General features: G+C 39.5%; 2 protein-coding genes and 1 pseudogene across 2 annotated transcripts; 2 read left to right on the top strand and 1 right to left on the bottom strand.

The window, feature by feature from the left end:
- The first annotated feature begins 79,004 nt into the window (after positions 1-79,004).
- LOC129399146 (axin interactor, dorsalization-associated protein-like) lies at positions 79,005-79,819 on the top strand (annotated as a pseudogene).
- A 59,231-nt stretch (positions 79,820-139,050) lies between these two features.
- Positions 139,051-161,499, top strand: CSRP2 (cysteine and glycine rich protein 2). Its single transcript, XM_004602689.2, has 6 exons — positions 139,051-139,197; positions 151,677-151,789; positions 154,995-155,163; positions 158,633-158,762; positions 159,035-159,128; positions 161,205-161,499. Exons 2-6 carry the CDS (start codon positions 151,678-151,680, stop codon positions 161,279-161,281), a joined length of 582 nt encoding a protein of 193 aa, XP_004602746.1. The 5' UTR covers positions 139,051-139,197; position 151,677; the 3' UTR covers positions 161,282-161,499.
- Positions 161,500-164,228: 2,729 nt separating this feature from the next.
- ZDHHC17 (zinc finger DHHC-type palmitoyltransferase 17) lies at positions 164,229-262,677 on the bottom strand. Its single transcript, XM_004602688.3, has 17 exons — positions 262,483-262,677; positions 231,670-231,773; positions 223,462-223,584; positions 216,420-216,497; positions 215,439-215,583; positions 210,321-210,385; positions 209,121-209,283; positions 198,278-198,403; positions 185,393-185,535; positions 183,250-183,350; positions 175,968-176,092; positions 174,213-174,275; positions 172,933-173,026; positions 170,242-170,325; positions 168,780-168,937; positions 167,816-167,910; positions 164,229-167,070 (listed from the first exon to the last, which is right to left on the bottom strand). Exons 1-17 carry the CDS (start codon positions 262,573-262,575, stop codon positions 166,932-166,934), a joined length of 1,899 nt encoding a protein of 632 aa, XP_004602745.1. The 5' UTR covers positions 262,576-262,677; the 3' UTR covers positions 164,229-166,931.
- Between the last annotated feature and the right edge of the window lie 25,681 nt (positions 262,678-288,358).

Below are 288,358 nucleotides of genomic sequence, written 5' to 3'. Positions count from 1 at the left end.
ACAGTGACTTTCTTTCGGGATGGGGAGACACATCAGACTGTGCTTAGGGATCACTTGTGGAGATGCTCTGGAGGCCATGTGCTATGTTGGGAATTAAATCAGAGGTGGCTATGTGTAAGGCAAGTGCTTTAACCTCTGTGCTATCTTTTAGCCCCCAACAAATGGTTCTCATGACAATAAGTGTCATTTCAGGTTAGGAAATCTGACTGTGGGAAAAAGCAGGTGAAGTTTTGACAAAAACCTTTGGAAGGCTTTGTCAAGTCAGAGAAGCAGGATTCCATATACATTCTGATGTGTGGAACCTGGGCGCACAGATACAGCCTTCTGCAAGAGGCTAGCAGATGTTATATGACTGAGGGTAGAGGAAACAGAGTGTGAACTGTGAACCAGGAATGTGAAGTATATGACGGTGAAGAAAAATATCTAGAACTTGGAGAACACTAGTAATTTTTCCAAAGACCATGTTTTGGTAACCATTTTTATTACACACATAGTAAGTACACACTTCCCTTCTCTTGCTGTATTTCCTTTCTTTCTTTCTTTCTTTCTTTCTTTCTTTCTTTCTTTCTTTCTTTCTTTCTTTCTTTCTTTCTTTCTTTCTTTCTTTCTTTCTTCCTTTCTTTTTCATTTTGTCATCCATTCCTCAATATAGAAAAATTTCTCATTTAAAACAATATCACTAAATATAGTATGATAATTCTTTAATTGATAACTGTGAGCTAGAGACACGATGATTTTTATCACAATCTGTAAAGCAGTATTCAAAGTTACTAATAAAATATTAGAGATTTTAATTATGATTATGATTTCTTTTCTGTGTCATCACTGGCTGAAGAATACTTGACTTACTAAACCACAAATTAAAGAGATATTCAAAACAATATGGTATTCTTCAGGAATTACCTTTTAGAAGGCAAATATCCTAGAACATACCAGAATTGGAAGACCTCTCAAGGTCAGTTTTCTAGTTTCCTCAGTTTCGAGGGAAGAAAAAGTGTAATGAGAGATGACATGCCCCAAGCATGTCACACAGCTAGTGGCAAGTCTGGTGCTCTTGACAACTAATCAAATTGATGAGGAGGAAAAAGTACATCTAAAGCCCTTGTCAGTGCTCAAGAGATGGCTGCAATTATTGACAAAGAACATGCAAAGTGCTTTGAGAACTCAGTAAAGCTGATGAGAAGTGTGTAAACATGAATGATTTCCTAAAAAGGCTGATGTTAAAATGCCAATTTTCTGTAGAATCAATGTCACTTTCCATTGAAGTCGTTTATCAGATTAGCTAAACAACTTCAAGGCAAGAGAAAGAAATAATGAGAGAACTTCTGAGAAGGAATGACTTGGGATTTGAGGAAGTTTTAAACTAGAGTGGGAGGAGGGGTTTGATAAGAGAAACCTAAGTTGAGCAGAAACTGTTATCATGAGACAGAGACAGGAATCAGGGTGATGATGGCAGCGGAACAGGGGATTGTGCAGTTGAGAACCAGCACAAAGTCCTGACACATCTAAGAAAGGGATTTTTCAAAATTTATGTGTTAAATACATGAGAGTTTAAGTAGCAAAAATACTCTAAAAGGAGTAAATGGAAGTCATTCTGATATTTTAAAGATGAGCACACTGATTCTCAGAGAGCAAATTGACTCTAAGGAAAAGACTTTCCAAAGAAACCACAGGCCTCGGACTTCAAACTGGGCTTTTGGCTTCAGTTACACCAAATTTACAATTAACATCTGTAGTAGGAAAGGGACTGGTGAGTTACCAAAGATCAACTACATTCACTTCGTATTTTTACTGTTACATCACATGGCAAGTGGACTATAAATATGGCCCCAATTTCCACCACCCTCATTGGCATGTGACTTAACTTCTTGAGAACTGGTGAAGTTTACTTGCCTACTCTTTAAATCTGGTTGGCTTGGGGCTTTATATTTTTCTAACTTGGCCTCCATGCCTCTACCATGATTTAAAAAAACCCCAAAACCCTGGGGTAATCATTTAGTATAGAGAATATTCCATCTAGCAGACTCTCCTAAGCCAGCCATCTCCAAACCAGCTCAGCCATCTCCTAAACAGCTCACAGAAAACATGAACAAAACCAATCAACATCAGTCAAGCATGGGCGGCACCAAGCTCAGCAGATCCACAAACTAGGGAGTGAGAAGAAATGGCTATTTTTAAAATCCATTTTACATTCAGTCCATATTAAAATGATCTGTTAATACTTAACTCCAAGGTAACTTTGAGTACTGGTTTGTACTCAGTAATTGCCAACTGATATAAGGAAAATATTGCAACTAAACAAGATCAAGGGTGATAATAGCCCATCAATCCATAAACATTCGCCTAAGCATTACAGGAATTTGTTGTTATAAATATGTGCCAATTACCTCTAATTTTCCAAAGCAAATGACAGAAGAACTTCTATTTCAGCCCAGAAATAGCAATGTTGTTAGGACTTTGAGAGGTAAAACTGGGTAAAATTTGATGGCTGCAAAGATGTCTCATATTTTCCCTTCCTTTCTGAACAACTCATCTGGTGTCACAGACTAGCCTGTAGAATATCAGTTCCAGACACCAACTCATCTTCAGACTTTGCTGAGTTTGGGGTTTGGAGGGTCAAATTTCCAGGAAACCAGGCAAAGTCATTTATGAGCTCTGTGAGAGTGGAAATTCCATATGGTTTCTGACTTATAAAAAAGTAAAATAATATTTTTTAAAAAACTCTATCTTCTCCCTCTAAACTTGTTCTCTTTAAGTATAACCTTGTCTTGTGGTTATTCCCTTAAAGAAAGCATTTTAAAGGTTTCTTTTGGAAATAAAAATATTATTCAAATTCAAAGTTTTGGTCTGTGTCAGCAAGTATTTCCATTCCTAGTCCCCGTGAACTTCCTTGGAGCAGCCTGCCCTTCCTCAGACTCAGTGTGGATGGAAAACAAGTGTGATTTGACAGTTTCATTTCAGATATGGTTACAACTGAATCCATTGAAGTAAGGCAGAGAAAAAACAATTCTCTTATGTCAGAAGCTAATTACTCCTCAACTTCTCTTAGGAGAAAGCAGTGCTCAGCATTTAAGACTGCAGTCCCAGTTCTGCCATTAACTTGCTCTAGGACCTCAGTTTCCTTCACTATAAAATGGGGTGATCCTACCTAACACTAAAGAGTGATGTTGGGAAAATATATCAAAATAATAAATAGCAGACATTTACTGAGCAGCCAGCTCAGTGATAATTTACTCAGTAGCCAGGGTGATCATAGCCCGTCAATCCATAAAAATTCATCTAAGCCTTACAGGAATATGTTGTAAATATGTGCCAACTATCCTAACTTTCCAAAGCAAATGACAGGAAGGAGTCCTATTACAGCCCAGAAATAGCAATGTTGTTAGGACTTTGAGAGGTAAAATTGGGCAAAAGTTGATGGCTGAAAAGATGCCTCATATTTTCCCTTCCTTCCTGAACAACTCATCTGGAGTCACAGACTAGCAGGCCACTAGACAAGCAGGCAACATCCCAATGAAGTCTTGGGTGAGGAGCTGAGGCTATTGTTGGCTGCTGGTGGAACTAATGGTCATGTTCAAGTGTGTCTGATTTGAAATCTCTTCCATGCGTTTCCACACTGCCTTTCTGCAAGCTGGTTACAGAGGAAGAGAAGAGTGAAGACACTGGAAAGAGAAATTTGAGCTTCTGACTCCTCAGAACAGTCACTGACAAAACGTGTTCTGGGTGTTGACAGAGGGTTCTATTTATTTATTTATTTATTCATTCATTCATTCATTCATTTATCTATGGGCCACTGTATAGGGTGAGGGGGGGAGGGGGTTTATTTGTTACAACAATTAACTCCAATATCTCTAACAAATGTTGAATTAAAAAATAAATATGTTAGTCAGGTAGTGTTAAAAACAGGGGTTGGGGGTCATTCTGTGATGGTCTAACATCACCACCTGTGTAAGAAAAAAAAATACAAGAGCGTTGACAGGGAGTTAAGAACATGGTGCTCTGTTTCAGAAAGCCTAGGGTTCAGCTCCAACTCTGTCACTAACTGTGAGATAGCAGGTAAATAATGTCACCTCTCTGAGCCCTAGGAAGCCCAGGTAAAGTGAGAATGATAATAATCTTCTAGGCTTTGTCAGGAATGCATGTTGAGAGGCTGGAGTAATAGCTCAGCTGATAGGGCATTTGCCTTGCACATGGCCAACCTGGGTTCAATTCCCAGGATCCCATATGGTCCCCTGAGTACCACCAGGAGTAGTTCCTGAGTACAAAGCCAGGAGTAACCCCTGTGTGCCATTATGACCCAAAAAGAAGGAAAAAAAAAGAATGCATGTTGATACAGCAAAAAATGCCCCAAATAACACACTCTATAACAATATCCCTAGCCATTGGATAGGCCACTGAGACGAATGAGCCTCCAACCCACCTGCCTGTGAAAACCATTTTTAAATTATGCTAGTACACTTTATAGATCACTGAGCATTCCACAGGGCAAATAGGTTGATCAGATCCACTTACTAACAGCAACTACTATGACCACAGAATAGTTTTATTCAAATTTTCTTTTGTTTGTTGTTTTTGGAGCCACACCTAGCTGTGTTCAGGGGTTACTCCTCTGTGCTCAGGAATCCATCCTGGCAGCACTCAGGGGACTATATGAGATGCCAGGGGTCTAACCTGGATCGGCCGCATGCAAGACAAATGCCATACCTACTGTACTACCACTCTGGCCCTCATTCAAATGCTCTAAGCATCCCAGTGATGACACATCTATGTGGTCCTAGACCACTTAGAAGTGAGCAAGGACGTAGGGTTGTCCTCAACTGTTGTTACACCCAGTGAAATCTTGGATTGGTAGCACAAGCAGAGTCTGAAATAACCTCTGGAGTAAACTTCCTCTTAGTGAAGTGACTGCTCCCCGATGAGTATGTCTCTGGGTCTTGAGACATCCCTGTTCTTAAATTATACTTTTTTGCTAGAATCTTGGGGTACTCTAGCTGTATTAGCATAGTAGGCTCGGGGTATTAATTCCTTTACTTATTCCTTTCATTTCCATTTTTCTTGAAAACAACCCACTTAGAACCACACCTCTTAAGGGTAACTGTCCAAAATTAAAATCTCCCTCTCATTGAGTGTCACTGAGTTTTAGGTTAAGTAGTTTCACTTTGCTTTAACTTAATATTCTTACTGCAAGGACATTAAAATGTAATTATTCCTAAGGTAATTCTACACATTCATGTAAAACCCCTTTGAGTTCTCCTCACCATGGTCATATAGTCACCATGATCATAATCAGATTTCCAAGTTCATGAAAATCTTCCATTGCACATTAAATTGTACTCCAGTGCACCATCTGTGTGATTTGACTGGATTGGCATTAGGTGGTTACAGCTGTATGACTGCTACAGTATTTCCAGGAGGAACTTTAACATTTCCTTTATTACACAATACTACAAGCCACATTGTTTTCACAGTGATGTTTAGCAAACACTCTCATTGCAGTATGCTTGGCAAGCCCTTTTCTCCTAGTACTCTTCAGTAACTGAAACAGAAGGGAAGATTGCAATTTCTCAAACCAGTATATGTAATTCTTTGGGTGACATGTTATACAGATTTTTCTGAGTTAAGGTTAAATCAAAGTTACTAGAAATAATACAAATTTTACTGATTATTTGGTAGTTACATAAATTTCTCTTTATAAAAAAAATTTCTCAATGCTATAGATCGGGAGTTAACATAAAGAGCCCTAGGCACATCCATTCTATAATTTGTCTTTTTAAATAAAGCCAACTGGAATACGGATGTGCTTATTTGTTGATATATTGTCTACGGCTTCTTCACACTGTAATACCAGAGCCAATGACCTAAAAAACTAAGATACTTAGTTTTTTCTTTACAGAAAAATGTTTGCACACTGCTGCCAGAGATGAAAGACTTAAAGTGAATCCCTTTGTATTTGTGATGTTAGGGGTGGGGTGGAAGGGGTGATTTCCTCTAGATTGAAAGGCAGACACACCTGGGATTTGCCTCCTGCAATAAGTTGAATAATGTTCCCCTTAAAATTCACATCTACCCAAAACCCACGAATATCACCTTATTTGAAAAGAAGGCTTCTGCAGAGTAGTCAAGTTAGGGTGATATCATATTGGACTTGGGGAGCACAATAAAATTAATAGTGAATGTTTTCTTAAGGAGAAGAAAACATGGGGACACAGAAGAGACACATATAAAAGATAACCAGGTGAAAACAGAGCCATAGGATGGTGCAGTACTCCCAGATTGTAGCCAAGGAATGCAAAGATTCCATAGCCACTAAAAGCAAAAAGAGGCAAGGAGAAATTTTTTTAAGATTTTAGTTTTATTTGTTGTAATTTAGATGACATTGTTACAGTAGTGGTAAACTTTATTTATATTTGTTATAATTTATGTATTGATATCCATAGTTATATTGTATGTGTTGATGTATGTGTTGATGTTGTATGCCAATTGATGTTTTAGTGTGAAGATAAACATTTTAAAAATGTTAATATTAGACTTAGAGGATAGTTCAATTGGAAAAAGCCAAAAAAACCCACCTTTACAAGCATGACACCCTGAGTTCTACCCCTGGTGCCACTCACAAGCATCAAGCATGGACCCAGCAGCACTACTATTTGGACCTTTCCCCATTCCCCCCTGCCCGTCTTGTAGCAGTGTGATTTCTGATGCACTGAAAGGCACACGCAAGCATTTCAAGCTGTCTGAGCACAAAGGCTAGGCAGCCCCAGTGAACAAAAGTGTGAACACCACAGTGACCCTTATAAGTACGACAACCAGAATGAGTGTGAGCACAACAACAGAAGGAGTGCAGCCTCAGTAAGCATGTGTGCAAGCATCGCAAGGACTGTGGGAGCCCCTCCCAAAGCATCACACGCAAGCACCATGCCCTGCTTCATCCTAACAATGGCAGCGACAGAGGGAAGGGAAGAGGAGTGAGAGGGAAACTAAAGGAATCCGTATCGAGCCGCCGCCACATCTTGCATATCTTCATGCTATGCTCCAGATAACAGAGTAAATATTTTATGAACATCATTTTTCTGAATTCTCAAGATTCTTCACTTTCTGGACTGGAATAATAGCACAGCAGGTAGGGCGTTTGACTGGCATGCAGCCTCTGACCCAGGATGGAGATTCCTACATCCCTCTCAGAGAGCCCAGCAAGCTACCGAGAGTCTCCCGCCCGCGAGGCAGAGCCTGGCAAGCTACCCTTGGCATATTCTATGTGCCAAAAACAGTAACAAGTCTCACAATGGAGATGTTACTGGTGCCCACTCGAGCAAATTGATGAACAACGGGATGACAATGCTATAGTGCTTCACTTTCCAGATAAAGGAACTGAGCTTCAGAGATGTTGAGAGGTTTTCAAAATGTCACATAAATCCCAAGTCCTATGCCTGGTGAATCTGCTTCAAACTTTATACTCAAACTCTCAGAACTTTGGGGACATTGAGAGTTCCTTCTCTTCCACACCAGGACCGACAAACCACAGTCCTTGGAGACTGCAAGTGAGTATGCACTATGATTGGAAACTGACAGGATGGAAATGAAATAAACTTTTGCTTTGTTTACTGTTTTTTAGGGATACACTTCATTTTGTGCTCAAGGATCACTCTTGGTGGTGTTCAGGGAACCATATGTGATGGCAAAGATTGAACCTGGTCAGCCACATACAAGGCCAATGCCTTACCTGCTGTACTATCTTTCCAGCGCCTGGGTTACACTTTTAAAGGTTTGTCTTCATTTTAGTGGATCTGAGAAGGTTGTGACAGTAGTTCTGAAATACAGCCACAACACTGATCTACGGAAGACAGGCTGTAGATCTATCCCTAGACTACATTCTGTGACCCAGGCATTATGCCACAACATAATGCTGCTTCCATTAGAATCATTTGGGGCAAAAAAGAATATGGGAACTTCACAAACTATGAAGATATATGCATATGCATTTGTTAAATTTGATTAATGACACCTTGTTGAAACAGTCAAATGAAACATCATCTCTGGACATCTGCATTTTGGATTTCACATTAAGTTGTAAAGTGAAAAATTGTTCCTAATAACGGATGTTGGCATGTGAAAGTAAAGAAGGAAATATGGAGAAAATGAGCTGAATGGGCCTTTAAAATGAACCGAAAGAAAAACCTAAGTAAGTCCTTTTAGGAAGAATTGGGGTTTAAATGGAACCAGGGAAACCCACATACATGGCAAGTGCCTTATCATCTACTCTTTTTTTATACCCCCCAAAGAGAGGGTGCCATAATACTAATCACATCTTTGTCTTCATCATCATCATCATTACCTAGCTTACAGTGTCTCTATATCTGCAGCATCAGCTGAATCCTGAGATTCCTCTCACTCTGTCCTGACCTGGTTCATTTTTTGTAAATGGAAAATGGAAGCTGCCATTTCTACACCAAAAACCATGAGTGAAGGCAGTGTTTCAGTGGCTTGACCACCTCACCTCTCCTATTAAATAGAATTCACTATTTCCCAACGTGAGTAGGAGGATATATTGGTTCCAAAATATTTGTACTGCTTATTCTTTTTCTTTTTAAAAAATTGTGGTGACTGAAAACATGAGCTCTAAGCTGCAACCACTGGAACATTCTCTGAATTCTCCTGGTTTCCTCCCGGGTGTCACATACTGTTCCTGAGCGTGGTCAGAGGTCACTCCTGAGTGCAGAGCTAGAAGTAGTCCTTGAGCAGTGCTGACTGTCAATAATAATACTAACAATAATAATAACAATAATAATTTTAATGCAGATTCTTGGACCTAGCCTAGTTTTACTGAATCACAACGCTAAAATTTTTTTAATTAAATCACTGTGAGATAAACAAGTACAAAGTTGTTCATGATTGGGTTTTAGTCATACAATGTTCCAATACCAGTCCCTACCCATCCCTGTCCCCAAATTCCCTCCTTCCACTCTCACCCACATCCACCTGTATGGCATTCACCTCTCTCCTTCCCTCCCCCTCTCTCTCCCCTCTCTCTCTCCCTCTCTCCCCTTCTCTCCTCTTCTCTCTCCCTCTCTCCTTTTTGTCATTATGGTGTACAGTACGGGTACTGTAAGGTTATCATGTGTATCCCTTTACCTACTTTTAGCACTTAATTCTTGTCCAGAGTGATTGGTTCCAACTGTCATTATCATAGAAGTCCCTTCTCTCTCCTAACTGTCCTGCCTCCTCCTCACCCCCCCACTTGTGACAAGCTTCCAACTGTGGACCAGTCCTTTTAACTCTTGTTTCTATTGTCTGTGGGTAAGAGTCTCATACTGAATCACCATCTTTTGGGAAGAACTAGATGCAAATACTCTTCCAGATTTGAAGCTCAGGAATACAGAGAACAGTTAAGTATCTGCAGTCACTTAACTATTAAGTGGTAAGAATCTGGCTCTAAGCCTCTAAGATGTTCTTTATCAGTGTTCCTAAAGATTCTGAGCATATCGGAAACTATTCTTATCAAATAGTTATTGATAGTGATTGGATATATGAAGAGTACTGACCGATTGCCTGGGCTCTAATCTTGGCCCAGCCATTCTCAGCATTGTGATCCTTTACTCAGCTTAAATGTGTTTTAGTTCTTCTACCTACAAAACGGAGATAATGGCAGTTTCTTCATAAAGATATTGTGAGGCCTAAATGACTTACTACATAGAAATATGTTCAACAATACCTGGTCTATTATAAATAAGCATTCGTGTACTAGATGTAAGCATGCCTTGTTTATGCATCACTCTAACCTTAATCTAACTAAATCCTGGCAGGATTTGTATTTACAAATTTGTATTTGTATTTTAGTCTAAGTCAAGTTTTAGTTTACTTTTTAAAAAGTTTATATTTAATCTTTTTAAAAACAAATTCTATAGCTCTGGTCTAGCTGACTACTGAAAATCGTTGCTGTTATAATAGTTCTACTCATGTTTCTAAGGGGATTATTGTATATTTACAAATTTTTTAAAAATCACCAGTTTAATTTTGTTTTAGAACTTGGTATATATTAACATTGATAGAGAATGTCACCATTCAAAAAATTAATGTACCCCCAAATTTGACCTTTATTGCTAATGCGTGCCAGAAATTGTAGAAGAGCTTGAAAACATCAAAACATATAAGACAGCCCATTTATCAGTCCATATCAGTTCCCTCAGAGCATGTCCAAAAGGAAAAAAATTAAATCCTTTGAGGGAACACTGGGATGACTAATATTCTTCTTAGTGTCTTTAATTACATTTCTACTGCACTTTAGGCTGACTAAATTGATGTAAACATGATTAAAGAGATTACTAAATTGTGGTTAAAATTTAAGCATGGGAAAATTCTCTTTAGTAGAGATAGAGTACATTAATGTTTTTAGTCAGAAGTACTTGGACTATCAAAAAAAATTTTAGAGTAAAGATTCAATTAAAGGGACTGGAGCAATAGCACAGCAGGGAGGGCGTTTGCCTTGCATGCGGCCAACCTGGGTTCGATTCCCAGCATCCCATATGGTCCCCTGAGCATAGCCAGGAGTAATTCCTGAGTGTAGAGCCAGGAGTAACCCCTGTGCATTGCCGGGTGGGACCCAAAAAGAAAATAAAAGATTCAATTAAAAATGAGCTTATGCTTATATCACTCAAACCATAACAACATGTTAGTGATATCCTATAGAATGTCTTAATGGCTCCTGCCAAAATAGAACAATCTTCACACTGTTTTCTATATGAACACTTTTTGTAAACATGTTCAGCAGTTCTTCATAACTGACAATACAAAATATATACTTTCATTTGTGTTTCGGGACAGGGCTTGGGCTTGGGATGGAAACATCCCAAATTTGGTGGTGGGAAGGTGTAATGGTGGTGGGATTGGTGTTTGAATATTGAATGTAATCTAATATTGTGAAGTAAGTTATAAAATAAATTTTTTTAAAAAGAATAATATCAGTTTGTGAAATAGTAAAATATTATGCAAAATTTAGTGATAAAGGCAAAATGCACTGTATATTAATATCTGGAGACAAAAATAACATAAAGCATAAATTATCAACAAAAAAATGAAATAAAATAAAAATGAGCTTTTGGAACTGGAGTGATAGCACAGCAGGTAGGGCGTCTGCCTTGCATGTGGCCAATCCAGGTTCGATTCCCAGCATTCCATATGGTCCCCCAAGCACCACCAGGAGTAATTCCTGAGTGCAGAGCCAAGAGTAACCCCTGAGCATCTCTGGGTGTGACCCAAAAAGCAAAAACATCAATCAATAAAATAATAAAAATGAGCTTTATTAGCTCCTGAAGATTTTTCACACTAATAAAAGAGTTGTCCTTAAGTATGGGAAGACCAGATTCTTACTTCAGCAGCTAATCATCCCTGAAACTTTTGTAATTTTCTCTTATTTGAATAAAATACAATTGGAACAATGCAATGGAGCAACAGCTGGTGAACTTCCCAACATTCTGACCAAGCATAACTATCTCTTCTTTACGAACTCATTTTTGTGAAATTTTATTATTATGACAATTTCAAATAAACTTATGATGAAGATAACCTTCCAAGTTGAGTCACACTAAATCAAGAAATACCGGTTTAGTGCAGAATCATAATCTTCCTGCTCATATTCAAGCAGTCATTTCCCCAGTCACTATGATGACACTAATAACTGCTTCTTATGAAGAAAAATGGCCTAACTCCCTGTTTACATTGAATTGTAAGGTTATTCTTTTCTTGCTGTGTTCACAGTTTTTGATGCCAGCCATCTATTTACACATCTGATCATCAGAACAGTCAGAAAAACTACCTCATCTAGACTTGGGAACCAGCATTCACATTAAGGTAGTCATTGAAAGATGAATAAATATTTCACCTTTCTGTATCTGGAGATACAGATCTGGCCATATCTGTATCTGTAGATGACAAGGGAGATTGTTAGGAATGATTTGTCTAGTTGTGAAAAAGAATTGGATGAGAATATACCTCTTCTAGATGCCATCAAATATTGAAAACACAAAGAGGAGGCTAACAATCAGGTAGAGACAAAAAAAAATGGAGGAAGAACCAAAAGATTGAGAGAATGTGACTGGAACCCACTCCGCTACTGGAATTCTCATTATGTGAGTTACTGTTCTAGCTCATTTGAAATAAGGTTAATCATTTACATGAACGTAAAACTATCCAAACTGTAGATTTCTCAGTCCCAGGAATTTTTCTGCCTTGTTTTACTTATACTCACTTTCTATCTCTACACGAGGGCAGAGAAGCCTGGGTTGTAATTGGCAAATTGGTAGAGGTTCAATGTGGACAAATTCTCTCAGATATTTTTTGAGAGAAATTTTTTTGAAGAGAGAAAAACTCCAGGTAATCCAGTGACCTGGAGATTCACAGTTACCTATGACTTACCTTCTAGAGTCTTACACCATATTCCCACAGTATTACAGAAAAATTCTCCTCAAGCTTCTTTGTGCAAGTGAAAAGGAAAAACAAAAAGAAGGGGGACTAGAAACATTTTATTGTATTTTTGTTTTGCTTTGGTTTTTGGTCATACCTGGCATTCCTCAGGATTTAATCCTGGTTCCATGTGCTGGGATCACTCTTGGTAGTACTCAGGAGACCATGTGGGGTGTTGGGGTGCCAACTCAGGTTGGCCACATGCAAAGCAAGTACCCTATTCACTGTGCCATCTCTTTAGCCCAGAAATCTTTGTTTGGTTTGTTGGTTTGTTTATTTATTTGGTGATGGTGGGGGAGTTTGAGGACCATATCTGACTTTGTTCAGAGCTTCCTCCTGGCTCTGTGCTCAAGGATCACTCCTTGGGGGGGCTTGAGGGAGCTTATGCCGTGCCAGAAATGAAACCCAGGTCAGCCATATGCAAGTTCCCGGCCCGCTGTACTATTTTTCCAGCCCCCAGCCCAGCAGCCATCTTTAAATATGCTAGACTGTTCTGTTCTTAATGAGGTCTGCCCTAGGAGAAGTTCATAAACAAAACATAACTTGCTGGAATTTTAACTGACCCAAGGAAGGGAAATACACAACCCAGCTTCCTCTAGCCTGCCACCCTGCCACCGGTAGAAGAAAACTTCTAGTGGTCTTGTTCCAACAAAAGGAGGTGAGGGACAATTGAAATACCATGAAGTTCACAGTTCAGAGTCAGGCTCACAAAAAAAAAAAATGGGACTTTCCACTGAACCGTAGAACACCTTCACTGATCCATATCTCATCACCTTACTGGCCTCCTAGTAGCAGTTCTTTTTACCTGTTACAATAAATATACAAACCAAGAAAAATATGCAAGAAATAATAAGAGGCAAGAAACACAATGTCAAGCTTCAAATCAAGGATAATAACTAGTCTCAAATATGGCAAGTATATTAGAATTAACTGACTAGTCATCTGAAACAACCAAGATTTAAACTACTGGAGCTCTAGGTGAGAGCACTAATCTAGAAAGATGAGGATTAAAAGAAGGGGGACAAAAAGAACCAAAAGGGAATAATAAAGATTTTTTAAAACTAATAAAAGTTAGAAATTCTGTTTTTGAGACTCACAAATAAATTGCAGAAGACATCAACAAGATACAGAGATGGCTCCAGACCCCAAAGTTTCCATACAGTTTAAAAATTTGAGTCCAGATGTATCACCTCATTTAAAATCTTAGAATTCCTGGAGTGGCATCTCTTACTTTATACCAGGGATGTACCAGGAGTAGTACATTACATTGGATGGGATGTAAAGTAGAAGGCAAGCAATATCTCAATTAAAAATATTAGCACACAAAGGCTCAACCTGTAATAACATATTAGTAATCTCTTATACAAGGGTTTAACGGCTCCAGGGTGATCACTTTCAGCATATTATTTTCAGTAAGCAATACAAAATAAATTATTTAGAGCCTGGGGGCTGGAGCGATAGTGCAGCAGGTAGGGTGTTTGCCTTGCACCAGGCCGACCCAGGTTCAATTCCCAGCATCCCATATGGTCCCCTGAGCACTACCAGGGGCAATTCCTGAGTGCAGAGCCAGTAGTAACCCCTGTGCAACACCAGATGTGACCCAAGAAGAAAAAAAAATTAGGGCTTGCTATTGGGGTAGGCTTGAGTGGTGGTTGGGAAAATTGGAAATAATGGTGGTGTAATAGTGGTGGACAAGGTGTAATAGTGGTGGAATTGGTGTTGAAATATTGAATGTAATAGATTATTGTGAAAAACTTTATTAAAATAAAATTTAAATCTTAAAGAAGTTATAAAACTTCTTAAATTAAAAAAAATGCTGTTTTGTTTTTTGTTTTCACTTAGTAGACTAGATATAGCTTAAGAAGGAAACTCTGACTTTGAGAACATCTCAACAGAAACTTCAAACCTGAAAAAGAAAGACCAGGATAGAATATATATGATCTATAGAACAGAACAAATATTAATGGGTTAACATACATATAGTGGGACTATCAGACAAAGAAGAAAGAAAAGGACAAGAAGAATATTTGAAGCAACAACTGAAAATTTCTCCAAATTAATGTCAGATGCATAACAACACATTTAGGAAATTCAGAGGAACCAGGCAGAATACATACCAAAAAAAATGGAAAGAAATGATATAGTTCAACATCCAAAACAAGAGTCAGCAACAAGAGACCCAAACTTCAACAACCAAAATAAAAAACGTACCTTTCAAGGTAGCAGGCTGAGGATGGGGTGGGATTGTGTGTGGAAGGGAACCTGGGAGCCCTGGTGGAGGGAAGAAGACATTGGTGATGCCCAAAAGGAGGGAAAGAGGGAGAGAGAGCATGAAAGAGGGAGAGAGAGGGAGGAAGAGAGAGAGAGAGAAGAAGAAGAAAGAGAAAGAAGAAAATCGCCAGCCATAGAGGCAGGCAGAGAGTGGGGAGTGGGGTAACAGGAAGAAACCCGAGGACACTGGTGCTGGGAAATATACACTGGTGGAGGGGTGGGTGTTGGAATACTGTATGACTGAAACCGTGAACAGCTTTGTAATGGTCTAACTCATAGTGATTCAATAAAAAAGATTTGTAAAATGTAGCACTATATCACTGTTGTCCTGTTGTTCATCGATTTGCTCAAGCGGGCACCAGTAATGTCTCCATTGTGAGACTTGTTGTTACTGTTTTTGGCATATTGAATACACCATTTCTATCTTGCCAGGCTCTGCCTCTCGGGCGGGATACTTTTGGTAGCTTGCTGGGCTTTCTGAGAGGGATGGAGGAATCAAACCCGGGTCGACTGCATGGAAGGCAAACGCCCTACCCGCTGTGCTATCACTCCAGTCCTAAAAAAATGTAAAACATTTTTAAAAATAAGACACTGGTGGTGCAATTGGTGCTGGAACATAGTATATCTAAAACCCAAATATAAACAACTAAAACTTGTGGTGTTTTAATAAAATGTTTTTTTTAAAAAAATCCCTATGGAGATGGCTTCAAGCTGGAGAGCATGATTTGCATGCCAGAGCTCCAGGTTCAAGAACCCAGAGCATGTTACAGCTTGTTCTGAGACATTCATCTTCAGAGAAGCTAGGTCTGGAATGGGGAGATAGCTAAAATGACAGAGCACGTGACTAGCGTGTTGTAAAGTCCTTTGTTTGGGGACAAACCCTCCACTCCAGAACTGGCTGGAGCTGGGTGCAGCTGCCTGAGCACTGAAAGGGCAGCCTGCGCCAGGCTGAACACCACTGGGGGTTACCTCAGTGCCCAACACTACTAGGGGTGGGCTCTGTTTTTAATAAAGACACAGAAAAGATATGCTTTGGATCATCTATTTATTATAGGGACATTAAAAATAATTACTCTTGGAGAACAATATGGGAATTCCTGAAAAAGCTAGAATAATTTCTAGCTTCCATACTATCAGCAATATCACTCTTAGGAATGTACCCCGGGAGCCCAAGAGCACACAGTGGAAATGCCACCTGCACTTCCATGTTCATTGCAGCACTATTCACAACAGCCAGAATCTGGAAACAACCTGAGTGCCTGAGACCAGATGACTGGATTAAGGAATGATGGTACATCTACATGATGGACGTACAGCTGTTAGGGAAAACAAAGTTAGAAAATTAAATTCACTTATAACTGGATGGACATGGAGATTGTCATGTTGAGTGAAATAAGTTAGAAGGAGAGGGATTGATCAGAATGATTGGGCTCTTTTTTGGGATATAGAAAAACATAATATGAAACTAATACCCAAGGACAGTAGAAACAAGGACCAGGAAGACTGGGCCACTATTGGAGGCCTGCCTCAGTGCTGGGGGAGAGGGCAGTTGGGGTAGAGAAGGGGCCACAAGGACAAAAGTGGCTGTAAATGGTCACATTGGATAGGAACTGTGTGTTGAAGATGGGTAGGGGTACAAACATGATAATGTATTGGTATCTCTATTGGAAATCATGATGCCCAAAGCAGGAGGGGAGAGAGAGGTAGAGAGAGGTAGAGAGAGGTAGGGAGAGAGAGAGAGAGAGAGAGAGAGAGAGAGAGAGAGAGAGAGAGAGGGAGAGAGAGAGAGAGAGAGAGAGAGAGAGAGAGAGAGAGAGAGAGAGCCTACCATAGAAACAGGTTGGACAGGTTGGGATAAGAGTGGTGGGAGGGAAACTGGGGACATTGGTGGTGGGAAGTGTGCACTGGTGGAGGGATGGGTGTTGGAACACTGAATAACTGAAACCTAACATATATACATATGTATATATGTATATATATGTGTGTGTATGTATACATACACACACACACACACACACACACACACATTGGGGGTATGGTGCCGCCAGTAGGTCAACCTGTACCTGTGGGGCAAGTGCATCAGCAGCCTGATGATGCCTTCAGGCTTCCAGATACCCCAAAATTGCTGCTGTGCCTTTGGCCAGACTCCAACAACTTGGGGCCAAGTTTACCAAGAAATTAAATGGCCAAAAGTTAGGTATGTGGGAGACACACCCACAAACCACCTCTGGCTCAGCTATATAAGCTCAAAGCCTCCACCCCTCTTGGAGAGCCTGGCAAGCCTCCGAGGATATCCCACCCATATGGCAGAGCCTGGCAAGCTACCTGTGATGTATTTGATATGCCAAAAACAGTAACAACAACGTGCTCTTCATGTTCCTGGAGTGAGCAGATGCCATTGGGCTACACTAGCATGCAACAGGGATGGAGACGTTACTGGCACCCACTCAAGCAATTAATGAGCAACGAGATGACAGTGATACAGTGATATATATATACATACATACACATATGTATTATGGAGTAAACAAGAATGAAAATCTAAATGATATTTTTATTTACAGTGAAGTCATCAAATTGTATTCTACCATTTTAACCAGTTGTATCTTGAACAGTAAATATATACTAGGGCTACAAAAATGACCGGTGGAAAAAATGTGTATCTGATGAGAGGATTTCATTATTCCAGAGCACTGGGTTTATATGTATTTGTGTGTGTGTGTGTGGGGGGGGTGTAGCTTGTAAGGACAAATGACAGCGAGTATTTAATTAGTACTGTAATCACTTTCTTTAGTTATCTTACTTCCTAATGCACAGAACTAAATCAAATTAAGCAAGAGAAATTTACTTTCATACCGGACACAAATAGTAAAATATCACCATTAACCAAATTTCCCATATATCTTACTATGCCTCTATTATGTAGAAAATGAAGGCTAAACAGACCTCAATCAGCTGACATACCATCATATTAAATTAATTTCACGCTTGCAAGCTTGACTTCTGCTACCCACATATGTCCTCTAATTTTTAGTGCTATGCAAATAAGACACATTTAAAAGCAACAAAAGAATAGTCTCTCCCCTTGCTCTCCAACACAATAGAAAAGATAAGGCAATTTATCTTAATTGAAGGAAGATTGGTATGGTTCAGTTTCTCATTATTTGGAACAAAAACGATCAAGGTGGAATGCATCCTTATAGTCTAATTCTATATAGTGGTCTATAGAAGCAAACCAGGTTTCTTTTTTTTTTTTTTTTGTCCAGGGACATCAAGCTAATTAATTATAATGAGAGAATGTTCACTTATGTCTAATTACAATTCCAGATGAAATTACTAACTGCTGATCCTAGAGCCTCCATTTACTCACTAATTTCCGTTACCCTTATATAGAATCCTTATCCTCAGATTCAATGGAGAACACGGCAAACCCTCAGAATCAAGTGTGACTCCTCTCTGCCTCGAATGTAGCAGACTTAGATATTTATATTTCCAGATTCAAGTCTGGAAAATTGTCAGGATTCTTTAAAAAGCAATGTTTGACCTTTTGTCTGGTTGGATACCCCTGGAAGCAGCCCGAGATCAGAATTTGTGTACAAACAACTACTCCCAGAAGAAACTGGTAGAAATAAAGAAAAGGAAGCACAACAAAGAGAGAAAAAAAAAAGCAAAAACCCACAAACCAAGAAGTTTTGATTTCAGCAAATTCCTGGGAGAGCAGTTTCAGCACGATTCCATGGATTTCTGGCATCTAAGTTACAGCTTCAAGGCCAGGGACTGGACTTTTATCCCCCGAAGTGATCATTCATTAGCTAAGCCTCACCCAAGGGCATCATAAACTATCAACCCTTCCAGTTTTCTGCATCTGTGAGCAAAATCCTGCTGTATCCTGAGGACACTCTTTTGAAGCAGAGTGAAAGCTTAGCCTTTGCTGGTAAGAATCAGGAACATCACAGCTGGGAAAGGGGTACACCAGCAACTGCAATGCCCACAATCCAGAAACAATTTTAAAGAAAAAAAAAGGTTCCTATGTATTTCACTCACCTGAGGCAAAAACATGTGAATCAAATGGGGGGCAATAGGTTGGAATCCATTATAAATTGAATTTTCAAGTCTTGCCTGTAGACTGGCATCTAACACAGGGATGTACGTGTTTACATGGTCATAGGAAGGAATAGAACAACAGGCAAAGGCTGGGATTCCAGGAAAGGTCCCAGTGGGAGAGAATTAAAGGGACAGAACCAGGGCTTTTATCTCGTTCACAGACAGGAAGCTGAAGAATCAAAATTGTACTGCTGAAGGTAGGAAGGAAGCTCTGATGATAATCGGGCTGCCTCGCAGCCGAGGCCACAATTGTGCAGGCATGAGGTCACAAATCCCCTCCCCCCACCCCTTGCAGTGTCCCACACAGAGCCCTGATCCTCAGCAGGACTCCCTAATGGTTCCTAGTGCTATAAAAAGTATGTGTTCTCTGGCATAGCCCAACCAAGAGTGTTTGTGTGTGAATTCCACGACCCTACACATCACAACAGCAAATGAAACAACAGTAGCAGCAACAAAGGCGATAATAGTGGAGGGGGGTGATCAATTTAAAAAGATATTGCAGCTGTTGCTCCAGAAAGCCATTTTAGCTGCAATCTGAGGACGTGTTGCTGTAGTGTTTCGTTCCAAAGCCGCACTGTACCTGCTGAAGCCACAACAGCAAAAACATGTCTATATGAATGGATCAATCATAATATTTTCTTTGATTTTTAACTGCTGTAAGAATATAATTCCGAGTATGTCATTAATTCTCTTTGTAAAAATGCACATGTGTCTCATTGTTTTCATGACTATAGTCGATAGACATCTCAACTGAATTTTCTCAACTCTTTGAGATGATGAGGCTGTTCTTGGGAGCTTATGTGAAAAGAACAATGGAAACTATTTCCATCTTTGCCTATGAAAAGCAATCAATAAAAAGATAATGACTGCTTTGAAATTAACGCTATATAGTTCAAAGGCTTCCAGAGAATACATAATGAGCCCGCTAGCACTCAGCACTTGGTGGAGAGCAGATGAGCAGATCTAATCATTCATTTAAATGTGTTAACCAGCAGAAAGATCCTGGCTGCTAGGGATATTCCCAGGACCTCCACATGCTTCCAGGCTCTTTGTTACGGACTAAATGTCAAATGTGCCAGCTCTGGACACTGTACTATAAAGAATTATTTCCAGGAGAAGTTACAGGAAGTGTCTCGAATTCTTAGAATTCTAGGAATACTTTGAAAAATGTCTTCTCAGAAGAGAAGCAACAAGGGCCAAGGGGATTCAGGTACATCAGTCGTGTCAGGGAATGATAGAGCTAAATATCAAAATCACAGAATCAACAACACTGAAATCATGAACAAACTTGAACAACCAAACATAAAAAGTTGCTTGTCAAGATGGCAGGCTGGGAGTGGGGGTATAGCAGAGGGAACCTGGAAACATTGGTGGATGGAAGTTGACAGCAGTGGCAGGAAAAATGCCAGAACATTGTACCTTTAAAACCCAACTATGAATGACTTTGCAAATCATTGCTTTAATAATTTTTTAATTGGAAAATATAGGGCCAGAGAGATAATACAATGAGTAGGGTGCTTGCTTTGCTTGAGATTGACCTGGGTTTGATCCCAGGAATCTCATAAGGTCCCTTGAGCACTGCCAGGAGTAGTTCCCGAGTGCAGAGCCAGGAGCAACCCCTGAGTGTTGCTAAGTGTAGCCTAAAAATTAAAAAACCAAAAATAAAAATAAAAATATGTTTTCTTCACACTAGGTCCAAGTGACATACTATATCTTGTTCAGGTCACCTTTTACAATTCTTTTCCTTTTAAAACTTCTTTTCATAAGGAAATTCTTTATAGAACTATGTTTACAGTTTTCTTTCTCTCTCATTAAACAAATGATCCTCAATTGCCCATAGCTAGATATATTACTCTACCTAGGTAAATAGGTTCAAGTAGTATACTATTAGATTTTGCTTCCTTAAAAGAAAATTCACCTATGGATTATAAAATGTTGCAGCCTTTAAGGAAAACAGTGCGAAGAGTCCTTAAAAAGATAAAATGTTGAAATATCAGAAGTGGAGCTAGAGAGTAAAGTGGCTAAAGTGCTTGCTTTGTATGTGACTGACTCTCTTCCATCCCCAGTTGTATATATGGTCCCCTAAAACCACCAGGAATGAACCCTAAGTACAGATCCAGTAGTACCACCAATGTAGCCCCCTGAAAAACACAAAATAAAAATATTACAGTATCCAGAAATACTACTTAGGTTTAGTAATACTACTTGAGGTTAGTAATTAACCTAAAAGGTATGGAAGGGCTAGCTTAAAAGAATATGTGCTTCTGTGTTCATAGCAGCACTACTCACATATCAAAATCAGGATATCAACTCAAATGCCCATCTTTGGATAACTGGATAACGAAGCTATGGCATATATACTCAAGGAAATTCTACCCAGTGGCTTAAAAATATGCAATCATGCTTTTGCAACATTATATTCAGCAAAATAAGGAAGTGAAAGACAATTACTGGATAATTTGATACACATGTGGAATATAAATAACTGAAGTAAACAAACTGGCAAAATCCAACAAAATTTATTTTTAGGAGTCTAGGGATGTAGCTCAGTGGCAGTGCCATGCACGGTCACGGCAGGTGTCGGGCCAGAGCCAGATCCTCAGCACCACCCCTCATGCCTAATGTGCTTCCAGTGGCACTGCTGTTGGGATTTTCTCCAAGTAACAATCGCTGGGGCACTACATTCAAGTTATAATCCCCATTTATTGCACCAGAAACAGAAGAAAGGAAGGAAGAGGGAGACATTTCAATGAGTTTTTTTCTTTTCTTTAATTTCTATTAAGGGGGGCTGGAGTGATAGCACAGCGGGTAGGGCATTTGCCTTGCACGCGGCCGACCCGGGTTCGATTCCCAGCATCCCATATGGTCCCCTGAGCACCGCCAGGGGTAATTCCTGAGTGCAGAGCCAGGAGTGACCCTTGTGCATCGCCAGGTGTGACCCAAAAAAAAAGCAAAAAAAAAAAAAAAAATTTCTATTAAGGGACTTTGTTTTACAGAACTCTTAATAGAGTTTCATATATACAATATTCCGCCACCCTACCCTCTATCATTATGGAGGAATATTCGCTTCCCTTCACCGATGTCCCAAGGTCCTCTCCCATCCATCTCTCCCCACTTGGTAAATTCAGTTCTGTAGACCAGTTCTCATATTCTGCTGCCTTTGACTAGTTTTCTTTGGCCCACATTGTATTTCTTTATATCTTCCATATGAGAAAGATCACTGTGTATCTGGCCCTCTCATTTTGGCTGATTCCACTGAGCATGATACCCTCTAACTCTATTCATAAAGCATGATTTCCTCTTTCTTTAAATAGTCAAGTAGTATTCCAATATGTATATATCACAATTTCTTTATCTAATCATCTGTTCTTGGACTCTTGAGTTGTTTTCATATTTTGACTATTGTGAATGCTGCTGTAGTTAACAGAGGAGCATACGTGTCTTTTAAAGATAGTTTTGGACTCTTGGGTCAGGAAGTGGAACTGCTGGATCATATAGGAACTCAATTTTTTATTTTTGTAGAGCTGTCCATATTATTTTCAAAGAGGTTGAACAAGTAGAGGATAGTTCTTTTTTTCTCAACAGCCATGCCAGCACTGATTGTTTTTTCTTTTCTTTTTTTTAACATGTGCCAACTCACAGCACAAGGTGATCTCTTATTGTTGTTTTGATTTGAATTTTTCTGATAACAAGTGATGAAGAACATATTTTTTTTAAATATCCCTATTGGCCATCTGTATATCTTCTTTGAGGAAATATCTGTTCAATTCTTGTTCTCATTTTTTTAAGGGTTTGATTTTAGTTGTTAAGTCTTACAAGTCTTTATATTTGGATATTGACCTCTTGTCACATGAGTGGTAAGCAGTATTTTCTTAGACTCTGTGAAAACACAGAGGTTACCAGATGAAGGGGGCAGGGAGATACAGGAAAGATGGGTAGAGGGGACCAGTGGACTTAGTGACGATACTTGTACTTAGTGGTGAATGCAGTGAGACACATACACTGTACTCCCCAAAATTTACATTATAAATCAATTTCAAATAAATAAAAATGAACTTAAAAATTTTAAATATACTGTATGCTGCATGATTTTTATTAAAATTATATACAACTCAGTCGAAACTTATTAAGAAATAAAGCACATTATCTGTAGCCAACCACATTTCAGCAAATGTCTTTCTAAAGGGAATATAGTTTTACACAAATCATATTTTGAGAAGCTTTTTCAACTTTTCTTCACTCATGATATGTCATAAACATCTCTCCTTGTCAATAAGTATTGAGTTACATTAAGTTTAATGACTTAAGAATTTTACTGTGTTTATGTGCAATAATTCAGTTAATTGGTCCCTGCTGATAGATGACTGGGATATTTCCAATTTTCATATATTAAAAACAGATTTGTAAAACACATTTGTATGTATTCATCTTTTCATTATTGCATGACCATATCCTTAGGGTAAATTCCTGAATGTGGAAATATGGAGTCAAAGAGTCTGATATTTTATGAGTTTGCTAAACTAAATTCCAGAATGCACCATGGATTTAAACAATCTTTCATCTATCAATGTTAAAATTCTAAAAAATAAATTCATTTCTTGAGAAATCTGGAGATTTTCACTGAAGCTCACCAATAAAATACAAGTCTCCAAGAAACAAAATAAATAGTTCCACAAAATACCTTCTCATTTTATAATTCTATGATAGTTTTAAGATAATAAAATCCAGTTTTAAGAAAAATAAAAATACATTTCTTTTCCCATTTCCATTTAAAACCCATTACATGGGTAAGATTTTAAATGTATTCCTATTGAGTCATTTTTGTCATTAACAGAAGATATATGTGAATATAACAATTATTACTTTAAGCAAATGTACAAATAATCATTATTATTTGGGATGCAATTTTTTGAAAAAATACCCATATTTAGTGATAAAATTGGAAGTGATTTTGCCTGCTCAAAGTATAATTGAGATAGGAGGTTTCCTGTGTTTAAGGACTCTGAGACTTAATTTGTACAGGTTGAGAAAACCTAATCGCAGAGGATTTAGAATGAAGATCTGTTTGTGGAAAGAGCAAATAGCAAAGCTTTATTTGCTCTACTTATGAAATGTGGATTTATCTTCCTTTTATAAAAACTGATTTAGAGATAAAAATCAATAGTTATTCAACACTCCTGGACATCTACAGTCAAGTATCTGCTATCTACTGTGTCCAGGGCCCCATATTTTCTAGGAAAATTGATCCCAGCCAATGCTAGTGAGATACTTGCAGTGTCCCAATTCCTTTAGAAGGGTAAGAGTGAACATGTGTGCCAGTGATTATTGGAGGTTCATAATAAGTTGCCTTCTTGGGGAGAATAATTCTGTAAACATGCATCAATGTCCAAAATTAATTTTCTATTAATGTAAAATATATCATAGGCCAATACAGTACATAATGTAAAGTACATCTCTCTCCCTTTGTTCTACTATATGTGAATTATAGTAGAACAAAGATTTTTCTTATATTACTTATTCGTGTATTAGTACTGATACCATTTCAACTTCTATTTTGTAATACCTACAACGAGCCATCATTGGTTCCAAGCACTGTGGCTAGAGCTATCAAGAAAGCAAATTCTCTTTATCAAAGAGCTTATATTCTGGGGCTGAAGTGATAGCACAATGGGTAGGGCGTTTGCCTTGCACGCTACTGACCCGGGTTTGATTCCCACCATCCCATATGGTCCCCTGAGCACTGCCAGGAGTAACTCCTGAGTGCAGAGCCAGAAGTAACCCCTGTGCATTGCCAGGTATGACCCAAAAAAGCAAAAAAAAAAAAAAAAAAAAAAAAAAGCTTATATTCTAATTGGGGATGCAAACAGTTAACAGCCAGATGAAAAAACATTGTTATGATGTCATTGATCATAGTACAATAGAGTTAGGTAAGGGGTGGATGGCAATGACAGAATCAGCTGCTCTGAAATGACAATATTTTAGCAGAGGTCAAGAAATTGAAGTTGGATAATATAGGGAGTGGAAGAGATAAAAATTCCAGATAAAGAGAAAAAATGATAAGTCATTAGAATTATTAAATAAATTATACTGAACTTCTGGATAGAGGACCTGTTTGCCTTTATAAAGATTTTTTTAGATGAGTAGAACTGAAATTTTTTTCACTATACCACTGTATTACTGTCATCCTGTTGTTCATCAATTTCTTCCAGCGGGCAGTCCTAACATGGTATTGAATTTCACTACATACTCATGAGATTAAAAGGACTGGAGCCATAGCATAGTAGATAGGGTGTTTGCCCTGCATGCATGCAGCCAACCTGAGTTCAATTCCTCCATCCCTCTCAGAGAGCCCAGCAAGCAACCGAGAGTATCCAGCCCACACAGAAGAGACTGGCAAGCTACCCATGGCATACTCTATATGGCAAAAACAATAACAACAAGTCTCATAATGGAGACATTACTGGTGCCCGCCTGTGCAAGTCGACGAACAATGGAATGACAGTGCTACGACAGTGCTACAGTGCTACCATAATGAATGGATTTCCTCCAAGCCAAGACAATTGGGCCAGTAGAAATCTATTCTGGATAATAAAACCACTTATCAGTGCTGGCTTCATTCACTGGATTCCAAAAACGTGTTAATGTACACTAGAATCTTACTATTCATAAAGAAAATTTCAGTTCCACTTGAAAAAGAACTGTTTTAGAGCTAGTCTAAACTTATATTGGGCATATCATGAGAAGATGAGATTAGAGTTAATTATTTTAGAGAGAAATCTAAATTACTAGATTATTTAGATTTAGAAATCTAAATCTAATTATTTTAGATGTAGATCCCAAAGAATCAAACTTAAACCAGATTTCTAAGATTCCCTGTGAGGTTTATGTTATAGTCTTGATAAATTATTTATGATTAAGAAACATAGACCAGCCTCCAATTAAAACTGATTTAGGAGGATGGATTGTGCTCCATCAAAGGATTTTACACTTGCTCTACAGAGTCTAATTCCATATGTTGAATCCTACTTTTTTTTTTATATATATATTTTTTTAATTTTATCACCATGTGGAAAGTTACAGAGTTCTCAGGTTTATGTCTCAGTTATACCGTATTCAAACACCATCCCTTCACCAGTGCCCATATTCCACCACCAAAATCCCCGGTATTCCACCAAAATTCCACCACCAAAATACCCCCCGCCCCCGACCCCAACTGTATAACTGATGAATTTCACTTCATTTTCTCTTCACCTTGATTACGTTCCATATTTCAACACAAAACTCACTATTGTTGTGGGAGTTATATCCCCAAACAAGATAACCCTAATAAGGAGGCATTTGATAATTAGTTTTCCATTAAAAGATTGTATGTTTTCAGGTTTTAGAAAAGGTCGCGCGGCTGCATTAGCGGCCGCGCGGCTCGGATGTGTCCCAGTCCCGAATCCTGGAGCCGTGTTAGTTGCTGCTCAGTGTCACCAGGGCTCCATCTGGAGAAGGTGTGCTGGCGGCACCTCCTCCTTCCGGCCCCCCGGTGTTGCTGGCCCCGATTCGGGCCCGGAACATTTTCCAGGCCGCGTTGCTCACCAGAATGCCTGCCGCTTCTCTGTGGATTGTGGCAAGATGGCGCCGAGGGTGGGTCGAGGGCGTGACTTCCGGCGGCCGGGACCACTTGGAGTTTTGGGCTGGCGCCGCCCCACTCCAGTGCCCCCCCCCGCGGCTCGGATGTGTCCCAGTCCCAAATCCTGGAGCCGTGTTAGTTGCTGCTCAGTGTCACCAGGGCTCCATCTGGAGAAGGTGTGAATCCTACTTTTATTATTAATGTATTTTAAAGTCAGAAACAGTATCACTATTGGTTCCTTTTGTCTCTTTTGCAGAGACAAAGATCTCTTTAAGAGCTCTATTCCAGAAATAAGTATCTGGAAAAAGATAAAATCTTAAAGGCTCATATTTCAAAATGGTCATTCCAAATTGGAGAGATAGTACTAGTTAAGATGCTAACCTTACATGAAGCTGACTTTGGATTGATCTCTGGTACCACATGATACCCCAAGCACTGTTAGGAGTGATCCCTGAGCACAGAGCCAGGACTCAGAGCCTGGTGTAGTCCCAAGCACCACCACATGTGACCCAAACTTTTCCCCTCAGCTCCAAAAAAGGACAAAGTAGTCATTCCTACAGAAAAGAGAGATGTGTTGGGCAAAGGTTTTTACATCCTACTGGAGCAAGTACAAGCTCTCAAAGTTAGGTTAAAATAAAATTAAAGATATGCAGAATCTCCCAACCCGCACCAGGCTGTCTTCACTGGGGTACCTCGGAGGAAGGTGGGTTGAGTTTCCCTCCCTGCCCCAAGCAGAGCCCTAACAGCCAAAAACCTCCAGAACCCAGCCACAGCCATGCTCAAGGCCACTCTCCACACACTCGGATGAGCCTCACCTGTAGGATAACATTAATTTGTCCTTTCTGCCTTGCCACAGGGAGCTTAGGTTTATTGGGTTGCTCTCATCACAGTGCTCCCATTCCTCTGTATTTATTTGTAACTTCTCTTTGTTCTCTGTTGACTTGTAAATATTGTTTTTTCTCTTCCCCTTAAGTCCTTTGCATATTTAATTCAGAGCAATGTCCTTTTTGTATGGGCACAGGAAGACAGTTAATGCTATGCTTTTGTAACTTGGGAGTTAAAGGACTCTCAGTGATATTTACGTTCTGGGCATCTGCTCTCTTGACTTAAGCCTCAGTTGTCCTAACTTCCTAATATCCCAAAAGCAGGGTCACAATAAGGGACAGGATGGACCCAGGGCAAACATGGTGAGCTATGTGCTACCCTGGCATCAAAATTGACCTAGCCAAAGTGCCATAATGCTTAAGTATAAGTTAAGAGCATGGTCATGGACAAATTCTGTTATGATGTAAAAAGTAATAACTAGATTTGGACCCTGCTAAGGTTAGAAAAGATTAATCTTGCCTGAGCACTGTAGTCTGAGTCTGTGGCAAGATGTCCCCAGGAGAGCCGCCCTACAAATCTCAATGTATTTCTTACTGTGTCCATACAAAAATAACTAATTTTAAGAAATAGAATTAAGATGTTAATTAAGATGCTAAATAAGTTATTGGACTAAGGAAAAGAGGAACACCCCTAGGTGGTGTTTCTACCCTTGAACCTGATGGGCAGGCAGGAAGGGCTTTCTTTTTTTTTTGAGTTATAATTTTTTTTATTATTATTATTTTTAAATTTAAATTTTATTGAATCACCATGTGGAGGGTTACATAGTTCTCAGGATTATGTCAGTTATACAATACTCAAACACCCTTCCCTTCACCCGTGTCCATATTCCATCACCAACCACCCCATTATACTTCCCGCCCCCTCCCGCCCCCCCAGTCCCCGCCCTTGTAAGTGATAAGTTTCACTTCGTTTACGCTTTATCATGGTTACAGTCCATGTTTCAACACATAACTCACTATTGTTGCTAGGGTTTCCCCCCCAAAAAGAAAAGACAGTCCCACTGTCAAGGAAGCATTTGATGGCTCTCCATTGCTGAGAATGTAGAGATATTAAGTCCCGCTGTTTGTTACATAACTTTTCTATTTTTTTCCCCCCTCGTCCTGCGCCACCGAGATCATGCCTGTTTAGTAATCACCACGCTGCCTGACAAAGGGAAAACAAACCCAAAAAGATGGTTATTTCCCGTCATCAGCCGGCGTGGGGCTCTGGCTTAGTTGATAGCCTGGTAGAATGTCTGCAAGCAGTTTCTGGAACCAAAAGTAATACGCTGGTATCGGCCCCGGCTCGAGATTCCACCAGCGTCCCGCTGTTCCAAGTACATAATAATTTATTCCCTTGTATCCCATTCCCACGCCACCAGGTCCATGTCAGCTTAATGGACATCATACTATGGTTAACGCCACGCCGCGTTTCTTCCCGAGAAAGAAGGATATTTCTTCTCAGCCGGCGTGGGGATATGGCTTAGTTCAGTCTATAGAGATGGCTACCACTTTGGTAGCCTTCAATATTTCAGCAAAAGGCTTACTATTCTTGTTAGGATTTCCCACCAAAGTCCGACCCGTTAAGAAGGAACCATTTCATATTGGTGATGATTAAATGACAATAGGTTGCGCGGCCATGGCAGCGGCCTCGTGGCTTTGAATTTCTGTATAAAGTCCAGGGAAAGTACAGCCAGAAATTACACATCGCTACAAACTTTAACCCTATTATGGTCCCCCCAAAGTCCAACCCATTACAAAGGAACCATTTCATATTGCCGATGATTAGATGACATTAGGCTGCCGTGGCCGCGCGGTTTTGGGTTTCTATATAAAATCCAGAGAAAATTCTGCCTAAAATTCTATCGTTACAATCTTTTACCCTTCAACAAAAAACTCAGTACTATTGTTTGGAGTTTCCCCCCATGGTAAGCCCTGCCAAGAAGGAACATTTACATGTTGCTGACAATCAAGAGATATTAGGTCGCGCGGCTGCAATCTATATGAAGTCCAGGGAAAATTCTTTTGGTAATTGCATCACTCGCTGGCAGCGCCTGGGCCAGAAGCTCCGAGCACACAGTTTGGAGGCATTTTGGGGGCTCCGCTCGTGTCCAAAGTGGTTCAGTTGCCTCCAGGGTCGATCTCGCGCGGGGCCGGAAAGGAGCGTCCCCACATGGCTCTGTGCTTAAATGTCGGCCGGCACAGGGCGGATCCAGAAGTCCTGCCCCATCGGCTTTCCTGGCTTCCTGTATAGTCTAAAAACCGGCTATTGCCTCACTGCATTAAAAAAGAAAGAGTTGAGAGAGAAAAGAGCATACCCCGCCGGCAGCGCCTGGGCCAGAAGCTCCAAGCACACAGTTTGGAGGCATTTTGGGGGCGCCGCTCGTGTCCAAAGTGGTTCAGTTGCCTCCGGGGTCGATCTCGCGCGGGGCCAGAAAGGAGCGTCCCCACATGGCCCTGTGCTTAGGAAGGGCTTTCTTATGTTGATTTTGCTATGGGAACTGAGTTGGCTCAGAGTGCTGGGGATAGAGAGAGACGTGGAAGAGAGAGAGAGATGAGAGAGAGAGCAGGGCAGCAAGTGTGGAAAGACTAGCAAGGGGGACAGAGGGAGAAGAATGTAGGGGAAGAATACAGCAGCAGGCACGTGAAGAGAGAGAGCCCAGGTTGTGAGACAGGGCATGGAGAGATGAGTTGGAGAGACAGGAGGAGATGGGAATGAGGGGCAGTGTGAGACTAGAATGGGGGGCTCAGAGAGACTGGAACAGGCGTGTGGGGAGAATGGAACAAATGGCAACTGATCAATCAACTGGCTTGACCTCGTTTCCTCCTCCATCTGCCCCATGGCATGGGCTGCCCCAGGTAGGGGAGTGGCCCAAGGCCACCCCAACCTGGGCAGAGGGAACCAACAGAGGAACCCATGTATGCGGGACCTCTTATACTCTAGCCCACAAAATAGCACACATGTGTTTGGTTTTAACATACTTACTTGTGTTCTCTTATATATGGGCTTAAATAGTCCCAGAATGAAATACAAGAACCTTCACACACTTCCCTCTTATTGTGGTGGGAAGATGCTCACAGATTGGGTGCATGTTTGAATATTGTCTGTAATGAACTATTGTGAACTACTTTATCAAAATGAAATGTATAAAAATGGTAAAAAAAAAACAAATTTAAGATCCTTTATGGTTTGGGGGCCAGATTCTGAGGTGCTCAGGGTTTTCTCCTGGCTTTGTGCACAGGGACCACTTCTGGCAGTGCTCAGGGCACCTCATGTGGTTCCAGTTTTTGAACACAGATCAGCCTCATGCAGAGCAAGTGCCCTACTCACTGCACTCCAGCCTCAGTAAAGATACTTGAAATTGACATCAATTTATTTAAATATAACACAAATTAGACATTGTATGTTTGCATCAAACTCAGTCTTATTTGTAAGTTGGCAAAAAGGACCTTCTGGTTCTTTAATTAATTTAGATGAACCAGTGAAAATAAAGTATAAGAATTTGGGTCTGGAGAGATATTACAGACGATAGGACTTTGCCTTGTACACTACCAACTAGGTTGGTTCACAGCACCCACTTTTGGTCCCTGAGCCCTGCCAGGAGTGATCCCTGAGTGCAGAGCAAGGAGTAATCCCCAAAAACCACCGGGTATAATTTTTTAAGAATAATTCATACATTTATGCAGTTTTAAAAGAGCAGCTTAGAAAATATAATTCAGTTTTTCAGAGCATTGGAGTAATTTCCTATAAATAAATGCTTCCATTTGCTCATTTGCAGTGGACCATGAAAATCCTTCATTCATTTATTTATCCAGAAAACGTCTTTCTAGAGTGTGGGTCATTACAAGGCCAGAAACTGAAAAATTTATTTTCTCCCACTTAGAAGGAAAGAAAAAAATACTGTTGGATAAAATGTAAAAGTAGTCCACCCAGCAACCGCCGGGACACTCTCCCAATGGCTCACGGACAACGGGGGCTTCCCTGTAACACCCCAAACCCCTGCTTCGGGTGGACACGCCTCTCCGCTCCTCTGTAACGCCTGAACTGTTCATCAGGTACTCTTGGAGGATCGTGAACCCGCCCCCCGCCCCTATCCAGCTCTGTGCCCAAAGAGATTACTGGAGGTGTGGCCTCAAAGGGGGCGTGGCCACTTGCTGATGTAATTTTTCTAACATTATACTCTCTATAACCTATTTCTTTGAAATTCACCCTGGCCATCTCAATCATTCTTTGCCAAATAGTCCTTTAGGTGACTTGAACTTCACAAAAGCTGTCAGTGAACAATAGAATCTGCACAAACTCCTTGTCCAAACAGCATAGCCTTAAGTCATCACTAGAGGCCCCACACAAACCAAGAGGAGCACTTGAGAGTAAGGAAGTATTCTAGAATTGGAACAAGGTTACCATCATCAACTTAGCACAAACAGAATCCCCCCTGCAGAAAGAGGGAACAGGGATAGACAACTAGAAGATTCCAACTCTAAACTTATCCATAACAATATGAAGAAACAGCAAAAATTCCCTCCACGAAGAGAAGATGAAGAAAAGATACCAGAAATATCCACAGGGTCTACCCACATACAGGACCTCTCAGAAGAAGAATTCAGAGAGGAAATCTTGAAGAGGGTCGATGTACTCAAAGCAACCATGGAACAGACATCCAATAAATTAAGGGAGGAGATGAATGATGCTTTGGAACGGTCAACCAAGAAAATGCAGGAAGAAATGAAATCAGAAGCAAACAAAGCTACAAACAGATGTCACAAAGCTATGAACAAAGTCACACAAATAAAGGATTCGGTAGATGAATTGAAAATCACAGTAGATGCCCTCAACAGTAGAATAACTACAGCCAAAGACAGAATCAGTGAGCTTGAAGATAAGCTGCAGAAAGCTTACAGACAACAACAAATAATGGCAAAAGACCTCAAAATGGCTATAGAGCGAATCAGAGTCCTCAGGGATGACTTCAAGAGGAACAACATAAGAATCGTTGGAGTACCAGAACCACAGGTAAGTAATTCCAATGAAAAAAGCACAGTCAAAGAGAGCATGCTAAATAATTCCCAGAGCTGGAGAAGGTAGGCATCCAGATCCAAGGAGTCCGAAGAGTACCAGCAAAAAGAGACCCGAATAAAAAGACTCCAAGGCATATCATAGTCAGAATGACGGAGGCTGTGGATAGAGACGCAATTCTGCAAGCAGCAAGGTCAAAGAAGGAAATCACATACAAAGCAGCACCCCTCAGTTTTACAGCAGACCTATCAGAGGAAACCCTCCAAGCCTGAAGACAATGGTGGGACATAGTGAAAAAACAACGAATGAAGGCCTCACCAAGAATACGTTACCTGGCTAAACTCTCACTCAAACTCGAAGGAACCATACACTATTTCTCGGATAAACAACAGCTCAGGAACTTCATAGACTCAAAACCAAACTTAAAAGAAGGACTAAAGGGGCTATTGTAAGTCAAGGAAAAACCCCACAAGAACAACCAACCCCACAGAAAGATGACACAAAACCCCATGACAATAATATTTCTCAATGTCAATGGCCTAAATGCACCAATTAAGAGACACAGAGTGGCAAAATGAATTCGGAAACTAAACCGAACGTTCTGCTGCCTGCAAGAAACACACCTGAGCAGTCAAAGTAAATACAGACTCAAAGTCAAAGGATGGAAAACAATCCCGCAAGCAAACAACTCCCTCAAAGAAGCTGGGGTGGCAATACTAGTATCTGACAACATAGATTTCAGGTTGAAAAAAATTAGAAGGGACAGCGAAGGTCACTTCCTATTTATCAAGGGTTATGGGCAACAGGAAGAAATCACACTCTTAAACGTATATGCACTTAATGAGAGACTGGCTAAATACTTAAAACAACTCCTAACAGACTTTAAGGAGGACAACACTAACAGCACAATAGTAGTCGGAGACTTCAACACTGCCTTATCACCTCTGGATAGATCGACAAAAACAAAACTCAGCAAGGAAACACAGACTCTGAAGGAAGAAATAGAAGAGAGAGGCCTAATAGACCTATACAGGGCTTTACACCCCAAAATGAAAGAATACACATTCTTTTCCAGTGGACATGGAATATTTTCCAAAATAGATTATGTACTGGGCCACAAAACATACCACAATAAAATCAGAAAAATATAAATTGTATCAACTATCTTCTCAGACCACGATGCACTGAAGATAGCAGCTAATCACACACAGACACAAAGAATCAAAACAAATTTCTGGAAATTAAACAGCTCAGTTTTGAATAGTGAGTGGGTCAGGAAGGAAATCAAGGAAGAAATCAAGAGATACCTCGAAACAAACGAGAATGAAGAAATAAGCTACCAAAACCTATGGGACGCAGCTAAAGCTGTGTTAAAGGGAAAATTTATAGCTCTGCAAGCATTCCTTAGGAAGGAAGAAAGGGCCTACATAGATAGCTTGACTTCACAGCTCAAGGCCTTAGAAAAGGACCAGAAAAAGGAACCCAAACCAGACCGAAGGAAAGAAATAATAAAAATTAGAGCAGAAATTAATGACATGGAAACCCAGAAAACAATCCGAAAGGTCAATGAAACCAAGAGCTGGTTCTTTGAGAAAATAAACAAGATTGATAAACCACTAGCAAGACTCACAAAGAAAGAGAGAGATAGAACCCTAATAAACCAAATCAGGAATGAAAAGGGGGACATTACAACAGAAACCAACGAAATTGAAAAGATCATCAGAGACTACTTCGAAAGTCTGTATGCCATGAAACATGAGAACCTAAAAGAAATGGATGAATTCCTTGATTCCTACAATCTCCCAAGACTGAACCAAGAAGACTTGGAATACCTGAATAAACCTATTAATATCAAGGAAATTGAAACTGTAATCAAAAATCTTCCCAGAAACAAAAGCCCAGGTCCAGATGGATTCACTGGCAAATTCTTCCAAACATTTAAAGAAGACTTGTTGCCAGTTCTCCTCAAGCTTTTCCAGGAAATAGAAAAAACAGGAACTCTCCCAAACAGTTTCTATGAAGCACACATCTCCCTAATACCAAAAGCAAACAAAGACACCACTAAGAACGAAAATTATACACCAATATCCCTGATAAACACCGATGCGAAGATCCTCAACAAAATATTAGCAAATAGGATCCAACAACTTATTGAAAAGGTCATACACCATGACCAAGTGGGATTCATCCCAGGGATGCAAGGATAGTTTGACATTCGGAAATCAATCAACATAATCCACCATATCAACAAAAGTAAAGATAAAAACCATATGATCATATCAATAGATGCAGAGAAAGCATTTGACAAGATCCAACATTCGTTCATGATAAAAACCCTCACCAAAATGGGTTTTGGAGGAACTTTCCTCAGGATAATCAAAGCCATCTACCACAAGCCTACGGCAAGCATTATCCTCAATGGGAAAAACTAAGGGACTTCCCTCTAAGATCAGGAACGAGACAAGGATGCCCACTCTCACCATTTCTCTTCAATATAGTACTTGGAAGTACTTTCGATAGCTGTTAGACAAGAAAAAGAGATTAAGGGCATTCAGATAGGAAAGGAAGAAATCAAACTCTGACTATTCTCAGATGATATGATACTTTATCTAGAGAAGCCTAAACCCTCTACTAAGAAACTCTTGGAAACAATAGACTTATACAGTAAAATTGTAGGCTATAAAATCAATACCAAAAATCCATGGCCTTCCTATATGCAAACAATGAGACAGAGGAAAGGGACATGAAAAAAGCAATCCCATTCACAATTGTGCCCCAGAAAATCAAGTACCTCGGAATCAGCTTAACCAAGGAAGTAAAAGACCTCTACAAAGAAAATCATAAAACGCTACTCCATGAAATAAAAAGAGGACATGAGGAAATGGAAACATATACCCTGCTCATGGATAGGGAGAATCAGCATTGTCAAAATGTCAATACTCCCCAAAGCATTATACAGATTCAACACGATCCCTAGAAGGATACCCATGACATTCTTCAAAGAAATGGATCAAGCAATCCTAAAATTCATATGGAACAACAAACGCCCACAGAGAGCTAAAACAATTCTTGGGGAAAAGACGATGGGAGGCATCACCCTCCCATCCTTAAACTTTACTACAAAGCTGTAACAATGAAAACAGCATGGTCCTGGAACAAAGGCAGAGCTACGGACCAATGGAACAGGGTGGAATTTCCCAACACACAACCCCAAGTGTATGATCATCTAATCTTTGATAAGGGAGCAAGAAATGTGAAGTGCAGCAAGGAAAGCCTCTTTAACAAATGGTGCTGGCACAACTGGACAACCACATGCGAAAGAATGGACTTAGAGATCGACCTGACACCATGCACAAAAGTCAGATCAAAATGGATTAAAGACCTCAACATCAGACCACAAACCATAAGGTACATTGAGGACAAGGTTGGCAAAACCCTCCACGATATTGAAGATAAAGGTATCTTCAAAGATGACATGCAACTGGCCAGCCAAGTGGAAAAAGAGATAAACAAATGGGATTACATTAAACTAAAAAGTTTCTGCACCGCAAAAGATACAGTGACCAGAATACAAAGACAATCTACAGAATGGGAAAGGATATTCACCCAATACCCATCAGATAAGGGGTTGATATCAAGGGTATATAAGGCACTGGTTGAACTCTACAAGAAGAAAACATCCAACCCCATCAGAAAATGGGGTGAAGAAATGAACAGAAACTTTCCCAAGGAAGAGATACAAATGGCCAAAAGGCACATGAAAAAGTGCTCTACATCACTAATCATCAGGGAGATGCAGATCAAAACAACCATGAGATACCACCTCAATCCACAGAGACTGGCACACATCCAAAAGAACAAAAGCAACCACTGTTGGACAAGATGTGTAGAGAAAGGGACCCTTCTACACTGCTGGTGGGAATGCTGACTGGTTCAGCCCTTTTGGAAAACAATATAGATGCTTCCCACACAATTAGAAATTGAGCTCCCATCTGACTCAGCAATACCACTGCTGGGAATATATCCCAGAGAAGCAAAAAAGTATAGTCGAACTGATATCTGCACTTATATGTTCATTGCAGCACTGTTTACAATAGCCAGAATCTGGAAAAAACCCGAGTGCTCTAGAACAGATGACTGGTTAAAGAAACTTTGGTACATCTATACAATGGAATACTATGCAGCTGTTAGAAAAAATGAAGTCATGAATTTTGCGTATAAGAGGATCAACATGGAAAGTATCATGCTAAGTGAAATGAGTCAGAAAGAAAGAGACAGACATAGAAAGATTGCACTCATCTGTGGAATATAAAATAACAGAGTAGGAGAAAAACACCCAACAATAGTAGAAATAAGTACCAGACAGTTGACTCCATGGCTTGGAAGCTGGCCTCACATTCTGGGTAAAAGGCAGCTCAGATAGAGAAGGGAACACCAAGTAAAATGTGGTTTGAGGCCACGTGGGGGAAGGGTGATGCATGCTGAAAGTAGACTAGAGACTTAACATGATGGCCACTCAACACCCCTATTGCAAACCACAACACCCAATTGGAGAGAGAACAAAAGAGAATACCCTGCCACAGAGACAGGGTGGGGTGGGAGGAGATGGAATTGGGGGTAGGAGGGATGCTGGGTTTATTGGTGGTGGAGAATGGGCACTGGTGAAGGGATGGGTTCTCAAACATTGTATGAGGAAACACGAGCACGAAAATGTATAAATCTGTAACTGTACCCTCATGGTGATTCACTAATTAAAAAAAAACAAATTAAAAAAAATAAAAATTAAAAATGTAAAAGTAGTGTAAAAGAATGAAAGCAGAGGCCCAGTTTAGTTAATATAAAATTGTGAAAGGATCATTTCACCACCTATATCATAGACAATGATGGGAACAATATATCATACTGCATGGTGATTTTTCTGCTGTTACTCTGTCAGATGAAATGTAAAGAAAGTTTCCTCAATACTTTATGATCTGGAATATATTATTTCTTTTTTTCTTAATAGCATCCCATTATACCTCCTGAGCTAGTATGCCTTTAAAAATATTTTAATTATTTTGGGGTTGAACATACCCACAACACATGGAGGGGGGCTACTTTAGGTTCTGTGTTCAGGGATCACTTCCAGTGGTGCTCAGGAAACCACGTGGTGTTGGAGACCCAGTCAGGGTTAGCCAAGTGCAAGGAAAGTGTTGCAACTCTTATACTAGCAGTCTGAACCTCAAGCTAATAAATTTATACTGTAGCTATTATTTACCCACTTACATCACTACACTTTATTCTGGACTTATAAAATGTTCAATATGAGAAGGACTTAGTTGTGAGATAAGAATATGCTAATTTTATACTTGTTACATAATTTCTTCCTTTAAAAAAATAGTTTCACAGTAAAAATAGGATTGAGAAACAAGGCTTATTGCTCTCAGTTCTGAAAAACGCAGGAGCTGTTGCAGTAGAATTCCTTAGCCTCTGTCCAACCAAAAGCTACCAGTCCTGGCAGGACTTCAAACTGAGCCACACACTCTTTGGCAAATCAAAATTTCATGTTTTCTCAGTAACCATATAAGTGCTCTTATAAGAGTTGCTTAAACTTTTTCAACTACTAACATAGACTGGGACTCTTTTCTTCAAAAGAAAAATAATCAACATCCACTGTGAAAAAGAAACACAACCAAAGACAATAGAAATAAAGGAGGATTTTTTTGTTTCCCCCAGTGTTTCATGGAGCAACCTAAAAACAACTTTTCAAAGGCATCCTTACCAGGAAGTCAACCTCTGTCCCAGGAATAGACTCTCTGTGTTGGCGCTTGTCAAAATATACTGTCCTTGCTAACAAAATCCCCATGAGGCCACAGCTTGAACTATGTTCTCAGTCCCCAGCACACACCAAGAAAGGGGAGAGGAAGGGAAACCAATAGCAGCTCTCTGGATGTGGTGTTTCTGCCCCTTTTTAAAGTGCCAGAGCTCTTTCTCAAAAGAAATTATACAAGGAAGGTCCAAATGTAAAGGAAATAACATGTGTACAAGTAGACACCTATTCACTTCAAATGAGCATGCTTAGGGAGGGTCTACGGAATCAGTTGTGTGCTTATTTTCCACCTACCCTCACTCTTCTCTTTTCAAGATTTCCAATACTCGTCATTAGTTTGGGTCAGATAGATAAGTGTCCCTACCTTTACAAGATGTGGAGATGATGTCAGGTCGAATTATAAAATCTAGGCAGTTTAGGTCTCCAATCATGTTTAGAGCTCTAATCTAATCATCTAATTCAGCTCATAACCTGAAACCTGACACATTTTTCCCCTAAAAGAGTAAGTACAAACTAGAGTTGTGAACCAAACACACATAAAGGGAGATGACTCTGTCAAAGAGTTCTCAGGAATCAATAGAACCAAGACGGGATTCAAAGAAGCGACTCTGCTATTAATTCAACAATAGCATTCCTCCACCCTCAAAAAGAAAGAAAAAAAGAAAAGAAAGAAACCCCAAGAGGACCAGATTCACGTTTTTTGGACACAGGAATTGAGGCCAATAAGATCCTGGCACCATCACTGGCCCAGAGAAGCTTGGACTCTGCTCCAGAGATAAGAAACTTCAGCAGAAATGGCTAGAAGAGCAAAAAGGTGCACAACCAAACATTTAGAGTTCTTTCTTTCGAGAACACCTTTTTAGGTAGGTAAACAAACTCTTGTCTACATAGACCTACCCTTATCTACAGAGAACCCCCTTACTCTCCCAGGCAGGGCAATTTAGGGGGAAATCTATAAAGTCAACTTTGCAAAGGCTCTTCTCCATTCTGGGGGCACCCACTTCTCAACATAGTATGTTTAATTTGTTCCTTTTATTTATGGGGTATTCTCAGCTCTTTTTTACCTGGGGAAACCCATGCTCTTTCTTGAGTGTGTCACTCTTTCCTTCCTCTTATTTTCTAAGTAGAGCTGTTTTTACTCCTCTGCTTCCTTCCAAAACTCTTTTGAGTCTTGATCTATTCCAGCACTTCCCAGGGTGGCCAAAGTGGGGATATAGAAAAAAAGGCAGACTCCCCTCACAAGGCTACTACCTCTCTTCTCTCCAGACACAGAAGTCACCTGCAACAGTTGCATATCTGTAACAAATGCTACATTTAAGAGGAAGGGGAAAACATTTTCATTTTTAGGTAAAATTGGTTTATAAGAGTATATTTCTTATAAACTGGATGTGTTTTAAAGTTACAGTATTATCATAACATACCACTAAAATACCAATCTTCCTCTACAAGGGTTCATATGACTTTTCCCTGCCCCACCCCTTCAGTTCCCAGCTTGGTTACCTTAATTCTGTGTCCAGAGCCTATTTTCATTAGACGCTATCTACTCCTGTGCTTTGCTTCATTATTTTCTTTACTAATACCACAAATAACTGAGATCTTCAGAATTTGTCCTTCTCCTTCTGACTTATTTAACATGACTCCCTTTAGTTTCACCCATACTGTTGCAAAGGGCAATATACCTTTTTTTTTTTAACAGCTGAGTAGCATTCTATTGTGTATATATACCACAATTTCTTTGTCGACGCATTTATTGTTGGGCACTTAGGTTCTTTCAAGAGCTTGGCTATTGGAAATAATTCTGCAATGAACATAGGTGTGCATATATTCTTTTGGAATTTATATTCAATAGATGCATAAGGGTAGAATTTCTGGATCATACAGAAGTTCTCTTTTATTTTTTATTCTGTTTATCCTTTTGTTGATTTGGGGGTCACATCCAGTGGTCCTCAGGAATCACTTCTGGCTGTGTTCAAGGAACCATATATGATTCTGGAGATAGAACTAGAATCAGCCACATGCAGAGCAAGAGTCTAAACCCCTCTACTATCTCTTTGGCATCCCTCTTTAATTTTAAAAAAAATCTCCATACTGGATGGGTGCTGGAACACCGTATGACTGAAACCTAATCATAATAGCCTTATAAGAATCTATCTCGCAGTGATTCAATTTTTTGTGGGTTTTTTTTGCTTTTTTTGGGTCACACCCAGCAATGCACAGGGGTTACTCCTGGCTCATGTACTCAGGAATTACTCCTGACAGTGCTCAGAGGACCCTATGGGATGCTGGAAATCGAACCCGGGTCAGCCACGTGCAAGGTAAATGCCCTATCCATTGTGCTATTGCTCCAGCCCCTCACAGTGATTCAATTTTTAAAAATCTCCATACTGTTTTCTACAAAGGCTGAACCAGTTTAGTGACTGAGGGTTCCCTTTACATTGCATTCTCTCCAGCACTAATTTCTAAAGTTTAAATATCATCCATTCTATTGGGATAAGATGATGCTATCTCAATTTTATTTTTATTTCCTCCATAACCATGAATACTTTATCATATGCCTTTTGGCTATCTCTATGTCTTCCTTAGAGAAGTTCACACAGCTATGTATATGCTAGGCAAGACAAGGTCCCTGAGATTCTCAATAGTTCATGTTCAAGGAATACCAAGATGAACAGTATGGAAACAGTGGTATGAACAAGAAGGATGTGAGGAGATAAACTCAGAGACAACAGGACAATATTATGGAATTTGGGTGAGATCTTGTAGGTTACTTTACTTCTGAGTTTCATTATTAAAGACATGGGAAGCCACTGAAGAAACAGGAGAAGTGGAATATCATCAACTTGGCAAACAAATTCCTCAATAAGACTCAATAACCCAAAGATAGCTCAAAAAGTTGGAGCACAAACTTTACATGCAGGAGACCCAGGTTTAATCCCCAACATCATGTGGTCCTCCAGATACTATCTAAATTGATTCCTAAGCATTAAACCAGGAGTAACCCCACAGTGGACTGGAGCGATAGCACAGTGGTAGGTTGTTCGCCTTTAACTCAGCCGACCCGTTAACGCAACTCCGCCCCTCTCAGAGAGCCAGGCAGGCTACCGAGAGCATCGCGTCCACATTGCAGAGCCTGGCAAGCTACCCATGGCATATTGGATATGCCAAAAACAGTAGCAATAAGACTCAGAATGAGAGATGTTACTGGTGCCCGCTCGAACAAATTGATGAGCAATGGGATGACAGTGACAGTGACAACCCCACAGTATTCAGTAACATGAGGACCACAGATGTGCCACCTTAAAAAATAGAGTAAAGAAAGGGACTTAGTAGATATATACAGGATACTTCATCCTTAGAAAGCTGAATACACATTCTTCTCAAGTGTGCATGGAACATTCTCCAAGACTGACCACATGCTGAGCCACAAAACATACCTTCATAAAATTAAGAAGATAGAGTTTGTATCAATGATCTTCTCAAATCATGATGCTCTGAAATTAGAAATAAGTCACACACACAAACATAAAACTAAATCAAACACCTGGAAATTAAACAGCTCACTATTGGACAATGAGTGGCTTAGAAAGGAAATCAAAGAGGAAATCAAAGGATTCCTGAAAATGAATGAAAATGAGGACACGAGTTGCCAAAACTTATGGGACACAGCAAAAGCTGTGTTAAGAGGAAAGTTTATATTTCTACAACCATTCCTTAAGAAGGAGGCGTGAGCCCACATAAGTAACCTAACGTCACAGCTTGGAAAATGATTAACAAAAGGAGCCTAGTCCAAACAGGAGGAAGGAAATAATAAAACTCAGAGCAGAAATTAAAGAGATGGAAACCCCAAAAAACAATCTAAAAGATCAATGAAACCAAAAGCTGGTTCTTTGAGAAAATAAACAAGATCAATAAACCTCTAGCAAGACTCACAAAAAAAGGGAGAGAGAAAACCCTAATAAACTGAATCAGAAATGAAAAGGGGGACACTACAACAGAAACTACAGAAATGTAAAGGATCCTCAGAGATTACTTTGAGAATCTTTATGCCATGAAACACAAAAACCTCGAGGAAATGGATAATTCCTAGATTCCTATAGTCTCCCAAGGCTGAACCAAGAAGACCTGGAATACCTGAACAGACTTATCACTATCAAGGAAATTGAAATGGTAACAAAAAGTCTCCCCAAGCACAAAAGTCCTGGCCTAGATAGATTCACTAGTGAATTCTTCCAAATCTTTAAAAAGGACTTACTCCCAATCCTCCTTTAGCTTTTTTAGGAAATTGAAGTATCAAAAACACTTCCAAACAGTTTCTATGATGCAAATATCACCCTGATACCAAAAGCAGACAGAGATACCTCAAAGAAAGAGAATTACAGACCGATATCCCTAATAAACACAGACACAAAGAGCCTCAACAAGATTGCCAAAGAGAATCCAATGATTCATCAAAAATATCGTACACCATGACCAAGTAGGATTCATTCTAGGGATGCAAGGATGGTTTAACATTCGCAAATCAATCAACATAATTCACCATATCAATAAAAGAAATAATAAAAACCATATGATCATATCAATAGATGCAGAGAAAGCATTTGACAAGATCCAGCACCCATTTATGATGAAAACTCTCAGCAGAATGGGCATCGAAGGAACTTTCCTCAATATAGTCAAAGCCATCTACCACAGGCCCACGGCAAGTATCATTCTCAATGGGGAAAAACTAAAAAGCCTTCCCTCTAAGATCGGGCACAAGACAAGGTTGCCCACTTTCGCCACTCCTATTCAATATAGTACTGGATGTCCTGGCCATGGCAGTTAGACAAGAAAAAGATATCAAGGGCATACAGATAGGAAATGAAAAGGTCAAGCTATCACTATTTGCAGACGATATGATACTGTACTTAGAAAACCCTAACGACTCTATAGAAAAGCTCTTAGAAACAATAGGTTGATACAGTAAAATGGCAGGCTACAAAATCAACACCCAAAAGTCCATGGCTTACTTATTTACAAAGAATGAAAAAGAAGAAAGAGACATTAAAAAAAAATCCCGGGGCTGGAGCAATAGTATAGCAGGTAGGGCTTTTGCCTTACACGAGGCTGAACAGATTTCCAGCATCCCATATGGTCCTCTGAGCACTGCCAGTGGTGATTCCTGAGTGCAGAGCCAGGAGTAACCCCCCAAAAAAGAAGAAAAAAACAATCCCGTTCACAATAGTACCTCAGAAAATCAAGTACCTTGGAATCAGCTTAACCAAAGAGGTGAAGGAACTATACAAGGAAAATTACAAAACACTACTCTAAGAAATAAAAGAGGACACTAGGAAATGGAGACACATACCCTACTCATGGATAGGGAGAATTAACATGATCAAAATGCCAATACTGCCCAAAGCACTATACAAATCGTGGTCCCTATCAGGACACCAATGACATTTTTCAAAGAAATAGACACAAACACTTCTGAAATTCATATGAAACAATAAACCCCCACGAATAGCTAAAGCAATCCTTAAGAAAAAGAAGATGGGGGGCTGGAGCGATAGCACAGCGGGTAGGGCATTTGCCTTGCACGCGGCCGACCCGGGTTCGATCCCCAGCATCCCATATGGTCTCTTGAGCACCGCCAGGAGTAATTCCTGAGTGCAGAGCCAGGAGTAACCACTGTGCAGCGCCAGGTGTGATCCAAAAAGCAAAAAAAAAAAAAAAAAAAAAAGAAGAAGATGGTTGGCATCACCTTTCCCAACTTGAAACCCTACTACAAAGCAGTAGTAATTTAAACAGCATGGTATTGGGTTAGAAACAGACCTGCAGACCATGGAACAGAGTTGAATATCCTGTCAAAGACCCCCAAATATATGGCCACTTGCTCTTTGATAAAGGAGAAAGAAATGTGAAGTGAAACAAGAAAAGCTTTTTCAACAAGTGGTGCTGGGAAAAGTGAATAGCTACCTGCAAAAAAAAAAAAAATGAACTCTGACCTCTGTCTAATGCCAGGCACAAAAGTCAGATCTAAGTGGATTAAAGACCTCAATATCAGACATGAATCTGTAAGGTACACAGAGGACAATGTAGGCAGAACTCTCCATGACATTGAAGCTAAAAGCATCTTTAAGGATGAAACAGCACTGACCAAGCAAGTGGAAGCAAACGTAAACAAATAGGACTACATCAAACTATGAAGCTTCTGCACTTCAAAAGAAACAGTGACCAAAATACAGGAAGAGCCCACAGAATGGAAAAGAATATTTACTCAACACCCATTTGATAAGGGATTAATATCCAGGATATACAAGACACTAGTCGAATTGTACAAGAAAAAAACCTCCAACCCCATCAAAAACCGAGAAGAAATGAACAGAAGTTTCCTCAAAAAAGAAATACAAATGGCCAAAAGGCACATAAAAAATGCTCCACATCACTAGCCATCAGGGAGATGCAAATCAAAACAACAATGAGATATCATCTCACACCACAGAGACTGGCACACATTCAAAAGAACAATACCAACCAGTGCTGGCATGGATTTGGGGATAAAGGGACGCTCTTTCACTGTTGGTGGGAATGCTGACTGGTCCAGCCTTTCTGGAAAACAATATGGACAGTCCTTCAAAAACTAGAAATTGAGCTTCCATATGATCCCGTAATACCACTTCTGGGAATATATCCTGAGGATGCAAAAAAGCACAGTTGAAATGACATCCATACCTATATGTTCATTGCAGCACTGTTCACAATAGTCAAAATCTGAAAACAAACCAAGTGCCCTAGAACAAGTGACTGGTTAAAGAAACTTTGGTACATCTACACAATGGAATACTATGCAGCTGTTAGGAGAAATGAAGTCATGAAATTTGTTTATAAATGGATAGACATGGAGAGTATCATGCTAAGTGAAATGAGTCAGAAAGAGAGGGACAGACATAGAAGAACTGCACTCATTTGTGGAGTATAGAATAACATCCCATGAGGCTAACACCCAAGGACAATAGATAGATACAAGGGCCAGGAGGATTGCCCCATAGTTGGAAGCCTGCTTCATGAGCTGAGAGGAGAAGGCAAATGGAATAGAGAAGGGATCACTAAGAAAATGATGGCTGGAGGAATAAGTTGGGATGGGAGAGCGTGCCAAAAGTAGATAATGGACCAAACATGATGACCTCTCAGTGTCTGTGTTGCAAGCCATAATTCCCAAAAGTAGAGATAGAGTATGGAGAATATTTTCTGCCATGGAGGCAGGGGGAGGGTGGGAAAGGGGGAGTATACCCGGGATATTGGTGGTGGGAAATGTGCACTGGTGGAGGGATGTGTGTTTGATCATTGTGAGATTGTAACCCAAACAAGAATGCTTGTAACTATCTCATGATGATTTGATAAAGTTAAAAAAATAAAAGAGTAAATAAGACTGTAAACCATGCTCCATCAGTTGTATGAAACTAAGTATTGATTCAAGGTCACATCTTAGTAGATCGCTAAAGCATATTTTGCCTTGAATCTATGGCATACAACTTAATTATAGAAATATCACTACTGTTTGGGGTCAGAGTGATTATACACCAGATAGGCCGCTAAGATGGCACCTGGAGGCAAATTTTGGGTGTGACAGCCAGTCTACTGGGTGGGTGGGGACCTGGGGAGGGGCAGTCCAGGTTTTCTGCCACCATGCAGCCTGAACCCAATCACTGTTTCTATTAGCAGCGAATGAAGATTCCTTTTCCCCTACATCCACATGAACTAGTTGATTTTGTTCTTTCTGATGTGCGCAAGTCTCTTTGGTGTGAAGTGATATCTCATTGTTTAGATTTGTATTTCCCTGATGAGTAGAGCTATACAGCATTTTTTTCAAATGACTTGTGGTCATTTTTCTTGTTTGTTTTCTATTTGGGTCACACCCAGCGATGCTCAGGGGTTATTTTAGGCTCTGCACTCAGGAACTACTCCTGGTCCTGCTTGAGGGTATTTTTTTGCATGTGTCCACCCAGTTTTCCCAACATTGCTGGTTGAAAAGGTTTTCTTTGCTCCACTTTATATTTTTTGCTCCTTTATCGAAGACTAGTTGCCCATATTACTAAGGATTTGTCTCTGGGTTTTCAATTCTATTTTACTGATCTGAGAGTCTGTCCTGGAGAGGATGGGCTCCAGCTTCCCTCCCCTCCCTGAGCAGAGCTCCCAGCGGCCAAAGACCTCCAGAACCTAGCCACAGCCATGCTCAAGGTCCCTCTCCATATGTTCAGATGAGCCTCATGCATGAAGGTACCGGCAGAGGAACCCAGGTGTATGAGACCCGGGGCTGAGACCTCCAAGGCTGCTCGGATCGGGACTGGGCCTGCTCTGTCCAGATTTCCCATTTCCCAGTAGCTAGGCGGTCACACCCAGGGACTGCCCCCAGCGCCGTGTAATCCCATCCACGGCCAGCATCCAGAGACTTAGAAGCAAGCACAATATCTTATAGCCTACTTCTCCTCCGGGAGAACCTGGCAAACTACTGGGAGTTTCCTGCCCATATGGGAGAGCCTCGCAAGGTCCCCATGGTGTATTAATATGCCAAAATCAGTAACAAGCTGGGTCTCATTCTCCTGACCCTGAAAGAGCCTCCAATGCAGCATCGTTGGGAAAGACAGTAAAGAGGAGCTTCTAAAATCTCAGGGCTAGGACAAATGAAGACGTTACTGAGATGGCTGGAGAAATTTGATGATTAACGGGATGATGATGATGACATTGATTAAGATGAGAGTCTGTCCTTACTCCAGTATTATACAGTTTCAATCACTATAACTTTATAGTACAATTTGAAGCTGAGGAGAGGAATTATTCTCATCTTTTTTCTTTAACTATTTCAGGCGGGGGATGGTGCTTAGAATAACATTGTATGAATTTCAGGTTTTATCTATGATGGGTATTTGAGAAATAGGATGGGTATTTTATAGGGACTACACTGAATTGTGCTGAGTCTGTAAAATGCTTTGAAAAGTATTTCCATTTTGACAATGTTAATTTTCCCAATCCAAAAACAGGGAATGTGTTTTTATTTCTTATGTTCTCTTTAAATTTTTTTGTAGCATTTTGCAGTTTTTTTTGATATAGGTCTTTAACCATTTTTGTTAAACTGATTTCTAGGCACTTGATTTTGTGAATGAATTTTTTTAGAAAGTTTATTTCTTCTATTCCATCATTTGCATACAGAAAAGTTATCGAATTTTCACATGTAGGCAAAGAAGAATGCCCACATGAATGCTCACAGAGATTTATTTATTTATTTTTGGTTTTGGGACCACAACCGATGTTGTTCAGGGTTAGTCCTGGCTCTGTGCTCAGAAATTATTCCTAGCATGCTAGGGATTGAACCTGGTTTGGCCATGTGCAAGGCAAATGCCCTTCCCACTGAACTATCACTCCAACCCCTCACAGAAAGATTCAAATATAGATTCTAAACGATTGCTACCACAAAATAGAGTTCTATAACCCTGGTATCATTTCTTATATGCTCTCCATGTAATCAATCACTTTCCCTTAGTTTTAATATATAAGAGCAATTTATTCCATTTATATTATCTTAATATTTTCACATCAATAGCTTCTTTCCTTTGAAAGTCTGATTATAAATTTTATAAAAAACCATTTGAATTCATTTATATAGAATCCTGTCAAGAGAATACTAAACCCAAAAGGCAAAACTGCACTGAGAAACAAAAAGTATCTAAATTTCTCTCCAGCATATCTGCAAGCATTTAATGTGGTGTTATAAGTCTTCCTTTTGTTCATCAATTGCTAAGTTATTGCTATGCTATGATATTGTGATATTTTCAGTATAATTTACTTCACAATGCAAACTGAGAACTTATGCTAAGTGAAGAATTATTCCCAAGAGTAGCTCTTTTAAAAATAAAGCTTTGGCTAGATCACTTAACAACTTTATCTAACAACAAGCTATTGTTGAATGAAAATCAGCATTTACATCAATTTTATAAGGTTCCAAACAAATCCTACAAAAAGAATTGTACTTTTCTATCTCATTAATTGAATACAAAAATTCAAACAATGTAATAGTCACACATGTTTAAGAATAAGCAGTAGGGGAGGGTTGAGCTAGCAATTGTGAAAACAACAGATTTTCCTGTCATAAATATGAACACCATATGAGGTGCCTACATTCACAGCTTGGTGATATCAACCACCCATGAACTTGCAATGTGTCACACTTCATAGATGCCCAGATAGGTTTTCAAGTGCAATCCCTAACATTTTCAATTATTTTTTATGTCAGTTCTATCTCAAATGTAGTGACTTTTTTTGCATATGCCTCATTATTTTAAAACTCAAGCGATTATAGTTTTCATTTTACAAAATGAACAAAGAAAATAGTACCACACATCATCACTATCTACATGTTTTATGCTGCCTTATTTATGATGAATTTAAGAAAGCCTCTAAACACAGATAAAATGACGTGAGAAAAAAATGAAAACAGATTAAGGCACAAAACAGAAGGGAAATGAGACTAATCAACAAAAAGTTAAACTTCTAAGGCGTGTTGGTTCATGCATAGACTTTTGTTCCCCTAATATTTGAGGATATCAGTGAATAAACCAAGTGGAGTTGACTTGATGTGAACAGTGCTACTGAGCATGCTCTGTTTCTGATATCTTTCTCCATACTTAAATCTACTCATTCACTTCTCCAGATACATTAGAAATACTTCCATTATTTAGCAGTTAGTATGACTATTGCAGAAGATCACTGTAGGCCCTCTGAAGCTTTCTAGAGCCTTTTGAATAGATTCTACAGATCAGAGGATGCATCAAGCCATGATTCCTCATGTTAGCAAGGAGAATTTTTTTTCTTTTTGTTCTTCCGGTGAAATTTTTTTTTAAGTTTTTAACCCACTTTAATTTAGGTACATGGATTTATAGTATTGTTAGTAATGCTTTTTATGGAAGCACGAAGAGTTTTCTATATTGCATTCTGACTCCACTCTTGCAAAGGACTATGTGAGATCTATGTGCCCTTGAGTGCTAAAAATGTCATTGACCCACACATTCGTTGTATATATTAATAATTTCATCAATTTAACACTGCATATTATTTTCTAGAAGTGATATGAGATAGAGTAAGGCTACATTAAACAAGATACATGTTCTGTCTTTAGGGAGTAGAATAGACCTTAGAACTAATCCAACTCTAGATCACTTCCCCTAGCAGATTTTCAGATGCCCAGGTGCCTGAAATTGGTGTTACCCTTTTACATAGCCCAGTCCAAAGAGCTATATATAAAAAATATGCTTGGAATTTTGGAAAAGCTTTTACAATGAGTACAGAGACTATGACACTGAAGATACTGAGCTGCAAAGCAAAGCCAATTACTGGTTGACATTTAAAAAAATTTTATTTGACTTGGCCACATTCAGGGGTACTTCTAATTTTGTAATCAGAGTTGCTCATGGGACCACAAAGTGATGATGTAGACCAATCCTAGGCTTATCTTAACATTTCCTCTCTTTCCTTCCTTCCTCCCCTCATTCCCTCCTTTCTTTCTTCCCTCCTTCCTTCCTGTACCTACTGGTGCTAGGACTTATTCCTGCCCTGTCCTCAAGGATCACTCTTGTGGGGGCTTGTGAGACCATATGGGGTGCTGAGGATTGAAGCTGGGTTGACAACAAACCAAATGTCCTACCCTCTATATTATCTTTGCAGCACCTATTCTTCACACTAAGAAAAACGATTCTCAATTTAAGCCACTCTGAACAAAATTTTCTTTTATGTGCAGCCTAAAGAATTCTCAACAAAACTAATAAAGTGACATTTTCTTTGAAAAATTAGGTACAAAAATACCTTAAGATACAATATAGAAGGGAGAAAGTACTATCAGAGACTAAAACAAAAACAAAATATTGCTAGTTTTGAGAAGTACAAACTAAAGAAATAGTAGAAGAAATAATTGACAGGAAAAACAGGAAGGAAAGAAAAGTAAAACAATAGAAATTTTAATTTTTCTATTAGTTCCAGGAACATGATTTTTGAAATAATTCGAAGCCCGTAAAGCTACTGAGAGTATCCCACCCTCACGGCAGAGCCTGGCAAGCTACCCATGGCGTATTCAATAGCCAGAAACAGTAACAACAAGTCTCACAATGGAGACGTTACTGGTGCCCGCTTGAGCAAATCGATGAACAATGGAACAACAGTGCTACAGTGCTATCTCTTTATTAAAGCCCATACAACAGAACAATCAATTTTCCTGTATGCCCAGGTAACATGGCAGTGGAGTAGAACAGAAAACCATGAAAAATAATTAATATTTTTGGACTGAGTTGGAGTAGCTGTATTACAAACTGGGAGTCAGAGGAGATGAGAATACTTGGGAAGCTTTGATAAATGTTGAATAATGGGATTTCTCTTTCCTTTATCCTTTAAATGACATGTCAATAATAATTTTTTTCTTAATATGTTTGGAAGTGAAATTATGTTCTGCTGAAATGAAATAGAAACTTAAGGAAAAATAAATATGGACCAGAATAATCAACTCTCACATATATTATGACACTTTAATTACCACAACTTTATGGAAAAATATATTATCACTTTTGTTTTGGGGCCACACATGGCAATACTCTGGGTTTACTCCTGGTTCTATGCTCAAGAGGTTTCTTTTGGCAGTGTTTGGGAGACTGCATGCAATGCCAAGGACCAAACCTTGGTCAGCTTCATGCAAGGCAAGTGCCTTACCTCTGTAGTCCTGTTTTGTTAATTTTGTAATTAGTCCTTTGAACCCTGAAAGCAAAGTTTCCAAGAAATAATGTAATCCCCCCAACTCTTAAAAATGTTGCATGGTAAGAGCTAAGCATTCTTTATTTCCAAAATCTTTTCTCTTTCTTTTTAAAGCCTGGAAGAAAATGGGTAAGTGAGTAAGAATAAGGAGTAAAAGTAGATGGAAACAAAGGGGAGAAAAAGTCTATTAAACAAAAGTTTGCCTTAATTTCTGTAATATATAGCCAGAAGCAAATGGACCTGATGCCTCTCTTTAAGAAAAGGAGGTAGAAGATATTTTGTTAGGAGAAAGTTTATGCGGGTGATATTGGAACATTTACGTCACTTCTCCAAGTCTCAACTTTCTTGCAAGATAAGTTATTTGATGATTCAATGCAATAATGCTATGAATACTACGCTAAGTACTATGGATAGTGTCTGGCAGGGTGTACATTTTAAAACTGTCAACCATTGATATTATAAAGATGCAATTATTTCTTTTTCTCTGCTTCAATCAGTGTCAACTATGAGTGGGAATTTGATAATTTCCTCCTCTGTTCTTTAAGGTGATTAGTTTCCAAGAGGTCATAAAGGGATGAGAAGAAGCTGGAAAAATAGTACAAAAGTCAGGGCACTTGTTTTGCATTCGACAAATTCAAGTTTGATTACTAGGTTTTGCTTTTGCCAGGAATGGTCGCTGAGTGCAGAGCTAAGAGTATATCCTAAGCACTGCTGAGTGTGGCTCAAACTTCCCTCCAAAATAAATTTTTTTTTAAGGAAGTGAAACCTACAGGCAAAGGGAAAATGGGAATTGTCAGAACAGTCTGCCATGTGGCTGATCTTGGACGAGTGCCAAAATCAGCAGGCTTTTATTCTATGGCCAATAAATAATATTCACACCACCAATAAATGGAACAAGACTTCCGAGAGTGCCAAAACAGACAGTCCTCGTGGCTTTCAGGGAAACTGCCATCTAGGGAGACTAAACGCAAAACCAGAAGGTCATAAAGGAAAGTATTTCCAACTCTCTAAGAAAGAGGAAATCAGATCTTTTATTCCTTTACTTGATTTCTAAAACACATTTAGTGGATTCAATATTTTAAAATTTGAAGAGACCATGATTTTTTAAAACATACTACTAAACATTTCCTCCCATAGTATAAAATGTCTAAAGTTGGATTTCCTTAAAATGCCTTACTTTTCCCCCCAGATTCTAAATTTCTAGTAGTTATAAATAAAACCTTTGATGGATCCTAGTAACTTTTCTTTTCATTGAGATAAAATTGGTTTACAAGCTTGCAAATGTTTGTGTGTTTTAAGGGTATGACATTACTACACTCCACTTTCAACTACTAGGTCAATATACCCCAGCACTGTCCCCTGGGCTCAGGCATTTTTCAGCCCATACCCTGGTACCCCCGCCCCTGCTTTTGGTAGCTTCAGTTTTGTGGTCAGAGTCTAAAGACTGGTTTACATTGGACATTTTCCATTTCCTTGCTTTATTTATATACCACGTATAAGAGAAATCATCTGGTATTTGTTTTTCTCCTCTGACTTATTTTGTGTAGCATGCTTTCTCCAGTTCCATCCATAGCACAGCAAAAAGACAATTATTTCTATACTTTTGAAGAACTGACTAGTATCCACTTCTGTGATTGTATCATAATTTCTTCAGTCCATTAATCTGTTGATAGGCACTTAATTTCTTTTGAGATTATGGCTATTGAAAATAGAACTGCAGTGAACCTTGGTATGGGTTTTATGCATCTATCTGTTCAGTGTTTTTGTATTATTCAGGTAGATAACTAGGAGTGGATTCAGTAAATCATATGGTTGATTTAACTATTTTGAGAACTTTCCATATTGTTTTGCACAGGGGTTAATCAATTTATTTTCCTATCAAGAGTGTACAAAGGCTGCTTTTTCTGCATACCTCCCAGCACTTGTTTCTGAACTCTTTCACAGAGGTCATTTTCATAGGAATGAGAAAGGGTAATGCAAATCAGAGCAATGAAATACTTACAGTAAGCAGTAAAAGCATGCTTTCCCATTCCTGTTGGATGTATGTATGCTTCCCTTGGTGAAATATCTATTGAGTTCACCTCCCCATTTTTTGATGGGGCTATTTCTGTTGAGATTTGCAGTGCTTATATGGTTTAGATATATCTTGGATAAAATCCTTTGCCAGATACATGGAATGTGAATATTTTCTTCCATCCAATAGGATGATATTTGTTGTTTTAATGATAATCTCTTTTGCTCTGTGGAAGCTTTTTGTTTGAATTATTTCTGTTGATGTTTGCTTTCCTTTTGTTTTTCTAGCTGATAATAGTTGAATCTCTGGAGACATTTCTAAAGCCAGAATCATTAAATACTTTGCCTGTTTTTATTCAATGTTGTCTATGGTTTCAGGTATACATCCAAGTCTTTAAATCCTTTTAAATTCACTTCTTTGATGGTGTAAATAGTGATCCGATTTCATTTCTTTGCATGGGGCTATCCAATTTTTCTGACACCATCTGAAGAATTTTTTTTTTTTTATTCTATACTCTTGGTTCCTCTTTTTCCCATATATGAAACAATTTATTTCTGAGCTTTAAGTACTATTTCAGTATTCCACATATAGAACACAAACAGTTTTCTATTTCCTAAGTCTTCAATTTCTTTTTTTAAATTTTTTTTGTCTTTTTTTTAAATTTTATTTTATTGAATCACCGTGACAAAAGTTACAAAGCTTTAAGGTTTAAGTCTCAGTCATATAATGATCAAACACCCATCCCTTCACCAGTGCCCCTGTTCCCCCACCAAGAACCCCAATATACCCCCCTCCCACTCCCCTCCCCCACAACTGAGTGACCAATGATCTTCACTATATTCTTTTTATACTTTGGATACATTCAATATTTCAACAGAGAACTGACCATTATTCGGAATTTTCCCCCAACAATCAAACCTGCAGAAAAGGCATCATTTGATAGTTTGTTTTCCATGGCTGAGAATGAAGATTATAGGAGCTCGCAGCCACACGGTTTTGGATTTCTGTTGTTTTAGCTCAGTTTACAGTCTAGATGCATTTCTATAAGTCTCTGGGTGCCAAAATGGGTTAGTAGAACCTCCCAGATCAGAGTCTTTAAGAAGCAGAGGGGCTGTGTCACGTGAGGCTGCTCTGGATCTCCTCTGGGCCGAGGGCGTGCTGGTAACACCCCCATCCCATGATCTCTTGCATGCCACATCACTACAAAGTGAGTACCTCTGGGTTGTGAGTCCTAGAAAATGGCGGACGCCACGTGGGCGCCGGTGCTGCCACTGCTGCTATCTTCCCCGTAGAAAGAAAGCCTGGGAGAGAAAATCCTTCCCCGTACTTGGACGGCATGGGGTTGTAGCTCAGCTCACAGTCTAGATGCATTTCTATAAGTCTCTGGGTGCCAAAATGGGTTAGTAGAACCTCCTGGATCAGAGTCTTTAGGGAACAGAGGGGCTGTGTCGTGCGTGGCTGCTCCGGATCTCATCTGGCCAATTTCTTTTTTTTAATAATGTAGGAGTTCTGCTATTTATTCAGCCATTGATTAAGCTGATTGAATTGGGCATGAACTCCCCATTACTTTTTTTTATTCTATTCTGAATGTTAACTTTATTATTTTATTATTATTTTTCCCCCTTTTTTGATTCACCATGAGATACAGCTACAAATCTTTCATGTTTGAGCTTTGGTCATATAATCATCAAATACCCATCCCTTTACCAGTGCACACTTTCCACCACCAAAAGCCCCAGTATTTTTACATTCAACAAATTCAAGTCTGATTACTAGGTTTTGTTTTGCCAGGAATGATCCCTCCCCCCATTCCAACCCTTCCCCTGCTTGTGTGGCAATTTCCCCCATATTCTCTCTCTACTTTGGTTACATTTGCTATTTTGACACCAGTCTCACCACCACTCAAACCTGCCAAAAAGGCAATGCTAGATGATGTGTTTTGTATTGCTTGTTATGGATATAATATAATGTCCAGAAAATTCTGTGTCATTCTCTTCCAGGAACTTTAGTTTATAGTCTCTGGGTCTAGGCCATTGATGAGATTACATGGTGCCAGGGGCAGTTTGTGAGTGTGACTGCCAAGCTACTGTAAAACTGGAGACCTGGGGGGAAGAGACCAAGTCCTGATCCAAGCAAGTCTGCGGCTCTCAATCATGGGTTCCCATCTACCTCTGTGCTACAGGCCCTAACTGCATCTTTTGATCTCTTTCGAAATTTATAGGTCTCTGAAGTAAGGCCAATAAATGAGCTTATATAGCTGAGCCAGATGTGGTTTGTGGGTGTGTCTCCCACATACCTAACTTTTGGCCATTTAATTTTTGGTAAACTTGGCCCCAAGTAGTTGGGGTCTGGCCAAAGACACAGCTGCAATTTGGGGGTATCTGGAAGTCTGAAGGCATCATCAAGTGCTAATGCCCTCACCCTACAGGTACAGGTTGACCTGCTGGCAGCACCATACCCCCTTCAATTTCTTTAAATAGAAACTTTTAGTTTCACATTACAAGATTTTTAATTTTTTTTACTAACTTGATTCCTAGGTGTTTAACAAAGAAAGCTTTTTTGTTAGATTCTAAATAAGATTATTTTATTTCTTTCTAATCTACTTTGAGCAATGTTGGCCTCATAGTGGGGTAATGACAGCTATGATTGCTTTAAGATTTCTAACAGCATCAATGATTCAGAGTCTGGTCTGCCCCTGGGCCTGATTTTACCTAAACCATTTCCTATGTAACTGGATATTAGAAATGGTAAGGAAAAATGAAAATTGCTGGGTACCTCAGTCTACCAGTAACTTTTATGAGTTCTATGTCTCCAATTGGTACTTTTTAATATACTAGAGAATTAAATCCTCTCAGACTCTCAGTTAAGCAGATGGAAGGTATTCTCTTTCCATAAAACATGTAAAAAGTATTTTACAGTTTCCACAGCAATGAGGTGCAATGCTTAAGACTTAAAATCAGACATCCTGAGATCAAATATTACCTCTTCCTGGTTGTTTAATGCGGGGTAAGTCAATTCACTTATTCAACAACTATTTATTGAGTCATAATGTATCAATTAGAGATACACAATGAATAAAAATCCCTTTCTACTATGAAGCTTTTGAGGTAGTAGGAGAAACAGACAATGAACCAATAAGTAAATTTATGCAAATGATGCCCAAGTAAGTACTGAAAAGAAGTATATGTGTAAAGGTGAAAAGAAAGGAGAGAGGAAGTATTGAATTTAGATAATTGTTTGAGTAGTAGTGGTGGGGGGATATTAAAGAAAAAAGAGAAATTGATATCAAGACCCTAAATTCAAGGAACGTGAGAGCACAGGGAGGCAGGTATAGCTGACTGTAGCAAGCAAAGGACAACTTGAGTAAGATGAAGCCAGAGAAGCAGCTCAAGCATGAGGTCTTTGTGGAACACAGGCTGAATTCTGACATTGATTTCGGGAAAGATGGAAAACAGATGACTGAAAGAGAGAGAAGTCTCGAATCAGGTTTCAGTAAGATCATTCTGTTTTATCTTTGCCTGAATAGAAAGACGTATATAAAAAGCGATCTGTTGCAACAATCCAAGAAACACAAATGATGGCTTTATAGTCACTTTCTGTAGTCACTTCTAACTAATCTACAAAGCAGCCATAGTACTCTTCTTTTTCGGTAATCAATCAATTGTTTATTAAACAATACAAAAATCTTAGAATAGATGCAAAAGTCTGCTATACAGTAAACACTCAAACATTAGCTATTATGTGGTCTTTGCATCTCCCAATTAATCCCATTTTATAAAAACAGCAAAAGAAGCTTAAAAAAACTTAAATGACGTATCTAAAGTCAAAGTATTTTGGAAACCATTATCAGGGCATAAGAGTTAAGCCTGTACACTGCACTCATGCTGCTGTTACTTTCAGGGTAGTAATTTATTCAACCTCTTCCCAGCCACTAATGTTTGCTCTGTTTACCAGGTTTAGCAATACCCAGCAAGGTACTTAAACACTGAGCCACAGAGTGAGCAGGTTTGATGGATGGAAACAGAAAGGGAAAAATTCAGAGCAGAAGGTCACTCCCGGTGAGAACAGGCCCCCTCTGAGAAGTCAGAGAAGATAAACAGGAGATACTGTAGAAAGAATGCAAAAGAAAGAGCTGTAGGGAGAAAACAAAACACAAAGAACACAAAGGCATACAGGAAACATGAAATGGAGAAGCACAGAAAGAAACTTTCAATCCTACAGACAATTCTTAACTTTTTAAAAATTCTGTTCAGGACTATCCCTTTGTGTTCCCTTTTGTACACTGTCATTACTTTTAATGCCCTTACATTTGACATGCTCCAAGTTTTTCCACATCTCTCCCATAGCATCATTAAAATTCAGACAGCAATATTATTGAAATGTTATAGGGCAGAAGAAACACAGAATGAAGTATACCTAAAGCTAAAAACCAATTGATGGGTAAGATGATTCTAATCAGGAACCAACTAAGAATATAAAATGATTCCTCCCCTGATATGCATTTTATTCATGCTTTTGTTTTTTAATCAGAGGAGACATTCTTTTCCTTTTTAATCACTTTTTATTCAAGAGAAATAGCTGTGTTTAATGTTTTTGCTTTACTTCCCCCCATTTACACTAAAAAAATATTTTTAATGAAAATGAACCACCGTCATGCTGCAGGATATCACAAAACAGCATTATTATTTCTTCCTGCACCTATGCTATAGTGTAATCATTCGCTATGTGCTTTCAGCTCTTCTCCATTAGGAAGCTTAATGCATGCTTGTTTTTATTAGCAGAGGTAATTCTGGCTTAATTAGTGTCCAAATTTATATGTCTACTCTTGTAGAGATAAGCCCCCAGAAAATTAATAAAATGTCTTCTAATTTATGCAAATCACCATAATCAGATTTGTCATTAATTTTATGTGCATTAAATTTCCATTTAGAGAACAAAGAGAGTTTGGCCATGGCCAGAACACACACAAACCCAAGCCCTGCAAAGAAATACTTCCAATAAAAATGGGGGAAAGTGGGGGGTGCTGCACTCAGGGACAAGACCTTGTATGAATTTGATGGCATATAAAGCTAACAAGGCCATCTTCAAGTCATGTCATTTTTTCTCCAGTTCAATTAAATTTGGGAGATAGTCAGACCCTTGGGTGTTTGTAAAAATGTCAGAGGATGAGCCAAATAGCAAAACCAGCATTAGAAAGTGCAGGGTTCATTCTTATTGGCTGAAAATTTTAAACAGAACCCCCCCCCTAAAGAACCTTGACACCTAAAGAAGGGCAAGAATAATAGTAATTGACATTTAATCATTTTACCTTCACCCTTAATGGAGTGTTAGAAACTATCTTCTATAACTTAAGCAATAAAGCCACAGTCAAGCTTTATAAAAAAAAATTGATTTGCTTTGGTAAATGTAATTAGGGGACCTGAGCAGGGAGCCCCAAATATCCAACCCAATTTTAATTTTGGTAATACAGGCAACAGCTCCCTAAAGATCTTGCCTCTTAGTAATTACATATGCTTGCCTAATTGACAATGCAGGAGGGAATTGTTGTAATTTGTTTTCTTTGGACTACATCAAAAATCTGTAAAGCATTTATAGCCATATGGTGTCAGGGAACTAATGAAATAAATCCATACCAATTATTCTGGTGAGGACTTAGAATTTCAAATTCCCTTTTTCCATGATATATACAGTATAAAAATGTAAATCTGAAACATATTCCCTTATGGAACTTGTCTAAGCAGGTCTGGGAAGTCACATATATGTGACTCAGTTGGAGCAAATTACAATATACAGGCAAGAGGGGAAAAATACATATTTTCCCTGTAGCAGAAAATACATATTAACTATTCTGTGCCTTGTTTTCAAGGAATATCAAGTGTCTTAGTTATGTGGGAAGAACAGTGCTATTCCTTTCTTTTCTACTTGATCAGTAAGTTTAATTAACTTGACATCCCATTCTCCCCAGTTTGAAAAGCAATCAGATTTAAATGTTGTTTACAATTATATGGATACATATATTAATCTTTGAGTATTATGTCACTAACATGTATTTTAATAATTCAAGTGGAGTTTACTATTTTTATTTATCTTGAGAGGCTTTTCTAGCTGTGCTCAGGGATGCCCAAAGCCACTCCCAAAAACACACAGCAGGCTGCGTGAACTGCATGGACCCAGCTAAGCAGTATTGGGGCATAATGGCACTGGGGGCCAACTCAGAGGCCTCAAGGGCTATATCCAACAGTGCTTGTAGGCTATATAGTACCAGGGATAGATCTGGTATGGAATCTGGCCCATGAATGCCAGGCATATGTTGCACCCCTTTGAGCTATGTCCAAGCCCCTCCCGTGGAATTTTAACACTTAAAGCACATAGTTCCAGGGCTGGAGAGAGAATACAGTAAATAAGGTATTTGCCTTGCACACAATCAACCCCAGTTCTATCCCCAAGCATTAAATACAGTTCCCTGAGCACCAGCAAGGATGATTCCTGAGGCAGGAGTAAGCTCTGAGCACTGCCAGGTGTTGCCCCCAAATAAGATAAAGCATATATCTAGAAAACCTTATTTCTCTGGATTGCAATGAAAGAAAAGAGTTATTTTGACTGAATCAATCTATGTTCCCCAGGACTGTCTTCCTGGACAGCTCTCCGAGGTGCCATACTCATCATCAGCCATAAGGCACCTCCTGCAGCTGTGCTGTGAACAGCCCACACAATCCTACAGGCACACTCCGATTTTCCCTACCCCACCTGCTACCCATCGGAATGCAGACTTCTTCAGCCAATTCTGAGTCTTCGCATGGTGCAAAGCAAAGCTTTCAAATCATTGCTACTATGAAATCAAATTAGCAGCATCTTCTATCTTGCTAGACATTGTATTATCTATTCCAGAATTGCCATCTATAAATAGGAATTATGAGGAAAGTGAGTTTGCTCATTATTTATTGAAAAACAACTAAATGCTAAGCATTCTTGTACTTCCATTAATCCTCTTGAGAAATTTACATGGCAATATTAATTTAATTTACAAATAGGAGCATGGATTTAAATCCAGATTTATTTAATCCCAAAGCATGTAACACTTTGTCATATTATTATGAGAACAGACTTTGATAAATGGTTATGAACCATTCTAAAGAATGAGATCATTAGTTGTCATAAAGATGATGCCAGAGGGCCTGGAGGCATGGTACAGTGGTATGCCATGCATGTGGGCAACTCTGTTTTTTATCTCTGGCACTACATTTTTCTCCCTTGGACACCAGTAGGACTGATCTCTGGGCACAGTTCCAGGAGTAAGCCCTGAACACACCAAATGTTAAATCATACTCCCCCCAAAACAATGGTGCTGGTGGGTCTGGAGAGTTAATAATGTGGGTAGGATGCTTATCTTGCAAGCAGATGAACAGTTTGTTCCACAACATACCATCTCGTTCCCCGAGCACTACTAGGAGTAATTCCTGAGTACAGAACTATGAATAATGCCTAAACATTGCTGGATGTGGCCCCAAAACCAAAAACCAAAACAAAATCCAAACAACAACAAATTATGCTAGAATATAAAAGAGTTTAAACTATTACCTAGTAATCCTAGAAGAGATAGCTATGCGGTTATTATAAAGAAAGGGAGCCTGGGAATCACTTGGTGGTAGAGTAGCTGGCATGTAGATTTGAGACCATAGTTTGGTCCCCAGCATGACCCCATGTGCAATCCTAGCAACACCGCTGTTTGTGATCCCTGGTGTCACAAATGCGTGATCTCTGGTATACCATAACCAAGTGTGTTCAAGCACTGCAACCAAGTACGTGACTCCTGGCATGCACAAGCAAGTGTTCTGATCCCTGGCCATTGCAAGAACAACAACAAATGAAAAAGTCCATGGAAAATTCCTAATGGAGAGACTGCAGAAGATAGAGTTAAGTGAACACAAATAGGTATTGAGGATTAGGGGGATGATAGAACTGTGATGATGAGTCACAGGAATGAGAAAAATACAGATCAAGAGCACAAGCTATTACATGACTCTAGAGCCAAAGATAAGTAGGTCTGAAACTGAGGGAATCAGTTTCAGAAACTGCAGGGGCAATAACGTTAGCATTTCAAAAGTGTAGGTCCCTGCTTAAAATAAAAGGAATGAAAACAGGAATTCAGGGACGTGTAGGACCATCCCGGAAGAACACCTGCTGACTAGACTAGAGTCTATAACACTAGTGACCTCCCCACAGCCCCTCAAATTTTAACTTCCAAAGAATTTGAACCATTGTTGGATGTGGGAAAGAGGGCAGTCTTTCCTGTAAGAAAAATGCATTATCAAGGCCAAAGTGATGGATTTCTTTTAACATTTCAATCACATGAGCAGAAATCAATGGGAATCAGGTAGCACCAAAGGAGAAGAAGCAAGGAGTGCCGAGAATGGACTCAGAGGAAAGGGTGACACAACATACAGAAACCAGAGAAGTATTTGAATTGGCTATAGTTGAAAGTCTAGTTGATTGTCTGTGATTGGTTGTCCATAATGTTTTTATTTCATTATCTTCAGGCATTCACAGGCTAGTTGCCCAGGCATTAGACCCACCTAAGTCTAATGCTTTCCCTGTTTAATGAATTTAACAGTGTTCACCAAACTCTATTTCCTGTTCTCCTGACTCACAGCTGGAATGTTGTCCCCCATCCCGATCCCTTTCTTAGACAAGTTACACGTGGCTCCCATGGTTGAAAATGGGATGAGAATGTGGTGACAGGCATTCCTTGGTGAATAAAATGGTTAAGATCATGCTCTAACCTCTCCCATCTTCTTCCCCATCTGCTGGCTGAACGAAGAGAACACAAGGTGTCTAGAGGCCGGCAGAGAACCAGACATGACAAAGCCCAGTTCCCAAATGAGCCTACGGAAGTCCACAAACCAGAAATTCACTTTGAGCTGTGACGTGAACAGGAATTTCTCCAGGAACACCTCGGGAATATTGCAGGTTCAGTTTCAGATGACCACAATAAAGTAAATAGTGGGATAAAGTAAGTCACATTTGAGCAGCGGGAAGTTTCCAGGGCAAACACATTCTATGTTCATGATTCACTGCAATCTTTTAAGTGGTCAATAGTATTAGGTTTAAAAGAAAAGCACCAGTGAACAAACATTAATTAGATATGACATAGAGACAAGAAATGAGTACATGCTTTTGGGAACATGATGTAAGTAAACTTGAAGGGTACAGCGTTGCCACAAAACTTCCATTTGTTAAAAAATATAAAATATGCCAAGTGCAAAGGCAAGATGCAGTGAAACAAGATAGATCTATACAACCTTAAGCCCCTAAAAATAAAGAGTTTCTCTCTTTAAGCTAATATGCAGTCTACTGAAATTGTTTATGATTGGGCCTAGAGGAAGGTATGTGATCTTAATTAAAACAAAGCAAAACGAGAGATGACATGTCTCTAAAACCATCCAAAGCTTTGTATGGTTCATTGGCTAAGTTCCCTGACCCCCAACTGACTCAGTTAACCTCATTATACTCTGTGTCAGGCACTGAATTAGGTGGTTGAATCAGGAGTAAGTAGAGAGACTAGAGTGATAATATGAAAGTAGAGATATGGATAAGGTGCTTGTTGTGTAGATAGCCAACCCCAGTTCAATCCCTGGCACCACACATGGTTCCCCAGCATCACCAGGAGTCAGGAGTTAGCCCCCAAGAACTGCCAGGTATGGCCCAACAAGCCCCACCAAAACAGTAGAAGTCTTTGCCTTAAAGACTGTGTGCCTGTGTGCTAGGCCAGAGAGGAGAGATGGAGAGGGACAACAGGATATTTCAAAACGTGTCATTTCAGAAGCTCAACAGTTCTAGAGGAAGTCAAATGAGGTGATCTGAGAAAGGTAGCAGGGTGTGATCAGAAAGGACTTGCCAAAGTAATTTTGGAACTTGGAACTGAATGATCACAAGTAGCCAGGCCCGTAAAGGTCAGGAGAAAGGGAAAATGCAGGAATGGAAGCCCAGGAGAGGGGTCAAGGTGGGGATGTTCCGTGGACAGACAGAAAGGGGCTATTAATTGCTGCAGTGTAGAGAGGGGGCAGAGGGGCGGACACAGGTGAACATGGTGTGTCACGTGACCTTTATCAGCCAGGCTCGGGAGTTGTTGAGCTGTTGTTTATTTTTTAATTAATTCTAAAACAGGGAGCCCAAGGCTGTAGATCAAAGGCACACTTGCAGGAATGAGGTGTCAGGTTCCATCCCTGGCACCTCCTCACATCCCAGCGACACTACCATTGCCATCTCTGGCACCCCAACCACACATCTGTGAGTACTGCAGCCAAGTGGGCACTGTGACCCCGAGACAGGGCAACAATGGCAGCCACCACACAGCAAAGAGAAGGGGAAATATTTTCTGTATGAAACGTCTCCCATCTTGCAACAGCAGATGTACTTTGCTCTGGGTAAATAGTAAACAAAATATTCCTGATTTCTTCCTACCACCGCCACTTCTGTTGACACACTGCAGAGATTTCAGTACTGTTAGTGAGTTTTATCCACGCATTATTGTTCCAACATCACACCCTCCGCCAGAGTGTCTGCTTTTCTCCACCAGTATCCCAGGAATCCCTAATTTTAAGGGGGGGAAAATAACATAAAAAATGGATCTTACCTAACCCCAACATTCGCACACATGTTTTATCCTGGGTGGCAGTTACTTCTGAAACCGCCATCTCCAGGGTTTCCAGGCTGACCTCTCTGCAGCCTGTGAAGACATTTGTCAATGCCTCTATTGTTCCTTGTGTATTTAAAAGAATTACCAGGCAGGAGCTAGAAAGAATGCTGGACAGTGGGGGTGGAGGTTGTGCTGTCCTTTTCAAAGCCACCTTAGAATCCCCATATTCCTATCCCTTCCCTTGGAATATTTATATTTTAAATTCAGAAGCCCTGACATTTATGTGGATGGATGGGAAATACCACAGTGCTATTGTAAATTGGAAAGAAAGAAACAAGCAATTTTGGTCAATAGCACAAATATGCTAGTGCCACTCTCCCTTCTCCAGTCTGAGGACCCTGAATGCCAAGGCTAAGAGCCTCCCACAATGGTGCTCGGGTCGCCTGCCTCCAGAATTCCTTCCTGCACAAGGGGGGTGTGATACAGAAGTTTATATGCTGAATTACTAGTCCTAAATTACTAGTGTACCTGATAGGTTACTTGATTCCACTGCCATCTGAGCATGTAGGTTTTTGTTCAAGGGTCTCTGTTTTTTTGTTTTTATCTTATAAATGAGATGCTTGTATTGAAACTTGACTCAATAGTTATCTCATATCCTGTATGATTAAAGCTACAGTGAATAATCGAGTCTGTGTTTATGATCTAAAATGTGCTTCCCATCCATATGGTTTCTATCATTAGGAGGCAGGGAAGATTTTGCTCTTCGATTGGCATGAGTGTGAATCAATGTGTTTGTGTGTGTGTGTGTGTGTGTCTGTGTGTGTCTGTGTGTGTGTGTGTGTGTGTGTGTGTGTGTGAGAGAGAGAGAGAGAGAGAGAGAGAGAGAGAGAGAGAGAGAGAGAGAGAGAGCTATGTCTGCACGAGCCTGCATGACATCTGTGAGTCTGGAAGTAGACTTTTTAAAGATATTCTGTCATCTGAAAATTTACTGGCACACCAGCTGCCTGATAAGTCTCCCACTTCCCAAAGACCCCTGCATGCTGGAACTAACAATCTTCTTGTGTGCAGTGACCAGATCCTGCAGCCTGGGGAATTTTGCATCCAGGAGAAAATGTGAATCCACATTAACCATCCTCATAACGTACTTCTCCACACAGCCTGAGACTTGGTTTGCTATTCCCAGCACCAGACAAAGCAACTCCCAGATGGGCTTCTGACTGCTCAGACCATGGGGGGTAACAGACGTCTGAAGTGGTTCTCCATACACTAGGATCATGCATGCTCTCTGATATTTATACAATATGGTTTGCAATTTCATAGCTGAATTTACTAATAGCCCTGTTGTCTACTGTTCTGTACACAAGAGATACAACTATTGAACTATTATCAATGTTATATCATTATTAAAAGTTTCGCTGGACTAACCATGGAGAGATGTGAGCCAACCCTCACTAAGAAAGGGGTACCTCACTCGCTCTACACTGGCTTTCCCTAAGTAAACTGGAGTGCTCATGTGCTCTTGGGCCATAGCAATAGGAAAGGGGTAGGGAGGGAACTTGCCTTGTACACTGCTGACCTGGATCTCCGGCACTACAAGTGGTCCCCTGATTCCTGCCAGGAATGATTCTTGAGTGCAGAGCCAGGAGTAAGCCTCAAGCATGACTGGGTGTGGCTTCCCCCCAAAGTAAAATAAAATGAAATTATAGATCAGCTTTAATAGAGAACTCTAAAACTGGTGTCTTAAAGGGATATAAAAACACAAGATTCTTCAGAGCAATCCCGTAAGAAATCTGCTATATATGTTCCCTTCTTGTCTTTTCCCAGTAATACTGAAATTAAAAAATTTCTCTCAGAGTTTTCCAATATTTGACATCTTTCCTTTCGGGTTCTCTTCTGAATTAAGTTACCTCAAAGAAATTTATGAATTTAATTCAATTTCTAGATCAAATGAACTTCTGAGTCAGAGCAAAATACAAAACCAGTTGAAAAGACAGAATTATGCTTTCAAGATATTTATCCTTAACACAATTTGTATTTCCTACAAAATATATATGGTGCCTCTTGCTGCCTTTCGGAATGCAAGTAATTTGATTAATATAAAGGCTTGGAAGGAATGAGCCTGGAAATCTTTATTACTAATTACACATATCACAAAATGAATTCTAATGATTTATTAACCAAAGCAGTTATCCCAAAATGAGTTCAACAGAAACACGGTGAAATTATAAGGAAAATTAAAATTCTGTATAAACTAGATAAATTATTCCTATGTTATACGCATGACCAAGTAAATCACAAGAAAACAGCAAAGAAAATAATGTGACTCATCACTCTTCCCACATATGATTTGATTTTCCTATTTTAATCTGAGGGAGATAAACAATAAATCTCTTATAAACATACTGGACTTCATATAAGTACATCTAATAATTCATTTTGTTTGGAATACTTATTTAACATACTCTTATCTATCAATAAATATTTCTGGGATGAGAAATAGCCTCAAATAGTTTTGTTTTTTCCCAAATAAGATGAATTCTGACACATTATTTACTAATTTTAAAGAATTGATTTAAAGCATTCATTATTGTGACTCATCTTTTATATGAAAATTAAAGATATTTTATGTGATTATTTCTTGTCTTATCCCCCCCACGAAAAAGTAAGACTAAACTTTATGGGGCAGGGGAAACTGTACAGCAAGTAAGATATCTGCCGTGTGTGTATTTGTATTTCACACTGGGTTTATCCCTGGCACCACATATGGGCCTCAAAGCACTGTCAGGAGTGACTCAATGAGCTAGTATGAAACTGAGCACTGCCCCATATGACTCAAGAAGAAACAAACCAAAACAAGGAATAAACTTTTATGTTATTGCCTGACGTTATCTTGTACAAACTATTCATGTCTTTTAGAATTTCATATTACAAAACTGTTCTGGTGACTTAGACATTGCAAAGCAATGATATAGACATGCTTTCTACAGTTCAAACACCCTCAAGACATAGCATGAAAAATATATGTAAGTTTGGCTTGTCTGAAAATTTATTAAATGATTAAAAATGCATTTCATTAAAAATCAAACAAATCACATACCTGTATTTTTTTTTAGACCCTTCCACTCAGCATGATTTTGTGATTCATCTATTTGTGGTGTGTTTTGTTATTTGTCCCATTTTATAAGTAGGATTCCAGCACACAGATATACCATGGTTCATTTACCCATTAATTTTATGAACAATATTTTACTCAGGTAAAGTGTAGAAGCAAACTTTCTCAGTAACAGAGGAACTATATATTTAACTACAAGAAACCGCCAAACGTTCCCAAAGTACTTGTGCCACTGTATATTCCCTCCAGCAACCCTTGTCCCTCACTGTCATAGTCACTTTCTAGCAATTCCAGACTTTAAAGCTATCTCCTTGTGTAAGCAAGCAGCCTAGTGACTTCATCTCCTTCATGAAGCATGTTTGTCTCAGAACCTCTCAGCCCTTGTTAACCTTTGTGCTGTCTCTGGATTCTAAGGGCAGTTCTCATGCCTTGTGTACTTAATGTGAGGCCAGGTCCTGTTACAATTGGATGGGAAAGAGCAAACACCAGGCACTCCGGGAAGACTCCTGATGACTTGTCCTGTAACTCGGATCCCAGAGATGTTATCCAAAGATGTTATCTAGAGGTCTTACAAGGAAAAACTCTTCCCCAGCCCCCTTGATTCAACCAACTGCTGTCAGCAGGACTATCTCAAGCCTCTGACCCTCTGCCCAACTCACTACCTACTTTTATTCTAACCCATTTAAACCAACCCGCTGTGAACTCTGAGCCCTAACCTAGGAGCAAGGCGGTTTGGAGAGACAACAGTACACCGTTTTCTCAGGTGATCAGATTAGATTCATCTTGTTTTCACAACCCCTCTCTTATAAGTTGTCGATTTTCAAGCCTCCAGCCCCCTAATGTGGGTTTGGTAATGCAGGGCTAATTTGTATTTTCCAGACGATAATGGCCACAGTGAGTCTCTCCTTATCTATGCTTTACCTTAAGTAGTTAGGCTTCTCTCAGCCTTTTCTCCACTTGGCCTTTCTCCAAAAACTACAGGCTGTCAGCAGAAATTTTGTCCAATCCAATACTAAGATACTTGAACAAACATTAGGCAATCATTTTTTTCCTTGTTTCTTTCTTTCATTTTCTTTCCAAGAACCAAGAATCAAACCCTTTATACAAGCCAGGCAAGAACTCTGCAGCTGAGCTACATCCCTGGCCTTTTGCATATGTTTTAAACATCTCAGGAAATTACCCTGAAGATTACTCCAGCCTAAATCGTCCCTACCTGAGAAGGCTCAACAGAAGCAACAATGCTCTGTCCCAGCCCAAACATTATCATTCTTTGCCCTTTGAGATGAAAATCTAACTTCCATGTCCCCTCCCCAATCTCCCATCTCCTGTAGCCCAATTGCTTTCTCTGAGACGAGAGATCTCACTGAAATTCAGCACAGCAGCTAACTCCTTCCAGTCCCGGTGACAGAATAAGGACCTAACTTCATTAGGTTCCTTGCTCTGCTTTCCATCAAAGTCTCCAGTCCTAAAGAGAGAAATTGTTTGGGTCAGAGAAATGGCTCCAAAGGGGGAGAGGGGAACAACACACATGCTTTGCATACCAGAACCCCAACTTCAATTCCCAGCACCAGATTTCCAGCACGAAATTGGCCCTCTGAGCACTGCTGGATAACCAACCACTAAGAAACAAGCCATGACTCGTTTGTCTCTGCTCCAGGTTAAGAATAAGAAGCTGCTCTTTTAGATTTCTATTGCTATGGCTCCTCTTGGGCAGGTAGGGCATTTGCCTTGCATGTGGCCGACCCGGATTTAATTCCTACATCCCTCTCAGAGAGCCCCACAAACTACCGAGAGTACTTCGCCCGCACGGCAGAGCCTGGCAAGCTACCCGTGGCATATTCGATACACCAACAGTAACAACAAGTCTCATAATGGAAATGTTACTGGCGCCCGCCAGAGCAAATCGATGAGCAATGAGATGACTGTGACAGTGATACAATGATGGCTCCTCTTAAACTTCTACAGTTCTCCCTTCCCTGCCCCTTCTCCCTTTAAAACACCCTGCTGCACTGTTTACAATAGCCAGAATCTGGAAAAAACCCGAATGCCCCAGAACGGATGACTGGTTGAGGAAACTTTGGTACATCTATACAATGGAATACTATGCAGCTGTTAGAAAAAAGGAGGTCAAGAATTTTGTAGTTAAGTGGATGGGCATGAAAAGTTTCATGCTGAGTGAAATGAGTCAGAAAGAGAGAGACAGACATAGAAAGATTGCACTCATCTATGGTATATAGAATAACAGAGTGGGAGACTATCACCCAAGAACTGTAGAAATAAGTACCAGGAGGTTGACTCCATGGCTTCGAGGCTGGCCTCACGTTCCGGGGAAAGGTCAACTCAGAGAAGCGATCACCAACTACATTGTAGTCGAAGGCCATGTGGGGGAAGGGAGTTGCGGGCTGAATGAGGGCTAGAGACTGAGCACAGCGGCCACTCAACACCTTTATTGCAAACCACAACAGCTAATTAGAGAGAGAGAACAGAAGGGAATGCCCTGCCACAGTGGCAGGGTGGGGTGGGGGGGAGATGGGATTGGGGAGGGTGGGAGGGACGCCGGGTTTACGGGTGGTGGAGAATGGGCACTGGTGAAGGGATGGGTTCCCGAACTTTGTATGAGGGAAGTATAAGCACAAAAGTGTATAAATCTGTAACTGTACCCTCACGGTGATTCTCTAATTAAAAATAAATAAATTTAAAAAAAAAAAAAGCAATTTATATCAGCTGGCAAGGTCATTAAGGAAACTGGTCAAAATGCAGGTGGGAAATGCAACCCTGTTGGGTAGAGCCCTAATGCTTCCATTTATCAGGAACACAAGGTCATATCAATGATGTTGAGTATTAAACTTTGATTTTCCAGGAATCCCAGGGCAATTGCCAACTTGAGATCTAAAATATGTGAAAAATGTAAGTCTGCAGGATATTTTATTTTATATATATGGACAAACATTTTAATGGTTGTATATGAACTTATTTCAAAAATTATGAAAAAAAATTTTCTGCAAAATAATATCACAGCTCTATATATTGATGACATTTTTTCCACTACCTGTTTTAATAGTATTGCCTTGTCTTGTCAACATACTAAAAACCCTAACAGAATTTCCATGTACCCTATATAATAAGATCCTCATAAAATAAATAATGCATGTATGTTTGTTTACACGCAAAAAAAAAAAAAACACCCTGCTGCCTTTCAGCTGTATTTCACACAGGCCTAGACTATATTTTTGAAGTAAATTATATTGAAATGCTTTTTCACGTGCTAATGGCCATTCACATATTTTCTTTTCTTTTTTTCCCCATCTTGGGCTATACCTCAGGACTTCCTTTTAGCTCTACTTTTAGGTATCACTCCTGGCCATACTCAGGGGACCATATGTGGTGCCAGGAGTTGAACCCTGGTCTGCCACATTTGAGGAACCTTGTATTTTTTCTCATGTAGTTTCTGTTCATACCTTGATTACCTTCTTGCCTTGATATTGTTGTTTTCTTTGTGGATGGGGGACAATTCTGGTGTTCTTGGGGGATTGAACCCAGGCCCTGGCATGCACTCAGCCCTTAGAGCTACGTCTTTGACTCTACTGTTATTTTCTTATTGCTTGTTTGTTTGTGGGTCATACCCAACTATGTTCAGGGATTACTCCTGGCTCTGCACTCAAAGATCACTCCTGGGAGGGCCGGGGGCTAGGGGGGTAGGTAGGTGCAATATGAGGTGCTAGGGATCAAACCTGGGTTAGCAGTGTGTAAGGCAAATGTCCTACCTGCTATACTATCTCTCTAGCCCCATATTCTTATCGAGTTGTAAGATTCCCTTATATATTGCAAATACAATTACTTTTCTATAAAAATGTATATGAATATGCCATGAGTAGCTTGCCAGGCTCTGCCATGCAGGCGGGATACTCTCAGTAGCTTGCCGGGCCCTCTGCTACCCGTGGCATATTCAATATGCCAAAAACAGTAACAAGTCTCACAATGGAGACATTACTGGTGCCCGCTTGAGCAAATCGATGAACAATGGGACGACAGTGCTATGTATATACATATATAATTTCTACCAGTCTCTGCATGCCTTTCATTTCCCTCATGGTGAAAGTTTTATGAAGCTAAATTTATTCATTTATTTTTTTAACTTTGATTAAACTTTTCAGAGTTTCCAGAGAAATAAAAATAAAATATGTGTAGATTATATAGCTAGGTAGGCAGAAAAACATTTATGTGTGTATACATATACTATATATATATATATATATAATTTAAGTATGTATTTGTGGACATAAATTATTGGTTCTATATCATCTCTACTTACATCTATATATGTGGGATTTGTTTATTTTTGTATCATGCCCAGTGGTGTTCAGGATTAACTCAGGGATAGGGCCTTGGGGAAACTATATGCAATGCTAGGGGTGGAACCGAGGTTAGCCACTTTTAAGGCAAGTGCCCTATATGCTATGCTATTTCCTCAGCCCAACATTTATGTATGACATATAGTTATACATAAATGTAATTAGTTGGTTTTAAAGATATAGAGGGAGATTAGTTTTGAGAAATTATATAATAGTAGTCTTGTAGTACAAAGTCTATAGGTAGACCAATCAAACAGAGGCTATTTTTTTTTAACCTTAATGGTTATACTAAGTCAAGTCAAAGCAAATTAATTGGATAACAAACCAAAATCAAACTTCAAGAAGTTTGTTTTCCCAGGATCTGTACACATTGAAGTAAACTGGCCTTTCTTCCCTTATCAGCTGACCAAACTTGCTGTTGGCTGTGGAGTGACAGTCAAGTGAGCTCTAAGAGAAAAACAACAGATCCAAGAGACCCTGGGGTCACGCTATTGAATGCAGATGCTCTAGCGGAAGCAATAGTTAGCAGGAATGGGGAGGAAGGGGCTGTCCATCTGGGGCACCCAACACCCAGTTCACCACATAAACACCTCAAGCATATTAATTCCTGGCACTCTGAGAAAGAACTAGTCTCCTTACTTATTCTCTCCTCAAATTATTTGAAGTAAGTGGCTTCTGGGAAGAAATCCAAAAAGTACATTTCCTGAGAGATTATTTTCCCAAATCATAGTCTTTGATATTCCAGAAAGAAAAAATTAATTATAGAATTCTCTTCTAATACTTGTCTCTGGCTGTCAGCATCTACATGTAAAATCATGGGAGAGGATATTTGAGTCTTGGCCTTCAGTAACAGAGAACATGTTACTGAAGAAGAAACATTTGAACCCCCATCTAGCCCATTCTTAGCTCATCCCCTCCGTAAGACACTTTCACATGTACTGTCATCATAACTTGCGATTAATAATGCAATTTTAAAACCAACAAAAGAAATGCTTCTTAGTAAAATATTGAAAACAGAAAACATTAGAAGAGAGGTGTTAGTATCTCCAATGATCAAAAAACTAATTCCAGTGTTTTCCGGAAGCCACAAATTTTAATTTTTTTTTAAATTCAAGTAGCATAAAATAGAATTCAAGTTTAATTTCCAAACTGGATTTTTTACATATTATCTTTCTTAATAACTCAATCATTCACCATTCATTGAAACCCGCTGAACACCTACTATATTCTATGGACTTCAAGATATAAAGATGAATTAACCATAATAATTATCTCTCATAATCCTTGCCCCACTATTACCCCAGAGAATTAAGTCGAATAAGAAGATATGTTAATCAATTTAAGCTGTGTATTACTGATTCTTTACCCCATCTTCATGGTACATACAAGACATTCTAAAACATTTCTCCCAAGAAAATTAAGAATCACTAAGGCAAGCAGAGATTTCATGAATATATTTTCTAAGTCCTATAGCTTAGAAATAATAACCAATGGTCATTAATGATAAAAATGTATATTGTTTGAATTGCATAGTTTCAATGTGCATACTTATCTTTTAAAAAAAAAAGTTGGGGCTGGAGCGATAGCACAGCAGGTAGGGCATTTGCCTTGCACACGGCCGACCTGGGTTCGATTCCCAGCATCCCATATGGTCCCCTGAAAACTGCCAGGAGTAACCCCTGAGCATAGCCTGGTGTGACCCAAAAGCAAAAAAAAAAAAAAAGTTGTTTCACTTACATGTGTTGTTTAGAATAACAGATGAAGGAATGCAACGTTTTAAAGGGGGCATGCCCAGAACCACCTTGACCTCAGAGTATATGCAGGAGAAGAAAAGGTGGAGGGGATGAGGAGAAGAGACAGATGAGAAGCAACAGGGGCCAGGTCAGAGGATTAAGGTACAAAGGTGATGTGAAGGAATGATAGAGACAAATATCCAAACTACAGAGTCAACAACACTGAAATAAAGAGACTGAAACTTGAACAACTGAACTTAAAGAAGTTGCCTTTCAAGAGGGCAGATGGGGGTGTGGCGGGGTGGCGTGGGATGGTATATGGGAGAGATCCTAGGAACATTGGGGGAGGGACAGTTCCTCCAACAATGATGGTGGTGGTGGGATAGGTGCTTCAACGTTGTATGTCTAAAATTCAACTATGAAAATTTTGCAAATCCTGGTGCTTTAATAACATTTTTAAAAATTAAAAAAATAAGATTAAGGGTTGAAGTGATAAGCATTAAAGCACCTGGTTTGCATGAGGCTGACCCTGGTTCGATCCTTAAAACTACAAGAGTCCCCCTAGCACTGACACAAGTGGCTCCTGAACACTGCTAGGTGTGGACATCCTCTCCCAAAATTATTGCTCATTTGAAGGGTAATTAGTTTAATATAAAACCACAATTTTAGGTTTTATTGAAAATGTGAATAGTATAGGTCCCAAATTTCTAAGTGTTTGAATGAGACTGAAACTAAGAAATATTTTTCTATTTTTCACAAGGTATTTGTTTTTGGCTTACCCATGACCCACCTCTTTTGTTTTACAGACTTAAGCTACTTTGTATATTTACTTCACCTGCTTGGCCATTAGTCACAATTTCCTCTCCTTCAATGTTTTTAACTGATGTATAAGACATTAAACTCTCCAAAACCTTAGTGGTGTTATTGAATTCTTCTACATAAGAATCTTAGATTCTATGATCAAATGGAGAAAATGTGTTAATTTTTTGCACTGTGCTTCCTAAGAATTAATAAAAAGAATGCTTTAGCAGAAAACTTTGTTTCTATTTTTAAAGGATTCAGATCACTGTATCACTGTCCTCCTGTTGCTCACCCATTTGCTCCAGCAGGTGCCAGAAATGTCTCAATTTGTCCCTGTAGCATTCAGGGGAAAGGGGCCCATTATTGTTACTGTTTTTGGCATATCAAATACACCACAGGTAGCTTGCCAGGTTCTGCTGTTCGAGATTCTGCAGAGATTCTGCATCGCTCTCTTCTGGGAGCTTTGTTTTATAGTCTCTGGGTCTTGGCCGTTGATGAGATTACATGGTAGGGGTGGGACAGTTTGTGGGTGTGACTGCCAAGCTACTGGAAAACTGGGGATCTGGGTGGAGGAAGCCCAGTTCCGATCTGAGCAGGCCTGGAGATCTCAGTCATCGGTTCCGCATACCTGGGTTCCTCTGTTGGTTCCTTCTAGTCAGTTCCTTCATGGGTGAGGCTTGTCCAAGCATGTGGAGAGTGGCCTTGAGCATTGCTATGGCTGAGTTCTGGAGGTTTTTGGCTGCCAGGGCTCTTCTTGGGGTGGGGAGGGAAATTCAGCCTGCCCCAATCTGACGGGGCCCCAGTGAAGACAGCCTGGCACGGGGGCAAGAGATTCTGCCAAAGGTTCAGATACAAGTCCATAAAGAATTGAATAGAAATGTGTATCAGTCAGAGTCCAGCAGGAAAATAGTGGCCACATCTGATTTTTGTCTGTTTTCAACCTGGGGCCACACTGGCACCACTCAGGGACTTTTCCAAATTGTGTGCTCAGGAGTGACCCCTCGTGTTGCTTGGGAGACCACACAGGATGTCACACTTTTGAACCTTGGTTGGTGGGATGCAAGTCAAGCATAGTATTAACCTCTATACTATCTCTCCAGCCCCTAGAGCAGTGACTTTTAACAGAAAAAGTAATACATGGAATCAAACAGATATTGGGGGCCAAAGAGATAAATGGGGGCACCAGAGTAAGATAGGTGCCTGTAAGTGCAAGAAGCAGCTTTTGTTGTATAGGGCTGAGGGATAAGAGAAAAGTTGGAATTTTTATTGTTGAACCTAGGAGTTTGAAGGAAAAAGCCTTACAGCTGGGATTCAACCTTCAATGAGAGGTGCTCTCCTCTCAGCGGGAATGGTAACCAACTGCCATACCAGGAGGAAATGCTGTCACTTAGACACAGATGACAGAACTAATAGAAGAATAAGTCCCTTCTCTCTCTTGCACACCCATTTCCTTCTGCTGTGAGAACAGTACCCAGCACCAGCATCATGAAGAGTGCACAACACATATATACACATGTAAGGGAGAAGAACTTAATGATCACCATGTGGACATATGATGCTCTAAGTGTCCTGCTTTATAAATAAGACTGTTTTAGGACAAATGGCTATTCTTGTTTATTCTTCCATCCAGTTGAAGTTTTCTTCTGAAATGATCCTCAATTCCTTATAGAAACACTTAACAAGAAATATTTGCCCCAGATCACACATATTCTAATTCCCCAAAGTACGCATGGCCAAAATTCTAAGACTATAAACCTTGTAGGACAACTAGCTACACTAATGTACAATTCATACTAGCCAGGGGATATACAACATGCAGCAGCAAAGACTTGAACAGAGACAGGATTTGACCACAATCTTGAAGGACATCAGGGGATCACAGGGAGGAGAGGAGCACATTGTGGTAAATGCAGCAGCATCTACAATGATGGAAATTTGAGGTGGGGGTGCTTGGGGAATGATTCTGAGTTCAACATGGTTAGAGTATAGGTAGGTAGAAATAGCAAAAGACACTGGAACCTCAGAGTCTCTCTACCCTCTTCATCTTAACAATCATCAAGATTTAAATCTGACAAAAACTTATTTATTTGGGGCCTCACCTGGATACCTGGTTCAGGGGTTATTCTCAAGAGTGATCGCTGGCAATGCTCAAGGGACCATAAATAGTACCAGGGTTCTGCTGCCCCATAGGTAAGACAAGTGAAATGCTCTTGTGCTTGCTCCAGCTCCTAATAAAAAGTTAAATTTGTTTCTCCTGCCAATAGGTCTGCCTCAAGAAAACCTCTGGCAAACCTCACTGACTTCCTTATCTGGCCAACCAACTTCCGCATCTGCAGCTAATACCATTGTATCCCCTCCCCCACTGCTGTTGGCAGGTCCTTCTGAAACACAATAGGAGCTGCCTCCACAAATTCTCCAACCCATGTTCAAAACCCAAATTCCCAAACATGTCTTACAAGATCCCTATACCCTCACCTCTCTCCTTCTACACTTTCCTCCTCCTCTGTCTTCCAAGGGGGCGGCTACAGAGTCGCTGCCCCTACAGTAAACTGTGTGGTGCTGCTTGTCTTGCCCGTGCCTGGAGTATACTCCCAGACTCTCCCCTTGTTGCCCCCACACCAATCCTTCTAGCCACTACCTTAAAAAAAATTAATCCTGACCCCATAGGTAGAAGAATAACTCCTTTGGGAGAATTTCATGTGTATCATAATTCCTTAATCTTTCCTGATAATAAATATTTAGGAGGTGGTAACCCCTGCATATTTAAGGGCCTGGGGCCACTCCAGAACTGGTGACTGGTGATTAATTCTAGGGTCTGGCAATGTGGTGCTTTTACTGTTTACTGAGCTATCCTGGGGATTCCGGGAGTCTGAAAGCTGCCAGGGTACCAAACTTTGGCTTTGAATTATCAAGGCAGTTGCTTCAATTTTAAGTTATCTCCCAGATCTGACAATAAATAATTATGTATGCTTTAGTCTCATATTTGATAATTGGCCTCAGAGGCATCCACACGCCTCTTGACATGCTGAGTGAATGGTTTCCTAGGTGAATATTTTTCATGGATTTGGGAATATATTTCATGGATTTGGAGTCCATAACTCCCATCAGATTCTCAGAGGATCATCAGATAGGATAATCTTTACCCATTCCTCCATTCAGATTTTCAAAGGGGTTCATGAAAGTAATTTGATGATGATGATAATATGATGTACGATCATTGTATTACTGTCATCCTGTTGCTCGTCGATTTACCAGAGCGGGCACCAGTAACATCTCTATTTCTCCCAGTCCTGAGATTTTAGCAGCCTCTCCTTACTTGTCTTTCCCAACAATTGGAGGCTCTTTCAGGGTCAGGGGAATGAGACCTATCGTTACTGTTTTGGGCATATATATATACATACATATATATGTGTGTGTATACATATATATTACTATGATTTATAAAAACATGATTGACGATAGCATGAATATTTAGGCTTTAGGCATATAATGTTACTGTCAACACCTAAGTGGATTTGTTCCTGTCCTGATGAGTTGAGAATTGTACAAAAGATTTGCAGACAAATATCTGAAACTCGCTACCTTCGACAGCTACTGCCATCGCTATGTGGACTGTTCTACTTGACTTCTGCTCTACTGATTTCTGACAACAAAGATGCACGCTAAGCTGCTAAAATTCATAGAAACACCAGTCCCTGTGGCTGAAAATTCCATGGGGCACCCCCCCACCCACGAGAGATAGGCAGGCTACATATCTGCCCTGCTGAAACCCCAGAAGCTGCACCCACACCCCACTGCTGCAGCCATGCCAAGGACACAACTCCACTACTTCACTAATAACTTTGCAGAGATGCCAGACTATGAATAATTTCAGGTAACCTGGGGACCAGGCTGAGAACTCTGGGGTCTTTGTGGAGTCAGGGTGGGCAGCCCTCACCGCCAAGCCCTGTTTTTCCAGAAGCCCCAGCAGACATGCCCACCTCTTACAGCCACCACCATGTCAATTCACTGACCCAGACATAGATCCTGAGACCTCTGCATCATGTCACAAAACACCTCCTCATTCCTCAATACTGAAGTTCCAGTAGGAGCACGCCAAATTAGATGGGAAAGTAACATAAAAGCCAATGCCAAATTAGATGGGAAAGTAACATAAAAGCCAACTGAACTTAGCAAGCCAGCAAAAACTGAAGCACAGAAGGCTCAATGAGCAACAAATAGCATAATAATTTCTTAGGCAAGGACTTAACAACACCATGATCAGGTATAACAATTTTCACGTATAAACAAGTGATTTTTTTCTTATAATTATTGATTTTAATATTGGAGCTTTGTTATCTAATCAATTTTAACTCTAGAATTATATCAAGAATTGGGGCTTTTGCCTACATTAAAAGGAGCGATAGCACAGCAGATAGGGTGTTTGCCTTGTACTATCGAACCTGATCAGGGTTCGATTCCTTGACCCCTCTCAGAGAGCCCAGCAAGCTACCAAGAGTATCTCGCCCACATGGCAAGAGCCTGGCAAGCTACCCATTGCATATTGGATATGCCAAAAACAATAACAAGTCTCACAATGGAGGCATTACTGGTGCCCACTCAAGCAAATTGATTAGCACTTCACGGTACACTTCAAGGTAATGGGACCCTCCTCAATGTCCAGGTCTGTTTTACCCATGTACTACCCCCTAAGTCCTGCCTTTTGTCATCTGCTCGCTTCTAGTATACAGTGGCTAGTCTTCTCCCAACCTAGCTCTCTATCCAGTGTACACTTTCCTAGTCTGAAATCTTATCTCCGGGCCTCTCTTAGCCTGTGCCCAGCAGTTTCTTATCATTCTGGCTTTCCTTAGTCTCTGGTCACATGATTGTGGGCGAGATTCCTGCTGTCCTGCTGTCTGTGTCTAAGAGCCCTGCCTGATTCTACCATTTGTTTGGGTGATTGCTCAGAAGAGATAGACCCTGGCTAGGACTTCCTTTATCTGACACTGTCTTCCACCCCTAGCCACCCCATTATCGATTTTGATTGGATACCTTTTCAGTGGGCAAGATTTAAACTGACCAATACAATTAACCACTTCACTGATGCTGCACCCTTCCACCCCCGCCCTGTATCATTACTACGCCAACCTCCAAGATGTAAATATTCCTGCACCATTTTCTCTCTGCGATCCTTATCAGCCTCTGCCCTCTGCACTTCACTTCTCTTCGTACTTAGCAACCTCCATTCTATTATGAGAGAATGATGCTAATTAAATGTTCTGCCCTGTCTTAAAGATTCCAATTCTTATCCAAAAATCAACCTAGTTAGGAAAGTGAAATTTCTGGCAAATAAGAGTTTGGGCACTGAAGGCCAGCGTGGTTCATTCCAGCCAGGGGGTTATGGCACCCTAGACCAAGGCCGTTGGGGCTGGAGAGGTAGAGAGTAGGCGCTGGCCATGTTGAGGTGACTGGTGACCGGGGCTTTGCTGCAGCAATGGGGCACCAGTTTTCAGAGAGGCACCCACATTAACTCCTGAGGTCGACTGGTGTAGGAGATAGATAAATATCAGATATTAGCAAGACAACTACAAAAGGAGGCCCAAGTTCGACAATTATTCTGAACTCACAGAAGAACAAAAGACCTTGGGTAAAATTGCAGCATACTTGGAATTAAGAAGTACATCTTTGAAGCCCACACAGCCCAAGAAGAATTTAAGCTAGAGAGCCTGAATAAGCAAGAGCCAATACTATGGAATATTCTTACATGTAAGAAAGAATTCCCATCTGATATCCATCCTGTGCCCTTAAGATAACTCTTAGCTCCTAGTGGAGAAGAGAAGGTGCAATTTGAAGAAGACGAAGAAGAAGCTGAGGCTTGAGCATGGCCTTGGAATTCCTTGCTTGAGTTTCTGGTACTTTATTACCAAGGTTGCCCCCAGGACCTGGAATGATGATCAGATTCATCTGAAAGATGCCAGAAAGTGCATCCATTGGTCCCTATATCAGTCAGTGTGAAAGATCTGAATGACATAAATTTAAACCCTGTGTGAGATAGACCCATGGCTTTGAAAAAAGGAGATATGTATGTGCATTTTAACATAGACATTGAACTCCAGAAGCATGAGGAAAAGTTAACCAAAAGTGCAGCCATTTCCTTTGAATCCAAACACGATAAACATAAAAGAAATTTACCAGCACCAAATGTCTAGCCTTCATGGAGATGGATGAGATTAAATCTGAACTAACTGTGATAGAACTGTACAAGAAGCACACTGACTTTTAAAGACATAGCAGCTGTAGTCCAAAATACCAATTTCTCCTTATCTACATCAGACTTCGCACAAGAAATGATCCTGACATGAAGGTATCTAAGGTAATATCAAAGGTAATTAAAGTAGAGAAAGAATACCTTGCAAATTATCTGCCAGACAGATGTAGAATAGGGGGGAGGGAATACTGGGGATTTTGGTGGTGGAAAATGTGCACTGGTGAAGGGATGGGTGTTGGGTGACCATATAGTTGAAGTTCAATCTGTACCTATATATTCAATACAGCACTGTTCACAATAGCCAAAATATGGAAACAACCCGAGTGCCCTAAAACAGATGACTGGTTAAAGAAACTTTGGTACATCTACACAATGGAATACTATGCAGCTGTTAGGAGAGATGAACTCATGAAATTTGCTTATAAATGGATAAACATGGAGAGTATCATGCTAAGTGAAATGAGTCAGAAAGAGAGGGACAGACATAGAGGGACTGCACTCATTTGTGGAGTGTAGAGTAACATCACATGAGGCTGACACCCAAGAACGGTAGATATGAGGGCCAGGGGGATTGCCCCATAGCTGGAAGACTGCTTCATGAGCAGAGGGGAGAAGCAGATGGAATAGAGAAGGGATCAGTAAGAAAGTGATGGCTGGAGGAACCTGTTGGAACAGGAGATGCATGCCGAAAGTAGAAAATGGACCAAACATGATGACCTCTCAGTGTCTGTGGGAATACCAACTGGCCTAGTCTTTTTGGAAAACAATATGGACGTTTCTCAAAAAACTAGAAATCGAGCTGCCATTTAACTCAGCAATACCACTTTTGGGAATATACCCCAGAAATGTGAAAAAGTACAGTAGAAATGACATATGCACTTGTATACTTATTGCAGCACTATTTACAATAGCTAGAATCTGGAAAAAAAAACAAATGCCCGAGAACAGACGACTGGTTAAAGAAACTTAGGTATATCTACACAATGGAATAGTATGCAGCTATTAGAAAAAATGAAGTCATGAAATTTGCAAACAAGTAGATCAACATGTAGAGTATCGTGTTAAGTGAAATGAGTCAGAAAGAGAAAGACAGACATAGAAGGACTGCATTCATTTGTGGAATATAAAGTAACATAATAGGAGACTAACACCTAGGGACAGTTAAAATAAGGGTCAGGAGGATTGCCCCTCGGCTTGATCATGAATCTCATGTCCTGGGGGAAAAGGAGGCTGGGATGGAGAGAGAAGAACTAAATAAATGATGGTTGGAGGGTTTGCTCGGGATAGTAGATGCATGCTGAAAGTAGACTGTGGATCAAACATGATGGCTACTTGTTACCTGTACTGCAAACCTTAACACCCAGAAGGACAGAGAGAGTAGCAAGGATTGTGCCTGCCACAGAGGCAGGAGGTGGGAAGGGGTGCGGGTCGGGGGAGGGATTCTGGGAACATTGGGGGTGGGGAATGGGCACTGGTGGAGGGTGGGTACTTGAACTTTGTTTGACTGAACCGCAATCATGAAAGTCTGTAAGTCTGTAAATGTATCTCACGATGATTCATTAAAATAAAAATTTTTTAAGCAAAGGATATACAAACAAAAATTGAGTAGGAAAAATCTATATCTTATTCATATAGAAATGGGCAGTTAACAGTGTTTCTTGGCAGTGAATTTCAGGAAGCCATAAAAACCAAGAAATGTTTTGAGAGACAAGATATGATCTGCAAGGAGCCTTCCTGTGCCAGGTCAGAATGCAGGCGAGGCCCCGCCCCCTTCTCCAGACAATGCACAGCAGGAACAAGAACCCTGGTAAGACCGGAAGAATGAAGAGATGGCCTGAGTTCAAAGTTCTCTTCCTTGACAATGTTCGAGCAACTACTCACATCTTCAAGGAGAGCCCAATCTCAGTGCTTTTGGAAAAGAGTTCCCCAGGAAACTCAGGGCACCCCGTGTAGAGGGATGCCCGCGCCCCTACTTGGGACGTCTAATTTCTTTCACATTATGTGACTCCGCTCTGGAGTTGCCCACATTCCTACTGCCCGCCTGTGACTTCTTCCTTTTACTTTCTTGGGTTCTCAGCTCTTTTTGGAGAAGCCCACACACTTTCCTGATCATGTCTCACCCGCCCTTGGTGAAATTCTTTTGCTTTCTGCTCGCCTCCTGAAAAAAATTCTTTTCCAACATGAGGACAAAAGGACCTAGACCTCCCCGTTTCCGCAGTGGAGACTGGGACAGACTTCGCCCCTCAGCCTCAAAACCGCCGCTCTGCAAGGATCTGGGGGGAGGGGGCGGCGGGATCCAGCTTTCAGCTGTGCGGTTGAAGGAGGCCTCAGGATCATCCTGCAGGTTGCCTTAGGGAGGCTGACAGGACTGTAGAGCGCACACCAACTCCTGCTGACGTGGGCGCTCCCGACCTGCCAGGGAACCCCCATAGGCAGCAAGGTAAAGAGTCAGGAGTGAGGTGACTCTATACTGTGCACCTTATTCCACACTAGAGCTCCCCTTTCACCTCTCCTGGACATTTCAGCACCAATAATGCGATTGTTCAGATTTCCAATAATTGAGTAAACCTTTTCTCTTTTTTAAAAAATCTAATATATGGCTGGAGAGATAAGTGAAGTTAAGGCCCTCGCTTTGCATGTGGTTGGAATTCCTGGGACCAGATATGGTTCTGTGAGCCTCTCCAGGGGTCACTCCTGAGCACAGAGCCAGAAATAGCCCACTGGCAATGTGTGGTGTGACCCACCCCCACCCCCCAAAATAACCCAACAGTAAAAGCTATTATTAGAGTCTTCTGAAATCTACCTTTGTTTCATTTCTGCATAGCCAAACGCACCATCATTTCCTACTGCCTTCTCTCCAAAGTGCCAGGAGATAGTTGCTTTTTCTGCTCCCTAGGATGGCTGTAGGAATGGTCCTGTTTTCTGTTCGCTTGTTTGCTTTTTTAAGTCTAGGCCTGCTTCAGAGCTTCAGTGAAGAGTAGCCCGAGCAGAGCTTTTACCTGTGGGATCAGGAAAACCTCTAGAAACCCATTCACAAAACCACTGGTGAACATCCTCCTGCATTCTCTCAGGCCACATGCAGCTCTTTGGAACAGGCACTAACATTTTCTCAATCTCTAAATGATTTGGAGGGAAAAAAGACAGACACTAAGTAGCCAAATGGTGAAGAGAACTTCTGAATCCCTTGATTCATCTAAGATAATGCTATTTTAGTTAGGCTTTGCTCTTTCTAATGCTAATTCATTTGTAAGGTTTCTGCTTCAAAACAGACAATTTTTTTCAAATGTATATTAATTTTTTCAATTAGCAAAATCGGCAGAGTCTGGCAAGCTACCCGTGGTGTATTGGATATGCCAAAAAACAGCAACAATAAGTCTCACACTGAGAGACATTACTGGTGCCCACTCGAACAAATCGATGAGCAACGGGATGACAGTGACAGTGACAATTAGCAAAATCAGCAATAGCAGTAAGCTTCATACGGTATCAGAACAAAAATAGATACACAGATCAATGGATCAAAATTGATACACAGAAATAAAATCAGACATATATAGGAAACTGATTTATGACAAAGGATACAAGAATATAAAATGAGGGGCTGGAGAGATAGCACAGCGGGTAGGGCGTTTGCCTTGCACGCGGCCGACCCGGGTTCGAATCCCAGCATCCCATATGGTCCCCCTGAGCACCGCCAGGGGTAATTCCTGAGTGCATGAGCCAAGAATGACCCCTGTGCATTGCCGGGTGTGACCAAAAAGCAAAAAAAAAAAAAAAAAAAAAGAATATAAAATGAAACAAACCAAGTCTCTTCAATGAACGGTATTAAAGTAACTGGACAGTCACATAGAAAAGAATCAAAGTCACTGTTACCTTATATTAAAATGAATTCAACATGGACTAAAAATTTGCATGTGAGACCTAAAAAGCAATCAAATGTATATTTGTACAGTTATCTTTTTTGTCATCAAACTTAGAGATGTTTTGGACATTTGACTGCCCCAACAAGGAAAACAGAAGCAAAAACAAATTTGCTTGCATCAAATTAAAAGGCTTCCCACGACAAAAGAAAATATCATACAAATTAAAAGACATTCCAACAGGAAATTTGAAAATCATAAATGGCAAGAAGATAATATCTATCATATACAAAGATCTAATCAAATTAAAAAAAATACAAAACCCAGTTAAAAATTGGCAGACAATCTATATAGACACTGTTTTAAAAAGATAAATAGATGGTCAATAAACACAGCTTTGAGGTGTCACCTCACCCATGATAATGGTTGTTAACCAAAAAAAAAAAAGAGCAAGAGATGGTAAGGAGAAAGGAGGACTCTTTTTTTTTTTTTGCTTTTTTTTTGGGGGGGCCACACCCACCCAGCGATGCACAGGGGTTACTCCTGGCTCTGCACTCAGGAATTACCCCTGGCCGTGCTCAGGGGACCATATGGGATGCTGGGATTTGAACCCGGGTTGGCCGCGTGCAAGGCAAACACCCTACCCGCTGTGCTATCTCTCCAGCCCCAAAAGGAGGACTCTTGTACACTATTTCTGGGACTAAAAATTGGCAGAGCCATTGAGGAAAACAGTGCTCAAAAATTAAAAATGGAAGTTTTATACAATCCAACCATTTTATTTCTGGGCATTTACTGAGGAACAGTAATTTGAGGAGACTTATGTTTCCCATATTCAGCATCCAGCGCAGCATTCTTCACAATGGCCAAGACCTGGAAACAATCTATGTGCCCATCAACTGATTATTTGATACAGATGTAACCTATATATAACTGGATACTGAACAACAAAAACAAAACTCCAAAATCCTATCATTTGCCACAACATGGTTGAATGTAAAGAGTATTGGGCTTAGTAAAAAAAATAAACACTGGATTTCAAAACCAAGTAAGAGCAGGCCCACCTCCATATCACAGATCCTCTGCTTGCTCCTCCAATCTCCCAGATAATGTTAACACCCTGACTGACGTCCCTGATGACCTTTGGGAACTCTCCCTTCCAGGCAAGTCTGGTCAGGCTGACCCGAAGCCTCCATGACTGACCTCTACCATCGCAGCCGCCTCCCTCCACATCTCCTGAAGAGCATGGCCATATGTGTGACAGCTCTACTCATCAGACCTTACACTTATACCTCCTGTCACTGGGTGTTCACCAACAGAGACAGGAAAACAGCAACATCCAGTCTAATCCCTCAGAGACTCTCAAGGGCTAACCTCAAAGATTCACCCTCAGCACAGCAGAAGTACAGCAAACACAATAAGAAAGAAGCATGGACATTCACCAAGCTCAATGAGTGAAAATAATAACACAGAAGGCTCTACCTGTGCTATAAACTCAAACAGTTCTATAAACTCTCAGGGAGTAACTGTACTGACACCACGCTGGGAATGTTTAATGAGGAGGGGAAAAAGCCTAAAACAACAAAACAACAGCAAAACGATAGCACAATCCACAAAACACGAGTATGGAGTGATAATGGAAAAACTATGCTCCAAAGGTACATTCATGAAATAAAAAACTCAATAGAAGGCCTGAGAATCAAAATAATAGCAGTTGAGGCAAAGTTAGTGGAGCTCCAAAGTGAGATGCAGAAAACCTCTAGAAAAAAAAATAGAAGATGGAAAAAGTCTGAAAAGTAAGCAGAGAACTTAGTAACCTGAGTTACTGAGTTACTGAGTTCTCAGTAACCTGAGAACTATGGGATGAGTTCAAGAGAAACAATATAATTTATTTTGTGATTTTAAAAATCATATAATTTTTTATCTTTGTATGTGCATGTCTATATATTTTTCCACTATGTAACTATTATGTAAAGAATATAATTAGGAAAATACACAAAGAACTTCACAGTGACTGTCCCTAGAGATACTATAGCATTAGTGGTTTAAACAAACAGGCTTGCTACCATTTGACTTTGGCATATAATTTAAGTAATTTTGGTGGAGGGACCAAACCCAGCAGTGCTTAGGCATCACTCCTGGCAGTATTCAAGGAACAAAGCGGTGCCAAGGATCAAGCCAGGGTGAGATTCAGCCAAGGCAAGAACATTCCCTCCTATACTATACATCTGACCCCTATTACAGTCATTTTTCAATTTACAAAATGATGGGGAAATTTTCCAAAGAAATGGATAAAAATTATACTCCTTGCATGACTTTGAATTTCCCTAACAGTTAGGGGAAACACTTTTTAAATCATTCACATTCCTCTTCTTCATTTAAAAAAGAATTGAATCACTGTGAAGTAGACCCTTACAAAGCTGTTCATGACTAGGTTTCAGTCATACAGTGTTCCAGCATCCATCCCTGCACCACTGTACATTTTCCAGCACCAGTATCCCCAATTTCCCTCCATCACCCCCCACCTCAGCCTGCCTCTATGGCAGGCCTGCCTCTTCCTCTCTCCCTCTCTCCCCCTCTCCCGCCCTCCCCCTCATACTCTCTCCCTCCCCCCCTGTCTCCTTCAACCTCTCTCCTCTCCACCCTCTCCACCCTCCTCTCCCTCTTTTTTGGGGGGAGATTGTAATTTGCAATACACATACTGAAAGATTGTTACCTACTTCTAATACCGAGTTCTTGTTCAGAGTAATCATTTCCAACTATTATTGTCATACTGGTCTCTTCTCCATCTTGCCTACCCACTGTCCCACACACATTTATGATAGATTCCAACCACTGACCGTCCTCCTAGCCCTTGTTTTCCCTGGGCTTGGATATTAGTCTTCTACTATATATTTTTATATCCCATGAATGCAGTCATTCTATATCTGTCCCTCTCCTTCTGATTCATTTCACTCAGCATGATACCCTATATCTATTTATAAGCAAATTTCATTACTTCAATTTTCCTAACTGCTGCATAGTATTCCATTATGTAGATGTACCATAGTTTCTTTACCCATCTATCTGTTCTCGGGCAGTCAGGTTGTTTCCAGATTATTGCTATTGTGAACAGTGCTCCAATGAACATCAGAGTGCAGATGGTGTTTTTGTGTTGTGTTTTGGTGCATCCAGGGTATATTTTCAGAAGTTGTATTGCTGGGTCAAATGGGAGCTCAATTTCTAGTTTTTAAAGGACTGACCATATTTTTTCCAAAAAGGCTGACCAGTCGGCATTCCCACTAACAATGAAAGAGAGTCCCTTTCTCCCCACATCCGCACCAGCACTGGTTGTTCTTTTTCTTTCGGATGGGTGCCAGTCTCTGTGGTGTAAGACAATATCTCATTGTTGTTTGGTTTTGCATCTCCTTGATGACTAGTGATATAAAGCATTTTTTTATGTGCCTTTCGGTCATTCGAATTTCTCCTTAGAGGAAGTTTCTGTTCAGTTCTCCTCCCCAATTGTCTTGTAAAGTTTTACTAGTGCCTTGTATATTTTTTATATTAACCCCTTATCAGAAGGGCATTGAGTAAATAAACATTCTTATTTCGTAGGCTATCTTTATATCTTTGTCACAGTTTCTTTTGAGGTACAGAAGAGTCTTAGCTTAATGTAGTCCCATTTGTTTATCTTTGCTTCCACTTGCTTGGCCAGTGGCATCTCATCTTTGAAGATGCCTTCCGCTTCAATATCGGGAGGGTTTTGTCTGCATTTTCTTCCATGTAACTTAAAGACTCAAGCCTGATGTTGTGGTCTTTAATCCATTTTGATCTGACTTTTGTGTATGGTGTTAGATGTCTGAGTCCATTTTTTTGCGTGTAGCTGTCCAGTTTTCCCAGCACTACTTGTTAAAGAGGCTCTCCTTGCTCCACTTCAAATTTCTTGCTCCCTTATCAAAAATTAAATGACCATATATTTGAGGGTGGGTATCAGGATATTCAACTCTGTTCTATTGGTCTGGGGGTCTGTCTTTATTCCAATTCCATGCTGTTTTAATTACTATCACTGTTTAGTGCAGTTTGCAGTTAGAGATGGTGACACCTCCTATTTTCTTTCTTCCAAGGTCATTCACATTCTTATGAATTCTCTCTTTCTGAATATAATTAGCCCATTTAAACAACATTTAACTTCATATTAATTTTAGTAACTCTTTAATATAGGATGTAACCACTCCATGTTCACCATCACTGTCACTGTCATCCCGTTGCTCATCGATTTGTTCGAGTGGGCATCAGTAATGTCTCTCATTGAGAGACTTATTGTTACTGTTTTTAGCATATCCAATAGGCATGGGTAGCTTGCCAGGCTCTGCCGCACGTGCTCCATACTCTCGGTAGCTTGCTGTAGCTTGCCAGGCTCTCTGAGAGAGGCGGAGGAATCGAACTTGGGTCGGCCGTGTGAAAGGCGAATGCCCAACCGCTGTGCTATTGCTCCAGCCCATGTTCACCATATATAGTATAAATATTTCTCCTAGTATATTAGGATACTGGACTAGAGTGATAGCACAGTGGGTAGGGCGTTTGCCTTGTGCACAGCCGACCCAGGTTTGATTCCTCTGTCCCTCTCAAAGAGCCCGGCAAGCTACCAAGAGTATCCCACCCACATGGCAGAGCCTGGAAAGCTACCTGTGTCGTATTCAATATGCCAAAAACAGTAACAACAAGTCTCACAAGGGAGACATTACTGGTGCCTGCTTGAGCAAATTGATGAACAAAGGGACAACAGTGAAACTGTGCTATAGTATATTTTTTTTGCATGTTTTTTTTTAATTTAAATTTTATTGAATCACCTTGTGGAGGGTTACATAGTTCTCAGGATTATGTCAGTTATACAATACTCAAACACCCTTCCCTTCACCCGTGCCCATATTCCATCACCAACCACCCCATTATACCTCCCGCCCCCTCCCGCCCCCCCCCCCGTCCCCGCCCTTGTACGTGATAAGTTTCACTTCGTTTACGCTTTATCTTGGTTACAGTCCATGTTTCAACACATAACTCACTATTCTTGCTAGGGTTTCCCCCCAAAAAAGAGAAGACAGTCCCACTGTCAAGGAAGCATTTGATGGCTCTCCATTGCTGAGAATGTAGAGATATTAAGTCCCGCTGTTTGTTACATAACTTTTCTATTTTTTTCCCCCCTCGTCCCGCGCCACCAAGATCACGCCTGTTTAGTAATCACCACGCTGCCTGACAAAGGGAAAACAAACCAAAAAAGATGGTTATTTCCCGTCATCAGCCGGCGTGGGGCTCTGGCTTAGTTGATAGTCTGGTAGAATGTCTGCAAGCAGTTTCTGGAAACAAAAGTAATACGCTGGTATCGGCCCCGGCTCGAGATTCCACCAGCGTCCCGCTGTTCCAAGTACGTAATAATTTATTCCCTTGTATCCCATTCCCACGCCACCAGGTCCGTGTCAGCTTAATGGACATCATACTATGGTTAACACCACGCCGCATTTCTTCCCGCGAAAGAAGGATATTTCTTCTCAGCCGGCGTGGGGATATGGCTTAGTTCAGTCTTGTGCTATAGCACATTATTTGGGTTTTTTGTATTGCAGTTATATATCTACCTCTTTTTCATATACAGTTGCATAATGATATGTAAATAACTTCACCTTTTTAATATCTTCTCTTGAGAAGATCTCTCTCAATCATAAGTTACACAAATTTTATTTTAAACATTTATGGTCATATAGAATTTTTTAAAATTATATGATTCAATTCTTTTTCTCCATGTGTAAACATTTTGAGTTTTTTTCCCACCCAGTGAATTGAAATGCCAACTATCACCTATAAACTTTCCATGTGGAATGGTTAATTTTCTTCCGCTGCGTGGATTCATTCCCTGCCCAGTCCTATATACCAGGAAGCTGACTCCTAAGTTTTATAACACCCTTCTTCCTGATATAAATGGGCTTTGGTCAGTGGAAGACAGTGGCAGGAGATCAGAGTCATTAGGAGAGAGGAAGGAATATTTCTTTCCCAATTCTTTGCTTTGTCACCAAATGCCTCAACATCTGTTGGTTCACTTAACCTGCAGACAACTCTATAAATAGGTACTTCTAAATTCAGCTTCTAGTGGGACGTGAGCATGCTTTCTGGTTTTTTGTAAATTTTTTCTTCTCCTTATACTGTTGGATTATAGCAGGCTGAATATATTTTAATACCTATTCAGCTTACTATCTGTTTGAAATATTCTTAATTATTTTCTTGGAAATTTTCACACTTTCTAGAAAACTTTCATAATTTCAAATTTTAAATTTTCATAATTATCAAGAAAAAATAAAATAATCTGATTATTTCAAAGAGATTTGAAATTATGACTAAGATGATACTAATTTTAATGAGATATAAATTTTTAACCTGTTGATTTTTAATGGACTGGAGTGATAGCACAGCAGGTAGGGAGTTTGCCTTGCATGTAGCCAACCCAGGTTTGATTCCTCTGCCCCTCTAAGAGAGCCCGGCAAGCTACCAAGAGTATCCCGCCCACATGGCAGAGCCTGGCAAGCTACCTGTGTCATATTCGATATGCCAAACACAGTAACAAGTCTCAAAAATGGAGACGTTATTGGTGCCCACTCGAGCAAATCGGTGAACAACAGGATGACAGTGGGACAGTGCTAAAGATTTTTAATATTTTTTGTTTGTTTGTTTGGGAACCACAAACAAACTTTGTGCTACTCAGGGCTTACTCCTAGCTCTGTACTAAGGGGTCACTCCTGACACTGCTCAGGAGACTATATGTATAACAGGAAAGTGAACTAAGGTGGGCTACATGTAAGCAAGTAGCTTACATCCTGAACTATCTCTTCAAACCTGATTAATTTTTATACAGATTTTCCTATACTAAAATATGGTATGTCTCTATATTTTTCCAATATCTATTACAGACCTCAACTCAAAATATACTAAACAGGTCAAACTAATTATTACCCTTCCAAATTTTTTGAAATTTTCAAAAAAATTATTTTACTTTATGGATTTATGCTGTTGCACATGCTAAAATTTCTGTTATCACTTCACTTTTATCACTCCCCATTTCTGAGTGCCAAGTCCTGATAATACTAAACTAGAAAAAATATTTGGAATGTCCTTTCCTCACCCATCTCAAAACTACAGACCCAAGTTATGTCTTGAATTAATTGTCATTTACACTTAACTAATCTCCAATACCCAACTCTTCTTAAATCTGTTTCAAATCCTATTCCACTGTAGCTGAGGGTCAAACCCAGGGTCTCATACACACTTGGCATGCATTCAACTACCACTTGAACCACAATCCTGGTTCCAAGAATTCAAAATTTAATTTTTAAAATTTTTCAGTTTGGGGGCCACTCTAGCAGTGCTCAGCACTTACTCCTGCCTCTGCACTCAAGGGTCATCCCTGGTAGACTTGGGGGATGATATGGTATGGTAGGGATACTAGTTCTGGACCCCCAGAATTCAAAAAATTTAAAACCTATGTTTATGTCTTTGCTCTGGTGAAAAGTTTCAACAGTCTTAATGTATTAAATAAAATATCTGTCATTTAGCTATCCCAATCTAATTTTCTGGTCCCTTTTTCCTTCATTTAGTTCTCTTTCTCCAAAACATGCCCCATGCCACTGCCTCCCCCCCCCACACACACACACATGCACATACACGCACATACACTCATCCATTCATTTTCTCTGTACTACAGCTTCACAGGTTTATTCATGGGTTCTGAGACATCCTACTTCATTTCTATCTTCAAAAATGCTCTTCTCTGAGCTATCTAATATGGTGATCACTAACCACATGTAGTTACTCAGCACTTGCGATGTGGCTAGTCTACAACGAATTACTAAAGATGTGAAAGGCACATCAGATTTCAATAGATGACACCCAAAATTTATATTAAGCATCTCATTAATAATGTCTCAACCAATTGACAACATAGTAGAAATAATGCAGTGGAAATAATAGGTTGTATTATTTATATATAAATAAATAATATTCATAAATATTTGTTATTTATAAAAATGTATTTAAATAATGCATATTTAATATTTAAATAATAATGTATTTAAATAATACAAGGAATGTTTATTTCTTTTGACTTTTAGTATAACTGCTAGAAAAAAGTAAAATGCCCTGTGTGGTTCCAACATATTTCTATTGGAGAACTCTGTACTAATCTGTTTTGTTCCTTCTGATAAAATTTCATTTGTCTGCCGGAGTCTTATCTTGGGAAAGTACTTAACTCCCCACACCAAGGAAAACTGTTTGTCTCACTTATGCTGCTATAGTTCAACATAACCTCTATCAGAAAATGTAGCATATTCAAATGTAATTATTTGATGATACATCTATTATTTCCATTTTTATTTTTTGTTGGCTGTGTGTATGGGGGGGATGCTTTAGGCCATAGCCCGTTGTGCTTAGCACTCACTCCTTGTTCTACCTGGCTGTCCTTGGGAGCCATAAGTGGTGCTGAGGATTAAACCAGAGCCAGCTGAGTGTAAGGCAAGAACTTTTAACTTCTTTACTAGCTCTCAGTCCTCTCTCATATCCATTTTTTTAAAATCTTTGTATCCTTTGTTTTCTTACTCTTCCTATGCTGTGTTCAGTTTGTAGTGATTAGGAGGGAAAAAATAGTTCTGTCAAAAACTGACACTAAAGCTGTTCACTTAAAATAACCACAAGGCTTATTCCTGGCCTGGGTTTATTCCTTATAAGACAGGAAAGGAAAATGTTTCATGTAATTTGAAAAAAAGAAAACTGTCAAGAAATCAAACTTTTTCCTCTATGAGGAATTTATTGCGTGAAACCTTATATGAGACTTTGAACCACTTAGTACATCATGTCTTTAATAAACAGTCTATGCATAATCAGAGATATTCCTTACATGGCTGTTTCTTATATCAACCACATTAGAAACAGACAGCATGAAATTATAGCTCAATTGAAAGCAAGAACTTTAAAGACTAGAGGAAAACAGTCCAAACTGAGCTCTCTGGTGATCTCACTTAAAAGCAAAAGTATCCAAAGACATACACAATTTTATTCTTTTTATCTACTCTGAGTAATATTTGTATTTTAATTGGAACATAAATTATATTTATTGAAATTACTACAGGGCTGGAGCGATAGCACAGCGGTTGGGCATTTGTCTTTCACGCGGCAGACCTGTGTTCGATTCCTCCACCCCTCTCGGAGAGCCCGGCAAGCTACAGCAAGCTACCGAGAGTATAAAGCCCGTGTGGCAGAGCCTGGCAAGCTACCCACGCCTATTGGATATGCCAAAAACAGTAACAATAAGTCTCACAATGAGAGACGTTACTGATGCCCGCTCGAACAAATCAACGAGCAACGGGGTGACAGTGACAGTGAAATTACTACAATTGTTGGATTGGATGTTTTATACTACTTGTTTCTATTTATCCTATTATTCTTTGTTCCTAAATTCCTTGCTAATTTTCTTTTATACTATTGAATTTTTATTATTTTATTTCCCCCTCCATTAGCTTTTTAATTACATACTTTTTCTTTTAGTGAACATTCTATAATAAAAAATTATAAATCACCTTAAGATACTTTAAGACAGTGTTGGCAAAAGAAATATTTAAACTTAAGAACATAAAATTCAGAGAGAAAGGATAGAAAAATATTAAGAAATACACATTAACAAGGAAAAAGTTGGTATGGCTCTGTATCTGTCATAATTGTGATTCTCAGACATTCTCAGACAAAAATATTACATAAGGCCAAAAACTATTTACATAAAGATATAATCCTGAGCATGTTAACATGGCTAGTTAACCTCTTTAACATGGTTAAAACAAACATTTCTGTCAAAATATTATAACTAGAAACATATTAATCCATAATCCTAATGGGTGAGTTTTACCATCCTCCTCTTCAATAATATACAGAGCAAACATAAGGTCATAAGAAAATTAAGAATTTAAAAATATATATGTAGGTGTGTAATATATATATATATCAAATATGCCTTTATATATGGATTGATGAAGAGCTTAAATTGCATTACTGTAATCCAAATTTAACCCTATTTTAACTCTGTCTCTCAAATCTGCTCTTCATGATAAATTGACGGTTGGCAAATAGACTCTTTGCCCTAAGGGTAACACAGCTTGAGTCAAGATCCTCATTAACTACACTCTGCAGATGAGCATTCCATGGGCTGAGCACACACTTTACATGCAGGAGGCCCTGGTTTGATCACACATAACCGTGGCAGCACACACGGTCCCTGAAAAACTGCCAGGAGTAGCCCTGAGTGCTGCTAGGTGTGATTCAAACTACCCGCTCCCCCACTTCTCAACCGCCTCCCCTGCGGCCACCCAGACAGTTAAATCCTGTAGGTGGCAGAGGGATAGTTCAATGGAGGGGGTCCTGGTTCAATCCCTGGTACGGCATATGGTCCCCTGAGCTCTGCCGAGAGTGACTCCCAAGCACAGAACCAAGAGTAATTCCTGATCACTTCTGTATGTGACTCACACACTCATCCCCCAAATAAAAACAGCTACAGTGGAGCAAATGCCCCAAAGGCTCAAGTTTCCAGTGTCTCAGTAGGTGCCCGATGATGAGCTCATCCGGACTCCAGCAACTGTGAGCTGAGGAATCTGATGCTCTCATTGTCTGACCTGAGTCATGGATCTCTGGAATAGGCAGAAACAAGTGCAATAGGAGAAGAATGGCAATGGCTGTTTCCAGGCAGGAGTAACGGATGTGTCCCCCAACCTCAGTGAAGTGTTTTCATCTGCGTTAGTTTTTTTGTTTTTTTGTTTTTTTGCTTTTTGGGTCACACCTGGCGATGCACAAGGGTCACTCCTGGCTCTGCACTCAGGAATTACCCCTGGCGGTGCTCAGGGGACCATATGGGATGCTGGGAATCGAACCCGGGTCGGCCGCGTGCAAGGCAAACGCCCTACCCGCTGTGCTATCACTCCAGCCCCCATCTGCGTTAGTTTTTAAAATAGACGTCCGGCCCAGCAATGCTGGGGGTGGGGTGGCCATTTGCCCCAACTCAGGGCCAATGGTGAACCTTAGCTCGACAACTTTGCTATCACCCAGGTCCTGAAATGCTTCATCTTGAATCCGATTCCAGCCTTATGAGTTCTCCAAGATGAATTCATTGCTAAATAGCTCAATACATAACAAAATAAATATGAAATGATTCAACACTATTAAATTCACTTGAATACTATAGGCTATTTGCTAGAAGTGACTATTTGGGTTTGGACAACTTTGGTTCGGATTTATTCTTTTATTTTGGAAGCTGCGATAAAATCGGACTCCATTGAGTGAGCCCTGGGCAGAACTGGAGGAACCATATGAAGCACCAGCCATGAAAATGGGGTCTGCCACCCGCAAGGCAAGTACCTTACCAGTTTCTCTGGCCCTCAAACATCTCTGACCTCTGACTTACTCTTTGTTGACAAATATTAGCCAACAGATTCAGTGACTTCTCAATGTCAGTTCCTAACTTACCACTTCAAGTGCGTCTTTAATAAACCAAATGCTTTCACTTTAAAATGCCACAATGGTGTGGAGAGATGGCATTGGGACTATACATAGCACTGCTGGGGTGACCTCCCCTCCCCCCAACACACACACACAAGTATAGCATCACTCTCTGTATAAATTTTGCTCTTTGTTCATTTAGTCAGCAAATGCTTGCTGAATATTCTTTAAGCATTCTACCAAGCACTTCACACAGTCCTGGGAAAACGAGCAAAGAACAGAGAGCCTGAGTCTTTCCCACAAAGGGTTGAGAGGAGGAAAACCAAGTGAAACACATTTGCAGCTTACGGCATGTATTCAAGAGCGCAGGTTATCTTGTGCCCTCTCTAAAGCATTTTGTGCTGCGGATTTCACAGGTCATTAATCTGGCCAAGTGAGAACATTTTGTTCCTGTGGAAGTAATGGGAGGAAGATGTCACTAGCATTTAGACAGGGCTCCAGGTAGAAAAACAAGCAGAACTGGAACAATCTGTCCAGCCTGAAATCTAGACCCCAGGACCCTTCCAGTAGCAATTTGGTGGACTCAGAGGTAGTTTAGAGGAAAAGGGCAGAAGATAGGGAAAGAAAACGAGACCAGAAGCACGAAAAAGGAAAGACGGAGCTAGAGAAGAGTATGAGATAAAGGAGGAATTGGGAGATAGGTTTAAATGTGCTTCCAGAGACACAAATAAATATTTGTACATTACATTAAATGTTGTCAGTACTTATTTAAAGTTGTGGGAAAGATGTCTACTCTATATGATTTAGTGCCTTTATTTTAAAGCATCTTTAAAGCTCTGAAGAAACTCACTATTGACCAGAAAACTAATTTTCTGCCATCCTGACTTAATTATGGCAGAGAATAATTGATTCCATATAAAAATTTCACGTTATATTTATATCATACCTCTAAGCTATAGCAGTTCGGTTTAAATTTAACTTACATACTTGGCTAACAAGAAAAATTATATTTGATTGCAAAACAAAGGAAAGAAAGTCAAGATGGAAAAAATCAATGGGTGGAAACTATGCAGTCTTAAACAACACAATTATGTGCACATCATAAACTAGTCTTCAAAGAATGTAGGCAGTGATTAATATAAAGTATTTCAACCAGAAAACAAAAGGTCTTTTCAAAATACAGACAATAGCACATGCAATTTATATTTCTTGAATAAAACAAGAGGTTTCAGAAAGTATTTTTAATCAAGAAATCAAAGCATGCCATGCCAATGTTAGGAGCAGCTTGAACATACTGCCAAAGAAAGAAATTAGAAAGTCCTGCTTAGAATTATTTGAAAGTTAGAACAAAGAATGAAAAGTTAGTAGAGTTTGGGGTCCCTGGTTAGAGCAACTTTCCACATGCAAAGTTCTGCTGCATCTGGAAGTCAAGCAGATGGCGTCACTCTTCTACACAAACTGTCCAAACTGGCCTGGTTTCCCTAATAAACACAGACTTTTGTTTATTTTGTTTTTTTTCCCTCCCTCCCTCTCTTCCCCCATCTTCAAAAAGGGTCAGAGAGGCCTCTTGAACAACAGGCCACCTTGGTATGTGGAGCTAAGGTCACAGACCCTGAAGGGTTTAGGTGAGCCTCAGGGAAAACTTCCCATTTCTCAAAGAATGTAACACTGTAGCACTGTCCTCCCATTGTTCATCCACTTGCTTGAGTGAGCACCAGTAACGTCTCCATTGTGAGACTTGTTGCTACTGTTTTGGCATATCGAATACGCCACAGGTAGCTTGCCAGGCTCTGCAGCACAGGCAAGATACTCTCAGTAGCTTGCCGGGCTCTCTGAGAGCGGCAGAGGAATTGAACCCTGGACAGCCGCGTGCAAGGCAAATGCCCTACTCGCTGTGCTATCACTCCAGCCCCTTAAAGAATGAAGATTACCTAATTTAAGAGATGATCACCAGAAGCAGACTTTGCTTCTCTCAGTCTCCTACCACTCAGCCTGCATCCACTGCCCTCCAGCTATGTTGGTTCCACTTGTTTCCAGAACTGAGGCAACTTTTGCATTTGATTAGAGTGCTCCATTCAGCTGTTCCATGAGACCCCTCCCAACATACTATTTAAAATTGTTATCAGCTTCCCTGCTTTATTTCTCTCCAAAAACCTTTTTCACAAGAACACCACAAAGCCTGGGAGATTTTTCGTCATTTCCTTTTGTACTAGGCCTGGCACAGAGTAAGAGCTCAATGAGTGTTTCTTGAATGAATGAATGAATGAATGTTGGTAACTTAAAATGGAACAGCAGCACAGATAGAATGTAGTTAAGCATCAAGTAAAATGAAATCCAACAAAGTGACTCTCTAGACTGAGAGTGTTCAGTTGCTGAGCACACACTTTGCACGCAAGAAACTTGTGAGTTGCTTTCTAGCATTACATGGTTACGTAGCCCTCAAGAACAGTCAAGAGTAGCCCCTGAGGACCACTAGGTGTGGTTCCCAAAACAAACAAAAACATTTTTAATTTATCCTAAGACGACGGTTTGTAAAACAGTTATTGAATGTATATATTTTATATATAAAACTTCACCACTCCCTTCACCCTCCCTCCTTCACTCCCTCCATTCTCTCCACTCCCCCACGGTGAGTTTCCTACTAGAAACCAGTTCATGATTTTTTTTCCATTGTGCATCAGTTTCGTTTTGTTTTTTAACAAATACTGGGGAGTTAGCTCAAAGGAACAGTGTGCCCTGCAGTTCAATTTCCATCAATCCATGGTCTTCCGGACACCAGAGAGAGAAATCCCTGTGCAATGCCAGGTACGGCCCAAGATCTCTAAAGAAAAGGAGACCACACCTCCACGTATTATACTGCTACACTGAGTTCTCTTGAAAGCAGAGTCTAGGGACTGGAGTGATAGCACAGCGGGTAGGGCGTTTACCTTGCACGTGGCCAGGAGTAACCCCTGTGCTTCACCAGGTGTGACCCAAAGAGAAAAAAAAAAAAGAAAAGAAAGCAGAGCCTAAGATAAAGACACGCAGGCAAGTCATTTGTTTGCAAGGTATTGAAGTAGAAAGATGAGTGCAATAAGAAAGTAAGATGGACAAAGGAGGAAAGTCAATACACAGGACTAATTGAGAAAGGGGACAATACCCCAAAAGTAAACAGCATTAGCAGATAAGGGTAGGAATACCTCTGTCATAAATAACCTTTGAAAAGACGGTCTGGAGAAGTGATTGGGTTGGGGCGTGGCATTGTCAATAACAGGAAGAATAACGAGGACTGGTAAATCTAACCAGTGACTAATCAGATGGCAGGGCTTGAGCACTGCTCAGAAAGACTTAATAAATCAGGGTTAAGTGAAATGAGTCAGAAAGAGAGGGGCAGGCATAGAAAAATTGCACTCATCTGTGGAATATAAAGCAACAGAATAGCAGACTAACACCCAAGAATAGTAGAGATAAGGACCAGGAGGTTTGCCTTACCGTTTGGAAGCCAGCCTCACATGCTGGGGGAAAAGGCAACTCAGACAGAGAAGGGAGCACCAAGTAAAGGGTGCTGGGAGGACCCACTCAGGTTGGGAGCTGCCAAAAATAGACTATAGACCGAACACGATGGACACTCAATACTTCTATTGCAAACCACAATACCCCAAAGGAGAGAGAACAAAAGCGAATGCCCTGCCACAGAGGCGAGGTGGGGAAGGGGAGGGGGTGGAGGGGCGGGAGGGATACTGAGATCATTGGTGGTGGAGAATGGGCACTGGTGGAGGGATGGGTAACCGATAATTGTATGACTGAAACGCAAACATGAACGTTTGTAAGTATAGTAACAGTACCTCATGATGATTCACTAATAAGAATAAATAAATAAATAAATAAATAAATAAATAAATAAATAAATAAATAATCCGGGTTGGCTTCAGGGGCATGAAATCTGTGCATATGCCCAAGGCTGCCACTAATTTAATGCTCTGTCCAACAGCCTTAAGTTTTTAAATATTTTGCACTTCTGTTTAATACAAAAGTCTGAGAGGGTAAAGGAGCATAGCATGATCAGAGGATAAACTTGAGTAGCTTATGTGCAAAGTGCTTATGGTCCATGAGCACATGAAGCATCAGACCCACAGCATGTCTGGCAGTCATGCAGAGCAGCTGGGGGTCGTCTGGGGTGCTGAGCTGGGGCCTGGTCTAGGTAGGCAGATGCACACCATCAGCTGGGACAGCAGACAGCAATGGGCCGGGGAGAGAGAGTGGACCTTCCATTTGCTTGTCAGACACGCCCAGTGGTTCCCAGGATCCAAGTGGTGCTGGTGATGAAACCTGGGCCTCCCACATGCAGAGCCACGTTGACTCTCCTGCCTGAGAACAGGCTCTGAATGGAAGCAGCACCGGGACACGCACGAGCCGGTCATTTGCAGGCCTGTCCCCAGTGACTGTCCTTACCACCTCTGCACAAATATTAACTCTTTCTCGGGCTTGAACTCTGGGATTATAATTGCTCACATGCAGACAGTAAACTTTCTCGGTCAATTATTACAAAATGAAAGTGTGCACATGGGCAGGGAAATAAAGCACATGTGGGAGTTATTAGTCCTTTAGGCTTGCTGGAAACTTTAGAATTCTTTGGAAGATTTTAGAATCTCTGGTTTTGAAAACTGTTGCAAAAGGCCATCTCTACAGGCTTAGAAATTGAAATTACTTTTAAACATTGTTGAAAGGAGTAAGAAAGGCCACTCTTTCCACATAAAGCATTGATCGAATGAGTCAGTAACAAGGAAGATAACTTTTTAAAACTTTTTAATTCTTAAATTTTAATTCTTATAACTGAAGATATATACCAGTAGCACTGTAGCACTGTCATCCTGTTGTTCATCGATTTGCTTGAGCAAGCACCAGTAACGTCTCCATTGTGAGACTTGTTACTGTTTTTGGCGTATCGAATATGCCACAGGTAGCTTGTTAGGCTCTGCTGTGTGGGCAAGATACTCTCGGTCGCTTGCTGGGCTCTCTGAGAGGGATGGAGGAATCAAACCCGGGTCGGCCACATGCAAGGCAAACACCCTACCCACTGTATTTTTACAAATTGATGATTTTATTTTTTATATGTATATATAAAATAAAATTTCTTTTTTTTTGTATGACTGCCCCACGTTACAGAAAAATCCCAGGGGAAAAATTAAAATAGCATTGTATAAGTTTATGTTTAAAATAAGTGTAAAGGTCAGGAAAAGGGTTCAAGTGTCAGAAAACATGCCTGGACTTTGGGAGACTGAGTTTGATCCCCAGCTCCACACCGCCTCCCCAGCACCTCCAGGAAAGCATCATTGTATAAGACCCCAGATATCACAGAGCACAGGTGGGAATGGACCCCATAATCAAATAGTACAGCAGGAAGGGTGCTTGTCTCGGCATGTGCTAATCAGAGTTCGATGCCTGACATACCACATGATCAACTGAGCACCACCAGGAGTTATCCCTCATCACAGAGCCGGAGTAAGCCCTGAGAGGACTGGACGTGCCCCGATCACTCTCAGGTGTGCCCCCGCCAAAAAATCACTAAAATTTACCAAAATATACTTGAAACCTGGCACTTGCCAGGAATGACAGGTAATTTTTAAATATGTAAAGTATTCCTTTGGATAATCTCATGAATGAATTTGCAGAAAACTCAGCCAGAAAAATTATACTATCAAGAGATCACATTTAAAATGCATTATTATTTTATTAAGTAAAATTGTTACAGTAAAATATTCATTTCATAATTTGTAAGTTTATATGAATTTCTCATGAATCAGTATTACTCAGTTATTTTTCAATAATAATACTTTAAAGAAATTCATATTTTATACCCTTAGTGGCACTTTTCTGTCTTTTTAAACAAAGAGCGTCACATTTTCATTTTGCACTAGACTCTACAAATTGTGCCATTTGAAATTTCAGGACATTAATCTGAAACAAAGAAGAACTTTCATTAAGAAGAAGTTTTAAACTGTGTTATATAAAAAGAAACCAGTATTTGATTATGGTTCTTTCCGATTATCTTTTCTGTGGGAGAAGAGTACTGATTAAAAGAAAAACTAGACTGTTTCAAAAACAAATCTCACAAATCCAAACTTAAGACAACCTTGGAAAGAAAAATAAAAACAAGTGTAGTTGAGTTGAAGAACTCTCATTATTGGGACTGGAGTGGTAGGACAGCAGGTAGGGCACTTGCCTTGCACAGCAAACAGTCAAGTCTGGTTCAATCCCTGGAACCCAGGGTGTGCTCCCCCACAAAAATTTACCAAAATATACTTGCAACTTGGTACTTGCCAAGAATGGCAATTTTTAAATACATTTATTTAAAAAAATTTCCCCCCCCCCTTTTTATTTTTAATCACACCCTGTATTCTGCCAGGAGTGATCCCTGAGTGCAGAGCTAGAAGCAAGCCCTGAGCACTGCTGAATTGGCCTCCCAAAGAAACAAAAAGAATGTACATGAAAAATTTGATAATTTATAGAAACCTGTTATGCTGGCAAGTCTAGGAGTAAATATTTTAAAAATCAGATGCAATGGCATACAAGAGAATAAGTATAAAGCAATGAGGGTGGTTTGCACTTCCTTTGTACAAACATTATTATAACCCTATTATCTAAACTAAATTTAAACTTTTTTAAAGAACATGTGTTCAAATATCTATCACAGATAGAGGACACGTACAAGAAAATGGAGCTGAGTTTTGGAAAAAAAGATATAAGGATTTTAAAAATGTTGCTAAAGATAAAAGAATTGGGAGCTCTGGCCTTCCAGAGAAAGAGCAGATACAAACAGTTATTTTTCACTTTCCTAAATATTAAAGTGCTGAATGCTTGGCTACAAACATTGCTCTTTCATGTCAACATGAGAAAGGCATGGAGGAAAGGCAAGTGAGGTTAAGATTCTTGCTCTACAACTAGTTATCAACAGACTACTTGTTTAAATTTAGCCTTTTTCCTGATCTGAAAATGGGAAGAATTATACATAATTTCCTTTGAATTTCAGAGGCAACACATGCAAAATTGCCTTGGGAAAAAAAAGTAGTAGGCTGATCTTTAAATTGCATATTACAACATGTAGAAGAGCTGTTTTATGTCAAAAAGTATGGTTGTCTAGTAATTTAAGAGACTATAATTTCAGTGGAGCATTCATCAGAAACACGTTCTAACTCTTGAAGTATTCCTGAAAAAAAATTATCAAATACCAAACAGCATAAACACTAATAACTACCAAGCCATCTACCTCAAATCTCTCCTAAGTGGATGCAAATTATGGTGAGCAGCTAAAAACATGAAAGTTAATGAACCAATGGAAAACTGTAGTAGCAAAACACAGTCTGGACCTGAGTCCAAAATAAATACCAAATAGTTTTAAAAATAGCTGCATGATTTCATAAACACAAAAGTATAAACACAAGAAAACTTTAAGCTATTTGGGTAAATTATAATAAACATGACAAAAATATGCTGGATATTAATATTACATGTGAAAGTTCCAATTTTTTGTCTTTAACAAATATCTTTCCAGAGAATCCATAGACTTGAAATGAAACTATATAAATGATCTATTCTCTTCTGTGATACAGCTCAGTAACTTTGTATGGCTAGACCTTAGAGATACAATTTCATCATTAGTATAGTCAGATCATTCCTTCAACCCTGCCTATTGTATTCTTTAAAAGCATCAAATATAGGGGCTAGCCATGTCTCTAGACTGTGAACTAAGCCATAGCCCCACGCCGGCCGAGGAGAGGAAAGATCCTTCTTTCTAGGTTATTTTTCCCTTTTCGGGGAGAAGCAGCGTGATGTCCGCCATATTATGAGGATTATTAAGCAAGTACAAACTTGGTGGTGTGGGAAGGAGAAAAAAAAAAGACTTGTGAACTTGAAACAGCGGGACGTGTGGGCAGTCTCGGGCTGGAGGCGATACTGGTGCATGCTCCGCCAAGATTTGACCCAAGTGGCCACACTTTTGTGCGGCCGCTCTGCTGCTGATCGACCACAATCCAGAGGCCAGCTAGACTACTTTTGGTCCCAGCAACTGTTTTCAGCCATGTCTCTAGACTGTGAACTAAGCCATTGCCCCATGCTGCCCCAGGAAAAGAAATGATGCAATTTCTAAGTCTCCCTGGGCTTAATTACTAAAACACTAAAATACATAAATCCTAAACCACACGACCACAATATCTCGTCATTCTCAGCAATGGAAAACTTCTTACCAAATGCTTCCTTGTCAGTAGGGCTGTTTTGGGGGGAGGGGGGAAACTCCAACAACAATAGTGAGTTTTGTGTTGAAATATGGAATGTAATCAAGGTAAAGAGAAAATGAAGTGAAATTTATCAGCTACGCAGGCGGGGTGGGGGGTGGGGGGGGCGGGGGGGCCGGGGGTGGGGGGCGGGAGGTATACTGGGGTTTTTGGTGGAATATGGGCACTGATGAAGGGACAGGTGTTCGAGCATTGTATAACTGAGACATAAGCCTGAGAACTTTGTAACTTTCCACATGGTGATTCAATAAAATAAATAATTTATATATATATATATAAATATATATATATAATTTATATATATATATATAAATATATATATATAGGGGCTAGAGAGATGATTCAGGTTTGACCCCTGGCACCCCATATAGTACCACTATTTCTACCAGGAGTGATCGCTGAACACAGAGCCAGGGCATCACTAGGTGTAGGCCCCAAAACAAAACAAAAAAGTTAGAAAATAAAATTAACAAACTTATCATCTCTAGCTCCTGACCTCCAGGAATCTGTATGTCTCTAACCTAAACTTAAGAGTGTTCTGCTGTCTGGTCAGAGAGGTAGTAGACCAAGTAAGGCACTTGCACAGCATACAGCTAACCCTAGTTCAGCCCCAGCATGACATACAGTCCCTTGAGCACTGGTCCAAGAGTGATCCCTGAGCACAAAGAATAAGTCCTGAACAAGGCTGAGTATGGCCCAAACCACTTCTCCCCTCTCCAAAAAAAAAATGCTACATTAAATAAACATAATGAAATAATGAATTTATTTATTCAAATACAATTTTGTCTTCCTTAAATAACCACTTATTTTTTTTCCCAGAATAAACACAGTTATTCTAACGACCCTACCATGGTTGAAAACATTTTTAAATTTGCTTCTTATTTGTTCAAAAGCAAGAATGATGTTATCAGAATAGGCTGAAAACATTTTTGGTTCCTGCCCAAAGTCAAATCTGTCTTTAAAGACAGACATTATGCTCTAACTGGGAATTATTAAAAAGAAAGTACATGAAACAACAAAAACATAGCAGAAAAACCCCAAGAGACTTTCTCTCTTACTGGGAGAGGTAACTTGAAGAGATGGAGAAAATTCTGTTTGTTCTAGTGTTAATGGTTATGTTGCATCATAGTTATACTTGTATCTTTCAGGTCAGGGTATTTATCTTTAACTAGGTATATGCATGTGCCAATCACAGCAGACAAATGTCCTTTAGTTTTCTTAAGGTTGCTGCTGTTTGCTCTGGCATGTCTAATAAAAGGAAGACCATCTCTGATCAATTCTCTATCAGAGTGAGAAATTAGGAACTATTTGGAGTAAACAATGCCTGCTGAGTATAATAACTACCCTATCTTCTTGCTCTTTGAAATTTCGTTGTGCAGCTCATTAATTATCAAGTTATCTTGCTTATTAGTTTCCAAGTTAACTTTAAGACGTGTGTGCAAAGTTTCGGGTCCTATTCCACTAGATAGTCCAAGTTCCGGAGTATAATAAATGTCTGACAAATATTTTTGAAAAGAAGAAAGGGAGTCAGCAAGGACGGAAAAAAGGCTTAGTTCCCAGGTGTGGCGGAGATTTTATTTATTTTCTGTGAAGGCAGCTGGCAGTGGTTCCAATATTCTGAATCAAACACAGGTGAGGGAGCCAAGGGTAATTAGCCTTTAGTTCCCACCCAGTCCCTCCATCCACTCCCATTAACCTCTGCCACTTCTTACTCTCCCTCACACCTTCCTCTTTCTGAAGTGTTCTCAATCTTCTATCAGACTACAGTTCTAGACATTGTTACTCTTTCTGTATAGACTTTCTGAAGCTGCTCAAAAAGCCTTAAGTCTGATAGGCCAGGGGTTAATGTGCTTGCCTAGCATGCAGGTGTGACCACGATCCTGGTTTGAATACACACAATCACCGGAGCAAAAAGCCAGGTGTGACGCCAAGGAGGAAAAGAATTCTAAATCTTGCATGCTTTATTTTTCCAAGTTCAATGGTAACAAACATAAGGTAGTCTTAAATCTGCAGCCTCCTCCATCAAGGTCAGAGGTCACCCACAAGATCTTTTTTAATGAACTTAACCCTAAAATCTCCTGAAGTATACATTTTCAACAATATTATCTTCAGTTGAACTTATACCTACAATCATCTTTGGGATTAGGGATCGTGTTAAAGAGATGACTTGTTAAAGGGAAACTTTCAAAAATTAAAAAAAAAAAAACTTTCAAAATTCTGTTTGAACAATTTTTTTTTTTTAAATGGGATGCTCAAGAAAGGAAACTAACTGGGCAATCTTAGTTTCTATGGCTGAGAAATTCCTAAACATGATGAGAAATTCTGGTTTCTAGTTATTTGGCCTGAAATATATATTGATACATTGGCGACCTAGCTTAATCATGTGTGATTGTGGGTTCTTAAGTTTTGCCCAGTGCTATTCAAAAGAACCGAGTACAAAAAGACCTTAAAAACTGGAGGGCTTATATTAGTGGGTAAGGCTTCTCAGCACACAGTTAAACCTTCTAGTGTTTCCCGTAGTTAACTGCTTCATGTCAGCCAAGAACTAACCACACAGTAAAAAGTGCTTGCCCAGATATATCCTTCGTCCTTGCTAATTATTGAATTCTGTGATACTATAAAATAAAAGTTAAATTACCACTACTTTGTCATTTTATTTTATTTTATTTTATTTTGAAGCAGGGGGCACACCCGGGAGTTCTCAGGGCTTACTCCTGGCTCTGCACTCAGAACTACCCCATGTGGACTGTGGGGGATCAAATCCAGGCGGACTTCATGAAAGGCAAGCATTCTACCCACCGTACTATCTCTCTAGTCCCATTCTTTCTCATCTTTGATAGCTGATGCTGTTTATAGCAGAAGGGGCTATGCACAAGCCTTTTTGAATATTGATTTTATTATTTATAATAGTTTCCCCTTAACATGAGCCAGAGAGATAGCAGAGTGGGTAGGACGTGTGGTTGACTGGGTTTCAATCCCTAATATCCCATAGAGTCCGGGAGCCCCCCCGCCCCCACCCCAGCCCCAGGAGTGGTCCTTCAGGACTGTGAGGTGTGGTCTAAAAACCAGGAAAAAAGGGAAAAAAGAGCTTGCCATTAACAAATTTTAGGAAACTGAATAAAGCGTGAGAATGAAAGAAAAGTTAAGTCTTAGTGAAAAATTCATTTCAGTTAGAGGCTAAACAAATCTTAACATTTTTGCTTTCACTTCTAGTTTGTGGATTGCAGGCTACACATTTTAACACTCTTCAAAGTGTATTCACTGTAGCTGTTTGCACTGAATACACACAATTCCAAGCAAAGAAAGAGCAAGCAGGAAATGAAAACTGAAAGGAGCAGGCGGAAAAACGCCTGAGAAATTGAATTTGATCTACACAGGTAAATAAAAAGCAAAGGACCTCCTTCTCCCTGCCCCAATGGGACTCTGAGAATACGCCCACACCCGCCACCATCTACTTAAGCTCCCACACAGCCATGATCCAGAGACAGACAAACAAATCTCAGACCCAAGTAACTTGTTGCAGCAGTCGCTCCAGACCCTAATTATTAAAATTTCAGAATTCCTAGACATATAATGTATCCATAACAATCAATACAAAACACATTGTCTAGCATTGCCTTTTTGGCAGGTTTGAGTGGTGATGGGACTGGGTTCAAATATCAAAGGTAACCAAAGTGGAGAAAGAGAGTATTGTGCAAAGTGTCTGCCACACAGGCAGGGGGAGTTATGGAATAGTGTTGGGGTTGGGGGGTGGATACTGGGGACTTTGGTGGTGGAAAACGTGCGCTGGTGAAGGGATAGGTGTTTGATGATTGCATGATTGACGCTCAAACATGAAAGCTCTGTTACTGTACCTCACGTTGAATCAATAAAAAGTTGGGGGAAAGGCGGAGGAAAAAAAGCAATGTCTTGTTTGATTTTTAGAAATGCTTAGGGGAGGTGGCTCCGTGGCACAATGGATAGCTCATTGGACTTCTATAAATGCTTAGGGGAAAAAAAAAAACCAAGAGAGTAAAATACAAAAACAAACGTAAACATTCCTAGGTTCTTATTAAGACATCTTTGGCTGGGTATGAGGGCGATTTGGGTTTTTGTGCTACTCACGAGCACCACTAGGCAGTGTCTTTTATTTATTTATTTGTGGTGGTGGTGAGGGCTGGGGAGTGCACAGCCAATGGTGCTCTTTACTTCCGAAGTTGTTACTGATTGATACCATTACTTAAAAGCATTAGCTATGCAGAAGATACTTTTTTAAAGTATTCAGGGCAAGTGTATTAATACAGAATTGTTCACTCTTATGATAATTTCCTTAATCATAATATCCAAGAGCTATGTTTGAGAAAATGTGGGTTCTGTCATGCTCTGATGCAATTCACATGTTTTATTTTTAACCCTAATGTTCTACTATTCTACTATCTATCTAATTCTACTATCTCTGAAGTACAAAGAAAAAAATCAGAATTGTGCCACCCTATCATTCTAATCAAGGCTATGAACCCAAAGCACCTCATGTGGGGATGCTTTCCTCTCCTCACCCGCCAGTGTCTCTGCTTAGAATACGACTGACTGAGCTCCAAGTGCAGGCATTGTTTTGTTTCAATGACCATGTTTTACATGTTTGAGCTTTCAACATATGTGAAAATATAGATAATTTTAAAACAAATGTCCGGAGACTGGTCCACTGAAGACAATTTAGCTGCTTAATATGCTTTTTGAAATTAGCTGTGGAGTTGGGCCGTTTCTGTGCTGGGGGATGCAAGTATGGGGGTGGTTGCTGCACCCATTTTACAGCACTGACAGCCCAGTAGGAGCGCAGTAAATTTGTTTTTTTTGGGGGGGGTCACACCTGGTGATGCACACGGGTTACTCCTGGCTCTTCACTCAGGAATTACCCCTGGCGGTGCTCAGGGGACCATATGGGATGCTGGGATTAGAACCGGGGTCGGCCGCGTGCAAGGCAAACGCCCTACCCGCTGTGCTATCGCTCCAGCCCCAGGAGCGCAGTAAATTTGAAGGGAAAGTTGCAGGGAGCCCATTAAGCTCAAAGGAGTGAAAACAGTAACCCGGAAGGCTCAACCAGCACCAACCAGCTCAGTATATCCTTCGACAATGGTCCTTAGTATCACCACTGTCAGATGTAACAATGACCACAAGTTGATTCATATTGATCTTTTAATAATTTCATTTGCCCTTTTGTTGTAACAAGCACTATGAAGTAAATTTGCTTGTGCCTGCTAAAGGGACAGGCTTGATAGGGGGTGGCAGGGGAGCTGAGGACGTTGGTGGAGGGAAGGTACTGATGGCCGGATTGGTGTTGGGACCTTAGATGCCTAATGCAACAACTTTGTACCTCAGAGGATTATAGTAATAAAACAATAAAAATGAATGTCCCAATTTCTGACTTAACTTGAAAGATGTCGTAACAACGGATACACTTTAATCTGTCTCCCAACCAGCACCTTCCCATTTGCCTTAAAAACACCTGTCTAACAGGCACTGGTGGAGGGATGGGTTAATGATCACTATATAAGTGAAATGCAAACACAAAAGTTCATAAGTTTGTTAACTATGATTCATAAGTTTGAATCACAGTGATTCACTAATAAAAAATTAAAAAAAAACACCAGTCTATTTATTTCACTTATTTAAGATTCCTGCCTGGCCCCATTGGGAGATGAGGTTTTTACCCCAGGTCACAAGACTGGTAGTATCTTTGTTTGGATTTCCTTTATTTGCAGTATGTTTCCAGGGCTTTCCTGATTTGATTTTTTTTCCTCAATGTCAATAAAATATAACCTCCTCTTTACTGAAAGACTATAAAGACCAAAAAAAAGTCTTCTGGGGGATGGGAGTGGGGGCTTGTGCCACATCTGGCAGTTCTCAGGCCTGGAACTGGGGTCAGCTGCATAACCCCTATACTCTCTGGCCTAAGAGAGAATTTCTTTTTTTAACATGTATCATCAATGGGAAATGACACATTGGTAAACCATTAGAGAATAAGGAAAGATATATGCAAATTAAGAAAAAAAGGAATTTTTTTTTCCAGACCACAAAGTCCAAAAAGGCATCAAATAAATCTGTTGTTTAAGAGAACCTGATTCTTGAGGGAAAGGGATAAACATAAAATGATTGCACTCATTTGTGGGGTATAAAAACAAAAATAAATAAATCATAGTATGTGTATAATACCCAAAGAAAGAAACAAGGACCAGGAGGATTTCCACAAAGTGGGAGAGGATGTGCAGTTAGGACAGAGAAGGAACTGCAATGATCACTCTGAGCACAAACTGAGGCTTAAAGGTAGAGTTGATGTCGGTGGGCCCCACGGGTGACTTTCGTGAAGTGGGGAGGAGAAAGACGGTCACTTTCTCTCCAACCGCCTCAAACACCCGGGACCCAGGGTTACTGGGTTCTTGTCTCGCTCTCGGAAAAGAATTTCAGGAGTAGACAAGCAGTGAAGTAGCAGATTTTATTTAGAAGGTCTTAGGGAAGGAGGAAGGGATAAGTGGAAAAGGAAAACCAGTAGGAGTAACGCGCTCAAGAAAGAACGCGGGCTCCTCCGAAGATGGAGAGAGCTCTACCCACATCCTAGCACTGGACACGAAAGCATGAAAGTACACATCTCAACGGGGGAGATGCGAGCGACACATGTGCTCGGCCACATGGCACAAGCAGCACATGGGCTCAGGCAGCATATGCGTGCGCTTCCTTTGTTCAAGGTGGCCTTTATAGGGTTTCTCCAACCTGCCCCCATGTGGGGGCTTCTTCCCAGGTAAAAGTCCGTTGCTAAGGAGGTTACCAGGGAGGCTGGGTCTTCTTTAGGCTGGACCTCCTCAGGGTCTACTGAAGGTCTTATCAGGTCCGTTTCCTGTATCCACAGGGTGGGTCAGTCTCAGGATTCTCCTCCCCCGAGACTTTGATAATCTAAGTTTCATTGCCAAGGGCCTTTCCCTATCTACCTGCCTACATCAGAGTGACTTTACTTTAAGGTAAACTCTCCCCTACTTAAAGGTAAACTCTCCCCAGTGCCTAAAAGGGGAGAGTGGGAGAGAGAGGAAAAGTGGGGGAGGGAGGGGGAGAGAAGGAAAAAGAGAGGGGGGAAAGAGAGAGGGAGGGAGAGAGAAGAAAAGTGTCTGCCATAGAGACAGGCTGTGAGTGCAGGTGGGAAGAAAACTAGGGATATTTGTGGTGAGAAATGTGAACCAGCCAAGGGATGATTGTTGGAATATTGTATGACTGAAATTCAATCATGAACAACTTTGTGACTGTATATCTTACAGTTGTTCAATTAAAGAAAAGATTTCTTTTAAAAAAGAGAACCTGATTTTTAGTGAACTTCTAATCTCAAGGAACTATGTAGTGATCCCTTAAAATTAGTTTTTTTTTTTTATGTGCTCTTGTAACTGAATATTATATACCGGGAACAGGATTACCACAAATAGTCTCCTGTTGCCAATCAGGAATTGCCAAACTTTCAATCACCTTAAAAGCTCTAAGGGTGAAAAATGCTGCCATCGAAACCCACTCCTACAGATTAAGGTTTAATCAGTTTGGAGCATGGTCTGGACATTAGAATTTTTTTAAAATCTGGATGTTTCTAAAATGTGACCAAAAATAAAATGTGACCAAATTTGAGAAGCACTATCATAGACCTGACTTAGCTATAATTAAATATTAGTGCTATTTCCTTCTAAAGCTAGTCATAATTATTGAGAGAAAAACAAATCATCAGAATATCCAGTGGTGGAAGGAAAGGGTTTTAGACTAAGTATTTAAAAGAACAGACATAAAGACAATTCATTTTTAGTGGAAATAAAATCTGACTTGATCCACAAAGGAAATTTCCAGTCTTAAGGCATTCCTCAACTGAACCTTGACATCTTCATTTGGAAAAAAAGAGACCCATATTCCTGCTTTTGAATTTATTCTAGTGGTTAAAGAAGTAATAGTCAAATGAAGTGACTGTTGGCACTTAATAATGGCAACGATTTTTAAAAAATTTATATCCAGTGATTATAGTTTTTCCTCAGGCATAGCCAACAATTCTAGCTGATATTAATCCTTTTCCTCTCTTTCATTACACAACACTCCACTTTCAAATGCTTCGTTTTGTATTGTTCTCTAATTGTTCAATGAATGCTGTCTTACTGGACAGACAAGAATTATTTGAAAGGGAAATTATATAGGCCACTGATAAAATGTGCTTATTTCTCACACAATTCAATACAACATACTGAGCTGGAAAACTTCTCCAAAAGTTGTTAAAAGCTACAGTTTGTGAATTTTTTGCTGGAGTGGGCACACTTGATAGTGCTAAGGGGACCATCGGTGGTAGGGATTAAACCTGGACAGTGTCTAACTATACTATCTCTCCCCTCAGGTCATGAATTTTAAAGCAACACTTAAAGAATGGGTTGGGTGTAGAATAGCATCTTCCTTTTAATTTTTATTGTTTAAATTTAATATTTTGGCTTTGGGGCCACACCCAAAGGCCCCTGGGGTTTTTCCTGGCTCCGCACTCAGAGGTCACTCTTGAAGGGGCTCAGGGAACCATATGGGTTAACCACATGGAAGGCAAATGCCTTACCAGCTGTGCTATCACTGTGGCCCCAAACACCTTCCTTTTTAAAGGTAGGGTTCTAAAAACTTTATTTGATTATCTTTCCGTTGCAGCTATAACAAATTACCATAAATTTGGTGTCTTAACCAACACAAATTTATTTTACAAGTTTTTAGTGGGGGGGTGGGCATACCTGGCAAGGCTCAGAAGCTACTCTTGACTTTGTGCTCCAGGAAACCATGGGGTGCCAAGAAATGAACTCAGTGCCCCGGCAGACAAAGCTTGCACTCAGCTCTTTGACCCATCTCCCTGGTCCTTATGTTACAGTACTATGTTATTAGAAATGGAATATATCTTCCCCACATATGCTACTTTAGTGCATTGATTTTGAGTTGCAAGCGCTTGAAAAACAGCCAGTGCAGGAAGTTTACTTCTGAACTTCCCTTCTCTGCCTAAGGAGAGATCCTCCTAAAGGAACTCAATTATCAGTCTCCCCAGCAATGTCAAACCCAGAAAGATTCCCTCATCATCAGAAAGGAGCCTAGAAATTAGCCAGAGTGCCATAAACTATCTTTCCTCTCGTCTGTTATTCTAAGGGTCCATTCTTTCTCTGGCGGATAAGGGCAGGATCAGGGGACTATGTGGTGTCAGGAATCAAACCCAGGCCTCCCAAAAGCATGTATGACAGGTCAGGACCCATTCTTCTTTTCCTGAAAGTCACTTATTCCCAACAGGAAAATAACCTCATCAGCTTTTCTTACCACTATACTATTTAATCCTCTTGGAGTTACTCATGTTCCCTAGGTATCTCCCACAAATATGTGCCTATCAAAGCCTCTGTGAGTTTTATTTTGTTTATCTGCCTTTTGTTATCAGGTGGTCTCAGGTAAGAACTCAGGGAAGTTAAGAGAAAAAAAATTGCTTTTTCTCCACTAGAGCTTGTTTTCTCTCCCGAGGCTAAGAGCAAGGTTAACAGGGAACATTTCTTCCTGGGACTTGAGGGGGAGAATTCTTTTCCCTTACCTTCACTTCTCTTGCTCTTAATCTCTTTCCTTCTTCAATTCAAGGCAGGATCATTTTAATCCCTTTTTTTCATGCCAATGTTCTGGCCCCACCCTCTGACTTCATTCCTTCGGTCTTCCTCGTGCACTTTTAAGGACTCGGTGATTAAAACGGGATCACCTGGATAATTCAAGGCGCTCTCCCAATTTAAAGGTTAGGTGATTAGCAATTTGCTCAATCTGCTTTCTTATCCCCTTTTCCACATAACATCACATGTTCACAGATTAACTATGGAAAGAGAAGCTAAACTATACTGCCAACCTGTGCTCATCTCACCATCAAGAGTCTTATCCCAATTCCTATGATTAGAACATGAATATTGTGGGGGGGTAAGGGGGAGGGGGAGGAAGGGTTGGCGGGGGGTGCTGTCACTATTGAGCCTAGAGAATTCTGAATTTACCTCGAGAAGGTAATTAGGATGGGGAGTTTGTGAAGAGGACCAATACAAGACTTTAAGGGACCAATAATTGAGCCAGCCATGCACTCAGAGCAATCTTCCCTCTTCTATATCTCATCGGTGGGAGACATCACTAATCAACCAGAAACAATTGTTATTTTAGGATTCTTCTCCACACACCATGCCCACTGATCACTGGTAATATGGATCAGAATTGGCACAGAGATTATGAATTTTTTTCTATTTAAAATCTGAACAACTGCAGTAGCAAAGGACTTTATAGTGTTTTATTTTACCAGTGCAGTATACAGGTGATCTGTAACTGTGGTAAAGAACTTAGAGACACAAGGTAGGAAACCCACACAAAAATAATTCTACCCACTGGAAATAAATGTTGTATTTATCCTTCCAAGTATCCTTATGTTTACTCACTCATTTCACCTATACTCAAACCCAGAATTAATTTTATTTTTATTGCTTTAATGTTTTTTTGAGCACAAATAAAATAAAATCATTTATTTTATTCCAGGAATAAGCACTGTGCTTATTCCTGGCTCTGTGCTCAAGGATAACTTTTGATGGTGCTCAGGAGACCATCAGCAGTGACTGGGACTGACCCAGATGACCACATGTGAAGCAAGCATCTTACTGTCCATACTATCTCTCCAGTCCTATATATTAAGTTTTTAAAGCATCCCTTTAATTTTGTCAGGCTTTTGTAATTTTCCCAGCAGTATTGGCTGAACTGAGAAATAAGAGGACCATTGATTGGTACATAATTGCAGTCCAGTCTGCATATTATTATTTTTAATAGGGGCCACACCAGTCCATGGGGAGATGGGTGCTGGGGATTGAACTCAGGTCACTCAACTTGTTTGGCAAGTGCTTTACTGCCTGAGCTTTATCTCTGGCCTCCAAGTCTGACTTCTCATTTCAGAATTTGTTATTCTACAAGCAGAAGGAAATGGTCCCCACACTACTATGAAGCTTTTTGGACCATGAAAGCCTTCTTAGGAAATTGAAGGGAGTTCATTATTTCTTGTCCTACTTATCTTTCAATGCATAATGTATTTCTCTCCCCCTCCCCCAAATCTAGCTGCTTACAACTATTATTTTTATTATTAACTCTCACAAATTTGTAGATTTACTTAGCTCTGGGGATAATTCTGTCCCGTAGTTTGTTTTTTTTTTCTCTTCCTGCAGCCTTTTATTTATTTACTTTTTTAACTGTAGTCATCTTAAAGTCATCATTATTCACGTGGCCCATTGATTCTGGCTATTGACTGTGATGTAAATTGGGCAACTTCACAACATGGGATTGAGTTTCAAGATAAAGTGTTCCCAAATCAGAAACCTCGCCATCTTTATAACCTGGCCTCAGAAGTCACATAATATCACTTCTACCATAATAATTGACCCTTCAGAGTCAATGGAAATCTACAGATATAGAAGGCACCTCTTCATAGAAAGAGTGTCAGCTCTGCATTGTAAGAGAAAGGATATACTGTGCTGATCATTTTGGGGAAATACAGTCACTGACTATCTCTCCTTTCATGCTCCTTGAATCTAAATGGCTAAAATCAGGGCCAGGGATGTAATTCAGTGGTAGATTCATGTGTGTGAGCCAGATATCAATGAGAGAGAGAGAGAGAGAGAGAGAGAGAGAGAGAGAGAGAGAGAGAGAGAGAGAGAGAGAGAGAGAGATGAGACTTTAAGATACATGGCAAGGAGGTTATCACACCACCAATCTGTCCTGGCCAGGTGCAGCTGAAGATCTGTGCGTTCTTTCTCTATTAGCAGTATTTCATCCTTTAACTTGGAAATGATCTGCCACAGGGAAAACATCCTGGGAGTTATGAGACCATTTAAAATGCTGAGAGAGGGTTCCCCTTCGTTCCTCATTCCTCGTTCCCCTTCGTTCCCCTTCTTCCCCAATGCATGAGAAGGTCCCTGAATAAATCGCTGCAAGAAGAATCTCCGGTGATAGCACAGCAGGTAGGGCATTTGCCTTGCACGCGACCGACCCAGGTTCGGATCCCAGCATCCCATATGTTCCCCTGAGCACCACCAGGAGTGATTCCTGAGTGCAGAGCCAGGAGTAACCCCTGTGCATTGCCGGGTGTGACCCAAGAAAAAAGCAAAAAAATAAAAATGCTGAGAGATTCAGGCAAGTAACCGGACATAAAATTGACATCCCAAACCTATGAGCTTCTGTACACTAACAATGGATAACTCAAAAAATAAAATTAAACAACAAATCTATTTATACTTGCATAAAAGTAGTAAAACATTTATGAATGAATTTATGCAAGGAGATGAGAGACTTCAACAATGAATACTTCAAACACTGATGAAAGAAATTAAAGAAGAAATCAATCTTCTCAGCAAACAATGTAGAGAAACCTGGATATTCACATACAGTACTATGTATAACATCAACTCCAAATGCATCAAGGATACAAAAGGTCAAGCAATAAAAATTATTATAAAAGAAAACACAGGGAGAACATAATGTGGGATTGGCAAGGATTCTGACTGTGACATCAAAGATACAAACAACAAAAAGATAATGGGGTGGTGGGAGGGAAACTGGGGACATTGGTGCTGGGAAATGTACACTGGTGGAGGGATGGGTGTTGGTCTATTTGGAATACTGTATGACTGTATGACTTTGAAATGGGCTATCTCATGGTGATTAAATAACAATTTTTTTAAAAGACAAAAAAAAATAAGATACGTGGCAAGGTAGGAACAAAGAGCTAAAGGAAACACAACAGGAGATCTGATTCAAAGTCGAGGTTGAAAGTTGAGTTGAGACTGAAAGGGAGTCCTTGGGGTCCTTGGGGGAGGGAGAGAAGTACACCGGTAAGAGGTGTGGTATTGAAATAGATGCATGAGAAACCACCATTAACAGTATTATACATCACAGAACATTAATGAATAATACATTTTAATTAAAAAGATTTTATTAAGAAATAGGGGCCAGGGAGATAGTGCAATGGGTAGGGTATTTGTCTTGCACGTGCCAGACTCAGTTTCAATCCCTGGCACCCCCATAAAGTCCCCTGAGCACTGCCAAGAGTAATTCCTGAGTGCAGATAAGGAGTAACCCCTGAGCATCACCAGGTGTGACCCAAAAACTAACTAAAATAAAATAAATATAAAAATAAAATAGTAAAAACCAGAGACAGCAAACTTTCTTAGCCACTGTAAGTTTGAGAAAAGTTCTATAACTATCTACCTTCTCTAAAATAATACATCTAGAGGATTAAATACATTTGTACAAAAAAAGTTGAATAATTACATATTCTAAATGACCCAAATATTTTTCTCAGGGATTAAAATTTTAAAGTACCAGTTGATGACAAAAGAACTTGATTAGCTTTTCTACTTTTTTAATTTGCAAAACTTTCCCTGAGAAAGTGACAGATAGAGAAATAATCTCTCCTATGTATGAAACGTGGAAAGAGCTATTAACTAATTTTGGCATTAATCTATTAAAATTATCATATAAGTTAATCAGTACTTGAATTTAATATTACAAAGACTGTTAAATAGATTCCAGACATCTGTGGGAGTTCTATCTACATTATTGGGAAAGGATAAGCATATTAAATTACAGGTTACTCTTACCAAAAAGAGCCAGATGAGAAGTTAGAGGAATTATTTAATAAATACTTGCTAAAAACAAATCAATAATTTTCCCTTATTTCAACACTTAATAAGTACCTATAATATATCTGGTATAAACAAATACTAAGTACTCACTGTACACTAGCTATTATAATATACATGCATGACCTAATATTAAAGTGACTGATGTTTATTTTAATAGCACAAATAAAATTCTATTAAGTAAATGACAAATATGTGAAAATATAATAGCAGGATACTCACAAGATCAGAGTGTTACTGATTTGATTACAACACACACTTCCTGTTATATAACAAATACTTTCCATATCTCTCTTTTCAAAAAGAATCACCTTACTCGTTTATCTCCTGTAGAGAGGAGAATCAACCTGGGTGATAGTTGAAAGCCACATAATTCTTTTTTCCTGATGTCAAGACACACTTACTTCTTCCTACCTTATCCCAATTCTTAACTCCTGTTTCTAGAAATTAATGTAAGGAAGGAAACGAGTCCCTCTTTCTAAGTTCTTTCTTGTTATTTCACCAGAAAGTGAATAAATGTTAATTACTTTTTAGAATTGCTTCCTCATCATGAATTCTTTAAAACCAAAGTTCTTATTTTAAAATGATTATATTCTCTAAGACTCAGTCTCATAGAGTCAATTTCCATGACTTCCAACTACATCATGAATTAATTGATAAAATCAACAAAGAATCTTGAAATATCTTTGCCTGATGTGCTCCAGTTTGTTCATTTAATGGGTTATTTCACTCCAGAGGCAAGAAGAAGGTGAAAGAGATGATCAGAGACTATCACAAACTAGTAGAGAGAAATACTGTTTTGTTTTCAATGTATTTGTTTTTGCTTTCTGACCTTTGAGTCTGGTTTTAGCTTGGTTTGCTGGAAAAAGCAACCTTTCCCTCTTTGCAGAGCTTACACTTGAACTGTGCTCTCACAAACAGATGGCCCTACAAAATCCACCTCTTCCCGAATTCCATTTTTTCTTTCCACTTCTGGAGATGGTTAGGAGACCCACCATCCAGGTCTTTTCCAGGAAACTCTGCCATCATTGTTAAATCACATATAGCACTTAAACAATCTTTATTATCAGAAGAGAATCATAGCTTGCGTAGTTCGATGAGCAAATTGCTCCTGGGCTTTTTATGGGGACTTTACTGGACATTATTTTGTCTTGTATAAGTAGAATTGTAAATAATTTAGAAGTAACTTATGCTGCTTGAGATTTTCCTTAATTTCTGATATTGTAACTACGATAGTGTATTAATTATTTTCATCTAGATACTGCAAATTATAAATTATGTGATTAAATTATGCTAACCATGGCCCATTTTTAAAGTATTATACCCAATTGTATGCCTTCTTATTCAAGAGCATAAGAATCTATTTAAGATTAACTTTCTGTACGATTAAATTAAAGATTAAAATTTAAGATTAAATTTCTTTAAGAAATTTTCTTGTTTCTTTTTTGTTCATTAAAAATAAACCCAAAAAGCAAAATAAATAAATAAATAAATAAAATAAAAATAAAAATAAACCTGCTGGGGCTGGAGCGACAGCACAGCGGGTAGGGCATTTGCCTTGCACACGGCCAACCCGGGTTCGAATCCCAGCATCCCATATGGTCCCCTGAGCACTGCCAGGAGTAATTCCTGAGTGCATGAGCCAGGAGTAACCCCTGTGCATCGCCAGGTGTGACCCAAAATGCAAAATAAATAAATAAATAAATAAATAAATAAACCTGCTGGTATTTTTAATATTAACTCTTAATGTACATTCACTGTCATTGACACTGTCATCCTGTTGCTCATCAATTCGCTCAAGCAGGTACCAGTAACGTCTCCATCATAAGACTTGTTATTACTGTTTTGGGCTTATCGGATATGCCATGGGTAGCTTGCCAGGCTCTGCCATGGGGGCGAGAAACTTTTTTTAACATCAAGCTATTCTTTTTGTCATAAGTGTCTCATAACTATTTTAGAGAATTAAAATTATTTTTAAAAACAAAAATGATAAAATAATCTTATTTTAAAAGTTAATAATAGTTTTCTTACACTTTATACTAACTAAAGACTTTAAGACACTTAATTTTTATTTGGAATGTTTGTTATAAACCAATCTTCTGACTTTTATGTGGTAACTAAATATTTTTTGTTAATTGAATGACAAAATGTTTTATTACGGTATCCCCCAAAATCCACACGGCAGAGCTTGGCAAGCTCCCCGTGGCGTATTCGATATGCCAAGGACAGTAACAATAACAGGTCTCATTCCCCTGACCCTGAAAGAAGCCTCCAATCATTGGGAAAGACGAGTAAGGAGAGGCTGCTAAAAATCTCAGGTCTGGGACGAATGGAGATGTTACTGGCTCCCGCTTGAATAAATCAATGAACAATGGGATGACATTGATGATGACAGTGAAGAATCTATTAGCATGGACTAGAAAGCAGGCTGAATGGGATGGATAGGACACATGCTTTGCATGCTGGAGAACTGGTTTTGATTTCCAACAATACATGATCCACCAGGAGTGACCTCAGATATGGTGCTTGGAGTAGGCACTCAGCTTTTACAGGTGTGTCCCACAAAGCAGGAAATAAAAGAGGGGTCAGATAGTTAAAATGACTAGAGCATGTGCTCTGGACCAGGATCCAGGGGCTTGATGCCTAATACCATAAGGCCCCTGAATACTACTGGGAGTGATCCCCAAGTATTTAGCCAGGAGTAATATCTGAGCCCTGCAGTATGGCCAAAATCAAAATCATCATCATCACATTATCATCATCACCACATCATCATCACCTAATAGGAAAATGTTATCATCCTTTTTGATGATTATTTTTTTAAAGTGGTGAAGAGGGCCAAAAAGATAGTACAGAGGGAAGGAGGCATTTGCCTTGCAAGCAGCCAACCAGGTTCTATCCCTTCTATCCCCGGGACCCCATACGGTCCCTGAACCATGTGAGGAGTCATCCCTAGCAGAGTCAGGAGCAAGCCCCGAGTATTGCTGGTGGGGCCCCCAAAACAAAACAAACCAAAAGGTGGTGATGGAAAAAATAATTATTATGACTGATTCAGTCCTGCTTTTCCAAATCTTCCCAAAGAGCCAACGTTTCTCTTCAAAATTATTGACAATATGGGAAATCAAATTATAAAAGTGAAATTAAATGATCTTTTCATGTTGAGTACCAGAATCTCTTGATCTGATTTTATTTTATACTTTTTCATTTATGGATTTATTCTGTCAACATGTATGAGGCACCTAATATATTCCACCAGCTGGGATCTCAAATGAAGCGAGGTAAATAATTTCAATCCTTGATAGTGCCTCTTACATATTTCAAAAGGGCTTCAATTCATTACCTATGCAGTCACAATTTGACGTTCTCTTCTTTCCTCTCACTCTCAGCATCACTTCTCTCCCATATCAACCCAGGGCTACTCTGCACTTACCCCCATTCCCCAGTCTCTATCAAAATTCCTCACAATTCTGCTTCGTGTCCCCACTGTCTTCCTTCACTAATGGTGCTCAACTCCTTTTGCCTGACTCTGCTTTTCTATGACCTCTAGTACTTTCCTCCCCTGGTGGGGATTTTGCAGGCTTATCTATGTCTCACGTCTCCCCATCCCACGATTACCTCAACCTACATAATAGATTCCAGAAATGCCCTTAAAAGGCCATGGATCTGGGTGGGAAGAGACCATGTGGCTACAAACAAACTGTTCTACCCAAAGAAGTGAAAAATAAAAATAAGTCATGTCTTTTCTTGCATCTTGGCCATTCAAATAGCCATACCCCACGATAGCATAAGAAATGTGAGGATGAGGAGGGGGTATACAGCTGCATGTTTTAGGATTAATACCTAAAGAATGAATGGGAATTAACTAAATCCGAGTGCTTGACAGTTGAGAATGTGAAGAAGATATGTGAGTGGATAAGTCCTTTTACCCGGAGAAAGGGGAGAACTGACAGGAAGCCAGGAAGGGGAACATGGCATTTGGTGAGGTGGAGGGGCAGCTCAGGTAATCCTAAAGCAGTGGTCTCCAAACGTGTAGGCATCAGGAGCGATAGCACAGTGGGTAGGGCATTTGCCTTGCACTCGGCCTACCCAGGTTCGATTCCCAGCATCCCATAGGGTCTCCAGAACACCACCAGGAGTAATTCCTGAGTGCATGAGCCAGGAGAAACCCCTGTGCATTGCCGGCTGTGACTGCCCACCCCCCAAAAAAGCGTAGGCATCAACTAAACACTTGGCCCCAAAGGGCTGCAGCGTTTTCTTGAGTCTCAGAGTCACAAAGGTAAGTCCTAAATTCTGGACCTCCTAAATTCCTGGAATTCCTAAATTTCTGTCTCGTGAGAAAGAAATCCCCTCCGAACACTTCATGCTTATGTTGCCAGGCTCCAGCTATCGGGGTTACGTAAGCGCCCTGTGAAGAAAGAAGTGAAAAGTGCCTTCTGCGCAGTGTCTCTTGGCTGAACTTGTTAGACATCTTTCTATGATATGCTTAAGTCAGAGAAGGAATCATTGCCAAGATCAGTTTGCTATTATAACCATGATTAGTTCAAGTTTCTAATCTTTCACCGTACAACTTTAAAAGAGAAATTTAATGCTCATGGAAAATCAAAGTTATTTTGTTTGCCTAAGAGAAAAGAAAAAAGAAAATAAGAAAGAGAAAGGGAGAAAGAGAGATAAGAGAGAAAAAGAGAAAGAGAAGAGAGAAAGAAAGAACAAGAGAGAAGAAAGAGAAAGAAAGAACAAGAGAGAAGAAAGAGAAAGAAAGAAAGAAAGAAAGAAAGAAAGAAAGAAAGAAAGAAAGAAAGAAAGAAAGAAAGAAAGAAAGAAAGAAAGAAAGAAAGAAAGAGAAAGAGAGAGAGAGAGAGAGGGAGGGAGGGAGGGAGGGAGGGAGGGAGGGAGGGAGGGAGGGAGGGAGGGAGGGAGGGAGAAAGAAAGAAAGAAAGAAAGAAAGAAAGAAAGAAAGAAAGAAAGAAAGAAAGAAAGAAAGAAAGAAAGAAAGAAAGAAAGAAAGAAAGAAAGAAAGAAAGAAGAGAGAGGAAGGAAGGAAGGAAGGAAGGAAGGAAGGAAGGAAGGAAGGAAGGAAGGAAGGAAGGAAGGAAGGAAGGAGGGAAGGAAGGAAGGGAGGGAGGATGGAAGGGAGGAAGGAAGGAAGGAAGGAAGGAAGGAAGGAAGGAAGGAAGGAAGGAAGGAAGGAAGGAAGGAAGGAAGGAAGGAAGAAGGAAGACGATTTACCTAACGTTTTACTGATATTGGATTAAATCTACCATCTTGAAAGCATTGTTTTCTATTTGACCCGTCTGTTTTTTGTTGCAGTTTAATTTTTTTTCTGCTTTCTTTTGGTTAGGCTTTTTTTTGTGGGTATTTTTTTGGGGGGGAGCGTTGGTTATTCTCGCTTGGTTTTGGTTTAGGGACCATACCTGGCAATGGGAAGGGGCTGCCTTGGTGTCCAGGGTCAAGCATGACCCTCCTGCATGCTAAACATGCACTCCAGTCCTTACAGGTTTTTTAAAGATTTTATTTATTTTGGGGTTTCTTTACCAATTTACTTTGTTTTGTTCTAGTGGTTGATTTAGAGTCAGAGCATATTTCCTTTATTGAACTATTTATTTTCTTTTCATTTTTATTTTGTCTTCCTCTCCTTTCTTTCTTTTTTTGTTTTTTGATATTGGGGCTATATCCAGCAATGCTCAGGGATTACTCCTGACTCTGTGCTCAGAGATCACTCCTGGCAGTGCTTGAGGATCCATATGCAGTACTGGGGATTGAATTAGGGCCTGCCACATACACAGTAAGTACTTTAACCAACCCCTCCTCTCTGTACTATCACTCTGGCCCCAGTGTAATGACTTTTTAACAGTATGCTTCCTTTTCCCACCTCAGGTCTTTGTGCTATAAATTATCATCACTGTCACTGTCATTCCATTGCTCATCGATTTGCTCGAGCGGGCACCAGTAATGTCTCCATTATGAGACTTGTTGTTACTGCTTTTGGCATATTGAATATGCCAAGGGGAACTTGCCAGGCTCTGCCGTGTGGGTGGGATACTCTCAGTAGCTTGTCGGGCTCTCCGAGAGGGGCAGAGGAATCGAACCTGGGTCGGCTGCATGCAAGGCAAACGCCCTACCCGCTGTGCTATCACTCCAGCCCTAAATTATCATACATTATTATAATTATACATTATTATACATTATCACACATTCTATTTCTACATACATTGTGCAATTGTGCTTTGCTTAATATCACTTGAATAAACAATGGACCAAATATGCAACAGTGGTTCCAATAGGCTATATCAAATCACCGAGATATGTAATGGGCTATATACCATTAAGGTTTGTGTAATCATGTTCTGTGATAATCACACAACAAAGATCACTTAACACATTTCTAAGAATGTGAGGCACATGGAGATATTGCATTCCTTTCTAATTAAACAGTTATCCTATTTACTTGGAGGCTTCCCAAGTGGTGCCCATGAGTTCTTAGTTATAACTAAAAACCATTGTGAATAACCATTGTGCAGGCTGGACAGTTCAGTGCCCAGACTGTTGATGAGGTGATCTCGGGCCCAGGCAGTTCTGGGAGCCGCCAAGCCTACATCCAGCAGAGCTCAGAAAACCATGAAGTGTTGGGATCAGACTGAGGGCTTCTGCATGCAAGGCATGTGCCCTAGGCATTTGAGTTACCTCCGTGGCCCCATTAATTGCCTTTAAAAATAGATTTAAATTTTTTTTATTTATCATTATTATTTTTGCTTTTTTGGCCGCATCTCATAATGCTTAAGGTTTACTCCTGTCTCCATGCTCGGGGATCACTGCTGAAAGAGCTCAGGGAACCCTATGTGGTACCAAGGATCAAACCCTGATAGGGCATGTGCAAGGCAAACACCTTACCCACTACACTATCTCTTTGGACTGTAAACACATTTTTTGTAAGTAAGAAAAAAAATGTAGTTTGTATTTACCTTTTAAGTACATAGATTTCACCCATGCTATGCTTATTTCTTAAATATATCCTTGTTCTTTCTAAGATCATAATTTTTCTTCTTGAAAGATTTCCTTTTAAAACATCTTTTGGGAGAGAACACATGTGCAAGAGAGAAGAAAAGTGTATGCTGCACTTTTTCTGGGATAGAGAAGTGGGAGGGAAACTGGGGACAGTGGAGGTAGGAAAAATACACTGGTGAAGGGAGGGGTGTCGGAATGTTGTATAACTGAAACTTGACCATGAAAAACATTGTAACTGTGTATCTCATGTTGATTCAATAAAAAATAAAATAAAATAAAACAAAACAAAACTTCTTTTTGGATCTGTGGCAAATTCTTTCTGTATTATTTTCTAAAAGTAAAAAATGTTCAGCCTTTATATACCTGAAATGAATTTGATTTTGCATCAATTTTTGAAAGCTATCTGGGTTAAATTTTAGGTTGACAATTTTTTTTTCTGTTCTTAAGGTTATTTCTCCACTGTCTTGTGGCTTGCATTGTTCCAACAAGACATCTGTTGTTACTCTTACCATTTTTCTCCTATACAGATACTGTGTTACTTTCCCCTATAACTACTTTTAAAATTGTTTTTATTATCACTGGTTTAAGTAGTATGATTTTGATGCATATTAGCATAGTTTTCATGTTCCTTATTGATAGAGTATAATCAGTTTCTTAAATATGTGATTCATAATTTTCATGAAATCTTGAAACATTTTCTTGCCCCCCCCCTTTTTTTCCTGTGGTGGCAGGTTTGGGCCCACTTGATTGGTGATCATGGACCATATTGCTCAGGAATTACCCCTGGTAGCACTCAAGGCACCATGCAGCACCAGGATTGAACCAGAGTCATATGCAAGTTCCGTACCCACTCTACTATCTCTCTGTCTCTGGTCATTATTGTTTCAAGTAGTTTTTCTGCCCCACTTTTGAGAATACTAAGTACATGTATCAGGTGACTGAGAGTTGCTTCACTATTCTCTAATGCTCCACTCATTTTTTTTTTTTTTTGCAATCTTTTGTTCTCCATCTCATTTTGGGTGGTTTCTGTTGCTTTGTCTTTAACACTTTTTTAGCTGATTTCTGTTGTTTTTGTCTTTTACACTGATGACTCACACTTGGCTGTGGCTTAATTAGTACAAATTGCAATGCCTGGCAGTGTACTAAGCTATTTAATCTTTTATCCTATTAATTCCAATTGCTTAGAGGTTTTACCTCAGAAACTTTTTATTTTTGCTCTAGAAATTCAATTTCTGTCTTTTTTTAAAAAAAAAGTCTTTCACATCTCTACTTTAATATGCTCAAGCATTTCTCAACCATTTTATGAATTTCTGGGATATAACATTTTATGGCTCTTGTGTCTAGTTTGTAATCCTGTGTCATTTCTGGATATGTTGCTATTAATTTTTTTATTCATTATATTGTCTTCAAAAATGTGTTGTTATTATTATTGGTGTAGGGGTAACAGTCAGCTGTGTTCAGAGCTTACTACTAGCTCTGGGGAGACTCGAGGAACCATATTTGGTGCTGGGGATCAAATCAGGATCAGATGTGTACAAGGCAAGTGCCCTACCCATTGTACTAACTCTAGACCTATATAATTTCATTACTTATCTAAAGCATCATAATTTACAAGATTGCCTCCACATTATATTTTCTACATCTTTGCATGCATGATAATTTTTAATTAGAAGGCAGTTAATTTGAATTTTCCTATCAATTTTCAATAGCCTTGTGCTGGGATGCAGAAATATTACTTTGAAATGATTGTTCCCTTCAAATCTTGCTTTTTGATTTTATCAGTCAAGATCATGGTTGCAGTTAGTCCATGGGCTAACTTTGCTTTACCCTTGAGGCAATTCCCCCATGAGTAGTCACAGTTCTCAACCAGAAGTTTCTACAGCTCTGACTGTGGGAGAATGAACTTTCTCTAAAGCTTTATGAGCTGTTGGGATTATTTTCACTGATCCATTTGGGTGGCCCTTTCTCTCTGTGTAGATCTCTTTTATCTTGTGCTCTGACCTGAACATTTTAGCCACGTTTGTGCCTTTGACCTCCAAAGTACATTCCTAATTTAGAGGAATGACCAGACCCTGTCTGGAATCCCTCTCCCTGACTTCAAGTTAGGAATCTCTCTAGACAGTAATTGGAGCATTCATGGGATCATTTTATTTCTGAGGGATTACCGCTCCAAATCTTCAAATCATTATTTCACATGTTTTGTCTAATGCTCTAGTTTTTTCCCAGAAGAAAGGTAAATCTGGTCCCTGTAACTCCTCTGAATAGAAACAAAAAGTGTTAAACTGGTAGTTCTCAAACTTTTATATGCACCAGAATTTCCTGGCAAACTTGTTGAAACAGAGATTACTGGAATTTCATCCAGAGTTTCCAAACAAGGTTTGGGGCTGAGAATTTTCATTACTAACAATTTATCAAGTTACTCTGAAAGTCAACAAACATCCTCATGTCAGACTATTCCAACTGAGAACACCTCAGAAAAAGCTCACCACAGGTTAGCAACCTAGCACAAAATACCAATGGTCAAGGAAAAATCTTGTCAGTCATAGAGACACAATCAGAAGTTACTAGCATATTGCAATTGAATCCACTGTGAAATACATTAAGAACTAAAAAGTTGTTATTGTCCTCTTCTATAATACTGAGGAAAGAAATAGAAACCACAATCATTTTCAAATGACATCTCTTAGGACATTAGTACTCCAAGTGTTATTAATGGGTGCTTTGAAAAAGTTTCTGTAATCAAACAAGGCTAGGAATGGGTCAAATGTTTGTGTCTTGTATAAAACTTTCTAGAGGAAGATAAAATGTTAACTGCTTCTCAAAACTTATTTGATAAAAAGAATTAATTCAGTTTGCAAAGTACCCATTAACAATGTAAGAAACTCCACGTTTCTTAGAATCCAGCTTGGAAAATTCTAGAGTTGACAGTTTTACTGTCAGCCATTTTCAAAAGAAGGGTTTCTGTGTGACTCTGCAGGAGCAAGTGGCTGCCCTGAAGAGAACGTTATTCAGCTGATGGGTGCCCCAAGCCCTCATTCCACATACATACCCTGGCATGATTTTCCGGTTTGCTGTTCTTCATGCAGTAGCTTGTATGCTAATGAAAACTCGTTCATTTTGTGAAAATGACTCTGAAGAAAAAAAAAAGAATGACCAATACGATTTGGTGAGCGGGAAAATGTAGATGTAGAAAAAGGAAGTGATTGGGCCAGAGAGATTGTGCAGCAGGTAGGGTGCTTGCAATAACCCCTGAGCACTTCTGGGTGCAGGAAAGGAAGGAAGGAAGGAAGAAAGAAAGAAAGAAAGAAAGAAAGAAAGAAAGAAAGAAAGAAAGAAAGAAAGAAAGAAAGAAAGAAAGAAAGAAAGAAGAAAGAAAGAAAGGAAGGAAGGAAGGAAGGAAGGAAGGAAGGAAGGAAGGAAGGAAGGAAGGAAGGAAGGAAGGAAGGAAGAAAAGAAAGAGTGAGAGGGAAAGAAAGGGATGGGTCAAGAAAATGAAAGTTAGGGATAAAATTTTTAAAAATACTTGATCCCTTCAAAGCTTTTTTATTTGACAAGGACTTGGATACATATGCTAATTATATAATCGTATAATCCACACTGAAACCATAAAAAACAACTTATAACGGCTTTAGTGAGAAACAAAACTTAGAAAGACAAAATAACACAAAATCACTTGCTGACTGAAAGGTGATTCAAAAGTAAGGCAGAAGTTTGGGCAGGTTTTTCTGGGAAACTGTAGGAAGTGAAGTCATTTGTAGTAAATGAAGTTTACTTGTAGGATTAAAAGAGATTTTTGTTGTTGTTGTTTTTGACTTACAATGTTAAAAAGAGAATTGTGGCTTAAGGTGAAAGAGAATGTGTTTCATCCTGAGCTGCAGACCTCACAAAAGAAAATTATCTGAGAAGGAAAGGTACAATTAATCGGTGTGACTCTGACCAGAGCCCAAAATTCGTTTCTACTAATAACTGTCACAATCTACTTAGGGAATTTCTCCTATAAGTTAAGAAATGTTACCCAGCATTTATAAATTGCTATGATAGATACAGTTACTTTATTTAACTTTTTTTTTTTAACTCACCATGGTTTAAATACTAGTTGTTTTTTTTTTTCTTTTTGGGTCACACCCGGCAAGGCACAGGGGTTACTCCTGGCTCATGCACTCAGGAATTACTCCTGGCGGTGCTCAGGGGACCATATAGGATGCTGGGAATTGACCCGGGTCGGCCGCATGCAAGGCAAATGCCCAACACGCTGTTGGTTTAAATACTATTAATGTTAATGATAGGGTTCCTACATGCAACCCCATACCCTCCACCAGGCAACCTCGTCCCTCCATCATTGTCCTAGACTAGCCTCTGGCGCCGTCAGCGCTTTGGGGTCTGAGCAGCACCTCATTGCTGGTCACAGTCATTGAACTGTCTGGCCAGCATAGGCAGGTCCATATGACTGGGAGTGGTCCCCAGGTTCCTTCAGCGCTTCTTGGGAAGTCCCTTCCCCCGAAATGCATCCAGACACTTAGAAATTTGATAATACAACCTGAACTGAAATGCTCTATGCTCTGAAGTTATTTCCAAGATTTAACTCTGTGGACTGTATCTTGAAGATAGAGATCTACAAGACACAAAGAGGCAGGATATGTATTTCTTAGTCATGAACCTCATACACACATAAACAATAGGCATCTTTATTTTTTAATCATACACAAAACTTGTGGAGGTCATCCCTGAGAGTTCTCTGGGGGACCGTGCAGTGTCAGGGATTAGATGGGAGGGAGCTTTTGTCTCTGTCCTTTGAGCCATCTCCCCAGCTCCACGTCAGTTTTTCTGCCCTTCTCTTTGTTGTCATTATGAATTTAGTTGTGATGCTTACATACATCTGGCTGTATGGCAGCAATTACACACTGCTGGGCACCAGGGACCCCAGGCCTAGATACCAGGTACTGTATTTGGTGCATGTGGGAGGAACCAGGAAACACACACAAGATCTCACGAGCAAGCATATATTTTCTTTTTCAGTTTTAGGGCCATACCCAGCAGTGCTCAGGGATTACTCCTGGCTCTGTGCTCAGGGATCATTCCTGATAGGTGCAGAGTGTGATGCTGGAGATGGAACCCAGGTTGGCTGGGAGCAAGGCAACTGTCCTGCCAGCTGTACTATTGCTTCAGTCCAAAGTATCATTCTTTTAAGAAATTATACGAGTGTTTCTCATTTATGGTAGAGAAATTGGTCAACAAAGAGATAAGATACAGTTAAAGCAAAGAACTATTAAAAGTTTAGTGTGCACCCTTTTTAGTGTACACCTATGGGTATGCATATGCAGATGGATGTATATAGACTGATGTGAGCATATGGGTTCCCTGTTAATCCAATTATTAATTATTATTCAGGTACTGCATTTTTACAGTGTTGCCAATGTTTGTGCTATTGATGTGCAAAGCTACAACACTTCTGCACCATCACCTAAGTGCCAAAGATCCTCCCTCACAGTCCTTATTGATATACCCCCATTTTACACTCTTCAGTATAACACAACAGAACAATCTTTGCACACAGGCTCATAATATCCACTCACTTTTTTATTGTTTTAGTTAGGAGCACCACCATGAATAGAACCTAGGTCCTACACATTCAGAGGGATCGCTCCTGGTAGGACTCTGGGGATCATACGCATATCCAGGGAAGAAACCTGTGTCTACTTAACACCTAAGGACAGTAGAGATAAGATCCAGGAAGATTACACCATGGTTTGGAAGGCAGCCCCACATGCTGGGGGAAAAGGCAGTTAGGAAGGAGAGGGGACCACCAAGTAAATGATGATTGGAGGGATAGCCCAGGTTGGGAGATATGTGCTGAAAGTAGACCAAGGACCAAACACGATGACCTCTAAGTATCTGTATCGCAAATCACAATGCCCTAAATTAGAGAGTAAAAAAGACTGTACCTGCCACAGAGGCAGGGAGTGGGGTAGGGTGGGATGGCGGGTGGGACACTGAGAACAATGGTGGTGGAAAATGCACTGGTGGAGGGATGGGTGCCCGAGTATTGTTCGAATAAAATGCAATCATACAAGTTTGTAACTGTATCTCATGGTAATCCAATACATTTAAAAATTTTTAAAGGTACTGTATAATGAAAAAATATAGAAAAATCTTTAAAGGAAAAGAAAAGAAAACAAAAAAACCTGCGTCCAGTACATGCAAGGCAAGCACCTGAACTTCTGTTTCTCTCTCTCTAGCTCCTCAGGGATGCCTTCTTAGTTATTTATACTTTTGCTTTCTGGGTCACACTCAAAACACAGTACTCAGGGCTCACTACTGGCTCTGGCTAAGGAATTACTGCTGGCAGTGCTCTGAGGAACATATGGGGTGACAGGGATCAAACCTGGGTCAGTGAGGTGCAAGGTAAACATCCTACCCTCGGTACTACAGCTCCACCCCCAGTTATGCCTTGTTAATGTGTTTGCATCCCCCTAGCCCTGAAGGAATCCCTTCCCAGGCCTGCTTTGCTGACTGAAGACAAGCAATGATTGTTTGTGGCTCCACTCCCTGTTGTAATCTTCACTCAGATTTACTCCCAATAAGCTGACAGTCTGTATTGTCACCTAATGAAGATATTTATTTTGCTCTTGCTGTATTGGAGGGAATAATAATTGTTCAAAGGCCCTGTTGGGAAAAGAGTATGTAGTTTGGGTTTTTTTTCCTTTTTGAGTCACACCTGGCGATGCACAGGGGACACTCCTGGCTCTGCACTCAGGAATTACCCCTGGCGGTGCTCAGGGGACCATATGGGATGCTGGGAATCCAACTCAGCTCAGCCGAGTGCAAGGCAAACACCCTACCCACTGTGCTATCACTCCAGCCCCAAGAGTATGTAGTTTGGATCCAGATTATATTGGAAGCCTAGCTCTACCCCTTACAAACTGAGGGGGAAGTTACTCAGTTTCAGTTATAGACTCTTAACCTTACTCACCTGTAAAATGGAAAGAAGAGATTGATTTTGCAAGGCCACAGTACAAACCAAAATGTGCATGGGACACTTGTGGATACCATGTCACAATATATGTGGTTGGCTTGAAAAATAAAACGAAACAGCCAGTGAGAGAACTTTGGCTATTCACCATTTGTCATATTATTCTGGTTTTTGTTTTTGTATTTTGTGTTTTGGAAAGTGGGGATGGAGTGTGTGTGTGGTGGGGGTGTGTGGAGGGTAGTGAAATCACACCTGGTAGTGTTCACCTTACTTCTGGCTCCATGCTTAGGGATCATTCCTGGCAGTGCATGGGGACTAAAAGTAGTACCTGGGTTTGAACCAAGATGGCTGTATGCAAGGCAAATAGTGTCTTAATTCCCGTACTGCCTCACTGGCCTTCTTCACTCCTTATAATTTTATAGCTGAATTTGGTAAGGGTAGCCCAAAATTCTTTTCCAAAAGACTCCAGTGGTTTTATAAGTTCATGGAGAAGGTATGTATTTGAGTTCTACTGTATTATCAGCACTGCAGTTAATCACACCATATTAACATGCCATATTGACAGGTGAGCAGAACTTGACCCTGTCTTGACGTTCCGAGTCTTCTATTGAAGTGAACATGGGGACAGGTAAAAACTTGAGTGTCTTAACAGAGTATTACTTAAGAATTAGAAATGGGAATTATAATCTCTTTTAAACAGTGTGAGTTGATGATGTTTAAAGTAAAATCTAAGTCAGCTCTCCTTATAAACACATGAATATAGACTTTATGGAAGCTTGTATTATTTTTAAGACTGTTAACCTGCTTTCAATAGCTCAACACTTTTATTATGAGGTGAGAGCTGCAGAAACATGACAGCTTTTATTTTGTTTTACAAGAAAAGATTAATTTTACAAATGACTTTTAATCCCATGTGTGAGGATTACAAAGAAATCCTGGCAGACAAATACCATAAATAATTAAGCACCTATCAATTATAGCATTGTGAATTATTTCTAAAATCTTGTTAACCTTCCTTACATCATTTCCCAGAGAAGTATATATAGGTCATATATATGCTGTTCCAAGTGGAAATTTTAATGAGATTTCCTCTGGAGTTATGGTTAATGTTGAAAATACAGATGGAAACCTTATTTAGCTGTATTTGAAATAAAATATATACCTAAATGTTACTTTTTAAATCCCAAATTATACTAATTTTCTAATGCTGTTCCCTTTCAATAAGGGAAAAATAACTCTTTTGTAAGTCCTACTGCATTCTAAGTTTCCCCCCCTAAAATTTGGTGGAAAATATTTTTTCTATATGATATTCACTGTATCACTGTTACTGTCATCCCATTGATCATCGATTTTCTCGAGCAAGCGCCAATAACATCTCCATTTGTTTTACCCCTGAGATTTTAAGAGCCTCTCTTTACTCTTTCTTCCCAAAGGTGCCCCATTGGAGGCTCTTGCAAAGTAAGGGGAATGAGACTCATCATTGTTACTGTATTTGGCATATTCAATACTTTACGGAGAGCTTGCCAGGCTCTTCCGTGCAGGCAGGATGCTCTTGGTACCTTACCAGCTTCTCTGAGAGGGAGAACTAGGCTATAAGAGGTCGGGAGCTTTGTTTTATAACCTCTGGATCTTGGCCCTTGATGGGATTACATGAGCACTCCTTGAGCACTCCTTGTAGTCATCTAAGGATGACCTCAGGAGAAACCTCTTCTTCAGCTGTCAACTCTGCCTGACCAACACTCAGCACCTCAGACACTCTATATAATATTAGTATAAAAAATTCCTATGTGAAAGTTGTAATCTACATGGTTGGAGCTCAAAAAACAAACAAACAAACAAAACAATTGTAATGAATATCACTCTTGTTATAGAAATATCTCTTACTTCTTATCAAATATGAGGTAATAATTACTAAAATATATTTTTACATGTTCTGCTCCTTTTATTACAATTTTGGATGAGTACAAAATTAGATTCTTAGTGGTTGTAGGCTTGAGAATTTATTCTTATTTCTCCTCAGAGCATTATCTTGAAACAGAAGTTAACATCTGTGTGAAACTTTTGATGGAATGGATCTTCTTTAGAAGATTTCACTCGGTGCCTATATACACAATCATATATTTATTCAACATTGTGCCATGCATCAAGAAGATATGAAGTAGGGTAAGGATTGAAAAATAATCATTGGTTTGGCACTAGGGCCTTTTTGATTGCCCCAGTGAGAGGCTCAGAGTCTCTCAAGAGCTGCAAAGGATCAGCTGAAACTGGCTTAATTTCAAGATTTAACAGGACTGTAGATCTCCTTCCAAGTCAGCTCTTGTTTTCATTGGCAGGAGGCTCAGCTGCTCTGGCTTGCTGATGGTGGCCTTTGCCTCTTACCTTGCAGGCCGCCTCCACAGGCTGCTTGAGGGCGCTTCTCACATGGCTTCTCCTCTCCCCAGCAAACCACAGAGACAGTTGAGGAGGGCAGGATAAGGTGGAAGTCACCATGCCTTCCTGGACTTAGTCTTAGAATCTTTGACTTTATATTATTTCTAGAATAGCCATTAAATCCAACCCAGGCCCAGAGGGAGGGGAACTAAAGTTCACCTGATAAAGGAGGGGAGTATAAAAGAATTTATGACAACGTTCATCACCATACTCAGTGGAGAATCTACAGCCTGTTGAACAGAAAATTCTCTCTTTAAATAGATTCAGCAGCAGTGAGAATTCATTTATTCCCTGCAGATAGGTTAACTTGGTGAATAGTTTGTTAAGAGTTCTAGCTCTATCTGTCTGTTCTTTTTGTGTTGAATCATCTTCAAACTGGTTCTAGGCTAGCAAAAATGGCTACACCATTTGAGGCTTTATATAATGCCCACATATTGCATAATTTCTACTAAAAACCATAAGTCAGGCTTCTCTGTAGAATAATGTAAGGCTGGTTAGCAATTGGAAATAATGCACTACACTATAATTGATAGGTACTTAATAATTTATGGTATATGCCTGCCAGTATTTTGGTGGGGGCAGCATCTTCCAGAACAGGTGAGCAGGCTACGGGCTCAGTCCCCTGCAGTGTTTAGGCTCGGTCTGTGGGAAAGGCTTTAGGCTGTGTCTGCCCTTCTACCTGGAATCTAAACTAGTGGTTAGAAGACTTTGATGAATTCTAGCTTTTCACCCTGAACCAGGGATGTGGACTCACTTTCCTGAAACCACATGGACCTCCAAACAAAAAACTCAGACTTCTGGGGGAAAGAAGAATGTATTTTGGAGAGGCTATCACAAATATCTACAGCAAAGATCAAGCAAGTTTATGTCAGCTTTATTAAAATACTCTAATCTACCTTTAAGGCAGATAGCATTTTTATAATATTAAAGGAAGGGAAACAGTACTCATATATTAGTATATTAAATATTAATACATATTATATTAATACATGTTATATATATGAACTATATATGAACTATTCCAAGTAGTTCTGGGATGTTTTTTCATTTGTTTTTGCAAGATTAAACACAGGGCCTCACACCTATGAAGCAAGTGCTCTATGAGTGAATGACATCTCTGGCCTGACTAAATTCTGAAGATGGATCAAGGATAGAGTTTAGTGGTAGAGTACACATTTCTGCATATATGAAGACTTGAACCCTGTCACTGTACCATCAACCAACAAACAAAAATGACCACTGGAGAAATAGATAAAAAGGCGGAGTCAATATTTTTAGTAAGAACTGGAAGAACTACCTTTTCCTCTGAAAACAGTGACAAGTAGAAACATGAAAGAAAATATGGACAGAGAGGCAAAGTGGAGGAAGAGACAGAATGTTACTGTTGATTGAACACGTACATAAAGGAGAAGCATGATCAAAAAGGGTGATATCACCAAATGAAAATAAGGGAAAAACATGAAGCAAAACCATTTACGGAGTTGGGCCGGAGAGATAGCACAGCGGGTAGGGCATTTGCCTTGCATGCGGCCGACCTGGGTTCGATCCCCGGCATCCCATATGGTCCCCCAAGCACCGCCAGGAGTAATTCCTGAGTGCAAATCCAGAAGTAACCCCTGAGCATCGCTGGGTGTGACCCAAAAAAAGCAAAAAAATAAAAATAAAAATAAAAGAAAAAAAAAACATTTACGGAGTTAAGCCAAAATAGATAAAATGAGCTGCTCTGAAGGATCAAGTAAAAGTAAAGCCAGAAATACTCTGCTATAAGCAAAATAAAAAACATATAATCAGAGCTAGATCTGCAAAGCTCTATTAGAAAAGAAAACATAAGTAAATAGTGCCTTAACAGAAGATAATAAAGTTGAAGACAAAGAGTACTCACAGGAGAAAAAAGATTAAGAAATCATGCAAGTTATTGGGAAAGTGCCATTTTTAAAAAGTAACCATAATACAACAGCGGGACACTGGTGGAATCTCGAGCCGGAGCCGATACCAGCGCAAGACCTTTGGTTCCAGAAACTGCTTGCAGACACTCTACTAGACTATCAACTAAGCCAGAGCCCCACGCCGACTGATGACGGGAAATAACCATCCTCTTCGGTTTTTTTTCCCTTTGTCAGACAGCGTGGCGATTACTAAACAGGCGTGAACTCGGTGAAGCGGGGCAAGGGGGAAAAAGAAAAGTTATGTAACAAACAGCGGGACTTAATATCTCTATATTCTTAGCAATGGAGAACTATCAAATGCCTCCTTGGCAATAGGACTGTCTTTTTCTTTTTGGGGGGAAACACCAGCAACAGTAGTGAGTTGTGTGTTGAAACATGGAATGTAATCGAGATAAGCGTAAACGAAGTGAAACTTATCATGTACAAGGGTGGGGACTGGGGAGGTGGGAGGGGGCGGCAGATATACTGGGGGGGTTGGTGATGGAAGATGGGCACTGGTGAAGGGAAGGGTGTTTGAGTATTATATAACTGACATAATCCTGAGAACTATGTAACCCTCCACTTGGTGATTCAATAAAAAAATTTAAAAAAAAATAAAAAAAATAAAAAGTAACCATAATAAACATCATGATTAAAATACTCTAATCTATCTTTAAAAACTTAAGCCCATATAACTTATGTAATTTATGTAGCTTCTTTGCCCTAACAGAAAAATGCTTAAATGCTTTATAAAGTATTAGGGGGGCTGGAGCAATAGCACAGCGGGTAGGGCATTTGCCTTGCACGTGGCCGACCCGGGTTTGATTCCCAGCATCATCCCATATGGTCCCCTGAGCACTACCAGGAGTAATTCCTGAGTGCAGAGCCAGGAGTAACCCCTGTGCATCGCTGGGTATGACCCAAAAAGCAATATATATATATATATATATATATATATATATATATATATATATACATACATATATATATGTATATATGGGGTGGGCATGACTAATTTTTAATTCCCATAACTGTTGTGAAAGTGTAGCTCAGAAATAAGGTAAAGCAGCTATTTCTTTTTGTATTATAAACCATGTAGATTAGCAAAATGAAATGTTTTGTCCCCTTTAGCTTATGCTAAAAATTCCTCTCTAAGATAGTTTCCTTGATTTCTGGGAAGAGTAGTTGCCCCTAAATAAAGAGGCTTTATGTTTATAGTCACACTCATCTGGTTCAGAGTTTTGTTAAGAAAAAAAGGCATGAAATGAAAATAATAAAAATATTTGAAAAATCTGAACTTGGAGCACAAGGTCATGAAGAAAGGCAACGTTGGTTCAACTTGCCTTAGGACAGTGACCTTGAGAAAGACCTTTGCTTTGAAAGTGGTTAATGGGTTCCAGAAAATGAAAGAGCTGTTAGAAGTATATTATGCATTTGTTGGGAAAAAGATACATTCTCTGAGGACATATTTAACTTTCAGTTTTGCCTTTACCAGGTTGAAAGTGTCAAACAGACAAGGGCCATGTGGAATTGAGAAGGGTTTATTCATTTCCACAAAAGCAGATTTCAGCCCCTAGCTCTTTTTATAATTTAGGTACAAAAATTACTTTCTATTGCAAAACTTTTGTTTTGCAAAACACAATAACTTCTTACTACCAAGTCCTTCAGTCCATAATGTAAGACAAGAGCTTGGCAAAGCAAAATTTCTCACAGACTATCCATAATACCCATCATTTATTATTTACTATGTACCAGGTACTATGGTTAGCATTTTACACACATCCTTTAATTTGTTACTGTGAACAATCCAAAAAGAGCTGTAGCATCATCATTTTAGAGATGACAAAATAATCAGGAAAAGGTCAAGTACGTGGCGCCTAGTTCCAAGAACCACTAGCGGCAGGGATATACATTGAAACATCTGTTTAGTTCCAAAGCACACACTTTTGTTTGCACCACTCTGTCAAAATAAACTAAAAGAATCATTTAGTGTTTATAATTAAGGATCAATTGTTTAAAGAAATGTTTGAAGGAAATGGAAATAAAATACATTTAAAATGTTGGTAACTAACACAGATACAGACTCTTTTTTTCAAAATCAAATGTTATCCATCAAACTCAGACTCATTGTGAAATACACCCAGACAAATACATATAGAAATGGAGAGCAGAAATACTTAGAAGCAATCCCAACTTCAAATGAAAGCTATGACTATGGAATGAGGGTATAAAGAGGTCAGGTCCTGAAACCCAGGGCAGGTGAGACAAAGGACAAAGATTTGTTGAAAGGCCATATAGCACTGATATTCACCAATATAGTTTAGTCAGTAGAAATATCACATAAACCAATATTCCCCCCTAATACATATACTGTAAATAACAGAGATAATGTGAATGTAAAACTCTGAAGACAGAGTTTTTATGTAGTCCCTGAAGAGTGAGTCATTTTTACATCAGCAGATTTCATGAAAACAAGGGTTGCCCATATTTAGAAAAGTTCCCAGCAGGTCGGAATAGTTCCAGACTCCTGCAAAGATATCAGACGTCAATCATCCCTGTGTTTTTGCGCCAGACTAGGTGAGCAGAGAACAAGGTTGCTATTATGACTGGATTGGCTTAAGCTTGTAAAATCAAACAGTTAAAAGATTTTAAGGCAGTTCTGCATTTTGTCATGCACATATACCCGATCAGTGGCTCTCAACAGTGCTGTCTCCACGCGGGCGCTGCTGGTGTGTGATGGGAGTCGGCATCCTGAAATGTACAGCTCTGTTCTCCACAACAAAAATGACCCAGTTCCAAATGTCCAGGGTCGCTGGCTGGGAAGCCCTGAAACCGGAGGGGCGAATGGATGTGTGGCCTGAGTTTTATTCATTACACCCCACTCTTTTAGAACATTCTCCCGGCCTCCAGATCAGTTCTTTTCGCACAGAAGTCATGAGAAGACCTAGCATGTGCACCAGAGACCGATTGTTTATTTATTTATTTATTTTTTTAGTGGAAAATATCTTCATCCTATAGCTCAGGTGCACGGAGTTGTCCACTGGTATCCAGTGGCTCTCCTGACAACAAGCGGGACCCTTGGCGTTTGGGTTTCTGGCTGAGTTTTCCTCCCCCGAATGTGCCTCCGTGGTGGGAAAAACAACACACATTCTGGAATGAGGTGTTTTCATAACGTCATTTATTTAGTCTAGATGAGAAGTCTTTTCATTTAATTGCAGAAAGTCTGCGTGTTCCCAGAAGCTGGAAGCCTAAGTGTTAGCGAACACTTCGTCTCCAGGGGCAGTTAAATCTCCTGGGTTTCCGTAGACGCATGAGGTTTCAGGAGAAGGGGGACCCTTTTTCAGACCTGGGCTTGTTCCTTCCTAGACCTCGCAAGGCGGCGGGGGCTTCTCCCCGACGGCACGGTGGGGCTGTCGTACTACGGCAGGCAGAAGAGGTGCTGGGAGGTGGGAAGATGAGCAGCTAGGGGTGCGCCGGGATGGGACTCCTGCCCTTTGTCTCCGAGCTAATTCTGGAGCCGGGCGGCGGGTATCCCGGGGCCCCGGGGCCCCTGCGCTCCCTGGCGGGCCGAGGAATCCGCCCTGCAAAGCGGGGGTGGGGCGCTGCGGGGCGGGGGCGGGGCCCTCCCAGGACACGCCCACAAGAAGCTACTTTAAAGGCGCCCGCCGGTCGCGGCTCGGAACTGCGCGCGCTCGGGTTCCAGCCTCGCCTTTGCTGCTCTGCCCGCGTCTGTGCTCCAGCCTTCGAATCGGGTGAGTAGCGGGTGTAGGGGCGTCCCTCCCTACGTCTGAGGCAGCGAGTGGGATTGCATGACCTCTCGGGGGTCTTCAGGAGGCTCACCCGCACCCCCAGTCTCCTGACAGCCTCATTCTGGCCCCCCATCCGGCCCGCAGTCTTCCTCCTCGCCCGGGTTTCCTCTCCCTCTACAACACACACATCCACACACGCGCGCGCGCGCACACACGCACGTACACACACACACACCTGCCGGCCTACCCTGGGTCGCCCCGGCCCTGCCGGTCCTCGGATCCCGGCCCGGCGTACCAGGTAAGTTAGTCGTGCAGGACCTTTTCCTTTCCTTAGTACGCACAGATGGGCTGCAGGTTCGCGGCGCCGCTGATCACCCTGGGCAGCCGCGGGCCTCGGGCACCCCTAGAGCAGCGGTCAGCACCGCGGGCTGGGTATGAGGCTGAGGGTCTCCGCTGTCCCCGCCAAGGCCGACTGGCCGGGGGCGTCTGCACGCCCGCCCCCAAGCTCCGAAGCCGTCCCCAGCTGCGTGGCAGAGCTTCTGGCATCCCCATTGTTCGGTGGTCCCGGCCCACCCGGCGCTGAGCTCTCAACGCTGGAGGAGCCGCCGTGCGACCAAAGGTTGAAAACTAGCCGCTTTTTTTTTCCCCTCCCCAGAACTTTCTTCCATTCAGTTAGTTATCAACTAGAAAGTGAGAAGCGTGTGATTGTGAAATTCTGCAACAGGTTTTTGAAAAAATCTGGTCCTGGGCGCCCGGGCTCCACGTAGGCAGCCCCTTCCCGGGAGGGGGGCGGGGAGAGGGTGGAGAAGGCAGGAGACACCCCTCTGCTCCCAGCCAGGACCGTGTTTCTTGAACAGTTTTCCGTTACTCAGAACGTTCAACCTGTTTCATTTATAGTCTGTACACCAGGCACATTTTCTTTCACTATATTAATTTTAGTACAATTAAAAAAAAACCAACGCCCATAAAAGGAGCGTCTTAACTCTCTTTTAATGACGTTTTAAGGCACCATTTGTATAAAACTCAAAGTGGGGAACTAGAGTGGGCTCGAGTGTGACTCAGTTTTCAGGAAAAGGCCATGGATTCTAAAAGGATGACGCTGAACCTCAAATAATGTGCAAAGTGCATATGAATCTCTGATGGAATGTATGAAATTCTCTCCGGGGTTCTCACCTCCCAGCAACCCCTACGGCTGGGTCCTTGGTCCCACCCGTTGATTCCCATGGACACTTCAGGGGCGTTTCTGAAGGATCTTTCCACGTTGCTTTCAGTAACTTTGCTTTTTCAGATCCGAATTACAAACAGCTACAGGATCTATAGCTCACGAGCTGGAGTTTTGGAAACTAGCAGTGCTTGCTTGGGTACCTAGAACTCTGCTTGGGTGGACCAGAGTTAGTACTAACTGAATAATAAAGGACTTAAGGTTGCCACAGTGGAACAAAGCTTGAAATTGCCTCAAGCAATAGCTATATTCATAGATTTGATTGAAAGTTTTCTTCACAATAAGTTTTTATGCTAACTTTACAAAATTTTAACTTTTCCTCTCACTAGTGTTAACCTGTTTTATCCTGTCCTGCCTCATATATTGTTTTTCTTGGATTCTTCCAAATGTCTTCAGCCAATTTTGATTGATATTGGCATACACTAGTATTGGAAGTTTGCCCTGATGACGTGGCCAAGTCACTTGGATTTGGGGGAATACAATTTTATCATGAAATAGTTAAGAATGGCTTAGGGAAGAGGGGTTAGGAGTAAACGAAGAGCTTTAGAAGCTTGGATCCAACCTTAGCACGGCTACGTAATGATGATTGAGATCTAATTTTCCTTCAGTCCAAAGTGAGGTGAATCTGAGCTGGAAAGAGGCAGCACAGGGGTTTAGGCACTTGCCTTACGCGCTGCTAATCCTGACTTGGTCCCTGAGCACCTCCAGGAGTGACTCCTCAGCACAGAGCCAGGAGTTGCCCCTGAGCACCACTGGGTGTGGCCCAAAATCTAGGACATTAAAAAAAAAGTAACTCAGATGAACTGGAGAGAGCAAGCCCCCTGTATTTAGTGTGTTCAGAGAAGTCTGGTCAGGGTGAGAAAGCAGAACTGATGCTAGCTGGGTCCAAATTCACCTCCCAGCTCCAGCTCCCACTGGGTTGATAACCCTAATCTCTGCCCTCATCTTGTGAAATAGGTGTAATAGCACGTAACCTCCTTGGGCTGTTATGAGACATGTTGATCCTTGTCTCAAGCCCAGCCAAGCCTGGGAGAGGTTCCTTGTAATTAGACACCTCTGCACTTTGTTAATACTTGAGCAGGTGACTCGAAGTGAGAGTCTTCCTGGAGAGCACTCGGGTGGAAGTCACCAGAACCTTCTAGGGTTTGTGCGGAAGCCAGCTTTCTTCCCCTTGCAGATAGTCACAGGCTTCCTCAGCATGCTGTCATTTTCTGAGCTGGTATATTTGTGTGGTATCCTTTGGGTATCCTCAGACATGATTACCTTTTTTTGGTGTGTGTTGTGGTCCCTTCTGGCAGTCCATAACAGAAAAAAAGACATTTTCATAATTTATGAAAATGAAAAATAGTTCTAAGTTCAGAAAACAGAGGTCCCATAGTGCCACGTTTACCAATTCTCAGAATTTCATGAATCTGGACTTAGAGTTAAGAACCTTCATTTAGAGGAATTTTCTCAAACTTGATTTTGGAGGAGCTAGAAACAAGTTCTGATTATTAGAAAAATTAAGTTTTGCCTTAAATCATAAAGGAAGACATCATTTGCTTTATAGGATATAAGGATATAAGGATTCATGCTTTCTTTGTTTACCATGTCACTGTGCCAACAGTTCTTATTGTTCCTGAATAAATGACCAGATGCTATATAATGTACAATAGTTCCAAATAACTTCTCAGTTCAAGGAAGGATGCATTCCAGGATGGCTTCCTGGTACTTCCAAAAGAGAAAGTTGGAGTCTTAAATTCTCATCTGGCACATAGCAGATAGGAAACACCCAATTTCAAAAAGGATCTATGCCAGATTCACAGAAATCAGTATATTTTTTTTATGTTGCTAACAGTGACTTGATTTTTAAAATGATTTACCATTTAATTCACACTATTATGGAATTTTAGGGGTTTATCTGTATGTGGATAATTTCATGGCTATTTCTCACCAAAATTCCATTATTATCCCATAGTCCATATACAATTTATTCAGAGTATATGAGTGAAACTGATGTCTTTTACTTCCTTAACATATTTCATTCAGGATCCATCCATTTTGTCCCAAAAGACAATTCATCTTTCTAAGTGGGGTGCAGAGGAGGGCTCCTAAGTTGAGCTCAGAGGCCTGGGCGGGGCACGGCTGGTAACCCCTGACCCTTGTGCTGTGTTCTCAGGCCAATTTACTCTTTTCTCTCTTTTTCAATGGCAGAGGAGTATTTTACCGAGTATATGTACCAAAGCTTCTTTAGCCAGTCTTCTCTTGAGGACGTTTAAGTTGATTCTATGATAATGAGCAGTGGTTGTTTTAGCGAAACATCAAACTTAGTATGCCGTATTTCAACACATAATTGTCACACCCTGATTTTTCATTCCAAAAATAGATTTATAACCTTTAAAAGAGCTTCACATAATGGTCGCACTGTTTTGTAAAAAAAAAGCATGAAATCTGTGATCATTACACGGTGAAATTTGGTAGTTTGAATTTTGTTGTTTTCGAGTTGAATCAACACTGTTGTTTTGATTTCACAGCTTCATAGTTAAGAACCTCATAATATCTCTGTACATCATGACCCATAAAATGGGGATAGGACAATGCGTATGTTCATTGTTATAAGGATGAAAAAAAAGTTAATATAAGTGAACTACTCAACATAAGTAAATCATAGGATAAGTTTTAATTTTTACTTCTATTACGTGGCAGACCACATTCTAAGTGCTTTACTCACGTTGTTTAATATGATATAAACAAGCATTATCTCCATTTTTTGTTTGTTTTTTTGGGCCACACCTGACTATACTCAGGGTTTACTCCTGGTGGGGCTCAGGGGATCATATATAGTACTCAGGATTGAACCCGGGAGTGAACCTAGGTAAGGAGCATAAAAGGCAAGCTCCTTACCCACAGTACTCTCTCTCTCTCTTTCTGACCCCATTATTTCCATTTTTTATAATGAGAAAACTAGCAGATCAAATAACCAAGCAAAGACCATTGGCCACATAACTAGTAGTCTTGGCATATAAACCTTTGACCATATAAAAATCATGCAAATGTTAGACTGTTTTAATTAATAATTATCTGGTAGTTCACACAGGTTGTGGGTTATGATGGCAGCTATTTCGGGTCAGAGTGGCAGAGTTTATAGCATAGTTGCATTCTAATTACAAATGTGATTTGGCTGGTAGTATCCAAGTCTGTGTCAAGAAATTTGTTATATCCAACTTGGAGACATTAAATGATAATAGGATATATAACTGGTAGTCTAAGGTGAACTCAGGAGCACTCACTACCTAAAAGGGAGGTTTTTCTTTATGGCAAAGTTGGATTAAGGTTAGCAGAGAGTTGTGGTAGAGTTTTGGGTTGAAAGCAGCTTGGAGGTGGGAGCAAAAGTACAGTGGGTAGGGTATTTGCCTTGCATGCGGCCAATTCTGGTTCTATACCCAGCACCATATATGATCCCCAAGCCCTGCTAGAAGTGATCCTTGAGCACAGAGCCAGGAGTAAGTCCTGAGCACTACTGGGTGTGACCCAACATTTTTTTTTAAAAAAAAAGGAAGTAGAAGCTGGGGTGTGAGAGTGGCACATAAAGGTCTCTTACTAATTGTTGTTAGGGTGGACAAAGGTGGGACAAAGAAGTATTCCTGTGCATGTCTAATTTGCTAATTTAAGGAGTGATAATTCTCGCATGGTTTGTACCCACTCAACCCTTAAATAAGATATTATGGGAGTTTAGGGGATAGCTTGTGGTTCTAGATCAATATATTTTTTTTTTTGTTTTGGGGTCACACCCGGCGATGCACAGGGGTTATTCCTGGCTCATGCACTCAGGAATTACTCCTGGCGGTGCTCAGGGATGCTGGGATTTGAACCCGGGTCGGCCGTGTGCAAGGCAAACGCCCTACCCGCTGTGCTATTGCTCCAGCCCCGTGGTTCTAGATCAGACATGAGTGGGTTGTGCTTCGATTTGCTTCTTTGCAAGTCACCTAATGATAATACCTTTTGGTAGCCATAATCAGGCTCAAGCAGTGCTCCTGAAGGAAAAGGAAGAGATTTGTGGAGTATAGGCTCATTGCCAGGTACTTTACAAATGCCATCTTGTTAAATCCTTAAAACCACTCCATGAGGGTTTATCCACTGCCAAGTCCTAGATGAGGAAGTTGCAGCCCTCTGGGTTAAGAAACTCAGCCAAGATCACAGAGCCGAAAAATGATTCAAACTTTTATTTGTCTGAGTCTATAGATCATACTCTTTTTCTTATACCAGGAATATCTTAGTGGTGGCTTGTGTATGGGCATTTGATTTCATATATTAATCAGAGTCATCTTTTTGAAGGGGGCACATATGATGGCGGTCAGGATTTATTTTTGATTCAGGGGACCACATGTGGTCAGTCACTTGGGTCAACCACATGTCAGGGAAGTACCTTAACCCTGTACTATCTCTTCAGCCTTTTCACAATAATCTTTAACATGACTCATTGGCTTTGTGATCTTTTTCAGTGTAATTCAGGAATCAATAGGTCTATACAATGAAGCTATTTTTGCTCTCCTTGTAGAAGGAAACCAGGCATTTGCCTCAAAGTCCTTTCTCTCAGCTTTTATGTCACTGGTTAGACCATATTTCCATTATTTGTTTTTATATTTCTCCCGGACTGGAATGATAGCACAGCAGGTAGGGCATTTGCCTTGCAAGTGGCTGACCCGGGCTCGATTCCTCCATCCCTCTCGGAGAACCCGGCAAGCTGCCGGGAGTATCTCAGCAGAGCCTGGCAACCTACCTGTGGCATATTCAATATGCCAAAAATAGTAACAAGTCTCACAATGGAGACATTACTGGTGCCCACTCGAGCAAATCAATGAACAACGGAACGACAGTGCTACAGTGCTATATTTCTACCACCAAAGTAGGACTCACTGAGAAACACCCTTCATTACAACCCTTTAATCCTTAGTTTCTAGTCCAGGATATGGATTATAAAAATGCTGAATTAATGAGCGCTTCATCAAGCTGTTCCTGACCTGCAATTCAGATGCAGAAATGTGGTCAGGAGTTAGTGGGGAGAGATTTAAGACAGTCAGTTGCCCTGACTGGGTGGAGTTAAGGGTGTACTGAGGGAATGGATATATGAAATGGGTACAAAGACTGAACACTGCTAAACATTGATATAAAGATCTATAATTGAGTAGTCATTCTTTAATTGTGTCATTCTTTTAACAACTCCATGGGAAAGATACTATTATCTTCACATTACATATGAGGGAATGTGACTGTGCCAAAATTCATGCTTTTAATTAATTTTTGGATTGAGCTGTCTTAAAGATCAGCTTGCAATCTGGCTTGGTACCAGCTGATCATTAAGAAGGAAAGAGTCTATCTCAGTGGTACCCATTTAGGTAAGGAAAATTTACCAAGCAGGTATTTTGTGTACAAAATAAAAATTATTTAGAATGGGCTTTTGAGCAAGGTTAATTTCCAGCAGACTTCTAATGTCAAACTTTGGCATCAGAAAGATAAAATCATTATCAGGGATGGCACTGTTAACATATTCTAATATCTTTCTGGATGTGGTTCAAGTTGAGATTGGTTTATAATCAAATGTCCTTTTTGAGAAACTGGACTATATCTAGGTTCTAGCAAAATAATAAACTTCTGTATGCACTAACAAAATGTCGATGCTTCTGGAAATATTTAGAATTTGGGTTTTTAGGAGGACTCACTCTGAACCTTTGCTATCATAGTAAATAATTTAGACTGCAAGTGGTAATATGTGACTTGAAGTTCATGGAGACAGGTCATTCAGATCCTAAAATGGACACTAAGTGCAGGACAGGTGGTATGAGAATGACCCATGTGGTCGCATTGTGGTTTTGGGAGATTATTTAGAGAATGAGGTCACTCTACCACAAGGTGACTTGGATTTATACTAGTCATTTTCCTGTAGGGGTATGTATTAGACATTTCAAGTACTGTTTTAGACCTGGGAGGAGCAGGAAAGAGAAACTGCATGTTGGTGTTCAGATGTATATCAAGCTTTCATGTCTAATACAGAAGATAATCCTAGAGCTAGAACTCTTTCCAACATTGAAAACCCAAGAATAAGACTATGAAGCTGAAAACAAGCCTGGATCTGACCTATCTTGCGCGCTGTATGTGAAACAGGATTTTCTCTTGCCTCTTGCCATTCTGTAAATTGATGCAGAGGATTGGGGCAAGGCATGCAGCCCAGACTGCTCCATGCAAATCTAGTATGCTGTGATTAATGTCAGCTGTTGTGAAGTAATGCAGCCAAAGGCTTGTAGAAAAAGTTAAGCCTTGGATATTTTCATATGCGTAGCAATGCCAAGAGTGACAGAAATGGAAGATCATCACACTTCTTCCTGCCAAATTCAGGAAACGTCTACAGGGGTTCACCCCAAATTGTACATTTGAGTTTCATTTCTTAGATAGTCACCGCTAGTGGAATGAGTGTCATACTTGTAGTATGTTTTAATGTCTCAGAAAAAGGTTTTCTGAGTAACCAGCAAAATTTTTCTTTACTCTGCTTTACTCTGCTGCTCAAAACCAAACTGAATGGTACTTCTGACCCCTTTCCAGAAAAAAAAGTCAGTGACTCTCAAATTTACCTTAAAGTCCATAAACAAAATATGCCCTTCATTAGCACCTAAAGCCACTTATACCTTCCTTGCCAACCCCCAGGCACAATTCCACCCATTCAACAAACTGATTTATACCAGTGTTCCTCAACCTTCTTCCAGCTGTGGCCCCCTTCTGACCTTGTTTCCTTCCTGGGGTCCACACTGTCCTTGCTGGGTTGACCTTCTAATTTCATGCCTTGACCTGCAGTCATGCAATTTTCTCTTGTTGCCCCCTTGGAATATCCTAGGGGGCACAAAGAGTCAAATGCCGCCTGGTTGAGAAACACAGATCTAGATTATGTAAAGTGAGTGCGAGATGCTTGGTTTTCCTATTAGGATGGTGACAGCAGGATGAAGAGTGAGGTGCAACCTAACAGTTACTGGGCATCTGGCAAGATCTTTGCTTACCTGGTTCTATTGTTATAATATCTCTTTCACCAAGCTAGGCCTGAGTTGTAAAGTGCTGTAACAGTGAAATTAACACAGGCATAGCTAAACCTTCCTCCCTCTATTCCTTCCATCTTTTTCTTTCTTTTTCCTCTTATCTTTCTTTTCCCCTCCCTCTTTCCATTCTTTTTTTTTTTTTTTTTTGGGTTCACACCTGGCGATGCTCAGGGATTACTCCTGGCTGTGCACTCAGGAATCACTCAGGGCTGTGCTCAGTGAACCATATGGGATGCTGGGAATCTAACCTGGGTCGGCCACATGCAAGGCAAACACCCCACCCGCTGTGCTATTGCTCCAGCCCCTCCATTCTGAAATAGTTCCAACTTTTAAAATAGAGAATAATATAAGGAATGTTCAGTTTAGAATGAATCGGTGAGGATGTTCTTTCTGACCCAGAATCACCTGCACTCAGACAGTTATTCAGAAACCCTTAGCAATGCTTTTAAACTAGGTGGAAATTTTAAAAAGTTAATGACTTGAAAATTTTACTTAGAAGCCAAAAATGTGACAAATACATTACTACCTTTGTCTTGATAAGTATAGATCTAATTGAGATCTTACAAGGTAGCTGAAAAGAAAAAGATTCCTTAAAACAAGAGAACTATGCCAAGTATGCTGGTGGATGGTAGAGAATTAGACATGTGGTCCCCGTCTTTGAAGAAAACCTTACAGATTGTTGTAAAACTTTTGAGGGGTATTTCCTGAAAACATGACACTTTCACATTTTGCTGGAGTGGCATTGTATAATAAAACTTAAATTTGATCTTCAAGGGGTGAATTTAAGGTGACCGTCAAGTACTCTGAGAAAGTTAAGATATTCCCCCTTTTAAAAAAAATCCATGCCATTCTTCAATGGAGAGGAAATAACAAAGTGACTTGTATTTTAAAACATATTTTTAAACCAAGTGCAGGAGAATTATGGTCTTGATAGAAATCTGACTCCTTGTTGGTGATTGTTCCAAGGCAAATATGTTTGAAAATATGAGATTCTAGATTGATACTCAACAGTACACTTTCCATTGTGATGAACCATGCCTTGACAAACACAGAGTATTTTAAAAGCCAGATGGGCTCTTGATATATGGAATCCATCGTTAAGCAATTGTAGAGTCATTAATTATAAGCCTAGATTTGGCTTGTAGTTTCCTCAGGAAGCACAAGGGCACTTCCAGTGGGTGTCTTTTGCATTCCTGAGAATTCTGGAATATTGGTTTGACTTTGGTGCCACCAATTATACCCAAACTCAAAGCCATGCAGCTCACCAGATCCCAGACTTTGTTTCTCTGCTTCCCAAGTCAGGCTCAGATCTCATTGTGGATCCCAGCAGTGGAGCACCTGTCTCCATGCAAGAGAATGAGAGCTTTATGCAGCTTTGAGGGGCAAGTTTGCAGGTCCCTTCCTTGTTGCCAGATAGTGCTCCTAGGTGACTATCTCCACAGGAACCCGGCAACACTTGTGGATCCTTAGAGTGGCTTTGTTCCTATCTGAAAGAGGCACGAGTGGGCATTTTACACGGAATGAATCATAGCTGTTGAGTGTTCTTTGTATGTTTATATGTCTGCATGTCGTTGTGGTGATGGTTTCAAGGAGTAGAGGCTAAATGACTTACCAGGGCTCACAGAGCCAAACAGCACGATGTAAGAGGCACCGCTCCACAGTGTCTAAGTCTGGTCTTTTTGTTCTTTTTGTTCCAAACATGGCAGTTCTCAGGGTTTACTCCTGACTCTTGCACTCAGGGATCACCACTTTTGGCAGGACTAGGGGGACCATACATAGTGCTGGAGAGCAAACCCAGGTCAGCCACACGCAGACAAGTACCCTACTTGCTGCACTATTGTTCCTACCCTCCTCTGCTTTTTCCAGTACTGGCTTCACTCCCGTTACAGTGGCTCAACAGCTGCTAGCAACTCCACCCCGACATTCACCAAATTCCAACCCAAAGCCCGGCTTTAACTCTGAACTGACTTGAGTCCTTATTCTAGTTCTAAACCTGGTAGGAGTGGGCTGCAGTGACTTGATTGCTATAACTCAGTCATAGCCCTGGCACTAGGGGTTGAATCAGTGTTACACCAATCCTTCTCAGACCATATTTTGTTTTTAATATTAAAATACAGGTGTTCTGATTGTCTATTAAAATGAGCCCACCAGTCATGCTCTTGATTGCTGTGGCATAGGACTGTAGAAGAGTCTCTAAATAAATGCTTATTTGAGTTACCCTTGTGATTATGGCAATAAACATCATAGAATTAAATATTTCTATAAAGTTCATAGACTCAGAGATGGTTGCTTTAGTAGAGAAAAATTTGGTTAAAGTAATATCAGAGGAGGGGCAAGAGATAGCTATCTGGCACTCCACAAATTACAGATTAATTCTATAAATTTTCCTTTTGGGAATTGCTGGGACCTAGAGTACCTAGTGATACAGGATGGACCCAAAGCAGGATATTCTTTTTTTTTTGTTAACTTTATTTTTTTAAAATAATTTATTTATTTTTTAATTAGTAAGTCACAGTGAGGGTACTGTTACAGATTCACACATTTTGGTGCTTGTTTTTCCCTCATGCAATGTTCGAGAGCCCATCCCTCCACCAGTGTCCATTCTCTACCACTTATGAACCCAGTATCTCTCCCACCCCCCTATCTAATCCCCCTCACCCCACTCCACCACTGTGGCAGAGCATTCCAATTTGTTCTCTCTTTCTCTCCTTTTGGATGTTGTGGTTTGCAATAGGGGTATTGAGTGGCCATCATATTCAGTCTCTAGTCTACTTTCAGCATGCATCTCCCTCCCCGCTCGGGATTTCCAATCACATTTTACTTGGTGTTCCCTTCTCTATCTGGGATGACTTTCCCCCAGTGTGTGAGGCTAGCTTCCAAGAGCCAACCTCCTGGTATTATATACTACTATTCTTGGGTATTTAAATCAGGATATTCTCTTGCTTGACAGATCACCCTTTCTCTCTTTTTTTCTGGAGACCTGGAGGTCTCTGCTTGCTTAATTAGCTATTTCTTAGAAAGTCAAGCAGCTCATCCAAGGAGACTTTTAACAGACAAGGACCGCAAATACCATTCACAAGAAAGGAAGGCTGGGAATGATGGGAATTCTCTCACTGTGTTAGTTAGCACTGAGGACAGGCCAGGTACAACAGGCCTTGTCTGTAGGATGGTCTATACTGGCAAAGGCTCTTGCAAACTTTGGCTATTCAGAAGTAGGCACTTTTTTGGGAGGGTGATGGTAATGGGGTGTAACATTCAGCAGTGCTCAGGGCTTACTACTGGCTCTATGCTCAGGTATGCTCTATGCCCTGACTGTGCTCTAGGGGCCCACATGTGGTGCCAAGGATCAAATTAGGATCACTGCATGCAAGGTAAGTGTCTTAGCTCCTGGACTATATCTTAGGCACCAGAATTAGTAATTTTACACAGATAATCAGAGAAATCTTAGCAAGAAGACCTGGGAATTAAACTTCCATTTCCACCGCCATGCTGGGCTCTGTTGCACAGAGGTTATTTTGAAGTTCTCAACAAAGAAGGCACATGTCTAGGTAGGGAACTTGGTAGCAAGTTCTGTGTGCATCGACAGTTTGACCACAGGGGGAAAACTACATTTTGGCTGGGTGTGGCATTTGAGAAGCATAGAAACTGGAAATGGAGCCCTCTGGCTGGCTGCTATGCCCACAGAATTCTCCCTCTGGCACCTGTACTAGCCACGGACAACTCTGTGTACTAGATTTTCACACAACTATCAGACAAATGAAAAACGTGCTTTCTCCCTTGAAAGTGTCATACACTACATATGTCTAATGGGAAGAATGTAGGGCGTTTCACTGAATTAAACACAATAAAAGCCTCTGCTGTGTTGGCATTTCCCCTCCCCACACTCCTTTCTCTGCCCTTGGATTTCAGTGGTGTGGCCGGTTTTCTGCCTGGCGACCTGTATTGTTCTCCTGAATGCGGGCTTTTGGTCTTTGAAAACGTGTGCATGACCAGCCAGGATTTCCTGATGAAAGAACTGCAATTTGGGAGACCAGATGAGGTTATTTTGGAGGAATGTGAACCTTTTAAAGATGTGGTTAGAGCAATTCATAAAGAAACAAAATGTGCAGCTGTACCCTGCATTCCAGCAGCCTTCCAGGGCGCTTGTGAGATCCCTTGTCTGGGCTGTGGATATTGAAATGAACCCTTTATTTCTGCAGAATGCCTGTCTGGGGAGGTGGCAACAAGTGCGGGGCCTGTGGGCGGACCGTGTACCATGCTGAGGAGGTGCAGTGCGATGGCAGAAGCTTCCACCGCTGCTGCTTTCTCTGCAGTAAGTACCTTCTTGCTCAGTCTCGGCTGCAATCATTGGGTCAGAAGTGCCCCCTGGTCTTCCTAAGGACAAACCTGTGGTTTTTCAGAGATGGGATGGTTCAGTCGTAGATAATCTGCCTCCTAGAGATGAGGCCAATGAGCCAAGAGTTCGACCCCTGGCACTGTTTCACATACCTGGTTGGGAACCCCAGGTGCCACAGCAAAATGTGCAACCTCCGATACACCATGAGCATATGTGGGAGCACCACAAGGAAAGTGTGCGATCCCAGGGCATCACAGAAACAACAAAGGGGAAAACTGGCTTTGCTAACAAAGAAGGCATATGGTTTTAATCCATCTGTCTTCCTAGACATTTTAAGACTCAGCCTAGTAGCTGGATGGCAGTGTAACCCCAGGCTCCTCCCCTTCCTGTGTCCTTGCCCTGAGCCTCTAAGCTGACTTTTCCCTGTGCTCTCCCTTGCTCTCCCCTGCTTTGTTGGGAGCGTTCACAGCCTGGCCCCGGCAGTAATATTTCAGGCACATAGCGTGGCTCTGAGCTTTTTTTTCTACCTGGGCTCCTTTGCCTAGAAACCTACTTGCCTGCTTCTTTACCGTCTTGACAGCTGAAATTCAGATGTCTAGAAGCCCCTTTTCTTAGAAGCTCAAATTCTCTTTAGCTAGTAGTCAAGTATTCTGTCATTTTTAGTTATTGATATCCTAAACTAGAGAGAAAGGAATGTAAGATGATGAAAATCCCCGAGGCCACGGGGGACTTCTGATTGTTTGCAGATGGAATACGATCAATGTCTGATACAGACAGGGCACAGAACAGCACGTCTCTATTCTCAAAGGCTAGCTGGTTCCTGCTAATGAGAAAAGCAGGGCCCGGTGCCAGCTCCCGCTCCCCCGAATAAAGCCAAATCTTCCGATTTCAGACAGCAGGAGAGCCACTTCAGACGAAGCTTCAGGAAGAATTTCCTTTTGGTTCAAATGCCAAAATAGTCTCTAATGCAGGATTTGTTACCTGAAAAACCTACCCATGAATGCAGATAACTTGCTTTATAGTCCTTGACTGTGACACTTGCACTACACAGAAATGACGTATTTTAAAAAGAACTGGTTCCATTAAGAAATCTTGAGAAAAAACTTTCAAATATCCTTCTCCCTATAGGCACCATCACTCTCAAGCTGTTTGTACTTTCTCATAGTAGAAATGCTTTGCAAACAATTAGTAACAGATAATAAAGGTGTAAATTCAAAGAATAAAAATATATTGTGAGAGAGTACAGCAGTAAGATGTTTGCCTTACATGATGACGACCCAGGTTTGATTCCTGGTGCTACACATGGTCCCCTGAGCACTGCAGGGTGGTTGTTCAATCCCTGTCCCCAAAATTCATACATGCTCTGTATGTATATATGTGTGTCTATATGCATTTTTTTATCTCTTCATGAATGCTTACTACATATGCCTCCATAATCGCTACCATTGCTCAGATCTGGTACAACCATTTCTTGGAACTCCTTTTGGGGATTTTAAAAGGATCTATTTTTCAACAGATATGTAGCCACTAGAATATGAAAAGAGGAGATAGATACAAATACAAAAACAAAGGAATTGTTCTTAACCTAGAAGTTTCATCCATTTTAAGCTTTGGCCACTATGGTAAACTTTTACTAAAGAGTAACTTCTTTATTAGTCATTTTTATTAGACTTTACTATTTGCCTCTGCTGAGGAAAGCCTTATAAGGAAATAAATCAGAGTAGTTTGCAGTTCTAGGATTTTACTGTGGAGACTCAGCATGGCGCCCCTCGGGAGGGAAAGGGCAGTTTTGAAGTTCCTATATACCCACTTTTCTCTAGAAGTGTGCATTTAAAAATAAAAGTTTTTACATTCATTAATGTCTGCCTGTGTTTGTTCCTCTGAAGTGTATGGTTTTAGGTTAACTGTAAATAATATACTTTAGTACTTGATCTCCAACAAGGTTCCAAGATTAGATGATGTTTTCTTGTTCATGTAACTTGAAGATATTAGAAATTCCATAACTTTAGTTTAAACCCTTCTTTTATTATTGTGTCATCTTGCCCTTCTTTATTATTCTGTCCTTTCTTCTTCCTTCCATTTCTCTCTCTAAAAAGTTAAAGGGGAGGGCAACCCCTTTTGTGCTAATCTTGGATTTTCAGCTGTCCTGTGTGCTACCATTGAGTTCTTTACATTTTTTTTCTTCTTAAGCTTAATTGAAGTTTTAGAAAGTGAAATAATGTCTGGATAAAACATGATGCCATTTGGAAAGTTTATGAAGTGGGATACAGGGAAATGTCTTGTGGCAAGAAATCCATCAGGAAAGAATGTTTTCCTTGGGGACCGAAGGGAAAACAAATGTTAGCCCACTCTACAGTTTTCAGACACACTTATCACTGATGGAGAAGACTGTGGCGAGGTGAAAGAATGAATACTTCTTTCTTTGAGACTATTGGTGAAAATTCTAGTTCTGGATTTGAAACTTTATTCTGGGGTGCTTTTGTGGGAGAAAGGGGCTTCAGAGGTACCCCTTAGATTGTGATTTAACAGTATTTGGTATAAGTGACTGAAGAGACTGAATATTGGGGGTTGAAACCAAAATTATTTTTCTCCTTCATTCATGTAATATAGCCATCTCTGAAACTCCTCTGCCAGAGAGCCAAATCCACTTGAGAGCTTTGAGTCTTTTTTTTTTTTTTTTGCTTTTTGGGTCATACCCGGCAATGCACAGGGGTTACTCCTGGTTCATGCACTCAGAAATTACTCCTAGCGGTGCTTAGGAGACCATATGGGATGTTGGGAATCGAACCCGGGTAGGCCATGTGCAAGGTAAATGCCCTACCCGCTGTGCTATCGCTCCAGCCCCAAGAGAGCTTTAAGTCTTTAAGATACTAAAATGCAAGTGGATTTTACTAAGATACAAGGCAAGTGGTTTTTAAACATAGCTGACCAGTCTGATGCTGTCTCCTAGCTTTTGGGGACTGACACTATAAGTTAGGAATATGAGTGCCTGTGCTTTTACAAAGTCATGTGTCAATGCCACCACTGTTAGGAAAAAGGTAACTTTGGAACATTTATACATTTTACTTTTTTAAATTCTTTGCAGCTAGGGATCAAACCCAGGACTTAATAATATGTTCTCTATCACTGAATGATAACCCTGGCAAGAAAAAAGTTTAAAGTCTAATTCTTTTCCTTTAAGTGGTTTGCAGGAAAAACTTAGATAGCACAACAGTGGCAATTCATGATGAAGAGATCTACTGCAAATCCTGCTATGGAAAGAAATATGGACCAAAAGGCTATGGCTATGGCCAGGGCGCTGGCACACTCAACATGGACCGTGGTGAGAGGCTGGGCATCAAGCCAGAGAGGTGAGTAAGAACCATATTTCGTTACCCTCAAACATGAGTCAGAATGATGTTGCTTGGTGAACAGCAATCTGGGAGTTTTCAGCTCTTTATGTGAACAAACAAAATAATTTAGATTTTCTTGTGTAAACTGGATCACTAAGCTCAAAATATTGAACTTAGTAAGTTGTTGATTGTTGGTTATCCAGTGACGTCTAGTTCTGATTTTAAGGCATTCCAAGGTATGTCCAGGTGTCTTAATGTTCTGAAAATCAAGTGGTTTAAATTTGCATCTATTTTATAGCACTTGAAGACCTGATGTTATAGAATCAAGTGATAGGAAAATATATCTGCATCATGATAATCATTTCTTATATGCAGTTAACAGTTTGATTTGGGCACTGCAATTTGTGTTTATTTAACAATATTTAGGTGTGAGTCACCAGTGGTTCATGCCGACATCAATGATTTAAGCAGTGAAAATTCTTCCAGTATTTCTTTTATATAGAATGTTTCATCAAGAAATTTCCTGGGGCTGGAGAGATAGCATAGCGGGTAGAGCATTTGCCTTGCTTGCTGCCGACCAGGGTTTGAATCCCAGCATCCCATATGGTACCCTGACCACCGCCAGGAGTAATTCCTGAGTGCAGAGCCAGGAGTTACCCCTGTGCATCGCCGGTGTGACCCAAAGAGCAAAAAAAAAAAAAAGAAAAGAAAAGAAAAGAAAGAAATTTCCTTCTTTTAAACCAAAGAATTGCTATAATCTCCTAGTTTGACTCTTCAGGAAATTAAGCGTAAAAAAATTTCAAGTCTAAAGAACCATGATATAAACGTCTGCTAAACCTCACTTAGTATTTCATCTTCATATTACACACATTCATCTGGAATCTTTTTAATTCCTATTTTTGACCCAGTAATTCCTTCATAAGAACGTCACATTCTCCACATCCACTTTATATATAGGTGGAATGACAGTTTTATTAATACCACAGCATGAAAACTTTCCCTTGGACAAGACCAGTAATTAGGCTCTTCCCAACAATTGGCTGGGGTACTTCGATATTAGCACAGAGTCAGGAGATTCTCACAGCAGCCGTGCAATGTTTCCTATCTGACTCCAGAACAAAGTTGGGACCATGAGAACTAGGTGATCTGTCTAGAATCAAAGTGACTTATGTGACTGCTTAATTGTAAATTATAGAGCCTGAAACTTAACTAGTATTATGGCATACCTGAATGCACATTATGATATACCTGAAATAGTGACTACTAAGAGTGTACTCAGTGAACATTTATGCCACAATAAACAATTCTCAAGGTGACTGAATTCAGATACTTTGTCCCACTTGTAAAATAAGGACACAAAGACTCAAGTTTTAAAATTAAGGGGCAGATCACGGAATTGAATCCTTGTTCATTGTTTCCTGAGCTTTCTAAAATGTTTTTCCCTCTGCAGTCTGTGCTAGCTGGAGGCCCACCGGTCTGTTCCTTGGTTTTTCCCCATATTCAGTTTCTGAGAAATGGTGCCTTATGTCTGAATTGTACAAAGTGTAACACATTCATTGTTGTGAGCATCACTTGCTGGAGCCAGCTTACCTTCATCTCTGTTAAATTTCATTGTCCCTACTCTGCTCTCTCAGCTTATGCAGCTTCATTCTTGTTTTCCACAAGCTTATTCCAAACCTTTCCAAACACACATACGCATATACCTTCTCCCAAAACAAAATCAAATGCACCAATGTGGCCACAGTTTTAAAGTCACAAAGACCAGACAGTCTTTTTCACGGTTCCTGCTCCATCTTCTCCAATAATTGGCAGCTCTCTGGGCTGATCTGTCTCCATCTATGTCCTTATCTCCCTTCTCAGCCTGTCACTCGCTAATCATCTCAAAGAATCATCCTAGGGTATAGGGCCTTCCTCCTAGAGAATCCCTCTTTAGTGACTGCTCTGGACAGACTCCTGGTAACCACAACAGTTCTGGGAACTACACACCTTCCTGCACAGGCAACAGTGACTGGGCAGGAACAGTCTGAGCAGGGAACATCTAATCATTTTTCTAATTCCCAGCCCAAGCAATAAGTTACTTAATACCTGAACTTCTGTTTCTTTACCTTAATAGAAGATTACCCTGTGAAGTTATTAGAAGGCAGATGACAGGGAATATATATGAAATTCTTATTTAACAGGGTGACAGAAAGGGAGATTTTTCTTGGGAAACCCCTAGCTGCAAGTGTTGCATGGCATAGCATTGTGAACAGCTTTTAAAGCTCATTTTTAAAAGAAAGTTTTGTGTGGACATTAAAAAGAAAACGGACGACAGGGACAACTGGAGAAACCAATGGTGGCTAATACTGTGAATCCCTGTTCAGTGCCTGATTAAAATTTACAGTAGCTACATCAACCATTAAAAGCAACAACAAAAAACCACTGTATATTTTTAACCAATGAGTCTAACATTCATATTGAAGGAGGAACAGTGAGCTTTTCAAGACAAGCAAAGGCTGAAAGAATTCATTGCTACTACGACTTAAGGAACTTATAGAAAGGATAAAAAAAAATGCACCCAGATATAGCAAGATACCCAAAACAGCATAAAATGTGGGAGAGTAATGAAAGGGAGTCTTCACTTTCAAATTAACGAATTATTTCCTTATTTTCTCCATCCTATTTAAATTCCAGATAAATTTTTCAGGTCTAAAATTTATATTCGATTCTTTTATAATAGACCATATTTCTCTGGTGGTATTTCATATACAAGCATATTTCCATTTTGTCATTGTAGTTGGAATAGACCCCACCCCCTTGCCTTCCCCACTCAAATTTAACATTTGGCTCAAATGAGGATTGGCTTCTATTAGTCTCATTTTCTTGTGATTAGGTTACATGTGTGAATTATTTTATTGCATCACGTGGATTGCATCTCAGATCACATCTAGTGGTGCTGGGGGCCTCACAAATACCCTCAGCAGTGCTGGAGGAAGAGTGTAGGGAGGGGGTCGTCATGTAGCTGGATGGAACTCAGGTAAACTGTCATCTCCGCCCTGGATTCTGTTTCATTCCATCTGTGCAACGTGATTAACTGTCTTTACCACAGGCAGCTTATTTTAACTGACCTATCTGCAGGATTTTAACTGATTAAATCAACAACTTAAAAAAAATGTGTAAAAAGTTAGATGTGATGCTACAAGTAGTAACAGGCATCTGGGATAAAAGCACAGCCATTGATTGGTGGCGATAAAATGGGATGGAGTTCTGATGAACTGAGGGCCTTGTCTTCCTGCAGTCACAAGCTGTGGCTCGTGGTTCATGAGTAACTGGCCACACCCGCACTGCCTTGCCTCTCCATGTCTGGTCTCCGGGCCTCTCAGCCTTGCCACTTTGGCAGCTAAGTCCCAGAGTTCTGCTGTGCCTGCCTTCTGGATTTACACAAGTACCATTTGGGGAAAAAAAAAAACCAAACAAACTTGGTCTAATTTCTTCTCTTTTCCCCAAGTGTCCAACCTCACAGACCAACAACAAATCCAAACACTTCGAAATTTGCTCAGAAGTACGGAGGTGCTGAAAAGTGCTCCAGGTGTGGGGATTCTGTGTATGCGGCCGAGAAGATCATTGGAGCTGGAAAGGTGAGGCACTGTGGCCTTGGATAGGAACGATTCTGTTTTCTAAGAGATAGGGCTAGGAAAAAAAACGCTCTTTGGTGCTACAGCTCACAGCCCAAGGCTTCTATCATTCATTAACTCGGGCCTTTTATAGGTGAGCACACGCAGATTCTAGCCTTTTGCTTGGGGCTGAAACCTCCCAGTCAGGGGCTTACTTTGGGCTGATCTCAATACAGTCACTAGATAATGTTACCAAAACCATCATCTCAAATTGAATTCCTTTATGTTTCTTCTAGCCCTGGCACAAAAATTGCTTTCGATGCGCAAAGTGTGGGAAGAGTCTTGAATCAACCACTCTGACTGAGAAAGAAGGTGAAATCTACTGCAAAGGTAAAAGTGCATAAATGTTAACTAAAGTACCATTGTTGCAGGAAGGAAAAGAAAACCCTATTTTTAGAGTTTAAGTGTAGGGCTGCCTGGAGGAAGACTCCTAAGAGTCTTAGGAGTCCTAAGACTCCTAATCGAGAGGACTCCTGTGTCCCCCAGGGAAGGCAGGCTCCAGTTTGTGTGCAATTGGGACCAGCAATGTAAAGTAAAATTTTACATGAAAGTAATGATTAATGACCTGGAGTGATAGTATAGAGGGGAGGACCTTTGCCTTGCCCGTGGCCTACCCAGATTAGATCCCTGAGCACCAATTGCAGAGTTTTCTTTGGAATGTAGGAATTCTTGACATTCTGGATAAATAAGAAAATGCCGCATTTTGATTTGAGATCCTTGTCTCAGGATGGAGCTGTTCTGTGTGCTCAGAAATGCAAAGTAAGAGGACAATGCGTCAGATGTTCTGATTACCTGGCTCTCTGGCTCTGGTCTCTTCTGGCATACAAACCGGGGGCTGGATGTAGATGGCCTGGAGCTTTTCTCAGCCCACAAATGAAGTTCTTTTCCCCTCTATGGCTGATTCAAAGAAGCCTCTGCAAATTCACCTTCCTGGCATCCAGTTTTATTTTAGATAGTCAACTTAAGTTGCTGGCCATGATCACATTGGTTGACCTAAATTCAGTGTATATCCTTTTACCTCTCCAAGGAAAATTTTATTACTGAGATTTCTTGTTGTTGCTGCTGCTACTCTCACACACTGGTAAAGACTGAACCCTCAAATAAGGCTGATCTACGTAAGAGTCTTCACTAAAGAAAACCATAATCAACCTCATCCTGAAGCCAGGCACTTCTGACATTTATAGAAGCAGCTTAAGTTATTATCCATATGAAAATCCCACCTTCACTACAGACTAAGGAAATGGCTACATCTTTTTTTTTTTCCTTTTGGGTCACACCTGGCAATGCACCGGAGTTACTCCTGGCTCTGCACTCAGGAATTACTCCAGCAGTGCTGAGGAATGCTGGGAATTGAACCCGGGTCTGCCGTATGCAAGGCAAACCCTACCCACTGTGCCATCGCTCCAGTCCGGGAAATGTCTCCATCTTTAAAAAACATACTGACGAAAAGGATGTCACTATTTACAAATAAAAGTTCTGAAGACTTACAGGTGATAGAACTGTTACAAAAATTTTAGATTATTAAAAACAAAGTCACTGGGGGACTGGAACAATAGCACAGTGGGTAGGGCGTTTGCCTTGCATGCGGCCCACCTGGGTTTGATTCCCAGCATCCCATATGGTACCCTGAACACTGCCAGGAGTAATTCCTGAGTGTAAAGCCAGGAGTAACCCCTGAGCATCACCAGGTGTGACCCAAAAGGCAAAAAAAAACCAACAAAGTTACTGGGACTGGAGCGATAGCACAGCTGGTAGGATGTTTGCCTTGCACAGGGCCAACCCGGGGACATCCCATATGGTCCCCTGAGCACCACCAGGAGTTATTCCAGAGTGCAGAGCCAGGAGTTAATCCCTGTGCATTGCTGGGTGTGACCCCAAAATCAAAATCAAAACAAAACAAAGTTACTGTTCACTTAAAACTACCGTATAAAAATAAAAACCCTACCAATCTTTCAACTTCCTTTTATATAGTCTATGAAGATAATAGCCATAGACAGAACATGCCTGATTTGATTTTTAGGTAACTCAGTAGCACCAGGAGTCAATCATTGTGAAACCAGAATGTGTAGATGGCACACTTTACATCTTAAATAACTTGAGTTTTGCCATAATTTTTGCCAGGGGTCTGGTGGAACATGTAGTAGTGTTAGTAAAACCTAATTTTCTTAAAAACTAAGAAACAATTCTTTTTTTAACGATGCACAGAGGTTACTCCTGGCTCTGCACTCAGGAATTACTCCTAGTGGTGCTGGGGGACCATAAGGGATGCTGGGAATCAAACCCGGGTTGGCCGTGTGCAAGGCAAACACCCTACTCACTGCGCTATCACTCCAGCCCCTAATAAACAATTCTTAATTTTCTTAAAACTTAGTGTTTTATTGCTCTAATTCTCTGTTTCTTTTGTAGGATGCTATGCAAAGAACTTTGGGCCCAAGGGATTTGGCTACGGCCAAGGAGCAGGGGCCCTTGTCCACGCCCAGTAACGTGGAGCTGAGCATCACACCGAGAATCTCGACATAATCTTAAGCACAGATTAACACTAAACTACTGTGAAATCTTACCAGCACTGTATACTGGCCCTGTACTTGGATTGGCTGGCTCATTAGTAGAAAGACAGCACTGTATCCTTTGCTTTTTATTCATCAGCATTTTCAAGAAACTCTTTTACATTTAAAATAAAACAGCTTAATTTGGGTGTTCATTGTCTTCTAACGAACCTTTTGGAGGAGCTCCAGTGAATTTGGTTAGTGGGAAGTCATTTGTGTCTCTAGCTGCATTTCACTGGTGACGGGAGTACACCTTGTATGTGACCAGGTTGTGGGCATGCTAGCTATCGGGAAAGACAGCTCTTTCAAGCAGGCAAGTATGCCTAAGAGGTAGCAGCAGGCGTTACTAATTTTTCTCTTCTCAGAGATGGTTTTGAGTAAAACATCTGCCTGATACATATCACTAAGTATGCCTCCACTCATACTTAGTGATAATGCTACCATTTTTTTGATTGATTATCAAATACAGCTCAGAAACAACTTCCACTAGACTTACTTGGGCAGACTTCTAGGCTGACTACAGAACACTTTGATGCCACAGCAGTAGAATCTGGGGTAACCATAGAAATATCTTTGTGCCAGAAAGGTACACTGACCTTTGGATGGGTAACATCATCATTTTTCTCATCATCAATTTTCTGGAGCCGTCTCTCAGTAACATCTCCATTGGTCCTAGCCCTAAGATTTTAGAAGCTTCTCTTTACTCATCCTTCCCAACGGTGCCGCATTCGAGGCTCTTTCAGGGTCAGGAGAATGAGACCCATCATTGTTATTGGTTTTGCCATATGAATATGCCACAGGGAACTTGCCAGGTTCTCCCATTTGGATGAATATATTACTTAAAAACATTTTTTTCAAAATTTCTCTTTACCTAATAACTATTACTATTATTACTGGTAGCTGCCTACAGATAGCTAGAATCTGAACTCTCTAATTTGATAGGTGGTAATTTAGTAAATCTTGTAAAATAGATAACTTTTTCATAGATTTCAGTGTTGGGGGTCGGGGTGGAAGTACTGGGGTCATACCCAGCTGTGCTCAGGGAACATACCAGGCTTAGCTGCACAAAAAAACAAACCTGTACTATTTCTCTGATCCACGCATATTTCAGTCCTGCCTACATGCCAGATTCAGCTGGCTCAGGCAGAAAATCAGTATTAGACTAAGGAATGCTGTACTTCCCTGGGAAATTTGTAGTTCTTTACCAAAGACTCAATCCATAAGAAAACTTGGTGTTTAAGAAAGCTTATATTGAGCTTTCACTTTAAAGGGTATGGGAGATATTGGTCTGTAATATGTACCAGAAAACAGAACTAGACTGACCAGTAAGCACATCATTTTCCAAAGTCTAATTTACCACATCAGATTGTGAAAGGCAGAACCAAAAATTCAGCAGAAACTTAAAAGGAAAAAGTACACTAGTCAAAGAAATTTGTATTTTTGTAGGAACACAAAAAATACCCAGCGTTCAATTCAACCCACAGGGTCAGGCATCCTATAAAAATATATGAGGCATAAAAGCTACAGAAAAATATGGATTAAGTCATTTAAAACCAAACTAAAACTGACACAGATGTGAAAAAGGTGAAATATAGTAAAAGTTATGACTTTACTCCAGGTTTTTTGAGAGATGGGATGATTGAGAGGATTTTCTAGGTCAAATACTTAAGTTCATTTGCAGGTGCATAAGGTGAAAGATGTTATTCATTGAATAGCATGAGTAACAGACATGGTACTAAGGAGAAAAACCACCCAAAGTGAATAACAACAAATCAGAAACATGAATTGAGGATCAGTGAGTGGTAAGGACAGTGTCAAGTGGCCTTGTGTGTATACAATTGGAATTTCCCAGAGAGGAGAACAAAAATTTGAAGAAATGATGGAAAATCTCCACAGTTGATGAAGACTAACCTACAGATCAAAACAGAAGTAGGAGAACACTGCTATTAAGAGTGCTGTCAAGCCAAAAAAGTCTGATAACTAATCCAATCAAGTCAACTTTAACTGAGTAAAACATTCCCAACCCTGATATATTTTGTTTCCTTCAGCTTGTGATTTTTGTTGTCCTAATGAAGGGATATTTTCAGCATTCATTTGGAATTATATGTGTTTTATTACTTTTAAAGTCACAAAGATATTTAGCAGAAAATTTAGAACGAGCACTTTATGAAACTGAAGGTTAATTTGACACATTAAGATCCCTTGGCTCTGTATGTGCTACTTGTTTCTAATTCTTTCTACGAATTCTTTGAACCAACTATCAGTATCAGATATTGGCCAGCAGATTACGACCTAAGCATGTGACTGAAATGCAAACTCTGTGCTTGGATTTGTTTTTTGTATGCTTGCTTCAAAATGTCCCTTGAGGACTATGAAATTCCGGAGGTACTACTTCCAATGTCATAAAATAATTATGAATTGAACATTAGTCCAATCTGAAAGTACTTCTATTTAATATCAGAGTTCTTAAAACATAAACCATTTGAACAATAGGAAACATTTTCATAATTTTTGCTTTTTTAATTCCTCAACAATGAAGTTCTGTCATGCATAGTTTTTCAATTGGCAGGTTTTTATTTTTTGCAATATTTCACTAGCGCCTAGACAAATTACTTGGATAGTCATATAGTACCTAAGGATCCTAATAACTCAATGGAAACCGATATTTTTAAATAAAAATTTATTCTCTTTATTAAAAAATTACACACATACAGAATTGAAGATTTTGTTTAGAATACTACCATCTTACTTTTGCCCATTTCTACATTCTATGTCACTTGATTCCTAGTTTACCTGATATAAATATATAAGAATCTCATATCATAGGTACCACTAAGTAGTGTTTCATCAATTTTTTGAAGTTAACTGAACGAAATCACAAGCACACACTTAAGAGTCAATATTTATTCTGATTAATATTTTTAAAAATTTTAACAGATTTAATTTATGTAAGGAGAGCTAATTTATTAAACACTTTACAGGTTTTTCTTTCCACAGAGTAACACGGTAAGTAGCAAAATAATACTTGGCACAGTTATAAATAAAATATAAAATAAAAATATCCACAGCTTAAGAATAATAATGCTACTTTTATATCATTAATATTTCAAATTCCTGGAAACAACCAAAATATGAAGGGGAAAAAACCTCCCAAGAAGTAATTCATGTTCAGAGCTGAGAAAAAGGTTTCTAATCCCTAAAAATAACCAATTAAACAACTGAAATGAAGTACTCCCCAAAGAGTCACCTTCATACACAAGTTTAGAACTGGGTTAACCTGGTTCTCACACACAAAACCTACAGGATAATTAAATAGTCTGTTCACCGCTGCATAGTTGGCTCCTGACCATCTGACCAGTTCTGAGTTATAGACTTCAGTGGTAGTTATGAGATGGTTAGTGTAAAGCATTCACATTGCTAATATCTTCCTCCATGTAATTATACAGCTATAGTTCCCACCCCCCCACTTAACTGAAAGACATCTCTTTCACTCTGAAAAGAATATTGTACCTACGAAGAAAATGGTAACAACACTCTTAACTCTGAGAAAACCACCACGGTATTCAACTGTTAATAAAAATGTATTTGATAAAAATTGCAACTGAGTCTTCATGTGAAGTGGCTCAAAATACAAAAAAATTAAAACAAATTCTAGCCTTTTATAAATAACTTTTAATTTAAAAATTATCTAAAATTTCCCCCAATTAGTAGTCAAAACTAGCAGACATTTGTAAAGTTAACCAATTTTTTACATTCTATGACAAAAATGGCACAATGCTATTGCCACCCCACACCCACTGCTTCCCTTTTCAAAAATAAAGTACATATGCCAATTTTCTAATATTAAAACACTCACATACACTAAGGGTAATCTTTTTAAAATTTTCTTTAAATGTGTGTGACTTATGGTCAAGAAACTATATAAAAATGATACTTGGAAATACTGAACATCAACTATATACACTTTCACTGCTCCTCTCACTAAGGCAAGGGGCGGGTATACCACTAGTTTGCTTAATATCTGTAATCTGGATTGTACAGGGAATACTAATTTTACCAAGCATCGGACATGCAGTGAACTTGCAGGGTATAATGCCTATTAACAGCAATATTGAATATTACTAGAAGCTTGTTAGTTTTCTCCCTTTTCTTTTTGGTTGTATCAAATGAAATGAGCAGCTTTAAATATACTAACACAGACACAAAGAAACTATTCGATAAATTATTTATATACAGATACACAATCTTTACACTGGTCAAAGATCTGTCCTGGTCTGACCATCCTTACCCACCCTCCCCCAGCCCGCTCCCTCTCACAGGTTCCCACAGGCTGCTCGAACCACAGTTGCTACAGCTCTTAAGAGGACTTAACCAAGCTTCGCTTTGTAAACAATATGTATAGAAGCAGGAACTCATAGTTCTCCATGAGAGTATAAAAATGCTGCAACAAAAATTGATCAGTGCATCACATGTAACAAGAAAATCGTTCTGAAATTATCTCCGAGAGTATTAATGAATTTCAAAACATTCAATAGAGAGAAAAGCTGAGATAATCTTGGGGATTCTTTCTCAAAGGTCATTTTTAAAAGACCAGAATTGATCACTGGCTTTTCTTTTTATTCACATTGCTATGTACAGAGATCATGCTCCACTTTTAGCTAAACTCCATTATTTTGCCTATATTTTGTAGTTCCGAATTTAAAAGGTATATCCACTCATCTCTGATAAAATTTTGCATTAACTTATTTTTGCCTTTCCTTAAAAATACAACTCTTAAAAATTGAACTGTTTGCACATCAAATTAAATTCTAATTTATGCTTTACTGGATAGTATGTGCTAGTATACATTCTATGAGGTGTATCATGCACTTAGTAGGGCTTTTCAGTTTGAACAAAATAACATAACTTACTATACTCATGCAAGTGCTTTATCAGACCATAGAACCTCAGAGCAAGGTCACAAATTATTTCACTGAACTAGAAATGTACCAGCATTGCAAGAGCTGATAGCAATAAATTATTGTTAGCACATTTTTTTGGTGAGCATTATTTTCTTGTGCCTTTAAAGACACATGACGATAGATCCCTAATAAAACCACATGATTTTCATCACAGTATTTACATGTACATTCTGAAACGTACATAATACTAGTCTGAGTCAATTTAAAACAACTTTCTTGAAATTAAATGCAATGCTATCCATAGACTGCATTATAAAACGTTGTTTTAGCTAGAACTGAACGTTTCTGATGAGCATGCCATGTCTGTTGAGAGAATAAGTTCACTCTCTTTCCATGAAAAATGTTATGAGAATAAAACCAAAGAGTTGAGTATTATGAATCTCCACAAAGAGAACCATTAAAATTCTTTTTAAAGATCTGTGTTCTTCTCAGCAGTGGCAGTGTGTTCTGTCCGTGTTTACTTTTATTAATAAAAGTGCTGGGGGAAAAAAGTGTGAAATTCACTGTTAGCCCTACGTATAGCATGCTATTGTTCAAAGGATGTGGATTCGAGTAAGAGAGAGATGTGGACAGACACAATTTTTCAGGCACCACTCAGCAATATGCGTCAGAGGATAAAGATGTTGCTACACGAGCTGGTACCCGGATCCTGATATTTGGTCATATTCTATTGTATACTGCCTGGTCCAGTCCACGATAACAGGACGAAAGAGGCCACAGCATCGAAATTCAAAGAAGTCTATAACATTCCTTACACATCCATGGCTGAAAACAAGCCCCCCCAAAAGAAATAGTCTATTAGTACAATGCTTTGTTTTATGAATTATTAACTATATTATGTTGAATTCTGGTGATAATACCCCCTCCACCAACTTAAATATCCAAGTTTCTTGTTTAAAAAAATTTCCTTCTAACTACTAAATTTACATATGGATTCATGTTTCTTTACAGTTCTGCCAACACTGATTTTTCTTTTGTCTTTTGTTAATTTAATGAGTTATACAACTATAGTTATATACATATTTCTGTAATTTCTATGTCACACATAATTTTTGATTAAAAAATTGATCAGTGCCTCTTTAGAAAGACAACAAATTCTATTCAAAAATTAAGAAAGTCAGAGACAACATAATTACAAATAGCATGAATCTGATGGTATGAATAATTAATTTTTAAAAATAAGTTTCAAGAGGCATGTAATAGCACTAAAAATGCTTAAAGGTAGTAGACAACAGCTTGCAAAAAACCTAAAATTTTGGTAAGCATTTCAAATTGGGTAACACTGTTTACATATCTGAAACCACACAAATTTTTACATTACATGTATATCTATATGATGAATTCTAAAGTGAACTAACCTTACTATCTCTGGCGAAATCTTAGGATTCGGTAGGATTTATAAGCTAATTTTACCTAAAAGAAATATTCTTAATATTCCAATGCTATGTCTTAAGAAAATATTTCTTTTTGGTGTACTAAGTACTCAATAATAATGAACTTATATACATACTTGAATGGACTTTCAATAGATGTTGTTGTGACTTTAAAGTGCTTATATCTTCTGGCATTCATTCTTTCATTTGTAGTAATACCTAAACATGATATCTAAGAAGAAAAAGAAAATCATTAACTGTGACTCTTAATATTTAGTGTAAAATAAGAATCCTCAAGAGAACCCGGAGAGAGAAAAATGAGCTCTGCTTTTGGTTTCCCATCAGAAGATGAAAGGAGCTTCGATGGTAACATTTTGGCCTTGAAAAGCAACCAGGTGTTTACAGGATCACTGTAGCACTGTCATCCTGTTGCTCATCGATTTGCTCGAGTGGGCACCAGTAACGTCTCCATTGTGAGATTTGTTACTGTTTTTGGCATATCGAGTATGTCACAGTTAGATTGCCAGGCTCTGCCGTCCGGGCAAGATACTCTCCGTAGCTTGCAGGGCTCTCCTAAACAGTTAAAATTCAAGATTTCCTAGGCACAGATGTGCGGGAAGCTACAGACAAGACCACTCTCCTTAGCCCCGTTAAGAATGACGCTTTTCTCTACTGGCCTCTTCAGTCGGGCAAGCCATGAGCTACTGGGGACAGAATGCAGAGCCCCGCGCATCTTGGCATGCACTTCAACCCGTGGAGCTCTCTGAACTCTAAAAATGAGGTTTGTTGGTTTGTTTGTTTTTAATTCTTAATTTCAAAGATTCTTAAATTTTATTTCTGGATAATAACAGATTACTGTCAAAGCAAAATTAGTGGCATCATCTAACTATGCTCACAAATCCAATTTGACCTGTAATCTGAATTGAAAATTGCTAATAACATTACGAAGGCTCAAAACATGAGAAAGAAGAGAAGAAATGGAAAGGAGGTACTAGGAGAAAAATCGAAAATGGATTTTTCAAAAGTGAAGGGTGGTTAAAAATAGGCAGTACTATTGACACTGCCAGCACCCTCGAGAGCTCAGAACAGCCTTATACATACCTGGTACATCTGACACATGAGTAATACAGCCACCCACATGAAATGAAAAACACTGTTCAGAAACATCCAGAACATCCATGGTGAGCAAGTGGCAATTTGTGTAATATATGTCCAAAATCCATCCTTAGTGTAAGTGGTCTCACAGTGGAGGCCCCAGTCTAAAATCAGAACAGAAGCACTCAAATGTATTTAGTCATCAGAAAATAGCCTTCTGGAGGCATCTGATTAAGCACCACTTAAGAACAACCTAACAATAAGAAGTTTTTTATACTATTAAGTCACTGTATCATGGTCATCCCGTTGCTCATCGATTTGTTCGAGCAGGCACCAGTAACGTCTCCATTGTGAGACTTGTTACTGTTTTTGGCATATCAAACACGCCATGGGGAGCATGCCAGGCTCTGCCATGTGGGCGAGAAACTCTCAGTAGCTTGTTGGGCTCTCTGAGAGGGGTGGAGGAATCGAACCCAGGTCGGCCACGTACAAGGCAAATGCCTTACCCGCTGTGCTATCATTCCAGCCCCATACTATTAAATAATTCCATTATATATTAACAAATCTATATTCAAAAATAAGAATCAAACTTTTTAAAAAACTACTCTAACAGTATAGGTTTAAAATTAGTATAACAAACAGATACTTGCTAACCAAACGCTTAACCTTAATAGATATGAGTTTTAGGTGGAAGGAGAGCATGCCACACAACATCAGCTTGATAGGGCGAGTTTTTTCTTTTTTCACTTTATTTTATTTATTTTTATTTATTTAGGGTGAGGTTTTTCAAATAAACACAAATCCACTCTTTGGGAGTAGCTGCCATAAAGAACTATTACTCTTACTCCTTGACCAAATCTTTCTACTGAATTCTATTTGAGAAGGGAGTTTTCTTTTTCATCAGAATAATGACAGGCTACTCTTAATATCCGTGGGTGTAGAACTAGGAAATCAATTATCTAAGACTTAATTTTTAACACAGGATTTAATACAACTTCATGCTAAGTGCTACTACCAAACCTTAAACATGGCCACTAATATTTTCATTCAAATTTTTTCCAAATTAAGTTCTTAGACACAATTTTAAAATTCTAAAATGCTAAACTGAGATTATTAAATGTATGAAAACTCATTCTCAAAGGAGCAACTTCTAATACCCTTTACCATTAATATGCAATAATTATACTATCCAAAGTCAACTGAGATAATACAATTTTTGGAGGATACATGTAGTTAATTTAGAATTCTATAATCAATTGTAGTTGATTATACTACAATTTTAACATATTTACAGTCTTATATTTGATAGTTCTATATCATTTTTATGTACTCCCTTGTGTGAGGTACCGCAAAACATAATTTTTAAATCGAAAGACAACTGTCATTGTAATTTCTGTTAATATGGAAAGTATGAGTATCCACATAATTGTGTTTTTAAACAAGTTAAAAAGCATATAATTGTACTCACAGGAAATACAACCATAAATCATCCAGCATATCATAAAAAGCAAGAAGAATAGGTAGCCCATAAAGTATCTATGGTTGCCTGCACCTAAAGAACAACATAGAAGTAATATTTTTTAGCTAAGGGGAAAAAAAAAAATGGAAACAAACCTGTAAAAATGGGGTGGGAGAGAAAGTCAGAATAGTCTGAATCTGCCTGATACAATGTGAACAATAATTATATACATTAACTATTTCACAAAATTTTCTTTAAAAAATGTTTCATTTTATGAAAAAAATTTTTTTTTCATTGTTGAGGTGCTGGGCCAACCCAGCAGTCTAAGGGGTGAAGGAAGGGCATCCAGTAAGAATGCAAGACATGCACTTCCATCCCTTTGAGGTAACACGCCAGTCCAAGAAAAGAAAGTTTTAATGAAAGTCTTAAAATATGACTCTTTACAATTACACAAAAGATGTGATAATTGCAAATATAAACTTCCTGAAGGCGTAAGAGGTCCACTGAACCCAATAAATCACAATTCTTAGTTTTAATTCTCCTGTTTGGCTTTGTGAAGTTTAAAAATAACCCTAATTTTATCTTTAGCTCTATAACTTTGTAAAGCAGCTTTCCAAAAGCTTCTTCCCCAAGGCCACACACTCTATTTTCCTGCTGTCATCTCATAAAACACCAGAAACCACTATCAGACCATTTAGTTCAACTCCTTAAACTACACTGATTAAACTACACCTTAAAGTCCATTAAAATATGGAGTCATGCCAAGTTCTTATCTGTTATCCCTCTCTCACTCTGTAGGTAACATTCTTGCAAACTGATGTTTCTTTTTGAGGGATGCAGACTGGAGTAAGGATACTCTCGGTGATGCTCAGAGATCACTCCTGGCCAGGCTTAGGAGATTCTATGTGGTGCTGAAATTGAACCTGGGTCAGCGCATGCAAGGCAAGTGCTCTACCCACTGTACTATCGCTCCAAATCCGTTGCAAATGTTTTTATTGCCTTTAGTTAAAGCACTAGTTCCTTGGGACCATGGAGATAGTATAGCAGGTAGGGCACTTGCCTTACATGTGGCTGAGGCAAGTTCAACCCCTGGCACCCCATATGGTTCCCAGAGCCCAGCAGGAGTGATCCCTAAGTGCAGAGCCACGAGTAACCCCTGAGCACCACCGAGCATAACCTAACAGCCCCCACTCCCACAATAAAAAATAAACAGCAAGAGATGCCTCCAGACCCCGTGCCAGGCTGAGTCTCAAATCTGGGGCACCCCAGAGTGTGGTTGGTGAGCCCACCACTGCCCAAACAGAACCCCGGTAGCCAAAGAACTCCACACTGCAATTACCACCATGCTCAAGACCAAACTCCACAGGCTTGGGATGAGCCTCATCCAGGAATGAATCTGTTGAAAAACTTAGGTATATGGGTTTTGTGGCCAAAATCCCCAGGTTCTCACAGAGTTGGGGATGGCTACCTCCTCACCATCCCCTGTTCTTCTGGGAGCCTGGAAGTCACACACATTAACTTCTCTGGTGCCATAAAGCTCATTAACCAGTCACCATCCAGAAACTCATTAAAAAATCTCAAGAGATCAGCAAGCTGCAGAGATGCTTCCGGAGCCCAAAGTCACCATCCAGTTAAAAATTTAACTTCAGCTGCTTCAAAATTTTAGAATTCCTAGAGCAACATCTCATACTCTACATCATTGTATATCAGGAGTAGCACACCACATTGGATGGGATGTAAAGTAAAAGGCAACTTCACATACAACTCATTAAGAAGATATTAACACACAAGACTTAACCACAACATGTTAGTCATTAAACAAGGGCTTAATGACTCCAGGGTGAGATACAACAATCACCACAAACTTTCTTCTAAGGAAATCTTTTTTGATTATCTTTAGCAAATTAGTCATAAGAAGCAATATAAAATAAATTATTTAGGGCCTGCTCTTGGGGCTGGCTTGGGTGGTGGCTGGGAAAATTGGAAATAATGGTGGTGGGAAGGTGTAGCACTACAGCACTGTCATCCCTGTTCATCAATTTGCTTGAGCGGACACCAGTAACATCTCCATTGTGAGACTTGTTACTGTTTTTGGCATAATGGTAGTAAAATTGTTGTTGGAATACTGAATGTAATAAATCATAAGCAACTTTATAAAAATCAAATTAAATTTAAAAAAATAGCAATTTCATCTTGATTTACTACAATTCAATGAAGAAATTTGGGATAAAGAGGTCCCCCAAAGAATAGATGGAGATGTATCAATCTTTTCTAAACATTGATTCATTTTATTAACTGCTTGACCCTCAACTGAGCTGCTGGCTTGTCCACCAAGAGATAAGAGGGTTTTGGGATGGGAGAGAGAAAGCAGACTTTGCTTTAGTCAAGTTCAGGAATAAATTCTCTTAAAGTTATTTGGGGGTGGAGGTGGGCACATCCTATGGTACTCAGGAGTTACAACTGTTCTGCATTCAGGAATTACCACTGGAGGGCTCATGGAACCATATGGGATGCCTGGTGTGTGTGTTTGGCGGGGGGGGGGGGGGGGGTAGTGTTGAACCCAGGTCAGCAGCGTGCAAGGGAAGCTGCCCTACCTGGGGTACTATTGTTTTAGGTCTAATTCTCTCCCAAATTTTAATAGTGTACTTTGTTATTTACCTAGAGAACAATATGTTGACAAATCAGTAAAAAAAAACTTACCTACGCAGTTACCCACCCATGGGCAATGGTGATCAAATTTTGCTATACAGCGGTTGCACACACCACAATGTTTGGACCTCACAGGTTTCCGTATCTGTTAACAGGCATTGTTAAAAGATTATGAGCGGCACTGTAACTGAGAGAAAGAAAGCTAAACAATATTTCCTCTAAAACCAAATGAAAATCAGGATAATCTTCTTAAATGAAATTTCAAATGCAAAAACAGATAAAAGAGTAAGATGACTACAGAACATAGACTCTGAAGGATAGGGTAGAAATTTATAAAAGATAAATTTTCTGTTGATATGAATGGTACTGCATTTAATTTACATCACTCAAATCTTTAAATAATGAAAACAACATTCCCCAGTCTACAAAATGAAATGTATTGGATCAATTATTATGTTATCGCTTGCTCCTTAATAAAATTATTTTTATAAAGGTCAGACTAGAACTTAATCAAATGTACTATCAAAATTCAAAATCATTAGTAAAATATAAGTCTTCCCAAAGTTAACAATGCCAGCAAAAACAGATGTTTCCCTGTAAGTGCCACCTGAGGCTGCGAACCCCTGTGGGAATGCCTGACCCTAAGTGCACCCTGCTTAGGAGACAGCAGGTGGCCCCTATGTTGCACAAATACAGGACTACCCATAAAGTTCATCACTAGGCTCTTGACAATTCATGCCTATGACACTTTACTATTGTTAAGTGTTGAGAAATGTTTAGCTCTATAATATTCCAAGTCACCTTAGTGACCATCAGAACGCGATAGAGATCTTTAATAGGCAAATTCCAAACTGGATATATATTATATATTCTTGTGGGATTATGTTTTAAGAGAGGAAAAAGTGAGTAAAGGGGCTGAAAAGACAGTGGAGTGGGTAAGGCACTTGCCTAGCACATGGCCACCCTGGGTTTGATCCCCGGCAACCCACATGGTCTCCTGAGAACTGCCAGGAGTGATTCCTGAGTGCAGAGCAGGAGTAGCCCCTGAACACTGACAGGTGTGGCTCATAATTCAAAAAGAAAAAGAGTGTAAGAATGACTATGAATGAATTGCACTGCTGATTCAAAAGTATATGAAGGTCTCCCAGCAGGGAAGTGTCTTCAGAAGGAGACACTATACCATCCTTTCTTCTGCACACAATCTAAAGGGTATTTCTGGACCAGGGTAGGAGAATGTGAGACAGTGAAATAAACTGTTCTCCTGCACACCCTCAATATCATGCCACTGACAGAGAAAGAGAAGATACAGAAGAATAATAAAAAATCGCTACCAAACAGGTACTGCAGAATATACTGAGGTCCAGGCTTCCTGTTTCGGCAAGTTCAACTATTGTCTGTGAATTGGAAAAAAAAAAAAGTAATTAAAAATGTTGTATTTAGCAAATAATGTTCAACTACTTACACTACCAGTATGAACCAATAAGCATGATATTCATCTTTAGCATTAAACATTTTTAATGTTTTCACTGCAATATAAATTTTGTTTCATTTACTTCTATTTCATTAGCAGTGTAAATTCAGTTCATTACAGTATAATTAAGGGAAGTTTCTTTCTTAAGATGTAACATGGCCCTAAACTGAGTTATAGGAATATTCCTCTGCAATTGAAATTTAATCTATATTCTGATTACAACATAAAAACAAAAATGATTTCAATAAAAAACTACTGAGTTTTCAAAACTGCATTATTATGAAGAAAACCTAGAAAACCAATTAGCAGTAAACTCTAAAGGCCAAATAACATCAGGAAAGCAACCCCTATACAAATGTATCAAGAATCAAAGACCAATTTTCTGTTGACATGAATCGTACTGCATTTAATTTACATTACCAAAATTTTTAAATAATGAGAACAATATCCCCCAGGTTTCTAAATAAAATTTATTTAATTTCATTAATAGAAATTGTTATGATTATTTATATTATTAAATTACGCACGTTATACTGTATTCTAAGACCCTAATTTAGAAAAAGCTTAGACTGTAAGAATCCAGCAGTGGTTTAGTGTACGGTGAACAGGAATGTCTAAGATTTGTTATATTGTCAAAGACTATATAGTTTCAAAAATAATATAACTGCCTCTAGTCTAATTCCCTACTCACATGACATCTTTAAGTTATGAATTTATATTCCCATGTGCCTGGTTTAAAGACAAGGGGTGCCCTGAATCAAATATACAAGTATTTGTTATTGGAATAGTATATCTAATCTATCAACCAATATTTCCTGAGACTTTATGAAGATGTCTAAAACACCACATTTTTCCCTAAAAGCAGTGATAGCAGCTTCACAAAGAAGAGAAACATAAAACTATATTGTCTTGGAAGTCAAAGGACAAGCAACACAGGAGCAACCTGGGTTCTAGAGCTACAAATCTGTACTAGAGCTATAGGTAATTTCAGCTTGGCTTGAAACTTCCTTGTATTCCAAAAGGCTGCTTCTCCCTATGGGCAAATAAAGGATGATCTCACTCATCTGTAGCATACAGAGAAACAAACTGAGGGCACAGACAATATCAATTGGTAATAAACGTTGGATACTGGAATACAGACCAAGAAATGCAGGTCTGGTTGTTGGGGTGGTGAGGAGAATGAGTGGGATGACTAGAAGCAATATGGGAACACAGGTAGAGAATCTGGAACACAGGGGCAGGGCTACGGGATAACAGCATGCATCAAACCCATAACTGTCAATCACAGGGGGCCAGCGGCAGAAAAGTCAGACCAGAGGCAACTAGGGACAGAATTGAGGGTCACAGCCACTTAGATGTTGGCATTGGTGTACAGCATCACTGTATATCAAGACCATATGCAAACAATACTGCAACACTATTTCTGAAAATGTAATAATAATTGTATATATATGTATATATATATAAATATGTTTTATATATATATATTTTTTTCTTTCTTTACACTTTATTGACTGCTATAACTACCGCAGCAAAAAGAACTGAGGCAATGGCACAATTAAGTAGAGTACAATTTGACAATTAAACACATATGACTACTTAGAAAGTATGTTACCTTTTTCTTTTGTTCTTCTGTAGCTTTAATAATTCCTGGATCTGATTTCCAAGATTTTCCAAAATTGTAGAAAAGTGCAACACTATTGGCAAGGAATGGAAGATGAATAAATAAAAAATTGAGATGTGCTGAAAGTTAAGGAATCTAAAGAAATAAACTGCCATTATTGGTAAAATTATAACCTATAAAATTTTACCACTAGAATTCTGACCGAATTTTAAAAAATTTAAAAAAACACAAATTGGATTATTATACCAAAATAGACTACATCTATTATATACCTGGCTTACCTATGATACCATAATAGATGATTCTTCTATTATGCTCCTGAATATAAAATAGCAAAAATGTGACTTCTTCAGAAACTTGTATATTAGACTTTTTAAGTAAATACATAAAAATTAAAAACATTATTCTTAAATAATTAACAAAATGATAGGATAAAGCACTTTTATACTTTTATATGCATCTTCAGATATATTTATAGGCTTTTTCAAGGCAAATGCCTTACATGTATACTATCTCTTTGGCCCAGTATTGACACAAGCAAATAGATCAATAAACAGAATAGAGCATAGGAAAATAGTCAAGATTGTTACTCTAGCTGAGTGAAGAACACGGGAAGTAGAACCATGAATTCCCTAATAGAAGAGAAATACTGACCTAATCTACAAGAATTAAGAACTTAAGATAATATCTTTAATGACTTCAAACACACACACAATACACACAGAAGATACACATGAGTATTTTTAACAATACCCTTAGAGTTTATACAACCGAAAATTGGATACTTTTAGAGAGTAAAAAGTTTAGAGAAAATCAAAGAATTTAGGAGAGAAATGTAAACTTAAAGACTCCTTAAGAGTAAACTACAGGGGAAAATGCTTAAGATGAAAATGCAAAGGGAAGAATAGTGAAAATCATTTTATAATTCTTTCATTCTTAGGTACATTTTCAGTTCAAGTTCTTGGATATTTGTAATATAAGAAGCTATATTTAAAATGGATTGAAAAATATTTTAGACAAAATTTCAAACAGTGCATTATAATATTTCAAAAGTGGTGTCAACAGAATAAACAATACGTTATATTGGCTGTAACAGTGAAATTTAGAATTGCCAATAATTATAAAAATATGCTCAATAAATATCTAAATAAATAAAAGAAAAAACTTTGTTACTCATGAATCTAACATCCAGAGATAACAACTGCTAAAATTACATGAGTTCATTTTTTCCAGCTTTTATCTTTGTACATTTTAAAATTGGAATAATTTGTAAATAAACTTTGCCATTTTTTCATCTAATATATTCTAAGCATGATCCTACATCATTTAGTCTTTTTTTTTTTTTGATGTAGGAGTACTGCTATTTATTCAGCCATTGATTGAGCTGATTGAATTGGGTATGAATTCCATATTACTTTTTTAAAATTCAGAATGTTAATTTTATTTATTTATTTATTTATTTTTAACTGAAGCACGATGCGACAGTTACAAAGCTTTCCTACTTGAGTTTCAGTCATACAATGACCAAACACCCAAACCTCCACCAGTGCATCATCTAGTCTTAACAAAAACAATGGAAGCTGGAGAGATAGTAGGGTAGGGTGCTTGTATCAACCAACAGGGATTCATTTCCTAGCAACCCAGATGGTCCCCCAGCCCCACCAGGAATAATCCTGAATGCAAAGGTCTGGTATGCACCCACTCATGCACTCTCGCCCTGGCAAAAAAGGAGTATTTTAATGACTATTTACGTTATGACACAACTGACAAAGTCATCTTCTTACTCAAATTTAGTATTTTGGTTTGCCCCCAATTTCCCCCTACTATGATACTAAGATACACAAGCTGTAAGTAAACCTAAGACTATCACTGAATATTTACTTATCAATGATCAGGAGATAAAAGGATATTTTTAGTTTCTGGACCACACCTGGCTATGCTGAAAGCTTACTCCGGGATCTGTGCTCAGGGACCACTCCTGGTGGTGCTCAGGGGATATGGTACCAAGGACTGAACCCAAGCTGGCCTCATGCAAGGCAAGCACCCTACCCTCCAGGCCCGCTATACTACCTCTCTGGGCTCCTAAACTCTTTTGTGTACTTTCACTGTAAATTATTTTGAAAACAAGTTAAGAAATAGGTTTCCTTCTTATAGGTGTCTCTCCCTAACTTCCATTAAAAACATCACTCTGAAATCTTATAAGGTTCTTTTATAACATATAGAAAAGTATAATTGTTTTGCTGGATTGTGATTTCATTACTAAGTAACTTTTATAAATCATATGTATACTGTTTATTACATTCATCTTCTCCAATTCTCTAAGACTTTACTATGATCATCCTTCCCAAATAGTCAACTATAAAATACAGTGGTCCTGGGGCAAGGGTATATGCAGTTCAATAGCAGAGCACAAGTATATGTATGATGTCCTGTGTTTGATCCCTGGCAATTCCCACGCCCAGCAGTGTTCAGGGGACCATTCAGAGGTGGGGTATCAAACCTAGAATTTCTACATGCAAAACATGTGCTCCAGCCCTTCCAGCCAATGGCAACCCCGCAACGACTAAAGCTAGAATTCTCATACTATAACTTTAGTGGGATGGGTTATGGGTTCACACCAGATGGTCCTTGGGTCCATGCAATTCTAGGAGGACCATACAGCACCAGGGATTGAACTGAAATTAGTTACATTCAAGTTTCTACTATTTTGTAACCCCTGAACTCCAGTTCTCCCTAAGAAACACATGAAATTTATCTTTTTAAAAAGTAACAAGTGAAGTGAACTATATGTTAATCTATTTTAAAATCAGAATTAATGAAACAGGGAAGTAAATAAGTTTTTTTTTCTGGTTCTCTCTAAAAATCTACCTCTCATGTACCTCAATCCCCTCACTTGCATTGAGATTTCATAGAAATCTGTATAGCTATTTTAAACTATCCACATAAAGAAAAAATTCAAAATTATGCTATATAAAATTACCTTGGAAAAGTTTCATTTGTTGGCGATTTATTAATTTTCTTTAAAACACATTACAGCAACTGTCTAAAATTATTTGAAATGTGAATCTAACTTCTTTCTTGGTCATAAAATTTATTGTCCAATTTAGGAAACAAAGTTAGAAAATATGTCTGGAATACTAAAGTCATTTTAGAGGTCAGTGCTTTTTATAATTTTTAAATAGTGAGGTAATGAAAACAAAGTGATTGCTTAACTTACACTAAATGGTCCAGTAAGACAATTTTAATGCTTAATAAATCCTTAAAGAGCAGTTTTTATGTGTAAGTATAATACAAGGTCAGAATGAGCTGGTTAAAGCTGTCACACAGAAATTTCCATAGATAATGATGCCGGGAAAGTAATACGCTATTTCAAAGTAATCATATAATGTTATAAAGATATAATCACAATTCTGTATCTTAGTCTCAAAAATAAGTATATTTTTTCAGCTAATAAACAAGCTAATAAAAAGAAAACAGTAATAGGCAAGACTGTGAAATGAAACCAGGTATTAATCAACATCATTTGGAACAGCTGACAATTACTGCAATCTGCAAAGCATTCAAAATGTATTTTATAATCATGTTTTGAAAATCATCTAACAGGCTTTTATGAAATGTCTTTATAATATATCATCTATCTTGCATATTAAAATTTTTCCAAATAAATACACCTAAAATTTGTTATTGACCTTATTTCTCTGATACAAAAACATGCACACATATTTACACTTTTTTTTTTTTTTTGCTTTTTGGGTCACATCCGGCAATGCTCAGAGGTTACTCCGGGTTCTACACTCAGAATCCATCCTTGAAATGCTCAGGGGACCAAATGGGATGCTGGGGATTTGAACTGGTTGGAGGAGTGCTAGGCAAACGCCCTGCCTGCTGTACTATCGCTCTGACCCCCCAGTTACACTTTCAAATATATTACTTTTTATAATTTTGTCAAAGCCTTGGTCATTCCCAGCAATACTTGGCCCAGTGGTCAGGACCTGTCAGTTCAGAGAGTCAGAGTCAGCACTGTGGTATTTAGGGACCATGCAGGCAACTGTAGTGCTCAAGATCAAACCAGGACCTCCCGATGGCAGGCACATGCTCCATCCCTTTGAACAAAACTATACTGCTTTCCAAAGAATACTGACACAGAAGTAATAGGAGTACCTACAAAGCTTTTCATGAAGAAAAATAATAGTTATCTCCTGTCACAACAAAATGTAATTTGTGATATTAAAAAAATACTTAAAAGTTTGATATTAAGACATAAAAATCAGAGTTTAGGGGCCAAGGTGATAGTATAGGGAGTAGGGCATTTGTCTTGAAACAAACAGCTATTAAATGAATGTGAAGTGTTTTAAGAAAATCCCCATAAAGGCAACACACATGGGTCCCCCAAGTAAGCCCCAACAGGTGTGATCCATGAGCACAGAGCCAGAAGCAAGCCCGGAGCAAAGATGGTTATGGTCCAAACACCACCCTCTCATCCCCCAAACATTTTGCTACTCAAAACAAAAAAGTAAAAGGAAGAAAAAAAAGAAAAAATCTCTATTAAAGGTTTAATAATGGTAACAACTATTGTTATGAAAAGTATCTTTAAATGTGCTCTATTATGCTGAAAAACTCAGGTATTTGGTTTTGTGAGTAAAATCTCTAGGCTCTCAGATTCAAGGATGGGCTACTTCCCCCCATCTCCCTGTTCTTCTGGAAGCCTGGTTAACTGCCTCTGGTGCCAAATAAGCTCATTAACCAGCCATGATCCAAAGATTCAAAAATAAATCTCTAAAAAGATCAACAAGTTGCAGAGATGCTTTCGGGTCCTGCACCTGACCCTGTCGTTCAGGGCAACCAAATTCACGTCCAGTTAAAAATTTAACTCCAACTGCATCACCTGATTCAAAATTTTTGAAATCCTGGAGCGTGTAGCTGCATTTGCAGCTGTACAACCATCCCAAACTCTACAACAGTGATAAACCAGGAACAGCACACCACACTGGATGGGATGTAAAACAGAAGGCAACCCATCTTAAGAAAATATAAGCTGTATGACTGAAACTCAAACGTGAAAGCTTTGTAAGTGTTGCTCATGATGATATGGTGACTAAATAACAATAAAAATAGCATGGGAAAATTATAGAAAGACAAAGTTCCATTTTCAATTAATGGCATAAAATAATAAATAATATAATACATCATGTATCATTTGTGATAAGAGGAAAGTATATAAGATTAACTGACATGTTTTAAATTAGTATAAAAATTTAGGCCCTCAAGCATATTAGAAATGTAACTCTGTCATCCCGTTGCTTATCGATTCGATCGAGCAGGCACCAGTAACGTCTCCATTGTGAGACTTGTTACTAATTAAAAATGTACTTTTTTTGGGGGGGGGGTCACACTAGCAATGCTCAGGGATTACTCCTAACTCTGCACTCAGGGATTATTCCTGGTGGCGTTGGGGGACCATATGGGATGCCAGGATCGAACCTGGGTCAGCCATGTGCAAGGCAAATGCCCTACCCACTGTACTATTGCTACGGCCCATAGAAATGTACTCTTTTAATGCTAAATTATAACCAAGAAACTATTTTCATATTCCAAATGAGTGCTCAGCAATTTCTTCAACTTACAGAGTATTCCTGCATGCTCTGTCTTGGGAAAAAAAAAAAGAAAAAGAAAAGAAGTACCTAATTACAATTCACTATCCAGAATTTTATGGCTAAAACTTGAAGAATTTCTGCCAAAATAGCTTCCTGCCCAGGTGCTGAACCAATTAACTCTTAAGAAATCAGGCAGTAAGACTGATAATAGTTGAGTTTTTTGAAGTGCTATACACAAGAAGAAAGCTTAGAAAAATAAAAATGAAACCTTGTTTTCTTTTTTTTTTTTTTTTTTTTTTTGCTTTTTGGGTCACACCTGGCGATGCACAGGGGTTATTCCTGGCTCTGCACTCAGGAATTACTCCTGGCAGTGCTCAGGGGACCATATGGGATGCTGGGAATCGAACCCGGGTCGGCCGCGTGCAAGGCAAACGCCCTACCCGCTGTGCTATTGCTCCAGCCCCAAACCTTGTTTTCTTAACCAGAAGTATTTAAAATCCTTAGAGACCATTTAAACACCTTACTGAAATGATGTGATGTTGCAAATTCCCAAATTACTCAATAGTTTAAGACCTATGCAGTCAACACTGAAGCTTTTTTTCCCAAATGTAAATAATTTGATTTGAATGTCTGTAGAAAGCCCAATGAATAAATATTCCTTTGGTAAAATATATATATATGTATATGTATATGTATAAGTATATGTATATGTATATGTACATGTACATGTACATGTACACGTATATATAAACATACAAAGTTTAACCTGTAGTAGTAATCTCTTCTACGAGGACTTAAATAGCTCCATGGTGAGATACAATTATATTCGCACATTTTCTTCCAAGGAAATATTTTTTGATCATTTCTAACAAATTATAACAAGCAATATAAAAGAAATTATTTAGGGCCTGCTATAGAGGCAGTTTAAGGGGTGGCTGGGAAAGTTGGGAGTAATTGTGGTGGAAAGGTGGTGGGATTGGTGTTGGAATATTGAATGTAATAAATCATGAACAACTTATAAAAATAAATGAATTTTTTAAAAAGTGCTCTACTAAAACAAATTAACATTGAGAACCAGTCTTTACTAAGCAGCCTGCCACTAGGGGTGTGTGTGTGTGTATGTGTGTGTGTGTCTCTGTGTCTGTGTTTGTCTGTGTGTGTCTCTGTGTGTGTGTGTGTGTGCGCGCGCGCACACGCGAGCGCGTGCATGCAGGTGTGGGTAAGAGCAGTGTAGGTCAGGGAAGGGACAACTAACGCAATGGTGCAGGGAAGCAGTCACTATGGAGTACAGGGTGCTGAAAGGAGGTAAACTGACACACATGATATCCTATTAGCAAATGTACTGTAAGCTACTATGACTACAAGAAAAGGAGATAAAGAAATGGGGGTTGCACGAGAGGAAAAATCGGGACACTGGTGAAGGGAAGTGGACACCGGTGCTGGAGCGTTGTGCACCTGGAATGCAATCATAAATAACTTTGTAACTTTGCAATTCATGGTGATTCCATTAAAAACAAACAAAAGCAGCAATCTATTAACTTAAAATTAAAACAATATTAACACTAGTTCACACTATTTACAAAGTAGTGTTTTATTGCAGTTAATAGTTTGGTTCGAGTGCTAAATTGTCTAAATAAGTAAAAATTGCCTTAGATGTGACCTTTATAAGCAAAGGATATCATTCCAAAACCAGAAGAACCACGTCACATACATCCAGAATTTGGTTGCCAAATATATTCCAAGGGGTAATGCACTATGCATTGAATGATCAAAAAAGGATCTGTAAAACACAAGTTTTAAAGTATTGAGCTGTATATTTCATTGTAAAACCGAACATTTAAATGAAAATTACATATATTCCACATAGATAGTTCAACCAAAATGCTTACATAACAATATTGCTTTTATACTAAAATAGTATACTCAATATCAAATGAGTTCACAGTTGAGTAATTAAGCAAATTTACAAAGCCCATTATTATTCAGCAAGAAATAAAATTATATTCCAGGGGAGAGGTTATTTCCCTCCTCCCCCGTCGCTGTGGTAGTAATGGCGATGGGGTGTGTGCAATTACACTTGACTGCAGCACCAGCACTTGGTCTCAGTGCTCCCCAGGGTATGCTAACTCCACTGTACCCCAGGATCACACTCCGTGTCAGACAGTACAAATCAACAAGCAAGCCTGCAAGGGAAGTCTTATGCCACTGAGTCAAATCCCTGGGCCCTTCAAGCACTTTTAAACATCATTCCAGGGTCTTCCTATCCTCGCAAGTCACTAATTTATTTTAGTTTACATAATAATAATTGAGCTTATTTCACATCAAAAATATGGTTTTGATAATGAGAACAAAGCACTTTTCTGTGTGTTTCATTATGTCTCATTGGCTACATATACAAGCTAAGCTTTGGATAGACCTTTTCTTTTCACTTTTCTAAAAAGAAAGTAATCTTTGTTGAATGAAACTTGCTTAGGAGAGATGAGAGAAAGAGGGGAAATATGTGTTCAAGAGAGAAAACAGACTTCTCCGGAGTGGAAACAGGCAGCAAAGGAGCATAGGACAAATGTGTTCAAGGGAGAACAGGGACTTGAAGAGCAAGTCTGGGGAGACCTTTACAAATAGAACAAATGTTAAGTTAGTGGACACAAAGGTTAGTATCTTCAATATTTAGAATTCAGGAAAAATAAGTATTAATGATTTATATTAAACATATAATAGATTAACCACTCACATCAGCTAAATAGAAAATTTTGCTCACTTCCTACTGCTTTTCCTGGGGACGACCTCCCCAGGGGTAGTTGGGGGTCCAGTATCACCACATCCAGTGAGTGCTGCTAGGGCCACACCAGCCAGTGCTTCGGAGCCATCAGGATCACACTGCTAGTCCCTGGGGGCTAGTAAGGCATGCATTCCAACCCTGAGGTCTATCTCCATAAATTCTTATTTTTAATCACTTTGGGACCACCTAAAAACTCAATTGCAACTTTTCCTGAGAATGAACATATTAGTTACAAGTATTCAAGTCATTACAATAGTTACACGTACTACAAGTGATTCTCATCTCTGTGTAAATCATCTTCAGAACTCTTTATATCAGGTTAAAATAAAAATAAAGGAAATTAGGTGAGACAGTTTGGATCATAGACACCTGCCTAGGTTTGCTCCGTGAGGCGCCTTTAAGCCAGTGAGACCTAAGGCCAGGAAGAGAAATCTAAATATATACACTGATAGATATATGAATATATAAATATAAGATATATTAAAAGTTGTTTTGTGGGGGTGGGGGCAAGAGGAAGAGGCTGGGCAAGCTGTGCTCAGGTGCTGGATTTTGAACAATTCAGCCAACAGTTGCATGCAAGCAAGTGCCTTATCTCCTGTACTCTATCTGGCCTAGGAGTAGAAATTTAAAAACCAATTCTACATGATATACTCAGACTCTACGCTGCTACTATAAAATAAAACTTCTTTCTGAAAAATACATGTGACTGAAGAAAATTCCTATGGAAGGGTTAGCTTAAATATCACAATTACTTGGGAATAAATAATATGCATATTATGTTTAGAGTTCAACATACTCAAGTCCACTTCATTAAGATGTTTGCAAATTATATTTAGCCTGAAAACTACATTGCAGACTTTTTCACTAAAGACACTGTTAGAATAATTCTAATAATGTTTTAAACTAAATGACTTCACATACAAATTTCCTAAAATTCTTTACCTTTTAAGATCAAATATAAAGTGTTCTAAACATAAAAACATTGATTTTATGTAGGATACAAATTATATTCTTCCATATACAGTTAAAAGTAACTCACTTACTTAGAAAGAAACTGTACCGTAGCCCAAACACCACCATACATTAGCCCCTTAATGAGCCAAGAATCAATATTTAGGTCTGCTATAAATCCAACCAGCCAAATCACTAGGAAAGGAGTTCCTAGCATTACTTTCTGCCGAAATTCCTGTGCAGGAGAAAAAAAAAAAAATTAGAAATTTCTGCATGTCTCAAATAGCCTCATTGTGATCCACTATAATCTTTGTGAAAACAAGAGGTTGTTACTCATTCATTCATTCAAATATGCATATTATATTTAGGTACTACACAAGATGCTGTTCTGTGTTCTGGTGACAGGCATTCAAACAAATGGTCAAAATTTGTAAAATGAGAAAAGAATAAAAATAGGAATGAATCTACATAGAAATAAAAGATAGCCATATCACCTGCTAATCTAGACAGGATTGAAAAACCAGTTCATGATAAATACCATTCACAACTTCAAAAGGGCTAGAGGGACAAGGATGACCAGAATGAATCATGGACTAGTTTTCTCAGGGAAAGAAACCACAGGATGCTTAGCTGAAACAAAGAATACAGAATAAACTTAAAAAAAAAAACTACCGACAGTCTTACAGTCCACAGAATAAAATTCAATGTGCCTTTGAACACGAATCAAGACGTGTGCTTTACACCACAAATGTAGCTGTCTCTACAGACCTGATGGCAAGTCCATACCTGTAAGTATAAAATCTATTTACTTCCCTGTAACATCGATTACAATTTTTTCTTCAAAAACTATCATCAGTTGCCTGTTCCAAATAATAGCCCTTCTAAAGGGCTATTATATGGCAGCTATTAAGTCTCTCAAGCAATCTGAAATGACAAAACTTAAATACCACAACTGGATCTAACAGAGACCAGCATGTAAATACTACTTTCTCCATTCACTACTTTTCCAGAAGCTCAGATCACATTGCTTTTTTAAAAATTGTACTCCTTTCATAATATTAGGAAAACAAAAGAGAAATTCCAGGTTGGACATTTTGGGAGAATGGGATATCTATACTTCTGAATCTCTTCTAACTATTCCCGAATAATGTCTTAGTAAATAATCTAGGGAGTAAACATATTTCCACAGTTCTATAAGCCACTCCACATTTCCACAGTTCTATAAGCCACTCCAGCAACTAATCGCATTTGAGGAGAGTGCCCTGGAAATCTCACATTTAAAGCTACTTAGGCTTGTAACTTGCATCTAGAGAGGAGGGCAGATTTGGGAGACTGATCCCTTTACCCCTGGAACCTTCTGCTATCACCAGAGTGTCAACAATGCTGATGTCTAAGAATAAACTGCTGCTTCGTGTGGGCAAGTCTACACTTACATGGACACTTGGTACCATTACCCTAAAGAAGTGCAAAGTGTCATTTGAAAAAATCGAATCAGAAATAAAAAGGGGGATATCACAACAGAAACCAATGAAATTCAAAAGATCATCAAAGATCAAAAACTACTCTGAAAATCTCTATGCCATGAAACAAAAGAACCTAAAAGAAATGGACAAATTCCTTGATTCCGACAATCTCCCAAGACTGAATCAAGATGACTTGGGGGGGCTGGAGCGATAGCACAGTGGGTAGGGCGTTTGCCTTGCACACGGCCGACCCGGGTTCGAATCCCAGCATCCCATATGGTCCCCTGAGCACCGCCAGGAGTAATTCCTGAGTGTAGAACCAGGAGTAACCCCTGTGCATCGCTGGGTGTGACCCAAAAAGAAAAAAAAAAAAAAAAAAAAAAAAAAAAGATGACTTGGAATACCTGAATAGACCCATTAATATCAAGGAAATTGAAACTGTTATCAAAAGTCTTCCCAAAAACAAAAGCCCAGGCCCGGATGGATTCACTAGCGAATTCTTCCAAATATTTAAAGAGGACCTGTTGCCAGTTCTCTTCAAGTTATTCAAGGAAATTGAAGAAACAGGGACTCTACCAAACAGTTTCTATGAAGCTCATATCTCCCTAATACCAAAAAGAAACAAAGATACCACTACCAAAGAAAACTACAGGCCAATATCCCTGATGAACACGGATGAGAAGATTCTCAACAAAATACTAGCAAATAGAATCCAACAACTCATAAAAAAAATCATACATCACGATCAAGTAGGATTCATCCCAGGGATGCAAGGATGGTTTAACATTCGGAAACATAATCCATCATATCAACAAAAGTAAAAATAAAAACCATATGATCATTTCAATAGATGCAGAGAGAGCATTTGACAAGATCCAACATCCGTTTATGGTGAAAACTCTCACCAAAATGGGTTTTGGAGGAACTTTCCTCAAGACAGTAGAAGCCATGTACCACAAACCCATGGCAAGCATTATCCTCAATGGAGAACCACTAAGGGCCTTCACTCTAAGATCAGGGACAAGACAAGGATGCCCACTCTCACCACTGCTGTTCAACATAGTGCTGGCAGTACTTGCAATAGCAATTAGGCAAGAAAAAGACATTAAGGGTATTCAGATAGGAAAGGAAGAAATCAAGCTCTCACTATTTGCAGATGACATGATTCTATACCTAGAGAACCCTAAAACCTCCACTAATAAACTCCTAGAAACAACAGACTTGTACAGCAAAGTTGCAGGCTATAAAATCAATACCCAAAAATCCATAGCCTTCCTATACACAGATAGCGAGTCAGAGGAAAGTGACATTAAAAAAAAAAAAAATCCCATTCACAATTGTGCCCCAGAAGATCAAGTACCTAGGAATCAGCATTACTAAGGAAGGATCTCTACAAGGAAAACTACAAAACGCTACTCAATGAAATAAAAGAGGACACGAGGAAATGGAAATACATTCCGTGCTCATGGACAGAAAGACTTAACATTGTCAAAATGGCAATACTCCCTAAAGGACTATACAGATTCAATGTGATCCCTATAAGGATACACATAAAATTCTTTAAAGAAATTGATCAAACACTCCTGAAATTCATATGGAACAATAAACGCCCCCGAATAGCTAAAGCAATTCTTGGGGAAAAGACGATGGGAGGCATAACCCTCCCCAACTTCAAACTTTACTACAAAGCGGTAACAATTAAAACAGCATGGTACAAAGGCAGAGCCGCCGATCAATGGGACAGGGTGGAATATCCCTACATGCAACCCAAATATATGATCATCTAATCTTTGATAAGGGAGCAAGAAATGTGAAGTGGAGCAAGGAAAGCCTCTTCAACAAATGATGCTGGCATAACTGGACAACCACATGCACAAAAAATGAGCTTAGACCTCAACCTAACACCATGCACAAAAGTCAGATCAAAATGAATTAAAGACCTCAACATCAGACCACAATCTATAAGGTACATTGAAGACAAGGTTGGAAATACCCTCCACGATACTGAAGCCAAAGGTATCTTCAAAGATGACACAGAACTAAGCAATCAAGTAGAAACAGAAATAAACAAATGGGACTATATTAAACTAAGAAGCTTCTGCACTGCAAAAGATAGAGTGACCAGAATACAAAGGCAATCTACAGAATGGGAAAGGATATTTACCCAATATCTATCCGATAAGGGGTTGATATCAAGGGTATACAAGGCACTGGTTAACCTCTACAAAAAGAAAACATCCAACCCCATCAGAAAATGAGAGCAGAAAGAGGAATATATTTACTTTGCTCGGGGAAAACATTCTGTCTTTCACCGTTAAGGAAGATGTTAACTGAAGTCTTTAGAGATGCTCTTTATAGAATTCAGGAAGCTCACCTGTATCCCTACCTTTTTTTAAAATGAGTTTTAATCAATAAGTGGATATTGATCTTAATTTAAAGCCTTTCTGCATTTTTCAAATGATGCATATAATCATGATAGTTTTCATCTTTAAGCTGTTAAAATGATGTTATATTGAATAATTAAAAAATATAAAGGGGGCCTGGCATCTCTAGGGGAAATCTCACTTGGTAATGATGCATAACCGCTTGTAAATATTGCTTACTTTTATTTGTGAATATCTTATTAATGATTCATAGGACATACTGATCTGTAATTTGGTGGGTTTTTTGGTCTGGTTTTGATATTCAACGCATATATTGTTTTTATCCTGTCTCTTGTCTACATATATAACCTGACTCTTTGTGAAGTCAATTTCTTATAAATGGTACATTGGTGTGTTTTATAATACACATTGACTATACATTTATTAATTGGTATATTTAGGTCCTTTATATTTAATGTAATTATTAAAGTCTATTTTGGGGGGTTGTTTTCCTTTTCCTATTGGAAAAATTTTTCAAATTCTAGTATTATTTACATGTAATGTTCTTCAGTATATCTCCTTGCATAGCTTTCATAATGGTGGCCATAAATATTGCATTATATAAACATAACTTATTTTACTGATATTTTTGACTGTTTAGCATAATCTGGAAGAACTAAGAAAACCTACTGAATTTACCCATACTTTCCTTTACCAGGATACCTCCCCGAACAGCTTTTATAAATGGCTGCCATAAATATTCACTGTATAAACATAACTTTTATTTTACTGATATTTTTGACTGTCTAGCATAATCTAGAAGAACTAAGAAAGTCTACTGAATTTACCCATTATTTCCTTTACCAGAATCTAAGGCTCAAAAGAGTTTTTATTATTTCACTTCTATTTAGAGAACTTGAATATATATATATTTTTTCTTTCAATATGACATTTATTATTACGATAATATTAGCCAAGAAACTCAGTAGCACAGAATGCAGACACTCCAATGGTTCAATGCAAGGGCCTGAGAACGCCAGGTCTCTCGGTACCAGGAACCACCAGGACCGCCCTCATGGTGCTCAGAAGCAACCAGGGCCACACGTGGTTACTCAAGGCCTCAGGACCACACTCACGGCTCTCAGGGCCTCTCAGGCTGTAGGCAGCAATGCTCTGGGATCCAGGGGGTGCCAGAGGCAGAACCAGGGCTGGTTCGGAGAGAACCCCTGTACTATCTCCATAACCCCGTTTTTATATATTTTTTCCCACTGGGCTTCCAAAGGCTTTCATTTTAATGGTTTTCTCTGGTGAATTCCCTAGTGAGTCTATTTTTTAATTTTTCATTCTAAGTCATCTCTTCCAGATTCATACTTTGTGGCAGCATGGGTATTACATCAGTATTTCTGCATCTCCCATAGTCTTGATTTAGTAATGAGTTGCATGAAATGTATTCTAAACGCTCCTTCCTCCTATGTTTTGTTGCCTCACTTCATTACTATTATATAATAGACATGTATCTAAATCTATATTAGTTATCTTGTTCAAGATGATTGTATCTTTCTGTTATACCTTTACATGAAGAACACCTTTCAGCTTTTCTTTCAGGGCAGGTATGCCACTGGTAACGCCACAGGCTTTTGTTTTGTAAGGAAGGGAGACTTTATTTATTTATCATATTTGAATAACACTTTTGCATATTCTTTTGTTTGTTTTGTTTTTTTGGGTCACACCTGGTGATGCACAGGGGTTACTCCTGGCTCTTTACTCAGGAATTACCCCCTGGCGGTGCTCAGGGGACCATATGGGATCCTGGGATTTGAACCCGGGTTGTTCTCCTGCAAGGCAAACGTCCAACCCACTGTGCTATCGCTCCAGTCCCCATCTTTTGTATATTCTTAGCTAAAGTTTTTATCCTTTTTATCCTTTAGAATTGTGAAGAGGTCATTCTTCTTCAGGGTGCCATTATATAGTTTTTCCTAGCACCCTTTAAAGTTGTTTTGTTCTTTATTGTTCCCTTTTAATAGTTTAAAAACAATTATGTGTCTTACATATGTTTTTTGCATTTAGAAATTTGTGTATTCTATCAACTTCCCGGATTTGTTCATTTCTTTGGATTGGGGAGTCCTCAGTTCTTAATTTCACTGTTACTTTAAAATTTAATGTTTTTTTAAAAACAATATTATTGATATTACCAGCTTATACTCGGGAGTACTGCTATACCATGCCCACCACCAGTGCCAACTCCCTCCACTATTAACCCAAAGCTGATTCCCCCATCCACCTTACAATCCTCAAATCACAGTTCTATTAATCCTATCTCAGGATCTGACCTTTGTTCCCACAGGAGACTGTCTGATCCTACGTTCTTTTTCTTCATATTTTACATATGACTGAGATGATCTGGCGTATTTTTCTTATTTTTCTGACTCACTTCCCTGGAATGACATCCTCTGATTCCATCCGAGTTGTAACAAACTGCAAGATGAAATCTTTTCTCAGAGCTCAGTAGTTTTACACTGTGTGTATATATGCCACATTTGTTTTTATTTGGTCATCTTGTTGGGCATGTGAATTGTTTCCAGATCTGTTACTGTGAATAATGCTGTGATACACAGGTGGGCGTATGGTCCTTTGAATTAATGTTTCTGTGTTCTTGTGTGACATGCCCAGAAGTGGAATGGCAGGGTCATATGGAAGCTCTTTCCTAATCCATCATTTTTTGAGAAGGCTCCAAACCATTTTCCAAAATGTCTGAAACTGGCCACAGTACCCCCAGCACTGAATGAGAGCTTTGCCATCGCAACCCTAACAGCGCTTACTTTTTGATACAGATCATTCTCAATGGTTTGAGGTGACACCTCAGTCACTTTAATTTTAATTTCTGTAATAAGTAGTGATGATAAACACTTCTTCATTTGTTAGCTATCTGCCTTTACAACATCATCGAGGAAGTATCTGTTCAACTCCCCTTGATTCGATGTGGATAGCTTGTTTTGGTTGTTGCTGTTAAAAGTCTTGAGCGCTTATGAAATTGTATTTTACAATAGAAAATATGGTTTGTATTTTTCCGATTTTATTTAAACTTGGTATGTGTCCCAGCATATAGTCTATGCTAGTGATAGACTAAGCTCTTCAGGATAGAGGGAATATCTATCAAAGCCACTTCCATTTCTTCAAGATCTTTTATCCCTTAATATTGTTTTATTCAAGCCAATGATAAAGATATTAAAATTTCCTATTATTATGTCACCATCAATGTTTTTCTTCAGGTGTACTAGTAGTTGTTTTACATATTTTGATGATTCTTGGCTGTCTATGTTACTAAGTGGTAAGTTTTCTTGATGTATATTCTTTGAGCATTATATAACATGCATCTCTTTCATTATGGTTTTAAGATTTTGTCTAATACAAATATGATCATACCATCTCCTTTAGACTATTTGCTTGTATGGTTTTTTTTTCAAAGGAACCTCTCTTTATGCAAATAGTTCAAGAAGTCTCTTGAAAGTACCAGAAAGCTGGGTTCAGTTTTCTAATCCATCAAGACATTCCATGCCATCTGATCAGTGAGTTTAAACCATTGACATTTAATGAAACTATCAAAATAAATTTAATACAATATTTTGGGGGTTTGGAATATTTCTTTTGTTAGTCTTTGTACAGACTTTGTACGTGAGGTCATTTAGTGTATCTGGTAGTACTGGTTTAGTGACCAAAAGCTTCTTTATCTGTTATTTGACAATAACAGAGCTGGATGAAATATTCTTGTTTGAGTGCCTTTTTCAAATGTGTTACATACATTATACCAATCACTTCTGGACTGTGGTGTTTCACTTAAAAGGTCTGTGATTTTTATGGGGGGGTCCATAACGGGTAATCTTTGCCTTTACACAGGTTCTGGGACACCTACCTTAAAAATAAAAACTCAAGTGTGTGGATTAACTAGGCTCCTTTTGTGATAACCTGATATGAGTTGTACCAGATATTTAGTAGGTAATTGGTTGTGCTTTAAGAGAGTATATATATTTTTGGACACATTTTATTCCTTCATGTTTTCTGGGAAATGTTAGTGATTCTTTTAGGTAAAGTTTGAAGATCTAACACATACTCATAATATTTCATTATCTTAGAAATGTGTTGATGTTCCTCTCATTCCTGAATTAACTGAAAGTAGGATTCTTATTTGACTGTTCAATGCACCATTTTGTGAGGCATCGATGATTTCTGATAAACTCACTAATGGGGCCAGAGAAATAGTACAGAGGTAGGATATCTGCCCTCCCACGGTCACGCAGGGTTCAACTCCCCAGTACTTTTAAGAGCCACACCAGGACTAATCCCCGAGCAGAGGAAATAAGTGGCTAGGTGATCGGGACTACTGGTGAGTATGCCCCCACTACCCCCAGCAAAAAAGAAACTAAGACATTCACTGTCAATTTAACTATTTGACTCTTATTAACAAAGGGACTTCAAGATTTTTATTTATTAATTTGGTCTTTAGTTTCCAAAAGACTATGATACATTTAGGAAGCATTCTTTTGAATTTAATCTGTTTAAAATTTGCATTTGTTCTGTTTCCTACTAAGTAAGTTTATCTTTTGTAAATTTTGAGGTGTTTCTAGTAATTATAACTGCATAGTTTTGGGGGTAGGGGGGAAGAAGGAAGGACAGATACGCCAAAATCCTGAACTAGCTCCCTGGCCCATCTTTAAATATTTTCTCAGCTCCCAACCATTTTCTCCTCTTCTGGGATTTGTCCTATCAATGTTATCTAGCTAGAGATCTGTTAGGCTATATAGTATAGTCATTTCACTTTTTTCCCTTTTGTTGTTCAAAGCGGGCAATTTTAATATTTTTACTGTTCTACTTCAAGGTCACTGATTGTTCTTTACCCTCTGTTCTGCTATTAAGCTCATCCTTTAAAAAGAATATTATAATTTTTAGTTTTAAAATTTGTTTGGTTCTTTATATTCTATTTCTACATCCCTATTCTTTGCTGGAACTCCATGTTTCATTTGTTCCGCATGTCCATAATAGTTAAATAAGGACTATTTTAACATCTTTAATCAGACAAACAGCAACAGTTTATCATGTTGTTGGCAACTAATGATCCTTTCATTTATTTTCAGACCGTCATGGTTTTTGGTTTAATGACTTGCTTTTCATCTGAAATCTGGACATACTGAATATTATGTTATTGGGTAACACTGGACCCTACTTAAAAGCCTTCTGTTTGAGAGAGAATCCTCTGACATTGCTTGATGCCAAGCATGAATCATGAGACATGAGGCACCTTCTCTCTGCTTGCTATGTGGGGTCTCACCACCCCAGAATACCTGAGGAGTTACTCCTCACACGGTTGGGAAATTTGTGGGACTTCAGTTCTCCACTACCCACTGCACCTAGCTGGGGGGTGGGAAGGTAGGAAAGCCACAGGATTGTTCTCTACGTACAAGCTAATGACAAAAGAGGCGCTAGGACCTCATTAACAGTCAGTAGAGATAAAAAATTCTAACTCTTTTATTTTTGAGCCACACCTGGCTCATACCTCTATACATTCTTCTGACACCACTTCAGGAGAGAAGTTGGGACATCTCAATACAAAATCTAGGCCTTTGATGGTAGTTTACTTATAGTAAACAAACTGCTTTTTTAAAGCTTTTATCTTGAGCTTGCTAAACTCCCTGATTTGTGGTTATCTGCATATCTCTACATATCTAGTATCTCTCTAGTTAGGAGACAGGCAGCAAAAAAAGAACGAAAAAAAATTCAGGGAATTCACTATGACGTCATTCTTAAGGTCCCAAGTTTCCTAGTCTCTCGGTCTTCGTTTTTCCCTTCTCTCAGGGGGATCTTACATTTGTTTTGTACATAATGCCCAGGTTTTTATAAATAATAATTAAAGGGAGAAATAGGGGAAAGACTATTCAATCATCTCAGGTTTTAATAGTCAATCAACAACATTAAATACATCAAGTTTCTACTGGTATTAAAATGGACCACAGGTTTTTTAATACAGAAAATACTAATTTAATGTTTTCCTTCCAATTTACTAATAAGCAACACTTCAATCTGTTTTAGATACTTAAATCATCCTTTAGACAAGGATGTCTAAAACTTTTTAATCCTAAAAATCCAAATTTGGGTGTGTGTGAGGGTAAGGAGGATGAATGAGATGGGAATCCAAAATCTTTTAAGGTACTTTCCCAAAATCAACATCCCTATTGTATCTCTGCTAGTACTCTCCAAAAATACTTTTTACCCCTTTTGGAATAACTTATTTTTAGTAAAACAGCATTTAGTTCTGGGTGTCACGATTTTCTTGTTTGGTTTTAAATACAGAACATACTTTACAGATTAGCAGATCATGTTCATGACTTAAACTTTTCTAATATGAGACAGGAAAAGATCCAAACTGTCTACATAGCTATAATAACTTTACAGCAATTCCATGTTACTTTCATCTAGTAACCTTAAAAAGAACCTTTTTCGTAACCTTTAAAAACTATTTTTAGGGGCTGGGGTGATAGCACAGTGGAGAGGGCATTTTCCTTGCATGCAGCCAACCTGGGTTCGATCCCTGGCATCCCATATGGTCTCCTGAGCACTGCCAGGAGTCATTCCTGAGTGCAGAGCCAGGAGTAACCCCGGAGTATCGCTGGGTATGACCCAAAAAGAAAAAAAAAAAAAACAAGAACAAAAACACAAAATATATACAAAGAGCTAATAAACCGATGCTCAATTTTTAATGATGCCCTTTTTAAGAGGAAATCATATCCAAAAAGTGAATGTAATTGTATTATATTTCACTTTTGCTCTAACTTCATAAAACAAGACATTTTTATAATTACTTATGAGCGATAGGACAGCCGGCAGGGCATTTGCCTTGCACTTGGCCTGCCCGGGTTTGATTTCTTTGTCCCTCTGGGAGAGCCAAGCAAACTACCAAGAGTATACTGCCCACACGGTACAGCCTGGCAAGCTACCTGTGGAGTATTTGATATGCAAAAACCAGTAGCAACAACTCTCACTTAGAGACATTTCTGGTGCCCCCATGAGCAAATCGATGAGCAATGGGATGACAGTGATACAGTGATAGTGAAAAGTTTATGTTTTAAAACAATAAAAACACAAAATATATTCAAAGAGCTAATAAACCTGTGCTCAATTTTTAATGATGCTCTTTTGAAGAGGAAATCAATCCAAAAAGCGAATATAATTGTATTAGATTTCATTTTTGCTGTAACTTCATAAAATAAGACATTTTTATAATTATTTATGAGTGATAGCACAGTGGGCAGGGAGTTTGTCTTGCACACAGTTAACCTGGGTTCGATTCCTTCGTCCTTCTCGGAGAGCCCTTCAAGCTACTGAGAGTATCCTGCCCGCACAGCAGAGCCTGGCAAGCTACCTGTGGCATATTCGATATGCCAAAAGCAGTAACAACAAGACTCACAATGGAGACGTTACTGGTGCCTGCTCGAGCGAATCAATGAACAATGGGACCACAGTGACAGTGACAGTGATACAGTTAGTTCTAACTAGTAACTAGTTATAGCTATAATTAGCTTGACAATAATTAGCTTGACAATAAGCTATAATTAGCTTGACAGTGACAGTGACAGTGATACAGTTAGTTCTAACTAGTAACTAGTTATAGCTATAATTAGCTTGACAATAATTATAACACATTAGCCATTTCACTCAAAACTGATCTAATTTCTAGACTAGTGAGCAATACCAAAGAAAATAAACAATAAAACATCTTCTATAACCTATCTTATAGTGACATAAAAGGGCTGATACAACATGCAAAATTGCTTATTATTCTCAAGCATGCAGCTGAGAACAGATGTCTGATGTGTAAGTACTGGCAATGAACTTTCCAGTTTATTCAGGAAGTCGAAGTTCCCACAAATAAGATATATTTTCATATAGGTTTCACATTATTATTTTACTAAAATAAATATTTTCACGTTTCTTAGCAGTATAACCAGTAAAATAGAGTAAAGCACATAAAACAGTACTTGAGGCTAAATGTTATTAAAGCTGCTAACACAAAAATTTAGCAAGTATCTTGGATTATTTCTACAAAATGACTGTCAGTTAATTTTTCCTTTTTACTGGTGGGAAAAAAAAATTAAGGAATTTTGTTCTCTTTGGAAGAAATATTCAAAGTTTTGGAACCATTATTATTTATAACTAGACATTTGCACGAAGGCATAGATTTAAAACTAAAAATATATGGCAGACCTAGACTGGGCTTTCTATAAAGAAGAGAAAGTATGTTTCTCTCTCTTAAAACAATGTTAACATATCACAAAATATGGAAAGTTTAATTAAAGCTACAGTTAAGAGTACCTTGAAAAGATAGCATTAGGATGTTAATCAGAATGTGTTACTACTAACTAACCAATATACTTGAACAGAAAATTTCATTTACCTTTTTCTTTTATTACTTAATAAAGGCCAGCTGATCCAATGACCAATTTACATACATCACTGAATTTGGTAGCTTATGGAGATTCACACAATTTCACAGAAACCCATCATTCTTAATTCTCAGATGACACAAATAGCTATTAACCAAATAAGCAGAGCCTGAGTATCTTTGCTCTCTACCTTCATTTTTTTTCTGGGTGAAATGCTATATTTTAATAATTACACTGGGTCTTGCAAGTAGCCAACCTGGGTTCAATCCCCAGCACCACATAAAGGTCCCTAAACACTGCCAAGAGTTAACCCTGAGCACAGCCAGGTGTGGTCTCAAAACAAAAATACACTGGGGTTGGGGACTATGGCTCAAGTGGTACTACACAGTGGTACTACACGTTTTGCATATGCCAGGTTCTGGTTTGATCCACCAGCACTGCATGGACCCACAGCCTGATTACCACTGGGTATGGCTGTAGGGTCACCAAACATCTCTGGGAATAGCCCTGTAACAACTCCACATCTCAGCATCAAAAAATGAAGCCCAATACTTGGAGTGGTGCTGGAGGCTACTGAGTGCCACAGGGAATAGCCCCACAACCAATAAAACAAGACCAATGCCAAAATTAAAGGCTATCAACAGTCATGATAAGAAAGCATGCCTACGAATCCTATTTAAAAGCACTATTCCTCTGTCAATTTTCAGTCATAAATTTACCTTATCAGCTTTTAATTTTCTAAGAAAAGATGGATTGTCGTATCCTTTTGCTTGCCTTGCCTCTTGTAAATGGTTGATCATCCACACATTTTTTCTCTGTTTTGCCAAATCAAGTGCAGATTCACCCTGAAAATATAAGTAGATGATATACACATTAAGAAAAAAAGAAAACAAAATATTTTAATAATTTACTTTGCAAGCCACCCCACAGTAATTGGCTGTGCTATCAGTTCATTGCTTATACATAAGCAAAGTAAATTAGTAAAAGAATCTAAATCATTACACATTACTTATGCTTTTCCATTTAAAGCAAAATCAGCAAATGTAGTTTTTGAATCATGCACTATAATCATACTTTTGCTTGCATTTTATTTTATATTAAAGTAAATCAAAAGGTAGGTACTTTAACACCTGCTGGATCAGAGACTATCATTAGATTTGTCAGTTATTTTATATAATTATGCATTTCATTTGTAATAGTAATTGCTACAAAACGTTTTTCTGTAATACCAAACTGCCAAAATATTTTGTTCAATTTCAGTGATAAGTCTGAAGAAGAGAGAGGAAAGAAAACACCAACTTCTATTCCTTCTATTGTCTTACTGGCATTTTTGATCTAAAATTTGCTTACCTATCCAAGCATTTCCAAAAAATAAAAGCAGTAACCAAAACTAGTGAAACTCAAGCTATGGACTTAAAGCTCTCAAGAAACACCAAGGCCAAGTAAGATAAAAAGAATGAGAATGGTTTAAAGAAAGTTAAGAAACAAGAAATAAGCAACCCCGATTATAACCTATGCTTCTTTCTGTTTAATTTTAGAAGTTTATTTCTCCTTTTGAAAATTAAGATACCTACATTTCTATTCCATTTAATATTCTCTACTGTATTTCTTTTTACTTTTTTTTTGGTGGGGAGGGGCACCAAACCTGTGGTGATATACATGTGAAGTAGGGGCTGTACCTCTGACCTACATCCTCAACCCCCCTTTTAAAATTGTAGTTTAGGTACTGTGCTAAAAGAGTGATAACCTTCATGGTTTTGATGTCCAAAGTCACTGCACCTCCCCATCACTGTCCTGTGTCACTGCTAGTCCATCTCTTCCTTACCTAACTTTCCTTCACACCTACATACTCTCAGTTCTGCCAAAGGTCAAGTGTTTGTCATTATTCTATACTATCGTACACACTGATAAGTGAGGTCATGCAGTATTTGTTCTCCTCCTTCTGACTGATTTCAATTACCACAATGTCCACCAGTTCTATTCTAGTTGCAACAGACAACGTGGTGTCATCTTTTCCTACAGCTTCGCAGCATTCCATAATGTCTGTGCATACCACAAATTCTTTATCAATTCATCTGCCCCAACCTCTATTTTATTAAACAGGAAAACAGTGCTAAAACTGTTTGCCAATTCAGGAATGTACAGTTTATAATTACTTTTAAAAAGAAAAAAATTGAAATTTTTATTTAAAAAAAAACAAAATGACAAAAGTCTTTCCCAGAGTACCTTATGAGAAAGAAAGTATCAAGTGTAAGTACAGTTTAAATAAAAATAAAAAGCACTGAAAAATATTAGCACATGCCACCAATAACAACACAACAACAACAAACAGCCCAATTAATTCTTCTTCTTTTAAGCTTTAGGGTCGCTTGAGCAGCCTCAAGTGAGCTGACAGACTGGCCATTTATTCAATACAGTATTGTTGCAATTAATTCTTTAGTAAAAAGATGACAGTGTGAAAAAAAAAAACAAAAAAAAAACAGTATTTTAAATGAGGAATGGGCTGATCAAGGTTAGTTTTCCACAGATAGGGTTATTTACTTCAGAATATCTCCTTACCTAATCAAAAACCCTATCACCTAAGTTTTCAGAACCCGCTAAATAAGCCAAACTATAAATATTACCTGAATAAAAGCAATCCCTTGAGTAACCACTCCCAGAGCATATCCTGCAGTTGCCTCGGTCCAGCTGAGCACCCCTTCCACTAGAGGGCCATGTGACACCTAAGGATTGCCTAGACAAAAAGATGGAGGGAGCTTTAAAAAAATCTTTGAACTATTCCTCTAGTCTTCTGGCTATTTTTATAGAGTTCTTTTATTCAGCTGGCAAAATAAGTAAGCAATTAATTTAAAAATTACACTAAAGACCAGGTTTCAAAATCAAGTCTATATGTGATCACTCCATGTCCGTCAAAAGAGCAAATGATAATAAAAACAGTTAACAATAAGAACCATGGAGCATTTATAGACTAAGTAATTGGTAATGAAGAAATTCCTCGAGGGTAAGAGATAAGCATTATGGCTAGGTGAATAATCACTTTTTTTCCTATGTGAGGCTAATTTTAGGACTAAAAGTAAGGAAAACTGTTCCTCGGAGTCCATCAAGGTTGAGGTAATGAAAATTATTTTCTGAAACAGCTTTTTTAAACCTCATTTCAAGAAACCATGTAAAAGTCTCTCAGTACATTAACAAAGCTCAACAATTTTACATTTTGTAACAAACTAAATTTTATGTGCTTTGAATCTTAGAAAGAATAATTGTATTTGGATAGCATTAGAGATTAATTATCCATTTAAAACTCAATTCATCTATGTAAACCAAAAGCACATCCTAAGGGGAGGGAAAAAGATTAGTTTTTAAAAATTCACTTCAGGGGCTGGAGATTATAGTACAATGGGTAGGGTGTTTGCCTGGCACATGGCTGAGGTAGGTTTGATCCCCGGCATCCTATATAGTCCCCAGAGCTTTCAAGGAGTAATGCCAGAGTGCAAAGTCAGGAGTAACTCCTGAGCACTGCTGGGTGTAGCCTCCCAAAACAGAACAAAACCAAGACTCACAACTGAGATGCTACCATAAAATGTAGGGTTCTTTTGTAGGTAGTTAAAAAAAGAAGAAAAAAACCCACCAGTATTTCAAATCACTTTTCATTTCCCTATTGGTACTTACATTTAGATTCACAGTTCTACAAAACTATTATCTAAGGTCACTGTTCTTAAATTTGAATTATGTATGATGAAAACTATTAATCTTTTCCCAAAAAAGTGTTTTTCACATATCTTTAACAATTTCAGGGGCCTATGGATCTAACTAGTATCTACTAGAGGATCCCAGATTAAGAACTTCTAATCTAGGGCGTATGGTTGATAATCCTTTCAAGGATCAAAACAGCCACTTAAAATTAACCTCACTTAATATTTTCTCCAAAATGATTTTGAGTATTCTGATTTAAAATAAGTTAATTTTGTAACAGAAATGATTTCTAATTGAAATAATTGCATAGGTAGATATCTGATTAACAGACAGATTGCTAAGAGGCTAAGGTCAATCTTATTTGGGAAACAAACAGTATTAATCTACGGTCATTATAACTACCACAAATAATATAAAATATAATTTTATACCTCTGAATATTATTTTTACTAGTTACTTAAGTTGTAACTATGTTACAAAACTGTAGGCCCCCAAGTAGTGCTCAGAGGCTCAGGGCCACTCCTGGCTATCTGCTGTGAGACCAAACAGCTCCAGGCTACTTCATGCTATAAGTCATTATGTCAGCTCAACTCTTTTCTAAGATTAAAAATTTAAATAATGAAAAAATATACGTGCAAATATTCCATTTGTTAGGTTCCTGAACAAAGAATTCAAGTCGATTTTACTTTTATTTAAGAAATTGTTCCCGGGTCGAACTTATATTGTAGCAGATAAAACACAGTACACCAGAAAGATTATATATTAAACTGTTTTTGATAAAAATTTCAAATTCTCTTATTTCAAACATTGTAGCAATTTATTGTTTACTTGATCAGTTTGACACCTGACATTCCACAACATTAAAAGGCTCCTACCTCAAATTTTATCAGACTAAAATTAAATCCATTTCACCTTAAGCCCATTTATCTTTCTTCAAATTCTCATTATTTCCATGAGATAGTCACTCAAAGCATAATCAACTTTATTAATGTTTTCTTTCAATCTCAAACTAACTTTTCATTTCTAAACTTATCAATTTCTATGTCTACTTCCATTCTCATGGCCCAAACTGCCATCATTACTTCTCTGATTTATCATGAAAGCCTAACTGGTACATTCAGCGAACCAAAGTAATCCTTTAAAAATACCTGAAACACACGGCACATTGTGTAACTAGCCTACACTAATTCCTGTAACTTCCTCTCGTGACTGATCTGGCACCTGCCTATCTCAGTGCTTCGCCCCCACATTCACTGCACAGTCTAAGCTGCCTTTCTATCTGCACCTTTGACACAGAAAGACTATTCCTGGCCACAGTTTTGCACTTGCGGGTTCCTCTACACGCCAAGTTCTTAAGCCACTTATCTTTGTACTACCACTAATCCCTTCTCAATGAAAAAATCTCAATGGAAAAATCTCAAAGCAAATGTTACCGCCCGAGAGGCACGGGCAGATCAACTCTCACTTGCGTGGCTTCCTCTGCTCTCACCACTCTTCTCCATTTGCACTGTGTGATTTTTTTTTTTAATTTCAATTATTTTTTCCTTAACAAGGGTTCAGTTCTAGGAGAAGGGGGACTTCATCTGTCTTGAATAATGAGACTTCCCAGTATTGAACAAATATTTGTTGAAATAACTAACAAAAGCCTTCTGTTAGGAGACAGTGATTATACTTAAGTACATTAACAATGCCAGACTCCAGTAGAAAAGGCAACTAATACTTACTTCACACTTTTTAATCAGATAAAATGTACCATATCTTAAAATTATCCACTTTTTCATCAATTTAGATAAAAATATTTTTACGATGAAAATGTTTCCTAGGATGACATGATACTATACTTAGAAAATCCTAAGGACTACAAAAAAAGCTCCTAGAAACAGTAGGTTTGTATAGTAAAGTGGCAGGCTACAAAATTAACACTCAAAAGTCCATGGCTTTCCTATATACATATAGTGAAAGAGAAGAAGGAGAGATTTAAAAAAAAAAAAAATCCTGTTTACAATCATGCCTCAGAAAATCAAGTACCAGGCTGGAGCGATAGCACAGCAAGTAGGGCATTTGCCTTGCACATGGCTGACCCATGTTCGATTCCCAGCATCCCATATGGTCCCCCAAGCATCTCCAGGAGTAATTCCTGAGTGCATGAACCAGGAGTAACCCCTGTGCCTCACTGGATGTGACTGAAAAAGCAGAAGAAAAAAAAAATTAAGTACCTTAGATCAGCTTAATTAAAGAGGTAAAGGACCTATACAAAGAAAATTACAAAACACTACTTTCAAGGAATAAAAGAGGACACAAGGAAAAGAAGACACATCCCCTGCTCATGGATCGGGAGGATTAACACTGTCAAAATGGCAATATGCCCCAAGCCATTATACAGATTCAATGCAGTCCCTATCAGGATACCCATGACATTCTGATATCAGGATACCCATAGACAAAACACTTCTGAAATTCCTATGAAACAATAAACCCCCGAGAATAGCTAAAGCAATCCTTGGGAAAATGAAAACGGGTGACATCACCTTCCCCAACTTCAAACTATACTACAAAGTAGTAGTAATTAAAATAGCATTGTATAGAAACAGACCCGCAGACCAATGGAACAGAGCTAAATATTCTGTCATAGACTCGCAAATATATGATCACTTAATCTTTTTTTTTTCTTTTAGCTTTTTGGGTCACATCTGGCGATGTACAGGGCTCACACCTGGTTCTGTGCTCAGGAATTACAGCTTGCGGTGCTCATGGGACCATATGGGATGCTGGGAATTGAACCCGGGTTGGCTGCGTGCAAGGCAAACGCCCTACCCACTGTGCTATCTCTCCAGCCCGATCACTTAATCTTTGACAAAGGAGTAAGAAATGTGAAGTGGAGCAAGGAAAGCCTCTTCGATAACTGGTGCTGGGAAAACTGGACAGCTAGTTGTAAAAATGAACTCAGATCTCTGTCTCATGCCAGGCCACAAAAGTCAGATCAAAGTGGATTAAAGACCTCAATATCAGACCTGAATCCATAGGGTACATGGAGGAAAATGTAGGCAGAACCCTCCAGGACACTGAAGCTAAAGGCATCTTTAAAGATGAAACACCACTGACCAGCAAGTGCAAACAAACATAAAAAAAAAAAAAAGGGACGACATTAAACTACGAAGCTTCTTAAGAAACAGTGACCAAAATACAGAGAGCCCAAGGAATGGAAAAAATTTTTTACTCAATACCCATCAGATAAGGGGTTAATATCCAAGATACACAAGACATTAGAACCGTACAAGAAAAAAAAAAAGAAAAAACTCAACCCCATCAAAAAATGGAGAATAAACAGAAACTTCCTCAAAAAAGAAATACAAATGGCCAAGAGGCATGTGAAAAAAATGCTCTACATCACTAATCATCAGGGAGATGCAAATCAAAACAATAATGAGATATCATCTCACACCACAGAGACTGGCATATATCAAAAATTACAAGAACAAACAGTGCTGGTGTGGACGTGGGGAGAAGGGGACTCTCTTTCATTGCTGGTGGTCCAGCCCTTCTGGTAAACAACATAGGTTTCCTCAAATAAACTTTAAATTGTGCTCCCATATGACCCAGCAATACCACTTCTGGGAATAACCCCTAGGGTGCAAAAAAAAGAGTAGAAATGACATTTTCATTTTTATATTCGTTGCAGCACTGTTCACAATAGCCAGAATCTGGAAATAACCCAAATGCCTGAGAACAGACAACTAGTCAAAGAAACTTTGGTACATCTACACAATGGAATACTATGCAGCTGTTAGAAAAAAAATTAAGTCATAAAATTTCCTTCTAAGTGGATAGCTATGAAGAATATCCTAAGAGAAATGAGTCAGAACAAGAGGGACAGACATAGAATGACTGCGCTTATTTGTGGAATATAAAATAACATAGTATGAGACGAATACCCAAGGACAGTAGAGATAAGGGCCAAGAAGAGTGCTCTGTGGCTGGAAGCCTGCCTCATGAGCTGGGGGAGAAGGCAGCTGGAATAGAGAAGGGATCACTAAGTCAATGATGGTTGGAGGGATCTCTCCGATTGGGAGATGTGTCCTGAAAGTAGATAAAGGACCAAACATAATGGCCTCTCGGTATCTGTATTGCAAACCATAATGCCCCAAAGTAGAGAAATATTAAGAGAAAAATTGTCTGCCAGAGAGACAGAGGGTGGGGTGGGGTAGGGATGGTAGGAGGGATACTGGGGACATCAGTGGTGGGAAACATACACTGGTGGAGGAATGGGTGTTCAATCATTGTATGACTGAAATTCAATCGTAAAAGCTTTGTTACTGTATCTCATGGTGATTCGATTTTTAAAAATAATAAAAATAAAAAACAAAATGTTTCCTGAGTAACTCCTAGACATTATTTCTAAACAAAACTGTCATTATTTTGTTGGGACACAGAGATAATACAGTGAGATAAGATAGTGGGTAGGGTGCTTGCCTTGCACATGTTCAACGCAGGTTTGACCCCTGGTACCACATACAGTCCCCTACATCATGATCACTGAGCATAGAGCCAAGACTGAGTCCTCATCACCACAGGGAAGCCCCCCAACCCCACAAAAAACAAGAGAAGTAGTGTCACCCCAGAAGCTACCAGGTATTACATTTAACCTAGCATTTTTGAAAACTCAACTGCCAATCTTAATTACATGTCAGATAAAACATTAATAAAAGTAAAAACAAAACATGAATTTAAATTTTAAAAGTATTAAGATCATTAATAAGCTAAAAAATACTTGATATTCACATGAACTGCTTTAATCAAAGAAGCTATATTCCAGTTTATCCTATTTTGGCATAAACTAATCATGTGCCCAAACCTACATGGCACTAAAAATATAAGATTCACACCATCTAAGTATTTCAAATATTCTCTGCACCTACCATTACATTTCTGTTGAAGTTTATCACAGATTAGTCTTACACTGATGTAAAGGCTAATGAAGAGTGCAAGTGTTCAATATATTTTTGAAAGGATGTTAAACTTATAGACTGCAATTCATTCTTAAAGATCATGATCAAATATAAGTTATCTAAGATTCTGTGTGGATGGAAGATGTTTAGATGTTTTAAAATACTTTAAAATATGGACTGTCGGTATCAAATTCCAGAATGTGCAGTCATCTGTAATTCTTTGGCATCACTGTAATCTGAACATACTATCAGGGCAATCACTGTAATCTGAACATACTATCAGGGCACTTGGTAGAAAGTCTACCAAGATTCACTTCACCATAGTGAAATGCATTCAATTATTTTTTTTAACTAATGTGAAATGTATAAATTTCTTATTTCTGGGGTATAGCTGGTTTAGCAATTTCTGGTGGCAAGAAGAAAAGTAACATTATAAAGCACTTCAGGACCAGAGTGAGGACTCCAAGAAGCACAGAGTGTGCTTTGCCCCAGGATCAATCCCCTGCACTGCAGTGTCCCCCGCACTCCCAGGGGTCTGAGCGCCAAGCCACGAGCAGTCTCCTCCAAGCACTGCCAGGGATAGTCCCAAAGACATAAATAAAACAATTGAACTAAGAAAATATAAAGAAATCTAATTTTTCTCTTTTTGAAATGCTGGTCAAATTTAGCCAATCTCACGACAGGTCTTCAAGTTAGCGTAACTTACTAATTACAGTGGCATGAACTTTTCAAAGCTTTGTACTGAAAAACACTTGGCAATGCAACTATTTCTTTCATTTCATCAATACAATAATTTTAAAAGGGAAGAGGGGTTGTTTTTTGTTGTTGTTGCTGTTTTTTTAAAGGGGAGGGTCTTATAGGTAAAACTCAAGACAAGACAGAACTTTATTCATCAGACAAAAAATACTGGAGCACCCATCATGCATTTAGGCACAATGGTATGCCTACTTTATTCTTCCCTTGTTTGGGGGTAGGTACTTGTCCATTCTGATCAATCTGGGCAGGGACAAAAGAAAACTTAAAATTAAAAAAGAAAGAAAAAAGCTCTATGCCGAGATGTGACCCGAGCGGCCGCACATGTGAGGCCTCTCCGTTGCTGAATGACCATGATCCAGGAGGCCAGCTATCTACTTTTAGCACCAGCAGCTTCTTACAGAAATGTCTCTAGACTGCGAACTAAGCCACGGCCCATGCCGCCGCAGGAGGGGAAAGGTTTTTCTCTCTTGGCTTTTCCTTTCATGGGGGGGTGGGGGGCGTGGCCACCACTATCTTATAAACTAAAATACAGAAATCCAGAACCTCATACCTCTTCATTTTCAGCAATGGAAAACAAATTAGCAAATGCTTCCTTTTCAGCAGGTCTCATTTTGGGGGGGAAACTCCTAACAATAATAGTGAGTTTTTTGTACTCAAAGTAAAGAGAAAGTAAAGTGAAAATTACCAGCTACACAGGCGGGGTGGTGGGGGTGGGATGGGAGGTATGCTAGGGTTCTTATTGGTGAAGGGATGGGTGTTCGATCATTGTATAACGGAGACTTAAGCCTGAAAGCTTTGTAACTTTCCACATGGTGATTTAATAAAAAAAAAATTAATTAAAAAATAAAAGAAAAAAATAAATATGTGGTTTTCTCAATTACAGCATCCAATGAAATACTAAATACTTATTTTTAACTGGATATTTTTATTAGACTTATTTCCAGAAAGTGACTATCTATAAGAATGTCCATGTATAACAGTCTGAGCTATTTTAATAGTGCAATTCTCTCTTAAATAAATCAAATAAAGAAATAATAATCATTGAAATAAATATAGATACCCTGATCCAGCAGGAGATACTCTACTTTTTGATTACCATTTTTGATCCCTGTGGGGTTCAATTGCTTTCATATTTAGTTAGCATAAAGCCCTTAGAATTTAGAGAAACTTAACTAGAAATTACTGTTTCTGGCTGAAACTCAGAAACACTCACTGATTGGTAAAAAGTTACTTATAAGTGTACATTATTAATAGATAGTTTAAAGTCAAATCACAGACAGTCAACTTTCATTTACCATGAAAGACATGGTAAATCTTGAAGCTTTTAAAATTAGACTGGTTATTAAGACTAACAATTTTTTTGGCAAGGATTCATAAAATATAAAGTTCCAAATGTTTGGAGAGTAAATGCTAACTATGCTTTGCTCCTAAGATAATGTTGTAAGTTTTCCTTAGATTAGCCAAGCACTGGGCAGGAGAGGAGTTTTCCTCTAAACATCATAAAAGTATTCATCAAATTTTCAAGTTTGATGTCTGAAAAGGGGCAATAAGAGACCAAGTCAAAGAATTATTAAAAGTTCCCACTACACATACTGTGGTTTAACCACAAATTTGTAATAGTCTGTAATAATATTCTTAAAGAAACAGAAAACTATTCCCTTTAGCTACCAAAAACATAAAATTTTTTACAAAATCAAAGAAACAATGAACAAAAAACACAGACTGTCTTAATTTCTAAAAGCCAGTAAGAAGTAACTAAAGAGGGGCTGGAGCGACAGCACAGCGAATATGGCGTTTGCCTTGCACTCGGCCGACCCGGGTTCGATTCCCAGCATCCCATATGATTCCCTGAGCATCGTCAGGACTGATTCCTGAGTGCATGAGCCAGGAGTAACCACTGTGCATTGCCGGGTGTGACCCAAAAAGCAAAAGTAAATAAATTAAAAAAAAAAAAAAGAATTAACTAAAGAAATGTCCACCAAAATCTGAAAATTAGTTGAATACTGAAAGATAAAAATCAACAATTTTGCAAAGTAAGCCCCTGCATGGAAGCAAAAGATTAGGCAAAGTTTCTTCCATCCTTGACAGTTCATGAAAAACCTATTTAATTAAGAAGCTCACATTTTACTAAAGACATTTAATAAAGCATAATTAAGACAGATTTTTTTACCTTGATATTCTGGGCATCAACATTAGCTCCTGCTTCCAGAAGTAGACTAATGACTGTGGTATTCCCTGCTAGTACTGCCCAATGCAAAGCAGTGTTTTTGTGATACTTGTCACCAAGGTTAACTGAAACATTGAATGTTAAAAGCAATCTAGTTGGATCCACACTGAAAAGGAAAAACAAAAAACAAAAAACAACAACAACCCTAATTTCAATTATAGAAATCATTACAGATACTAAACTGATTGTGGCTGCATTAAAATTTCATCTTGGAACACATCTATTCTAACCTATACTCAACTTTATAGCCAATTAATGAGATAGCATTATAATCGCTGTCATGGTCACTGTCATCCCATTGTTCATCGAGTTGCTTGAGCGGGCACCAGTAACATCTCCATTGTGAGACTTGCTGTTACTGTTTTGGCATATTAAATACACCATGGGTAGCTTGTCAGGCTCTGCCGTGCGGTCGGGACACTCTCGGTAGTTTGCCGGGCTCTCCGAGAGGGATAGAGGAATCGAACCTGGTCAACCGAGTGTAAGGCAAACACCCTACACGCTGTGCTATGGCTCCAGCATTATAATATGAAGTACTAAATATGTGCAATACCATTATTGTCCCAAGAGTAGGTATATTTGCCCTGGCATTTTCTATTTTTGATAAACTAATGTCATTAATATCTATATAAGCAATAAAAACTATGTTTAGACTATCTCAAAAATAATTAAAGCGACTACTAAATATATAAGAATTTATAATATGCAAGACACCTGAAAAAATAACTTTTTATCCTTTTTTGTTGTTTGGGCTGAGCTTAGGCCTTACTCCTACCTCTGTACTCGGGGATCATTCTTGGCAGGGCTCAGGGGGCCCTATGGGGTGCCAGAAATAAACTCAGGTCAGTCGCGTGCAAGGCAAGTGCCCTACCCACTGCACTATCTTCCAAGCCCTTTTACTTTTTAGAGCAGAATATCTAAAAGATTAAGACACTAAAATTATCAAAGTACAAGAGACTGAAATATTCCAAAAGGTCATTTGTTACGTATTACATATTTAAAAGAAATAAAGTATAATAAAGAAATACTAAATACTTTTTCTTGTTACTATCTTAATTTAGTAATACTAAATGCTTTTTTCTCATCATTATCTTAATTATCTTAGTTTGAAAATGATCTGATTGTTTTAAGATGATTACATACCTGTGTGTCCTATAAGCTGCCCACATTAAAGGTGTCATTCCATTCTGATCCATCATATCTACATCCTGATTAAAAAAAAAAAAGTCATGAAGCAAACATTTCTAAGTTCTTACCAATTTTCCTTGGAAACACCTAATATACACATCACAGAAGTTACTATAATTGCTCAAAGATAACTTGTGATTGAAACTTTCTTAAGTTTAAAACTACCACTATTCAATGTTTTACTAACATATAAATATCTGACACGTCAGGATACAGTTAATACATACATAGGTTTACAGTGTTCTCTCTGAAGAAGAGTTAACCAGCCTTCCAATGTTGTGCATTTAAAGATCTTATTCTTTGTTTTGCCTTGGGGTCACATCCAGTGATGCCTCCTGTCTTTGTGCTCAGGAGTCAGAGACCATGTGGTGCGAGGGTCTGAGCCCAGGTTGGCTGTATGCAACACAATCACCTTAGTCAGAACTCTCTATAGACCTCTTGACTTACTCTTGATCTTTCAATCACAAAGGATATGTTAGATGACTTAAGTCTCTGAAAAAAAGCTTACTTACACTAATTCATGACAGGAGAAAATAACAAAATCCTTTTTATTCCTAGGTATTTCTAAACCAAAAAACAAAATACCTATATTTTTAATAAATATTGTAGCAAAAAAAAACAAAGAGTGACTAAAAGAAGTTCAGAATTATCTACATTTTACCTTTTACAGGAAAAATTTTGAGGGGAATTAACTTTCACATTTTAAATAAATGCTTGAATTGCTTTGGGGGGTTTGGGAGGCCCTTTTAAAGAAAAAAATTTGTGAGCAATCAACTTTCACATTTTCAATAGATGCTTGAATTGCTTTGGCGAGGGCGGTGTTGGGGAGGTTGGGGGGCTATGGAGTATGTGCCAAGAATAGAACTCAGGTCAGCTGTGTGCAAAGCAAGTGCCTTACCTGCTTTACTATCTCACTGGCCCTGAATTGCTAATTTTGAATTTTCACTTTTAGGCCATGAACATCTGAGACTCCTTAGTATGAAAAATGAGAATTAATTTCTTCTCTCTGCTCCAATACAAAAATATGTATCTTTCCTCTCAAGCAAACTACTGTAATCTAACAATATATATTTGATATTCCCACAGTTATGTATATATTGCCTCCCAAAAGAATGTCCCCCAGTAGGCTCATACAGGAGAGAACAACACAGTCATAATAACTTTTTCTAAACTTAACTTTTTCTTTCCCTAGTACTGACTCCCTTTGCTTATTTTTGAAAATTAGAATTAAGACTATCATTTAGTCAATCAAAATACTTCCTTAGTTATCTAAATATTCTTTGAAGACATTCTGATACATTAGGAATTCTAGCAACTTGATTTGCCTAAAATTATTTCTCTTAGTCTATCCAATCTAAACTTATTAACTTTAAAACTTAAGGTCTCTGACTCATTCACTAGAAGAGTTCTCTGAGTATCAAAATTATATTAAACTCAATTCTGTGTTTTGGGCACCTAGTAATGATCAAAAACCATTTGTTAAATGGAAAGCTGTATTTAATCTATCTACTCATCTAAGCTTGAAAAAGGCATAAGCTGTAAAATAAGGCATAATTTTGAATTCATATATGTACAACCTACAAACTATAAAATAACAAAAGTACTTTAATTCTCTATGTCTCAGTACCGCATCTTAAAATATGATTATAAATGATGGCTTCATAAGACACTTGTAATGATTAAATGGAATAATATGTGTAAAGCAACTAGTCCATAGTCTGGAACATAACAGACATTTAATAAATACTGAGTTTCTGCTTCATCTCACCTCATTTCCGGTCTCAAATACATTAAACCAGAAGTTCTAATCCAACCTGTGCCATTTAATTTTACCAGTCAGTGGAAAGAGGACAGTTATAATGCAGAGTCACTATTACTGATGAGCATGTGTCTCAAATGTGAACATTATCCAAGTCTACTGGGTGGGGGAAGTCTGAGAACTACAACATTACACAAACTGAAACATATTTTTGGCCATCGGTATTGTTGATACTGAATGCTGTAATCATAAGTACTGTAATCACATGCTATACTTTTTTTTTTCCATTACAAATCCACTTCTAGATTTGACTTAAGATTAGTCGCTGGGAACATCTTTTTAACTTCACTCACTTTTCATATACATTTTTTTCCAATTAAAAAAAATTTTTTTAATAATTGAAGAAATGCAAGCTTTCTTGTTTCTTGTATGAACTGAGTACTGTGACTTTACTTCTTTTACTGTCCTGGGTTCAAGAAAGCTCACTCAAAATCTGACATAATTTAAAATACATACATTCTTTTCAAGTTTCTTCTTCCTTCTTAGTTTTCTTTTTGTATCTTTTTTTTTAAGTGGTACTATTAAAAATATCAATAAATAAAATCAAAATGTAAAATTATGCCACATCTCTAGAGTACTAAAAGAAAAATGAAATTCAACCTTTTCTCTCTTTGGGTCGGAATTTAAAACTTGGTACTTCTTTTCCAAGTTCAGCCTGGACGTATGGGTATTCTCTATTAGGAAGAATTAATAAGCCCAGATCAAAAGCTTATGGGAATTCCATGATCAACAGGGCTCCATAACTTAGCATTTTCCCCTTTTTCTCCTGAAAATCATCCAAAAGAATTGGTAGTGAGCACTGAATATATTTAACAGTATAACTAAAATGAAACAATTGTGAAGAATAGAATGACAAACTGAATGGAAATGTCATATGCTCTAAGAATGTATAATCGATACAATTAACAAAAATGGGGGAAAATGATAAAAGAAAGTAAAAATGAGAGTATGATGAGTGCCTAACCTGTAATAGCTATAAATCTAGGGATATTACTTAAGGATGAAAAATTAAGCAACTGAAATGTTCCTATATTTATCAAAACCAAGTTAACATCAGAAAAACAGTATTATTGACAAAAGTCAGTGAAAGACAGGAAAGAGAAAGAATATAAGGCTAATTTACATTGTTAATAAGTGAAAGTAATCAAAACTAACTGAAGGAAAGGATTTACCAAGCAAAAATAGCAGCAAAAACAAATTACTTTAAAATAGCACATCCGACTTCTCAATGAACAAACGAAAGGCTAGCTTGGTCAGAGCAAAGTGGTCTGAGGGAGGAAGAGAAGAATCCTAGAGATAACCAGAGCTAAACCACACACAAGACCATAAACCAGAGGAGGACTTTGAAAGCCATCCAAAACAGGTGTTTTTTACTTACGAAAATTTAGCATTACATAATTAAGAATTCCAGAAAAATATATATTATTGTTAAAATAAGCTATTTAAGCAGAAGAAGGGAGGATGAAGGAAGGGTGTTAATTTTTAGATCGTATTTTTCTATTTTGCTTGAATACTTGGAAACAAGAATGTGTTACCCTTCGTGGAAAGAAAAAAAAAATACCACAAAGAAACTAAATATGATGCTTTACTATCACCATGAATTTACTGCACCAAAGGCACAGTGATTGATAGAAATTTCTATTCTTAAAGGGTTTACAGCCTCCCTAGTAGGCCAGATTAAAAGGATGACTGAAATCTTCCAATCTCCAAATTCAGTAAGCCACCCCAAAGGCCATGATGATTCAGAAACGTTCACCATTTTTCATCCCCAGATAAACACAAAACACAAGTTCATATTGTAAATTTATATCCTTAAGACAGGCCACTAAAGACAGTGTCAAGTGCTACAATACCACGCACTGCTACCACCTCCAGTCTAGAAGAAACTGTAGGACAATTCCAGGCGGTAGTTAGCCTTTAGTAAACCTCATGTCTTCATGTTCCCAGAACAAATATGGGAAGGCCTGTGGCTTGCTTCAACACACAGAAAGAAACCAAAATGTTGCTGTCTCAATCCAAGACATAAATATCATTAAACAACAGAACTTCTACTCGTTCTTAAAGAGGCTGAGTTGGCACCACAAAGTCTAGCTAACCAGACCACATGGAAGAGTGTGCTCAAGAGCACAAGGAAAGTGTTGAGAGATTCTGCAATTACATGGAGCAAAGGAGAAAGGCCTACCTGTCCCAGCAAACCAAGTGAGCCCAAACTTTTAAGGAATTCTACTAAAGTAATAAAATATGTGAGCGAGCCATCCTTCAGTTCAGCTGAGCCCCTAATGAGCACAGCCCTCACTTACTATCACAAGGAAAAGCACGACATAGCAAAGCCCAGCCAACCCAAGGAACTGTGAAAAGTAAGTGGCTGATCTACAGCTTTTAGATCCAGGGGATAGTTTGTTAACAAAGGAATAAACTCCCATTTTAGCAGTTATCCGGTATAGTTCCTAAACTATAATGCACAGTATGGTCACTAATGCTATCAACAACAACCTAAAAGAATTCATAAAATGTCATTCAAATTCTAAGTTACCATACAACTTCAAATTAAAATAACAACTGATATTTATAGTAATGAATTAAAATATATTTTCCTTACTCTTATGATGAGAATTCTTAGCCTTCAAAACTAATGTTTAAGTATAACCAGAGAAAACACATGAAAAAAAAACTGGGTGACATATCACTTTTAACAAAATAAATTTATTAAAAAAACATGGTACATATAAGCCAGTAATAGTTAAGGTGATTAAAGTCACTGCACATACAGGAAAAAGCACGAAGAACCACTCAATTTGTGAGAAACTATTTTCTGACATGTAAACAGCAGCATTATTTTATACAACAGACACTGAAAACCTGATTTGAAAGAATTTATTCCCCTCAAAGAGGTACTCAATATAGAAAAGAACCACTAATATTTTCAAAATGTTTAGATAAATTCAGATGGTAGGCATATACCTAAATTTTTCCTTTACTTTCTGAGAGTAATCTCTATTACTCTCAGAAATAAAAAATTCAACTTGATGGATTATCAAGTTGAATTTTTTCATGAATCATGATTACTTTCATATTTTTTGCTAGCTACATTACATATCTCAATACCAAACTAGTTTTTCTTCTCATCATCAGAAAGTACTACTGAACTATCACCAGATTGTTAACACTTCTAAAAATAGCATCATTTAAACGAAGTCATTTAAACCAAGAAAGACATCTGACAAAAATCCATACACCTGTGATTTTTTTTTTACCTGTCCTTTCGCTATGAGATAAGCAACAATTGAGGTATGTCCAAACTGAGCAGCCAGATGAATACAGCTACATCCTTCTCCATCAATTAATGAAGGATCTGCACCATATTTCATTAGTTGCACAACCATAGATAGATGGCCTTGTCTAAAACATGAAAGAATAAATACTTAGAAACAAAGTTCTCATGAATGTATTTTTTGTTTTTGATCTTTGGGGCTGTACTCAGAGGTGCTCGGGGTCTACTTCTGGCGCTGTACTCAGGGATCACTATTGTGGTGTTGGGGGTAACTTATGTAGTGCTATGTACCTATGTCAGCTATGCTCAAGGCAAGCGCCCTACCTCTGTATCATCTCTCTGGACCAAGATCTATTATAAATATGCAATGGGGGGAAAGATTATACAAATGTTTAATTGTTGTAAAATGTGTCAAGATACATTTTAATCCTATTTATAATATACTCATCATCAAATGAACTCAGCCACTGCTTTAGTTTTTAAAGTTTCAGTTTAATTTATCTATGCTATATGCTTCAAAAGTATTACATTTGCAAATTCAAAGCTTAACCCATGTTATTACTAATTGGGTTATTATCAAGCATGATTAATTCCAAAAGTATACTTGAGACAATAAATCTTAATACCTATGTAAATAACACTGAACATAAATATATTGGTATGTTGATCATAATAACTAGCCCACCATTTTTTTTCCTTTTTGAAGTTTTGGGTCACACCCAGCAAAGCTTGGGAGCTAGGCAAGGTGCTGAGAGTTGCTCTCCGCAGTTCTGAGGGGACCGAGCACTGTTGGAGACCAGACCAGGGGCTTCCAAATGCAAAGCATGTGTTCCATCTTTTGAGCCATTTCGCCTGGTCCACTTTTCCACTATTTTGGTTTGTCAGTTTTAAAAAAATAAAAATTTGTTTAGGGATTGACTAATAAAGAAACCAAAGGGAAAAAAATCCAGAAGCAAATTTAAACCTTGTGGCCCAGTGCAATGGGGTTGAATTTAGGTCTCCTCCAAGTTGATCCACGATAGCACCTTTCGAAATATAGTATCTGCAAGACAAAATTTTGAGTAACTTAGATAGCTGTCATCTTTAAGAAAATACAGGAAAAAATAAATAACATTACAAGTTAATGTTTTCCACTTAAGATCTAATGCCTTATTTTAAAAAGAATCTTTTGAGATAGTATAAAAGTATATTTACCCTAACACATGTACACATAAATACAAACTATTATCTCAATTAAAAATTAATTATGCACTGTAACACGGTCATCACATTGTTCATCAATTTGCTTGAGTGGGCACCAGTAATGTCTCCCTTGTGAGATTTGTTGTTACTGTTTTTGGCATATCAAATACACCACGGGTGGCTTGCCAGGCTCTGTCACAGGGGCGGGACACTCTTGGTAGTTTGCCGGGCTCTCTGAGAGGGACAGAGGAATCGAACCCGGGTCGGCCACGTGCAAGGCAAATGCCCTACTTGTATGGGAATTTATTTTGATTATAATTATGATTATCTTCCAATATTTCACACATTTAATACATTTAATATCGTTTCAAAAATATGTAAAGTGATAATGTACTCTATGTATTAAATAATATTTTATATAAAACACACCATTTTTTATTCCAGAAACACAGCAATGCCAAGTAACAATCATTAAAAAATAAAAAAGAAGGCTGTAAAAGACCCACACAATTCTGAACTGGATAAGCAGAAACAGCAAATAGAAAGTTAGAAACAGAAGCTTGTAAAATAGCCTAGACACTATAAACTGTGGGTGAAAACTCAACATTCGGGGAGGTGAGGGCGTGGCTTTGGGGGTCACAACCAGTGGCTCTCCAAGCTCACTCCTGCTTCTGTGCTCAAGGAACATGTGGTGCTAAGGATCAAACCAGAACAACCTGTGTACAATGCAAGAACCCTACCTGCTGCACTACTGCTCCTGCCCCAAGTTCAGCTTTTTAAACTTTACTTAAAAGATCTGCAGATTAAATCAAATAATACATGTAAATTAATTTTATAAATCATAAAGCATAACTAAAGGTTCTTCATGATGCCTTATTGTTTGTGACTTTAAAACTGAGTTATTAAAAACAAAAAAGAACCCCTCTGTCTAATATATTAGTGTCACAAATCTTAGTATCCTCTGAAATGAATAGGACCAGCTGTTTATTATAGTACCTATTTTGAGATTAATACATACAAAATCTTGAGTATAAATTATTTCAAGGCAATTGATGTTAAATGCATAATGCATGCGCAATACACATACATTAAACTGTGCTAATTATTCTTTATAAGAGGGATACAGTCAGTTTTAACACAGCCTAAACATTTAGTATACTTGAATGTATAATATCGATTCAGAAACTTCCTTCTTTATATAAATATTTATCCTGTGACTTAAAAGCAGCAGTTTAACAAAGAACACAACTTCACGCTATCATGTCAAATAGTTGAAAATAATGTATCAAAATGTTCCAGATGAAATATTTCCAGACTAAAACAAGAGACACAAATACCTGCATGAACCAAATATTTAACTATTCATAAATGTTTCTTATGGTACCTTGTGGACATTATATAATAGTTTTAAAAAACATTTCTGAGTCCTAATAGATATCTAACTCAAAGAGCAGCTTTACTAGCAAATACTGTCTTAAAAATTCCAGGTCAAAGTTATGCCCCTAAAAGTCTATTTTTTGTTTGTTTTGTTTGGGGGCAACAACCCGCGATGCTCAGGGATCACTCCTAGCTCTGTACTCAGTAATTAACTCCTGGCAGGATCCAAATCGTATGAGATGCCAGGGATCAAACCCAGGCCAGCAGCTTGCAAGTCATACACTCCACCTACCAAAACACAGTCTTATAAACAATGTTAGCTCAACAAAATTATACAAAAATCCAACTGAACCTTTTTTTAAAAAGTAATTTTGTTACTCTGTTTATAGTCAGTATCTGGCTCCTAGGAGTCATTTCCCCTTTGCCCTTGCCCTGTGCTATTACAGGATGGCCTGGGTGGGGGTGCAAGGTGGCATACTTGCCTGCAGTGCAGGCCTTTGCAGTACTTGGCTGGGTATACTGAAGAAAGCAAACACACTTGGCCATGGGGTAGAGAATCGTAATTTACTTTATATTGCTTGTTACAACAAAAGGGCGAATGGAATTATCAGAAAATAGATCAGAAAAGTGAATATGTAAATCTCAGATGAGATCAACAAGTAGAGAGATGCCTCCAGACCCCACACCAGGCTGGGTTTCAACCAGGGGAGGTGGGGGATGGATGGGGGTGAGGGGGAGTGAGCCCACCACCCGCCCCGTCAGAGCCCTGGCAGCCAAAACTCTCCAGAACCCAACTGCCACCATGCTCACAGGCAATCTCCACAGGCTCAGACAAGCCGCATCCATGAGTGTATCTGTTTAAAAAAAACTCAGGTATGCGGGTTTTGTGACCAAAATCTCCAGGCTCTTAGAGTCAGGAACGGGCGACCTACCATCTCCCTGTTCTTCCGGGAGCCTGGGAGTCATGCCCACCAGAGTCACTGCCTCTGGTGCCATATAAACTCCTTAACATAATCCAGAGACTCACAAATAAATCTCGGAAGAGATCAACAAGCTACAGAGACGCCTCTGGACCACAAAGTCACCATCCTGTTGAAACATTAACTCCAGCTGAATCACCCTATCTAAAATTTTAGAATTTCTGGACATCTCATACTCTACACCACAGATATACCAGAGTAGCACACCAAGCTGAATGGGATGTAAAGTGGAAGGCAACTGATTGCGATAAAAAAAAATTAGCATACAAGGCTCAACCTGTAACATGTTAGTAATCTCTCATACAAGGAGTTAATGGCTCCAGGGTGATATACAACAATCTTCACACATTCTTCTAAGGAAACTTTTTAAAAATTATTTTTAGCAGATTATTCACAATAAGCAATACAAAATAAATTATTTAGGATCTGCTACTGGGGCAAGCTTAGATGGTGGCTGAGAAAATTTAAAATAACGGTGGTGAATAGGTGTAATGGTGGGACTGGTGTTGGAACACTGAATGTAATAAATTACTATTATATATATATATATGTGTGTGTATATATATATATATCTCAGAGAGCCCGGCAAGCTACCAAGAGTATCCTGCCCACACAGCAGAGCCTGGCAAGCTCCCTGTGGTGTATGCCACAGGAAGCTTAATATGCCAAAAACAGTAACAATAACAAGTCTCATTCCCCTGACCCTGAAAATGCCTCCAATTGTTGGGAAAGACGAATGAGAGGCTGCTAAAATCTGAGGGCTGGGATGAATGGAGACGTTACTGGTGCCCGCTCGAGTAAATCGATGAACAATGGGATGACAGTGATACAGTGAACAACTTTATAAAAATAAAGTAAAATTTAAAATTCAAAAAAAAGTAAATTTGTAATAATTGTTATATTTCACTGGGCTGGAGCGACAGCGCAGTGGGTAGGGCACTTGCCTTGTACATGGCCTACCTGGGTTCGATTCCTCCGCCCCTTTCAGAGAGCCCAGCAAGCTACCGAGAATATCTCGCCCACATGGCAGAGCCTGGCAAGCTCCCTGTGGTGTATTCACTATGCCAAAAACAGTAACAAGTCTCACAATGGAGACGTTACTGGTGCCTGCTCAAGCAAATTGATGAGCAACACGATGACAGTTATATTTCACAACGGTGGGTTTACTGAGCTGGCAAGCTCCCCGTGGCGTATTCAATATTGCTGTTAGTTGAGCCATCTATGTTATTATTTTCTCTGACTCAGCTTAGTGGGCTTCCGTGGTACTGTCCAAACAATTTCGCCAAGCTCCAACTGGGCTGCCAGTATTGTGGAATTTAGAGCTGTTTTGATGCCACACCCAGCAAAGCTCATGGGATACTCCTGGCTCCGCACTCAGGAATCACTTCTGGCAGTGTTCAGGGAATAATATCAAGTGCCAGCAAACAAACCCAGGTCAGCTGTGTGCAAGGCCTTACCCACTATACTACCTCTGTAGTCCCAAATAGGAATATTTTAATAGAATGAGATACAGCCAATCTGAACTCATAACACTTCAAAGACAAAAATCATAAAGCAACACTTCAGAACTCTGAGTAAACTACCTTTATGTAGAAGTCTCTATGGCCAGTCAACAACCAATAAGGTACAAAGGCAGAAAACAGCAACCTCACATTTACCCTCTTAACACTCTCTCAAAAACAGAGTAAATATGCTCTACTAAATCAGAGTAAGTCAACAGACAAAAAAAAAAACCCAAGTTCTGGAGACAGAGAACAACACTAGAATCAAAGATTTCTGCAGGATAATGGTTAAAGAAAATCTTAGTCTGTCTGCCTAAACAGTAAACAGTCTGGTCTAGAGAAGAGAGATGAAGAAATCAAGAAATTATTCTATCCACCCTCCTCTACCAAAAAAGGAACAGATGAATTATCTGCTATTGTTTTCATACAGAGAGGTTTTACTTCTGCTTAAGGAGTATGGCAAAAAAATAAAATAAAAACTGTACAGAAAAATAAATCCCAGCTAATCATAAACTATTTGAGAAATAAACATATTTAACAATAATTAAACTTTGGTGATTTAACCAAAATTTAAATAAGATGGAGGGAAATGTACTAATGTTAGGGTAACTGAGGACAGAATATCAAGTTATCCCAAAATAGAAAGTCAAATATAACTGATAATAACAGGATAAAAGTTGGCAGTATTTATTAAAATTCAAAATGCACATTCCTAACTTTCTTACACCTAAGAATTCTACAGACACATATGAATATACAGACAATGATGTAAATATAACATTACAGCACTGTAACAATAACACCACCAGAATCAATATAAATGTCCATTAACAGAGAAACCATTCAATTAAGATACTGACATAACTGAATATTTCATAGCTGTTTAAAATAAATGAAGTTCTATTTGTACCAAATTCTAAAATGATTATATTCAATATGTTCAAGTATATGAGACTGAAAATTTCAGCAATAAATGTTTTACATAATATAGTATGGAAGAAATAAGAGTCTATAACTGAAAATTCAAATTAGGAATACACTAATTAATGAATAGATTTAACAATACAGAATACATAAAATTCAAGAGTGGTCAGAACAAGTTTCCAAAATGAAGCAAAGAGAAAAGGATAGAAGGTATAGAAAAGATACGATACAGAATATGAATAATAAGAAAGTAACACATTTAACTGAAGTTCCAAAAAAGGTGGGGGGGAGGGAAAGAGGGGAGATAGTGGCTGAGATTTTTCCAGAACTGGTTAAGACATCAATCCACAGAATTAAAATTCCTTGAAATTAACTTAAAATCCCTTGCAATCTCACTCAGAAAAAGACAAATAAATCCACGCCTAGATAAATCTTCATGATACTGCAGGAAACTGAAAAAAAAAATCTTAAAAGCAATCAAAAAAGAAATGATTTCCAAAGCATAATATAAACTGATTTTTAAAACAATAACAGAAGCCAGTATACTGTGAAATTATGTATTTTCAAAGGCTAAGAAACAAATCTGCAAATTACATTTCTATACCATGGGAAAAATTTCTTCAAGAGAGTAAATATGAAATATTTTCCAATAAACAAAACCGGAACAAGGTATCAGGAGAATCACCCCGAAAAGATAAAGTCAGAAATTCAAAGGAATAAGGGAAAAGAAGTAATAATAACTACATTCACTATAAGAAAGTGACTCATGGAAACATGCCACCAAAATGCCAAGTTGTCCCAGTAGATGGGTCTCCAGGCTGAGAACTCTGTGGTCTTCACAGAAAGGGGTCAGGCTGACTCCCCTCCCTTCCAGATTAGGTCCAGCAGCCACCACACCTGATCTCCTCGACCAGATAAATTCGCACAGCTCAACAGCTCCTAAAGATACCTCCTCCAAATTCGAATACTAACAGCCCCATAGAAGTACAGCAAATTTGATGGGAAAGTTGCACAGAATCCCACCAAGCTCAAGGAGCAAAAACAGGAACACAGAAGGCTCAACTAGCACCAACGAGCTCAGTAAATCCAATGACAATGGCTTTAATAACAGCACTATAATAATGACTTTTATTGATCTATTTTCTGATAATTCCATGGGCTATTTTGTTGTAACAAGTAATATGAGGCAAATTTATTTGTGACTGATACGTGGGCAGGCTTGAGGATGGGAGGGAAACTAGTGAGACTGGAGGAGGGAAGGTCGCACTGGTAGTGGAAATGGTGTTGCAACAATATGCCTGAAACAACTGTATTAAGAACAACTTTGTAAATCATGGTTAGAATAAAACTTAAAAAAAAAAAAAAAAAGAAAGAAAGTGACTCATGGAGTTCAAAGTTTTAGTAATAACAATCTTTTGGGGATAGTAAGGACAACTTTATTTATCATGATCATCCTACTTGCCTCTAGACTCTGAGTACTATACTAACTACACAAGTACAAATAGTCCATGAGAGTTGTCTTTATCTAAAATTCTAATTCCAAATTATCAGAGACTACTAAACAAAGTGAGAGAAAACTTCCTATTCTCATTTATGTACCACTTATTAATACTAAATGAGATTAAATAAGCAATAAATTATTTCAGAGTAAAATATTCATCACTCACACTGACATATTACATATTAAATTACCTACTATCTTTAGTATTTTTTTTTCCCCAAGAACTCCTATTTTAGAATTTGAGTTGCATTTAGACTGCCTCAGTTAGTTCTGAATCAACCTTTACCAGCTGTGTCTCTAGCAGCATAGCTAACCTCTTTAACTTTCAGTTTCCACGTCAGAAGGTAACAATAATTTTTATCTTTCACTTAAGGGTTTCTTAACACATATGAAAAATGCACCCAGCACAGAACCTAGTGCATAAAAGCATCAATGTATGTTAAAAGTAGTCGTCACGGTGTGTGTGTGGGGGGGGAGGTACACAGAATCTACATCTTTAAATATATGGATTAAATACTTAAAAATACAAAAAAGACATACTTGACTAAATCTATTCTGTTATTGATGGCAGCCCAATGGAGAAGGGTAACGTTTTCTTTGTCTGGTTGCCGTACATCGTATCCTGCTTCCACCAATTCTCGGCAGCGTTCATATATTCCATATCTTGAAAAGAAAATATGAGACCATTACCACTCCTTGATAAGAAATTTTAGAGCTGAAAACAGCATTTCAAAAGGAAAATATACCATCTTAACAGCTGACGATAAGTGATTTCATCTACACAGTATTACTTTTTAAACACTACTATCCTAACATCTTTTAGTAGTCCATTTTAGTTTTAGATATCTCATCTACAGAAAGCAGGAAGAAGAGAAAAGGATACTAGAAACAAAGTCTTTAAAAATCCATTTTTTTAATTTGGTGTTTTCAAGCATAATAAAAATAAAGAGAATAGCAAATTGAAACATGAAAACTTATCATCAATCTTCAAGAACCATCAATTTTACCCTAAAGAAAATACTGGGTCGTTGGAAATATGATAATGAAAGGAAACGGCTATAAGTAGTATACGGACAACCATAAAGAGGCGGTCATCAGGGTCTCAGGAACAAAGTGAATGATTACAAAGAAACTAATTTCGGCAGAGACTGATGTAAAACAAAAATACATAAATGTAAATAAAGCATAGTTTAGTCACAAAGAAGAATCACCAAATTTGTAAAGACTGGAAATACTTTAGTATTAAACAGCGCTCTGTGTATAGTAATTCATTCATTCTCCCAACTTCCTTATTCAGTTCTTGAGGGTCAAAAGTGGCAGCAGCTCAAAGGCATGAGTTGGGCACCAGCTCTTCCAGCACAGGCCAGTCACACACACACACCCACGAGCTGACAGTCCCAGTAAGACACACCAAGAACCCAACACACATATTTGGAATATAGAAAGAAATTTATGTAAACTCTTGTTACATGAAGAAAAGACACAACGATATGGGTTTATGTGCAAACTACAGTGGGCCTGGATAGGAATTCATTTTTTTTTCTCATTGACATTTTAACAAAATGACATTTAAAAAAAATGATGTAGAACAAAAAACATTATACTGCTAGAGTCCTAAGATGAGCAAGGTATTTATTTAATTAACTGCCTTCAAGACTAAGGAAGCATTTCAGACACTGAGAAAATAACTAATTTCAGCAAAACACTTGCTATAAAGAGATTATTTTTAAAAAATCTGTTTGGCAATATTCTGATCACTATATAATAAAATATGTGAAAAAGTAAGTATATCACCTATTTTAAAAAACCAAATTTCTGGGCATTAAAACAAATCTAAAATAATTTCCAACATTTGTGAACCCATATTTTTAAAATTATAAAAATACCAAAATCAGATGTCTGCAAAACTATCATCAGAAAATGCATATTTACAAAATAAATTTCAGTAAAATCTTTTTGAGTAATAGTAAAAAATTAAAAGTAACTTAATTACTAGGACTTAAAAATTTACTATCACTTGTAAATTGACTTTGTAAACTGACTTAACATAATTTAGTAGTCTTTCATTGGGTAGATCTGTATGTTTATGAGGTTTTTTTTTCAGCAACAAAACTGTAAAAACAAAATATCCCGGTAAAATGTGATTAAAATTAATTTCCATATCATTGTAAAATAAAACATTAAACATAATTGAATTTAAAACGATCTAAGTGTAATTATGTTAGCATAAAGAAAATTAATATTAAGATCTAAAGAAATACATATACCAATTTACAAATTTAATTAAATTTTAACTAAAATTCCAAGTGATTATCTCATAAATTTCTTAAGTAGTCTCTAAAAGTACTTTACAAAGTTAAAAAGCCAAATATAGCAGACAATTCTGATGACTAAGAAGTGACTAAAGCAAGTGGCACTATATAAGATACAAAAAATGGAAGAAAAAGGAGTATTTAGAAAAAGAACCATTGAGCAACACCAGCATCACAGTCAAGTAAGACAGCATCATTTGATTTCCACCCAAAATGAGAAATCTGACGTCCATCCATTAGCAACAGTGCTGCAATGGGACCCATCACCAGATGTCCTGCGTACTCTAAGGAGTTTCATCCAGATGTGCTTTGTAACAGGCACCCAAACCTAAGCCTCAGCGAGAGACCTTGCAGTATCCCATGAAATGGTTCTAGCCCTTATTGCTAAAGGTCTGATAGCCCCACATAGAACATTATCACCAAAACAGAAATCCTCTTAGGAAGTAAAGGTTTCCAGAGGCACCCTAGCACCTGGCTGCAGGAAAAAATACCCAATTAAACACAATGGAGATGAGATCTAAAGTGAGTGAAAAATAACTCACTTCCTGCAGGTGGAAGTATAAACTGACCTAGCTACTTGGAGAGCCAAACTGGCAATCACTGCAGAAATTCCTACTGCATTGTCTAACCTAGAAGAGTATTACCCCACTTCCCTTGCCTCTGATGCTGTTCCTGCAATGACCAGGGGTCACACACACTTGGCTATGATGTTCATGCATCTGGCTGCAGTGTGCCAGAGACTTCACATTATTGTTCTACAGAGAAAGCCAAACACAGCAGAGCCACTGGGACCACACTTGGACATGTGGGGTGATGCCTGGAATGGAACTACCCGCCTTACCCATCACACACTTGCAATGGTACCTCACTTGAGCCATCCCTGGTCCTCCAACAAACTCATGCTTATGTTTAAGAACAACAGATAAAGAACATACACTGATGAAATGTTTCTAATAATGTAAAGACAAAAACTATTTTCTGTGTTACTCAATTGAAAAATGATAAATACCAGAAAGCATTATACAAATAAATGGGTCTTTATGTGTCAGCACTAATAAGTTTATTTTTTAAGAGCAGGGGGTAAGAAAGCAGGATGAACAGAACAAACACACATTTTATGCCGATTCTGTTTATCAATGTTTGCAGGAAGGTAAATACTCATAAAAGTAAAGAAACATTCACAGAGAGGTAAAAAAATATATATTCATAGAGAGGTTCTGAGAGTTTACATAGGGAAAGGAGGACCATAGTGAGCAGCTGGGCACAATCACAGCAAACTGTTAGCATGGGTTTAATCTAACAGATACAAAATAGAAGAGTTGTACAGCAGATGCAGGTTGGGTCCATAATCTGGGTTATATTCTTTCTCTGCAGTACCCAGTCTTTTCTGAAGAACTGAAAACTATATTTTCAAAGATAGAAATTACAATCAGTAAACCTTTTTCAACAAATAATACAGCTAGAAGAGGATTTGAAAGCTTTTTAGTTCAGATGAAAGACACAAACATTGATCGAAATTATGCATTAGAGACAGCTCAATGACAAAGGAGACATTAAAAGGAACAAAGTCTCAAAGATAGAAATGGATGTAAATATGAGACTAACATCCAACAACAATAGAGACAAGGACCAGGAGGACTGCTCCACAGTTGGAAGTCAGCCTCAAGAGCTGGGGGAGAAGGCAGCTGGGATAGAGAAGGGATCGCTAAGTCAATGATGGTTGGAGGGATCACTGGGGATGGGAGATGTGTGCTGAAAGTAGAAAAAGGACCAAACATGATAGCCTCTCAGTATCTGTACTGCAAACCATGATGCCCAAGAAGAGAGAGTGTGAGGGGAAAATTGTCTGTCATAGAGGCAGGGGGAGGGATGAAAAAGAGGGACACTGGGAACACTGGTGATGGGAAATGTACACTGGTAGAGGGATGGATGTTTCAATCATTGTATGACTGAAATGCAAACATGAAAGCTTTGTAACTATCTCACAGGGATTCAATTTTTTAAAAAAGGGGGGGGATGAATGTAGAAAACTAATTTGTTTGCAAATATTTGTTGGCATATTATGTTTCATCAATAATTACACATAATATTGAGCAAATAGACAGCATTAGTGAACTAGAACCTCCAAAGTTTGCCTCTCTAGAAAAGCAATGAAAACATTGGCAAAATTATGAGATCAACATTTTCCAGAACTCTGTTATCACTGTCACTGTCATCCCATTGCTCATGGATTTGCTTGAGCAGGCACCAGTAACGTCTCCATTGTGAGACTTGCTGTTATTGTTTTCGGAATATCAAAAACGCAACGGGTGCCAGGCTCTGCCGTGTGGGTGGGATTCTCTTGGTAGCTTGCCAGGCTCTTCGAGAGGGGCAGAGGAATCAAGCCTGGGTCAGCTGCATGCAAGGCAAACAACCTACCCGCTGTGCTATAGTCCCAGCCCTCTCTACATTAATCAAAGGTTTTCAGTAATCCAGGAAATATTTAGGAAAAAAATAAATAACTAAACTTCACTGAGAGCTGTGCAGCCTTTTAAAATACCTTAACCCCATTCTCTGCTCCTCAGCACCCTCTGAAAATTAGGTTTGTATTCCTGATACTAGTGTCAGCGTAAGCAGAACAGCAATGATCATCAAAGATTCATCTCAGGAGTCCTGAAGTCATCATTTGACCAGTCTGATAATTCTCTGATAAGTGTCCACTTGAAAAGCTACTGGCCCTCACTCAAATTCATTAGAAACCCTGGAGGATATCAGACAAATGCCTGTCTTTTTTTTTTTTTTTTTTAATCAGGGATGGGAGTGAGGGGGTGAAAGAAGTGGCTCCGAGTGCTCAGGGCTCCTGGCCGAAGAGTTAAACACTCCGAGCTGACAGACCAGTGCTGCCTAGACCCAGTAGTGCCGGGAGTCACCAGGGCACCTGTACATCCTCAGGATACCATGCACTTCGGGGATAGAACTCCTGACCTCAGCATTAAAAATCATTTTAAATATCCAAAGGGAAAGAAGCAACACAGGCCAGTAAAAAAGTAAAGAATCACTAGTCTAAGGGGCCAAAAAGACAATACAGTGGGTAGGGCGTTTGCCTTGCACATGGCTGATTCGGGTTCAATCCCCGGTATCCCATATGGTTCCCCGAAGCCTGAGGAGTGATTTCTAAGCACAGAGCCAGAAGAAATCCCTGAGCACAGTTGGGTGTGGCCCCAAAACGAAAACAAGAAAAAGAATCTATAATCTCTAGAAATGAATTACAAAGAACAGTATCTATCTGGCAACTGTGCAAGATTAACAGGCAATATTCACAGAATGTTTACTATATATCACTGTAGCATTGTCGCACTGTTGTCCCGTTGTTCATTGATTTGCTCAAGCAGGCACCAGTAATGTCTCCATTGTGAGACATGTTACTGTTTTGGCATATCAAATACGCCACGGGTAGCTTGCCAGGCTCTGCCATGAGGGTGAGATACTCTCGGTAGCTTGCCTGCCTCTCCAAGAGGGACGGGGGAATTGAACCCGTGTCAGCCGCGTGTAATCCAAACGCCCTACCCACTGTGCTATCGCTCCAGTCCATTTTCTATATACTAAACATAAAACACAATAAATTTTCCATATGCAATTGCTTTTTTATACTGGTATGAAACTATTTAAGTGATTATCCTACTCATGATTACCAAGAAACAAGGTCTTACCAGAAAAAATTCCCAAATGAAATACTACTGGTATTTTAATTAGCTACCCTGAAGATTAATAAATAAATCTCTCTTTCTGCCCTACCCTTCACTAGGTCAGATAAGGAAAGCAATGACCCTTTATTTCCAACTGCAGATCTAGAGGAAAAATGGTCTGAAGGAAAAAAAGAGGAAGAAATGGGGGAAAGAAAAATAGAAATGCAGAGCTGAGCCCAAAACCCAGTAACTACACAGCATTTACAGGAAATACTAGCATACACAGTAAAGAACAGACACAGGAAAGTAAATAATAGTGTGCCTATTATTTCCAAAACTATTATAATGAAAAGCAAAAAATCACACAATAAAATATTTTTAAATAAGCCATCTATTCTACTCAGTATTTCGAATTTCTAGAATAGATAAAATGCAGAGAAGTGATGACTTCAAAATATAGTATCTTGAATAAAATTATATAAAAGATAACTACACCTGGATTTCACAAAAGGTAACAGGGTCAAAAGAGCTACCAAATAATATGTGGAGCACTTAGACGAAACTGTTGACTCTTTACTCAAAATTTACTAAATGTCCTGATGTGTGTTTTTGACATGAAAAGCCTTATCACTGGACAGAATTCATTCTTTCCTTAATATATAAGGACCTCAATATACTAAGGAGAGCATTATAATCAGGCTTAGGTATTTTTAAGTAATTTTAACTTATCAAAATTTAGTATTATATTTCTTTTCCCCACTATAAATAGTAACTTTCCAAGCAAATAGCAAATAAGTGAAAGGCAGGTTTTCTTCACCAAAAAAAAAAAAAAAAAAAAAAAATGCAGGAAACCTCCCCCCCACCAAGCAAAGGGCCATTTGAGTATTTATGACATCATTTGCCAGCCAGACAGGCTGAGGGGAGCAGACAAAAATCATATATATCTGTCTCGTCATGTACCAAGGTCAGACCTCATGATTTTGTTGGCATCTGATAGCCTGTGGGCTGGATGTTCCCCAACACCGGGGCTGAAGGAGGACTGTGAACACAGTTAGATTAAGGAATTAGGTATGATCACACACATCCTGTAGTTTAGTCTTGCTTCTGAATTGCTCATAAGTGTGAAAATAATCAACATTACAGGTATTATTCTACTATAAAACACTGATGTAATTAAGATAGCCTAGTTAAACAAACTTACAAAGGAAAACATTTTTTTTTTCTTTTTGGGTCACACCCAGTCTTGCACAGGGGTTACTCCTGGCTCATGCACTCAGAAATTAATCCTGGCAGTGCTTGGGGGACCATATGGGATGCTGGGAATCGAACCCAGGTCGGCCGCGTGCAAGGCAAAAGCCCTACCCGCTGTGCTATCGCTCCAGCCCAACAATAAGAGTTTTATAAATGACAAAGAGTTTCTCTATATTGTTCCACTCAAAGGCCATGCAATGGATGAGATCATCTCAAGATAAAAATCATTCAGAACATTCACTTTTCATTTTTCTTCTGGTTGACAGGCCCCATTTGAGAATTTAATGAAAATCAGAGTTGCCCCAGAAAAATGCTCCGATTTACAAAATTTTGTATAAAATACTAAGACATTTTAACTTCTAAAGCTTTTTCTAGGATCTAAACAAAGATAGTAAATAAGTTCCTGAACAAGGGCTATATTACTCTGAAATTTTATTTTCACTAAATAATATTGAGGTTCTAAAAGTCTACATAATAAATAGCCAAGATGCCAAGTCAATTCCTTTACATTAGGAAAAGATGATTTCACAAAATCAAAAAACACTTTATTTTACTTAATATAGAGAGCTACAATACTTGTAATCTTGATTACTTTCACACAGAGAAATAAATATTACTTAATGTTTTCATTATGAAGTAAATATACAGCTGATTAGAAAGAACACACACCTGAGTAACTGCTTTGTTATAATTAACTCTACTAGATGCAGTAAACTTTAGATAATTTTTAAAACAAAATAATCCATAAAGTGATCTCACCTCTATGCACAGTAAACAAGTTTATATTTTAATTTCTGTATCATTTGCATTATAAGAACCCTAAAATTATCCTATGTGGCATTTTTTTTTTTTTTTTTTTTTTTTTTTTTGCTTTTTGGGTCACACCTGGCGATGCACAGGGGTTACTCCTGGCTTTGCACTCAGGAATTACCCCTGGCTGTGCTCAGAGGACCATATGGGATGCTGGGATTTGAACCTGGGTCGGCCGCGTGCAAGGCAAACGCCCTACCCGCTGTGCTATCTCTCCAGCCCCCTATGTGGCATTTTGAAGATGACACTTTAAGTAACTCATGTGATATTCTCAGTACAGATAAATAAGAGATATTAATTTAATTTCTTCTTTTTTTCCCTTTTTGGGCCCCATTCAGCAGTAGTAGGTCTTATTCCTGGCTCTGCGCTCAGTACACTTCTGGCGGTAGTCAGGGAACCATGAGATTCCAGTCATCAAATCTAAGTTGGCAGCGTGCAAGGCAAACACCCAACCCACTGTTACTATATCTCTGGCCCGGTTTTAATTTTATTTCTAACTTTCATTTTTCTAAGGTGTAACTTCTTTCTAATTAGTAATTCATTTCTGGGGGAACTACCATCATGCATCAAAAGCAGAGTTGATGGGAAGGAAACTTAGTAACTCCTCATGATTTTATCAGGAACTAAGACTGTTACTAAGAATTAAGACGAAGTGCTCCTATTTCTCTTAAAATAGATGTCAAAGACAAGAACCACAATGAAAAACTTACTGTGTAGCCTTGACTATGTCCCATGTGCTATAATCATCGATATGAGTTTTCCGTCCAAGAGGTTCACCATAACCATGATTGTAATGGCTTTGTGGTTTGATTTCCTGTTAATGAGAAAAATCACAAAAGAAGCAAAAGTTAAGAGATACAAAAATACTTTGTGCTTTACTGCTGCTTTTGTACAATCTGAGCTGCTCGAGTGCTCATAGTGAAATGATTAAATTTTACCTAAGCTTACCTAATAATTAAAATCAACCTAATTTTACCTAAGTCTGTACACTTAAAATAGAAAATCACGTACACGCTTACATCAGAAAAGTTACTAAGGGCAAGAGACAGTACAGGGATTATGGCAGCGAGCCCCATAGTGATCCCTGAGCACAGAGCCGAGAATAAGCCCTGAGTGCCGTCGGGAATGGCTCAAAAACCAATAAACAAAATATAAAATATTTTTTAAAGCTAGTTAGTAAAATTACTAGCAAATTAACTTAAATTCAACTCTAACAACTTTCCTCTTCATAAAAGCAACTCATCTTCTCTGACTAGCTTTCCTATTATTTCCACCATAACCACTGGCACCAACACTGTTTAAAAATCTGTAACCCTTGATGGTTCCCTGAGCCCTGCCAGGAGTGATTCCTGAGTGCAGAGTCCCTGAGCAGTGCCAAATATGGCCCCTGAGCAGAAAAATAAACAACAACAAAACCTTCATCACATGCCAAATAAATGTTCAAGTCCTGAAGAACTCAGGAATATTATTCCTCTATTATTCTTAAGCACTACCTTTTCTAGTACTCCATCATGCTGAGTGCTTAACAATTCATTTAATGATTGATGTTAAACATCAATCATTAAATGAATAAGGTACAATGGAGTAGATGTGACAAAACAAAAATGAACCTGTCTAGTTAAAACAATGTTCAGTGGACAAAAATAGTTTGTAGGTAAGACGTTTGCCTTGAATATGGTTGATCAGGGATCAATTCACGTATCAGTACAACTAACTGGAGTGACTGCTGAGCACAAAACAAACAAACAAAAAATTAGAGCCCTTAGAGAAACCTTTTCTATAAAAGATTAAACAGTATTACAGTGGAGTACTATGCAGCTGCAAAGAGCAATGAAACCATGCAATTTGCTGCAACCTGGATGGAACTGGAAGATACCATGTTGAGTGAAGTAAGCCAGAAGAAGGGTAAATACAGGATGACCTCACTTATCTGGGGTATACAGAATAACCAGAGAAGCAAATGTAATGTAGTAAAGAAGTGGTGGGGGATCGAGGGTGGGAATGACAAGGGATGCACCTACATATACCTAGATCTCCCTTGACCCCAGAGTATAGGGAGAAGAGCAAAGAAGGGAAAAAAATGATGGGGGTCATAAAATGAGGAAGGAAACTAACAGGGGAGTAGGAACCAGGGATCTCAAGTATATCAGAAATGGGAGGAGTGGTATAGCTACTTACATAAACCACAGAGTAAACAACACTGGAACTATGAGATCCAGACCACAACAAACAAACCTGAAAGTGTGTCTGTCAGGGTGACAGGCTTGGGGGAATGGGAGAGAACCTGGAAACACTGGTCTGGGACTGGTGTTAGTGTACGTCTAAAACTCAACTTCCAGTAACTTTGTAAATCACGGTTCTTTAATAAAATTTAAAAACAGTATTACAGAACATTCACTGTATCACTGCCATCGCATTGCTCATCAATTTGCTCAAGTGGACACCAGTAACGTCTCAATTATGAGACTTGTTGTTACTGTTTTAGCCATATCGAATACCCCATGGGTAGCTTGCCAGGCTCTGCTGTGCGGGCAAGATACTCTAGGTAGCTTGCCGGGCTCTCCGAGAGGGACAGAGGAATCGAACCCGAGGCAGCTGTGTGCAAGGCTTTGATCACTACATTCCATACAGTCCGCAAGTACCACCAGGAGTGATTCCTGAGCACAGAGCCAGCTGTAACCCCTGAGCATTGCTGGTGTACCCTATCCTCCCCCCCAAATAAATGCTGCATGCAATGTTTCTATTAAAAATACAGAATTTTCTATGCACAGTCAACTACCTCAACATAGTATAACACTAAGATTTCTTTTATATAAAAACTTTAAAATAAGCATGTTCAACTCCCAATTTCAGCCAAATTTCTTTTATTTTGATGCCTCTGTCTCAATTTTTCTCTCACATAAATATAAATAAAAGAGAAGGGCATAACAATACTTGGGTAAAAGTGATATCCTTAGAACAATGCATGCTTTCTTGGCCACTACTAGTTGAAAATACAAACCTAAAAGCATTTTCTTGGAGGAAAAAGGCTATTCTTTTCAGATTAATGTAGGCATTTTGTGTGGAAAATTTTAAAACTGATACTGATATATGTGAGCCATAAATTTGGAAACCCATCTTTCTGAATATTTTCAACTAAAAGTTTCACAGGAACAAATTTTTACAGGTAAATGCCTGAGATCTTTAAAATGCTATAGCCAGTATTGAAAAACCACAGCAATAATCATAAATCCAGATAAAAGATAATAGACATTTTCTGAAGCCCAGAGTCACAAAATAAGTAGACACTGCACGTAAGTTCACTAGTGATTTTCTTTGACAAAGAAAATCTCACATTCTCACACTTCATTAAAACTGAATTGGCAAATTCTGAACATGAGCAGATGCTGCACAATATTTTGGGTAAGAGGAATACTGTGCAACTAATAACACAAATCAGTATAGTAGACATACGCATTTTCAAAAACCTTTCTACTCAATTTTCTCACTGAATTGCAGTTTCATCTCTATGCTCTATATTAAGTGGCAACAAAGTGAAGAAACATACTTATACTGGTAACAACGCCTTTCTTTAATAAAATTTTCTTTTCTGGTGCCAGAGAGGTAAGACAGCTCTTGCCCGATACACAGCCAAGCAGGGTTCTATCCCCAGCATCTTATATGGCCCCCAAGTGCCCCCAGGATTGATTCCGGCGTGCAAAGCCAGGAGTAATCCCTGATCATCGCCAGGTATGACCCAAAAAACAAGTAGATTTTTTTAGTTTTTTAAATGTTTTCCTTTCTGATCTTTTTCTCCCCACCACAGGGAAAATAACTCTTAAACCTTTCAGATCTGACATCTCATAGGCCCCTGAAGGAAAAATTAAAACCTGCTCATAGCTTACATGCAGAATTAAAAATAAATCTAACGTGTACTGAGGGGCCTGGGAGATGGCTCAGTGGCTTAGACAGCAGCATGTGTGCACGGCGGGCATGAGGTCCTGAGAGTACCCCTGCTGCCCACTGGCAGGAAGGCCCAGGGTCCGAGGTTCCATAAAGGAGTGGGTACGGGTGTACAATGGAAGCTCAAGTTGGAATCCAGGGATCATCCCCCACTCCTGCAAGCTGGATGCACAAATTAATGACCATTTAATCTAGTTACAGTTGCATCATACAGATTTAGTAAAAAATGAAAAATTTACAGGGCAGTTTGTGAACGTGACAAACGGGGGTTTACAGCCCGTGTAAACCCAGTTCCTAAGGTAGCTATAAAAGTGAAGGTGGATGATTTTTCCTGTAGAGGCAGGATCCCCTGGTTTAGAGCAGTGCAAATGTTTTATCAAATATGGCCTACTTCTCAAGGGCTTTATAATCCAATTGAAGGACAAACTAAGTAAGAAATATAAATCAGGCTTGTGCTTCAAGCCTGTGTTCTCCTTTGCTGCTTCCTTGCTGCTGATTTCTACTCTGGAGAAGCCTGTGTTCTTTCTTAAACACAGTTTCCCTCTTTTTCTATTCCCACTTCAATAAAAACTACCTTGTTCCTCTCTCTCTCTCTCTCTCTCTCTCTCTCTCTCACACACACACACACACACACACATAAATCAAATACTAGAGGAACCTTCCAATAACTTAGGTTGGAAAAAATGAGATGGTCACAGAGTTAGTAGAATGGTAAGACACTTTCACACAGTCAAGCCGGGTTTGTTCCCCAGCACTACATATGGTCGCCTGAGCATTGCCAGCAGTGATCCCTAAGCACTAAACCAGGATTAGGTCCTGAGTACCACCAAGTGTGACTCAAACCAAGTAATAATAAATAAATAAATAATAATAAGGTCCAAAAAACCAAGGTGACTTAAAACTACCAAGTTTGGTTCCCCCCATCAAGAAGCATGTTCAGACAAACAAGCATATCTCAGCACACTTCCAAATGTTTGAAAAATATTTTAAATTACAAACCTGCTATTACATATATCAGATAAGTTTTATCATAAATATTTAATGACTCTAATATTCCACAATTTCCCTTTATTTTAATGGTACAAAAAAAGTGATTTAAAAATATATCTGCCAATTAAAGTAATATTAATTTAAAAATGCTTGTACAAGGAGCAGTGGTATAGCACTTGCACTGTAGGCAGAAACCAAGAATTCAACCCCTGGTACTGTCCCAGGGCCAAATGTAATTCAGGTGGCACCGGTATTTGGGATCCTGGTGCCACAACCAAGTGTGTATTAGCAACAACTAGAGTGTGTACCTGCACCTGGTGAACACAACTAAAAAGTGTGCAAGTATCACAACAAGCTTCACAACAGCCAACCAGGGTTCTATCCCCAGCATCTCATATGGCCCCCAAGTGTCCCCAGGATGCGGTTTCTGTTGGCCACATTCTTCCTGGGCACTTGCAGCAACAGAAAAAGGGAGTGGGGTAATTAAAAACAAGCAAAAGTACATGTGTAGGTTTTTGTAACTTAATGAATTAATTCTGATAGAAGCAAATACAGAAAAAAGTCTGAGAGGTGAGTTACGGAGCTAAAAAAGCCTGCCATTCTGTTTTGCTGTTTTATAGAAACATGAGGTACTGCTCAGGAGTTTCTCCTGGTGCCAGGATGAGGGGTAACTGGTGCTTAGGGGATTATACAGTGCCAGGCACTGAACCTGTAAGTGCTCTAGCAGGTAAAAAATGTCCTTGAGCTAGTCCCAGCCTATGTCATATTTATCGAGGCAGTAACCCAGCAAGACAAGGAACTACTATACTTCAGGTCTCTTGCTTATAAGAAGGATAAGTAAGATACAAATACAGTTCCTCTGAGATGTCTCAGGGATCGGCATCAGAATTTATCAGAGACTGGTCCTTCACCACACTCAATTGATTACCTTCTTAAATCATTTTTAATGTTTCCATTTTTACATCCTGGGATTTTTATACATAAGATTTCATTAGTTGAAAAGATTTAGGGGCCAGGGAAGGTGGCTGTCTTGCACGCATGAGATGTGAGTTCAATACCTAGTACTGTCCACATCTTGGCTCAGCCAATGTGATCTTTAAGGCTAAATGTATGAGATTCCCTACCCCCAACAAAGGGACGAGATGGAGCTACAAGGAAGGAAGAAAGGAAGGGCAGGGGAGGGCGGGAGGATCTAAACTATTAGGTTAGAAATCCCCCAAAATTTCTTTTAAGGCTACCGTACCGTGATTTTTACATTGGAGTCAAGGCATTACAGTTAAAACAGGATGACTTCTTAAAGTACATACTTTCAGCCAAACGTTTCTGGAGCCCTGGTATTTGGAAGAGAACTGGAAAAGGAGAGATGCCTCCAAAATGTGCTGCTGAAGAAATAAAATGGGAATAATAGGGCTGGAATAAGTTCAGCTGCTGCAGCCACTGAGAAAAATCAACATGCCAGAACTCAACCTTCCATTGCAGTAAAAACAAACATTTGTAAAGGGAATGCCCTGCCACAGAGATGGGGTGGGAGGGTGGGAGGGATACTGGGAACATTGGTGGAGGTGACTGGGCACTGGTGGAGGGATATAAACAAAATGTAAACATGAAAGTTCATAAGTTTATAACTGCAACTCATAGTGATTCACTAATAAAAAAAAAGGAAAAAAACATTTGTAAGCTACAATGACAAGTGTCATATAAATGTTTACTTATTTATATGAGTAAACCTGGGTGGGCCTATATAACCAACTAGTTACCAAGTGTCTGTATGTGATCTAGTAAACTGTTTAACATTGTTAAACCTATTAAATCTTTAGTTTGCACTTACTAGAAAAGGGGAGTAGAGCAACTACTGACCAAAGAATCTCTATAGCACAGTATTACTGTATCACTGTCACTGTCACCACATTGATCATCAATTTGCTCGAGCAGCCCAGTAGTGTCTCCACTCATCCTAGCCCTGAGATTTTAGCAGCCTCTCTTTACTCATCCTTCCCAATGGTGCCGCATTAGCGGCTCTTCAGGGTGAAGGGAATGAGACCCATCATTGTTACTGTATTTGGTATATGAATACGCCAAGGGGAGCTTACCAGGTTCTCCCCCATGTGGGCAGTAAGCTCTTGGTAGCTTGCCAGGTTCTCCAAGAAGGAGAACTAGGCTATCAGATGATAACTTGGTTTTATAGTCTCTGGATGTTGGCCACGAATGGGATTACATGGTGCCAGGGGCAGTTTTGGAGTGTGACTGCCTAGCTAATAAATAATGGGGAACCTGCGCAGAAGAGGTCCAGTCCCAATCCGAGCAGCCATAATAGCACAGTACTTATGTTATTAATCAAATACTGTTTTTGTAAATACTCTATCTGAAAAACATTCTCCAAGAATTGGTTCTATGGCAGAATTTGCTTGAAAAACAAACATACTACAAGAACAGAAAATTCAGAGACAGAAAGAATGGTATGGGAAAGACTTGCCCTAACACAATTGTAACGTTCTGGAAAAAGAGAACTAAAATAGGGGTAATTGCAGTAATAAACAGTTTGAACAATGGAAATGACACAGGAGGGAAATCTGTGTTGTTCAATTAAAAGATATCTGACTAGTCCTATCCAAGATTTAAAAAAAAAAAAAAAAGAATACAGCAGGCTCCAACACAGAATGGCAGAATGGATAAAAAAGCCAATACATAGAGAAATGTATGATTTCTTTGGGATATGGTTTAGACAGCTAATATTGAAATGCGCTTGCAAATAACAAGATCACACACAGCAGAATGCTCCCTGGTAAAGGGTTTCTGTTGGCCACATTCTCCCAGAGAACACACAGCACCTATGCCACTGTCCAAGTGCAAGAGGCATGCCCCCTGCAATGCTTGGGGACTGGGTAGTTCCCCCACCCCAACCTCAGTCCCCATCACTGCCACACCCCCTCCCTGCACTATCCTCTTCTTGAAAGTGTTATTTGCCATATGCCTACCCAGCCGAAGTAACCTGTTCAAAACAAGTTCTTTGGACTTTCATAATGTGGAGATAAATTTCTAAGAAGATCCCAGGCTTCCTAGACCTGTAACTGCCCTGACAAGGCCAGGCTTCAGACTGCCTAATGATTCTCCCTGCAGACTTCCAGCTCACTTGGTATGTCAGAGAAACTCCAGTCAGAACAAAAATTTCAATATAAGACTATTGACAATAATAGTAGCAATGTGAAAAAAAGTATAAATGACAACACACATGAAAAGCTAGTGGTGGACAAAGAATATCAAAAGAAATATAACTAAGAGGATGGAATACAATGGCAAATGTATATATGGAGGAGGCTGGAGTGATAGTACAGCAGAGTAGGGCATTTGCCTTGCACGCGGCCGATCCGGGTTTGATTCCCAGCATCCCATATGGCCCCCCAAGCACCGACAGGGGTGATTCCTGAGTGCAGAGCCAGGAGTAAGCCCTGAGCATCGCTGGGTGTGACCCAAAAAGCAATATATATGGAAAAATGCCATAATTTTCAAATTAATACATTTACAACCCTCCCCCAAAAGGAAGAGAGTGAGAAACCCATTCAATAAAATTCTAGGATATAGGAGTCTGAGAGATAGCACAGGGGTGAAGGTGCTTGCCTTGCACACAGACAAACCCAGCTCAAACAGATCTCTGGCACCACATATGATCCCAGCGCCCCACCAGGAATGATCCCTAAGCACAGAGCCAGGAGTATGTCCTGAGCACTGCAGGGTATAGCACAAAAACAAAGGAAAGAAAGAAACAAAATTTTAGGGCTAATACATGTTATCTACAAGACACCATCACCTGTCTGACTTTGGTGCACGGCCCGCATACATATGAGTTAGCAAGGAAGTAGGGCTTGCACTGCGTAAATATCTGCGGCTGTTCTAACTGGAGGGCTCTCAATTAATAAACCAAATGGACTGAGGGGGCAGGAGGGAAACTGGATATTGGTGGTGGGAAATGTACACTGGTGAAGGGATGGGTGTTAGAACATTGTATGACTGAAGCTCAATCATGAACAACTCTAACTATCTCATGGTGATTCAGTTTTAAAAAGTATTTTAAAAAAGAAACTAAATGGATTTAGTTATATAATTTTAACTGCTCAAATTTAATTCCATTAATTTAGATGATAAAAGTATAGGATTATAAAGGGTTGTTGACAGGAAGAAAACAGGAAAGGAAAAAAGTCTCTATATCTGATTTAGCTCTATGTTTAGCTTAATCAATGAGTCAAAAATGAGATGTTCTTTAAACCAGAGCTAGTGGTGGCGATAAATTCTTGGGCTATAAGAAGAATTTTTAATAAGGAGTATCAACTGCTATTAATAAAAAGGCAGTATCAACATGAAACATGTAACTGGGGACCAGGATGCCAAGGGGACAGGGGGTGAGGGGTGCCTACAAAGCAGGAGTCAATCGAAGTTCAAATTCATGCCTGCCCCACCAGAAGGGGTGGGGACATGCAGAGTCTCCAAAAAGCTTCAGTGGCCCTGGCAGCCCAAATTTCCAGCACCACAATATCTCAACTATGGCCTGGGGCCCCAAAGAGGCGGCCGGGGGTGGTCCCAGTGTCTGAGCGACATAATACTGAGTTGTTTTGTTGAAATGTTGCCAGAAGAGGCCCTGAGGTCCCCTGAACATTGCTGAGGAGTCCTCCCCTCCCCCCAAGAATATTATCCCACATATAATCACATAAACAGGAAGCGCAGGGTTGAAAACATGTAGACCCTACAAATTTGTAAAACAGCTTTCTTTACAAATTTAGCTTATAATGCCAGCAGATGGCAGTACAACAAAGAATTCTTTAGAAATTTATTTCAGGTAAGACGGAACAAAATGAGTTACTATAAAGGAGATATTTCAAACCATCTTTTTCTCCTTAATAATCAATAGGTCCCTTACATATTTTGTACTCTGGGTGGTCCCTGATTCCTATCTGAAATATAGCTGTTCTTTCCAATAAAGGAATCCAACCACAGGCGTGGTCCTCAACAATCCAGTACAGTACAGCCCCTTATCCATAGGAAAATATAAGAACACCAGTGGATGCCCCAAACTTCAGAGTACCAAGGCCTAAGCAAACTTGTTCTTTCCTACACACACACACACACACACACACACACACACACACACACACACACACACACACTATAGGCTCAATTCATAATCAGACACAGCAAACCACAGTGCAATAACTTATTACACACACACACACACACACACACACACACACACACACCAAAAAAAAAAAAAAAAACCCACCCCAAATAGACAGACCAAAGGGCAGGAGGCAAAGGCAAAGGGGGCAGGGAGTGAAGCACTGGTAGAGGGAAGTGGACACCACTGAAGGGATTGGTGTTAAAACTTTGTATGCCTGAAACCCAATCATGAAAAACTTTTAACTTCAGAGTGACTAAATAAAAATAAATTAGGCATAGTAACATAAACTAATCACCATACACTAATAAAGTCTAACAAAACAGTAATTATAACCATGTACTATAATGAAAGTTACATGAAAGTACTATTTCTAAGTATCTTGTTTTACATAGTAATTTTACAGTATTTTATTGTACATAATAGTTTTTTGATTATTGACTATGGAGAAATAGAAACAGCAAAACCACCCTATCTAATGTACCATCTCTCTGACTCATATACTTAAATTTCCTTAGATTTCTTTATGAATGCCCTTTTCCTGTTCCAGAATCCCATCCAGAATATACTCCATTTGTCATGATTCTAAAGGTTCTTACTGGCTGTGACAATTTAAAAAGAATTCCCCCTTTTGGATCCTGCTGCGGAGCGAGCACGATGGAAGAGCCCAAGGAAGCGCCCTTGGACTCCAAGCTGCCCACTGAACTAATTCCGGCACGGGACCAGAGACCCCACGGTGCGCTGAAACAGTGGGAACCGGGCATCCCCCAATTCTTTTAACCTCTCTCTCAACTCCTTCTGAACACAGCGCAGGGTCCGCGGTTTTCCTGAGCGCAAAATGGAGACACCGAGCCTCTCTCTAGGTTTCCCCATCTTATGAGCACCATATAAGGGTAAAAGTTTGTAGTGATGTTATTTCTGGTTGTACTTTCCCTGGACTTTATACACAAACCCAAAACTGCGCGGCCGCGCGACCTAATGTCATCTTAGCATCAGCAATATGTAATGGTTCCTCTTTAACAGGTCGGACTTTTGTGGGAGACCCTATCAAGAATAGTCTGTTGCTGAAATATTGAAGGCAATCAAAGTGGTAGCCATCTCTCTAGACTGAACTAAGCTATATCCCCACGCCGGCTGAGAAGAAATACCCTTCTTTCTCGGGAAGAAACGCGGCGTGGTGTCAAACATAGTGTGATGTCCATTAAGCAAACAGACCTGGTGGCGTGGGAATGGGATATAAGGGGAAAATTATGTACATGGAACAGTGGGACGCTGGTGGAATCTCGAGCCGGAGCCGATACCAGCGCGAGACCTTTGGTTCCAGAAACTGCTTGCAGACACTCTACTAGTCTATCAACTAAGCCAGAGCCCCACGCCTGCTGATGACGGGAAATAACCATCCTTTTCGGTTTTTTTTTCCCTTGTCAGGCAGCGTGGCGATTACTAAACAGGCATGAACTCGGTGGTGCGGGGCAAGGGGGAAAAAGAAAAGTTAGGTAACAAACAGCGGGACTTAATATCTCTATATTCTTAGCAGTGGAGAACTATCAAATGCCTCCTTGGCAATAGGACTGCTTTTCTTTTTTGGGGGAAACCCCAACAACGGTAGTGAGTTATGTGTTGAAACATGGAATGTAATCGAGATAAGGCGTAAACGAAGTGAAACATCACTTACAAGGGTGGGGACTGGGGAGGTGGGAAGGGGCGGCAGGTATACTGGGGGGGTTGGTGATGGAAGATGGGCACTGGTGAAGGGAAGGGTGTTTGAGAATTGTATAACCGACATAATCCTGAGAACTATGTAACCCTCCACATGGTGATTCAATAAAATTTAAAAAATAAATAAATAAAAAAATAAAAAGAATTCCCCTGGTGTTTATTGTTTAACAGTCACCGTGAAATTATAGTTATTCACTATTGGCCTTCACATTGTCTCAACACCAATCCCTTCACCTGTGCCCACTTCCCTCCACCAATTTCCCCATTTCCCCACTAACACCCCTTTCACCAGTGTCCCCCCTCCCCTCATTTGCCTTCCACCCACCAGTCTGCCTCTATGGGGGCTACTTTTTAAAAATATGTACGGGAGGAATACTGGGAATATTTTGGTGGAAAATGTGCACTGATAAAGTGATGGGTGTTTGATCTGATCACTGTGTGACTGAAACTCAACCACACGTTTTTGCATTGTGGTTTACATTACCATAGCCGACAGGATTTCAATACATAACACTTCATCATTTTGCAGCACCCAGTGTCACCTCTTCTTCCCAGTTGATCTTTCCTCCAACATAGTCGTTGCCCTTAACCCTCTCCTATCTCCCAGCCCCTTCAGGTTGTATGTTTCCTTCTGACAACTAGTTCTTGTTTCTTGCTGCCATTGCCTTTGGGCATTCACTATTCCCCCATTATGTGTCCTTACATCCCACATATGAGAAAGATTATTCTGTTTCTCTCTCCCTCTAACTTCTCTCAGCATAATACTTCCCAGATCCCTCCATGTACCAGCAAACTGCATGACTTTTGTTATGACCAAGTAATATTCCATTGTGTCTATGTATCACAGTTTCTTTGTCCAGTCATCTATTCTTGGACACTTGTTGTTTCCAGATTTTGACTATTGTAGATGCTGCTGCAGAAACATGGGATGCAAATGTCTTCATTTTGTTTCTGAGCTGCTGGGGTATATTCTGAGAAGTGGAGTTGCTGAGCCAAAAGGAAACTCAAATCCTAGATTTTTAGAAATGTCTATAATGTTTCCAAGAAACACTGCAGCAGTCAGCTGTCCTTGTGCCCACATCCAACCCAACTCTGATTGTTCTTACTCTTTTTGATGTGTGACACTCTGTGGTGTGAGATATTTTTTGTTTTCATTGGAATCGTTGTGGTTATGAATGTTGCAGAGCATCACTTAACTCTATTCCATTGATACGAGTCTGTTTTTATTCCAGCACAACGGGTAGGGCATTTGCCTTGCACACAGCCAACCCGGGTTCGATTCCTCCGTCCCTCCACCCAGCAAGCTACGGAGAGTATCCCACCTGCACGGCAGAGCCTGGCAAGCTACCGGTGGTGTATTCAATATGCCAAAAAACAGAAACAATAAGTCTCACAATAGAGAGGTTACTGATGCCCGCTCGAACAAATCGATGAACAACTGGACAACAGTGCTACAGTGCTACTATGCTGTTTTAATTACTACCTCTTTGAAGTATGGTTCTTTGAAGTTGGGAAAGTGACACCTCCCATCTTTTTTCCCCCCAATGATAGCTCTAGCTATTGGGATGTGTGCGGGTATGAGTGTTGGGGTCGGGGGGAAGGGGTATGGTTTTATATAAACTTCAAGAATGTTTGATCAATTTCTTTCAAAAATATCATGGGTATCCTTATAAGGACTATGTTGAACCTGTACTTTGGGGAGTATTGCCATTAAGATATTAATCCTCTCAATCCATGAGCACAGGGTCTTTCCATTTCCTTGTGTCCTCTTCTATTCCTTGTAGTGTTTTGGTAGTCTTCCTTGTATGAACCCTTTACCTCTTCAGCTACGCTAACTCCAAGATACTTAATTTTCTAAGGAACAGCTGTGAATGAGAGTTCTTTTTTTTAAATACCGCTCTCTTCTCTTTCATTATTTGCATAAAAGAAAGCCATGGAAATCTGCACATCAATTTTGTAGCCTATCCCTTTATTATATATACTTATTGTTTCTAGAAGCATTTTTGTAGTCTTCAGGAATTTCTAAATACATTATCATATCACATGCAAATAGTGAGAGCCTGACTGCTTCCTTTTCTATATGGATGCCCTTAACATCTTTTGCTTGCCTTGTTGAGTACTTCCAGTACTATACTGAATAGAAGTGATGCAAGTGGGCAACCTTGTCTTTGGCCTGATCTTAGAGGGAAGGCTATCAGCTTTTCCCCATTACGTATACTGTTTACTGTGGGTTGTGATAAATAGCTTTCACTATGTTAAGGAAACGTCCTTCAATTCCCATTTTGTTGAGAGTTTATCATAAATGGGTGTTAGATTTTGTCAAATGCTTTCTCTGCATCTATTGATATGATCATGTGATTTTTATTTTCTCTTATTGATGTGTTGCATTATGTTGGTTGACCTGTTTATGTTAACCATCCTTGCATCCCCAGAATGACTCCCACTTGGTCATGATGTATGATCCTTAGATGAGTTGTTGAATTCTATTTGCTAATATCTTTTGAAGTCTTTCGATCAATGTTAATCAGGGATATTACCTGCAATTTTCTTTTTTTATGGTATCTCTATCTGCTTTTGGTATGAGTATGATATTTGCTTCATAGAACTGGGAGTACTTCTGTTTCTTCATTATTCTGGAGAAGCTGGAAAGAATTGTAGTAGGGTCCTCTTTAAAGATTTGAAGGAATTCGCTCATGAATCCACCTGGGCCTGGGCATTTCTTTGGGGGAAGACTTTTGATTATCTTTTCAATTTCCTTAATAATGATAGGTCTGTTAAGGTGTTCCAAATTATCTTAGTTCAGCGTTGGGATGTTATAGGAGTTCCTAAGAATTTACCCATTTCTTCTAGGTTCTCCTGCTTCATGGCACAGAGATTCTCTAAGTAATCTCTGATGATCCTTCAGATTTCTGGGGTATCTGTTGTGACATCCCCTTTCTGATTTGGTTTATTAGGGTTCTCTTTGTGAGTTTTGCTAGTGGTTTATCGATCTTGCTTACTTTTTCAAAGAACCAGCTCATGGCTCCATTATTAATCTTTCAGATTTTTTGTTGGGGGGGGGGAATTCCAGTTCATTTCTGTCCTGAGTTTTATGATTCCTTCTTGCTTTGACCTCCTTCTTGTTGGTCATATTATTAAGTTATACAGTTAATTAGTCAAATTATTTATGTGGAACCTTTCTTCTTTCTTGATGAATGTTTACATAGCTAAGAACTTTCCTCTTAACACCACCTTTTGGTGTGTCTCACAAGGTTTGGTAGTTTGTGTTCTCATTCTCATTCGTTTCCATGAATCTTTTAATTTCCTCTGACCCACTGGTTATTCAGTAACGAGTTATTTAATTTCTAGGTGTTTCAGTTATTTCTCTTTTACTGTTTGTGATTAACTTCTGTTTTCAGTGCATAATGGTCTGAGAAGACAGCTGGTATGACTTTTATCCTCTCGAATTTGCGGAGGTATTTTTTGTGTTCCAGCATGTAGGCTATCTTGGAGAATGTCCCATGTGCATTGGAGAAGAATGCGGCTTTGGAGAATGAAAAGTCATATATACAAAGTCATATATGAAGTTATTCTTTCATTTTTCCCTTTTTTCTTCCATTTCTTTCTTTCAAAGCAAGTATTTCTTTACTGAACTTTAGGTGATCTATCAAGAGGTGAGAGATGTATTGAAGTTTGCAACTACTATTGCATAGTTATTGATGTCCTTTTTCCAAGTGCATTAGTAGTTATTTTAAGTATTTTGCTGGTCCCTCATTAGGTGCTTATACAGGAGTGGGAGTTCTTCCTGCTTTGCATATCCCTTCATCATTAAAAAATTACCCTCGCTGTCTCTTATAACCATGTTGAGCCTGAAGTCTATGTCGTCTGACACAATATGGCCACCCTACTAGCCTTTTCATAGGGGTTGTTTGCTTGAAGAACTGTCTTTGGACAGTTCTTTGAGTCAAATGTTGCTCTGACTATTTATATGTATTTCTTGCAGAAAACAGAATGTTGAGCTCACTGTTCTAATCCGCCCTGCCACTGTCAAAGAGGAGTTTTGTGCCATCTTTCTGTAGAACTCTGGTGTGTTCAAGAGCTTTGTCTTGATGTCTTAAAGTAGCCCCTTTAGTTCTTCTTGTAAGGATGGTTTTGTTCTATGAAGTTCTTAAGCTGCTGTTTTTCCATGAAGTAGTGTACTGTTCCTTCAAATCTGAATGAGTCTGGCTGGGTGAAGTATTTTTAGTGAGGTATTCATTCTACTGACATTTTTACCATCTCCCACCACTGTCTTCAGGGCCTGGAGGCTTTCATTTGGTAAATCTGCTGTAAATCATAAGGATGCTCCTTTGTATATAATTTCCCTCTTTGATCTTGCTGCTTTCAATATTCTATCCCTATCTACTGTTTTCTGATTAGGATATGTCTTGGGGTATTTTTATTTGGATCTCTTTTAGCTGGCACCCTTCAGGCCTCCTAGACCTGGATGCATGTGCTCTTCAGCTCTGGGAACTTTTCAGCAAAGATAGCTTTGACTGTTGCTTCTTCATCAGGGTTCTCTTCTTGACCCTCTTCTTGACCCTTCTTGACCCTGATGATTCTTATGTCGTTCCTCTTGAATTCATCCCACAGCTCTCTTATCTGTTTATTTTGAGGCTTTTTCCTTCTTCTACTATTGTCTGAAAGTTTTCTGTACCTTGACTTGGAGCTCAGTGATTCTGTCCTCACTACCTGTCACTTTGTTTGTGAGGCCTTCCAGTTGAGTGGGGTTTTTTGTGTTTTTTGTTTTGTTTTTTTGATCTATCAAGTTTTTCAGTTCTGTCATTTATAAGTTTCTTGTTTATGCTCTCAGATCTTCTTGTGTTTTACTGGCTATCTGTTCCATTGTTTTTTTGAGTTTGTTTAACATCCTAATCATTTCCACTCTGAAATCCTTTAGAGATATTATTCAGGGGTTGTTACTAATTGATCTTCAGTATTACAGTATTTGCCCACTAAGCATGGTGAGTGAAGACTGTAATCTGGAGATGCGTCTTTCTCACTTCACTGTCCCCATCTCCACCAGTACTAGTGAGGTCTCTGTAGGAGCAATAGGGTGCCTTGTCCCCTGCTGGTTCCCCAGGCCGGGAGCTGGTAGAGAAAAGTCTCTCTCCTTGCCTCTGGACTGCTGCTACCACTCCTGAGAAACCACCACTTTCTTGTTGTTTTTGGTGATCTTGACCATCTGAGGAAGTCTAGTCAGTATGCAGTATGCCTCTCAATTGGCATCAGGTAGATTTGTGGGATAAATTTAGTTCATAAAAGTATTTCCTGTCAATCTTTTTTCTAATTATCTTATTATTGTTGCTGTTTTAAATATGTTCTAGACACTGATCCTTGTTATGGTTTGAGAATATCTTTACCCAGTTCATAGTCAGAAAAGGGGCTTCTTCTAACTGAACAGTGATGTTCAGTTAAAGATAATTCTAGCAAACAGGCTAGAAACATCTTGAAATATACTTGAAAGTTACCTTGGCAGAAGGAAGTCTAAGGCTGAATTACTGGTAAAAAAGCTAAGAAAGGGGAGCTGGAGCGATAGCACAGTGGGTAGGGCATCTGCCTTGCACGAAACCAACCTGGGTTCGATTCCCAGCATTCCATATGGTCCCCTAAGCAACACCAGGAGTAATTCCTGAGTGCAAAGCCAGGAGTAACCCCTGTGCATCGCCGGTGTGACCCGAAAAGAAAAAAAAAAAGCTAAGGAAGAGGTTTTAGAAGCGAACTAAAGAATTTGTCGCTTCTGCACCTGAGAATTTTGCAGAGTGAGGTTCTGTCAAAACCAGAGCTGGATAGCAGTTTAAAGTGGAATTTATTCAGGGAGCTATTGCAGGAGGAAAAAAAAGTCCTTGGCATAAATTTGGGCTCCTTCCGTATTATACATACATCAAGAAAAAGTGGGGATTTATAGTCAGCAAGAAGAGTGGTGGGCTCAGAATACAGCAAAGTGCTAAGAAGTGATACTTATGATAAAGGTATTACTACTAAACCAACTTAATGAGGTTCTTGCTGAACACATGCAAGAGGGAATCCCATTTGCAGATGGATAATTCTGGAAAATTCTCTCCAAACTATCTTAACAGAACCCTTTCTTTTTCTTTTTACTATCTTTCTTTCTCTTGGTTTTTGGGACACGCACTGCTCAAGGCTTACTCCTGGCTCTTACTCAGGCATCACTCCTGGCTGTGCTCAAGGGAACATACGGGGTGCCGGGATTGAACAAGGGTCAGCCGTGTGTAAGGCAAATGCTCTATCTGCTCTATTATTGCTCTGGCCTCAACATGATTCATTGCAGGACTACAAAAAGGAGTCTCGCTAAAATTTTGTCAAGGACAGTACTTGTCATATATTAGTAGCATGGATTTTAGAATTTTTGAAATGCCCCACTGTGTAATCACGAGACGACTGAGAAAGCCCCACGGATCTCTCAAGGCCTGCGTTCAGTGGTCTCGTGCCACTTCCCCACCCAGGACAGCCAATGCCATGGGTGGACGAAGGAGGAAATGAGGGCTAAGCTCGTTGGTGATCAGTTGTCACTTATTCCATTCTCCTCACACATCCTCACTAAGCTCCTCATTCCAGTCTCTTCCTGTCCCCTTGCTAGTCTCTTGGCTCTCCCACTCGCCACCTTGGTCTCTCCTCATCCTCACCAACTCCCCAGATCCAGGTAGCAACCAGATCTCTAGGTAGCACATTCAATATATGAAAGCCTTTCCTGATGCCCTTGCAGCCAGAGGATCAGACTGAAGCGCAAAATGCCACTTAGGGGATTTTCTCCTTTCCTTAGTCCAATAACTTAATTAACATCGTAATTCACATCTTAATTCTACTTCTTAATATTAGTTATTTTGTATGGACACGGTAAGATATACATTAATCTGTAGGGTGGCTCTCCTGGGGACATCTTGCTATAGATCTCAGAAGTGTTCTAATCTAGTTGTTACTTTTTGGATCATGACAGAATTTGTCCATAAATATGCTCTTAACTTATAGTTAAGTATTATGGCACTTTGGCCTGGCACATTTTGATGCCAGGATAGCTTACACCTTGCCCTGGGTCCATCCAGTCCCTTGTCAGGGCCCCGCTTTTGGGGTGCTATGAAGTATGGGCAACTGAGATGTAAGTTGAGAGAACAAATGCCCAGGAGTGAATATTATCCAGAGTCAATTAACTCCCAAGTTACAAATGCAAAGCATTAACTGTCTTCCTGTGTCTATACAAAAAGGACATTGCTCTGAATTAACTATGCAAAGGACTTAAGGAGAAGAGAAATGCAATATTTAAAGTTAACAGAGTCTGATTAGGAAATAAAGGTAATTGGTTGAGGAAGCAGAGCACAAGAAAGAGGTTACAGATAAACAGAGGAATGGGAGCACTGTGATGGGAGTAACCCAATAAACCTAAGCTCCCTGTAGCAAGGCAGAAAGGACAAACCAATGTTATCCTACACCCACATGAGAATTAAACAAGAAAATATAGAACATTTATATATACTTTTTAACCTTTCACTATACACCTCAATGTCATTCAAATTTTTGAGCGGGGTGGGGAGTACAGATTTTGGCAGCCATACCTAGCAGTGTTCAGGGCTAACTTCTGGCTCTATTCTCAGCGATCAATCCTGGTAGTACTTAGGGGACCAAGTGGGGTGTCAGGGATCAAAACCAAGTCAGTGTATGCAAGGCAAGCACTTCAACCCCGTATTATCTCTCTAACCCAAATAGTGTATTTATTTTTAAAGTATCCAAGATGCAAGCCACAACATGGGTTGGTTGGATCTTAGAGAATGCTTAGAGCTGTAATGTAGCTCAGCTGTTAGATTCTACTTTGTCAGATGTGTTCTGGACTTGGTTACATTCAACTGTGCATATCTAATAAAGGAAATAAATAAGGAAAAATTTATAAATTAAAAAAGCAAAGCTGGGCCTGGAGTGATAGTACAGCGGATAGTGTGTTTGCCTTGCACGCAGCTGACCCAGGTTCGATTCTCAGCATACCATATGGTCTCCTGAGCATAGCCAGGATAAATTCCTGAGTGCAGAGCCAAGAGTAACCCCGGTGCATCTCCAGGTGTGACCCAAAAAGAAAAAGAAAAAAAAAAAAACCTAAAATTAAATAAATAAAAATAAAATTAAAAATTAAACCTCCAAATAATGAAATTACTCATTTATTTTTTTATTGAATAACCATGAGACAAACAGCTACAAAGTTGTTCATAATTAGGTTTCAGTCATACAATGTTTTAACAGTGTCGCTAAGCCAGTATACATTTCCCACTACCAATGTCCTCAGTTACCTGACTGCTTCCCCCACCACCTGCCTCTATGTCAGGCATCTCCTTCCTTCCTTCCTCCCTCCCCTCTCTGCACTGTTCCCCCCCCCCTTTTGACTAAAAGGCTATTATATCCTTTTATCTACTTGCAACACTGAGTGCTTAACCAGAAAGATCATTTCCAACTATTATTGTCATAGTGGTCCCTTCTCTATTCTATCTACCCTCTGTCCCCCATATACCGTGGCAACCTTCCAACCATGGGCTAGTCCTCCTGGCAACTGGTTTTTCTGTCCTCGGATAATAGTTTCATACTATGTTTTTTTTGTTTATCCCACAAATGAGTGCAGTCATTCTATGTCTGTCCCTCTCCTTCTGACTCATGATACTCTTCATGTTCATCCACTCATGAGCAAATTTCATGCCTTTATTTTTCCTTGTGGCTGTATTGATGTACCATAGTTTCTCTATCCAGACATCTTTTCTTGGGCACTCAGGTCGTTTGCAGATTCTGCTACTGTGAATGGTGCTGCAATGTACGTAGAAGTGCAGATGACATTTCTGTCGTGTGTTTTGGGCTCCCAGGGTATATTCCCAGAAGTGGTACTGCTGAGTCAAATGGGAGCTCAATTTCTAGTGTTTTGAGAAATATCCATATTGTTTTCCAAATAGGCTGGATCGGTAGGCATTCCCACCAAAGGATGAGAATTCCTTTCTCCCCGCATCCACACCAGCACTGATTGTTCCTGTTCTTTTGGATGTGTGCCATTCTCTGGTATAAGATGATATCTCATTGTTGTTTTGATTTTCATCTCCCTGATGATTAGTGATGTAGAGAATTTTTTCATGTACCTTTGGCAATTTTAATTTCAAGTTAATGTCTAACGAAATACCTGGGTATTTGGTATTCAATCAGAAAGCAAAATTTTCTTAGAAAATAATACTGACAGTCTATTCCTGAATGATTACAGATGAATGGAAATAAAATAAGTATTTGTAATTACACTGAAAGTATATGACAGTAACATCAGAGACCCGCATGGTCCCCTAGGAATTACCAGGATCCCTAAGCGCAAAGCCGGGAAGAATCCTTGAGTACCACCCAGTGCAGCAAAAAACAAAAAATAGAAAACACTGTAAACTACAACTCTTACCACTTAGGTTTTTTTACTTTATAGTTAAAAAGACCACTAATAGGCTAATTTAAACAGATTTTTAAATAAGGGTACCCAGAGCAGTTGGAGTCAGGTGGAGGAACAAGATCCAGTATGCATGCATACTGATGTGGGGTACTTAGATGCTCTAACTTGATGAAGTTAGAGCACAGACTTGGCAGTGCTGGGAGGCACAGGGCTACACAGAGCAGCACTCCGGGCACAGGGCCATGCAATGCCTCAGATGAAACTCTCACACGCAAGGCATGCCCTCGCCCATTTAAATGCTCCCTCTAGCCCTAGAGTTTTCTTACATTTCACACTGGATATACCAAAAGAAGACATACAAACTAAATAAAGTGGTTACTGCTGAAACTTCACGTTCAAGATCAGCCTGTTTAAAATCACTTTTCCAACCTGCAATTCTCTGTTCACATGTTTCATTATGATACTGTTTTATGAGCCAATAAGAATACATACAGGATTTCTAAAGAGAATGTGTGACTATTATCTGAGATTTCCTTCTAAACCACTGATACACACACAGTGCTAACATTTTCTTAATCTTACCAGATGAGTATCCACAGTTGTCAAAAAACAACCAGGAGTCATATTCTTTCCTCAAATATCCCTTAAACAGATTGCTGACTGATATGGGGGCTGCAAATATACAATCATGCCACCAGGAATAATCACAAAGATTGCACATGTACTAGCAGTGACAACAAATCACTCCTACCACTTGGCCAAAAGCAACAGGCAACTTTCAGATTAAGACAAACTGCAATTTTGAAATAGTAAAATGCAAGATATACACATAAAATCTACAAAATACACTATGTTGGCTCAACTTAATCTCCTAAGAAACCTAAAGGTCACTGTTACTGTCATCCTGTTGCTCATCGATTTGCTCATCAATTTGCTCAAGCGGGCACCAATAACATCTCCATAGTGAGACTTCTTGTTACTGTTTTTGGCATATCAAATATACCACAGGTAGCTTGCCAGGCTCTGCTGTGTGGGCAAGATACTCTCGGTAGCTTGCCAGGCTTTCCGAGAGGGGCAGAGGAATCAAACTCGGGTCGGCTGCATGCAAGGCAAATGCCCTACCCGCTGTGCTATCGCTCCAGTCCCATCAAAAGCCACAATAAAAGAAAATAAAATGTTAATAACTCACTAAGAAAACTAAAGATAGAAATTACAATTATCCCTATTTTCTAAACAAGAACAATTAAGTACCAAGAAGTAATTTGTTGGGGCTGGAGCAATAGCACAGTGGTAGGGTGTTTGCCTTGCACCCGGCCGACCCGGGTTCTATTCCCAGCATCCCATATAGTTCCCTGAGCATCGCCAGGAGTAATTCCTGAGCGCATGAGCCAGAAGTAACTCCTGTGCATCGCTGGATGTAACCCAAAAAGCACTAAAAAAAGGGGGGGGGAGGAAATAATTTGCTCAAGATCACACAGCTATTAGTAGAATTTGAACCATGCTACAGTGCCTAAAATGTAACCCCCAAAAGTTCTCTTAAGATCATATAGCAGGTAGGGTGCTTGCCTTGTACATGGTCAATCAGGACTTGATTCCACACACTCTAACATGGTCCCAGAACCCCATCAAGAGTGATCCATGAACACAAAGCCAGAGGTAAGCTCTGAGCACTGCCAGATGTGGCCCTCACACAACCCCCAAAAAGGAAGCTCTCTTAATAAAATGTGTTCTAGCAAAAAACAATACAAACGAGGGGGCTGGAGGGATAGCACAGCGGGTAGGGCGTTTGCCTTGCATGCGGCTGACCTGGGTTCAATCCCCGGCATCCCATATGGTCCCCCAAGCACCGCCAGGAATAATTCCTGAGTGCAAAGCCAGGAGTAACCCCTGAGCATCGCTGGGTGTGACGCAAAAAGCAAAAAAAAAAAAAAAAAAACACCAATACAAACGATACTGGGACTCTCCAAAAAGACCTAAGTGGAGGTATCTCAAATTAAGCCCAGCACCATTTACCTTCTCATCAGCAATGGTCATAGACCTATTACTGAAAATATTTTCCTACATCCCAACCCACACCTATGTTATTTTACTTCCTCTTTCTGGGGATTTTATTATGAAAATCTATTTTGCCTTATGAATCTAAAGCAAGTTGAAGAAAAAAAATTTTTAACACTAAAAAAGGTCTTAAAGAAAACGTAATTTTATTATTTCCACTTAAAGTTTATTCAAAGTCCTTGAGAATTTCTTCAGGACTCTGAGCAAGGCTGAGTAGGCAGGGGCACCCTAGAGGGGAGTGAGCCCAGCATTTGCCCAGAGACCCGGCAGCAGGAAAGCCACACTCCACAACTGCCACCATATACCCAGCTAGACTCCACTATTCAGACCAGCCTTACGCAGAAATTAATCTACTGAAAAACTCAGGCATACAAGTTTTGTGACTGAAATCTCTAGGTTTTCATGGAGACTGGGATGGGCTACCTTCATCTATCACCCTGGACTTCTGGAAACCCCTGCAGTCACACACCAGCCCCAAAACTGCCACCCCGTTAAAAATTTAAGTCCAGCTCTAACACCCCATTAAAAATTTGATATCCTGGACATCTCAAACTCTACAACACTGATAAATGAGTAGCATACCAGATTGAATGGGATATAATGTAAAAGGCAACCAATCTTGATTAACAATATAGAAACACAGAAAGCTTAACCTGCAACATCTTAGTAATCTCTTATACAAGGATTTAATGGCTCCAAGGTGAGTCAACAATCTTCACTCTCTTCTAAGGGAACATTCTCTTAGCAAATTATTTACAAGCAATATAAAATAAATTACGGAGGGCTTGCCAAGAAGGCAGGCTTAAAGGGGTGGCTGCAAAAACTGGAAATAATGGTGGTGGGAAGGTACAATGGTGGTGTGACTGGTGTTGGAAATGCTGAATTTCTGTAACTACACTGATGACTCAATAAAGTTATAAAATAATAAAGAAGTAGCCTTTGAGGAAGTGCTATTAGAATCTCTTTAATAAGAAGAGCTGATCATAACTCTTGATTGTTTTTCTATCACATAGTGAGAGTAATTTTATTTTTCAAACCTTAGTTTAAATAAGTTTGGAGTCAATCCTGATTTTGAAGTCACATAGTTTAGTTTATAATACAAACTGCCAACTTATAATGATAGTTCAAAATAAATGAATTATTTTTTAGTTATAGCCATTCCATAACTTTAAAAAGAAAACAGATAAAACAGAATTAACATGTTCTTCAGCAGGTGAATGAATAATACAGCATGCCACATCAAACAATGGAATATAATTTAGTATTTAAAAAAATATCAACTTATGAAGGATATTACACTGTCACTGTATCACTGTCCTCCTGTTGATCATTGATTTGCTCGTGCGGGCATCAGTAATGTCTCCATTTGCCATAGCCCTGAGATTTTAGCAGACACTCTTTACTCGTTCTTCCCAGCAATGTTGCACCGGAGGCTCTTTCAGGGTAAGGGGAATGAGACCCATCATTGTTACTGTATTTGGCATATCGAATACGCCACAGGGAGCTTGCCAGGCTCTGCCGTGTGGTTATCTACATGAAAGATATTAAGACATTTTAAATATTAAGTGAAAGAAGTCCATCTGAGAAGGCTATCTGACATAGCTCCCAGTGCATAACATTATAATAGTAAAGATATGGAGACAGTGAAAATATCAGTGACGATCAGAATGTCTTTGTGAGAAAAGGGGTTGGTCAGGGATGTGATTCAGCAGTATGAGGCTTGTCTGGAATACTCGAGGCCCTGGGTCCAATCCTTTATCCCCAGCACCACAAAAAAACAAAAACAATCCGAAAGCACTATACCAGAATGTGCATGAATACAACTAAAGAGTGCAAGCTCCAGAGAGCATGCGGACAAGCACCACCACTAAAGGACCCTGTTGGCAAGCATCACAGCTAAATACGAAGGTGATGCCCTGATGTAAACACCAGAAAACACCACTTTCAACAGACTGATCTTCAGACACAGGAGGGAGACCTAGTAATAAGAAGTCAGGAAATGGGGTCAGAAAAAGAATTAGGGGGAAAGTAGGATGAACTGACTGGGACACAAAGGATTTTCATAACAGTGAAACTATTTTGTATACTAAGGTGGAAACTATTTTGTATACTAAGGTGGAGATCTATATATAATGCTATATATAGCATTATATAGAGATCAAAACCTATGGAACTTATACAAAAGTGAAATTTGCAGTACAATATGAACTTGGTGATAACAATGAGTCAAATGTAACTAATGCAAGATGTTGCTAGGGAGAAAGTAAAGAGGGCTGTTATGGCAGCTGATACATGTAAATTGTATGTATTTCATGCTCAATTTTGCCGTGAATTTAAAAATTCTTTTTGAAGCACATCGCAACACTCAGGGCATACTCCAGGCTTGGGTTCAAGGCTCTCTCCTGGCAGGATTCAAGGGCTATATGGGGCAGCAGAAATTGAACCCAGGTCATTGTGAGCCAAACAACATACTACTGTGCTCTCTGGTCATAAATCTTTACTTTGTTTAAAGTGAGGACAGGCTGAAGGGATAGCACAAGGACTGAAGCACCAGCTCTGCATCCCAGTGACTCGGGCTCAAACCCCTGGATATGATTCTCTGAGCACTGCCGGGAGAGATTCCTGAGCACAGAGCCAGGAAGAGACCTTGAGCACCATTTGGTGTGGCCCAAAATTCCAGAAAAGAAAACCCAAAACAAGTAAATAAACACATTTACAACTACAGCTAGCCGGTCTCTTATAAGTAATATTCAATCAAATCATCATTATCACATTATACTCTATTATCAAGGTAGGGAAACCTGAATTCAAACATTTTCTGCCATTTATCAGAAGGTCAGTTACACACTAAGTCAGATTTTCCACATATTTAGAGTATTATAAAATGGTATGAGAATTGTGTAAGTTAATATTAAAAATCAGGATAGTGTAGGATGATGGTGTCATCTCACAGTTATAATTTGGTAAGGTATGACCAGTTGCCATTATTATCTATCAGGCTGAATAAAAGCACACACATAAAAGTACACACAATATGCATGCTTCATACAAAGATCTTTCTTTGACCAACTGATTTTATATATAAGGCTTTATTGGCACACAGCACACATTTATTTCCATAGGTATAACTACTTTCATTTTAAAAAGCCAGAAATGGGGAGTCGCTAGAAGACTATATGATCCACAAATTCAAAAATATTTAGTACCTGACCTTTACAGGTAAAGTCAAATTATCTGATAGTTTCTTCTTGGATCACCTGCCTATAATTATGTGATTAAAATATTGGGGCACAGATAATGCTTCAAGAGAGAATGCCATATAATTTTGCTACATTTTGTTTGAAATAACATCTTTATGGATTACATGGTTGTTAGGGATTGAATTTAAAAAAAAAAAAAAAACACTAAAACCTGACTGTACTGTAGCACTGTCATACCACTGTTCATCGATTTGCTTGAGTGGGCACCAGTAACATCTCCACTGTGAGACTTGTTACTGTTTTTGGCATATCAAATATGCCACGGGGAGCTTGCCAGGCTCTGCCATGCAGGTGGGATACCCTTGGTAGCTTGCAGCACTCTCCAAGAGAGACAGAAGAATCAAACCCAGGTCGGCAGCGTGCAAGGCAAAAGCCCTAACCACTGAATTACCCTAATACACCATAGCATACTCTAGAAAGAAAAAAAAAAGCCAGTACACAATGCATTTTTAGTTTTTAGCAAAATAAACCCATTCAACACACCCTGAGGAATCAAAAGGTTACAGTAACCTGTCATTTTATAATGCATTATTTTGTACTTAATGATTAAATGACTAAACTAGTGTCAACATCCATATGTAGATGCTCAATAAACACTCTTCTTACAAACATACACATCTTTAAAAAAACCTAACAGCACAAAAATGGTACCTCAAAAAATAGTAGAAGTTTAAAAATAAGAGAGAAAGGGGAAAGGTCTGGAAAAAATCATACAGCAAGTAGGGCCCTTGCCTTACAAGCAGCCAACCCTGGCTCAGTCCTCAGCACCCCATAATCCTGAGCCCTGCGAGGATTAATCCCTGAGCATAGGCCCAGGAGTAAATCCAGAGCACAGCTGTGGGTGTGGCCCCAAAATGAAAAATGGAAAGTGAAAAGAAGGAATCAAACTCTAAGGAATACTGAAAGATGAAAGAGAATCCTACAGTTATCACTAGCCTGAGAAAAGATCAAAACTTCAAACACTAAGTATGGTCTCTACTAAATGCCTCCAGCTTTCATACCATCATCAAGTAAAAAATCTTAAGGTGAAACAGTATAAATCCTGGGCAGTCTATATAAACCAAGGCCATTAGAGGGTTGGATCTGCCTCTAGACTGCATGCCGCGATCCATGATGAGTGCCTAACAAACCTTATTCTCTCTAAGAGGAAAGCACTATTCACCAGGCTTAACAATGAATTAGTAATCTGACCAGGACAACAGTGAGAGACAGAGCCCAGATTCTTGGTGGGTCATGAGAGTGTTGGCTCTTGATATGTTCTGTCACTGTCACTGTCATCCCGTTGCTCATTGATTTGTTTGAGCGGGCACCAGTAACGTCTCTCATTGAGACTTATTGTTACTGTTTTTGGCATATCCAATACGCCACGGGTAGCTTGCCAGGCTCTGCCTAGCAGGCACGATACTCTCGGTAGCTTGCTGGACTCTCCGAGAGGGGCGGAGGAATCGAACACGGGTCAGCCGCATGAAAGGCGAAAGCCCTACGGCTGTGCTATCGCTCCAGCCCTGATATGTTCTATTGCCTTATATTACATCTACCGCAAAAAAATCTGTCTTAAGGATCCAGCACAACGGCTGACCCAAAGAGGACCAACAAATGTTTAGATGACAAAAATAGATTTACTTCATTAGAACTATCCTCCCACTGCAAATATCTCAAAAAGGGAGGGTTCGCTGTCCATCAAATTACTAAATACCCTAAGAAGGGGTTAACCTGGAGCAGTCTGCATACTAACAGAATATTTAAGTAACAGCCAGTTTCTTTATCCTACAAATAACTCATTTATTCTACAAATACTTTGTTGGAAACTATTCTGGTAACAAAATGCTAACTATGAAATAAAAATAAAATAAGGGCTGGAGAGGTTACAGGGGTTTAGGAGCTTGCCTTCCACATTCTAGTTCAACCATTGGCACTGCCAAGAGAGATCCCTGACCACAAAGCTAAGGAAGAAGCCCTTAGCACCACTGGGTGAAGGCCCCCAAAAATGAGAGGAGAGGAGAGAAGAGGAGAGGAGAGGGGAGGGGAGGGGAGGGAGGAGGGAGAATTCATCCCACTAAATTAAAACCCATTCTAGTTTCTAAATTTAAATCGAAGTAAAATTCAACAAAATCATTGAGAAAGAAGAAATAGTATATGCCTGAGCATCCTGGACGTGCCTCCCTCTGGTCCTGGATATGGACCTCCCTCTGGTCCCAAAGATATTCTAAGTGGCCACAGGTGAGAATCTTACAGAGGACCAAGAACTGAGACTCGGGGACCAACTGGATAGAAGGAGTGGAGAGCACAGTTAGGAAAAGGTTGGCATCATCTCTACGTTTTAATGAACAAAGTGATACTGCAACATATTAAATGGTTCTCTGAGGTCACTTGGATCATGACTGCAAACCGAGAAATGGGGCACAAGTCTCTGACCAAAGTCCACCTTCTATTCAAAAAAGGTGTGAAAGTACCCTTAGGGTTTAGAACAGCAGAATACTTAACTTGCATTTAAGAAACACTAAATCTATTCCCCACAGAGCCAAAAGACAAAAAAGTACTATTATTCTATCTGCTCACCAAGAGGGAAGAAGGAGTTGTGGGTTTTGGTTTTTTTTTGCAACTAAAAACACTGCTTGCTTTAACAACAACAAAAGAATACATTATCAAAAAAAAAGAATACATTATCTCAATCCCCCCACAGCAGATTTAGTTATTAATTTTAAACTAATACTAAATTGAGGATGAATCTACAAAGAAGCTAACCCCAAGAATGCAAACGCCAGTAAGTTAAAGGAATTCTTATCATGCCTACATCAGTTTTTGTTTTTGTTTTTGTTTTTTGCTTTTTGGGTCACACCCAGGGATGCTCAGGAATTACTCCTGGCAGTGCTTGGGGGACCATATGGGATGCCGGGGGTCGAACCCAGGTCGGCCACGTGCAAGGCAAACGCCCTACCCGCTGTGCTATCTGTCTGGCCCCAGCCTACATCAGTTTTAAGTACAAAAATGACAGGGTAAGTAGGGCCTTGATTCAGGTTACTCAGAGGCTTACCTTTGATGACTCAGAGCATATAAACTAATCAAATCTTGCAGTCAGATAAAAAAAAAAGGGGGGGGTGGAAAGTAAAACGTATATCAACTTTCACTTCCACTGAGGAATAAATCGACTTCCTGGTAATGTTCTATTAAATGGCAACCTGCTCTCCAAACTTCAACCCCATAAACTGCACCAAGTCATCTCCAGATCTGGCATGTTTAACACTGGTGTTAAAGCTGTAAACAATGTACTCACCTACAGAGCAAAGATTTATGGAGAGTGGGTATGAAAGTCTATAGGATAAAAATTTAAGTATTTGAAATACTATCGCGGTAATAGAGGAGCTGAAATATCCCTTAATATTTTCAATGCATCAACTGAAAACTACATGTCTATTTCTCGATATACTCTTGGGGCCTATGATGTGTAAATCAAGAGAGAAATGTCTGCAACACCAGTTCTGAAAATCTTACCGCTCTGCACAGAAAAATAAAAGTTTGAACTTACTGTTCCGTTTTGCTTCTCAGAAACCCAAAGGAGAAGGCTTTTCTACCATTAGAGGCTGGACTACGCACATCCCTAAGGGTTGTCTCCACGTGTTTTGTTTTCTTAATAAATCAAGGTGATGAATGAGAGGATGGCTGAGTGGTAATATAGAAAAAAACGAGAGACTGCCTTATTCACATTTTAGCAAATAACACCAGCAAATTAACAATCCGAATTCCAGACGCATTCTAATGCAAAGTAACCAGCTCGAGACTTCCAAGACTCAGGGCCCCTACAACAAACAAACCCACTGTCTCCACCCCTTCCTTCCCCTGCTAAAAGCACTGGTTCTTCGAGGAGCTCCTGCCGCCACCCCGTCCACAAATCACTGCAGATCGTTAAAAAACTCAAATGCATCGAGCACTGCTTCCAGGCCTGAAGCGGCCCGAGCTCGGCAATAAACTCGGAGGTAAACAAGCACAGGCGGTGCCCATGCCGGAGCCGGGCACTGTGGACTTGCATGGAAAGATACTCGTGTTGTGATGGGAAACCGTGTTGCACTGTCTTTGCCCGGGCTCCAAAGCAAAATAAAACAAAGCAAAAAACAAACAAACAAACAAACAAAAAAGCCCTCCAACGATCTATTCGGAAGGGAATCGGAGAGCTCCAAAGTTCTGACCTCTCTCCGGAATCGCCTAAGGACAAACACTGCAAATAAAGGACACCGGGGTGCTGCCTTGGGGCACTCAGCTAGGAGGACCGCACTGAGGTTTTAGTATTTTATTTCCCACCACCACCACTTTATTTGGAACACCCAGGGGTGCAAAGTTGCTCCTGCTGCATTTGTGACCGGGATTCAAGATCCCAACACCAGTGCCACCACCGCGGTGACCCGGAGACCTCACTTTGTCCCAGAAACTGTGACACCACCTCACGGGGGGCGCCACGGCAGGCACCGGTCGCGCCGTCCCGCCCGGACGGAGGGAGACCTCGGCAGCAGGCGCGCTCCCCCCGCCCCCCAGCCCGGCACCCCCCGCGCCAGCGCCCGAGAGGCCCCGAGCAGCGCTGGGGACTTGGGCGACGATTCCGAGGCGGCGCCGAGCGGCGACAGAGCCCAAGCACCCACACCTCCCCGGCTCTGCCCCGCAGGCACCGGGCGGGACTGCGCCCCAGAGCCCGCCCCGGCCGGCCCGCCCCGCTACCTCCTCCCCCGTTATCCGCGCTCGGGCCTGGCTCTGCCTCTCGCCAACTTCGGGCACGATCCGCGCTCCCCGCGCGCACACACAGCCACACACAGCCCCACACACACACAGACACACACAGACACACCGACACACGCGCGGACGCACAGACACTCGCGCGTCGGCCAGCGCGCCGCGCCCGCCGGGTCGGCGGCAGGGAGGCCCGGGGGCCCGGCGCGCTGCGGGCTGCGGGTGCGCTCGGCGCTCCGCCGCTCACCTCGGGATGGAGAAGGGGCACGCAGCCCGCTTCGCTCTCGTACTCATCCGGGCCGTCCGCCATCTTGGTGTTAAATCCCTCCTCCCGGTGCATGCCGGGAGAAAGCGTTTCCCCCTCGCGGGGCTCGGGCGAGGCGGAGGGCGAGCGCCCGCCCCGCCGCCAGCGGCTACGCGGCCGCTCTCGCCGCTCCTCGGCTCTCCCGCCCTCCCACCCCCACCGCCCGAGCGGGGCCCCGCCGCCCCCCTCCCCGCGCACGCACGCACGCACGCACGCACGCACGCACGCACGCACGGGCGCGCGCGGCCCGGCTCGGCCCCGCGCGGGAGCGCGCTCTGCTGCACTGCGCCGGGGCGCGCGGGCGGAAAGGCGCTGGGCGTGGGCGCCGCACTCGGGGGCGGGGCCGCGCGCGCCCGCAGACGCTAGCCTCGGGCCGCCGGGAGGAGGTGTCCGCCGGCGACTCTTTCACCTCGAGGAACGAGTCACGGCGTGGGAGCCCTCGGTGGAGCTCCAGATCTCCCCGCGGCCCCGACGGAAGCCTTTGAGCACCCCATCCCCGGTGCACTCGAGAGCTGGGGCGGAACCCTGTCCCCGGCTTCAGGTACCACCGAGGTGCGGGCGCCCGGGCTGCACTCCGAGAGTGCATCGCTCCGGGGACTGAAGGCTGTGTGCATTCTCTTCCTCCTCCATCCCGAAGGATCCCGCTTCTTCGGCCTCAGGGAGGCGCCCCGGGGTGGTAAAAATGAGGGAGAAAGCTTGGAAGAGATCCCTGCCAGCCCTGACTGGCCCTGAAGGAATGACTGCATTTAGCGAGTCCGTCCGCCCTGCAGCCCCACTCCCCCATCTGCTCCATTTTCTTGCAGCCCGGGAATTCAAAAAGCGAACTCGTTGGCGGCGGAAATTCGCCGGAACGCGAACCTGATCCAATAAGCTAAAGCTCTTTTCCGAGGGCCGTTAGGTTCAGGAGCGGGAGGATGCCCGCCTGGACGTGCGGTGAAGGGACAGCGAAGGGAAGCGTTTACCTTTCGCTTTAACTCAGAAGAGTGGCCCGGCCAGAGCGCTCGGAGCAAGAGTTTTGCAGAGATCACGCCACCGTGCCCTTTTCGAGATCCTCTTACGAGCCTTGCTCGGTTAAAGCCAGATCAGCCCGAGCCCACGGTGAAGGAGGCTGCCGTTCTGGAAGGGTGGGATGCATCGATTACCCCCCCCCCCGCCAATGAGTGCCCCGAGTAAGGGGTATACAGGGAGGCGGGAGCCTTGGGACCGGGGCTCCGGGGAGAGCGGGGATCCCTTCTGGCTCGGATGCTGATTAGGAAGAGCCGGCTTTCCCCGGGAATTTGACGGGGGCCGTTAATGAGAACCCGCCAAGAGTGATCCCTGAGCACTGCTGGGTTTGACCCAAAAGCAAACAAAAGAAAATGTAGAGGACGCACCCACACTCACCGTCAAAGTTTTCAAACCATCCCACCACCTCCAGGGACGGGAGAGCTAGTCCATCGCGTAGGGCACTCGCCCCGAACACAGCCACCCGGGTTTCATCCCAGATAGTACGCTTGGCCACCCGAGCTCTTCCAAGAGTAATCCCCGAACACTGCACCTTCCCCTAACCCCCACCCCCGGAAAAGAACCCCTTTATTCATTGCTATTGCCTCTCCCTCTGGTAACCTCCACTTTTCTCCCTCGGTTCATTTTATCGAGGTTTTCTCCCCCAATTCGTTTGCTTTAAGTAATTATGTTCCATATCAGAGTTAAACTGGGCTGGAGAGAAAATACAACAGGTGCTTACCGTTGCACGCAACCCACCTGGTTAACCCCCACAGTGTATGTGGAGTGATCCAGGAGTGCTCCCTGAGCACAGAGCCTGAAGTAAGCCCTAAGCAATGCTAGGGATGGCCCAAACCCAAAAAAAGAGTAGAACCATCAGTAATTGTCTTTCCCCCCCTTTGTTTATGTCACTTAACATAAAACTATCAAGTTTGTCTCACAAAGCACAATTTATTTTTTTTAAGCGGAAAGTAGTATTCTAGTGAGAATTCTATACCACTTCCTTATTCAATCACTGGACAGATGTAAATTTTATTCAAATAAGTCCATTTTTATTTTGCCCCTCATTACCCTTATGTCATCCATTTACTGGGAATAGAGAGAAAATGAAATAGGGGAAGGGAAACTGAGTGGAAAAGTTAGGAGGTGAAGAAAAGAAAGTTAAAAAACTGTAGAGAAATGAAGAAACTAGACATGGAGAACAGAAAAAATGGTTCCTGGGTACTGTGGAGATGTGTGATGAGTTTTAAAGAAAAAAAAATGAAAGTATATGTAAGCCAAAGAAACAGCACAAAGTCACTATCTTTGCTTATGGCTGACCCAAGTTCAACCCCCAAGACCCCATATGCTCCCTGAGTAATTCCTGAGCACCATCAGGTATGGCTCCAGAATTAAAACAAAAATGAAGCTTTTTGCCCACCCAGTGATCCTTGACTCACTTGCCTTCATGGAACCATCAAGAGCCAAATTCAGCCAAGACAAATATTTCATTTGGCCTATATGGTAGTTTTCCAAATATATTCTAAATTGTTTCGAAACCTCAGTAAATCAGGAGAGTTCAGTTTAAACATTTTTATTTTATCTATATGTCTAGTTAATCTGAAAAAACATAAAACTTGGGCCACTTTGTCCGTACTCTAACAGATCAATGGCCTCTTCACTCATCCTTCTCTGCTCAACTGCTAAAGACATTTTTATTCATGACCTGAGACTTCTACAACCTAAACATGGAAAATAATTAACAAAAGAAAGTTGAGAACAGCTCAGCTAGAGTGTGCATCTGCCCTTACTCACTGCTGTAAAAACTGAAACAAAAAAATCATTGTTTAAAGAGTTGGGGGGGTGGGCAAGGAGATAGGTCAGGGGTCAGGGGCATATGCCCTTTATGCAAAAGGCCCCAAGTTCAGTTCTCTGACACCACATGGCCAACCCTCAGCATCACTAGGAGTAACCTATGGCTATGGTCACGGTAGCCCCAAACTTGGCTGAGCGGTCCCCAGTTACAGGTCCCTGAGCACCTCATCACTAGCCCTAGCATTGACTGCTGGGCCTGGTTGGTAATTGCCAAGAGAAGTCTGAACCGGCAACTGCTTGGGAGACACCCCAAAGCATATGAAAGTAGAAAAAATTAGTAAAAACTTGGAAAATATGTTGAAACTGAGGTTGGATCCATTTAAATGTTGAAGCTAAAGTTTGGGTGATTCAATATGAACAAAACTGAAACTTTTAAGTGTCAATCTTGGGCTATAGGTTTCTTTGCTACACCTTGATTTGAGACAATATATTTAAGGTTACTAGAGCACAGCCAAGAAACTTGACATAGCACTGTTTATAGCACTGTCATCCCGTAGTTCATCAATTTGCTCAAGCAGGCACCAGTAATGTGTCCATTGTGAGACTTGTTACTATTTTTGGCATATCGAATACGCCAGGGGTAGCTTGCCAGGCTCAGCCGTGGGGGCGGGATACTCTCAGTAGCTTGCCAGGCCCTCCGAGAGGGACGGAGGAATCGAACCCGGATCGGCCGTGTGCAAGGCAAACACCCTATCCTCTGCGCTATCGCTCCAGTAGCTAAATTGATAAAAGAACAACATAGAATTATAGAGAAATGTTAAGTGTCTACTGAAAGAGCATGAAACACAAAAATAAAATGAACTTTAGGGAAGAATTGTGCGAAATGACTTTAGATGTAAATAGAAAAAAGATTCACTGTCACTGTCATCCCGTTGCTCATCGATTTGTTCAAGCGGGCACCAGTAACGTCTCTCATTGAGAGACTTATTGTTACTGTTTTTGGCATATCCAATATGCACGGGTAGCTTGCCAGGCTCTACCATGCGGGCTCCATGCTCTCGGTAGCTTGCCGGGCTCTCCGAGAGGGGCGGAGGAATTGAACTCGGGTCGGCCGCGTGAAAGGCGAACGCCCAACCGCTGTGCAATGTGGTTTCCTGTGTAACTTCAGAGACAATTAAACACAGTATCATAGATTCTCCGATTCCATCTTTTCACAAACAAGGAAATCATGGTTGGGGATTTAAGAGATTCATTTAAAACCACAGAAGGTAGCCAGATTTAGAAGACTCCTGATTTTCCCATCTCTTACTTTTGCCTCTAATCCATTTTTTTTAATTCTATCGTAGTTATTATCAATGAATTATTCAGCCCACTTAACAATTACACATTAAGCACTTGTTCTGTGTAGATAGTAGAATCAGTAACTATAGAGATAGTTTCTAAAACATTTAGAGTATTTCACCTAGCTAAATGCCATTTAAGGAAGTATTGTTCTAATCAAATTTGTTCCTTCAATAACTGTTATTTTTCTTTTGCTTTTTGGGTCACACCCAGCGATGATCAGGGGTTACTCCTGGCTCTGCACTCAGGAATTACCCCTGGCGGTGCTCAGGGGACCATATGGGATGCTGGGATTCGAACCTGGGTTGGCCGCATGCAAAGCAAACGCCCCACCCACTGTACTATCGCTCCAGCCCCTTCAATAACTGTTTTTAAACACTCACATTTCTTTTATCTTTTTGGAATTATGAACTAAAATACTGACTGCTTTGGGTCCACGCTGGGAATAGAGGTTACTGTTTTAACAACAAAAAGCAAACACAAAATAATTCTCTAACCATGCTGAAGCTACAGGAGGACAATATTTCTAAACGCTGAATCCTTAATGTACATAGAATCAAATTGTAGAATTAAAACATGGAATATAAATGCTGTCTTTTGAGAGGATCTCCAATGATTTTTTCTTTTAATAATAGTGCTACTATTAGTCTTTAAATGGACTGAAGCAGTAGCACAGCTACTCAAGCAGTAGTAGAGCATTTACCATGCAAGAGGCCAACCCAGGTTTGATTCCTCCGTCCCTCCCGGAGAGCCTGGCAAGCTACTGAGAGTATCTCGCCCGCACGACAGAGCCTGGCATGCTACCCGTGGCATGCTACTATGGCTAAAAACAGTAACAAGTCTCACAGTGGAGACGTTACTGGTGCCCGCTTGAGCAAATCAATGAACAATGATACGACAGTGCTAGAGTGAAAAATGAAGAAGGTAAGTGTAGGAAAGCACATATAACCCTATATTAGAAAAACATAATTTATGTCTTCCAGGGCAAAAGATAAATCCACAACACTGTGTTCAGATCCAGAGATTAAGTTCTGTTTGGAATACAAAATGGGCCTGGGGCGATGGCTGGAAGGATTGGAGAACATGCCTTGCATGTATTAGGTTCTGAGTTTGATTCCAGACAAGGTATGGCTATCTCGACCACGCGCCAGACTGTCTCATCCGGGGCAACCCGAGGGGAGGCAAGTGAATCCCCCCACCTGCCCAACAGAGCCCCAACAGTCAAAAACTTCCAGAACTCAATTGCCACCATGCTCATGGCCAGTCGATTCCACAGGCTTGGACAAGCCTCATCCATGAGTGAATCTGCTGAAAAACCCAGACTTGTGACTGAAAACTCCAGGTACAACAGAGCTAAGAATGGGTCACATCCCCCCATGTCCCTCTGTTTCTAATAGCTTGGCAGCCACACCCACAAACTGCCTCTGGCACCATACAATCTCATTAATGGCCATGACCCAGAGACTCAACAATAAATCTCTTAGAAGAGAGCACAGAGGGGCCGGAGCGATAGCACAGCGGGTAGGGCGTTTGCCTGCACGAGGCCGACCCAGGTTCGATCCCCGGCATCCCATATGGTCCCCCAAGCACTGCCAGGAGTAATTCCTGAGTGCAAAGCCAGGAGTAACCCCTGAGCGTCGCTGGGTGTGACCCCCCCCCAAAAAAAAAAGCAAAAAAAAAAGAAGAAGAGAGCACAGAATGATACACCATAAAGATGCCTCCAGACCCTGTGCCGGGCTGTCACATCCAGGGCAACCCAGAGGAGGTGGGTGAGGTCCCCTCCCCGCCCCAATGGAGCCAGCCCTGGCAGTCAAAATCCTCCAGAACTCAATCACTGCCATGCTCACGGAGACTCTCCGCACGCTCGGACCAACCTCACCCATGACTGAATCTATTCTTGGAGCAAAAAGCCACATTAGAGAGTAGCACATCAGGAGTAGCACACTACATTTGATAGGGTTTAAAGTAGAAGACGATTAATCGTAAGGACAAATATATTAAAGGCTCCTGGGTGAAATACAATCTCCATACACTTTTCTTTAAGGAAACTCTTTTGTATAATTTTTAGCAGATTATTCACAATGAGCAACACAAAATAAATTATTTAGGTTCTGCTTTGGGGGCAGGCTTGGGGGATTGGAATGGAAACATTTGAAATATGGTGGTGGGAAGGTGTAATGGTGGTGGGATTGGTGTTGGAATATTAAATGTAATAAATTATTGTGGACAACTTCATACAAACAAAATACAATTTTACAAACCAAAGATATGGCTCTGCCAGCACTGCCTGGTGGTCCCTGTGCTCCCGGTCATCTCCATGGTGCCTCTACAGCCTCCTAGCTCCGTCACACCCAGCATCACTGCCTCATGGGGCCCAAGCATGGCACCAGCAGGTCTAGGAGGGATTTCAGGCCTCAAGCACTGCCATGGGGGCAAAATAATAACATTATAACAGTAACAACAACAGCAATCAATGACATAGGAAACTTACAAGAGTTGTTTTTATTTGTTTTGTTTTTTTTTAAACTGAGCCCACCAACCTGAGGATGCAGCCTGTCCGCCCATCCAAAGTACTCTACTGGGAGCTGGGGACTGTGGGTGTGGCCAGGCGTGCCACAAGCACATTGGGCTAAGAGCACAGCAAACCAGCTACTGCGCATCAGCATCTAGAGCACAAACCTGTCCTTCATGTGGGTGACACAGAAGGCAGAGTCATCACCCCACTGTGGGGTGGGGAGCCTCAGCCCTAAATTGAACCCAGGGGAAAGAGGCCCTTACACTGCCCAGCTGGTGTGGAACAGCCCTCATTCAGGGACCCTCCCAGGAGAGATGAGCACCCTTCTGCCAAAACAGAGCTTCACTGATTATAAAAATGTGACATTTTCTTGCAGATGTTGATCTGACTGTGTCTTCAAAGCTAGGACACTGAGTGTGAGAGTCCAGGACAGGAGAGACCCGGGGCAATGCTGGGGCTGGGGTGAGGGTTTGGAGGGTGGGAATCAGGAGGCGTGTGGGGTCCCAGGGAAGATAACCTTCAGGGTTCAGCTTGCTCTCCTCCAGGGCATGCAGACGGTCCTCCATGGCCTTGGACCAGTAAATGGCAGAGAGGATGAGCTGCTGGGTAACGTATAGCCCCACTTCTCCATACATACAACCCAGATTCATTATTTTTGCTATACCCGTTGACCGGGTGAGAATAGGATACAGTGAAAGGGGGAAGAAGAGGGAAAGGAATGGAATACAGAAACTGTTGTGGTCTGGAGAGTGCCTGAGCCCCCTTTATAATGGCTCCAGGCATTGCTGTCTCTGCTCCCCTCCCCAGGTTTCTGATTGATCATTTTAGGAATATATCCTGATTTTTTCATTCATCTCTGCTAAGCCTCTTTTATCAAGAATCTACAGCTCTTCTCTTGGATTTTTTACACCTAAGAATCAAATTGAAAACTCAAAGATCTAACTATAGTGACCTTGACTGCTTTTGTTTATTTCAAGAGATAATTTAGGAACTATATCAAAACATTCTTCTCTGCAGATTTTCCAAGCTAGTCAAACTATCAGGCTTTGCAGCTCAATTCTATAATATTAATTCTGTGACCTGAACAGAGTTACTTAACTTTTTTGTTGTTGTTTGCTTGGGATCACACCGGGCAGTACTCCGAGCTTACTCCTGACTGCGTTCAGGGATCACTCCTGACCCGGCTCTGGAGTTCTGGGGATGGAACCTGGCGTGGTCAAGTTCAAGACAAATGGCCAGCTACCCCACTGTACTATCAGCCAGGCCTCTTAACGTTCAATTGTAACATGCTTGCATGGGGAAAACTAAGAATAATTAGGAAGTTCTATTGGGGTGAATGAAAGCATAATTTTAGAGAGACAATTTTAATACAGGTATTAGCTTACTATTTCCTTTTTATTTTTGAGATCTTTTTAAGTTGATGTAACATAGATAAAATAATGTTAACATTTATGTTTTTTTATCATTTAAAAATTTAAGGGAATGTATAAGTATTATTTATTTTTTGCTTGTTTTATTTTTGGGCTGCACTGGTGCTGCTCAGAGGTTACACCTGGCTTTGCACTCAGGAATCATCCCTGGTAGTGCTCAGGGACCATATGGATGCCATATGGATTCCAGGGATTGAACTGGAGGTGACTGCATGGAAGTCAAGTGCCCTATAAGCCGAATTATCTCTCCAGCCCCTGTAATTATTACTTTTAAAATAGAAATTCTTATTTTAAAGCAAACAAAGGAAATTAGAGAAAATTGTTGACTTTCTAGAGAGATGGCTATTCCAAATAAAATTCTGTAGGTGTCTGGGGAATTAGAAACTAAATGCTGATGCCTAAAACGGATGAAGGCTCTTGACTCAAATATATAATTTCAATTCAATTTTATTTTCTTAATGGGGCACATTTAGCTATGCCACTTTCTAAGGAAAGCTTGAAAGAATATGATCTAGACAAGAAGAGTACTAGAGCACCAGATACTGCAACTACAACAGTTTAACTCCTCTTTTCTCTGAGAAAGATGGTATCATAGGGATTGCCATGAGAGTTAGGACTGTGTCCATCTCATTTACCACATTCATTAAACATTTTGAAAGGGAAAATGAGTATGTACAGATGAAATTCTTCTTGAATTTTCAGCAGTAAAATTTTACCTATGTAAGAATGATATAGGTAAGAATGATAAGTAAAATTGAAAAGATTGAGGAAAAAATATAGATAGATAGATATACTTTCATTTTGCAGGTGCTGGGGATTGAATACAGGGCTTTACACGTGCAAGTAAGTGCTTTATCTTTAATTCTTTGGCCAAGAAAAAGAATAAAATAAAACTAATATCAAGGACTTAGGTGAGAAATAATGAAGAAATTCTGATAACAGAAACTATCATAGCTTCTTATAAAAGGAAATTATGATTTGTCCGGGATGGGTATTGTTCTCATTGTTAGTGTCATAAAAATAAAAATAAAAGAGACTTTATAAGTACCTATTCTGAGGTACCTTTACACTATTCTCTATATAAGAATGTTTTTGGGGGGGCTGGAGTGATAGCACAGTGGGTAGGGCGTTTGCCTTGCATGTGGCCAACCCGGGTTCTATTCCCAGCATCCCATATGGTCCCCTGAGCACCACCAGGAGTAATTCCTGAGTGTAGAACCAGGAGTGACCTCTGTGCATCGCCAGGTGTGACCAAAAAAGCAAAAAAGAAAAAAAATTTTTTGGTTCTAAGTAACAGAAAATTTGACTAAAGATAGCTTTTATACCAAGGATCCTTATTTTTTGGTGGGCAGAGGGGGACACACCCAGCAGGGCCCTGACTATACTCAGGGACCATTCCTGGTGGGCTCAACGGAACACATATGTGGTGGTAGGGACTGAACCTGAGCCAGTTATAGACAAGGTAAGTGCCTTGCCTGCTGTACCTGCTTACCTGTAACAGCTTACTTGCTGTTCTCAGACCTCAGGGACTTTTTAAAAACAAAAGTCTGGAGTCAAATTAATTCAGCAGTTCAGTAATTTCATAAAGATCCAAGTATTTTTTTAGGTTAATTCTACAGTCTAGTAATATTACAAAGATTTATTTTTTATCAAGTCAGTTTTTAATTAAGATATTGTAGCTTATTTAAATCACCATTTTATATTTGTGGATTGCTATACCAGTTCCTCTACCAGTACCAAGACCTCTAAGATTTAATCAGATTCTGTGCTTCTGTTCTGCTGTTCTCAATAAGAAGTTGAGAGACCTCATAATCTCAATCTGACTACAGCAGCCCTAGGCATTCTTCACCACATGGTACTATCTACAGGAAATAAAAGGTTATTTCTTCTGAAGTGTCTCTTTATTGTCTCAATGAAGATTTGTAGAATTCCATCTTTTCAGTCACATTGATCAGATTAACGGCATGTTCATGCTAAATTACCAATCTTTGGCAAAGGAAATGAGCCTTTTTGATTAATAAATAGAAAGTATTGGCAATTATGTCTAATGTACCAAAACTGGCCCATTGCGTGTTTCTTGTAGCATGTAAGCTATAGATTTTACATTCTTACATGACTGCAGAAAAGGGACAAAAGTAAATTATTTTGTGACATAGGAAAAATGAGATCATTACAATTCAACGTCCATTAGGTCTTTTGGTTTTCTGTTATGTATTATTTTATTTGGTTTTGCAGTGGGGGGTGGGGTGACACCTAGTCATACTTGGGTGTGGGGTCCCCCCTTCGGGCTTCATCCTGTCCCGAAGGGAGGACCCTTTGTGGGGCTAAGGAGGGGACGCAACCAAACAAAGAGACTCAGAGCCAGAAGGAGGAGGAGAGAGTTTATTCACAGCAGTTACAATACTTATACCTCTTGGTGGGAGGGGGCGGTATGCATGCTTGGACCCCCATAGGAACAATAGTAAAATGCAGATCAGGCATGGGCGTTGGCTAGTGAGAGGAATGGCGAACTGATAAGATCAGTAGTGGTGACCTTGTTACAGAAATCCCAAGTAAGCCTCCACTTGACTAGAGGATAAGAGCTGGGCTTGTAAATTGGCTCCCTACACTTGGGGACAAGATGGTTCCAGAGACTTGAACCCAGAGCTTCTTCCTGCAAACATGCACTCTTGTCCTTTGTACCATTTCCTTAGTCCTAAATGTAAGTATTCTTGAAGTTTACTTTCATACTGCAATAGCAGAGCTAACTACTTGTAGTGAAACCTAAAAGTTTTACTAGCGTCCTTTACTAGAAAGCTTGCCAACTTCTGATTTAGACTGTTTCTTAGACCAGAGACTTTTCCCTGAACACAAATCTCGATGGGAGCCACTTCAAAGGACAGAGTCTTATGCTTAGCATGCACGGGGCCTTGGTTCAATTTGCAGCATGACAAGACCTTTCAGGCACCATGAGGCATAGCCCTGGTGGCCCCTGAGTACTGCTGGGTATGGTCCTGGTGGCACTGAGCACTGAACCATCAGGTCTCCATAACTAGATCTCCTGAGCACTGCTAGGGAACTGCACACTCCCCACCTCCATAGACTTTATGGTCAGTAAACACAATCTTCACAGTAAGGAAGGAAACAGGAAAAAAGTGGAATGATAAGTACTTAACAACAATGTCTGTTTTATGTTACCACACATTTTCTCTAGAAGTTTCGACCAATACCAATACTCCAAACAGAACCATTTTTATTATTATTATTATTATTATTATTATTATTTTAATAATGTAGGAGCACTGCTATTTATTCAGCCATTGATTAAGCTGAATTGGGCATGAACATCCCTAATTTGGTGGTGGGAATGTGTAATGGTGGTGTCATGAACTCCACATTACTTTTTTTTAATTTTTAAATTTTATTAGTTAGTTCACAATGTTTGATTACATTCAATATTCAAACACCAATCCCATCACCATTACACGTTCCCACCACCAAATTAGGGATGTTTCCATCCCAAACCCCAAACCTTGGCCCAAAACACAATAGAAATAAGATACTTTGTATTGTCTGTTATGAAGAACTGCTGGACATGCTTACATAAAAGTGCAGATTTATTTTTAAATGATACACAAGAGCTCAATGTTAGCACAGTAAGCTGCTTTTCACCTTGATACAAGCTTAGTTAGAAATTTTGGTATAAGATTACCGTAATTGTTTCTTCATTGTTTATGAAAAAAAAAAAAGAAGTCCCACCTGTGATGTTGCATAAAATAATCTGTATCTGATTCCTACTTAACGCTTAAGCACCCCCACCACCACCTGTACACAACTCTTATATTCCTCCTATAGTGAAATTGCTTTAATAGCACAGCGGTTGGACGTTCGCCTTTCACACGGCCAACCCGAGTTCGATTCCTCGGCCCCTCTCGGAGAGCCCAGCAAGCTACCGAGAGTATTGAGCCCACTCGGCAGAGCTTGGCAAGCTACCCATGCATATTGGATATGCCAAAAACAGTAACAATAAGTCTCTCAATGAGAGACGTTACTGGTGCCCGCTCGAACAAATCGATGAGCAACGGGATGACAGTGACAGTAACATGGTGAAATTATAAAATGTCATGAATTTGCTAAGCCTTTCCCTGCCTCTTTACATTTGTCCTGTGGGTTACCTCTGACTGCATATCTTCCCTCTTCTCCACTTGGCAATTTCTTAGGTAAGACTTTCAAACGTAACTCAAATGTTTTTTCCTCTGAAGATACTTATAAGCACCACAGGAGGTTCTTGCTTATTTGCTTCACTTTGTGTTCCCTGAAATAGAAGCAAAACACAATGCTTTATTTTAGGATAGGATCCCATGGATCAAGGGATTAGGAGAAAATCATGATGAGAAGGAAGCAAGCTCAGAGATCAGTATAGGGATGACGGTCTTTGTAAGCAATGAGGCCATTTCCCTGCTGGCAAACTGCTGAGGGGCTGGGATTTTGAATTGTTTGCACACAAAGGAGCATCTCGTTCATTACTGACATCTAGTGCTCCAGGGATGTTCACTTCTCATTCATCCTTATTTACAGAGCATAGTAGGAAGTGCAGAAACTCTAGGTAGAAAATGGGAGGTATCTGGTGAAGCTCTTGTGTATTGCTTTGACTCGACTGGAAACTGGGAGTATAAAAGAGGCCAAAGAGATATAACATACAGTGCCTGCATGTAAGGAACCTATGTTCATCGGCTTCTAGCTCTAGCAGTGTTTCTAGATGTTTGGTGTTAGTGTCAGCTCAGAGTCTAAATGCAAAACACACTGAAATACCTAAATGTTTTCCTTTTCTCAATGTACAACTTGTCCATAAATAGGTGACCGGTATATTTTGTTGTTTTTTGCTTTATTTTGTTTTAAGTACAGTAGGGGTAATATATAGTGTATATACTTATGCTTATAATGCCAGGTCTTTTCTTATTTCCTCTTAAAGTGGTAATCTTTGGTTCCAATAATTTACTGATCTATGTTAGCGGCAACAATTTTCCACTGAAATAGCTGGCATCAACCTTCTGCTCACCAGCTGTTGATTTTTTCTGGTTATGCATAAAGGTCAAGTAATACCCAAGTGGGTGCTCATTTAATTTGCCCTGAGGAGCACCACAATCGATTAGGGCTTATCACAGAGTCCTGTGGGTGAAGACATTCTAGTTGCTACTCCAGCCTTGAAATCATTATCATAATTATGTATACTTTTCTTCTCTCTGTCAAATGCTACCATCTGGCCTTCAGTATTTTGGATTCTTACCAGTCCAACTGATACTAAGGAACCAAAGTTCACAACAGCACTTTTTATTGTCAACGATAACATAGTTACCACTAAACTTCTGAAAGATGAGAATTGCATTCTGATTAATGCATTTTTAATTCATTTTATTGATTTGGCATTGGTTTATAATAGTATAAAATTTATATGTTTTAAGGGTATAATGTTACCACATAATATCTGAGACTAATACTTTTCACCCACACCCACCTCCATTTAATAATTTCAAATTTCTGGTCAGAGGGCTTGTTTTCCTTGTAAACTGTCTGTGCCCTACTTTGTTTCTTTGTCTACTGTTTATGAATAAGATCTTCTAGTATTGGCTTTCTCTTCCTACTTAACATGACTCCCTTCACTTCCATCATCAGGACAAGATGTATAGTATATTTTTTTTGCTTTTTGGGTCACACCCAGCGATGCACAGGGGTTACTCCTGGTTCTGCACTCAGGAATTACTCCTGGGGGTGCTCAGGAGACCATATGGGATGCTGGGATTCGAACCCGGGTCGGCCGCGTGCAAGGCAAACGCCCTACCCGCTGTGCTATCGCTCCAGCCCCTATAATATTTTTTATAAGTATAATATTCCATTTTTTCCCACCCATCTGTCATGAGGCACTTGGATTATTTTCAGATATTGACAATAACTAGTAAATAGCATTGCGGTAAACATAGGGGTGCATATATGTTTCTTTCAGATTCATGATTTTGTGTTCTTGGGGTATAAGAAGGGAAAGTTGGATCACCTGGTATATCTATTTTTAATTTTTGAAGAAATCACCATTTTAAAATCAGTTAGCTAAGAGTGAATGAGTTCCTTGTTCACCATATATTCTGTAGCATTTGCTGATAAAGACCTCTCTCATAGGTACAAATTAAATGTCATTCTTGTTTGTACTTTCCTGGTAATTAGTGATCATGAGCATTTTCCCCAAGGGCCTGTTGGCAATCTGTGTATCTGTCTTTGTGAGAAATGTCCCTAGCTCTTCTCTCCACTTGAAGTGGTGGTGTTGGAGCATACCTGGCAATGCTCAGGAACTACTTCTGGCTCTGTGCTCAGGGATCATTCCTGGAAGTGCTCAGAGTAATATATATGGTGTTGGGGATTGAACTGGGGTCAACTTCATGCAAGTCAAGCATCTTAACTCCTATACTATGTGTCCCAGGGGTAGGAGCTGACACACTGTGAATCATTTATATCAAATGCAGTTTGATAGAAAGTTATAGATGTGATGGAGAAAAACATACCTATGGCAAGAACAGAAAGTGTGAAAAGGAAAAAGACAATTTGCATTTTGATATTCAGGAAGATGCATTGGAAATAATACTACACTGCAAGATGCACTGGAAAAATAATACTACACTGAGTGAAGGTTGTCCCATGAATTTGCAGGAAGTATGTTTATCAACAACTGTGACAGAAAAGGCAAGTCTTCTCTTGCTTCTACTATGTATTGGATCCTATCATACAGCTTGCTGGGCCAGACCAGTGAGAATGAAGATCGGGAGTTCAACTGGATGAACCTTGAAGACAGTGTGTATCCTGTCGGCATAGACCCAAACCAAGGAGTTGCAGTCAGTGCAGTCAGTGCAGCCATAATAATCTGAGAGACAGACAGACAGAGAAATGACTCTATGGCAACAGGAAATGTGCCAACACAGCATAAAATCCAAGTGCACAGCCTGAGGTCATCAACCGCACTTCCATCTACAATGAGAAGCAGCAAACAAAGAGTGAGCACACAAAGCAATTTAAGAGCCAGGGACCCAAATCAAGTTGAGAGTGAGTGACAGGTCACAGAAAATAGTTGGCTCTTGTCATTTCATAGTTACAAAGAGGAAGCAAGTTTCTGTTAGCGCAGGCTGGCAGGCTCCCCAGAAACACCCAGTAGGTCTAACTGAGAGTTGAGACTGCCCACCTGCCCTCCCTTGTATTCAATAAGGTTCCTGCAGTGTCTTGTTTGCACGTGTGCAATTGTGTGATATGTGCAGTATATTTAATTGTTGCAAATGTGTATGGTATGCACATTTGTGTATTGTGCATGAATATGTGTGATTTGTATCGTGTTCATGTGTGGGTATGCTGAGTTGCAAGTGTTGGGTGTTTTTGACATGCGTAGTATGTATCTGTGTGGTTTGCCATAGGGTATGTGTGTGGAATAGTTATGTTGGCTGTGTATGCACAGGGCAAAAATAACTTTATATCTAGCCTGAGTTTTGTTATGACCCCAACACTGCTCTAAAAAGTTTTTAAATGTAAAAGTGTTTATATAATTGATGAACAATTGGGCATACATTGATAAAATATGAAGATTATGTTCTTGAGCAAATAAAAATAAAATATCAGTGAAAAGTAAAATTATCAAAGTAAAAAATAGTATAAGAGAAAGAATTAGTTTCAAAGGGATGAGAAGTGATTTATCTGGAAAAAACGTGTTAGTATTTTAAGGACAAACTTCTATTTAGTTGTGGCGGCTACACCTGGGTGCTCTGGGATGGCTGGGCAGGGCCTCTACTTGAGGTGCTCTGGGGGGCATTTGGTACCTAGAATCGAACCCAGGCCCTGAAAATCGACCACTTGAACCATATCCTCAACATTCAACAAGTTTTATTAAATTTTTTAAAATAAGGGAGCTAGAGAGATAGCACAAGAGGTAAACCACTTGCCTTGCATGTGGCTGCTTCAGCCACCACCTGGCTTGACCTCTGGCACTGCATATTGTTCCCTGAATACCGCCAGGAGTCACTCCTGAGCACTGAGCCAGAAATCCCCCTGAACACTGACAGGTGGGATCCAACGACTTCCTCCTCGCAAACCTCCTGGGGAAAAAAAATGGCATAACTCTTTTCCATCTTTATATTGTGAGCACTTAGGGAGTGGCCTGGCATGTTAGGTGCGCCATAGAAAAATTTCAGCCTCAGTAGTGACCACAAGACAAGCCACTGGGGAAGGAAATCAAATGAGACAACAGGTGAGAGCTAGAGAGACTCAATTCTCAAAGTCAGCCATGAGTTTCGAGAATCGTCCTAACTTCACTTGCGTTTGCACAAACCGGTGAACTCTTTTTAAATTTCAATTCTCAGCCTGATTTCTGCAACCAAAACCTGCCACCACCACTAGACAAAACGGAAACAGTTAGCCTACTCAGGAGCTTCTTTTTGCTGGCAAACTGCTGAAATTGAATTTAAGCCATGATAAATAGGCTCTCTGCTGAATCTTAATGTGGCATTCCAGTATGCAAGCTCATGTACTATGCTTTTCTCTTTTGCATTGGACTATGGCTGCCCTATTTCTTTCACAGCTGTGCTTGAGACCTGGGCCAATCCCAGCTTTTTTTTTTTTTTTTTTTCATTTTACACATGGCATAAGCATTATGTTTCTTAGCTCCTTCTTAACCCCTGAAAAGCTGTTTTCTGCGTGGCTGGCGCTGAGTCAAGTCGTTCACTATGATTTTTGCATTTTGAGTCTTGAATCTGCAGCAGACCGCAGAGTTGGGCAGCTTCTTAGAGCATTTGTGACTATATGCAACTACCATTCAGGTATTAAAAATGGTGGGGCAGGGGCCAGAGTGTGATAGCACAGCGGGTAGGGTGTTTGCCTTGCACACGGCCGACCTGGGTTCAATTCCCGGCATCCCATATGGTCCTCCAAGCACCACCAGGAGTAATTCCTGAGTGCAGAGCCAGGAGTAACCCCTGAGCAACGCTGGGTGTGACCCAAAAAGCAAAAAAAAGAAAAGAATGGTGGTGCAAATGCTGGTCAGCTACTTTATTACCAAGGCAACTGGAGGCTCCAGGAGTCCTTGAGGAGCCGGATATGTCTTCCTCAGATCAAAAACAATTTCATTACATACGACCCTAGCTCCAATCATATTCTTTGATTGTATTCCTGAGATATTTCACAGCTGTTTAATGTAAAGCTCCAAAGACATGTGCTTTCTGTAGAAATTATCTGCAATGTGAAAAAATAGTCAGACACAGAATGAAACAGTTCAGAGGAATATAGATGGTTAATGCATTATAAGGTGAAAGATCTCATTCATCATTTAAAAACTGCATATTGAAATAACAGCATTCCATGTTTCACCACCAGACCGGCAAGACTGAAAACATATGCTCCCAGACACATACTACTGGTAAGAGCACAGAATGGCACAATCTTTTTGGTTGACATTTTCATAGCATTTAAATCTTTTATGTGTCTATTCTTTCACCCAGCAGTATCTTTTCTAGAAATATTCCTTATAGATATATCACATAAGGATGCAAGAAAATATTATTTATTTATTAAAGTAATTTTTAGTAGTGAAAATCTAAAATCTGGTTATATTTCAATAGATAGTTAAATATATTATATTGCACCAACACTATAGTGTTTATTTTATAAAATATCTATGGCAGACTGATGGTTAAGTGGAGGAAACTGTTAAGACACTGTGTGTATCTAAGCATGAACTTATATGTAGAATTTGAAGGGGAAAATGCATATTCTTAAACATATGGAATGACACGAGATAGTGTGATTTCTGAAAAGTGGAATTTGAGAGGAAAGTCAATAATGTTTATTATTTCTCAATTCTCTATATAAACACACACTATTTTTTAATAAAATATATTTGAGTTCAGACACAGCTTGACATTCCTACATACCAGTAATTAAGAACAAATAAAAATACAACAAAATGATAAAAATTAAGCAGTGTATAAAACTTACATTATGACAAGCAGATGGTATTTTAGTATTAAATAAATTGAACTGCAAGAACAGTAAAATGTATAAAAATAAAATTCAAAATATATAAGTATTATTATAAATGTACTACTGAATTCTATGCTGTGAAAGCAAATTTTTTTTATGTGGAATTTTATTTCTAATAGCAAACACTGAAATTCCTTTTATTCCTTGGCTTCAAGTCCTCATCTTCTTTCACTACCCTTCATTGTCATCTTTGGTAGGGTAGCAGAACTATTTTTCAGGACCAGAAATATGAATTTTTCTCCCCATCCTATCCTTGCCCTAGAAAGGTTCTTTGGAATTATGGTGAGAACACCTTTGTGTACAGGAGAGGACATGTCTTAAGTTTCATCAATTACTTCACCTCTGGACCACACACATTCCTCCGTCATCCAATAAGTTGCTTTCTCTGATTTGCCCCTTCCTGGTTCTTTAATCTCTTCTAATTTCTCTGAAGAAAATAATCAAAATTTTCTCTGAGTCTGATCCAGTGAAACTTAGTCAGCCCTCTCATTGCTTTGGCTCTGTCAACAGCCTCTCATTCTTCCCAAAGTGACTTTGTTACATAACCCTGGAACTGTTACTTCTACCATAGTCCTTGTAAAGGAGATTCTTGAGTTGTGCAGTGCACAGACTGAGCATCTCTATGTGTGATGACTCTACCTCTATTTTGATCTTTTTCAGACAAAAGACTGTTTAGGTATCAGTTATTATTCTAATACATCCCTATGTCACAAATGTGTGCAAAATTTTTTTCCAAGATTAGAAAACTTTGAGTAAGCAGAATGCCATGATATGTACCTATATGAAAATTCTAGTTTAATAATTCTATGATGCTATAATTCTAATGTATAATCTTTTAAAATTACTCATAGGAGTAATCAATTATAATTAAGACACCAATAACTTTTTTGTTTGGGAAAATATAAAACTTGTGTGATTTTGAGTAATCAATCTGGAGAGAATAACAAAATAGACCTGGGGAGAAATAAAATTATCACCACAGCTGTGTTCACTATGTACTTACAATTAGCTAAGTTCCATATAGCTCTCTGGTTAGCATCTTTGATAGATCTTTTGTGGGTATCCGAAGCATCAGTTCTCTTAGCAGAATCTTATTCTCACTATGTTTCCTGTACGGAATTTGTAAAGCTGTCAGTCATAGGACCTTGGCTTAAAGGTAGACAAGCAATGTAAGTAGGACCAATCTAAATATAGGATCCTCTTAGACATGCTGATTGTATTAAGATATTTAAAGTGGGATATAAATTCCCTCCTGTCTTTTGGTAACTGCTCCTTGATAGTCTTTTATTCAAAATAATTTTGAGACAGAAAATGGGAATAGGAAACATGGGTTAAGCTTTGGCTGTGTCACTAGCAGAGGAAAAAACATAAATATGCAGAGAGTAGAATAAAAATTCAGGACATGGAAATAGGAGATGGGAGCCAATTATCTGGGACTGGGGACTTCGGGGAAGGTTACTTCTGCTGACATCTAAATTGCACTCATACCGTGCTTAATGAGTGTCCTGAAAATGACTTTTTTTCCCTTACAAATGGGACTCCTTTCTGTATTATTACCTTGCTTCTTTTTATAGGGTTCTGTAATCCACCTGTTTTATTCTGGCTATCCAAGCATATCTAAGCATATATTAACTATATCTTATGCATGTCTATATATGTGCATCACTGTATTGCTGTCATCCTGTTGTTCATTGATTTGCTCCAGCAGACACCAGTAACATCTCCATTCATCACAGCCCTGAGATTTTAGCAGCCTCTCCTTACTCATCTTTCTCAATGATTGGAGGCTCTTCCAGGGTCAGGGGAATGTGACCCGTTATTGTTACTGTGTTTGGCATATTGAATACACCACAGGGAGCTTGCCAGGCTCTTCCTTGGGGAGGGATACTCTCCCTAGCTTGCCAGGCTCTCTGAGAGGGACAGAAATGTGTATCAGAGAATATAAGCAAGTATGTTAAAACCAAACACATGTGTGCTGCTTTAGGCACATCAGTGGGCTAGACTATAAGAGGTCGTTTCCGGGAGCTTTGTTTTATATAGTCTCTAGATCTTGGCCATTGGTGGGATTACATGACTCGGGGGGCAGTTTGTGGGTGTGACTAGCCAAGCTACTAGAAAATGGGGCGTCTGGGTGGAGGAGGCCCAGTCCAGATCCAAGCAGGCTTGGAGATCTCAGCCCCGGGTCCCAAATGCCTGGGGGGACCTCTGCCGGTTCCTTCCTTCATGCATGAGGCTTGTCTGAGCATGTGGAGAGTGCCCTTGAGTATAGCTGTTGGCTGGGTTCTGGAGGTTTTTGGCTGCCGGGGCTCTGCTTGGGGTGGGGAGGGATACTCAACTCAATAAACACATAGAAACACCATGTTTTGGACTCATGATTTTCTTTATTCCTTCTTGCTGATCTGAGTTTTGCTTGCAATTTCCCTTCAAAATGAATAATTTCTTTTACATTTATTGGAACTGGAGTGATGGCACAGCGGGTAGGGCGTTTGCCTTGCATGAGGCTGACCCAGGTTCGATTCCTTTGTCCCTCTCGGAGAGCCAAGCAAGCTACTGAGAATATCCCATCTGCCCGCATGGCAGAGCCTGGCAAGCTACCCATGGCGTATTCGATATGCCAAAAATAGTAACAACAAGTCTCACAATGGAGACGTTACTGGTGCCTGCTCGAGCAAATCCATGAACAACAGGATGACAGTGCTACAGTACTAAATTTATTACAGTTTAGGTTCTCAATCTCTCTCTCTCTTTCTCTCTCTCTCTTTCTCTCTCTCTCTTTCCTTTGTCTTTGTTTTTTAGGCCACACACAGTGGTGCTCAGGGGTTACTCCTAACTTTCAGGAATTACTCCTGGTGGTGCTCCAAGGACCATATGGGGTGCTGGGGATCATATCTTTAACGGAATTATTGGGAATATTCTTTTAGCAATATAAAAATGTTATACTCTGACTGTAATATAATTCTGCATTATCTAATTATGTTGATCATAGTTTGCTAAGCTTTTTGTTTCTATGGGTTTTTACATTTTTTAAAATTTAAAAAAAATTTAAAATAATAAATAATTTTATTTAAAATACAAATAATTTTAAATAATAGATTTTTTAATTAAAAAATTATTAAAGCACCTAATTTACAAAGTTGTTCATAGTTAAGTTTTAGACAGACAATATTGAAGTACCGATCCCACTAGCAGTGACAACTTCCCTTTGTGGAAAAAAATTGGGGGGCAGGGGAAATTGGGCTGCAGAGATAGCCCAATTTCTGGATAAGATGCTCTGGCCCTTGTGACTTTAAAGATTACCATTCACTTGCTACTGGTGAAAGGGATAGATTTGATTGGACATCCAATTGAGTTACCACAGTCATAGAAAAAGTGCTCCACTTCAATATGAAGGAAAATGACAGGAAAGTAGGTAAGAGGAATATATATATATATATATGTATGTATACATATACACATATATATACTATATGCACATATAATGGTAGTATATATACATAATGAAATACTATTATATATTAATAGAATATTGCTCAATCATAAAAGTGAAATTTTACCTTTTGTTGCATCCTGGATAGAGTTTGAGGAGGTCGTGCTAAGTGAAATTAGAAGGAGAATGACAAATACTGATGACTTGACTCACGTATGGGGTACTAAGAAGCAAAGTAGGGAACAAACTATTAAATGAGAACAAGCCCTTGCACTCAGACCACAGACCTGAGGTTATCTGAGGGCATAAAAGTGTGCAGGAAGGTGAATAGACAATGGGGGAGAGATGCTGGAACTTTGGTGGTGGTTATTGTTTGGTACCATATTTTGAAGAGGTGGAAACCATTATAACATACAATTGTGTACACAAGTACCTCTAACCTTTATTTGACTGTGGCCCTCTTGTGATTCTGTTTCTTTCTGTGTCCCCCCGCCCCCATCCGACACCTTCCAAAGTTAATCCTCTGGTTTTGTGCTGTGCCACTTCCATTTCCATGATTTCCACCTGTGTCCCTTTGGAATATCCTGAGAACCCATAAGGGGACATGTAAGCCCAGTTGAGAAATAATGGTTGGTACATAAAGGAAACTATCTTTTCTTCAAATATTCAAAGAAAACAAAGTCTCATGTTACTGATGGTTATCACCAGGAGGTAATAGAGGAGCATTTTGGCTTAGGATTGACATGAACAATGTTTAAATTCAGGCAACCAGAGTTGAATTCCTGACTCTGCCACGTACAAGCTTTTCATTTTGAGCTTATCACATAAACCTCATGGTCTCAGTTGTTCACTTGTAAAATGTGGATAGTTATTTTTGAAAAATGAATTCTATAGAGAGTTTTTGTGAGGTTTCCATGTGATAGATCATCCACGGATAGTAATAAGTACTGTGACTAGAGAGAGAAGCTCTGCAGTTAGTGCTGTTTCCTTCCGTTCCACCACCACACCTCTACCCCCTTATCTCTAACTGGTTTTGTCTTGGTTACTAGCTCTAGTATCCATCTCATTGCAAGCAATAAATATTTGTTGAAATAATAAATTAATATCTCTCTCTCAATAAAATAATATAAAATATTGGACTTACCAAGAATCAAACTTGCCTTAAACAATATTTTCACAAGCCATAGACTAAAGGGAATATTTATCAGATCTATTTAAGACTTCAGAAGACTCTAAAATAGCAGTTAGGGGCTGGAGTGATAGCACAGCGGGTAGGGCGTTTGCCTTGCACGCGGCCAACCCGAGTTCGATTCCCAGCATCCCATATGGTTCCCCAGCACCGCCAGGAGTGATTCCTGAGTGCAGAGCCAGGAGTAACCCCTGTGCACAGCTGGGTGTGACCCAAAAAGCCAAAAAAAAAAAATAAAATAAAATAAAATAGCGGTGAAATTCTTGGCTTATGACTAGGCATTTCAAAGAAACTTTTCAAAACTATTATAGGGCAAAGTGCTAAATTAAATTTACAGGTGTTGTCATTGTTTCCCTCATTCTATGAATGATACCTACGAGTCATTATGTCTTACAGAAAGATATCAGAACAATGTATTATTTTAGCTGAAATCAGAGATGAGGGTCCAAAGAAATAGCTAATTAGGCTTAGTGCATGCTTTGCATGCAGATGGCCTGGGTTGAAACCCTGACATTGTTTGGTCTCCCCTGTGGGGCACCCAAATTCAAAACCCCGATCAAAAATATTGGAAAAATTATCAATGCTAATGAATAAAGTGTGTGTTAGTTGGAATTTGAGCGATAGCACAGCGGGTAGGGTGTTTGCCTTGCACGCAGCCAACCTGTGTTCGATTGTCCCAGTATCCCATATGGTCCCCTGAACACCACCAGGAGTAATTTCTGAGTGCAGAGCCAGGAGTAACTCCTGTACATCACTGGGTGTGACCAAAAAGACAAAGTGTGTGTTAGCTTGCACATAGCAAGGTTTATCCTTGCCTGAAAAGCAAATCTAGTGTTATGAAAAATACCGAACAATCAGACATACTTTCTTGATACTAACCTGACATAGGATAATTAAAAGCTTATTTTTTTTTAATTTCATTGGCTTTCTAAAAAGCATTTGAAAGAATGTAAATTAGGTGCTCACTGGTAAAGGAGGAGTTAGTCGTTTTTATAAAATGCTTTAAAAATCACTTTATTTTTAGAATGTTCTCTTTTGTCATTGACATCTTAATGTACTGTAATTTGAAATGTTTGCATGTTGAGTGAGCAGAGCACAAGCATTTCACAGCAGTGGGATAATTGCTACTTAAATGTGCTATAAATCAATACACAATGCATGGATACACAATAAGGACTTAGAATATGCACTGAACTTAAATAGTACTAAAATTTTAACAGCCCCCAAAGACTGAATGGAATAATTAATTTAGACATATTCTCTAGTTTCTTATTCATTAATTTCTCATTAATGTGATATTAAAAGCATTGAAATCCACAAATTTAAAGAAAGAAGTGTATATATAAACACATACTTTTTAAAGAATTTCTGGGAAAATGATTTCATATGTAATAAACAAAAATCTGATTGCAAAGAAAATCTAGATGATTTTTTTTTTGCTTTTTGGGTCACACCAAGCAATGCTCAGGGGTTACTCCTGGCTCTGCACTCAGAAATTACTCCTGCCAGTGCTTGGGGGACCATATGGGATGCCGAGGATTGAACCCGGGTTGGCCACGTGCAAGGCAAACACCCTACCCGCTGTGCTATCACTCCAGCTCCAAAATCTAGATGATTTTTAAAATTTAAACATCACTTCATTTCTTTAAAGGTAATTATGTTTACAGTTGGAATCTTTCAGGTATAGTAAGTGTAAAAATATGTTACTTTAGTACTTAAGACCTAATTAGATTTTGAGGGGGTTGAGGGTGCCACACCTGGGGTTGCTCTGGGGTTTGCTCCAGGCTCTGCACTCAGGAAACACTCCTAACGGTGTTCAGAGTTCCATATGATGCCAGGAATCGAACCTGGGTTGATTGTATGCAAGGCAAACACCCCCACACTGTGTTATAACTCCAGCCCTAGATCTAATTAGATTTTAAAAAAATATATACAAAATATCAAGAAAAATAGAAGAGAAATAGATGAGGTGAATTTTATTGATTTCTTAGTCCAAGTTTAGTAGTCCACAGAAAGGTTTAATAATTAATTAAAATAAATGAAATTTTTCTCAATATGGGTTTTTCTTTCTTCTTCCTACATCTTTCTGGAGTCAGACAATCAGATAAAGAAATTTTCTTGTATAAATCAAGCAGAAGAGGTTAATCTAGATACTACAGTTCTAATTATTTTGCAAGTAACATCTGAGGACTCCCACCATGCAATATTCACTATCTCCATCCAATTCCCCTGATCTATTATATTAAATATAATAACATATCTAAGGCTTCTGGTTCTTTTCATCTTTCTGCTCTCATACTTGGAGTATCATGATCTTTCTATTTCCAATTTACTCCAATTATTGATATATAATTGTCAAAGGAATTGGTCAGCTGAGAGTAAAGAGGGATTACAAATAGGAAGAAAAACCTATAAGTAAATTTTAACTACAATGAAAAAAAGTAACTAAGCAGTGTAGAATCAGAAGAGAAATTATTTCTATCTACTTGTGTTTATTCCTCTTCCAGCAATTCCTCTCCCCTCTTTAAACTCCTACATATTTAAATTCCAGTTTAAGCACTACTCCCTCTAGAACACTTTCATTGTCACCCCCACCTTCTCCACCTGCACTTGCCACCCCCAAACTGAATTATTTGCCTTTTTTCTGCAGTGCCATGGCACACTGTGCTTCACTATCATTACACCTACTCTCCTATGTTGTGCTTCTCAATTATGTGTCCTCCTCATTAAATGTGAATTTCTTAAAAGTAGAAACTGGGGGTCTGTTGTGATAGCACAGTGGGTAAGGCACTTGCCTTGTGTGCGGCCAACCCGGGTTCGATTCACAGCATCCCATATGGTCCCCCCAGCACTGCCAGGAGTAATTCCTGAGTGCAAAGTCAGGAGTAACCCCTGTGCATTGCCAGGTGTGACCCGAAAGCAAAAAAAAAAAGAAAGTAGAAACTGGGCTAACTTGTTAATACAGATTTACTTCTCAGCATAGATTATATGGATATCATCTAGGGATAAGTATTTAGATAAGCAAAATAATCACACATACATGCATAACACAAAGACTTTACATCCTAATTCCTAAACCTATTTTTGATGGGTAATTT

The sequence above is a fragment of the Sorex araneus genome, chromosome 10 (assembly GCF_027595985.1).
Source record: "Sorex araneus isolate mSorAra2 chromosome 10, mSorAra2.pri, whole genome shotgun sequence".
Taxonomy (NCBI): domain Eukaryota; kingdom Metazoa; phylum Chordata; class Mammalia; order Eulipotyphla; family Soricidae; genus Sorex; species Sorex araneus.
Note: the sequence above shows the minus strand (reverse complement) of the source record. Positions and strands in the feature narration are given on the sequence as shown.

Excerpts from the sequence above, each read along its gene's own strand:
- CSRP2 (XM_004602689.2), top strand. The coding sequence starts at position 151,678 with ATGCCTGTCTGGGGAGGTGGCAACAAGTGCGGGGCCTGTGGGCGGACC. Across the intron at positions 155,164-158,632 it reads CTGGGCATCAAGCCAGAGAG|TGTCCAACCTCACAGACCAA; the intron begins GTGAGTAAGAAC and ends CTTTTCCCCAAG. Across the intron at positions 159,129-161,204 it reads AGGTGAAATCTACTGCAAAG|GATGCTATGCAAAGAACTTT; the intron begins GTAAAAGTGCAT and ends TTTCTTTTGTAG.
- ZDHHC17 (XM_004602688.3), bottom strand. The coding sequence starts at position 262,575 with ATGCACCGGGAGGAGGGATTTAACACCAAGATGGCGGACGGCCCGGAT. Across the intron at positions 183,351-185,392 it reads ACGGTACAGTTTCTTTCTAA|ATCCTTTTTTGATCATTCAA; the intron begins GTAAGTGAGTTA and ends TGTGTTTTACAG. Across the intron at positions 174,276-175,967 it reads CAGAAGAACAAAAGAAAAAG|ACAATAGTTGAACTTGCCGA; the intron begins GTAACATACTTT and ends TCCAATTCACAG.